General features: G+C 50.4%; 2 protein-coding genes across 15 annotated transcripts; both read right to left on the bottom strand.

The window, feature by feature from the left end:
- Positions 1-2,657: 2,657 nt before the first annotated feature.
- On the bottom strand, positions 2,658-47,982 carry KIF25 (kinesin family member 25). Its single transcript, XM_047859990.1, has 15 exons — positions 47,893-47,982; positions 39,577-39,642; positions 33,816-33,938; positions 31,558-31,696; positions 30,499-30,602; positions 28,981-29,069; positions 27,099-27,135; positions 18,356-18,423; positions 12,049-12,123; positions 9,723-9,872; positions 6,172-6,348; positions 5,074-5,225; positions 3,763-3,936; positions 3,270-3,425; positions 2,658-2,812 (listed from the first exon to the last, which is right to left on the bottom strand). Exons 1-15 carry the CDS (start codon positions 47,968-47,970, stop codon positions 2,658-2,660), a joined length of 1,743 nt encoding a protein of 580 aa, XP_047715946.1. The 5' UTR covers positions 47,971-47,982.
- A 4,901-nt stretch (positions 47,983-52,883) lies between these two features.
- On the bottom strand, positions 52,884-195,634 carry AFDN (afadin, adherens junction formation factor). Of its 14 annotated transcripts, none has more exons than XM_047859974.1 (33): positions 195,449-195,634; positions 158,732-158,927; positions 155,219-155,334; positions 153,419-153,582; positions 149,947-150,107; positions 143,381-143,538; positions 135,413-135,524; positions 133,985-134,152; positions 126,393-126,487; positions 125,312-125,574; positions 120,078-120,147; positions 116,138-116,253; positions 112,526-112,587; positions 112,196-112,401; positions 110,276-110,296; positions 109,407-109,552; positions 109,032-109,126; positions 101,310-101,575; positions 99,893-100,036; positions 98,191-98,389; positions 93,948-94,051; positions 91,606-91,692; positions 78,358-78,423; positions 78,073-78,146; positions 77,285-77,403; positions 75,750-75,944; positions 75,014-75,105; positions 74,511-74,696; positions 70,794-71,765; positions 62,279-62,392; positions 58,944-59,460; positions 55,920-56,004; positions 52,884-54,899 (listed from the first exon to the last, which is right to left on the bottom strand). In XM_047859974.1, exons 1-33 carry the CDS (start codon positions 195,551-195,553, stop codon positions 54,746-54,748), a joined length of 5,628 nt encoding a protein of 1,875 aa, XP_047715930.1. In that variant the 5' UTR covers positions 195,554-195,634; the 3' UTR covers positions 52,884-54,745. The 14 variants fall into 14 exon arrangements, with proteins under 14 accessions (XP_047715930.1, XP_047715934.1, XP_047715932.1 ...); XM_047859978.1 differs by having other exon boundaries at positions 62,279-62,386; XM_047859976.1 differs by having other exon boundaries at positions 153,419-153,579.
- Positions 195,635-243,595: the final 47,961 nt, after the last annotated feature.

Raw genomic sequence — 243,595 nt, 5'->3', positions numbered from 1 at the left:
CTGACGGCCCTCTCATGCTGCCCACTGCGACCTTTGAGCTTCCAGTGAGCACGCCCCGAAGGCACCAGCACCAGCATGGCCGGTGGTGATGCTCCAGAAGGGGGTGCCGGCCTCGCCCCGAAGGCGGACAGAAGACGGGAGGTGCTGGGAACCTCGGATGGTCCGCGCTCTTCGCCAGCTTCTGTGACGTTCCGACTGGACGTTCTTAACTTGGATCCCAGAGCTCGCCGCACACCTACGTCACCAGCAGGGATCTTACCCTGTTTCCCGCAGGAGCAGGACGACCCCAGCGGTCCCCGTTGTGGCCTCGAGCCCCGGCCTCCCTGCCCCGCCCCCACCTGCTGGCCACCCCCGGTCACCCACCCCCACGCCACTCGGTCCCGGTGGCCGCCTCGGTGCGGAGTCCACCCCAGAGACGGCTGCGCCCCACGTGGCCCCCTCGTGGCTTCACTGCAGACACAACGGCTCAAGGCCACGCGTTTGGGCCGCAGCACAAACTGAAAGTCAGTGTTGAGGGGGACGTGACTTCCCTCTGACATCACACTCGTTCAGCACCCCGAAACACGGCTGGGGATGGGGGGTGCCGAGGAAGGGAGAGTGAGTGTCCTTGTGGGCAGGTCCAGAGAATGTGGGAGACCAGCCCCATGGGGGAGCAGGGGGGGGGCTGTGCACGTGGACGCAGGCGCCCACCGGTGGGAACTGTGTCCGAGGAAGGGAAAGGGGGGGGCCCACAGGGGGGGCAGTTGGCCTGTCGATGGAGGGCAAGCCTGGGAGGCAGAGTCCCCAGAGGGGAACGGGGGCCTGAAGCAGGTGTCTGCACTGAGGACGGGCCTCCCTCAGCCCTCATGTCAGACCTGTCCTGTCTGGGGACAGCAGCGCCTGGGCCCCCGTCTGGGGAGTGGGTTCTAGTCCACACACCCCTCGTTCTCGTGAGTCCCCCCCCACCCCCCCCCCCCCCCCCCCCCCGCCACCCCGTGCCCACAGATGTCGTGATCATGTCAGGGGTCCCGGGGGAGGGGCAGGCTAGGGCAGGACTGATTCCCATCCTGCTTCTGGAGTCTTCGGGGGGGGGGGGGGGTGGTTGTTGGGTTGACTATAGTGTCCCCGTGGGTGGGCTTCCAGCGTGTGGCCGTGGGGGTGGGGGGGGTGAAGGCCCCAGGGCCGGGTGGGGACAGTGCTCCACGAGTGTCAGGTGCATGTGGGTGCCGCCGATGGAGCCATGGGCTGGCTGCAGCACCCCCCCCCCACGCACCCCTCCTAAGCCCCTGGGCCCCCAGCTTGGGGAGACACCGGGCCCTGTGGGGTGACGGAGACACAGCCAGGCCGTGCTGTGTGTAGCCCCCAGAGCCGCACGGGGGGGGGGGGGGGGGGTGCGGGGGCAGGTCGGGGATTCACGAGGCCCTGAGCCCCGGGTCGTTCTCTGGCGCCCCCACAGTGACGCCCGCCCTGAGGCCAGGGCTCGGTTCCTCTCTGTCCGCAGATGAAGCGTTTTCTGACTCGGCCAAATAAGCCACCGCGTCAGACACCGGAGGTTTGCGTCATCACCGCCGACACGGGACGGCGACGGCTGAGAACCTGGGGGCTCGGGCGGCCACGGCCAAGTGCCGACAGAGCCCCCGAGGGCGCGTCCGGGCCGTGCGCTCGCTCGCTCGCTCTCCCGCGGACGCAGCGGTCACTGCGCGGTCGGGCCCCGGTGCCGTGGCGCCCCCACGGCCGGGCCTCCACCGCTGCAGCCTTGAGAGGCCGGAGCCCCCGGCCCCCAGGGGCGTCCGGGGCGGCGGGCACGGGACGCGGGGGCTGCGGGGAGGACGCGCCCGTCCGGGCGGACACACGCAGGGCGCGGGACCGTCCGTCTGCGCCCCGTCGCCGGGGACCGCGCCCTCCCTCCGCCCCCGTGGCTCGGGCCGAGGCCTGAGCGCAGTCTCCGCACAGCGAGGCCGTTTCCGCTGCGGACCCAGGCGCCAGCGTGACTCCGGAAGCCGCGTCTGAGCCGCACGGGCGCGATCGCACACCCGCGCGTGGTGGGTGCGTCGGCCTGGCCACGCCTGCGCTGCGTCTCGGCACGCTTTCCCGCCGCCGCCGTGCCGACGCGGTGACATGCGCGCTTGTGCGTCAGTCGCACCGCCCGGAGCCGAGGCCGCGTCACGCGTCACGCGTCGCGCGTCACGCCCGGCTCTGGGACGTCGGCCTGCGGGCAGGCAGTCAGGAGGAGGAGCGAGACGGCCGCGCCCCGAGGGCTGCTGCGCGGCGGCTCGCAGGTGACGGGAGGGGCCTCGGGGGCGGAGGAACCCGTCCCGGCCACGCGGCCGTGGTCCCGGACCCGGCGCTCCAATCCCGGGGCCTTGCCGGGTCTGCGCACCCCCCTCCGGCCGCACACAGTGTGGCTCCCCGTGCTTGTCCCCGAGAGCGCCCCAAGTCCCCCAACCCCGAGGGGCGCCTCGGACACGCCCGCATCCGCCTGGGAGTCTCTGCCGCCTTGACGGGTCGGCGTGTGTGGCCGTTTCCTTGAAAACAGGCGGAAGGAAGTCCGGAACAAATGAGCTCATTTTCGGGCGCGGACGTCGTCAAGTGACAACAGGAAACTCGTTTCGGAGCGGGGGGTGGGGGGGTGGGGGGGGAAGCCCATTGCCACGTGCAGCCCGGCCTCCGCTTCTCAGTCACCTGGGTTTTCGAGGGGCGGGACTGCCCCCTCTGGCTTGGCCGCGCTGGACTTGCCTCGCCCGGGCCCCAAACCCCAGGCACCGCAGCGTCTCGGCCACGTGCTTCCGGCAGGGGGACACGCACAGGATCACCAGCAGCTTCGCGTCGCCACCTTTATGACAGGACGCAGCAGCAGGTGGAAAGGACCCCGAGGAAAGAGGGCGTCTCTACACGACTTGAGGACGCGTGGGGTTGGGGCACCGCCCGCAGGGACGCGGGTCCGACCCCTAGCGGTGGCGGGGCCGAGTCCCTCCTGCTGGGGGCGCGGGCCGCGGGGTCCGGCCTTGCAGGGCGGGGCACCCTCCCCGAGCCCCAGCACCCAGGTCCCCGCAGAAGCTGCCTCGCTTTTCGGACGACGGGCAAGGCTGAGCAGCACTGAAGGAACAGCAAAGACCAGGGGGAACGGGGAGCCGAGGAAAGACCGAGAAATGCTGTGGGAGGGACGACGGTGACCCGGGGAGCCAGGAAGTCCCCCGGGGGGACATGTCCAGGGGGAGCGGGTGTGCCCGGGGCAGGGGACAGGGCGGTAGGACACCGCCCCGGGTCGCGTCCCGGGGGAGTCCCCTTACCGAGAACGTCCTGGAGAAAGTGGGTAAGCTTGCTGTTCCGGTACGGGACGTGGCCTCGACGCTCCGCCAGGGCCCCCAGGACATCCGCGAGGGCCGCCAGGCTCCGGTTGATGAACGAAGTCTCCCTCAGGGCCGATCCTGTCACTCCAGACACACCTGGGCAAGTGCAAAGACCCGGCCACACAGTTAGGATGTGCGACAAAGTCTTTAACAATGTCAAGGAACGAGCCAGGAAGAGTAAAACCTGGACGTCTCAGGGCGCGTGCGCTGCGTGGGGGGCACACCGGCCGGGGAGACCCCCAGTGCACCTCACCAGGAACAGGTGGGCAAGAGCCGCGGAGAACAGCACGGCTTGGGGGTTCTCACGTCTGGGGGCGGTGGTGAGACCGCGCCCACGGCGGGACGGGAGAGAAGACAGCAGAAGGGAACAGTGCCCGGCACCCACGGCCCGCGCGGCCCGCTGGCCCCAGGGAGGTGCCTGCCCTGCGCTCACCCACACACTCGCTGCCTGCCAGGTCCACGAGCTGAAGCTTGGCGTGCACCTGCTCCGCGGGTCGCTGGGCCCCCAGGGCCCCAAGCCAAGCTCTGCCCCCCGGCGCGCTCCGCCTGCTCCCCTCGGGCCGCGGCCTGTTGGCCTGCTGCTCAGCTGCACGGGGGTGATGCGCACCTAGGAGGGGGGGTCCACGAAGCCTCCCTCAGTGGCGCTGTGGAGAGGGACTTCTGCCCAGAGCGCCACCCTCCGGAGAGGAACTCACTCCCCCTGCAGGCGGGCAGGGCCGCGGCGGGGAGGGGCTTCCAGAGGGAGGCCACCGCTGCGGAAGCTGAGGCTCGCGCCCACCTCGTCCCACGAACAGAGTGGCATTGTTGGAAATGTTCGGTCACGACAGTGACTAAAACCCAGTCCGAAAAGCCTGTGAGCCCCACCGTTTGTCTCCGAATCCTCCTGAGAAATCCCGACAGACCCGTGCCTCCCTCTGGGGTGTGTGTCCGTCTCATCGCATGCTATTCCCAAGACGGCTTCTTCAAGAGAGTTTTTAAAAACCTAAGTAGTGTATGCTCACCGTGGAAAACATTAAAAATACACAGAATGGGGCAAGAACGAACACAAAAGCCACCCTGGTCTCCGCTGCGTTTCCACGTGTGGAGACCGACCGTGGGCTCCCGGACAGATGTCCCCTCCCTGCGGGCAAGCCCCTCCTGGGACCAGTCAGGCCGAGCTCGGGGGCACAGGGCGGTCACGGGCAGGAGCGGGCCGCCCACACCGGCCTGCAGGCAGAGTGAGCGTTGACCCGCTGGCACCGGGCGTCGGTGTCACCGCCGTGTGAAGTTGGGCCCTGCCCCAGCCGTCCTCCGCGGGTGAGCTCTGGCTCCGTGAGCTGGCAGAAGTCGGGCTCCTCGGGCTCCGTCCTTCCCAGCCTCGGGGCCTGATGGCCGGGCAGCGCCCCGGTGCTGGGAGGGTCACGTGGGCGGCCGTGTGCGCGGCCCTGGTCCTTGTCCTCACCGAGACACAGACCCTGGCAACTCAGGTTTGCGACCTTCTAAGCCCACATCGCATCTGCGATCTCACAGGTGACGTGTGCACCGCGTGCCCAGATGCAAACACGCCCGCTCCTGGTTAACGAAGACCCCCCCCCCCCACCCCCCATCCCCTTTCCCCCCAGCCTGGTTCCAGAGCCTGCACATGTGTTCACCACTCCCAGCCGGGGCCCGTGCGATGATGCCTCAGAGCCTGCAGGTGCACGGGCGCCTTTCCTTTTACGTGGATTTCATTCCGTGCCCTGACCAGGCGTGCGGGGCCACTTACCGGGGCTGCCACGGGCGGGGGCTGTGGTCAGAGTCGCCGTTATTATCAGGTGGGATCTGGAAGAATTGGCGTGCACTGAGGTGGCCAGCTCCGCCCTGAGCTGCAGGCTCCCAGCAGCGAGCGCCATGAACTCCGCGGCACTGTGGACGGGCCTGGCAGAGCGGGGGGAGGGGGGGTGATGGGGAGCTGGCCCCCGGCAACGCGAGGGACGCCCTCCACCCTCGGCCCACGTAAACCAAGTGTGCCCACTGTGAGAGCGGTCTGGAGCACAGCTTAGACAAAATAAGGCGTAGCAAATCAGACGTTCTCCTTTTCTGATGCCCGGCTGACTTATTGCGAATTGCTTTCCTCTGAAATATTCAACCGTCTGGGGGTGCCAAGTGGAGGTTCTCAACCTTTTGAACATCAAGCATTCCTTTATTTATTACGCCCCCACGGACTCCAGGAAGAGTCTGTTTCCCTGTTCTAGTTAGTGACTAACACCTAAGCAGAGGTTCCCATCAGCAGGAGCGATTTTGTTCAGTCTATCAGACAAAAGCCGAAAGTTCTGCTTACTTTGTGCAAATTTGTGGCTAAAGGCATCATTTCCTGTAGGTTTTTTCAGACACTGGAAACAGCTGCAGACCCTTCACTTACTAACTCTGGGACCCCAGGCTCGCTGCCCTAACCCTCATCACCAAGGGGACCCAGCCTCCTCCCACCCCCCAGACGTGGATTCAGGAGCATATTTAATCAACACAAGGGGACGTCCTTTCTTACCAGGTGATTAATTATTGGTGCATGCAAGTGGAATGAGGGCGTCTGTACTTGACCGAGGGACGGTGGGCAAGACCATTTCTCCGAGCTCGCTCCCTCTCCGGGAATAGAACGTGTTGTATCAAATTTTCATCAAGATATTTTAAAAGGTTAACGGACTTGTCTGTTTTAATTGTCACTTAAAAAAGATAATTTCTAAGGCGAATTGAAAAATGCGGAACACACCCTAAGCACAAAAGCGCCGTGTGGTCCCCAGGATGAAGGGCCCGTCAGGGAGGCGTGGCCAGCTCTGCTTGGGGTCCCTTGAGGGGCAGCAGCTGAAGGGCCACGCGGAATACTCACTCTCGGGTCAGCAGACCGACCTCCTGCTTTGCCTCCTGGGCGGTCAGCACCTCACGCTTGGGCCCGGACGCTGCTGTGCGACCGTCTTTGGCCAGAAGGTCAAAAATGTCGTTATTATGAACTTCCACTATGGACACGTCAACCTTCAGGCTCCTTGACGGGTTTTCTGAGATAAGCCTGGGGATGGGGGGACACAAGGGACTTGGGTAACCCCTTGGAGAAAGCTGTGGAAGAATGGCTTTCAGAAGGAGGTGACAACACTCGGCATTAGGGCAGCATCTTACTAACAGCACAAGCACGCAGGAAGACTGGAATGTTCCCTTTACATTGTAGGCTAAGTACCGGCCTTGGGAACAGCGATTTTATCTGAGTTGTATCTAAATCAACGATTCTGGCCCTCGGTAGGTACCCTTAGGATCCCAAGCCCACGAGGAGAAGAGGCACAGAGAACTCGTGGCCTCCACTTGGAAAGCCCCCCTGCCCCCGAGTCTCATCCCCGCACGGGAGCCCAGAGGATTTCCAGCACTGTTCTGGAACCCGGGCTCGCCTCGTCCACACGCCTGGAGACAGACCCACAACCCCACCCAGGGGGAGAGTGGCCGCCCGCACAGCCCCTCACCACTCAGGCCTCCCCGTGTCTTGTGGGGGTCACGGCTTCCCCGACACGCACACGGTTGAGGCCCATTTCACTCTGGCTAGGATGCCTTCCTGTCCATAAGGGAGTCCTGGCCCCGGGCTAGAGCCCGTGTGGGCGGCCTGGCACTTCGGGAAAACGCAGTCTGGGTGTGTCTAATCCAGGCACTGCCGGCTCAGGGGTTTCCTTAGGAGCCACGAGGGAGCCAAGAATAAAATGAGCAATTATTGTCTCCCGGTGACACGGTCACGAAAATGAAAAAAGGTAAAATGAGAGAAAAATAAATCCTCCCGGGAAGAGAATTCCTGGCACAGACCTCGGATTGGGATTACTCTTGGTGCTGGGGTCTCCCCGGGGCACTCGAGCAGAGTGACCCTCCAGCCGGAGACACCGCTGGGTGGGGGCCGCGCGCCCCCTCCTCACGCCAGAAAATCACAAATGTGACCTCGGCGTGGTTCCCTGCCCCGGGTGACAGGCCGTGTCTCTGTCACAAAACCCGGATTAGAGGTCTCTCATCCACACAATACAGGGAGGGAGAGCTCAAGTGAAGATCTTCTTCCGGGAAATTAGGTCCTCGATTGATTCTTTTGTCCCTCAGTTCGCTGGCTTCTGCCAACAGTGCTGAAAGGCGGTTCGGTCTTGGCCTCGAAGAAGCCGCTGTGTGGCCGGCAAGTACGCGTGTTCCAGTTACAGCACAGTGTGATGCGTCTTACACACAGGTGTGCGAGGTTCCAAAGGGGGGCACTGAGGCAGGGCGGGCGTCCCCTCCCCTCCCCTCCTCCCTCCGCACGTGGTGCTGGATCATCACCGTCCGGCTGCTTTCACTCTGGACTTTCTGAGGGTGGAAAGTCACCACGCTCACCCTGTGAATCCCTCGTGCCCTCGGCTTGGCGGCCAGAAAACCCTCCCGACGTCTGCCGATCGGCTGAGATCACCCGGGAAGGACGCGGTGGGAGCCCCGGGCTCAGGAGGGCCCGAGAGGGTCCCCGGGTGGCCGTCATCCTGTTTACAATGGCAGGGCCGCCCTTGGTAACCTCGGCCGTCCGAGACCAAGATTCTTTAGGGTGAAAGGTTCATGAAAACATCCTCCAAGATCAACGCCCGGGGTCCGAAGGCTCCAGTGAGGGGCACAGAGGCTGGACCGGCCGCTGCCCCAGGGCCCCTTCCCCGGGGCATCCGCCGCGGGTCCTCTCCCTGACTCCCGGGTCCCTGCCGTGTCCCTCCTTCCACGTGACAGCTGGGAGAGCCACGGGCCGCTGCCCGGGGAGGCTTCCCTGGGGGAGAAGCCGTCGGCTCTCGGGCCAGCCCCGGCCTGGCTCCGCTGAGGACACCCATGACACCCGCTGGGGTTCTAGCCCCTTGAAATTCAGTGTCCCCACATGGAGGTCTCTGTGACCTGCGGTGGGCAGGCTGAGCCGCTGTCCACAAGCCCCCCACCCACCCTGGGGACTGATGTGCTCCTCCCCGGGGCGGGGCGGGGGGGAAGGCCAGGCCTGGCCACGGGCCCTCCTCCCCCATCTCTGACAACGCGCACCCTCAGGAGGGGCAGGCCCCCTCACTGGCCTCGCGGCCACTGAGGTTTCTAGGATGGTTGTTACACAGTACAACCTCACCTGGGCTGACAGGTAGTCAGTAAACTTAATACATGCACGTGTCTGTGTTCACAAATACTTAAAGAATATCGGTTTGAAGAGGCACCAAAATATTAGGCTGTGTGGGAGTTCTTATGTCTTTGGCTCTGATTTTGAGACACAGAAGGGCCGGGCAAGGAGACACAGGGACAAAAACCGAATCTCAGGGCAAGGAGCCGCGTCTTCATGGGAACACAGTGCACACGGCTGCAGTCAGCGGGGTGCAAACGTGAGAAGGTGTGTCTTTTTTTAAAATTCTTTTTTGTGTTTATTCATTTTTGAGAGGGAGAGAGAAACAGAGTGTGAACAGGGGAGGGGCAGAGACAGAGGGAGACAGAATCGGAAGCAGGCTCCAGGCTCCGAGCTGTCGGCACAGAGCCCGACGCGGGGCTCCAACTCGCAGACCCTGAGATCATGAGCTGAGCCGAAGTCGGTCGCTCAACCAACTGAGCTACCCAGGCACCCCAATGTTTATTTATTTTTGAGAGAGAGAGAGAGAGAGAGAGAGACAGAGAGACAGAGCATGAGCAGGGGAGGGGCAGAGAGAGAAGGAGAGACAGAATCGGAAGCAGGCTCCAGGCTCCGAGCTGCCGGCACAGAGCCCGACGTGGGGCTCGAACTCACGGACCGCGAGATCCTGACCTGAAGTCGGATGCTTGCTGAACGAGCCACCTAGACACCCCAAGAAAGTGTATCTTGCAGGGCGGCTCCCTGAAGGCAGGGAGGGCTGGTGTCTGGGCCAAGGGGGTGGAGTGTGGGACCACAGCTCTGTTCCAGAATTCCCTGGTGACTTGGGCTGTGGAGGACGGCCTGCTGCTATCTGTTTCCAGGAGTAATTGTGTTGGTAAAACCATAATATGCAGCGGGTCCCTTGTGGGGACGTGTTCCCGGGACAGGAGCGTCCCCAACGTGCCCAGCTCCCTGTAGCTCCAAAGAAGTAAACCAGAGGTGTCTACTCTTTCCAGGGCCAGGAGGCGAGGAAAGCACAACGGAGGTTTCCCTCGGTCCCCTTCCCATTCTAGAACAGAAAACACTCCGTGCGCGGCCCTCTCCCGGCCAGGGAAGCTGTCTAGCTAGGGATCTCCTTCCAGCAGTTTTCTCTTAACGAAGCGTTTCGACATAAATGTGCCCTAAGAATTTCTAGCGTCCGTGGTACCGAGGCGTGGCGTGTTTGCACACTGCGTGGTTTGTCGTGGGTCCTGGGAGGAGCACCGGGTGTGGTCTCCGCACCCTGCCGTCCCCCCACCCCCGCTGCTCTGGTCCCCTGCTCGCTGCCCCCCGGGTACCTGAAGAGCTCTCCGGCAGCCCTGGGCAGGACTCCCAGGTCGCTGTGCGGTTCCCACGGCGGGACGGGCTCCCCCGTGGACTGGGGGCCCAGCATGGTATAACTCTTGCCACATCCCGTCTGTCCGTAAGCCATGATGCAAACGTTGTACCTAAAACCCAACACGGATTTGAGTGCCGGAAAGTGCACAGCGCGTCTCCTGCCCTGACTGGATTCTAAGAAAAGTGTTTACTTGGATGGACAATGCCACACACTTTGCTCTGCAGTCCGTTTCTCCAGCCCTTACGAGTCAGGCTTTCCTAGAACTGCAGCTCTTCTGTGCACAATCCCTGCAGCCGTGCGGTTCACAGCACTGGATTCAACCACAGTCACGTCCACACACACAGCACGTGTCTCATCGGCACCTGCTTCTCCTCGGCGACTCCGTGTTTCCTCCAGGCGCCCGCTGCTGGCGCCCTGCGCTCAAGGTGCGCGCGGGGGTTCCAGCCTAAGCGAGACCCCCCGTTGTCCCCGTCCACCTTCCGTGCAGCCCGGTCAGCTGGGGCTTCTGATGCACGCGGAATGACTCAGAGGTCTGCACGCTGTCCTGGGCCGTCCTACGACATCTCCCCATCACGCACATGACCCAGGGCATTGCTGACAGCATCGTGCTTAACGATCGTTGCGTATTCTTGTGCTTTGTTAGTTCAAGGGGCTGGGTGTTTCCACACCCACGGTCAGCCGGTGTGTGCCACAGCGTTTCTGACAGGCGAGTGGCCCCCCACACCCCACAGACGGGTCACGTCCCAGGGGACACGGACGGTGGCTGGCCCTCTACATTTCTTTCCAGCTGTTTCTTCAGCCGGAAACAACGGAAAGATGGGAACATGGAAACAGTATTTGAAATAGATGTAAATTTATAGGATATGATATAAATAGATAAATGATAGGGATTTATAGGCGGGGCTGTGTGGGTACAGGTGTCCCAGACCTCCAGGGGCGGAATGCTAAGCCCTGACCCCCGTCACGTCACGGGGGAGGTGAGACCGTGCACCTCAGTGGTGGCTCAGGGCCCACCTCAGAGACGCTGATTTAACTGATCGACCTTTAATCGATGGACAGCCTGAAGGATCCCCAGCAAGCCAAACTCACAGAGGCTGTTGCTTCGATCACAGGACCTTGCAGAGTGTTCTGACTGGCTGCTGCCTTTAGCAGGGACCCAGGAGGCCTACCGCCTGGCGTTTTCGGTAACAAAAGCCTCCCCGCACCTGCCCCGAGGACAGGCGTGTGCACACCTCAGACCACAGCAGACAAGCGAGCCCTGACGGGGACCTTTCGAACCCTTTAGGGACGTGGAGAGGAAGGAAGCCTCTTGAAGAAAGCCTCCCAGGACTTAACAAGGCCATCTGTTTCGCATTTAAAATGGAAAGGCAGCTCTGGGGACGATCGTGCAACCACCACGCCTTTTCTATTTCTGGAACCTGCTTACTAAAGAGAGGCCTGCTTAAAAGAAAACAGAGCTCTCCCGTGGCTCCCAGTGGAAGAACTTTTGGGGGAGGATATAAGAGCCCCCACATTCAGCTCTTCCGGGAGAAGAGCTGCAGCAGAAGCTGTCATAGTGCAGGGTGGGCCCCGCGGGCGTGTGCCACGAGAGCCACGTGGCTCTCCCGTGAGGACCTGGCCCCCTCTCCGGCCCCCGCCGTGCGTTTGGATGCTAGAACGCCGTGGGCGGAGACAGCCCTGTCGTTACAGCTTCTGTGCCGCCGACGTTGGCCGTGTGGCAGCCCTTGCTGGCCAAACACAAACACGCCTTCTTCAGGACACTGCACGCAGCCTCCGCCTCCAAACCGGGGTTCCTCCAGGCACCCTGAAGCAGGAAGTCCTGGCGTTCTGTGTCAGCGACACAAACCTGGCTCCACTCGTTGCTGAAGACACAGCAACTCTGAAGGTGGGACCCGGGGCCAGAGGCTCCTTCCCGAAGGGCTGGTGCGTTCCTCAATCTAGAGTTAAGGTGCTTCACAGACCTCCTGAAAATTCTAAAATGCACAGAGAATCCCAGAGAGAACCGGAGCAGGTGCTCACGGCCGTCAGCCCGCACACACGTGACTAGAACATCTTTAAGACCCGAGGCAGGTGTGCTCACGGACGCCGTCCCTCGAGTCCTGCTTGGTCCTTCTCCTGACACACCCAGCCCCCCCCGCCCCCCATGGCCGCTAATCAACAACGGGGCTACGGGTTGCTCTGCGTTGTATAAAATGCTCAGGCTCTAACGTGATACACTCATCCCGTAGCAGGAATGAGATCTGCCTGTAACTGTGATCACTGACCTTGGAGATATTTTAACTCACCCGTCCAAGAGTGACGTAAGCAGGGGGCACACATCCCCAAATACCGCTTGCTGGGATTCCGCGGGGCCATAAACTCTGAGAGACACAGGGAAGATGATGCACAGTCGGAAGAAAAAGAGATTTACCTCAGTAACCAAACAGGAAAACCTGCCGAGAACGCTATCTTCGTCCACTTCCCATATGAGCCCCAACATCGTCAAGATCCTTTTTTTTCTTCAACAAGAAAAGGTTAATTCCATGGCCTTTCAAGCTAACAGAGGTTAAGGAAGACGGAAGAATTGTCTCCTCTGTTATAAAAACACAATAAGCAAAATTATGAATGCTTGCAAAGCAGAAAGAAAAAGCAAGCAAGCAAGCAAAAAGAAAGAAAGAAAGAAAGAAAGAAAGAAAGAAAGAAAGAATACCATGTAATTATCCCGGAACTAAATTAGCTCCACTTAAGTGGGTCCAACAATAATAGTGTAGAAATCATACTCCAGGCAACGTTTGATACACAGTATTTGATTTTTTATGCTGGAGCTCTCAACAAACAGTATTGTTTTCCTAGGCCCCAGGTTAGCTGGGCACCAGGACCGGGTGTCTGCTGTGTGAGGGAATCAGTGTGGCTCTGTGTTTAGAAGCTCCCCCAAATCCAGCCAAGCAGGAAGGACTTCCAAAAAATGTAGTTCACTGCCCAATGTGAAACAAGACCGGAATGCAGCCGCAGAGCGGGCTTTGTGCCAGACTACCGAGCGCGCAAAGCACGCCGGGCGCAGACGCAGTGAATCGAGTGCGCCCTGCATCCAAGCTTAGGCTCCTGAAATACAGGTTCGTATTCGGCTGGAACCAAACTTTTCTCTTCTTTCATTTTTAAAACGTTTCGTAATGTCCAATGGATCCCTGTTATCTCTAGAAGCAGGATTAGTTTTATTTTACTTTTTAATGTTTATTTATTTTTGAGGGAGAGAAACAGCATCGACGGGAGAGGGGCAGAGAGAGAGGGAGACACGGAATCTGAAACAGGCTCCAGGCTCCGAGCCGCCAGCACAGAGCCCGACACGGGGCTCGAACCCATGAACCGTGAGATCATGACCCGAGTGGAAGTCGGGACTCAAAACTGACTGAGCCACTCAGGTGTCCGGATTTTTGAGACAGAGAGAGAGACAGAGAGAGAGAGAGTCGGGAGGGGTAGAGAGTGAGGGAGACACAGAATCTGAAGCAGGCTCCAGGCTCCGAGCTGTCAGCACAGAGCCAGACGCAGGGCTCGAACCCACCGACCGTGAGATCATGACCTGAGCCGAAGTTGGCGCTTAAGTGACCGAACCACCCAGGCGCCCCAAAGCGGGATTAATTTTAAACTTCAGAGGCATCCCTTATACAATGTGGGTCATCATGCATGATCAGGAGGGCGTTTGGAGCAAGGGGTGCGATGCTGAGCTCCTGAATCTCTGTTTTAACTTGTCCCCCAACTCCCCAGGGCCCGTCTACTTTGCACAAACTCGCCCTCCGCCCGCAGCCGGTTGAAGCTGGCCTCGTGTCCATCTGCTCTGTCTGCAAATGTTTCGATGTGTGTCTGAAAAGGACGTGACTGTTCCAAAAACATCACAATGTCACCGTCACCACATTTTGGAAAACTAGCAGTAATTCCTTACTGTCACCCCCAAAGCCGTCCGGCGTTCTCTGACGTTTCTCCCGCTCTCCGGCGGGCTTATTTTTCCTGTCAGCCTTTAAAAATCACGATTCAAACAAGGCATTCCCATGGCCACTGGCCAAACGTCTTCTAAATCTCTAATCTATAGTAGGGGTCGGCAAACTTTTCCTAAACAGTAACTAGTTGAGGCTTTGTGAACGTCTTACTTAAACACTCAGGTCTTTGCCACCAACGTGAAGCCAAGGTCAAGGGTCCTGTGCCACCTGCACTTGGTAACACTATATCGAGTCATTACTCAGGAGCCCAGGTGGACACAGGGAAGCGATGACATAGATCCGGGCGGGACACTGACTCCACTGGACGTGACGTGTGGTCATGCACCGGCCCCTCCAGAGTCAAAGGACGCGACTTTGCGTGGGGGCAGTGAGAGAGGTGGCCGGCCTCGTGGATCCGTGCAAACATCAGTCACACTCGTGCACACGAACAGCTGAGTCAGAAGATACCGTGGGAGGAAGTTCCCATCGATGGCAGGAGGAAAGCAAACTGAAAACCCAGCCCTAACCCTCATGAGCAATGTCCACATCCCTTACGGAGAAAACTCTAAAACTCTCCTGAAAGACATAACCCAACTCAAGCAAATAAAAAGACAGACCACGTACTCGGACAGCAAGACTCAACTCTGTGAGGAAGTCAGTCTTTTCCAAAGTTAGTTTATAAACTTGCCTTACTCCTCCCCCCCAAAAAAAACACCCCCAAATACCACAGATGCCATCACGTTTTTCTCTGGAGCTGGTAATGTGATTATACAATTGCGTTGGCAAAACAAGAGGTCAGAACAGAAAGGAAAACCCCGGGGGGGGGGGGGGGAGAGAAGGAGCGGGGGTGGGGCTGTCCCTGGGGACCCTCCGTGTGCTGTGAAGCCTGCACCCGAGGCTGTGGCCGTGCACCTGAGCCGGGGCAGGGGGCGTCCAGGGCACCCGAGACAAGTCTAGAACTGGACCCGCGTGTGCCAGCTGTATGATGAAGGAAGCATCTCAGACTAGCGGGGAAAAGATGTGTTTCACTAAGTGGTGCCACTAACTGGGGAGGTACGGGGAAAAACATAAAATGGGGTCCATCCCTTAGACAATATTCTAGGATGTTCCAGACGGGTCATGAGTTTAATGTGAGAAGTCAAACCACACAGATATTAGAACACGTGGGTTTATTCTTCTCTAACCTGGTGGCCTTTGTCACTGTAATTAAGTTAACAGGGGGACAGCTTTGGCACAGGTAAGAGCTGTCAGAAGCAAAAACAAGATAAAGTAACAAACTTGGAAAAACGGTTGCAACTTAAATCACAGACAAGAGATCAATATCCCTAACATACACAGTGCTCCGGAAAACAAAGAAAAAGGCCAATGCTGATTGTGTTGTAACATCTCCTTCCGTTTCTCACGTGTTCCTTAGGCAGGAACATGTTCCCTGTATTTCTTCTCATCTCAGAAGTCCTCTCTGTATCTTGTAGAAACACATCTAGAGACGCGAGCTCACTGGAGAAAAAGGTGCAGGAGGCTGTTAGCTGCCCGACAGGGTGTCCGGCCTCCCACCAGAGAAGCTGGGTGGAGGCCAGAAGCTGGGAGGCCCCGGGTCCAAGCACGTCCTGGCGGGAAGCTGTGGGCACGGGGGTCGGGGGGGTGGCGGGCCAGCTGACCGGCAGGGCTAACCCAACCTTCACTTGCCAGGGGGAAGGCGAAGCCGTCCTGGGGGTCCGCTCCACACAGCCAGCACCCCTACCGTCTCCAGGGTGCGCCCGGCCACACTGCAGTCCTGACCCTGTGGGGGCCAGGGGGGGGGTCTCTGACCCTCTGCTCCTATCTCCTCTGTGCCTTTGACCCTTTTGTCTCCCTACCGGAATGTCCTCTCTTCTCTGCCTGGTTAACGCCTGGTTAACAGAACGTCGGGACCGGTGCAGACACCGTCAGCTCACCTCCAGCCCAGGGAAGGCTCGAACTCACGACCCCGGGAATCGACGCAAACATGGGGACAACACAGCATGAATGCGTGTAACGGGGGGACACAGCCAAGAGGCCTTCAACTACCGGATACATCCGTTATGCTCAAAATAATGAAATTACTTCTTATTTTTCTTACGGCATTTTGGGTCAATGGCTGCCACTTTTAATTTGCCATTTTAAAAAATAATAATGTATTTTTATCCCACTTAGAAGATAGCAGCGGTCTTCTGACTCTGGGCCCGTTCATACTTTCCCTGAATGTTTTAGGAAGGAACGTATTTTCCCCTTCACACATATTTATTTTTAAAAAGGGGCTAAGTACTGAAACTGTTGAGAGTTTCTTTCAACCCTGAAATAAAATATTTTGACATTTATTAGTTCCGTCAAAAGCTCTTATAAAATAAACAGTGTTCTGATTTCATAAGACCCATATGCTCTGCTGATTTTGAAGTGGGACAATCCTGAATAAATTCTTCCCCGGAATAAATTCTTACGGAGATTTAAATGTGAACTCTTGCTTCTTGCTTGGATGGACAGCGACTGGCACAAATTCCTTCCTTTCTTTTTTTTGTTCAGCCCAAACACCACAATCGAGACCTTCCCCTTCAGTCTGACCCCAATGTGTATGGCGTGCTGCCCACCCCCCACCGGCTCCCCAAAATAGGGGTCCCCGTGACACCGACAGACGCGTCCCCGCCCCCAGCGCCCTGCCCCCCTTCCCGGGTCCCACGGCCGCGGCAGGCACACGACACAAGACACGCGGCAGGCACAAGACAGACTTGACCCTGGAAAGGCGTGTGAGTGGCCGGCCCTGGCTTCTCCACCCGCGGTGCCCGCCCAGGGGCTCCTGACAAGGCCAAGCCCCGGGACCTGCACAGACGTGCTTGGAACACGTGAGAAGCCACAGGAACACGAGGGGGATTGAAGACCCGCCCCGTGGCAGCGGGCTGGGGTGGCGTGGCCCACCTGGCCCTCCTCTTGCTCAGAGCGCGGACAACACAGGACCCGAAACGCCCGGCGAGACACAGGTGGCCCTGAAGGCCCACGGGAGGGAACATTCCAGGTGCACGAGGAGAGGCAGCTGGGTTGCGGACGAGAAGCTGGCGCTGACAGCCGGCCCCTTTCCTCTGAGGAAGGCCCCCTTTCCCTGGTGGTGTCATGTCTGAAGCCACACGGCCACTTCAGCTTTCTTGTTAAAAAAAGCATCAGAGTTTACGGATTGAATCAGGACCCACACGTCACAATTAGCCCACTTGCCTCCTCAGGTCTCCCTGAAACATTGACTGTATTTTTAAAATGGATCCCGCGCTTTGGCCACGGAGGCGGCAGCTCCGTGGGCACAGACAAGTGCACACAAGGCCGCCACCGAGACGGAGAGCAGCTCTCGGCACGAGCCTCCCCCGTGGCCTCCCCTGTGGCCTCTCTTGTGGCCTCTCGGTGATCAACCCCTCCCGCCTCCCAGCTCCTGGCAGAGTCTGGCTTGTTCTCCACCCTCAGGCCTTTGTCTCTTCCAGAAGGTCTGGGTCACATAGAAAGCGCGTTTCATGTCACAGAACACCGTGTCCAAAGGGGCGGTGCCACCTTCGTCCGCATCAACCACGCTGACCCCTCCAGCCACCAGCCCGTGGTTTCGGCATTGGGCCACGTGGACCGGTGGCTTCCAGCCGGCCCTCCCACGAAACTAAGGACGTCGGCGTCTCTCGGCTGCAACGTCTGTACTGACACTTTGCCCACCTGCGTACGGCGTGGTCTGTTCTCTTCCTCTCTGGGTACAAGTGCTTGGTAAGCTTTGTGATTTCCAAAGGTTCGCTCTGGCCTGGGGCTCGCCTGCCCTGTCTCCTGGTGACGTCACACACACAGAGCGGACGGTGTCTGTGGCAAAGCCCGATACATCGTTTTCTTGTATAAATCATGCTTTTTGTGGCATTTCTGGGAACTCTTTCCTTAACTCGAGGCCACAAAGACTTTTCTCCTGAGTCATCTTCTGAAAGTTTTGTGGTTTTATGCATTATATTTAGGTCTAGATTCCATGTCAGTTACTTTTTTGCAAAAGGTGTGACCCACAGGGGCGCGTGGGTGGCTCAGTCGGTTGGGCGTCCGACTTCGGCTCAGGTCACGATCTCGCGGTCTGTGGGTTCGAGCCCCGCGTCGGGCTCTGTGCTGACAGCTCGGAGCCTGGAACCTGCTTCCGATTCTGCCCCTCCCCCGTTCGCACGCTCTCACGCTTTCTCTTTCAAAATAAATACACAAACACTGAAAAGTGTGGTGCACAGACCAAGGCTCATTTCCTGTTTGCAGGCTCACCCACTGCTTCGCCGCTACTTGTCGCAAAGGCAAGCTTGGGGCGCCTGGGGGGCTCAGTCAGGCATCTGACTTCGGCTCAGGTCGTGATCTCACGGTTTGCGAATTGGAGCCCCGCGTCCCGTTCGCCGCTGTCGGCGTGGAGCCTCCTTGAGATTCTCTCTCGCCCCTCTCTGCCCCTCCCCCGTTCACCCTCTCTGTCTCAAAATAATAAATACACTTAAACAAACAAAAAAGACAAGACATGCTTTCTCCACTCAATTGCCTATGCTCATTAGCAATTAGTGCAAATGATGGGATAAATTGTGAATTTCATTAACCAAATGCTAACGCAAGATTTATATTTGCGTGACTTTGTTTTCTGTGTCAAAGCACTTACCTCTCAAAACTATAAGTGTTATTAATCGGCGGGTGAGCGGCCCGGTCACATTTCACCAGGACTGTTTCCTAATAAAAAAGCGTAAACAAGGCAGTTAAGACACAGCCAGTGCTGCACTGGTAACACTGAGCAGGGGTTGACAGACCACAGCCCTCGGGCCAATCCAGCCTGTCGCCAGCTTTTGTAAACAAAGTTTTGGTGGAACGCAGCCACGCCCGGTTTACAGATTGTCTACGGATGCATTTTACTGAACCGCACAATTGAGTAACTAAGACAGCGACCAGATGGTCCCCAGAGACTGTAACATTTCCTTCCCCTCTAGGGGACACGCCGGCCGGGCACTCGTACGAGAGGAAAGTCGCCTCCGCAAGAAACGCCCAGAGGAGCTCGTTCTCTGCTACAGACGGGCGGGGCGGGGGGGGGGGGGGTGCAGTGGCCCAGGGAGGGGCCTCTGCGGGCACTTGACCTCTCGAGTGAGGCGTGAGACTCTCCCAGGACCGACGAAGTCCCGTCTCGGACATGTTATTTCATTATAACTGGTGGCGTTAAAAGTTTTGCTTTTAAAACGCGTGGACTTTGGGTCTTGCCCCGCCGTCTCCCTCAATGCCACCTTGTGTGGACACGAGCAAAGGCTGTCTTCAACAAGAAACGCAGCATTAGATTACTTCTCCTGAAGCGCAGAAACAAAAATACACATTCCGAATGGGTTCCGATTCTAAGACAAAATGCAAATTCATGACCAGGCCTGTAGCAAGAAGTGAAAACCAACCAACATTTGATTTTTCCGTGACAGCCACTGGAGGGTGTGCCTTCCCGGCTCCCCGCGGGTCCCTTCACGTATACGCGTATCTGCAAAAATAAATGCGTGTCCAGAAAGCGGCCTGGGTGGGCGCTGAGGGCATAAGCTGTGGAATTCAATGCCATTTGTTCTAGACGTGGTTGTTACTTCCCGCCAGCGGCGCGGGCCGGGCCGTGGGAGCCGCATGCGGTTGCGTTTGGATCGGCGAGGGCCGCCGGTTCAGGTGCTGACCCGGCCAGCGAGGTGAGGCCGCGCCGTCCCCGTGATCAAACGTGGAACGCTACAGGCACACAGGTGTGCGTGTGGGTAAGACGGGCTTTGAAAAAATTACTCAGCGGTGGCCTTGCCAACACACTCGATAGTTAGGCCTTGATTTCACCGGAAGCATCTCGCACGGGCCTTCCCTTCCCGACACTCGTTGCTGCTGCTCCTGGGGTGGGGGTGGGGGGGCGCGGGCTGACGAGATGGTCCCTGGCTTCCCCCCTGCGCTGGTCTCTCCGTCTCCAGCCCAGCGGCCTTCCTTCCAGTCCACGCTTTATGTCACCGCCTTGGAAATCTTTCCAACGTGTACATCAGACGAGAAGGGGATAAATCACCTCAACCGAAAAGTGTGAGGAGCTAGTGACAGGACATCAAGCTGTGGGCGCACCATTCAAGGCCTTATCTCAAGCTGCCAGCCGGGGGTGGCAGAGTGGGAGGCCGTTTGCTACCATTAGGAAAAGTACATCAGAGCAGAAAGGGCCGGAAACCCGTCCACGGGGACTCTGGCCAGGACGGAGCAGCGGTCCGTGACTGGGGCCCCCCGTCCCGTCACACGGCCGCCGCTGCCTGGGCACCTTATCTAGTTACTATCCGAAGGTTTGGGGGTGGCTATGTCTGAACACGGCTTTCGAGGAAGAGGTCTTATCCTCAGGGGAGTCGCTAACGGAGAGTTCAGTTCTCCGCTGAGGATTTATTGAGCACCGACAGTGTGCCACAAGCTGCTGCAGGGGCTGTTTGTCCCCTTATGATACCGGTAATATTGGTATATAATAACAGTAATACCCCTGTGAAGGAAGCAGCTCCTAAATCTTAAAAAAAAAAATTTGGGGGGCGCCTGGGTGGCGCAGTCGGTTAAGCGTCCGACTTCAGCCAGGTCACGATCTCGCGGTCCGTGAGTTCGGGCCCCGCGTCGGGCTCTGGGCTGACGGCTTGGAGCCTGGAGCCTGTTTCCGATTCTGTGTCTCCCTCTCTCTCTGCCCCTCCCCCGTTCATGCTCTGTCTCTCTCTGTCCCAAAAATAAATAAACGTTGAAAAAAACATTTTTGAAAAAAAAATTTTTTTAATGTTTATTTATTTTTGAGACAGACAGAGAGAGAGAGAGAGAGAGAGACAGAGACAGAGAGAGAGGGAGACACAGAATCTGAAGCCGGCTCCAGGCTCCGAGCTGTCAGCACAGAGCCCGACGCGGGACTCGAACCCATGAACCGCGAGATCATGACCTGAGCTAGTCAGACGCTCAACCGGATGAACCCCCAAGGCGCCCCTCCTAAATCTTTTTAACTCCCAAACTCCGCAGGAAGACGCAGGACCGAGCAGTAAGGCACTGACACCGTCTTCAGAGCAGAAGCCACACCTGGCACCCGGACCCAGGATCTGACCACCAGCCTCGGCCCCTCGCTCCCTGCTTGAGGCATATTTTCGTGGTGGTATTCCTTTAATATTGTGCCAAGACGTAACCCGAGCCCCTCAGGATGAACGGCGCAGAAACACACACCCCAAAGTGTTTTACTGACGTCTTCAAATGTCTGCGTTTTAACCATAAAGACAAACAAATGGAAAATGCTAAGGTTTACAACGTCTCACCCAAAAGCTCAAGGGGCACCCTAGAAGGAACGTAAGAAGCCATAAAAACAAGCATGAGTCCAGAAGCTTCCCTGGCTATTTAGCATGTCATCCTAAGGTGTGATCACTAGATTTTAAGCAACATCTGAAACGATTCCAAGAGCAAAGTCCCATTTTCCCAAATACAGCTTAAATGTTCTTCCCGTCCTTTCCGAACAAATGCCTCCTCGCTCATAGCACTCAACGCCCTTCTCCTCACCAATAAGACTCATTTCCCGCGGCCTTTTAAGATAATTTCCCTTCATCCAAAATTTCAGGCTCTTGCCCTCTGGCATCCGTCCTCCAGGGAGGGGAGCGGCCGGGTACTCCGAGATGGTCAACGCAGACCTGCGGGCACCGCTGTGATGGGCACACCTGCCTCGTGGAATTGCAAGGCTCCCCGGGGGGGGCATGTGGAAGGCGCCCGGCGCAGTCGGTCGCCGTCTTCCTGACATTATACCAGTATTCTAGGTACTTATGAACATTGTATAATTTATAGGTTTTATTGGCATCTACATCAATATTCAATGTAAGACACTATCGAAATAAAATTTGCACTGGTGATGACCTCAGACGGGGAGGGGAGGAGGGGGTCACGTAAATCATTGCCACGCTCCAGTTTCCAGGCTGGGCGACGGATTCGCAGAAGTGACCCACAGGCTGGGCCGAGTGTTCCTACGCTCCCAGACGTCCTCCCATGGCATCCCCTCGGAGATCAGGGACCCAGCCCGGGAGGGTGTCCACTCACAGGGCACACGTGCGTGCGAGTGCGCGGACCGGTGTGCTGGTCCGTGGCTACTCGGCGGAGCGGGGCCAAGACGTGGGCCCGAGCCTGCCGACTGCTTCAACGCCTGGCCGTGGCATCCAGCCCGACCTTGCCCATCACCCGGCACCGCAGGGGCCGCCAGGACCACAGACAGTCACCGGCTCCACACTTCTTGAAGGTCTTTGGGTAAGAAGCAGCCACAGACTTCTTCACACCTAGTATAGACCCTATTTGCTAATTCGGACTCTGGTACAACTTGTTGTGTGACCCCGGGTGCTCATTTATCTTCTCGAAGCCCCATTTCCTGCCATCTATGAAGTGTGCCGGCAACGGGGTCGGCCCTGGTGCGCCTCACAGAATTCGCTAAGTCCATGGTTCTAAAATTTGGATAAATTAGTTACCTACGAAAGGAGAAAATACTAGGAACTCTGTAGTACCTACTCCAGAGATGTTACGCAGAAGAGGGTCACTTTCAGACACCGAGTGAAATAAGAGCAGTCCAGTGGAGGGCACTCGGCCGTGGCAATGGGTCTTCCGGCAGAAGGGTGTGTCCTTTCCTGGGATGGTGCGCACGCTGGAGACGGGATGAGGGACAAATTCTTTGTGAATCCGATTTAAAGCCATGAAATAACTGACCAGTAGAAGAAAATGTAAAAGAGCTTGAGCTTGAAGTAAGCTGATGGGAAGAGAAAGAGAATTTCTTCCTTAAATCCTTGTAACTCCTTAAAAATGCAAACATCTTTTTCTGACCAAAGTCTGTATAAGTCACACTAGCCGTTGTAACGATTTTCAGTTCTTCACAATTGGTTCATATTTGAGACACTAAATCTGGGTTCTAGAAAGCCCCTCTCACACCCACAATTTCACCGCAGGAAAGAGTGGATTTCACAGGCCTCAAGAAGCCGAGCGACAGGGGCGCCTGGGTGGCGCAGTCGGTTAAGCGTCCGACTTCAGCCAGGTCACGATCTCGCGGCCCGTGAGTTCGAGTCCCGCGTCGGGCTCTGGGCTGATGGCTCAGAGCCTGGAGCCTGTTTCCGATTCTGTGTCCCTCTCTCTCTGCCCCTCCCCCATTCATGCTCTGTCTCTCTCTGTCCCAAAAATAAATAAACGTTGAAAAAAAAATTAAAAAAAAAAAAAGAAGCCGAGCGACAGAGCCGAGGTGCACGGTTAGCCTGTGACTCTGGTCTTCCGATTCCTATCCTGTTTTGTTGGTGGCAGAACGGACAAGAAAGCCCCAGGCTGTGGAATGAACTAGAAGCGTGTGTATCATTCGCTCGTGTGCACGGAGACACGGCCACGCCAGATCTAGAACCGAGTGTCATGGTGAACAGAGGGTGAGGCCTACACGTGGGGGTGCAGACGAACTTCACAAATCGGCGGCGGAAAATTATGTGCGATTCCACCAAGAACCCCAGAGAAGTAAATAGATGCGGGGGTGGGGGGGGACACAGATGGTCTCGTTCAGACTGGGATGCCCGGGCAGGCTGAGCAGAAGGGCATTCTGGAAGGAGGAAAGTGCATGAGTCCTGCAGGCAGCGAAGGGCTTGTCACGTTCAAGGCCAGTATAGCTGGGAGCGACGCGTATGTTCCTCTGCACAAACAGAGGTCAGAATTGAGACTTCCCAGTTTCTTCTTCAAGCCAGGAGGCCCACGTATCTGACCAAACTGCATCTTCAAGGACTGCTCTCCCCAGCCACAGAGCGGATCGGAGATTCGGGAGGGCGAGGTCGGCGAGGCCCAGGGACAGGAGTGTGGCCCCAAGTGCGAGAGCGATGGGAAAGAACTAAATCAGACCCAGGGGAGATTCCTCCTGCAGAACCGACAGGATCTGAGGGGCACTCATGAGGCAAGAGTCCACAGGGACCCCCACATTTCTGGCACCAGACACCGGGTGGATGACTTTCCCTTGCGAAGATGGGGAGACGGGAGTAAGGGTGTGTCCACAGGGAAAATGCGGAGCTCAGGTTGGGATGTTCTATGTTTGAGCTCATGCAAGCATCCTCAAATACCGGCTCGAGATGCAGAGGTCTCCCTCAGCGTGCTTTCGCGCCTCATCCCACCAGACACCGGAGTATCCGGGGCGTGACCGCACGTCTCTGCTTTCTGCGTGAGCCGAAGCTGCTGGCAGATGTCGCCGCCATCACGGTTACGGCGAGGACCAGGTGAGCCTCGGTTAGGGGACAAGTTAAGGACCCCATGAAACTTCGATCATTAACGATTTTGTCTTAGGGATGTCAAACCCATCGGTCTTGGTCACGCGCCTCTCAGAAAATGTTTTTGACCTCAGCTGCAGATATTTGCAGGAGAATCATTTGACCCCTAGGCTTCCTTAGCTGTATTCGGAAAGTCAAGGCTGTGACCGTCAAACTGAATGGCTTGATAAGAGTGAAAAATAAGGGGACCCACAGACAAGCAGACGAAGCTGCAAATCTCTTCGTCCATGTCTGATTGTCAAACAAGCAGATGCGTGTTACGTGGGAAATGCACCTAACTAACCCTGAAGACAGCCACCGAGAACTAGGGACAGTGGCCAGACTCCTCCCCGCGAGACTGATTTTATTTACAGTGTGAATCGCCAACGATTCAATGTTGGATTAGGTCGCAAACTGCAACGCAACGCTGTGCCACACGTGTGACACAGACTCTCACGCTCTTCAGACTCGGGAGCACCCGTGGGAGCCCAGAGCCCGGAGGTCACCACACTGACCGCTCGCCTTCTCCGCACACTTAGTGACACAAAGCTCCGGAACCAGCAGCTCGATTAAGTTAAAACACAACTTGGGTTCCACTCAGTCCTTCAAAGAAAATCCAAAATGACCCAATCAAAAGAAATGTTATCTTGATGCGTAAAATATAAGGAAACACAAAACCCTCAAACTTCTGAATTTGAAAATTCAGTGGGAAGTTGACAGCAACCGGAGAGGACAGTCACGAGGTGAACACACGACAAAGAACATCTATAATAGAAAGCAGGGATGACAACAGGTCTTTATAAAGCACCTGAGGGCCAGGTCTCGGGCTCGGAATACATTCTCCCACTAAAAACTGAAGGTCAACCAGTACACCCGCAGATCACGCACGGTGCAGGAAGGACCAGTACTCGACCACGGATACTCCGCGTCTCCGCCTATAGGAGATTTAACAGGATGCATCAGGGCTCCTTTTCACTCAAATTCCTAACAATGAGAATTTAATTTGTCTGCTTTTGCTCGACTCAGTCGTACTGGTGTTTAAGGCGACAGACAACGCATCAAGTGATAGACCAAAAAAAAAAAAAATCCTTCAAAACAAAGACTTTTTAAAGTGCTTATTTGCAGAGACTGTTGAAAGAGTTTTCAATACCGCTCTAATGGTTTCCTGGGCTGCTGTGTAAAAAGAAAGCCGTCGATCCGTGAACCCAAGTGGCTTTAGGAAGAGTCACTGCAGATTATGACATGTGACCACCATAAGACGGACTCCAACGACGGACCTTGTTGGGGGGCGGGGGGGAGCAGCCCCTCGTGGCTTCCACCTGGCACCGCGGTCTAGAGGACCAGGGTCTGGGCATCAATACAGCTGAGAGTTCACCTTCCACACGCTTTCTAGACTCGTGCAGCAATGGTCGTAACAAGCGGCAATGAAGTGTAAGCCCAACGTATCTTCACGTTTATTTACGGAGACGCTCAACCATGCACAAAACTGGAGGAAACAGGATAATGAGAGCCCTCACCCAGCACTCTTGACATTTGGTCCATCTTGTTTTATACAGATGCTCAACCCACCTCCCATTCCCCTGGCATATTTTAATTTAAATACCAGACAACACAGCATTTGATTTCACTTATGTGGACTCAGTTTTTCAGCACAGCCCCATGCCATTACCATCTCACTTCAGGCAGTTAATACAAACCCACACGTAGTCTGATTTCTCTGGTTGTCCCCAAAATGTGGTTTACAGCTGACTTGTTCAGAGACTGTGATTACGAGCCTGGGGCGTCTCCCATTCTGCCTCCTCTGCCCTTCTTGGTGTTACTGATTTCTCAGAGGAATCGGGTCACTTGTCCTGTGAAGTGTCTCACGTTCTGACTTGGCTGATTTCTTTCCTCTTGTTCAAAATGGCAGACCCCCAGACTCCATTAGATGTGGGCTCAACTTTGCAGCCCAGTCTCTTCACTGGTGGGACTGTAGCACCTCATGGCCTGTGGCCACCTCGTCACATCTCAGCGTCTGTCTGTGACCTCATGGCCCGTGGCCACCTCCTCACGTCTGAGCATCTCTCTGTCTGTGAAACTTCAAGTGCTCTGGGTTCTGGAACCTTCTGTGGTAAAGATCCTGCTGTCCCCTAACCATCTAGCACCCACTGAAGACTGTCACCCAGACCTATTAGGGCTTTCGAGTGGTGACTTCTATTCTTATCACTTACTCTGAATCGATTAGCTAGAATCTTCTGAAAAGAAAAACTTTCTCTCGCCAACTATTTATTTACCCTGAAACGCATTTCGTACAGGAAAGGCATCATAAATGTTTACTTCTTTGTAATTTTTTAGAGTAATAGACCGATGCTCTAGCCCTCTCCAAAGGCCATCAATGAGATTTAAAGACGGAAGTACTTGCGAACTGAAGGTTTGCGTAGAATTCTGTACCTTTTCAACCTGGCTCTAGTCATGTCTTGAGCTCCATTATTTCACCCTATGGCAGTGGGCATCCCTTCTGCATTTGTGGACACAACACCACCGTCTTCCCTACTCGCTTTACTGCCCGGCACAGCCTGTGTCCCGGGCGCGTCCTGTACTCCCAGCAGGTGGAAACCACGGTCTGGGTGCTGGGCTTCCCACTGTTGCTGCCAGGCCTTTTGGGTCGATAAAGCTAAGAAACAACGCAGGTTCTGAAGAGAAAACAAAATTGTGGGCTGGTAGCAGACACGTCCGTTTCACAATTTTAAAACGACACGGTTCATGAGGAGCCACATCGGTTCCACGCTTGCGTTTCTTGCCTTATGCTCAGACCACAGGTTCCGTCCTTTCGTGCGCTGGCTGACTTGGGGGCTGGAAAACCAACGAGAGCAGAGCGGCTTTCCTGACACACACACACCTACAGTGAGGAGGCCCGCGGCTTCGCACAAGGGACGCGCACCCAGCCTGCGTTAATTTCTCGCTCCAGCGGAAATCCGGACACAGAACCCATCTTTGCCATCTGAGGGGGCACGGAATAAAGGGGGAAACTCTCCTATGTTCACCCGTCTCTGGTTTACGCCCAGGGGTGGGCGTTTCTGGGGCCCACGGGAACCACCACACAGAGAGCTCCTCCAAGTGCGGCGTGCTGGAGATGTGACTCACGTCATCGACGGCGTGGACCACTTCCGCAGGCACAGAGCTGGGGGCAAAACAATGACAATAATGACCACGCACATCACTGTGGAGGGTCCTTCTCTTTCCCTAATCCCCAAACTCTTCTCTGCCACTGTCATTTCTGCCGGGCCCTCCTTTTGTGGTCGCTTCCTGTCCTCCCCCCTCCCGCCCCCGTCCTCTCCTTGCCTTTGGGTTTGTCTCGTCACCCCCACTTCTGCCCCTCACCCCTGCTCTTGCATCAGCGTCTCAGATTTTCTCCCTGCTCCTCATTCTCGTCTCTCCTCCGTCCTTCCCACGTTCTCCGCCAACGTTTTCTCTTCTGCCTCTGCTTTTCATTCTATGTTCCCTTCTTGTGTCGTGCGGGAGAGACGGACAGATCTACAACCCGATGCCTCCTGCAAGTGCAGCTGTGGGGCTGGCTGATGTGCACACAACGTCACACCAAGGTCTCCGCCTTCAGGACCTTGGCCGTTTGAAGGCAATCATGAATCTGGCAAAAGGCAACGTATCGCAGAAATGGAAGCTAAATGAACGTAAATGATGTAGGCACACAGGCACAAGGTCAGGAAGCCGCTCGGGAAGGTCTGAGAAGCTAGACAGCCAGGAGCAACGGCGTCCGGCAGAACTCCCCGCAACGGCAGACACGTTTCTGTGTCTAAGCAGCGGCCCGACATCAGCAACGGGAAAGCTACGCGTACGTGAAAACACCACAGTCTGGAGCTGCTGGCGGCTGTGTTTCCAGGTCCTTGGACCTCTGACACACAGTACACGGCAACCAGTCAGCACAGCACATACGTGTTATGCCCACGAAAAGAAAAAAATATGCAACCACTGTCAAAAAGGTACAAATTGCATTTCATGCTGCAGGACTGACCAAGGGCCTTCTAACGACCTTCCCAAGCCAAGTGCTAGACCGTATGATGCAAACGTCAGTGTGGCCCGAGTGAGGCCCTTACAGCAGAGCAAGGCTTGGGCAGACGAGGGCAAGACCCTGACACGAGCCACCTCACAGGGCAGAAGGCAGTGCCTGTTCGCTGCGGACCTGCTGACGGGACTGACCTAACGCAAGCAGGGGACAGTGTGAGGTGGTGTCCCCGATGGAGGGCCTAGAATGTGGAATCCATCTGGCTACAATGGGGAGAAATTCCCACGGGGGGTTGTTTCCTCGTGGGAAGAAAGGAAAGTCATACTTAGTAGGGTTTTCAAGCAAACAGCCAACCAAAATGATTCCAGATAATTCCCTTATTCATTAATACCATCAAAACTCTAGGTCACAAGGGGCGCCTGGGTGGTTCAGTCAGTTGAGCGTCCGACTTTGTCTCAGGTCATGGTCTCAGAGTTCATAGGTTCAAGCCCCGCCCTGGGCTCTGTGCTGATGGCTCAGAGCCTGGAGCTTGCTTCGGATTCTGTGTCTTCCTCTCTCTCTGCCCCTTCCCCACTCACACTCTGTCTCTCTCTCTCTCTTTCTCTCTCTCTCAAAAATAAATAAACATTTAAAAAAAGAAAAAAAAAGAAAAAAAAGCCTAGGTCACAAACATCTAGGTCAGTACTAGTTACCTTTCTGCGCCCCTGAGGGGCCTCTGGGGTAAATACGGGAGGGTGCTCCCCATACAGAGAGAGGACCAAGGAGAGCCTGGCCCTGCCGGGCACTGAAAGAAGGCTGGCCGCGTCGGTGGTCCCGCTGCTTCATGATGAGCAAGGCAGCTCCCCACCCACCCCCCACCCCAGGGACAGACACATCCTGCTTTGGGGCCAAGGGTAGGAAGATGGGAGGCGTGGGAAATCGCTGCATTTTCTATTGTGTTCCTTAAAACAGACACACACACACACACACACACACACACACACACACGATGCGAAAGCAAATTACCTGTTCCGTGAAGCTGGATCCTCGGATTCCTCATCAAAAGGCAACAAAGGGCGGATCCGGCAGTGAACCCTGATATTCCCTTTCAGCTCCTACGACAATAGAGTTTGTCCCTGTGAGCTCAGGGGCAAGGCTGAGCGGACGGACTATTTCCTCAGAGAACGCAGCCTGACGGCCGCTTCCCCGGGACGTGAGCGTCGCGTTCCCCACCCACACCTTGGCTTCTGATCAAGTCCCCACGGAGTGGCACTGAGCAGTCAGCGTCATTTTAGGCTTTTTAAACATCCACACTGAAGCGTGTTCACTTGGCAAACCATCATCGTGTGGTGACGAGTGTCCAGAAACCACCTCTCGATGGGGACCCGCGTCAAATTTCTGAGGCATTTTGGGAGAGGTTTCTGAAACCTGGTACTTTTCCAGACCCCGCCAAGTGTTCACCCAAATCGTGGCACGATGTGGTACTTCAGAGACAAAGGGCAACGATGTGGGACAACCGCTCCACGTGCCCCCACGTGGAAGAAGGGAGCACGTCCGCGCGGCCCGGCTCGCCTCGGCCAGGCTGTGCCCAGACCCCCCGACGGCGCGGGTCTACCACGTCCGGGTGCCCCTGGCTCCACGCTGCACCCCGCTCTCTGGCACTGTGCGTGCGTCCTTTGCCCCCTGGTCCTTTCACAGCGACGGGACCATGACGAAGATGTCTATTCTTCCTCCACACGACAGCGTCAGAAACTCGAAGTCCGCCACCGTGTCCTCCAGAAGCCATCCTTCTCCACTCACTCCCGGGGCCCTCGCGCACCTCTCCCTTGGTCTCTGCAGCAGGGCGACACTGCTGTCCAGACCGGGGACCAAAAGGCACCAAGATGCTTTGAAAGTGCGGTCGGCGGGAAGCGTGCATGCGCTCCGGTGTCACAGTGTAGAGCTCGGCCCAAGGAGTGGGTCAGGCACAGGGAGAATTACTCCCACGCGGGTCTGGCCATGGAGGGAGCCCGGGGACGGGAGAGAATCTTCCCAGGAACCACCGGGTCCTGGGGCTGCTGGTCCACGGGACTGTGAGCCGGGCCGGGGCTCAACCACACCACCCAACCTCATGGAAGTTCAGCCACCAAACCGTCAGCTCTGGCCTCGCGGTGTGCAGAAACGGACACCTGAGTGTGCACACTCCGTGGGCCGCAGAGCTCAGCCCGCGGCCGAACGTGAGGGGGCCATGCTTTGCGCCCTGCGAATGGGGGAGGAAGAGCTGGGGCCGGGGCTCGCGAGGAAGGCAGCGCTCTGAGAGTCCTAGGTCCGGTGTCCCCTGTGCGGACCTCCGCCCCCCTCCACGTGCCCCGGTGCCCCACCCCCGTGTTGACCTCCACCCCCCCATGTGTCCCAGTGTCCCCCTGTGTGTCTGGAGTCCCCCGAGCGGACCTCTGCCCCCACCCCCAACATGTCCCGGTGCCCCTCCCAGCCCCGGCCTTTCACTGGGGTCCCTGCCCAGGTCCCCTGTGCCGCCACCCTTCTGGGAACCTGGACCGCACTCACCACCAAACGGTTGTGAAGCACCTTCCTCCTCTGCTTCTCTAGCTGGTACCTCGAGTCCGCTTCCTGCAGGCGTCGCTCCAGATGTCCCGCCTTGGACCGCCAAGCTGCAACAATGGTTTACCCGCGTGTCCGGCTGGTTTCCGGGAGGGGGGCCTGCACTACATCCTGTCTCCCTCTTCTCCCTTCTGGTTTTCCATGAAACACCTCACGTTTTCAAAGCCGAGAGACACTATTTTCCATAAAATAACAGCACTGTCCCCTTTGCTGGAGCGCGTGACATGTAGGACCACCTGTGTGGGCTGAGTCACCTCACCTGAGACCCTTCAGGAGAGGCCCTGAACCGAATGCACCAAAGAGGCATGAGACCCTTAGGTACTCAGTGATTTGAACTAAAATATCTGGGGGCCCCTTGGGGGGCTAAGTCAGTTGGGCACCCACTCTTGGTTTTGGCTCAGGTCATGATCTCGCAGTTTGTGAGTTCGAGCCCCGGAGTCGGCCTCTGTGCTGACAGGTTGGAGCTTGGAGCCTGCTTGGGATTCTGTGTCTCACTCTCTCTGCCCCTCCCTTGCTTGCTCGCTCGCTTGCTCTCTCTCTCCCTCTCTCTAATAAACTAAAATATCTGTCAGGCTAACAGAAACCTAGTACGCCTTAATTCACACAGTGCCACGGGGCCAAAGCACCTCCCTCCATGAGCTGCCTGTTGGGTAGTCTGAGCACATCCCGTCCTGACCCAATAGCGGCCGAGCGCTGTGGGCTTCCCAGATGTGAGGAAAGGGCTGAGCGGTTCGAACGGAGCCTCACACACACTCTAGGAGCCTCCGGCACAGGACGTGCAGCAGGGACACGGTGCCAGCTCAGGGACAGCATCGAGGTCCAGAAAGCCTCTTCGAGTCACCAGAGGAAACGGGGACTCCCTGAGGAGGGAGCGCGGCCAAGGACCGCAGCCCCCATGCACGCCAACGACCGCCTGGGTGTTGGCTCTTGCCCCTGTGCCCAGGCAGGGCGCGTGGTCAAAGGAGAGGGAAACTTCAATCCCCGGCAGGTGGGGCCATGGCTTACACAGCAGAGCCTGGTGTTGGAGCTGTGCCCTCTGGACCCCCTCGGCCACTTCAGAAAGGCCTGTCTGCAGGTGGTCCCAGAAATTCCTGAAAACTTCCAGAAAAGAGGCATGCAGTGCCTTTACGTCTTGCTTCAGTGCCTATAGAGCAAAAATATACAGCACTGAGGTAGTGACTATTATTAATCACATAGCGCTATATATAATAATTTCCCAAGTGGCTATAGAATAAGAACACAGCCGCCTGGCGCAGACAGTCACGTGCCGATTTATTACGAACTAAATCTACTTAAAGCTCAAGTTCTCAAAAGTTAGATGAAGGACAGGTTTTGTCCGCTGGGTACTTGCTTGTGAGGATGGCCGGGCCCCGGTCCCACGTCGCCCTCCACACACAGCTGCAGGGCTCTGATGTATTATCCAGACCGCCTGCTTGGAGCCACATTGTCCTGGGCCCATGGTGAGCGCCGTGGTGACCCCGTGCTTAGGGGACACACGTCCGTCCGGGTGCACGTGCGAGAGCCTTCAGAGAAGTCTGAGGACAATGCAACTGATAAACAGCATCCCCCACGTCAGGGGCTCTTCCCTTCTGATGCGACTGGAAGGCTGTTTGGCCCAGAGAAGGAAGGTGCGGACGCCCTGCAGCTTAACGTCTCCTACGGAAGGAATCGCGAGATCGTAGCTGACCCGAGATGGAGTCGTTTGGTCCGTTAAACCTTCCTTTTCTGTAACGTGGAGACTGTTCCCATACGTTTGGGAAACGTTCTGCTAAAACGTCAACACTAAATTGAATTACGGTATTTTATTACATGGAACGCAGGTAGAGTTACGCACGATAGTCAAAGATGGGTCCGTTTCACTCAGCGATGAGAGCGCAAAGAATTAATTTATATAAATCTGTTCTGCAGGCACTGAAGCCGTGCGTGGGCAGGAAAAAGAAACCTCTAAGGGCAGACTAATCGTGTTTGCAGATGGCATTCTTGTTGTTGTAATAAGGATCTTTTTTTTTTTTTCCTTCTGACTTTCACCCAGGTCACACTGTTTATAACAAAAGGTGAACAATACTCCCAACCGGACGATGGTATAAAAATACACCCCCACACTCTCACCCTGGGCAGGTGCCAGCGTGCTGCCTCCAGGGCCGCGGTTCCCACTTCTCTTCCCAGACGCCCCGGCCGTTCCACAGGCGCTGCGTCCACGGGATGGCAGCGACACTCGCCCTGTTTAGCCTGACCTGGACAAAGCACTTCTCTACCCTTTGACGTTAAAATAAACAAGAGGACGACTCTGACTCTGGCATACAGAGCGGCCGACAGCAGTTCTCACGGCCCGTCTCACGGCCACACGGTGTTCTTCCCTCCTGTCTCTGCTCAGGAGCCCAGTCTGGGCGCCTTTGGGTGCGGAAGTCCTCGCTCTACCCAGCAGGTAGTGGGGCAGAGGGCGGGACCCCCAGCCGAAGACCCTCAGAGCAGGTTATGAACGCAGTGACGCTTCTGCAACCTCGCGAAGGCCAGATCAGCAGGCTGTAACGGAAAACCTGCATCTCCTAACTGAGAAGCTTTGCTTCGTGAAAAGACGGTTTCTTGAGCAGATCTATTTTCGGGGCACTTGGGTGGCTCAGTTGGCCGAGTGCATGACTCTTGATTTTGGCTCAGGTCACGGTCCCCAGGGTCATGATGATGAGATCTGAAGTGGGTTTCATGAGCGAATGGCTAAGAAGGAAGGTGTGAGACATTTTTTGGTGCAAAAAGGCGATTTTATTATAGCACGGGGACGGGACCCGTGGGCAGGCAGACCGGCACTGGGGTCATGAGGAGTGACTGACGACGTACTTCCTAGCTTGTGGTGCGAGGGGGAAGGGGATATAGGGGCGGAAGGCGGCTTCCAGAACCGTGAGGGGCTGGCTGCTGTGCAGATAAGGTTACTGTTCGCCTTTAACGAAACGTGAGCACCAAGGCAGCGTGAGTTCCTTGAGGACGGTCACGCTCCGCGTGCTTCACGTGTCAGCGGGCTGCGAGCCGTAAGGAGATTGCATTTCAGCCACATTTCTCTTGCCTTTGATTCCGTCATCAGTGGGATCGGGTCCCGCATCGGGCTCTGCACTGAGGGTCCAGCCTGCTTAAGATTTTCTCCCCTCCCTTTGCCCCTCCCCCCAATAAATGAACAGGAACAAAAGGAAAAAGGTGGACCTATTGGGACCGGCATAACATCCACCATTTCACCAGAACACAAGTGAACGCGGCCGCGGAGCGGGGGCTCCTACCTGAATCACCGGGCGGAGCCGGAGCAGGGCCGCGTGGGGGCTTCTCGGCAGCCGGGCCCGCGGGCCGCACAGGGAGCACAGCCCTGCAGACGCACTTCCGCTCTGTCCAGCCGCTCCTTGGTACTGGTGTGTGGAAAACACAAAAAGGGATTCAGCGTCTCAGCACGCCGGAGTGGATGCGTTTTCTCTGAGGGGAGGACGCTCACGGCTTGCCGGCCGTGCCCCACGCGCTAGCACGGGCACAGCCCTTGCCGCAGAGGGAACCCACCCCGAGCGGCCATGCAGGTGGACCGCGTGGGGACCGGGCACAGGGCGGCCGAGCTGAGAGAGTGAGGGGACCATCACGGGACGGAGAGGATGAGTCAGGACCCACTCGGGGACACAGCCGGGACAGCCTGGCTTGGCTGGGAGATGACGCGGCGGGGGGGGGGGGGGGTGGAGAGGACAAGACAGGGCGTGCCCCGTGGTTGTGGCCGGGGCAGGGTGGCTGGGGAGGAGCGGCACTGGGGCCTGAGCCGGAGGTGACACGATCGGGAGTTTGCTGCGTCTCCCATGGCACCTGCTGGAGTGCTTCTGCTTCTGCGTCCCACCGAGTCCCTGCAGCCAGGAGACACTGTGGGCGGCCTGCCCCCCAGGGCCTCAGCCAGGCCTCCCAGACGCAGAAAATGGACGGCCAGGCTGGCGAGAATGCGCAGAACTGCATCACCTACATAACGGGTACATTTGTCCCGTGTGCAAACCCGAAGACGCACAGCTCGGAAGCCACGGGACGCAGGGATAAGGGTCCCTTTGTTCCAGGAGCTCGCTGCTCTGTTTGGGAGAAGCACAGGGGAGGAAGCAGGACACGCGGGTCGCCGATGCAGGTCCCCGCAGCGAGGAGGAGGCCCAGGGGGCCTCTGGGGTGGATGCGGGGCTCGGGGGCCTCTGTCCTAGACTGGGGACGGTGCAGAGAGCGGGCGGGACACTGTCCGCCAGAGGAGGAAGTAGCGGGAGCACCAGCTGCTTCGAGGAGGCCTGTGCCACAACTGGCCAGGCATGCGATGGCGCCCCTGAGGACCCGCACCGCCGAGCATCATCGAGCATCCGGGGTCAGGGGTCCCAGGGGTCAGGAGGGTGGGGCCCCACCCTGCGCGGAGGGTGTGCTGAGCCAGGCGCCCCTGCGGGCAGAGCAGGGGAAGCCGCCGTGTGCAGGGGGCAGGGGGCAGGGGGCAGCGGGCGGGTGCACCTGCCGGGCACCAGGAGATCCTCTGCGAGTGCTGGGACAGCGGGCACGTGGGGAGAGCTTTTCCGCTGACTGGGGGTTCAGATGGCAGGGCAGCGCGGAGACCCCGGCAGAGACCGCACTGGGTGGTAACTCACACTCCTGTAAGCACCCCAGCCTCCGGCAGCGCAGTGCCCACAGGAAGGCGCACGGCGCGATGCACGGAGCGTGGCGCTCAAAGGTGGCGGACTCGACAGGCCCCCGGAGCCAGAGACCCGGGTGCATGCAAGAGGGGGCTGGAATCCCGGAGCAAGGTCTGCAGACGCGGTGGCGAGTGAGGAGAGGTCCTAAGATTGCTGCCGGCAGGAGAGCCAGGAGACCAGGCCCGGGGGCGGGGCGGGGACAGAGAGCCAGCCGGCTGTGGGCCAGAGGCGCCTGGGCCTGCGGGTTCAGATGGGACCTGGCCGGGGGCCACCGAGAGGAGCAGGGGGCCCAGCGGAGACGCAGCCACCCCCTGGGACGGGTCGCTCCTGGGGGCGTCCGCTCCAGGCTGAGCTTCAGGGAGGGCTCCCCAGGAGGGAATCGGCCGTCCCTGAGCTAGAGCTGCTGGATCAGCGTGCACCGGCCTCAGTGCACAACCTAGTGACTCGGGGTGTGCATACACGCAGGGACAAAACACGCCTCGTTTAGGTCCGTCACCACACAGACTCAGGCTCGCAGAATGTCTACGGTTCGTAAGGGAGAACCAGACTCGGGAGAGAAACAGGAGGCCGTTGTCACGGCCACAATTAGCAGGACCCCCCAACACGAGAAGCTGCCGGGGACGGCTCTGAAACCAGCTCTGCCCGAACTTCCGCAGGGACGGGTCCGGGCACCGAACTATCCCCGAAGGAGAAACAGATTCCAGTGTCGCTCAGGTTTCTGTGCGAACGTCGGCTGCTAGCCCGGCGGAGGCCGCCGGTGGCCTGCTGCCATTCAGTGCCCCCTCCTGTACGATTACACCCCCATTTACCAACGTCCCACCGAAAGCAACGTTTCCCTGGGTCTCTGGCAGGTAGGATGTCCACGTGACCCAGCACAAGTCACTGGGTAGGATTTCTGAGCAACGACTTAAAGACAGACGGATGGACAGACGTGGCGGACGTGTTGGGTGTGTTCCCTCGTCTGCCTGACTCCTCCTTCCCAGCGTCTGACCTTGGCTGGGACAGCTGGAGCCCCAGCAGCCACCGTGGAAGCAGGAGACACCGGCTGCTCTCGGCAGCACACAGCCCCCTTTGTCCAGGACACGGACGCTGGGTGCTGGCAGAGGAGGACAGCGGGACCACAGGCATACTTGTGGATGCCACCAGCACCTGGCCCCGGACAGCCCTTCCCCCCGTCCTCTCTTCCTGCCGTAGCCAGCAAAACGCAATCCCTGAGCGAATCGCCCAATGAACAGCAGTGTTGGGCCCTCCTGGTTCTGGCTGATTGATCTTCCAACGACTCCCTTCGCTTGAACTTCCACTAAGATCTTTCTCTGTCGCCAAACACAACTCTGCCGGCGTGTGACTGTTCTAACGATTCTTCTACAGCACATCATGCAGGCAACCCTGCCGTCAGCTGGGCAGAGGCTGGCAGTCTCTGTGCCCCGGCGGGGAGCCTGCCCTGCAGATCCCCGGTTCTGAACGCCGTGCCCGTCAAACTTTGCCTCGGTGTCCTTCCCTCACAGAGATGAGCTCCAGAGAAACACGACGCGCACGTTCAAGCCACTGCTCTCCGCACACAGTTACCGAGGCACTGATTCCGCCTCTGGTGACAGAAAGGAAGTAGGACAAACCAGGTGGCAGCTTTAATTTGGCCCATTTGCTCAGTGGGGCCTCAGGGAGCCGCAGATCGGGTTCCACTCACTACCTGCGAAGCAAGGAAACGTTCTGTCAAAGATATCCATGCGGAAGTGGAGGGGACGAGAGTTCTGTCAGCGTTCAAGGTCATTCCATCCCGTCCTTCCGTGAATGCCGGAGGTGCGGTCTGTGTGTGCCTCTGGGGAGGGACCTCTGCGCATCGTCGTGGGTCCGTGCCATCACGGCGCCACTCTGGGCCTGCACCGTGTGTTGTCGAAGCTGGCGTCTTCCCCCGACTCCAAACTGCGAGCATGAGTGTGTTCTTTCCACCCAAGCTTTAGGCTGGGACGCCCGTGACCCTGCACCAAGCACGCCCGTCTCCTTCCCCAGGAGCAGCACGGATGCCCTAGCGACCACAGAGGTGGCGCTAGCGGGCCACAGAGGTGGCGGCTGGGAAGGGCCACTACTTAGGCTGGAGAGTCCGTTACTTGTGGACGGGAAACATTCAGAAGTGTGAACAAGTGAGGCAGAGAATCTGCAAAGCAGGGAAGCTCAGGGAGCCCGTCCGTCAGCGTCAGCGGGATTATGAAGACGTCGCAGAACAGGTGCCCGCGGCGGATGCTGCATTAAATGCGACGGGGGCCGGGCGCACGTGGGCAGACACATGTCTCCCAACTGCAGACGGCTGGGAGAGCAGGGGCTCTGGGGCTACCTGCTTCCATCCCTTGAAACCGAAGCAAAGTAAAGGCCCTAGACGCAGAAGGCTCAGATCCTCCGGAAGAAAAGTGAGGCACAGTCAATACCGAAGCCTGTATTCTAAAGTCCCTGGCACTGACGGTGAGCACCACGGTGATCCAGAGGAGCATGACGTAGAGTCACTGAGCGCTTGGTACCGGGAGGCGGGCTGACCGGCTTCCGGGGCTGGTCTGGTTTTGGAGAAACAGGTGGAAGCCGCGAGCCTCCAGGGAGATTGGGGGGTAACATGGGAGAAGCACAAGCACCCGGCACGAGGGATGGGATCCGACTCACGTGGGGCGAGGGAGACGCCGAAAACAGGAGCCGTGAGCAGCCACTGTCTGCGCAGGGACTTGGCAATCCAACAGAAGACGGCTCCCGGCAGGGTCCCGTGTGCACCTGACTCACCACACGGACCCACGCTGCCCGCTGTCATCCCAGTCACCCCGTCACCTGCAGGTGAGCCAGCGGGACGTGGGGGCCGCAGAAATGAAGATTCTCTGTTTCGTCATCATCAAAAATGACAGAGGGACTGAAGCACACAAATGCCAAAAAAAGTCGTCAGGTTTATATAACTGACATTCTGTGCCCAACAATCGTAAATGTAAAAAAAAAAAAAAAAAAAGTTAATTTCACCCAAACGGTGCTTGGAGAATCCCTTAGTGCTTTGCGGCGACCCTCGCCAACAGAAGCTGGTGAACCTCTGCGACCCCACCTGCTCCGTGCTCCGGCTTCGCGGCCTCCACTCGGGGCTGGAAGTTTCTCTAGAGCTCCAGCCGCTGCGGCCACAGGGAGCTCCTGCAGCAGAAGAGGGCACAGGTGTTGCCCGCGGATACTGGCCTCACCCGCCTTGTGCGGGCACGTCCCCGGACCCGGGGGGCCATGGTGGGACGCAGGGGAGACGTGGCTCCTCGGGGCGCAGGCTCAGACAGGCTGCTCGCTGCCGTGACTGTTCACGCGCACAGGCGTGGCTGGCACGTGAACAAATAAACCAGTCCTTCATTCAAGAGGCAGCAGGAGCAGCCGTAAACGAAGGCACAATTTAGTGCGACTCATTTCTGTCCAGGGAAACTTGACGGGGTTGTTCAAGGAGTGTCAAGGGCCTGGAGACCTGATTCTGCCCGAGCCTCCGGGGAGAATTCTGAAGGGGTCGGAATTCACAGATGAGGACCTCGCAAGTGCGTTAGTTTTCTAAACTTGCCTCTGTGACAGATCGCCGCCAACCGGGAGACTGAAGACAACAGAAACGCGTCCTCTCTCGGTCCCGGAGGCCAGAATCCCGGGGAGCACGGCCACATTCCGGCAGAGGCTCTGGGGCGTGGTCCTCCCACCTCTCCTGCGGCCGCCCGGGGGGGCCTGGCTGTGTCACCCCAGTCCTCACGGCCAGCGTCTGCAAACGTCCCCGCTCCTCCTCACGGGTCTTCTCCCCCTACAAGGACGGGGATGGCACACGGGGCCCACCAGGGTCTCCCAAAGGCTGCAGCGGTGCACTGGGCGAGAACAGTGTGGACAGAGACCCCCGAACGCTCACCATTGTTCTCCTTCCCTTCTAGGAGCAAACCAGCAGGAAAAGTGGGCAGAGGCATCTTTGAGGGACGGTTCTTCCTTTCGGTGCGGTACGCAGTCTGGGCTGAGTCACGCGGGCGTCCATCCCAGGATGGCAGGGCCGGTCCAGGAGGCGGCAGGATGGGCGATGGGGTCAAGCGGCACCGCGGGCTTCGGGGCGCACGGTGTCACGGTGCTGGGCAGCCACTCTTTACTGAACACAACTGCACACGCAAACCGGGTGAAGTTACCTCCTGGAAGTCGCACCTCAGTGAGGCTGTTTGGAAAATCACACGCACCATGGACTTACTCCTCACTACACGCGCGAGAGCGCGGGGAGAGACGGGAGTGGAACCTCGTGTGGTCATGGGGGGGACAGTCCCACCGGCTCAGCCAACGGGAGGGAAGGCCCGGACGGCGGCCCTGAGCCCCTGGCACTGCGGACGCGGGCCTGTGTTACCTGCGCCAGCCTCAGGTGGAGAACTGCATTTTCTGTTTCCAGATCAACTATCCTCTCTTCTTTGGCCTAAAACCGAGGACCGAAACAGGACATTATCAGTTTAAATGACACTTATCAGTAAGCACTTCCATCCTGAGAACACTCTGGGGAAGGAAGCCAGCGGCTGCCTCAGTGAAGCACTGTGGGGGGAGGTCGGCTGGAGTGGGGGCCCGCACCCCGTGTCTACGACCCCCATTCCAAGTGTGGTCCCCAGAAGCCAGGGGCTTGCTGGGGGCACCGAATCCTGCATTAGGGCACATACATCATACCTCAAACTGCTGAAAAGCCCCCCCTAAATCCATCAGAATCTACAGTTAACAAGAGCTCAGGTGACCTATATGCACATTCAGATCTGGAAGGCACCTCTGTAAGGCTTCTGCTCACCAAAATTGGCTTCTCTTTCAATTTTTTTTTTTTCCCCAGTAGGCTCCATGCCCAACGCGGGGCTTGAACTTGAACTCACGACCCTGAGATCAAGAGTCACACGTTCTACCCGCTGAGCCAGCCAGGTGCCCCTCTTTCCTTTTACTAATTCATTTATTTAAAAGATATCTGTTAGAAGTCTGTCACATGCCAGGCACATGTCGGGGTGCCATGGATACAGCAGTGAACCCATCGGGCGTGGGGCTCCCATCCTAGTGTGTAAGGGCCAGTGTGTGGCTGGGGGGGGGGGGTGGGCAGCAGCCCCGTCACAGCTAAAACAGCAACGGGGGTTCAGAGAGGGGGAGGAGGGCCAGCGAGGAAACCCAGGGCCAAGGGGAAAGTCTGAGCAAAGGCCCTCGGGCGGGAATGAGTTTGGTAAGTTAAGGGGCAGAGGGACAGGGAGGGGAGGATGAGGGGGGCAGGGAGGGCGTGGTCTGGGAGGAGGGATGGCAGGGAAGAGGCTGGGTTTTGCCTGCAGGGTTTCAGGCAGAGAAGTTTAAATACTAGCTGTTTACACTGAATGCTGGGAAAGCCAGCAGCTGGAGGCCTTGGTGGTCAGGAAAGCGAGGGGTCCGGGAAGGCAGCTCACGTGCCACGGTCCCGTCTGTGGGGGGTCCCTCCCCATGCCCCGTGACTCGCAGCCCACAGAGAACTGTGACCAGTTTAGGTCAAGCTCTTTGTGACGGGTTATGAAACCGGAAACCCGGGCGTCGTCTAGACCTTCTGTTACCAGGCTCAGTTGATTTTACCTCTTGAAGAAAACCTATGGAGTGTTTCCACGAAAGTCACTCGATTCTAAGATGCCACCCCGACTAGCTTTATGGAGATGTAATTCCCTTAAACGCGAGCAACCCGCCTGACATGCACAAGTCCGCGGCGTTTAGTGCACTCACATTGTGCCACGTCGCCAAAATTACGTCACAGTATATCCACTACCCCCAAAGAAACCCCATCCCCCCCCATGTACCCCAATCCAGCTCTAGGAAAGCATGAATCTACTTTCTGTCTCTACAGATTTGCCAACTCTGGACATTTTGTATCAACGGAATCATATGATATGCAGTCCCTCGTGACCGGCTTCTTTCCCTGGTCATCACGCTCTCAAGGCTGAACCATGTTGCGGCATCAGAATTTCATTTTTTTTATTGCCTGACAATATTAGATCGTGAAGCTAGACCACATTTATTTACCCATTCATCACTTGAAGGACATTTGGGTTGTTTCCACTTTCTGGGTGTTAGAAATAGTGCTGCTGTGACATTCCTAAACGAGTGTTTTGTGCGGACACGCGGTTCCCCTTCACGGTTCCCCTTCACTTGAGCACATGCCTAGGACCGGAACCGGTTGGCGTGTTGAGGAACTTCCAGACTGTCTTCCCTGCACGGTCCCACCAGCAGTATATGAGAATTCCATTTTCCACACCCTCGAGATACTTCCATCTGTCTCTTTGATTACAGCCACCGGGGCGTATCATTGCCACTTGATCTGCATTGCCCTGATCGCCAATGATGTTGACTATCATTTTCAGGGTTCAAGTCTTGCAATTCTTGGGTTAAATTTCTCCCAAAGCATTTTATCATCTTTGATTATCTTGTAAGTGGAACGGTTTTCTTAATTTCATTTTTGTCTTTTCATTGCTATGAAATAGAAACACAACAGACTTTTGCACATGGACCTCATATCCTCCAATCTTGCTGAAATCACTCACTAGTGCCAGGAGCGTTGTTTTTTTGGTGGATTCCTTAAGATTTTCTATATACGAGATCATGTCATCTGCAGACAGAAACAGTCTTATTTCCTCCTTTCTGGTACAGACCCCTTTTCCTTTCGTTGTCTTGCCTGAATACCCTGACTAGCACCTCCGGGGAGACGGTGAACAGATGTGAAAGGACACGTTTGTCTTGCTCCTCTCATGTTACGTGTGTCAGCAGGGGGGTTTCGGGGACATCCTTTATCAGGTTGAGGAGCCAGCTGAGTGTTTTTATCACGAAGTGAAGTAATATTTTGTCAAAAGCGTGTTTTTGGACCTATCGAAATGATCGTGGGGTTTGTCCTTCATTCTGTTGATTCGATCTGTGACGTTAACCGACCTTGGAACGCTAGGCCATTCCTGGGATGATTCCCACTTGGTCAGGGTGTATGTCCTTTTCATGTACCACCGGATTCAGTTTGCCGGTATTTTTTGAAGAGGTTTACATCTGCATCCATAAGAGACATTGCTCTGCAGTTTTCTTGTGACGTCTGCATGGGTTTTGACATCAGGTAAGCATTGGCGCCATGGAAATGTTCCCTCCTTTCTATTTTTCCAAAGAGTTCATGGAGGACTGGTGTTCATTTCTCTTCACACGTTTGGTACAATTCCCCAGGGAAACCATCTGGGCCCGGGCTTTACTTTGTGAGATTTCGGATTCCTAATTTAACCTCAGCATGCGTTACAGTTGTGCTCACGTCCTCTAGTTCTTGAATCGGTTTCGGTGATCTGCGACTCTGGGAATTTGACCAACTCACCCTGGTTAAATCAGCAGTGCTGTCCACAGGATGTTCCTGACTTCCTTTTTATTTTTGTGAAGTCGGTAGCAATGTCTTGTCCTTAATTCTTGGTTTTGTTAATTTGAGTCTTCTTTTCAGTCAAACTAAGGATTTGTTAATTTTGTTCATCTTTGCAAACAGCCAGCTTCTGGTTCTGTTGACTTTCCCTATAGTTTGCCATGCTCTATTTCAGTTGTTTCTGCTCTGGTCTTTATTGTGGCTTTCTTCTGCTGGTGCTCGGTGTTGCTTCCTCTGCTTTATCCCGTGTCCTGAGGTGTTGTTTAGGTAATTGATTGAAGAGCTAGCTTCTTTTTTAGTGTAGGTGTTTGTGTCCACAACTATTCCTCAAAGTGCTGCCTTGGCTGCATCCCACAAACTTTGCTGGGTGGTACCCTCATCTTCATTCCTCTCAAAATGTTCCCTGACCTCATTTGTGATTTCTTCTTTGATCTACTATAATTTAAAAGTATCTTATTCAATTTTCCCATACTTGTGAATTTCCTAAATTTATTTTTGTTATTAATTTCTAACTTCCCTCTATCGTAACCGGAAAACATACCGTCTATGATCTTTATCCTTTTACGTGTACTCAGGCTTCCTCTGTGGCCCAGTACATTGTCTAACCCAGAGGGCCTGTGCCACGTGCACTTGAGAAGGTCATGTGTCCTCCTGCTGTGTGGGCAGGGTGTTCTGTGGACGTCCGCCTGATTGACTTGGTTCAGTAGTGTCGTTCAAGTTGTCTGTCTCCTGGCCGGTCCCCTGTCCTGTTTGTTCATTACTGAAAGGGGAGGGTTGACGTCTGCAGCCATTATTTCTGAATTGCTGATTTGTGTCCTCAATTCTGTCAATTTGAGGGCCATGTTGTTAGGTGCACGTATACTTTTCCTATCTTTCTGATGGAGTTACACTTCTGTCATTATCAAATGTTCCTCTTTATTCGTAGTGACATTCATGTCATCTTAAAGTCTATTTTGTCTAATATTAGTACAGTCACTCAGTCTTCTTGTAGCTAATGGTGGCATAATGTATCTTTTTCCATCCTTTTGCTTACAAGCTATTTGTATCTTTGAATGTAAAGCATGTCCCCTGTAGACAGACAGCATGTAGTTTGAACTCGCTTCTTATCCAGCCAGACAGTGCCTGCCTTTTGACTGATGTCTTGTCCACTCACATTTAAGGCTGCTGATGTAGGTTTGCACCCAACACTTCACTTGTTCATTTTCTATGTGCCTCACGTTTTGACTGTTCCTCTTTTACTGACTTTTGTCATAACTGGATATTTTCTAGCATAAAATGTTAATTTCTTCAATGACATTTTCCATTAGTTTTTGAATAGTTTTCTTCGTGGTTTCTCAAAAGCTCACCCTATACTTTGAAACTGGAAGAGTCCGCCCCACAGGGACAGTCAGGGTCTGGCCAGGTGGGAGAGTGTACCTCACAGGGACAGTCAGGGCCTGGTGAGGTACAGAGACGCTCCTGCTATAGCTGAACTCCCCTGTTCCATCTGTTGGGTTGGTAGCATCACACGTCACATTCATACATGTGACAGTCCAGTGCTATCATTGCTGCTTTACATAATCTCATGCTCATTAAAGAATCTGAGAAGAGAAGGGACAGGAGACTTGCAGGGTTTGTGGTGCTGGCCTTGTTCACCATGACGAACCACCAGGTTCACCTGGTCCTGTGGATTCAAACTACCATCTGGTGTCATTGCCCTATTCTCGCAAAACTTTGTCCCCATCCACCTCCTTTGTGCCACTTTTGTCAAACATATTACGTTTCTACAAGTTATAGTTGCAATGACACAATTACATGGCTGTAGTTTGATACAATTACTTATTTTAAATCAGTGAAGAAAACAAGAAAAACACACCTTTATCCTTTTATAACTACGTGACTGTCTTTGCTGGCATTCTTTGTGGATCTGTGTTTCTGGGGCAGGGGCAGGGACTTGCTTTCAGCCTGAGGAACCTCCTTCAATGTCTCTTAATCAGGCAAGCCTTCTAGCAATGAATTTTGTCTGACTTTGTTTATCTGGGAAAACTTTTATTTTGCCTTCATTTCTGAAAGACAGTTTTGCTGGATATAATATTCTTAGTTGACAGGATTTGTCTTTCAGCCCTTTGAGTGCATCACCCCACGGCCCCTGCTGCTGCTGAGAGTCTGCTTGTGGATTGACTTGATGAGTCATTCTTCCCTCCCTGGTCTTCTCTTTCGGTGTTTTCACTACGATGCATGTGGGTGTGGATCTCTTCGTGGTCATCCTAACTGAAGTCCACGAAGCTGCTTCCACGTATGCCAAATTTCAACACATTTGGGGAGTTTGAGCAATTATTTCTCTGAATATTTCTTGTGCTTTCTCGCTCTCCCCTCCTGGTGCCCCTGTGATGTGTGTATGTTGGTGTGCCTACACGCTTTGCACCAACAGATTCCAATCACTTTCCTTCCTTCTGTTTTTCCCTCTGTTCTTAAGATTGCATAATTTCTACCAAGCTAAAAGTTTGCTGATTTTTTTTTTCTTTTTTGTCCATTCAAATCTACTCTTTTTTTTTTTTCCAACGTTTATTTATTTTGGGGACAGAGAGAGACAGAGCATGAACGGGGGAGGGGCAGAGAGAGAGGGAGACACAGAATCGGAAACAGGCTCCAGGCTCTGAGCCATCAGCCCAGAGCCCGACGCGGGGCTCGAACCCACGGACCGCGAGATCATGACCTGGCTGAAGTCGGACGCTTAACCGACTGCGCCACCCAGGCGCCCCCATTCAAATCTACTCTTGAGTCCTCTGGGGAGTGTCCTCATTTCAGCTACTTTCAACTCCAGGATTACAATTTTTTTTTTAAAGTATTTTCTATCCTTTTATTGACATTTTTTATCTGATGAGAAATCATCATATTTTCCCTCACCTCTATAATGCAGTTTTGTTTAGTCCCTTGAGCATATTTATATGTTCACACAATGACTGCCTTGCTGTCTTATTAATGCCAACACCAGGCTTCCCAATGGCGGTTCTTGTTGTCCGTCCCCCCCCCCCCTCCTCCCGCGGATGAGTCTCACTTCCCTGTTTCTTTCATGTCTTATAATTTCTTTTTGTTGAAAGCCAGACATTTTAGGAAATATATGGTAGAAACTTTAGATAGTGACGCCTTTCCCCCACCTGAAGGTTGTTTTTGTTGCTGTTTGTGTGCTTTGTTGAGTGACTCGGCTCAGTTTCTCTAGGGAAGTCTGTTTCCCCCTCAGTGGGAAGCCTTGGTGTCACTCCTAGAAGGACACAGCTTTGGACACGTACACGGCCGCGCGGCACCTGCACCGGAGACAGCAGTTTTGAAGCGGGGCTCTGTGTTAACCTCTCCCTGATCTCTCGATGGCTTTTCAACAATGGCCCGGGGCGTGACTTTCTCCACTGTCTGCTCCGATTAAACTGGGGCAGGGATACTTTGGGAAGCCCATTTGTGAGATCTGGCACAACCTCAGACTCTTCTTAGACTGGTGTGAACTAGGCGGCCTGTCAGCTTGCTGCTTGTTACGGGCTGTATTCCCCTCGAGTTCACGTGTCGGACTCCCAAGCCCAGGGCCTCAGAGTGTGACTGTATCTGGAGACAGAGCCCGTGAAGAGGCGATTGAGTTGAAATGAGGCCGTTGGCGTGGGCTCTAATCCAGTGTGACTGGGCGCCCAGAGAGGGCCCAGAGAGGGCCTGCAGGGGTACCCATGCACAGACGAAAGACCAAGTGATCACACCACAGAAGGCAGCCACACACAAGCCAAGGGGAGAGGCCTTAGGAGAAACCAGCACCAACACCTTGCTCTTGGACTCCCGGCCTCCAGAACCGTGGGGAGTCGACTGCTGTGGTTTGAACCACCTGGTGTGTGGTACTTTGTTATGGCGCCCAAGCCAACTGGTAAGTGCTCTTGATTAAGAAGATTCTTGCTTCTGAACCTCACCAGAGCGGTTCAGATGAAGTCAGTTCCTGTGGGAAGAGCTTCAGAGCTCTCTCTCATGGGCTGCCTCTCGCCCCGAGCGAAATCTCCAGAGATGAACATCAGCCCTCTGGGCACCGGGAGGCCTGTGGCCTCTGGGCTCCTGGCTTGCTCTCTCGCCATGAAACCTTTGTGCTGATGGAGCTGGGGAAGAGTGACTGGAGCCCCAGTGCCCCGGCCTCTGTTCTGGAGTAAGGCCTCCATGATAGGAGTGGAAGCTCCGTGGGAGGAGGGAGACCCCCAGCCTCCGCCACAGTCAGCCAGGAACTTAGCTTCCTCAACTGTCCAGTGGCAAGGGGTGTGTGAGGCAAGGGGCCACAGACTTTTTCTGTGCTTACAGAGGTTTTTAGCAGGTTTCTCGAATAAACGTTGCTTCCTTTGGTGGATGCTGTTTGGGCAACTTCGGGGGGCGCTACACCATTTTGCCGTGACCCTCACCTGTTGGCTTGTTTTTCCGGAGTGGGTTCACAGTCCTGCCTGCGACTTCGAACTCAGCCCTCACAACTTCACGCTTGCCCTTGCGGAGTCACTCGCTACAAGGGACGTTTTGAGTGGCATTTTCAAAATATGGATCTAACTGCTCCCTCCCTCCCTTAAAATATCTTCGATAGCCCTTCGGGGCCCTCAAGATAAAGAACATCTCTAGTCCTGCTTCATGCTGCACGGGCGCCCCCCTCCGGCCTCAGCCCCAGCCAGCAGCCTCCCCCGGGCTCTGCCCAACGCCAGCCCCGCGGCCACACGCCACTGCGAGGCTGTTCCTCTTTGGGGACAGTTCTGTCCTTGACCCTCAACGCACTGCCAGATGGCGGCCTCCCATCTCAGGAGAACCCCGCTCCACCTCCGCTCACAGGGAGACGGTCCTGGACCCCCACATCCGGCCAGGGTTGCATTGCAAGCCCCTGTAGGACTGGGTGTGTCCCCTCAGCAGCGTCATCATGGGCCCACTTCGGTGGTTTACGTTTATTTTGTGATTATTTCCTCCTTTATCCCACCTATACTCCGAGAGCAGGGAACAGAAAGGTCAGGTGTGTGGTCGCTTAAGCACCGTACCCCCGAATTCAGCACGGTACTTAGTAGCCCCTCGACAAGTCACGGAGAGGGGCCTCAGGGGAGGGTGGGGCACGCGGGGGTCGGGGGCCCGGCTGGGGGACCGAGCGGGAGGGCAGACGAGGAAGGACCTCGCACCCTACACAGCAGAAGGTGGAAGACGGTGGGAGCCTCCGTCCCGGGCGGTCTTGGGGCGCCGCCACCCCAACTGTCCCTCGCTGGCCCCCGCCCCCAAGGCTCAGGGGCGGGAGGGGGTGGGGCTGCAGGCGGGGCCGCAGCTGCGCTCCCGGCACCTGCTCACCTGCACCTGCCGCTGCAGCTGCCGGGCCCGCTGCTCCCAGAAGCGCCTCCAGCGTCCGCCCGTCGCCGTCGCCGGCATCGCCTGGCCCAGGCCTCAGCCCACCTGCTGCGCGTGCGCGGGCGTTTGCCCCCCCCCCGTGGTTTCCATGGCGACGGGGTCACGGGACCTGGGGAGGGGCCAGGGAGGGGAGCGGCTACACTGCGAGACTATTTACTGGATACGGTGGGTGTTCCAGACCCCATGTAAATTACAGCCTCCCGCGTGTACACAGCCCTTCCTGCCGGTCCTGTAATTTTGCGTCCGCCCAACGAGTGTGGCTCCCTTCCCCACAGGAATGTCTGCGGGGAGAGGAGGGAGGGCCTGTGGAGCCCACTGGGAACAGGAGCCAGGGGACAGGCACAGGAAGAGGCCAGCGAAGAGGCCAGCGGGCGCCGCTCGGCCCCGAACCGCTGCAGGGAGGCGGGGGGAGGGGCGGCAGCACCGGAGCAGGGGGAGCACCCCGGGGTGAAGCCCGCGGCGCAGGGGCGGGCGCACCACCTGTGCTTGGACAGGGAGGCTCCCCTCCCCTTCTCCTCCGCAGCCCTGCCGCGGCCCGCCCTCCCGGCCCTCCCGGCCCTCCCCTGCCCTGCTCCCCGCGTGCACTGCTCCAGCCCTTCCCGCCCTCCCTGGCACTGCTCGGCAGGTACACTGCTCCCGCCCTGCCCCGGGCCCACCCTCCTCCCCTCCTCCCCTCCTCCCCTCCTCCCCTCCTCTGCACTGCTCCCGCCCCGCCCCGCGCCCTGGGAGGGTGGCAGAGGACGGCTGCCTGGCGGGTCCAGTGGTCCCAGGCACAGTTGGTCTGTCCCTGCTTCTTGAAATACTAACTTGGTTCTCGGGCACTGGCCTCTTGTCCTCCGTGCAAGGGCACTTCTCGTCTTCTGTGCCAGTCTCGTCTCACAGCATTGAATGCCATCTGTACCCCGATGATGCCCCCATTCTGCGTCCAGCTTGCCCCCCTCCCTCGAGTTCCCGACCTGTATGTAGGCCACACTGCCTGCAGGCGCCCCCCGGGGCGTCCCCACAATCCCCACCCCCTCCAGGCTCTGCCCGACTTCTAGTGCACCTGCACTCCTCGCCCACCGGGACCCACACCTTGCCATCCACTCCTCCCATCACCCCACATGCCACCACAGACAAGTCCTTCTGGGCTCACCATAGTGATGGCACCAGCCCCTTGGCCGGTCACCTACACGGTGGTTGACACATCAGTCGGACGTTCCCTCCCCTCCGCTTCTCCATTAGGTAAAAACCAGGCGCTCAGGACGGCCTACGCACCTCTGCTCCTCCTCTGCCCCCTCCCTCCCCCTCCCTGCCCACTCGGCTGGAGGATCAGTGACCTCCTTGCTGTTCCTGGGGGGGGGGGGGGGGGGCAAGCACATTTCCACGCCACTGCCTCTGCCTCTCTGGCCCTCTGGATGCTCGTTCAGGGCTCGATCAAAACCATCTCATATGGACGGGACCCACGTCCTTCCCCTGGCACATGGCTCTTGGGATTGCTCACATGGAACAGTTATCTGGTGTCCCTGTCACCGGAGGAGATCCAGAGCTCCAAAGACAGCAGCCGCTGGGCCTACAGCAGCTACAACGTTTGGCACATTTAGGAACTCAGGCCAATTATCTGTTGACTGAGTCGATGCATCAGAAAGAGCAGGCGATGACGATGACGTTGTGAATAAGCCGCATCCTCCTTCCACAGCACGTTGGTCAGAACAGGCTGCCTAGACCTGAGAAATTAGAGACAGACAGACCACTGAGTTGGGGCTCACAGCAGCAAACGTGCTGGTCGGATACGAGGACTCTCTTCACTCCTGGGGGCTGGTGAGGCCACCGGGGCTGCCTGTCGGCACGCGTGTAATGTGCACACGTGCACCACGTATGATGTGTGTATGTGCCATGCACACGCGATGCAGCGACCCTACTCTGAGTAGAAGCCGCACAGTGACAGGGAGACGACTCCGCCTCGGGTCCCAGAGCCCACGATTCAGGAGAGACCCGGGCAGCAGGGACGCAATGACAGAAGTGATATGGTGTGACAGGGAACGCAGAACTTGGCGAATGTGTCCCGGCCTTGCTGACCGATACCACTCGGGACACCCTTCCACTGGGCTCCCTGCAGCCCTTGCCGAGGAGGGGGAGCCTCCCCCGCAGCCAGAATCTGGTCCCCATGCGGGGGTCTCCAGGGACGGTGCACCCCCGGGCCACACGGGGGCCTCTGCCCCAAATGCCAGTGGTGCCCAAGGAGAGCGTTTGAGCGCCGTCCAGGTCAGGCTCTTACCAGCAGCCCGATGGGGCCACTGATGGTCTCCCTTCCGCTTCCCTGGCAGCCCGGCCGAGGGCCACCGTGTGCTCCGCCTGAGGCCACCAGAGGCCCATGGACGGCGCACCCCTGGGCAGAGGACACTGCCGGGGCTACCTAGGTCAGCGGCACGCGACGAGCCGGTGCCCCTCAGTGGCCGGAGCCCCGCGCTGAGGAGCCCCCTGTGCGTTTCTGCCACCGGCAGTCTCCTCGCCCTTCAGACTCCTCTGCTGCTGCCTGCAACCCACGATGCTTCTGTCACCAGCGGAGACGAACTCTTTCCAAGAGAGCATCCTGCATGAACTTGTGGCGGAAGCAGGCGGCACAGTGCGGTCTTCCTCGAGCCGTGACTTTTAGTATATTAAAGAAGGTGGAACAATGAACCAACACATCCCAGATGACCGAGAGGAGAGGCAGGTGCATTTAAAGGCGTCACACGCTGCATCCGGAGTCTGAGTGTCTGGACCGGTGTCCACAGCTGCCGGAAGGATCTCAGGAACCCTGCAAGCAAACCTGGAACCCGGACGGCCGTCAGGGAGCCCAGACCCTGCACTCCTCTCTCCCTCCTGCCGGGAAATGCTGTTAGGACGCGTCTGTGTTCTCAACTCAGACAAGCCGGCCTTCCATCCGGGGGCCTGTCCCCAGGGCAGAACCTGGGGAGGCAGGTCTATAGAGCTGTGCAGCTAACCCGCTGTCTTCCAGGTCTCCTGTTTGCTGTTGTTCGTGCTAACGTTTTATGTTATTCTTAACAATTCCAAGGTGAAGTTGGACCCGCTGTCCCCAGTTCAGACTTGGCCATCTGCCATCTCCGCAAAAGAACACAACACCAGGCTTAGACGAGCAGGAAAGCCAAGGCTCAATCCAGCAAACGTGTGAAAGTATGATCTGAAAGTCACCGTTCCAGGTTGGTCGAAGTCGTTGGCACTGGCTTCCTGCCTCGCCTTTGGGCACCTCTGTGATCTACCCCGCACCCCCATGCCGTGCCTGTGCCCCGCAGCTGGGCCCCGCTGTCGGCCAAGGGCCGTGCGCCCCTCAGCGCACACAGGACCTTCCTTCCTGTGCTTTCTCCACACGTGACCAAGCCACCCTTGGAGGCCTGCAGGAAAGGGGCACGAAGACTGCAAATCTTTCCACGTTTCAGACCTACCTCCTGCCGCCCCCCGGCCCAGTGCCCCATCTCCCACCTGCCGTCTGCCTGCAGCAACCTCTCTGCCCTGGGGATCCTCCTGCGGGGACCAGTCCTTTCTCTCAAGAGGGCAAGTCCTCTTCTCCAAAGGTCCTCCACCACGAGCTAGACCGGGTCCTTCCGTCAAGGCCTCTAAGCGCCCTGTTCACCTTCTGTGGACAATTTGCGAACCGTGTCTGTCTTCCTGCAGCTGCTTTGGGATACTTGGAACCAGCGTCACAGTGACTGACACAGGGCAGGCACTCACGGATTGTATTTGTTCAATAAACTGTGTAAGACATTGGTTTTTAAATCCCGCTTTGGAGGGGCGCCTGGGTGGCGCAGTCGGTTAAGTGTCCGACTTCAGCCAGGTCACGATCTCGCGGTCCGTGAGTTCGAGCCCCGCGTCGGGCTCTGGGCTGATGGCTCGGAGCCTGGAGCCTGTTTCCGATTCTGTGTCTCCCTCTCTCTCTGCCCCTCCCCCGTTCATGCTCTCTCTCTGTCCCAAAAATAAATAAACGTTAAAAAAATTAAAAAAAAATAAAAAAAATAAAAATAAATAAATAAATAAATCCCGCTTTGGAGTTGAACGTACATCTGCTGGGGCGCCGTGACTAGAATGAACTGCATGAATACTGTACTGAGACCCGTCACTTGGCGCCTGTTTCCCGTGAGGGCCCCTTCTGCAGCGGAAGTGGGGCCCTGAGACTTTGCTGTGGCTCCGCGTTTCCCTAGAGGTCCAAGTAAAAGTCTTTCGAATCCGTTTCCCAAGCAACGGAGCAGAGGAATCCCGTTCCAACGGCCCCCTAGAACCCCGTGCGGTGCAGTCAGTCTGCAGGTTAGAAGCGTTCCTTTCGCGAGCAGCACTCAGCGCACATGGGCGGTCCTGGAGACCAACGGAGTTTCCGTCCTCTCAAACCTCAGAGCACCGTTTTGGGCACGAAAATACACCACAGGCGGACACCAGCACTCCAATACGTAGATAGGCAGACAGTCCTAAAAAGATCCACACCGTTTCTGCCGAAAGCCCTTCCTAAAGTCCTGGCACACCCCCTCAGCCCACCTGCCCCAGGGACACAGAGGCAGGGGCTCTGGGGCCACAGGGGGAGAGGGGTGGTGCAGCAGAGCCGGGCCTGGGTGCTTTGGCGACCGTGCACCCTCCCGGAGCCACCCCAGGCGGGTCCTCGCCACCGGTCCACACAATTCACTAAGCACCTGGTGTGCAGAGTCCCTGTGACCGCTGGTCTGGGTCTGGGTCTGCCCACGAGCCGGGTGAAAGCCACGGGGGGGGGGGGGGGGGACCGATGTCGGGGCGGCCTGCAGTCTCCGTTAGAGTCTGTGCGCTCAGGAAAAGAGCGTCCCCCACATGCCGGACTCCCCATCTGACACAGAAATGATGCTTGCCGACTGTTTAATGAGTAGGACACACAGGTAGAAGGCAGAGGCGGAGATGACAAATATAATCTTTGCCAGCGCGATTACAACAACAGATCCGCTCAAATACATACAAAGTTTATTAAAAATAGATTGCAAATGAGCTACAGTAGAAATGGGAAGTACAGCAGTTCTGGTGTTTCCACAGTGACGCACAGTCATGACCTCGTCACCCACGGGCGGCCAAACCCACCCGTTTCCAGGTTTACAACCACACACACACACACACGCACACACACACACTCACACACGCCCCTGCATGTAAGTATTTACATGTATGTGCGTGTACTTAGGCGTGTTTGTTCTTTCTACAGATTAACGGAACAGTGACTCCGCTGCGTCTGCTTCATGACAGCAAGTGTGGATTTTGTCCCCGTGAGGCGGCCAGTGTTGTCGAGCTCTCCGGGAGGGGCCCGCTTCTCCTAGAGCTCTAAAGCAAGCGCATCCTTCATAAACACGTAGACCAGGTTACTCTCTTAAACGAGGGCAGCGGTGACAGCACACTTCCAGATAAGAACCCTGATAGACGTGAAAAATATTTACACTCGCGTTTCAATGATTTATCATACAGCGCCTATTAAAGTGATTTCTAAGGCTAAAAAGGCTCTCCTCCCTCTTCTGTTTGAAAGTGTGCACGTTTTTCTAACATACGCATTTTGTAATAACAATCTGGTGCAGAAAAATCCTCAGGATCCCACAGCAGGGCCTTGTCAAATAGAAGCTTTGCTCATAATCCCCACGTAATTTACCATTTTCACATCACACAGCAGAAACCAGAGTGAGACCCGTGTCTGTATCGGCCACATGTTCACAGCTAAAGAAAGGACACTGGTCACAGTAACTCATCAAATGAAAGTTCAGTAACTATCAGATGTGAAAAAAAAAATACTTTCAACTGCCTCACAAGTCACTCTTACAGTATTTAAATCGCAGATGCCATGTCATTGGCCCTTCTTTCCCAGACAGGACATGGATGTCACTCTTTCTTCTCTGCATTTAAAATTTCTGAGCAATAGTTGTGCTCAAAGGTCACTACTGACCCCTGCCCCCCCCCCCATCCCTCTCCAATATCTGTGTTTCTACCCACATCAACACTGCCCAGCTAAACAGATGCTCTTTTACAGATTCCCCTGAATATTTGAAATATTAACTTCCTAACGTCATTGCCATCTTCAAAATCACCAATGATTTATTAGCCTAACAGTAATCTGACATTTATAAAAATAAAATATCCTAAGCTTAAATCCTCAAAATTTTCTTCTTGGAGAATTTTTTAAAATCAACTATTTAGAATGTACTGGGAGGGCTGTCCCCGTATGGAAGGAGAGGGGCAGGGTCTCCGATGGGCATCACCTCCCTCCCAGGAGGTGTGGGTCCGAGCCGCAAACTGACTGCACGGACAAGACTAGCGAGCCCGGCCCATGCGAGCTCTGGACTCAACGCGCCGGGCGTGTCCTCCGTGCCCACCCTCCTCCGGGACATCTGCAGTTACTACGGAATAGTGCAAACAAGGTCTGGGGGTTCAGGCTACTCCCCGTCCCATCCCTACAGTCCAGTCTGTGACACGGGACGGACGTGGCCTCTCGGCACCCCCTGGGGACAGCGGGGGAGACACCCCACTGCCCTCGCCTGCGCTGCACGCTCCCCCTTTCCAGCTTGGACTCTAGAAAAAGCAACAAAAAACGTATCTTCGGGTGAGTCAGATAATTAAGAAATTAGACAGTGTGTACATGGTATAAATGATAATCTCCTGGTAAAACAAAAGGGCTTCTTGGGCTGGGACCACCTCTAAATCCCACCCATCTTCCAAACAGCCCTTCTGTGACTCGGAAATGCCGCCGCCTCCTTCTCTCCCCCGACCATCCTCCAAAGCCGCACCGGGAGGACGCTGGGCTGAGCACGGGTGCCATTTCCTGGTCTCACTTTGTGTTCAGTTCGTTTTCCAGTTCTGTTAATTTACGAGAGGCTTTCACTTTATTGGACACATCTTGACCTTGTGAGAACAGCCGCTGGCGCTCTTTGAATGTCAAGTTCTCAGGGGCTCCGGAATTTCCAGGTAAATCTGCATCATGGCTGCGTCAGAGGGAAACGGAAGACATCACTGGTCAAGATGGAAATAACTTGTCAACAATTAGGTAACTTTACATAGCGGGCGATTCAGTTCAATCTTTCCTAAGGGAGACTCATCCTTTGTTAAACCAGCCAAGACCCTTCCTATAAATACAATCACTGGGGTTGTATTCAGACCTGTGTAAAAAAAGGGGCAGAATGCCCTCCTGCCTAAAATACTAACCTTCTCCCGACACATCCAACTCTCAAAACACTGGTAACTTCAGTTTTAGCAGGCAGGGGGTTCTTTTTTTTTTTTTTTCAACGTTTATTTATTTTTTGGGGACAGAGAGAGACAGAGCATGAATGGGGGAGGGTCAGAGAGAGAGAGGGAGGCACAGAATCGGAAACAGGCTCCAGGCTCTGAGCCATCAGCCCAGAGCCCGACGCGGGGCTCGAACTCACGGACCGCGAGATCGTGACCTGGCTGAAGTCGGACGCTTAACCGACTGCGCCACCCAGGCGTCCCTAAGCAGGCAGGGGGTTCTTAATAACCGAGTTGATCTAAAGAGGGCAGTTTAAAAGCACATAATTTTAACGAGCCCCACATGTACCCGAGAGGCATCAGGATACCTAACTTAACACCAAGTTACAGGAAGACGCTGAAGATTTTCTCCATCAGTTCCATTTCCGAGCTTTAAGAACTGTCTGGGCCAATTTGTTTCTACCACCCGGGTGAGAGCGCTCGGTGGAGACACTAAGCCTATCCGTGCCTTCTGGCTTCGCGGGTGGAAGCAAACAGCAGCACATCCGCTGCTTCTGAAGGTCTAGAAGTTCTAGACTAGGAAGTCGGGTACGTACACCAGTGTCTGAAACAGAATTCTGTGAGCAACGTGAAACGAAGCAGCCAGCAGGCTCGCACACTTGTGTACAATGAGGGACGCCTGAGGTGATCAAGTCTCTAAACCTGCGATCCAGCCTCATACAAGAACGGTGTGAGGAAGGCAGCGATCCTTCCGGGAAGCTGTTCACAGCTGTCAATACCTTTTCGCCAGCCTCTCTCTCGGGTCCCGGGAGCCGTCACGGGCACCGATCACTGCCCCGGAAGATCCCACGGAAGAGTTTGGTCCTTTTCCGTAAAAGAAAAAGTCAAAGTTAAAGTACCCGCATACTTCCCCAAACCTTATCATCATCGAGATGCGGGGCCCACAGAGGAAGAGGAGGTCTTTACTGAGTGAAAGCACAAGGTTCTTCAAACGAGACGAAAGATGCCTTGGTCTGCAGCCGGCCTCGCTCAGCGGCCTGCGAAATCCATCACTGCCCCGACAGGCGCTGTGACGGCACAGGTCTTAGGTGGCAGTGCCAGAAAGTTCAAACCAGGCAAGATGCGGTCGCCATGAGCTCAGAAGATGCGCTTCAGGGGGGAGGGAGTGACACAGGACAGTCCTGATGGGAGGAGCTTCCTTACAAAACAAAGGAGAGCGAATGCAACCTAGCCAGTAACCATGTGACTGAAGGGTCTCTTTTCAGGACAGCTAATGGATTTTTCCTACATAAATGGCTGTAATTATTGACACTTTGAAAACAAATGAGCCACCAAAACCCCTCGTGTTTGATATAAATGCTGCAGATACAAACTCACTCAAAATACTCCCCGAGGCAGCACCGTGTACTGAGTGAGCAAGCCCGCGGGACACTCGGCCTGGGTCCCTGGCTCTGAGCCTGGCCCAGCCACTGAGGTGACCGACAACATCAGTCCGGGAATAGCACCGCCACCTTATCTACTCCACGGGGATGTTGAAGGTCAAGAAATGATGCAGAGAGAACTTTTAAATGCATCCCAGTATCATATTAAAAGGTGTGTTAAAATCACAATGCATTATATCAGTACTCTATTATCACACCAGCAAAAAGAAACGTCACGTTTGAAGAACCTTTGGCTTATGGGGATACAAGCCGGAGCACAATACTCAAAGTATTCAGCCAACGCTGACAGCATTGCGTGTCCGATTAAATAAATGGCAAAGTTATTACAGTATTTCAACGTTAAAATCATCCTTTTTAGACAGATTGCACAAAAATCAATTTTTGCTTCTTTTCTGTAGGACAGGCCACGCCGTGCAGACGCGTGCAGGCACGTCTCAGCACAGCACCTCTCCTGTCCCTCAGCAAGGTCCCCTGTGGTCACCGTATGCAAAGTCATCCTCCACAAAGACTCAAAAGATGAGACAGACTGTATCCGTAACCTCAGATAACCCAGAGTGGATCTTCACGTTAATTATCTGCAGAATAGAATTTTTTCAATTTTAACTCTAAGTTTTGTTTTAGAAGACATATCTTTTGAGCTTTGTTTTGAGAATGACACTTGCTTCTTCCACTGGTAAAAATTCTTCAAAGTTTTCAAAGTTAATCAGAACATTACTTTCAGGAGACTATATATATGAGTCCTGCACACTTCAAATAGTTCTCAAAAAGCTCCAGTTAAACCACATTTTTCAATATATTGCTATGCTGGAACGGGATGTTACTTATTCCAATGCATAGCCCGATTCTGCTCCCCCCCAGGGCCCAGTGGAAGAAACCAAGTCTGTGTCCTTCCCAGAGTGCTCACGACAGAAAAGTGAGCTGAGCCCAGGGCACGGCCACGTGAGGGAGAGGCAGGGAGGTCACAAGCACCCTGCATGTGGTGCAGACAGCTTTGTACTTTACGAAGGAAGTCTTCAAAGAGGCACGAGCCGGCAGGTGTGGGACAGAACCTCCTATGTGGCGTTTCAGATGCGAAATAAATTGTTAGCTCGTGGGTGAAAGCCAAAGTGGTCTCGAGTGACCGCCTCGCCACAACACTGCGTCACCGAACCTCATCTGTTCGTGTCGGGACACAAAATATCTAAAGTTCAGTGTGTAATGTGCAAGGAGACTGATGGCATCTCCCTTCAAAAGTGACTATTATCCCACAAACGTCTTTGAGGTCCTACTTTCTAGATGCCGAAAACAGAAATTTTATAAAGATCTAACTTTGGCTTCTGGGCGGCCCAGCCTGAATATCGTGCCGAGCCTTCCAGGGGCACCAGAGCACTGGCGCAGACAGGAGGCAAGACCCTGGCCAAGCCCACTTGTTCCGGAAGAGCCACCATTATGCATGTTTCTGACTTTCCAACTTCTTTTGGCATCGTGAGTCCCGCGTATCACACCACGAGGGTCTGGAAGCCCTCGTGCTCATGAAAAGCACTAGATCTGAGCGAGTTTAGATAGTGAGACGAAAGTCGGGTCTGAATCCTTACGATTCTCGGTTATATCTTAAATATCCCTGCAGTGCTGTCTTGGACACTGGTCACTGCAGATGCGCCTGCGGTGGCCTTCCGGTCCCGGCACAGACAGGACCACTGTCACACTGGGCAGTGACGTCACGGGACATGTTAACTCAAGGTGGCCGTGTGCCTGTTGAGGTCTGGCTAGTGCCGCGATGGCAGAGAATGTCACAGAGCGGGAAGGAGAAACCAGTTAGAGGGAGGAGAGATTTCACAAGGACTGGGTTCCCTGCCCCTGGCGCGAGGCAGCTCGCGTGACAGCAGGGCCATCCGCGCAGCGTGGCACTGACTAGGCCACCAGACGACCACGGAAAGCAGGAGCCATCGTTATGACCCAGCTCGGTAGGGGAACTACTGGGGCAGGTAACTGAGAACAGAGAAGTGTTACTCGTGTTAAAGAACAAAACTTAGTGTGAGTGTGACCGTGACACTACGGCTGAGAGGACCTTATCTTTAGACACCAAAAAGTGTGGAAGAAAGTACTTGTTCAAGTAAGCGTAAGAGTTATCAGAATAGGCAGGAATGAAGGCTGAAACAGTACTTGGTGACCGGGGAGAAGGGCTGGGACCCTACAGGCCACAGCCGTGCAGGGCGGACACACCCGGAGGCAGAGACTAGTGAGCAAGCGAGATCAAGAGGCCGGAGCGAGTGCTGATTGGGGCGGCCCCCACCACAGGGGCCGCGCAGTCCCCACTCCAATCACGAAGGAAGACACAGGGGGCTTGATTGGTGACCCCATGACCCCACGCTTTACCTCTACCTTTCGAGTGGCGGGGGTGGTGGGAGCCCGGTGGCTTTGGAGGGGGAGGAGGGGGCCGGCCTGCTCCGGGAGCAGCACCGTGGGCAGCGGCCGAGGGGGGCTGCAGGGAGCCGGAGAGAAAGAGGCCGTCGGAGGCCGGGCGCGGCCGGCGGGGGGGTGGCCGTGGCGCAGGGGCGGCGGGAGGAAGGCGGCCCCGGGACCTGCCGGTGTGGGAGAGCTTGTCCTGACCTGCCAGACTGCAGTCCTCCTCCTCCTCCTCCTCGTGGTACGCAACGAGCCTGGCGGTGTACAGGGAGTCTGGGGACAGGGCCGGGGCCTGCAGGGAGGAGGCGGTCCGCTGAGGTGGGGGAGGAGGAGCAGCCGCCGGGGAGGACGGGGGCGGGAGCTCGTAGCCCCGCGGCAGCGGCGGTCTGCCCAGGCCCGGCTCCTCCGGCTCCAGCAGCCTGCGCTCGGCCTCCGCGTGCTGTCTGCGCCTCTCGGCTTCCAGGCGGCTGTAATAACCTTCTTCCTGTCGCCTCTGCGGGCGGAACACACAAAAGCGCAAAGGTCAGAGTCAGGAGGGGGACTTCCCAGGGTGCAAAAGGACGCGTCACCCTCTGACCCCCTCTGCACACCCTTGCGAATCCAGGGGATAGGAGAGTTTCGACAGAACGTTCTAGGACAGGACAGGCAGATCCATCCGGAAGCATGGACACACTCAGGCTACTGTGGAATTATCTGACGTGAAACCGCTCCAAAGCATGGACGGACGGACGCTCAGGCAACTTCAAGCTCCAGCTTCCAATCCTACACCACTGTCCCCATTCAGTTGTCCCTCCAGGCCTCTCTCTAATTCTTGGCTGCTCCTGTCTCTCTCCTTCTGTTCTTGTAGGATGTTAACTTACCTCTTCACCGCTGGGTTTAAAGACAAAACCAAACCAAAAACAGGCTCTAGCTGGCTTTCTACAGCCGGCGCCCTCAAGAACAGCCGCCTTGCGCGCGCGCTGTCTCACCGAGCCCCAGGGTCCAGAGAGCAGCCCTTCCTCTACCAGAAGGAAGATGAAGTCACCTGGTTTATTTCCAGTTATTCAGAGAAGTGAACAGAAACCATAAAACATTACTCATTTTCCCAGGGCGACAATCTAACAGATAGAGGTATGCTTTCCGCAGTTCTTAATTTACAGTTCAAACCTTAAACTCCCTGGCAGACAGAAAATGAGAGAGCCAGGCATTAAGAGCAACAGCAACACGATATTCAAATATATTTTGACACATACTGTACATTTTTTTCTGACATACATCTGCACAAACTACAGTTGACAGCGTTAAAATTATATTAACATTAAAAAAGGTCACAGCACAGTTGGGTTAAAGATTGACAGGTTCCAGAACACATGGAAAAGTGGATGGAAGAGAGGGATGTGAGGTCAAACTGGAAGCTCTGCGTCCGCCTAGATGCCGTGCAGGCTGCAGAGCGCAGCCAACGGGTTTGAAGTCCACTCAACCCAAAACACACAACTAATCTCAGGGACCTTGCTGGCATTCGGGTACAGGCTTCTGGTCCCCGCCGGGAGGTGTGTGCTTATGTCTGCGGTCTGCTCCCCGCCCCCCAGCCCTCCAGCCCCACACACGGTGACCACAGCACTCACGCTTCCCCTTTCGTGGTCAGGTGCCAGCCAGCCTCATCTTGGCACTGGACCCAATTTCTCACTTTATCTTCTTACTCTGTGTTGAGACATCTTTTACCTTGTTTTCTAACATAAAATAAGGGTCTGCTTATTAGGCTGGGGAATCAAATCCAGAACGAGCCCTGTGGCCTTTAGTGTGACATGAACAACAGCCACCTGACGACATTTTAGGAGGAGACCAAAGTATCCCTTTAGTTACACTAAGAGCAGATACAGTGACGTGACCGGACAGGTGGCCCATCCGACTAACGAATGGCACGTTCTTCTGTAACAAAGCCAGCCCCTCAATTGTGGACGCTGCGGATAAAAAACAGCTCATCCAGCTTTTTAGTGACCACTCAACTCTAGAAGCAGTTACGGAGTGAGACCCAAGCGTTACGTGACATAGTGGTGAGCTGTGAGGGCTCACGCTGGAAGAGGCCGGGAGCGGAGGGCCTGAGCACAGGGCGCGGGCAGGCCTCCCGCACACGGGCCCCGAGGGGGGGGGCGGGCCACAACACACCCCTGCACTGACAAGTCTAGGGGCTCACGTTGCGGAGAACTGATTCTGACCGGGACTTCTCCCGACACAAGTGAAAGACACCGGGGCACCCGGCCCCACTAGCAGAGGCCGCTTCCGAGACTGCAGAAGCTATGTGGACACAGCCGCTGAAGGTCACAGGATGATGCCAAGGAACCGTGAGGGTCTAGAAGATGCAGAGACCGCTACTTTTCACACAGCTACGTGTCCCAGCCCTATTATTCTACTTTCGTCTAGACGAGTCACATCGTTTCTGCCAATCAAGCTCTTCACTAGTTACACATCCAGACGGATCGTATCACTACACAAGGTTTCCTAAAAGCTCTCTCTTTCGGGGGAGGAGGGGGCTTCATTAATACGGCTCACCAGACTGTCAAAGGAGGAATCAGGAACGAAAACTCCCCACCGGCAGCTGTGGCGCCCACGGCCCCCGCCTTCACAGAAGGGAAGCGTCAGAGCGGACAGGCTCCCCCACCCCCGCCCCGGGCGCCCCGCTCAGGGCCAGCTGCGCACACACTGCGGTCCCGGTTCTCAGGATGGACCCAATCAGTTGTCATTTTGAAATTCACGTAAAAGATTACTTTCATAAAAAGAATCCACATGTGGAACCAAAATAACAACTCGGGATATTAGATCACATTCTAGTTGAATTTTCCTCGTATCACGCTTTTTGTAAGCTATCTGACCTGCTGACCGCCAACCAGAATGGAGTACTTTCCGTAAGGAACCTACTTGAAATGCGCGGGGCGAACACACCGTCTACGTCCCTGGTGCTTCACCGCCCGAGCTCCGACCGCACAGCCGCACAAGCACCACCCTCACCCCACCAGGCGGGGCCACGTCCAGGAAAGGGCAGGGCCCCGAGGGAGCGGACCGGCCGGGAGGAGGCTCGGCCACCCCGACAGGCCTACGAGTTCAGAAGCGGGAGAGAGACAGGACTCAGGTGGGAGGACGTGGACACCGTCCGGAGCAGAGGCGGGCGGGCCGGGCCGGGCTCCAGTCTCCGGTCCGACAACAAAGGAGGGGTCCAGGCCCCGTTGTGTCTCGCACGCGTTAGGATGCGTGCAGCGTCTGCCCCTCTGCCCCAGCCCATCCAGCGGGTTCAGGCTAAGCCGGGAAGCCTCTAGCCGCCCCTACAGGACCATGACCTTGTCTTCGGCGTCTCGCTTCGTCCTCTCCTCCTCCTGCCTGGCGCGGTCCTCCGCTTCCCGCCTGCGCATGTCGTCCAGCTGCCGCTGCCGCCGCCGCTCCTCGTCCTGTAACTAACAACGCAGGGACTTTAACCTCCGCCCTGCACGCTCCAGCAGCACGAGGCGCAGAGAGCACACACTGGCACAAGCAGACACACACACACACACACACACACACACACACACACACACGACGTCAGATACAAAATACCCGGTTAGATCACCGTGGGAAGACGGCAAAACGTACACATTTCACAGCTCTACGTTTCAAAATTAACCTGCCTAACAGCACTGTCCCCACAGTTCCACGAACTGCTCCAAGAAGGAATCTGTTTCATACATCCACACCGTGAACAAGCAGGACTGTAGCCAGCTCACGTAAACCACACTCCCGTGACATACGGACCCTCCAGTTATGCAACTACGGGGTGCACTCGGCCATCGTCTCCCCCCCATCCTCCTTCCCTCCGGTCTGCATGCTTGTGGGCTGGGGCACACAGACCTCAGGTCCCTGGGGCAGATCCCACGTGCCAGCACACAACCCCAGAGGGATACCGGGACCGTGGGCCAAGCCCCTGGCCCACTGACCCTTGGCCATTGGCTTTCTCCAGACCCCATCCTGGACTCCAAGAATTCCTTCTCAGCCCAGGGAGACCCCAAAGTCTTGAGCCAAAGAACCTGAGCCTGTATTCGCAAGGGACCTCACTTCACCTCTCTTCTGCTACAACCTCTCAGCCAAGCCAATTGGCCGGTCTCTGAATAATTCTCGTGTCTGGAAACCTACCGCCTGCTCCCCGAAACAGCATAGAGTCAAATTCCTCTATGAGCCACAGGTTGAGAATATCTTTTCTAAAAGGATCCTTGGATTAAATGTACATTTGACCAGAACAGAGGAAAACGCCCTTTTGTTACGGCCCCAGATAACGGCAACTTTGAAAGCTTGCTTCTCCAAGTATTTCCTTTCTGTTCCAGAGCTGGTCTGCAGTAGCACCTAAGAAATGTGCCTCCAGACGTCAAGAGGAGTTGATTCAAAATTTTAAAAATTAGAACGTAACCCAACGCCATCTAGTTTCATTGTTAAAGCCCCTGAAGGACTCCTCTTAAGTAAAATTGCTCGTGGTGTGTTTCAGTATTCACGGAATTACTGCTTACTGTAGAAACCGTTCACGGCAAAAACAGAAACGGGATTTGAACTGTATTTGTATTTTTTTTTTTTTTAACAAAAACCTTAACAGCTTCACTCCTGCCTTATTTCTGTGGAATAAACACTGCAGCCGATGGGACAGGAACAAATTAACTTGGCATCGTTAGGCTTTTTCAGGTCAGCAAACAATATTAAAACATCTTAGAAAAAAAAACCCCGCTCCTCAAGAAGACAAATTCACTTAATTTCCCGTTTAGTTCAAATCTAGGCATAAGCCCAGGGGAGATGTTGGGATGTTGGCCGTGAGGGGCTCAGAGCGGGAGCACAGGCTACGGATTCCGAGCCCAAGAAACAAGGCAGAACTGTGAGGGCTCCCGGCCCCCCGGGGTGGCGCAGGGCTGGCCTCTGCCGGGGAGCTCCCCCCACCACGGCAGGGTCCATGGCCCGCAGCACCAGTGCGTCAACCAATCTACACTCATCGGTCCGAAGTGTGAGAAACGGCACCCAAATAAAAATAACCAGATAAGCTAGCAGCTGGTATTAAATACGCTACATGGAAGGGCGTAAAAGCACGTAGGCGTTCCGCACAGACTCCCTCGTCGTGCTTTACCTGCCAGACGCAATTAAAAACAGGTCTGAGCAAGGACAACAGAACACGCTAAAATGGCCCGCTGGGTCCTCCCCGCTGAGGAGAAGCACCATTTTCAGAAACGGCCACAGCTGCAATTCTCATAATTACAGGTACAGAATGCTACCTAGCAAATCTACAGCAGGCACCTTCTCTTCAAAACCTTCATTCTTCTCCGTCTGGATGGGGTCGGCGAGGAACCTTCTCCGGTGTTAAGGTCCCCAGCTCCTCTTTTTACTGTTACCGACGAACCCATCCGTGCTGTCGCGACAAAGGCAGTTTCTGCCCACTGCCCGGCAAGCTGCTTCACGTCTTTTCACTTCCAAAACAAGGCTTTCCATTCTTCATACAGATGCTGCTTTGCCCGACCCTCCTCCCCCAAAAGCGTTAATGACAGGAATGATAACCTAGCCTCTAAACTTACTCCAAATTAGCTCAAAATGGTACGCTGTGCTGTGTGGTCTACTTGCGTTCAGTGCCAGGTAAAGGGCGCTTCAACCTAAGCCACACATTTAACACAGGCTGAGCTGCAAGGACAGACTGTGTTAACCTGGGATGAGATGAAGAGGACACGGGCTCAGTGTTTTACACGCAGAGAACGAAGGGTGGGCTGCTATGGAAGCCACCTGCAGGAAGCTACGTTTGGGGGAACAGGCCTAGATAGAAGCAGCCGCGGTTCTTTACAGCAGCCATCAGCCCGAACCACAGCCACTCTTAGCCGAGAACTAAGGCGTGGTCTCAGAAGCCACTGTCACCAGCCTGGCTGGTCTCGCTACGCTGGCGGTCCTCCCCTCATCTTCAGATTAAAAAAAGAAAACAGTTACATTGTGATCTGTGTGTTTATAACTTTATGCCACAGAAGACACTAACTCGTGTCTTTAATGTACAGTAAAAACTCCATTAAGGGAGACGATCTTGTTGCGATATCTGAATACAAATCAGGGCCAAGGTGTCCTTTCGCTTTTGGGATCCTCGCGGGAGACAGGACCGGAAGCCTATCAAGGTCACCCTTAAGGCAACAGGCAAGCGTCATCTGCCTATGTTCCCACCCATTAACAATACCCTAAAAAATGTTAATGCCCCGCAGTGAAGGACCCCCACATGCAGGCCGTTTACTGCTACCGGGCTCAGGCACCCGACTCGGGTTCAGCCCACGAGCCCCATGCGGGAGAGGAAGTCCGCTTTGTGTTTCTTCATGGGGAAAGCCATCCCCATGACCCCGGGCACTTGGTGTGCAAGTCTCTTCCCTGGGCACAGCCCACGGCCCCGCCCGTTCAATGTAAGGACAGTGACAATTTTATCAGCAGCTGTAACGCGTGCGGCTTGGCTGCTGAAACGCTCTGGCTTTGCAGGGACAGGTGAGCCTGCGTGGGGCCGCATGGCTGCACGTGGCCTACCACGTACATCGGGAGCTCTCTCACAGCAACTATCTCATCTTGCAACCACACGAGTCTGTGTTCTACTCCAACATGCCAACAAGCTGGCTTTCATTCGAGCATATTCTCCTCCTACTTCCTAGAGTCAAACTGACCCTCCCTGAAGGCAGGCTTGGACACCACCCTCGGAGCCAGACCCCGCTCGCGAGGCGGGGGACTCCGGGGGAGCAGGCAGGGTCTCTCTACAGGTGCAGCTCTCAGCTGGGTTCCTACTGACTCTTGAGGTTTTTATGATCTTGCTCTCGGTTCAGCCCCTCGTATGCCAATTCCTCCAGTCCCACACGAAGACCAGACAGGAAAGCGGCCTACGAGGGCGGACCTGGCCTGGGCCTTCCCATGGGGTCAGCAGTAGAGATGCTGAAATCGGTGACAGCGTCACTCGGCTGGTACCACCCCAAGGGGAGGGAGTCTTCCCCTTGAGCTGTCGGGTCCTCAGGGCCAGGAGACGAACCACTAAGACGGTAACAGGACAAAGCCTGAGACCAGGCAACTGAGAGACTGTCAGGTCACGTCAATTTCTAGTTGGAAGATAGCTCCTGGCAGGAGTTTCATGAGCAGGAGGCGTTGTTGTGCAGCACGATATGAAATAAATATAAACTCAGAAAATGCCGGTAAGAACCTTGACTCTCACTCTTTGCGACACTGCGTGACCTGTCACTACTGGGCGTGCCGCCTCGTCTGCTCTGCCTCCGTCACAGGTTCCCCCGGGGGAAGTGCGTGTAATTGTCTGGCAACCTATGGCAACGGAGGCCCGGTCACACAGCCCGTCCCTCCCTGCAAACTTGAGTGGAGCCGGGTGCGGCTACGGCGGAGGCTGACATCTGCCCAACTCCACACAGCAGGTGCACGGAGGCATGGACGGAACACCAGCACTTCGTGGCCGTGGGAAGACCCAGGACGTTTCTCTAAATGACAGGGTTCTGAAGACTCCTGTGATTTTTTTTTTTTTTTTAACAGGATCACCCTAGCTGCTGTGTTGAGAACAGACTGTGACACAGGGAACCAACGCAGAAGCAAGGGAGTCCCCTGCACTGAGCCAGGTGGGGACAGCAGTGGCTCAGGCCAATGTGGGTGTCGAGGTGGTCAGATTCTGAGAAGTAAAAACAGTTTCTTGATGGAGAGAAAAAGAGGGTTATGGTAACTAAGGCTTTTGGACTGAGCAATTAAGAGAATCGGCTGAAATGCGGAAGGCTGAAGGTAGACAAGGAGCATGTTGGGGGGGGGGGGGTGGGGACGGTTTCCGAACATGCTGAGCTTTGAAAAGTCTTGTCTGACTGCAGGCGGAAGTGTGGGCCAGGGCAAGGCCTGGGCTAGAAACGCAAACGCGGGTGTCGCTGGCTTCTCCAGCTCCCGGGGTCTGGAGGTGGGGGCGTGGGGGCCCGGGCTGGTTGGGGTGCCGACCACTACAAATCCAGAGGGAGAGCAGAGCCGGTGACGTGGGCCCCCAAGCTCATGGAGACTGTGGGCTGCTCCCGACAGAGCACCTGCCCCGTTCATCCCAGGGTCGTACCCAGGAGACACCGTCACAGCCACGCGGGGCGCTGTCCCTACACTCCGCTGGCACTTGGGCCACCCCGTCCCGGCAAGAGGACGGGCACCTGGCAGAGGCACCTCCCTGTAGACAAGCTGCCAATTCTGACCGAAGGACTCTACGTAAGGACACCGCTGTAAGGACGGTCATGTTTGCCAGGAAATGAGGCTAAGAAATGCTCAGAGATGTGGGGGTTGAGGCCAATAGGAGTGAAAAAAACTACCTTTTAAGGAAAGAAGAACTCTGAAGTGTGTCTTCAAAACACAAATCCTCGTGTCCTCCTTCATCCCTAAGTATTGTCTATCTGTCACATAATCTGCACAGAAGAGTCTCGCTAGGCCTACAGAGCTGGAAAATCTCTACCAGCCGGGGCCTCGGGACAGTAGCTGGTGGGCAATGGATGCCCAGAGAGGATGTAACATGAGCATCTCAAACGAAGAATCTGCTCTAACCGGTATCTTCCGACCGCCCACCACAGGTGCATGTTGCCATACAAAGAAGTACGGAGAAAACATCCATATTTTGTCTTTGTCTCATGGGGGCGGGGGAGGTGACGCTAAAACAAATATGCTCTTTGGTTATCGAGGCGGGAAACGCTTCTGGGAGGGGCTTCTCTGCACAGCGGTCGTGCCACCACACTGTTGAGCTAAAAACGGGGGGGGGGGGGGGGCTGTCATTTGATGAGGAGGCCACTGAAGCCAAACGGAGACTCAGGACGTGTTAAAAGTACTGTCGGATCCCGACCTTGTACGTTTAAGAAGTGACCAACAAAAAACGACCTCAAGTTATTAGGAGCGTTTCAGCCGGCGCAGAACTCGTGGCCGGTGACACTGATAATGGCCTTGGAGCACCACGGGCACTAAACGGTCGACTGGATCTCCCGAACGTGGATACCAAACACACTGAATCGAGGGGCACAGTTGGCCGAGTGCCCGACTTCGGCTCAGGTCACAATCTCACGGTTCGGGAGTTCGAGCCCCGCGCTGGGCTGTGCGCTGACTGTGCGGAGCCCGCTTCCGATCCTCTGTCCGCCTCCCCCCACCCCCGCAGCTTGCACTCCCCCTCAAAAATAAAACATGAAACGAACAAAAACCCTGAACTGACCACAGAATGGGATGTCGGGTATGTTTCGGCAGACGATATGGCTGGTGAAGCAAACTGAAGTCCATGCAAGATTATTAAAGAAAACGGAGCAACAATTACCAAAAAGCTCTCTTTTTCTGCCAACAGACAGATGCCAGTTACATCTTAACTGGCAAAACAACGTGAATACCAATTCGGTGGAGTTTCTAGCAGTCGGTTATTCAAAATCTACTACCAGGGTAACAAAAATGAAATAGGTTATTCGTTGCAGGTTCTTTCGTTTGCTCGCGTATTTGTGACTCTACGTAAAAATACACAGAATCAATTTTGTGACTAAAACTGAGAAAAGGTCAAAGCCATAAACAAACAGTAACACTTAAAATTAACGGAGGAAAGCAAAGAGTAACTAAATCTAAACACACGGAAAGGCATGCTTCTCGATCCCGCAACTACACGCCTGCGCTAGGACGCCCCAAGGAGCTGCGTCTACTAGGAACACAAACCACCACCACTAACAGAAAAAAAGAAAATCAAGACAGGAAAAAAGTACCAAAGGGAAAGAAATGAGAACATACCAAATCTAGAACAGAGATTGCTGGCAGACCAGTCTGCTGCAGTAACAGAGAAGGAAACAAAAAGAAAGATGAAGTGTGAAAAAAAGTCAAGTTTAGACCGTATTCCACCCCGCGTGCTCGCTGCTCCCGCGCGTCACCTGCGTTGGAGGACGGCCCGGGGAGCACAGCGAAAACTGTGCGTGGACTTCAGGCACCCACAAGCAGGAAAATGTCCACACAGCATTAAACACTTGAGTTTCGTTATTCTGATACACGGAAGGGACTTTAAAATTCCTCTGAGCTGTTACTTGGGGACTAAGATATTCACCTTAAATTTGATTAATGGTGAACACGGAGACACTTTTCACTAAAATTGTAAGAAACTTTCCAAATGTCATAGTTCACGCTGAGGCTTTGAAATGGTCACTGTGAACTATTTGGAAAACCTGACAGGCCTTTAATAAAAATTCACAGCTAAGAATAATTAGAGAAATACTACAATGCAGTCGCTAACTTTTCACTATGGGGCGGGGGAGGGGGGTGGGGCATACAGTTATAACAATAAATGTTAACAACGTCTACCGATTTACCATACACGTCGGCTTTTGGTTCAGTATGAACTGCAGTAAACATCGCTGTTTTCTTGTGTCCCGGGGACGGGAGAGTTGGGCCAGGGGCACACGCCCTGCCTCTAGTGGCACTGGCCGAGGACAGGGAGGGGACCCTGCACGGAGCACTCAGCCAGCCGTGGACACGGTGGACACCAGGGTCCTGACCCCAGGGTCAGCGCTGTGCTGAGAATTCTTACGCTACAAGTAATGCATCGTTAACCGGATGCGCTTTGAAATAAAGTAGCACTGAGGGTAAATACAGTTGTTTTTCAGGAGTTTATTACTGGTGACTTAACATTTGGGTGTTCGTTCAGCTGGATGTTGGGTAAAGTCCTACATCCCCTTTGCTGACAAGAAGCGTGTAATAAGAAGTGTGCGAAACGTTTCAGGACAAAACTCACGAGGCAAACCTGAAAAGGGGTCAGAGTCGGCTGTATGGACTGGTCACTATCTAAGGTCACTCTGTGTCCTGATGTGGAAACATTCAAACATCTGACGTAACAGTTACTTGCTTAGATGTCTGGCAGACAGCATTAAGTAAAAGTGGCAATTAGAAACCAAATCCAGAGGACGTGGTCTCGGCCGTCTCTTCCCAGAAAGCTGCCCTGTGTGAGACCTCCTACCATGTGGTCCACAGCACTGTCTGCAGATTAATACCGGCAAATGCCCCTCCGTTCTGATAGGGTAATGGAGTCTTCAATCTGGCATTCTAACGATCTAGCGCACGAAACTGACATGACCTTTCCTTCGTTTGATGCGAAAAGCACAAATTACTTTCGTCGTATGGAGAAATTAAATTAAAACCCTAAGTTCTCGGTGTCTATACTCCCGCTGAAACAGAACGGTTTAGTTTCCTAAGTACCTGCTTCGCCGCGTACAGCCAGTGCGCGGAGTGTCCTGCTGGGCAAGGCTGCGAGAACCGCAACTCTGGGACTCTCAACAGTCCCCTCCGTCACCCACCGTCCAGTGCCGACCATCACGACCTGGGCTGGGCAGGTGTCCTGCCCCCCGTTCGTGAAGGGTGCCCTGGCCCATGGTTCTCACCGTTTGCGCCGCGGCCAAGGCGGCTTCCGTCGTGCAACAGCAGAGCGGTGCCGTGAAGACCGCGTACGGCCCACAAAGCCTAAGATGTTTGACTATCTGGCCGTGTAAGAAAAAATCCTGCTGACCCCCGGGGAGGCCTTCAACTGGCTCCGAACAAAGTAGCGGTTACGAGCTTGTTTTCTCAACTGAAGCGCTAACGAGAAGGACAAATGGGAGTCTGCCGACTTGAACAGCAAAGTTCCACTTGGATGGCAGTGAGCCCTTTGCAGAGAACACGCCCCCCAGCCCGGCTGGTCGTGCGGGACCACCAGCGAGCGGGAGACGGAGCGACAGGCTACAGGCCAGGGGCCCCCCTCAACCCTCCAGGGCCCCGGGCCGGGAGCGCCACGCGCTCGGGGCAGGTAGCACAGAAACGCGCGCCCACAGCACTTTTCCCCTTTACCCTTGCTCTCCGCTCAGCCTCGAGGCGCTGCATGATCAGCATGGTGTCCACGTCGTCGTCCTCCTCCTCCTCGTCGTCCTCGTCCTTCTGCTTGGACTCCTGCAGTCTCTTCTGGAACTGCCACTCCAGCATGAGCTTGCGCAGGCGGTCGCTGTCCTCGGCGCTGCGCTCGGGCTTGCTCTGGAGCTCCCGGATCTCCCTGCTCAGCATGTCCACGATGTGCATCTGCTGCTGCTTCTCCAGCTTCTCCCGGGCGTCCCGCTTCCAGGGGTCGGGGGACAGGCTGTCCCCTGAGGACAGCTCCTCTTTGCTGACCGTGATGTACTGCAGGTCTCGGCGCTCGATGGTGCGTGGCTGCTGCTGGGGCTGCAGCTCCCGGATGACCGTGTCCTGGGGCCTCTGGAGCGTGGAAGGTTTCTCCGGCTTCGTGTGCGCGACGGTCACCGGGGAGAACGTGGCCGGGTTCAGGGCCTGGGAGCGCATCTGGCCCAGCTTCCGCTCCTGCTCCCGGCGCTTCCTGTCCCGCTCCTCCTCCAGGCGGGCCTTCTCCTTCTCGTACCAGCGCTGCTGCTCCTCCCGTTTCCTCCGCTCCGCCGCCGCCTGGCCGCTGGGAGGGGGCGGGAGGGGCAGGTCCACGGGGATCCCGTCGAAGTCTCCGGTGTAGTGCGCGGGGGGCGGCGGGGGCGGCGGGGGCAGGTCCGTCTGCGCGGGCGGGGGGGCCGCCAGCAGGGGCTGCGCGGAGGCCGGCGTCTTCCAGCGCCCGGGGCCGCTCTTGGTCAGCGTGGAGGCGGGGGTGCCCGACTTGGAGCAGGGGTCCAGGTGCTCCTGGCTGGACGTGCTGGAGCCCACCGAGGAGCTCGGCTGGATCCACACGTCGCTGTCGGACTTGCGATCCAGCACCGCCTCCAGCCGATGCCGCTCGAGTTGGTAAGCTTTATCCTCCCGAAGTTCCTCCTGGGAGCGGGTGACGCGCTAGAGGAAGAACACGGAAAACCGTTATCTTTCGGCCACTTGGAAAGAATTATTAAAAACTCACAAATATTGCACCTTGAGGGAGAAAACATTTTAGGGCAATTGTTTAGCGAGTGGCACACAGAGGCGGAGACCGCCCAGGTCTCTGGCGGTGCGGGGTGCACGATGTGGGGGGGTCAGCGCTTCTCCAGTTACAAAAAGGGAAGGGCCGGGCTTCCTTCTCTGCATCACTGTGAAAAGGAGGCGGCGCGGCGCATAGAAACGCAGGTGCTTTACGGACGGCGCCCTTCCCCCCTCTTGTCTGGCCGCGTGCACACATCTCCGCTGTGGTTTCCCACGCGACGGACTTCGCGAGGAGGAATGTGTTCAGTCTAACTACGCGAAGAGCAGCAAAATCTACTTCTCCGTCGTAAAGTTCGAAGTAAGAGCAGTAGTTCTCGAATCTTTACTACCTGAGCCATGGTCCCAGGGCTGACAGGCTGACAGAGCTGTGCACAGGCCAGGACAAGCCATGCACCCGAGCCTGTCTGTTCCAGTCTTAGAAAGCAAAGTACAGAACGCAGTGCCATCGGTCGCTGAACGCGGACGTGTATGCGTGTGTGTCAGAGATGAAACGAATACACTGTTTCAAAGGGCTAGGAGGCTCATGTCTGAAAAACGGCATGTCTGAAAGTAGTTTAAAGTGACAGAAATGACTCACTAGGATGTCAAACATTTTCTCCTGTTCTGTTAATGTGTAGAAATTGAAGATGTAAACCTGGAAGGTAAACTGTTTCCCTTTCCTTAAAAAATAAGCCAAGAAGAAAATGAAGTATCACTTGAAAACACGGTAGCCTGATAGAAAAATGGAACATTTACTGCCAATATTTTGCTATAGCTTTACTACAGACACAGAAAGTTTCTTGATCGCTGGACAGTCTACAGGGCACAAAAAGGTAGCTGACCCTCGAACAAGGCAGGGGACAGGGGCACTGAACCCTGGGTAGTCAAAAATCCACGTACAACTTTTGACTCCCCCAGAAACTGAACTACAAACAGCCTACCGCCGACTGGAAGCCTTTCCCGTGACATAAAGAGTCGATCAGCACACAGTCTGTTTCCTTATGTACTTACTGTATTCTTACAACAAACCACAGAAAAGACAAAAACCACAAGGATGAGAAAACACAGAGCACCATACTGAGAAAATGTGCGTAAAAGTGGACATGAACAGTCCAGACCCACATCATTTAAGAGTCCACCGTACCATGAAATGCCCTACGTGTAGAACAGATCCTCTGAAAGCATAAACTTGTGGAGTTCACGCCTCCTCCGCGGCACTGCGGGACCCGGCTCCCGGTCCTCCCGGCTCAGGCCTCCGCTCTCCTCGAGGACATCGTTCTAGCTCCCGGGGCACACCTGCTCCACCTCTCCGTGCACCCCTGGCAAGTCCTACTCTTATGCTCGGTCATTTCACGATCCAAGTAAGCGACCCTCCCACACCCGGACGTCCCGGTTTCCTGGCCTCCTCTTCTAGGTGCCCGTTACCCACGTGTGGGGCAGAAGCGGACGTGCACCACGAACATGAATGTGGAGGCTTACTAAATGCTATTCCCGTAAGACAGGAGACACGTGTGGATTCTCTCGACATATGGGAAGCGGGTCTTCCCTGGGGAGGGAGGCAAGGCACATGAGCATTCACTGTGGAAGAGAAATCTGGAGAAATCCTCTCTCGCAGCCTGCTCCAGCCCGCTGGTCGAGCCGGCGGGGGGTGTCCAATACTCTCGAAGAGACTGGGCTTCTCGAGTAACGGGACAGGACGGAGCCGTGGACCTCAGGACACGAGGCTCTTCCTCGCTGTTCGTGCTGCCTCCCGTGACTGTGACTGTGACCCCTCTTCTGCTCTCCCACCCTCCTCGGCTCAGCCCAGTCCCACCCTCAGCCCCCAGTCTCTAGAGCAGCACAGCCGGAACGTGCTACCCGGGCCCGGTGTCGTCACACATCCCAGACCATACCTATTTTTAAGCATACATCTGACTTCTCCCAGGCTCCCACGGTGCAAAGTTCTCTTTGTAAACACAAGACACATCTGATGACGTTCCCCAGCTCCACCGCCCTGACGGCCCCTTCTCTACTAGCTTGGATAGAACCTGAACCCTTCATCTTCCCGTCACCTGAACCCTTCCGCGTGGTTCCAGGCTGCAAGGGCCTGTGACGCGCCCCACCCCCCGGCTCCCGCTCAGCAGCCCACCCGGGCCTCCTCCCCCGTCCGAAACGCTCTTCCCTCAGAGAGCGGTAACGGACCGTGGGAGCCCAGGCGCCAGTCGCTCGGCGGGGACCCACGTCCCTAGCAGGACCCACTACCCCGTGTTTACTTCCTCTGCCTCGCTTCCCCGTCGCATCGTTAGGGTCACGGGTAGGGACCCCGGTCACGCCTGCGTCCCAGCGCTCGGGACGGCTTCTGGTGTAAGTAAGAAAAAACACACACCGCTCGTTTCTCAGCCCTGGAGCCCGTGACCCCACCTCACAAACTGTCATCAGGGTGCGCTATTACTAACACTTTGTGAATCGAACTTCCAGAGAACAAAGAACTCCTTTTCACATTTAGTATTCCCTCCCATCCCCTCTTCCTCAGTTACCCGGGAGACCACGTAGGACAGCACTGTCCTACAGAGCACGTCAGCTGTAGCTCAGAAACCATTCAGACTCCACCCTGCCAAACCAATTCTCTTTGGGGGCGCGGATGTCCGTGGCCTCCTCTCTGACCTGCATCGCGGGGCCGGACTGGTGACCATCTGTGTGTACGTGCGGCTTCTCCTCGTAACTGGGCCACTGGTTCTGAGGGGGAGCCACGCGGTCCTGGGACCTGGAGGCCGGGAAGGTGAAGTACTCCCTGGTGTACGTCTGGGTGGGGATGGGGTAGGCCTCAGGTCGAGGTGGAGGGGTCTGCTCCTGTAAAACGTGAAGAAGAAAGCGGGCTTTTGGCAATTTGTACACGGACTCATTTAATTTCCAATATTCTGTTTTAAAATGTGGTTTCTGTGTATTTTTAAACCTGTGTTAAGAATTAAAAGTGGTCCTCTACTAGGAATAATGAAAAACATTTCATTTTGCCCTGACTTATCAATTTAAAGCTAATTTACCTATTCTATTAAAAACAAAAAAAGCAGTACTCAGGGATTACAAACAATGCTAATCTACAGAGTGTGAGCGTCACGAGATAATCTAGGTGTTCATCCCAGCGAGAACGGTTCCCTCCTCTCTCAGACCTCAGTGCAGAGGTTTCCGGTGGAGACGGACGTGATCTTAGCGGCTGCTCCAGGGGCGTACGCGCTTTTCCCTCCGGGACTGGGGGGCTGATCTGCGTTGGAAAGAGGCAGGGAAAAGAAAGGTGACTCCTGGGAGGACAACTCGACACAACGTCACTTAACGTCCTTTACGGGTGGTGAGCACGTGCCGGGCATCTTCCAACGGCCGGTGAGGAGTCAGCACAGAGACGAAAACTGGGGCACGGGAGACATCAGGGCTCCTCGTACCCACTCCCCTCTCTCGAATAATCAGAGCCCAGGGCCAGAAAGTATTACGTACAGACTGGCGGCCGGCAAACCCTCCCGGCAACGGGACAGTCAGTCAGTATTTCAGGCTTTGCAAACCTCCTGAGTGTTGCATTACCCTTCCACTGAGCCTCCTTCTTGTTAACAACCCCTTAGAAGCATAAAACGTTCACCGTCCCCTGCCGCGGACGTGGTCAACGTACCGCCCTAGAGCATCAGGCCAATCAAACGTTTTCGAACTTCGTTCTTATTACCTGTCGGAAGGACAGTGCTTGGGGTATCTCTCATGAAAAACACATCTCAGCCAGCACACGCAGGCAATGTCGTTCTGATAACTAAGAAAGCACAGGGTGCCCACCCCCCCGGCCTTTTCTGGCCGTGACCGTGCGTGTATCTGGACAAGAGCTAGCTCAAAGGCCAGGGAAGGAATGGCCACAGCGGTCCCTCTTACTTGCCACGTTGGGGCTGGAGCGGTGGTCAGCCCGGTTCTTCATCAGCCTGTCATCGCCAGGGAGCTTCTTCGGTTCGCTGTATTCCGCCCAAGGCAGCTGAGGGCTCTCGGGTGACCCGTTTTGAGCTGAATTGTTATAGAGCTCGAAACCTTCGCTCTTTGGTCGGGGTTTCCCTGAGCCACGACGGTCTGAAACTGAAGTCAGAGTGCACTCAGGGTCTCTTCAATCGTTCAAGATTTTATTTTAAATACCCTAGTCTTCAAGAAAGACGAACCTACAAATATTTAAAATTTCAAAAGACCTTCTTCTTAGGTGAAGGAATAAGGTAGCGTTTAGTCTAGGAATCAAATCTTTCTAGAGAAGCTTAAAAGTGACATTTAGCTATTATTGATGGGAAAGGTGCTCTTTCAAAGCCGATTTTCTCAAAGTCCACCAAACACACTCCCCTCACTTTCTAAAACACACGGGAACTCTGTCAACCCCGGGGTGAGCTCTACTTCTGGCCTCGTCTCCCTGCATGGTCGCCCCGGCGTGTTCTCTGCTCGAACAGCTTCCCTCTGACCGGTAACTCACGGTTGGGTTTGCCTCTTGGAAGCGGCTGTAAGCTATGACATCAGGCACCAGCCTGGCATCGTGTCAGGAAAAAAGTAACGAAGGCCTCTCCTATAGCACATGGTTTCGTCAAGACGCGGTTTGTTCGTTTCAGCGAACGGTGGGTCTGGGTTCTCAGAAGCCTTCTTGTGTGTGTGTGACCCTTAGGTCGACCTCAGGCAGGTGCTGGCCTGGGAGGCTCCCAGATCACTGGCCAGTGGAGAAGAGAGCTCCATCGAGGCCAGACCTGGCAGCTGCACACAGTGAGCATGGTAAATGCAAAGTATATAATGATTTAAGAGACGATGTGAGTCCTAATGGGTTTTCTCCTGTGATTTCTGAACTGATCCTTTAAGAAAGCCCTAAATTTATATTGGTTTTATTCCGGGATTTTTGATGTAGCTATAAAATCATGGTTCCCACCAACAAATCATCTTATGCGAACTGAGCTTTTAAATCTGAAGTGAACTACGCAGAACGGGATAATCACGTCCCGTCTCAGCACACAAAGGACTGAAGTAACTGTTCACATACACGCACACGTACATTCTTCCAGTGGAGAATTCTACCTGTTCTTTGAAGACTTTACGTCCCTCACCACCTGCTTTACTACGGCCAAGTGCCGGGCCGGTGGAGACTCTCCAGCCGGCCCCACGGGAGGTGCCGGGGGGCAGGACCTTAGCGAACCCCCACACGGCCGGAAGGCCAGCGGGCCTACACCGGACACGGTCGTGAACGACTTATCTTGGCCATCTTGCAAGGGATCGCATCCCGAGCCTGTCTTTAAAATTGGGACAGCACCTACTCCGTAGAGTTTTGTGACTGTCGAGAGAGGCCGTGACTGTAAAATGCCCGGCACGCGGTAAGCGATCAACACCAGGTGGCGACCGCGACAGCGGTCATGGGCAGACGCGGCGTGCAAGGCCGCGCCAGGAGCGCTCACCTCTCTGCATCATCGGGGACGGCTGGTTGAGCAGGGTGGCCAGGCCGTGGTAGATGGCTCCTTGCTTGGCTACTTCCAGTGTCACCACGGAACTGGTCCTTGTCATGAGTTCTGCTGCCCTAGGAAGAGAGAACAGCACTAGTAAGGGAAAGGAGAGCAGTGCCCGCTCCTCACGATGGCCGCCTGTGACCACAGTAACCGCACGTCGTGCGGCCTCACCCGCTGTTCTGAGCAGCAGCTTTGAACCCTTGCGCAGGCTCCCGGCTGCCGGCTCCCTTCCTCAGAGACCAAGAACTATCCTATCAAGAACAGTGAAAGGACTTTCAGGAATCCTCAGGATGTGCTAAGAATAGGCTTTTTTAAGCTTCAAAGAAACTGCTCCAGACCAAAATACACACTCTAACATGCTAACAAGAGAGGGGTCATATACACGAAGTTTATATTTAAAACTGTGAAGATTGGGGCCGCCTGGGTGGCTCAGTCGATTAAGCGGCCGACTTCGGCTCAGGTCACGATCTCACGGTTAGAGAGTTTGAGCCCCGCGTCGGGCTCTGTGCTGACAGCTCAGAGCCTGAAGCCTGTTTCAGATTCTGTGTCTCCCTCTCCCTGACCCTCCCCCGTTCATGCTCTCTGTCTCAAAAATAAATAAACGTTAAAAAAAAAAAAATTTTTTTTAAAAAGTGAAGATTAAGGGCAGATCTTTCTAGCATTACTTTTTGTCTTCTAAATCTAAATTTACTGTGAAACATCCTGAAAATGCCAACCTAAAACAAATACATAAGCGATACCTTTCTTGAGAGAGTCCTACCAGACTTCGTCCATCCACACTGAGGAGCTGGTCACCTGCGGCCAGGCGCCCATCCTGCGCACACCCAAAAGGTACGTGTGTTGGGCGGGAGGGACAGCAAAGGGCAAGAGGGGGAAGAGGAAAGTCAGCGGTAAGTATGCTCACGTTGGTCTTTTCAGCAAACACCACACTTGGCATTTTATAACAGAAAGTATCACCGAAGTAGCTCAGGTCGTTTGCTAAATGTGACACGCGGTGAACTCACAACGGGAGAAATCATACTAACCACATCTGCAGCACCTCCTTTTACGACAGACTTGACATAGATTCCGAGTTTCTCTTGACCAGCACCCTAGGCAAAAATAGGGTAAGAAACATGGCATTGAAAACACGCAGTGAAATAAAACCAGAACTAAAATAAAATAAAACAGGTACAGAGTGGTAACACAAGTCCCGGTTCTTGCTTCCACACGAAAATTGGCACTTCATTAACACTCTGCGTGGTAAACATAAAGGAACTGGCAGGAAATGTACCCATTTTATGTTCCTAAATTCAGGAAAAGTACTCTTGCCAGGCAGGTATTACCAACCCAGCTGATGAGGATACGAAGACACGCGACCCGAGTGCAGATTCCGGCTGAGCTCTGCGCAGCCCTAAGTGGGTGAGCTAATGCTACCCGGTGACACATACCGTTAGCCGCTTTGATACAAAGGCAATTTATTACAGCACTTTTACGTTCCTATATCCCATTATTTTTTCGAAACCTGTCGTTGAAAATTAAAACAAGAAAAACCTTCTTGCGGCAAGTAGGAGGGGGCTTTAGGCAGCGAGAAGATCACGTAGAGAATCTTCCGTACGACTCAATGGAAGGATCACGTATCGTAACTCTAGGTGAGTCCTGGAGCCCCAGTCCACACAGAGGGCGCACCAGCCTTGCTTCATGTTACGCCACGGGGGACTCGGCGGTGGGTGGGGGGGCGGGGGTGAGAACTTCCAATGTTGGCGTAGTAGGATCGCCAACATTCTACACGGACATTTATAACCACGACATAAAAATCAAACAGGGGCAAGATATCGGAACGAACAAAGGAAGCAATCGTGCATGAACTCTCACTTGGATATTCCTGCCAATGTTCTACAACCGAGTACGTGTTTCTTAGGTCACAGTAACCACGGCAGTTATGAAGTATCGTGTCATAAAAGCAAAACTATAAAAGGGATCACACAAAGCTGTAAAGACTGCGATTTCAATACACGACTTAACTGAAACAAAGGTCGAATACTCTGGAACTGCGTAATTTCCCCCCAAAGGCCCTCCGTGTCTCCCTCCAGTTACAGGCAGGCTGGAGGAGGACGGTGTGGCTGCCGGGGCCCAAGGCCTCTCCCCCCGTGGTCCCCTCGGGGAAACTCCAGCACGTATCACACCCCGGTTCTGTGAGCCTAAAGCCATGTGTTGCGTGGCTCATTTTAAAAATGGCATAAAATGTCTCAATTTAACAAAACAACTCAATTTTGGGAAAGCTCCAGACTTCCCATGGCTCCATTATCTGGGAACTGGGCTGATAAAAGCCGTGCACAAGGTATAAGCCCGGTGCCCTCTCTGGCAGCCCCCCACCCTCTGGCCTAGGTGTCCCCTAGGCCACCTGCCCCCCCAGGAATCACCCAGCACTTTTAATACAACAGGACAACCAGGTGCAGCCTGTGACCTTTTCACCCCCCTCCGCCAACACCGAGGTAGTTTGCAAAGCTTTGTGCTTTTTGGTAAATCTGAAATTTCACAATAAAGAAAATATATGGCAGGCACTCGATAAATGGCAACGTTCTGAATTTTAGTGAGTCACTTAGCAAAAGAGCTTTACTCAGGCCAGTACTGGGTTTCCTTGAACTTGGGCAGCTAGCTCACACTGTGGGAAATTCCTTCTAGGACAGCCTCCTCCCTACCCCCATCCGTCATACGGGATGTTCCCTTGCGTGTGATCTGACGTCTTCAATACATTCGACACTTTTATGTACTCTGCGACTGAGTGCTGAATTCCGCAACTCAGCTCTTTTAAGTGAGGATCTCGTTCACTCGACCCTCGCTCACTGAACGCTTATGCTGACTCAGGCTCTGGACGTGCGTCACCGAACGGAACGCACCCCCTGCCCTCACGAGGCCTGTGTCCTACACTAGACTTTGCAGCTGCCTGGCAAGAACTCGGGGGAACCGAAAAGCTCCCTTCTCCCCTCCCACAAACGGGGCACGCTACTTCCTCACGGACAATACCTGAGGCCGGAATTTCTGTGAAAATAGGTTCTGAGGGCAGAGCTACCTTTTCCCTCCGCGCTCTGGCAGAGACGCAGCGCCTACGGCCTTTCGGGGTGCCGGTTTCAGTGCGCGCGGGCACGGCCACCTTCACAAGCACGATCTGTCGGCAACGCGATACTGTCCTCATAACGCAGACGATAACAATCGCTACTCTGTCGATTCTCTGCCTTTGGCTAAGATCAAGTGCAAATATTCAATCACTGCCATCTTTGAAAAGAAAACCGCTGAGCAGTAACACTGATAATATAGTATTTTTAGGAACAGGGATAGAAACGACGGAGTACCAAATATACATATACATTTTAAAACAATAAACGAAGACCCTCCTGCCCCATTTCCGGCACACTTTCTAAGGTTCCTGTTAATGATGAAAACAGCCTCACTCACTTGGACACGGTGCGAGGACTCCATCCACAGTCACAACACAGAATAAGAGAAAACGGGGACTCCTGTCCGCTCGCCTCAGCCCAGAGCCCGCTCACACACCTGGGGCCGTTCTCGGTCTGGGGAGTCCCTCCTGCACGGTCACCGTGAACCGCGGCTTCCCTGTGGGATCGCTTCGTGCTCTCACCCCCCGCCCCTCACTTCACACCGCGGGGAGCCACGAGGCTGTTCCACGGCCACCGTGCGTCCTAAACAACTCACACACGCTTGAATCTGGCGGACTCCGCGTGAACCGCAAGTACCGTTTAAGAAGGCCGAAACCTGCAGCGCCTCCAGGCATTTACCGCCCACGTGCAAGGACACTCACGCGGTCGCAGTGTAAATATCCCAGGGAGACACTGGGCAGCATCGTGGCCTCACTCTCTCAACAGTCCCGGCGAGCCCCCGCCCCGTGACTGGCCTGCCTGGCGCGGGAGCCCCTTCTGGAAGCACGCCCGTCCGGGCTCCTGACCAGAGGCCAGCTGACAAGCGCCACACCCCCAGAACCCGGTTCGAGTCCTCGCCCCTGCAGCACACCGTGCCTCATCCCCCCGCCCCCCACCCCTGTTCCATCCTGTTTCCACGTTCCTGCCTTTGTTCGTACTTGCCACACGCCAGTCTGATGCATCGTGTCTGCCAAAGCACCGTCGTCATTCGACCCCGGGCTCACCTGCCCCCGCACGCCGGCCCGCCCACCTTCCCCACGACAGGCCAGACACAGTCCGTCCCTCCCTGACGCTGCTCCGGCGACACGACAGTGCGGACGGCTCTCCCCCCCGGCCCCTTCCCCGGCCGCTGCCCGATGCGCCCAGAGTGTGCTCACTCCTTACTGGGACGCAGCCCAGAATCTTACCGACGGGATCCGCTGGTAGGTTAGGAAGCAGCTCGTGTGGCCATCATACGCTGAGCTGGTAACAGAACACTGGTAACGCTGTAAAATTACTAGTTCATAAAGTTACAAACCCTCAGCATTTCTGACCACGGCGGCAAACGTGCCGTTTCGGGAAGAAGCACGCACATCCGCTACTGTCAGTAATGGACGACGAGAAAGGCGCAGTATTTGAGAAATGGCATTTTCTCGCACGATGGGAATTTGCCTGCATTCTAAGCTATAATCACATCTTTTAATTCCAAGTTCAACGTATCAGTGTGTCTGCTAGTTAGAAAAGGTGCTCATCTGAGGAATCATGAGACCATGATTCTGAGAGACCTCAATTCAGAAGGTCCATTTAAGGCCGGTCATAAAAATGGACCTTAATTAAGTCAGTATTAAAAAAACATACTCTTGGGGGAGGGTGCTACACAAGAATCTGGATCTGGAATATTCTAAAGAGGCATCCACACTTCGGTCGGCATTTGAACCTTCTCACTAACGTGGTCTCAACCTCGTACTGCTTACCTAGAAGAATTCTTTACCGCAAGACCACACTGCCTATTTTTCCCACGGCCGTGTTCTACACATTCTCTTCCGCAGACCCACTCCCTTCCCTGCTTCTATCTGGCTCCTCCCACCTCCGCTTATTTGAATCCTATCTATGCTTCACATGCAGCCCAGTTACAAACTGGCCATAAAAAACTGAGAGTCGCATACTGCCACAGGGAGAAATGACCAGTTCACTGGCGACTCTTCTAGAAAACAAAATTACAGACGAGTACCCAGAAGTGAAAGAACTCAGGAATTTCTAACTACACATGCATACATATATGTGTGTATGTTTATATAAGATCAAGATGGGTAGTTACTTTAGACCCAAGACAGTCTGTGACCCACTCTGAGGTGGCCCAGTGTCTCCCCATGTGGCCACAACAGCCCTGGCCCGGAATGTCCACCTTGCCAGGTGGGCGGGGGCGGGGGGGGGGGGGGGGCAAGCGGGTGCTGCTTCGCCCTGCTAAGGCCACTCATACTGGGAACAAGTCGGCTCTCGGGAGGCCCCAAGGCAGGCTCACCATCTATCTGGCTGTAGCAATTCCACAACTTTATGGAGCTCTCACTACCTGCCCGCTTCATGCGAAAAAAAGAACGTTACAGACAATGATAAAAGCTGTATGAAACAAAATTTATTGCAGAAGCATTAAGCCGCTTGACTTCTGTCTTACTTCTGAACAATCCTATGCACACTGACCTAGCCCAAGAAGACTGAGCTCTCAGGCAAGTCCCCCCACCGCCTCCTGCCTTTTCCAATTAAGAAAGGAAAACGGGGCCCAGAAGGCGTTTGCTGCTACGCACCGGTGTGACACACGTGTCACTAAGGGAATGTAACGCGCAAACATTAACCAAAGCCAATTACAGGAATACAAAGAAACAGTTTTGCCAGTGCTGGGGAAATGGAATTAGACACTATACAGCGTGCTGTCTGATATGGCCGCCACAGGCCACACGTGGCTAGTCCGAACTGCAGTGTGTATTACATATAAAATATACCCAGACACGAGAGTTTTGTACGGAAAAAAGAATCTAAGGTATCTCATTAATGACTTCTATTCACTACGTGTTGGAATCATAACATTTTGGATATATTATGTAAAACAAAACACATTAAAATTAATTTCACAGTTGCTTTTTTTTTTTTTTTTTTTTTTTTAGCGTAGCTAATAGAACATTTAAAATTAGGGCGATGGCCACTGAGGAGCGCACCTGACGGGATAAGCACCGGGTATTGTATGGAAACCAAATTGACAATGAATTTCATGTTAAAAAAAAAAAAATTTAAATTACCTATGTGGCTCACACGTTCTATTGGACAACACTACCCTAAAACTATTTTTTTATGGCATATATATTATTAGTAACCACAAGCACTAGCAATAAATTTGTAGTTATGCAGACAACTGGCTAAAAATAAGATTTTTACAATATCAAATCTATTATAGGTAACATTATACGTCCTGATTTCCAACCATGGGAAGAGTAACCACAAACATTAAAATGTAAAGGCCAGGGGCATCTGGGTGGTTCAGTCAGTTAAGCATCCGACTTCGACACAGGTCGTGATCTCACGGTCCGTGAGTTCAAGCCCAGCATCGGGCCCTGCGCTGACACTTAGAGCTGCTTCGGATTCTGTGTCTCCCTCTCTCTCTGCCCCTCCCCAACTCACACTCTGTCTGTCTCTCTAAAAAATAAACATTAAAAAAGAATTTTTTTAAAAGGGTCTTCTGGAAAGCAGTTATCTATTCCAAAGGCGTCAGGAATTATGAATTCCACGAGATCCAGTTTTGGAATGAATGGAAGTACTGAGAAGTAATCTGTTGCTCTCAGAAGCACATTTCCCCTTCCAAAGGCACGGGAGGGAGTGAGGCGGCACAGCGCCTGGATGCTCCGGCTGGCCTCTGCCCTGCAGCCCCACCTGGGACTGCAGACAGGTAACCGAATGTGCACCAGCGGAGTCATGCCCGAGAGCAGCAAAGAGCTAGAGGCCCCGTCCTCGGAGAAGCAGCGGACATGACCTCACTCCCGTGTGATCTGAGCACCTACGCTTTTCGGGTGCACCCCGAGTCTGCCTCTTTTTCCTGTAGAATGGAAGGAAGGGGCTGGAGAGGGCGGGGGGACTCCCGAGGAAGAGGAGGGCAGGGTGGAAGGAGGAGAGGCGACACAGGAGTGTCCTGGGACTCACTCGAGGAAAAGGGCAGAAGAGGAATGGCAGGGAGCTAACAACAAGGCTCCCAAAGAGAACGACGGAGGCGGGAACGACGACCCCCCCAGAACCGGACAGGACGGGCGCCCACGGGTCAGCAGCTTACGTGTCGGAGGAGAAGAGGCCGCGGGGAAGAGGCTGATGTGGGTCCGGCCAGCACACCTTCGGGAAGGCCCAGGATGAGGCCCCCTCCCCTCAGGCACAGAAACTCGGTTGGAGGAGCCCACGCCTCAAACGCTCAGTGGCAACCCGAGCGTGTGGGGGGTATGATATGAGTAACAGCATAAAAACATCATCACATCACAATCCAAAAACAAAACAAAACAAAGCCAGGCTGCAGCAGAGGAAGGAAGGCATGCCGGTGTGGACTCAAGTCTATTGTTCCCAGAAATGGAGACGCAGTCTGGGCTCTCTGCTGAAGGTTCTAGAACAATAGTGGGCCGAGAGGACCCCAAGAGCCCGGCGGGCCTGAAAACTCATTAGGACGTTCCGTAGGACGCTCTGCCCACACGCTCCTTTCTCAGTGGCTGAAGCTGCTTTTTTCTCATCAGACAAGGAGTTCTGATTCATAAACTATTAAAATTCAGACTAGGGTTTTAAAAACACTGCAAAGTTCTCTCTTCTCAGTGGGAATTACCTTAATTCCGAAATGATCAGTTTTAAACCTTGTGCCTGACACAGCCTCAAGTACGTGGCTGGGTGCTCGGTGCTCCCCACCAGGTTTGGCAGCAAAGACGCGTCTACACTTGGTCTGTTACGCCAGGCTCCAGACCCAGCATGTTTGCTGCTTACCCTCTCTCTGCACAGAAGACCAAAGGAACATATCACATCTACTCTCTACCTCTTTACCAAATGAAGAAATGAACTAAACAGGAGATTCCTAGGTGGGCCCTCCCGATGGGCTGCAGGAGGTCCTTGGATCCCCAAAAACTATGCAAAATGTGGTGTGTACGTGGGTGCACCAGGGCAAAGGCGCAGGGCTCCCCCCGAGGCCCTTCAGGTGGCCTGGGGACGAAAGCGGTGAGCCCAGTAGGCGAGCTCCTTGCGTCTGTATACCCCTCGTGCAGGGGGGCGTCTGGACTCCCAAGCCTTGGCTGAGAGCACGTGGGCGAGGCTGGGGCAGTGTGAACCTTCCTCCCACCCGGCTCTGCATCCTGTGGGCCACACACACACAGCCCTGCGCACCCGGTGTCCTGCCATGTGAAACGGTTCTGCTTTAGAGTATTAACGTTTCGTGTTCCTGCTATGTTAATGCTGTAATAGAATCCACTAATTCTGTCGATCCAAGATAGGAGCACTTAGACCATTATTATAAAATAGGTAAAAAAGGTATTCTTGTACGTGATTTACTCTTTCGCTTTTAGAACAAAAATATAAAATATTACTTCCAAATTCATGAACAGCAGCCACGCAGGGCACTGGTCATTTCATGTAACTTAACAGAAAATTATTTCTGGCATTTCCATGGAAGAAACTCCGCAGTCACACTGCATACTTTGAGACTGACTTTGACAAGGAACCAAGAAATTCCTGACTTCATTTCTTTGATTAAGTCTCTCCCACGTGGTCACACTAAGGACATTAAAGAACATAGGAATGAAGGTCTCAAATTCTTCAAAGGACTAAATTGTAGTTCATAGCAGAATTCACTCTTCTAACAGTGAGGTGGTATATTAATAAACATTGTTTTCACCTTCTTCTTTAAGGCATAGTAATTTTGTGTTTTAAGCTCATTAAATAAGATTTTAAAACTTAAAATCCGTGTGTGGAGGTATATCGTCTAAAAGCATACAACACCTTTAAAACACTATTCGATTAATCATTTTTAAATAAAATAAGATATCCTATGTACCTTTAAAACTGTCATTTTTATGTTCACTTTTAGCAAACGTGGGTTTCAGAAAAAGCCTCCAGTAAAAACCACCTACTGTGGCCAAAAGAAGTTACACGGTGGATCCTCTTGTAACGTCCTCAGCAAATTACACAGCAGCAGCTTGCCATTATTTCAAGCAATTTTCACCATATTACAATCAGAATTAAATTTATATGGGTTTTTTTCTGGTACAAAAAGCACATAGAAACCTTGTATTTCTATGAACCTTAAGAATTTGCAACATTAAAATACAGAGCAACAAACCTCTGGGTGTGTAATTACAAGCTACGTTCACTGGTTGCCTCATGAGCAAGTTAATTATTGGCAGGTTTAAACAAGTTACAATGGAAGAAAACGCATTCTTGGAAGCATCACAGGTAAGACCTTGCACAAGAACATCCAATTCCACAACTGCACCCTGGAGAAACTCACCACCGATCCCGTTCTTCCGACAACAGAGAACCACATTCTGATCTCAGGACTACAGCAACTTCTCCAACAGAAGAAAGACACAACCGTCTGCTCCACTCCGCTTTCAACAGCAACCAACCCAGCTGGTCTTTCGAGACCCGGATCAGCACAGTTCTGAGCTGGACGTTAGGACACCGTATGGCATTTATCAACACGGACTGGAGCCAATGCCACATTCAGACTCTTACGTAACCAGTCAGCTCTGATTTTCGTTCACTTTGTACTTTATTAAACTTTAAAAAGAGCTAGAAAAATAAAGAGGGGATTGTTTGCATTTTACAAAATCCAAATTAAACAGGAAGCATCGTGCTGTCCCCCAGATGAGTAAGAAGGAGCACACTAAACTTCCCCAAAAGCAACGTTTGAAAAAAGTAAACTGCACACACATACTGTCCCAATCATCTGGATTTCATAAAACTGAACCACAGTGTGGAAGGGGTGTCGGGGAGCTGAACATCAAAACATCGTCCAGGCTCACAGCAGCTAGCCACACGCTAATTAGGGAAAAAATCAAAAAAAGACTGGGCCAGATACAAAGACCACAACAGCTTACAGAGAAAACAAAATACACAGACACAAGTAAGAATTACTGGGGTAAAGCTAACCAGGGGGGCCCACAGGCCCCCGAGTGCAGAACGCAGAGCCGCAACGAGAGAACAAAATGACAGACGACAGCACTGGGTCAGATCTCTTCCGTGGCTCCTCTCGCTCGGTGCTGGCCTGCCTTGCACTTAAGATACATTCCTGAAATCTCGAAAACAGATCCGCTGGACCGCTGTAATTTACGCAGACCTGTGCCATGTGTCAGCGGCACCGTGGCACTTCAGCAAAGCCTGTAAACTCAATGACTCGTGATTTCTGTTGCCGAGCCTTCCTTTCCAAGTGAAGGCATTACAAAGAAGCTGGAGCAGGCAATCGGGCGTGCCTGGGATCCTCGAGGCTGCCGTCTCCTGGGACAAACAGGCGTCAAGGCCACATTCCCGCCTCCTACGGCGGCATGCTGGCCAGTCAGCTGACCAGGCTCCCAGAGCTCCGTCCTCTAGAGCGTCTGCGAGCCGACGTCCACATCGCTCTCTGGCTCCGGGTGCGTCCCCTACGCCCACATGCGACCAGCTGCTACACGGTATGCTCACTCGCCCAGCCTCACAGGCACCCCCGACCTCTAACCTACCACCTTCGGGGCCGAACACCTGGCTCTCTCCCCACACCCCCACCCCCAGCTCAATGGCTGAGGGCGAACCACGGGGTGGCCAGGGCGTCTCCCTTTCACCCACGAGAGCCGATGCATCAATCGCAGGGACAGCTGTCATTTAACAAGCCCTAGCACCTGTGACGCACTAGAGACACGATCCCTTTAGCACTGACCGAGACCAAGTGCCTGACCCCGTCTAGTGAACGTCCCACTGCTCCCCACCAACACGTGCCCTGGGCTGGCCGGCCGCCGTCCCCACTGCCACCTCCCCTCTGGAAAACCAGTAACAGACTCCTTACTCCTAGCTGTTTCGGCTGCACCTCTGGGCCCCTGGAACCCGCGCTCCGCAGAGAGCCGTACCCTGTTCACGTTCCACCTTTCTACGAACCCCTTCGATGGCGACTTCTTTTCCCTGTGACAAGACACACAACTCCATCAAGACCTCGGGGGCTTTGTAAGTGTCAGTGGGACACAGCCCCACTCCCCCACCGACCACCACCCCACGCCAGCTCTCCTGCCCTGACGGGACCTCCACAGCTGTGGCACAGGCCACGCGGCCCACACGCCGTAGCACCCGCGGGGGGACGACTCTGCTCTGCAAGAAGCGGCCTCACCTCCCCTGCCCCGGGTCCACCTTAGAAGGCGTGCCCCCCTCACTGTGCCCCGGCCACACGGCCGCGCCTCCGCTCGCCGCCTCCCACCTGACCAGCACCTGCTCACCCTGGAGGCTGCAGCTCAGTAGGCGCTTCCTCAGGGAGGCCGTCCTTGACCTCTACTCTGCACTGGTGTTTAGACAGTCCGTTAAGCACCCTTGGATCAATACCGACCTCTGATGCCATCCGCTCATTTGTATTGTTTTGCCTCATCCCTCAAGTGATCGAGGGATCACTGATACAGGCTCGGTGGGAGAAGAAAATAGAGCCAGGAGCACGCTCCCCTTTATTAGATCTATTTTATAATCTGATGGATAAACCATCTTAGCGTTAAATCTGGAATCCTTTCGAGAAACTATTACTTTTCTTCTAGTTCTAAATTTATACTTCCACTGTGGAAAGTATTTAAAAAGACCAGAAACAAGAAGAGTGTTGAAATGCTAGGAATGCTGGAGAGAATGCCACTTTCCCAGTTTTGGAAAGGACCCCTCCACCCCCACCGCCTGCTGAGTGAGGCGCTCTGCTTTCTGGCCCTGCTCCCAGAGGAGGGGACGCCTGTGGCTTCGGCAGGGGGAGATGAAGGGGAAGAGAGTAGGTTTATTTCAGAAACCGGGTATCAGCTGGTCTGCTACAGATGCGGCCCCGGCCATGCTCTCCTTGCTGGCTGTGGGTGGTAAAAAGGTTGATCTTTGATTTCTACCTAGCTTCTGTGTTCTTCCTATTCCCCAAGAAGCCCCAATTCTAGAATCCTATGTCCCAATTAGAAATACTAACACTGGTATTTTCCATCTACAAATCTCTCTTTTTTAAACGTCTTAGTACAGAAAATACCACCAACAAAAACCTAGAGTTCTAAAGATGAAAACGTGAAAATTACACTCTGTTTTCACACAAGAGGCACTCGACATTCTCTCTTGGAATAAATGTTACCCTAACAACTAACTACCGCTTTCCTACGAAGCTTCTTCCAATATTGGCGAAAATAACAAAAGACCTCATCTTAAGATTACTACTTACCTACCCCAAAGCTAAGTCCTGCATATTCCAAACTATGTGAGGCTAATGGGACTCAGTCACTGTGCTACGCTGGTTTCTTACCACAAATGCTTTTGTAACATCAAGGATTCCAGAGTCGTTTCTATTTTTACGGCAAAAGCACTTTGTACTGACTACGCGGAGAGAACAGCGTTTTGCCGTGCTTCCTCGCATGAACGTGAACACACACAGAACGCACAGGCGCTCGGCAGAGGCGGCCAAGTGCAGGGGGCCACCAAGAAGACACGAGTGCAGCTGTGTGGCCAGCAGCCACGACGGTGGGCGCGGGCCGGGTGCAAGCAGCCGTCGGCACCGGTCCCGGCTCGGCAGCTCCGCGCAGAGACCTCCTCACGGGGCCTCACCCGTGCCCCCACTGCCTCACTGCGGTTCAGTCCTTTCGCCGCCCCGGTCTATTAAAGGGCTCCTCCTGACATTGAGAAGACTGTCCTCACTGCCTGCCGTCTGACCCTGAGCAGGAACCACTCCTTGGGGGAGAACCAGGGCGCCGGCACCCTCTCCCCGTCCCCTCACCCGCAGGTGCAGGTAAGCGACGAGAGGCGCGACTGGGGCTCCGATGTGTCTCCTTGTCCTAACCACGCAAGAACGGGGGCTGGGGGCCAGCCAGGGAGAGGGCCGGGGGTGCCCGAGGCGGCCTCCCTGTGTAGATGATGCCCGTCCTGTCCACATGGCAGGGTGCCAGAGAGAGAGAGGCTCAGAGCCACTTACACGTAGGACAGACTTAAATCTTCAGCAAACAGGTAGTTCTGTACTGGAAGATAATTTTTTAAGCCGGAAAAGATGGAGTCGCTGATAAATGGTAGCTCCTATCACCCCCCAGATGAGTGTTTCAAATCCCAAGAGGAATACTTGAAAGAGGATTTATACACACCCCAGAAAATATAAAGGTTAAAGGTTTCCGGTGTATCTGATTGCTGCAAGGTAATTTTTTATCCTAACGCTTTTTTTCCCTCAAAATGGGCATCTGATTCAGTTGGGCAGCAAAGACAAAACAGTCCACATCTAAGGGTGACCCCATGTAAGCCGGTGCTTCGGAACCAGACCGCTGTGCCCCACACAGCACCTTCCATGCACACCCAGCAGGCGGGCGCTCGCCGCGGCCAGCTGACTGCCAGCTGGAATCCCCCCGTGGCCCCCCGTTCCCCTATCGGTCCTTACACCACAGCCCTGCGCGACACGGCATCCTGAGACACCAGCTCCGTCACGTCCCTTTCATCTCTCTTTGGGGACAAGACACAGTGCGGAGGCCTCGCTCGTCAATCAAGAACCTCGACTCCCTGACTCCCAAAGCACGGGGCTCTCCCTGGCAGTGTAGGGGCAGGTCCCCAGCCCCCAGGCCCGGTTTGCTCCATCCCTGCCTGTTCCCAGTGCGTCCCCTACTCCTCCCTTCCCGGTACTCGCTATGCGGCGGGAAGGCTTCCCTCCTGATGCCCCACGCGGGCAGCTGCGCCTGCCGGAACAACGCGCAGCCCGGGCTGAGGACGCCCTCCCCCCCTTCCCACCCGCCCGTAAGAGGGCACCTGGACACGGGAACCAGAAGTCTCTCATGTGCCTCTCGCCCCGCTCTGACCATGTGCGAGACCCATCTCCTATTTCAAACCCAGGAATCCCCCTCCTCCCACACCGGGGCTCTCTTGCCTGTCGCGGCGCGTCACGTCTTGACTCAGTCTGCTCCTCGGGAGCACCGGCCGCCCCGCGTCGAGGTCGCACGCCCTCCAGCCCCGGCTTAAACTGAGAGCAGGCCAGCCCTCGGTTAAAGGAGCCTGAGCACGGCGGTCCCGGCCGCAGAAACAGCCCAGAAACAGGACCGCACACGCACCCGGCCCACGGGCGGGGAACGACGCCCCCGCGTCCCGCCGTGGCCAACGGCTGATTCAAGGTCTCAGGAATGTGGTGTGCCAACTTGCACGGTGCCAACTCCGTCCTACCTTTGCCGCGACAATGCTGAGGCCCATTCCGTTTTGCTTTTTGAGAGTCACAGTGATTATTTCAGGTTCTTTCCGCAGAGGCTGAGCCTGAAGAATAAAAACAAAGGTGTGTCTTACGGCTGAAACGAAGCGTTTCTAGACTCGCCACCTCCTGACCTACGCAGTGATCCTACGCACCGGGGCGCACAGGACAGAGGCAGGGGGCAGAGAGCGGGAAGAAGACCAGTCAAGGAGTACAGATACTCTTCGTGCGTGAAGCCAGTACAATAGGTGTCCATATTCGTGTCAATACCTTGAAGATGAATCCAGTCACACATGCTACTTAAACGTGTTTCGAGAGCCTAATTTCTCCAACGAAACTAAACTTCCATCACTACCAGATTAGAAAAACCCAACCACAGAGACAATACCAAGTTTTCACTTTGTTACCTTGCAAAGTAAACTACTAGGTGTTTTTTAAAGAAGCAATTTAGACTCCTTTTACACCACCTATGGGGAGGTCAGCAAACAACCGCTGCCACCAACGTCCCCGTCTCTCGGGAAGATACGGCTGTCATTTTATCTTAGCAAACACACAACAACCACACAATGCCGCGGCAGTGCCCGCAGTGCTGGGTCACTACGTTGCGTAACAGACCCGAAGGAGCCAAGTCGCGGCTCGATGAGACACGCGGATCATTTCAAGATCCGTAACCGAAGGAGAACGGGGAATTACCCACTGCAGTTACGTCATACACAAGTCGCACCTCACACGGAGGATAAACAGAGCTGAAGAAGAAAATCACCAGCGCATACACACTAAGGGAGAATTTAATCAATTAAGAGCACTAAGTACAAAGGCACACTGCCAACAAGTGGTAATTACACATGGCTTCTAATTTAGGACCAAGGTCAGTGAGAGAATAGTTTAAGGAAAATAAACAATGGGTGACGTTACAGTTTTTTTTTTTTAGATTAAGACCTGGAATCTCCCGAGGGGTCTTGGAACAAACTAGAAAGATGAGGAATCCCTGATCTCATCTACCAAGGTACTTCTTTCCTGTAAAATCTGGGAACCGTAACTGCTGTTGCGTGGGACTCGCGAGTATGAGAGGCACGTGCGTGGTGCCAGCAGTTAGCGCCTATCCGGGCGACTATCAACTAAGTCAGGTGCTGGAGATACGCACGCAAATCTGAAGTAGGCTACTGTGCCATGATAAAAAGTCCCTTTGAATTCAATACACAAAATACACAAAACGCTAGCTTACGTGAAGTATTACCACCTCACGGAAATCTACGTTTTCTCAGAAATTATATATAAAATGGGCAAAACGTTTGGACTGACTACTGATTAATAACTGGGATAGTATAATGAAGTCCCGTGGCTGTTTTCACACGGCAGAATCTCTAAATCTTGGCTGGGGCACACGGGGCCTACCCCATGCCTTCTGGGGACAGGCGGGCAGTGAATAAATGGCCACATCTCATCACAGGTAACGCACTCACGCCCTACCCACAGGAATCTTGACAAAGTATGGTTACGTTTGTTGTTCCTTTGAACCCTGAAGTGGTTTAAAAGATGAAAATGGCAATTATAGCAAGATATTTAAACTGAGCAACTCAACCAAAGTTCAAGGAGGAAAGATTTCATTTGTTTCTATTTTTTCTGCACTCGTAGGTTAATGAAAGACATGTCAGTACATGTCACGTTCTCAGGCATGGAAAAACATTCTTTGTTGTCTAAAACTCCTTGTAGGGAGCAAAGGAGAATCTTCCATAAAATGTATGAAGCTAACAAATATGGGGATTGACTACTCTTTCAAAAGATACAAAATGTTAAGTGATGTGATACAAACTTAATACAGGGTAGAACTATAAGGAGAAAATATTTTTACCAAAGAAAAATATTCCCTAATAAAATTCATTAAGGCTATTGTATTAATATGTGTTTAAAAACACGTATTAACAGTAAGACTGGTATAGCTGTGAGCAGAAATATTTTTTAATTTTAAAAGTATCATTTGTTTATGGAAAAAAGTATATAAACATGGCATGGGAAAAATATACATAAATCACAGTTTCAGATTTTTAAATAAAATTGGTACTTAGAGGTGTTTTTTAGGGCCCCCTGACTGGCTCAGTCGGTGGAACGTGTGACTCTTGATCTTGGGGTTGTGAGTTCAAGCTCCACATTGGGTGTAGAGAGTACTTAAAAATAAAATCTTAAAAAAAAAATGATTAAAAAATTTTTTTTTATCACAACAACACTCTCTACAATCAAGGAACGGGTTTGCATTCCATTTTCGAATCATAAGGAATACACGTCGGTCTCTATCCCGCCCATCACCCTTCACAATACTTGCCAGCTCTGTGTTCTCACGCAGAAGATGGCTCTCATAATCTGCACCTTCAAAATATATCGTCCAAGTACCTGGTGAACGTGCATGAGGAATTAACCTGCAAAACCCTAAGGAGAAAACAAGCAAATTATAAAACTGAAAAGTAAAGCATGTCAAAACAATCTTCGAGGGGCACCTGGGTGGCTCAGTTGGTTAAGTCCGACTTCAGCTCAGGTCATGATCTCGCGATCTGTAAGTTCGAGCCCCGCGTTGGGCTCTGTGCTCACAGCTCAGAGTCTGGAACCTGCTTCAGATTCTGTGTCTCACCCTCTCTCTCTGCCCCTCCCCTGCTCGCTCTCAAAAATAAACATTAAAAAAAAAATTAAAGAAAAAACAAAAACAATCTTCAAGAAGGGAAGCAACATTAAGCATCAAGTACTTAGTATCTAGTAACAGCATTTACTTTTCTTACTCTACACCTTTATTCCCTCTCAAAATGGTCTTATCAGATAGTTAAAATCATTATTTTTTGGTCTAACGGATCAACATCAAGACGAAAAGTGAAACTGGTCTCCCCTCCTGCCCCCCCCCCCATTTATTTCCAAAGAACTTTTCTCCTTACTTCTTGGAGAAATGACTGAATTATGCTGTCCCTCCTTCCTTGCTGACCTGTGTGTGCTCCTGTGTGTGGGCGATGCCCTGCACAGCGGGACCAGGGACAATGCTAATGCAGGTGTTTGCCTGTAGTCAGGCGGTATGGTGATGGCCAGGGTGTCATGTGACCTGTGTGGTGGTTCTGCAGGAGGATGGGCCCCTACTCATTCATTACCCTCTGTCCCAATTTCCATACTAGTTACCTAAAGCTCTTACAAATAAATCTGAGAATCATTTTGTAATGTTTTAAGGAAAATCTTTGGTATTCCCATCATGAACAAACGGTATCTTTACAAAAGTAAGCCTTTCAATTTATGTCATTCTTCATTGAGATCTTATTCTGTGTTGCCCAGAAATTTCTTGACAAAGTCGTATCATACAGGCCTTGCACAGTTCTTAAATTCTCTGCACGGCAGTCTCATTATTATTAGCAGTTAGTTAGCAGCTCTGAAGAGCACCCCCCCCCCCCAAAATGTGTGCTCTTCAGCGGCCCTCCCGGCCCCAGGGCGCCCTGAGGACCCAGGACTGGGCAGAGTCCCAGTAGGTGCTGGCGGGCCCTCTCCCACACTAGGATTCCACCAGTAAGGAAAGTGTGGCTATCTGGGGGCACTTAGGACTTTTTTTTGCGGTAAAGGGAAAAGGAGACGTCACAATTACTTGGTTAAGATAAAGATATAAACGTGTAGTCTTTTTTTGTTGTTAAATCACTGTTTCAATCCAGTTTCATTCAAATAAAACCTGCAACTTCTCTCTCTCCTGCTTTAGGGAATTCTAATACTCATGTAATCGATTAGCACACTTTTGAAATTAACAGTTTTCGGGGCGCCTGGGTGGCGCAGTTGGTTAAGCGTCCGACTCCAGCCAGGTCACGATCTCGCGGTCCGTGAGTTCAAGCCCCGCGTCGGGCTCTGGGCTGATGGCTCGGAGCCTGGAGCCTGTTTCCGATTCTGTGTCTCCCTCTCTCTCTACCCCTCCCCCGTTCATGCTCTGTCTCTCTCTGTCCCCCCAAAAAAAAAAAAAAAACAAAAAAACAAAAAAACATTGAAATTAACAGTTTTCATCATTTTCCTATTTTTTCAAACGCCGGGGTTCCACAACAAGGCTGGGTCATACGTCAAGCAGACAGTTTCTGCTGCCTCAGCTTAAGGAACGCATCTCAGGTCAGGTGTGAGTCCGAGCTGGTTTTACAGCCTTCTCTCACAGAACTGCAGGATTCGACAAAACAAAAGGAATATACACTGAGAGGGCACAGTAGTTCTTTATTTGGCTTACAAAGAATTAAGCTTGAAGAATCAAAAACACTGATGTCATAAAAGAAAACACCCAGTTCTTTGTAAGTCTTTTAAAGGCATCTGTGTAATAGGCTGTGTTACCTACCATCTAACACATACGAAATGATGTGGGGATGCCAAGACCATGATGAAATATCACCTATGTCCTGAAATCAATCATGCAAGGGAGCCTCAGGGGACGGCACGAGGTGCACTTCACCATCAAGGCAAGACCGGAGTCTTCCCAGCTTGGCAAACCTCTCTAGGGCACGTACCCCAACACTGACAGCTGTGCACACACCACAAATTACACGTACGCATCCGAAGAATGCTAGTAAATGAGTCTTCCCTGGTGCTCGTTCTCAAGGAATTAATGAGAAGCGGGGCTTGTTGAGCCCTGGGTGCCCAGCAGCCCGCCGCTAGGTGCTGAGGGGTACGCGGAGCCTGACCCTGGACGGACGTATTCCCGCGCTTCAAGTGCTCTCACAAGAACCCTAACCAAGAGAACACAGAAGCCCTTGTGGAAAAGTGGCTTCAGTGCAAGGAGGAGGCTGAGTTTTCTTGACAAAGGGCTGCCTGATGCGGATTTAAAGTAACGAGCAGCAGCAGCGGGGAGCAAGGCACAGGGGCGTCCGGGGCCGTACGACGCGCGGTTCAACGCTGACAACGAGGTTGAGAACTAAGACCACGTGCAGGTGGCTTATCGTGCTTGGCCACTGGTGTGCTTGATCCTGGAGGTGGCGGGGCCGAGCTGGGGGCAGGAGAGCCAGCAAGCCCAGCGCTGACGGGCCGGCCGGCCGCGGAGGGCCGCAGGGAGGAGGAGGTCTGGGAAGGCACCCGTCATCACCTCCCCGGGTGTGTGAGGTGCTGAGGAAACACGGCTGATGGGTGTGGTGCCAGAGACCAGCTCAGCCCCAGTCTGCCGGGACGTGGGGTCCCCCGACAGGAGCCGTGGCCCCAAGAGTCCCAATCTCGACCGCAGCTTTCTTAGACGCATGCTGCGGCCCGGACCCCCTTCTTCCCTGCTCACACAGGCTCCGTGCCTGCCCCTTCATCCTTCCCACGAGGTTCCTTCAAGCGGCACAGGCCGCCTCGCCTCCGCCTCCCCGAGCCCACGGTCACCATCCCTGGGGGGGAGGGGGGGCTCCAGCCACATTTGCTGGGGGACGTAGAAGCACATAACCCTTCCGTTACAAGCAGCAGCCTTTGTGAAGTGAAAACATTTTAAACCGTCAAGATCTTTAAAAACATGAGAATCTATGTATTGTAGCAAGTGGAATATTCGGTGAGATTACAAATCACGCTACATTTATATACTGATGGACATAAAACCTTAACTTTGCTATTAGTGTTTTTGTTTAAACAAACTCTGGGGGCGCCTGGGTGGCGCAGTCGGTTAAGCGTCCGACTTCAGCCAGGTCACGATCTCACGGTCCGTGAGTTCGAGCCCCGCGTCGGGCTCTGGGCTGATGGCTCAGAGCCTGGAGCCTGTTTCCGATTCTGTGTCTCCCTCTCTCTCTGCCCATCCCCCGTTCATGCTCTGTCTCTCTCTGTCCCAAAAATAAATAAACGTTGAAAAAAAAAAAAAATTTAAACAAACTCTGAATTTTGAATCTATCTTTCTACTCATCTGAGCTCTGCGGTACAAAATACGGCAGCAGACTGGGACTGCAACTTGGCCTAATTTAAAAGTTCATGCTTCGGGTCTAAGTGTGGCATTTTTATCCACATGCACCAACAATACGTAAAAAGGCACAGGATCAAACCAGGGACGCACGCTGCCCGGAGACGAGACAGGCTGGAGCCTGGCCAACAAGCACGTGGCAGGTCCCCGCGGGCACTGGGCACGGTGACGGCAGCGGCCACACCGGAGGCTCACTCTGCCACTGAGCGCCTGCTAGGTCCTCACGACAATCCCACGAGGGGCACGCCATCCATGTGGCCGTTTCACAGAGGGGAAGTCACAGGTGATGAGGTTGAGGTCACGCCTCAGACCGTCCGATTCCAGACCCGGTGCCGCCCCGACACGTCTGCCGCATCACCCTCCAGGGACGATTCCGTTCCAGGCCCACAAGAAACCAAGGGAGGAGCAACCAAAGGCCCTTCCTGCCAGCCCAGCAGACGTGTGGCCGTGACACCGAGCGTGCACAGCAAGTGCCCTTGGTGGCTGCACGTTTCTGACCCCTTGTCGCCGTGGAGCGCTCACTCCCGAGCCCCAGAACACAGCCTTCTCGGAAAGCACGGGGTGGGTGCACGAGACTGCACGTGAGGACGCGGCACGACCAGTTCTCACTTGGACCCGGGCCGCGGTGCAGACCGCAGGCGCAGCAAAGGCGACTCACCTCTCTGGCACAGAGGGTCCAGAAATTCTTGTAAACCGTTTGGAACGTTCCTGACGACGTCACAAGAATAGCCGTCTTCCGGCAAAAGAAAAGGCAGCTGCAGATCAGGGTCCTCTTCCAGCTGCACCTCCCGCCCATCACTGCGTGCCAGCTCGTCGGCCGTGTTTTCGGCCACGGCCACGACATTCTCTATCAGGTCCTGGGGGGGAAAGGAAGGCACGGGTTAAGAAGACACGCCACGGGTGCAGCGGGCTAACCGTTCAAAGAAGTTCTGTCGTTCGCGCGGCTACACGCTCCGGCAGGGCTGCGGAGGGAGGGTGAACGTATCGATTTGCACACCACCAGTTCGCAGAGCAATGGAACGTTGACGGGGTACGCGCTTTTAACACGTGAACAGAAAATGTTTGTTCCCCTTTTCAAGGGTAATCGTCTTCTCCTTGCAATTTTTTCACATCCACTTGCTAATAGTCCAATTTTTTCAGAACGTTTAATGACAGGAAAGGCTCACACAAGGGTGAGTGCGAACAGGATAAAACCACACACTCGCAGCCGACAGAGGGAAGGTCCCAGCCCCTCACTAGGCAGCTCCGTGGACAAGTGCACCGGCTCATGGAGCGGAGGCCTCCCCGTAGAAGCACCCCCCCCCCCCCCCGCCCGCACCCAGGATCAGCCTCCCGGGCCCGTGCCGCCACAGACACACCTGTCTTCTCTGGAACCCGGACAGGTGGTGGCGCACTGTATCCACAGCCACTTGTCCCCTGTGAACGGGGTGGCTGCACCGCGCTCCCACGTGCTGTGTGTTGGCCGGCACCTGTGGGTTTCCCACCCTGGGCTACTCTGTTCGAGTCCTTCCTTGGCATCAACCCAGTCCCACAGGTGGACACGTCCCCCCCCAAGAACTGCCCCTCTCAGGAGGCCTGCGGCGAGCAGACGGGGTTCAGCTGTGACCACAGCACCTGCCATCTTCCTCTCTCTACAAACAGGGCCGTGGTGCACACCAGGGGCCAGGCTTCTACCAAGAGGCACAGATGCCAAAACGGGGTTCTTACCAGCCGACCTCCACACAGGTCGGGGAGGCCCCTGGGCCGCTTGCTGTTCGCAGCCCGTGGGGGGATGTGACGTGGGGCTTCGCGCCCGTGGCAGAGGCCTGGGGGCCTCTGAGCCTCAGAGGTCACAGTGGTGAGCCCGTGAGCCAGGGTGACATCTCACCTCCCTCTCCTCTGTCCTTTCAACGTCTTTCCAAGAACCTAATTCCCTGAATTAAATCCCTCCCTACTTTAAATGCTCGTGGAGTTTCTGTTTTGTTTTTTTTAACATTTATTTTATTTATTTTGAAAGCAAGAGCGAGTGGGGCAGTTGCAGAGAGGGAGAGGGGGAGAGGGAGAGGGAGAGAGAGAATCCCAAGCAGGCTCCACACTGTCAGTGCAGAGCCCAACACAGGGCTCGAACCCACCAACCGTGAGATCGTGACCTGAGCCGAAATCCAGAGGAACACTTAACCGGCTGAGCCAGCCAGGCGCCCCTAGTTTCTACTTCTTGTACTAAACCCTAACAGCTACACCAACAAAAATGATCTTATGAGATGATTAAGCATATTAGCTTATTTGTTAAAGAAAAAAGATAACTATTAAAAGCCCCCTAACTGGAATTTCCCTATGCGAACGTGTGTCGTGCCGTGTGGCTAACATGGCGCCTCACTCACCGTGGGGATAAAGGGCTCATCGGGCGCACAGTGGTAATTCTGTAGCAAGGCCTGCAGCTGCAGTGAATTTAACTTAAAGCAGGTGCTGTTGATATTTGGGGTGTCCTCAGGAGCGTATTTATCCATGGTGAGCAAAGTGGTCGCCTGGTCGGAAGAGTAACAGGAGATACGATTCAGGAATAGTTCACAACCGTTTCCCCTGTACGTAATGCTTAAAACAGTAAGAACTTGCTAATTTCATTTTGAAACGCAGAATCTTTTTAAGTAAACACACTTCTATTGACATTGAACTGAGCTGAAAAACATGGTCTAGCAAGGGTTTAGATAGCCTCATAATTTTACTAAACATATACACATTTATATTTTACTAAAATACAGAAACGTAAATGACATTCAATTCTTTATGTTCACAAAACTTTTAAAAAATTCTGAGAAGCTTAAAAGTTTACGTAACTAGTCCGATGACCAATTACTGGGGTCTGAATGAAGTTTCCCTGTAATGACCTTTCCCACAAGCAGCTCCCGCCACGTGAGGAGGGTAGCAGCCTCCTTTGGTACTAAATTACCTTAAAAGAGATTCAGAAATTGAGAAAAAATACAGAATTATACTCTGTGATAATAAAAGTGTTGGGTTTGAGGTTGTGGATCCTCGTTCCCTCGATTGTGGAGCTGTGGTTTCCGGTCGTTGGCCGTGCAAGGGCTCCTGGAGAACGAGTCGGGCCCGCACTGTCGTGTGTTCCTGTCCTTTGGGAGGTGGGGACTGCCAAGCGCTACGCTCAGACCCTTCTCTTTATCTTCCGTACACCTACTATGGGTTTTTGCTTTGTGCTCTCCCGGCTCCACGTGACGAAGAGCAAATTATTACCCAGTGTTTGGCTGGAATCCACCTTTCAGAAGGACTTTTATGAAATACACCTACTGGTCTCAGTAAAAAGAACCTCTGAACGACATCTATGCTACTGGTTACAACCTGTTATGGGCTGAACTGTGGCCCCTAAAGTTCATATGCTGCAGTCCTCACCCCGTTACGTCAGAATGGGGCCTTACTTGGAGACGGGGTCATGGTGGAAGGAAGTGAGGGCGGCAGGTCTAACGCGACTGGTGTCCTTACAAACAGTGCACATCTGAGACACGCACGCACAGAGGGAAAACACCCTGAAGATGAAGGCAGAGAACCACCTTGCCGACACCTTGGTCTTGGACTTCTGGCCTCAGCAACCGTGAGACCGTGTCTGTGGTCTAAGCACCGAGCTTGGGGTACCCTGTTACAGCGACCCAGACACACCAGTACAGCACGTGAAAAACCCCAACGGGGGCTATGGAGGCCGTGCCGAACCCAAGTTCTCACCCCGCACTGAATGAGAGACGCTCGTAACGACGTCCATGAACCTGCACGAGGAGACTCGATTCAGCCCACCTGCACTATCCGGCTCAGGTGACAGTCGGCCGCCAGCTCTAATCCCTGCTTCTCTGCCCAGGCTTCCACGTGCCCCAGCTGCTGGCGGATGATCGCCCCCCAATAGTGAGAGCACAGTCCCGACTCGGGGTCGGTCACCAATCTGTTGAAGAGCCACATGTTGATGAAGTGGAAGAGCTGAGAGAAAAGCTGGATGGTCAGAGCAGCATTGACCCTGCAGCGCCTCAGCAGCGCCATCGCTCCCGTGAGCGTGTGCAAGACGTCATCTGTGCAGAGATACGGGATGAAAAGACGAGTCTGTGAATCAATGGTGCACTTGAGAAGACAGCGATTACGGTAATAATACCAATTTAGTCATGTTGAAGATACTAATCTATTCAAACAGGAAGGAGTCACACCCACACGGGTGTTAACTACACTTAAGTTCACCCTAAGAGACTTTTTGAAAAACAGTCACATATAACACCCCGTGCTCATGCCAACAAGTGCCCTCCTCGATGCCCATCACCCATCTAGCCCATCCCGCCCACCCACCTCCACTCCAGCAACCCTCAGTCTGTTCTGTGTTTAAGAGTCTAATTTGTCTCCTTCTCTGGTTGTATCTTATTTTGCCTTCCCTTCCCCTATGTTCATCTGTTGTGTTTCTTAAATTCCACGAGGGAAATCATATTCGTCTTTCACTGACTTATTCTGCGTAGCATAATACACTCTACTTCCATCCACATTGTTGCAAGTAGCAAGACATCATTCTTTCTCATCACCGAGTAATATTCCATTGTATACAGATACCACATCATTTTTTTAATTAATTTTTTTAACGTTTATTTTTGAGACAGGGAGAGACAGAGCATGAACTGGGGGGGGGGGGTGGTCAGAGAGAGGGAGACACAGAATCTGAAACAGGCTCCAGGCTCTGAGCTGTCAGCACAGAGCCCGATGCAGGGCTCGAACTCATGGACCACGAGATCATGACCTGAGCCGAAGTCGGCCGCTTAACCGACTGAGCCACCCAGGCGCCCCGAGCTACCATATCATCTTTATCCATTCCTCAGTTGATGGAAATTTAGGCTCTTTCCATAATTTGGTTATTGTTGATAGCACTGCTATAAACACTGGGGTGCATGGGCCCCTTCGAATCAGCATTTTTGTGTCCTTCGGATAAATACCTAGTAGTATAATTGCTGGGTTATAGGGTAGTTCTATTTTTAATTTTTCGAGGAAGCTCCACACTGTTTTCCAGAGTGCCACACCAGTGTGCATTCCCACCAACAGTGCAAAAGGGTTCCCCTTTCTCCACATCCTTGCCAGCATCTGTTGTTGCCTGAGTTGTTAATATTAGCCATTCTGACAGGTGTGAGGTGGTGTCTCACTGTGGTTTTGGTTTGTATTTCCCTGATGATGAGTGAGGTTGAACATGTTTTCATGTGTCTGTTAGCCACCTGGAGGTCTTCTTTGGAAAAGTGTCTGTTCATGTCTTTTGCCCATTTCTTCACTGATTAGTTTTTTTTGGGGGGGGGGGTGTTGAGTTTAAGTTCTTTACAGATTTTGGATACTAACCTTTTATCCAATATGTCATTTGCAAATATGTTCTCCTATTCTGTAGGCTACCTTTTAGTTTTGTTGATTGTTTCCTTTGTGGTGCAGAAGCTTTTTCTCTTGATGACATCCCTATAGTTCACTTTTGCTTTTGTTTCCCATGTCTCTGGAGACATGTCAAGTAAGTTGCCTGCAGGTGAGGTCAAAGAGGTTGTTGCCTGTTTTCTCCTCTAGGATTCTGATGGTTTCTGGTTTTAATTTTAGGTCTTTCACCCATTTTGAGCTTTTGTGTATGGTGCAAGACAGTGGTCCCGGTTCATTCTTTCGCAGGTTGCTGTCCAGTTTTCCCAACACCATTTGCTGAAGAAAGTCTTTTTTTCCACTGAATATTCTTTATTGCTTTAAGATTATCTGGCCATATGTTTGTGGGTCCATTTCTAGATTCTCTATTCTGTTCCATTGAACTGTGTGTCTGTTTTTGTGCCAGTACCACATTGTCTTCATGATTAAAGCTTTGTAATACAGGTTGAAGTCTGGAACCGTGATGCCTATAGCTTTGGTTTTGACTATTCGGGGTCTTTTCTGGTTTCATACAAATTTTAGAATTGTTTGTTCTAGCTCTGTGAAGAATGCTGTGTTATTTTGATAGGGATTGCACTGAATATATAAATTGCTTTGGGTAAGTATCAACATTTTAACAACGTTTGTTCTTCCAATCCATGAGCATGGAATGTTTTTCCATTTGTGTCCTCGATTTCTTTTATAAGCTCTCTGTAGTTTTCAGTGCATAGATCTTTTACCTCTTTGGTTAAGTTTATTCTTAGGTATTTTATGGGTTTTGATACAATTGTAAATGGGATCAATTCCTTGATTCTCTTTCTGCTGCTTCATCATTGGTGGATAGAAATGCAACAGATCTCTGTATGCTGATATTACACACTGCAACTTTGCTGAATTCATGTATCAGTTCCAGCAGTTTTTTGGTGGAGTCTTTGGGTTTTTCACAGAGTATCATGTCTTCTGCAAAGAGTAAGTTTGATTTCTTCCTTGCCAATTTGAACCCCTTTTCTTTTTGTTGTCTGATTGCTGAGGCAAGGACTTCCAACACTGTGCTGAATAATAGTGGTGAGAGTGGACATTGTTGTTGTGCTCCTGACCTTAGGGGGAAAGCTCTGTTTTTTCCCCATGAGGATATTAGCTGTGGGTCTTCCATATGAGGCCTTTATGATCTTGAGGTGTGTTCATTATATCCTTTTGACACTTTTTTTATCAAGAAAGAATGCTGTATTTTGTCAAATGCTTTCTCTGTATCTATTAAGGGGATCCTGTGGTTCTTATCCTTTATTAATGTGATGTATCGCATTGATTGATTTGTGGATATTAAACCAGCCTTGCAGCCCAGGAATAAATCCCACTTGCTCATGGTGAATAATTCTTTTTATGTGTTGTTGGATTTGGTTTGCTAGTATCTTGTATGAGAATTTTTGCATCTGTGTTCATGAGGGAAATTGGTCTGTAGTTCTTTTTAGCGGGGTCTCTGCTCTTGGAATCAAGGCAATGCTGGACTCAGAATGAGTTTGGAAGTTTTCCTTCTGTTTCTGTTTTTTGGAATAGTTTCAAAAGAATAGGTGTTAAGTCTTCTTTAAATGATAGAATTACCCTGGAAAACCACCTGGCCCTGGACTGCTGTTTGTTGGGAGTTTTGATTACTGATTCTATTTCTTTAATGGTCATGGATCTGCTCAAACTTTCTATTTCTTCCTGTTTCAGTTTTGGTAGTTTTTATGTTTCTAGGAACTTGTCCATTTCTTCCAGATTGCCCAATTTGTTGGCATACAATTGCTCACAATGTTCTCTTATCATTGTGTTTTTGTGGTGTAGGTTGTGATCTCCCCTCTTTCATTCGTGATTTTATTTATTTGCATCCTTTACTTTTCTGATAAATCTGGATACGGTTTATCAATTTTGTTACTTCTTTCAAAGAATCAGCTCCTGGTTTCATTGATCTGTTCTAGTGTTCTGATTTCAAGACAGCTGATTTTTGCTCTAATCTTTATTTTGCTTCTTCTGCTGGTTTTAGGCTTTGCCATTCTTTTTCCAGCTCTTTTAAGTGTAAGGTTAGGTTGTGTATTTGAGACATTTCTTCCTTCTTTAGGAAGGCCTGGATTGCTATATATTTCCCTCTTATGACAGCCTTCGCTGTTTTCATTTTCATTGGCTTCCATCACTTTTTAATTTCCACTTTAATTTCTTGGTTAATAACCCATTCATTCTTTAGTAGGAGATTCTTTAATCTCCCAAGTATTTGTGGTCTTTCCAATTTTTTTCTTGTGGTTGATTTCTAGTTTCATAGTGTTATGGTGTGAAAACATTCAAGGTATGATCTCAATCTTTTGGTACTTATTGAGGGCTGATTTGTGACCAGTATGTGATCTATTCTGGAGAATGTTCCATGTGTACTCAAGAAGAATGTGTAGAATGAAATGCTGCTTTAGGATGATGTGTTCTGAATAGATCTGTTAAGTCCATCTGGTCAAGTCATTCAAAGCCATCATTTCCTTGTTGATTTTCTGCTTAATCTGTCCATTGCTGTAAGTGGGGTTCTGAAGTCCCCTATTATTATGGTATTATTGTCAATGAATTTATGTTCATGATTCATTGATATATATATTTGGGTGCTTCCAAGTTGGGCGCATATTTACAATTGTTAGATCTTCTTGGTAGATAGACTCTTTAGTTATAATGCCCTTGTTCATCTCGTTACAATCTTTGTTGTAAAATCTAGTTTGTCTGATATAAAAATGGCTACTCTGGCTTTCTTTGGACAACCATTAGCATGACAGATGGTTCTCCATCCCCTTACTTTCAAATCTGCAAGTGCCGTAAGGTCTAAAATAAGTCTTGTAGGCAGCATACAGATAGGCCTTTTCTTATCCTTTCTGATATCTTAGGTCTTTTGGAGTATTTAGTCCATTTACATTTAGAGTGATTGAAAGATATGAATTTAGTGCCATGTATTTAGTGCCATGAATTTAGTGCCATGTAGTGCCACCTGTAGAGCTAGGTGTTTCTGGTGATGTTCTCTGGTCCTTTCTAGTCTTTGTTGCTTTTGGTCTTTTGTCTTTTCTCCAAATAGTCCCCCTTAATATTTCTTGCAGGGCTGGACAGTGGTCACAAACTCCTTTAGTTTTTGTCTAGAAAACTCTCCTATTCTGAATGACAGCCTTGATGGATATAAAACTCTTGGCTGCGTATTTTTCGGATTCAGCACGTTGAATATATCCTGCCACTCCTTTCTGGCTTGCCAAGTATCTGTGGACAGATCTGCTGTGAACCTGATTTGTCTTCCCCTGTAGGTTAAGGACCTTTTTTTCCCCCTTGCTGCTCTCATAATTCTTTCCTTGTCTGTGTTTATTGTGAATTTGACTATGATCTACCTTGGTGACGGTTTGTTTGTGGTGAACCTAATGGGAGTTCTCCATGCTTACTGGATCTTGATGTCTGTATCCTTCCCCAGGTTAGGGAAGTTTACAGCTATAATTTGCTCACATAGACCTTCTGACCTTTTTTCTGTCTCTTCATCTTCTGAGACCTCTAGGATTCGAATGTTATTCCTTTTGAATAAGCTGCTAAGTTCTCTAAGTCTTGTATCGTCATCTTTTGCATTTCTTTTTTTCTGCTTCATTATTTTCCATAATTTTTGTTATTTTCCACAATTTCATCTTCTACCTCACTGATTCGCTGCTCTGCTTCGTCTATCCTTGCCATTGTGGCATCCATTCAAGACTGCATCTCGGTTATAGCATTTTTAATTTCAGCCTGACTAGATTTTAGTTTTTTTATCTGAGAAAGGGATTCGCTGGTGTCTTCTATGTTGTTTTTCAACCGCAGTTAGTATTCTTATAATCGTGGTTTTAAATTCTAGTTCAGACATCTTATATCTATGTTGATTAAGTCCCTGGCTCTCATTTCTTCCTGTTCTTTCTTTTGGGATGAATTCTTCCATCTTTGTCATTTTGCAAGAAGAAAAAAATTATAAAATAAAAATTCAAAACAAAACAAAAATCAAATAAAGGAAGCTATATCCTAAGTGTGTTTCAGTCTGCTTATTGAAAGAAGCTTTATGGAAGAGAGAAAAAAGAGACAGGAAAGAAAAAAAAAAAGTAAAAAAGTCAGGAAATTAAAAGAAATTTTAAAATTGTAAAAGAAAATAAAAATAGATTGAAAAAATTTTAAAAATAAAAAAGAATTTGCTCTTTCTGTACCCAAGAGGACAAAAAGAATGAGGAAAGAAAAAAGATTTAAACAAAAACAGAAGCAAAGAAAACAAATAAGTGGGCCAGCAAACAATGAAAACCAAGTGAAGTTACATCCAGTTTTCCCTAGAACTGAAACTATGAAGCCCTCTATAATCTGTACACTAAACAGATGGAGGGACTTGTGCTGGTCTTCTGGGGGATGTGCTTGGTTGGTACGTGTGATGGCTCCATTCTCTACTAGATGCCACTGCTTAGCTTAGCTTCTGGGGTGGATCAGGAAAGGTGGAAATGGCTTCACCCAGCTCCTAGTCTCTGGTGCAGGAATCTCGCACTCTCACCAACCTGCAATCAAGTACGCCTCCTTTGTCTCAGGCCTCTGTCCACTTCCTGCCTCTACCCTGTCAGTGTCCAAGCCGTCCCTTCCAAAGTTTCATCAGGCAGCACCTCCCTCCAGAGTTTCATCTCAGATGGGATTGTGTTTCAAAAGTCCATACTTCACCAAAATCTACAAAGAGCTCACCAAACTCCACACCCGAAAAACAAATAACCAAGTGAAGAAATGGGCAGAAAACATGAATAGACACTTCTCTAAAGAAGACATCCAGATGGCCAACAGGCACATGAAAAGATGCTCAACGTCGCTCCTCATCAGGGAAATACAAATCAAAACCACACTCAGGCATCACTTCACGCCAGTCAGAGTGGCCAAAATGAACAAATCAGGAGACTATAGATGCTGCAGAGGATGTGGAGAAACGGGAACCCTCTTGCAGTGTTGGTGGGAATGCAACCTGGTGCAGCCACTCTGGAAAACAGTGTGGAGGTTCCTCAAAAAATTAAAAATAGACCTATCCTATGACCCAGCAGTAGCACTGCTAGGAATTTACCCAAGGGATACAGGAGTGCTGATGCATAGGGGCACTTGTACCCCAATGTTTATAGCAGCACTCTCAAAAATAGCCAAATTATGGAAAGAGCCTAAATGTCCATCAACTGATGAATGGATAAAGAAATTGTGGTTTATATACACAATGGAATACTACGTGGCAATGAGAAAGAATGAAATATGGTCCTTTGTAGCAACGTGGATGGAACTGGAGAGTGTTATGCTAAGTGAAATAAGCCATTCAGAGACAGACAGATACCATATGTTTTCACTCTTATGTGGATCCTGAGAAACTTAACAGAAACCCATGGGGGAGGGGAAGGGGAAAAAAAAAAAAAAAAAAAGGTTAGAGTGGGAGAGAGCCAAAGCGTAAGAGACTCTTAAACTGAGAACAAACTGAGGGTTGATGCGGGGGGGGAGGGGGGGGGAGGGAGCGGATGGTGGGTGATGGGTATTGAGGAGGGTACCTTTTGAGATAAGCACTGGGTGTTGTATGGAAACCAATTTGACAATAAATTTCATGTATTGAGAAAAAAAAGAAAGAAAGAAAAAGCAAAACTCCATACTTCAGAGACCCCTGTGGCTTGGACCCATGTCAACTCTCTGGGGGAGGGTCTTGCTGAGCAATGGCAGGGTACCGGCTTGCCTCCGAAAATGTCCATGCAATCACTGAGCAGCAACAGCTCTGAGATTATAGCAAATCACAACACACAGCTGGTGTCAGGTGTTGCCACACCCTGTCCTCTTTAGGTCTCAATACCAGCAAACATGGCTGCTCTCCGGGGTCCACTGGGACCTATGGGAAGAGGTCCTATGGCCTCTACCAGATGCACAGTGAGAGCTAGTCTTAAGTCAAACAGATGGTAGTTACAACTTCTTAAAGAATGCCAAATCAAATAGGTCATCTCATTTATTTGTAAGATACCTTCCTCTTGTGTAGATTAAGTATTAAAATAAAGTTAAACAGGAAGGAGGGAAGAAGGAAAGCAGAGGCAGGGAGAAGGAGGAATAGAGGAAGAAGGGAGAAAACAATATTCTAACCTATTTTTGGTCTTTGTAGACTGTTCTCTTCAGGGTCATCCAGAAAAGCCGGCATGTAGTTATTCAGTTCTGACTGAAGACAATGAACCAGATATCTGAAAATATGTGAACAATTTTAATAACCTCAGCAGGATACACTGCCATTGTCAGACAGGGCTTCACAGACGAAACAGTTTACACGTTCCATAACATTTTCCATTTAAAATATAGTTTTACTCTCAGGATTCTTGAAACATAGCTCAATAACTTCATTTTACTAAATCAACACATCTGGCATGTATTTATGCTTCTTGATATTCACCTCCAGTTAGGGTAAATAAAAACCTTTAAAAAATCTCTACGGAATAGTGTAATCTCCAAGAACGTGCTCCTTACTTAAACGCCATTTGAACCAAGTGTGCTAAAACATCTTGGGCGTCCAATGTGATTCGACTAAGATCTCGGTCCTGCTTAATGAAGTTGAGAAGCTCAGATGCATTGGCCATCCAGAAAGCAAGTGCCCCTGCGATATTCTTCTGTTTCTGTAGATAGAACACATTCCTATAAGCAACCCCAAGACAAAAAAAGAAAAAAGAATGAAAATAAAAAGGAATGCTCTTGAAAAGCTGCTGAAGATAGACCAGTACCTTCCCATTTTCACCAAGGTATTTACCACAGATACCAGATATTTGCAAAAGAATTTGGATACATATATAGCAATGGAATTGCAACCTCTTCTTGGGATTCATGTATGGATACATGGATCCGATTAGCTACAATGCAAAAACAGAGATACCAAATCATACAACACCCAATTGGAGATCGTGCTTTATCTGGTAATCTGTGAAGTACACACGCATCTATCCATGGTTACCCACAGCCACCCTGATACTCGCAGTCGCTGGCTGAGATGCCGAGCAACTCAGTATCAAGTACTGATCTATCACATCATCTCCCGACCACATGTGCAGGCCAGGCAACTTCAGATGAGATCCAAAGAATAGGAACCAAGGATAAACGAGAAAGAGGAGAAACAGAACTTTTGTCATTTCATATCCACACTGAGTGCATTAAGCAGAAATTATGAAATGCTGATAAAGGTTGCACAGTCAGAAAAGGATTTAGTACTGCATGTTTCAGTTGCTGAATGAGTGTTATGAACCGCCCAGTCCGCTTGCTGGAGTGTTGTGTTTTGACATGGAAGCAGCGCGAGAAACTCAGCTAAGCCGACACAGCCAGGACCAGTTCCCAGCAGCGCATCCTACCTGATCAACCTGGTCTACTTCCTGGAGAGAAACAGACGAGGGGAAATCAAGCAGAACGAGAGAAAGAAACTTGTAAACAATCATGATAGTTTAAAAAAATCAAAACACTAATATGAAGGCACGACATGAAGGTACGACATTTAGTTATGTTATTCCCAAATTACACATTCATTCACGGTTCGGAAGCATCTCTGGAAGCACGTGACATAAAGGATTAGTTTTATGTTCTTAGAGTGGCGCGAGTGAGCGACCTCCAGTTTATACAGGGAAGGTGTTACGATATACACACAAACACACTGATCTACTTAAAAGATTTATAACACAAAGGACTTAACGTCTTTTAACGATACTGTGTGTCTGACTAGCTAAAGGTACACGAGAAGAGTGTCTATCCCCTGGATTAATAGGATGAAAGAGACAGAAAAGACCAACAGTAAAAAACAAAACGAACAAAAAAACTAAGAATTAAAAAATGTATAAAAAACATAACCAGACTAAAATGGAACAAACTCGTTTCTGAAAGGTTTTTACGAATTAAAGCATTTCCTATAGTTCTTTCCCAAAATTTTAGGAGTTCTCTAATCACAGATTAACCCGAAATCTGAAGTTTAAAAGACCTGTTTTGATAATGATGATCTCACTGACTAGTTCAAATTCAACAAGACAAAGTCTATCAAAAGTAGTCTGATGACAGGAGTTTCCCCAATTTGAAACAGGCTTCAGAAATGCAAACATGACGGAAGACAATGGCTTTGAACCAAAAGGAAATCCATGTTTGTTTATAAATTACTAAGAGAGAAACACAAAATGGTGTCCAAATAAAATGACAACACTTTTTATCTACTTCCTCACTTGGGTAAAAGAATCATAAGCCCATTACATTCTTATGCTAACCACTCAAACCTAATAGAAACATTTCTTGAAAAGTTGTGGCCTTTGACAACAATTCTCAAGGAATTAACAGATTAGTTAGCTCAAGCTATCCTCACAGGAGAAAAACAACCCAACTGTCTAATCACATTGCTTAATGATACATAATTAGAGTTTTATATTTTATAGCTGAATAATAGCACTCATCAGGGGTTTGGGAAAACTTTTTTAAAAATCTGTAAATTTACTTCTAAGGACTTTAAATCTTCAAATTGTGATCTGGCAAACTGCTATGCCAATTTGATCCACCACAGGTGAGGACGACTTAAAAAGAAACAAACCATTCTACAGAGAAAATACCCTTACTTCTTCAAACTTCCAAAACAGTCTTATGAAGGAATCTGAACAGGACTTTCATCATAACTGAGAAATGTCATGTCCATCACACCTACCCAAGTGCTATCGAAAAACCCAGAGAGTTCCCACCAGCATCATATGCTCCTTATAAAAAGGGCAAACGCCTCTGTAGAGCCCTTACACAATTCTGGGCGGGGGAGGGTTATGAGGGAAGCAGCTGAATGGGCGGACAGGAATTGGGTTGGTTGACAGAGAAGTTCTGGAATCAGAAGGGGCGGCCGCACAACACTGAACGACCTAAATTCTGCTGAATTAGTCGCTTTAAAATGGGTAGTTTTACCTTCCTGTGAAATTCATCTCAACAAAGTGTTTCTTAAGTCTAAGAAAACCCACAAGTGTCAGTACTTTCTCACAACTGTTGCACTTGTAAGGATTTTTACCCTGCTCGTAACGTTACCACATAGTTTACTTTCCCTTATTCTAACACTTGTAGAAAAAACAGACCTTTACGTTCCTTTTCAACTTTTCAAGCTCTACAATTTTCAGTGCTACTTCTAATAGCTTTCATTTCAGAAAAGCCTCTCAAAGTCGAACACGTAAGCACACGGAGACACGGCGGAACTGGCTTCGCCGACACATGCGAACAAGAAGCACGCGCACTGAAGCAGCGGGGCCCGGCGTGCTGGCGCTTACCTGAATCACCCCCTCCATCATGCTCACCATCTTGTTGACTATGGCAATCACTTTGTGAGTACGCTCTGTAGGACTGACATCGGGTCTGTACTGGCTCGACAATACATACCGACATGCCATATATAATACATATGTAGGTGACAACTTAAAATGGACTGTAGAGCTATTAGTATAATTTATAATGGCAGATAAAAATGAATCTTCAGCTGTGAAAAGATTTCAAAAAAGAAGAAAAAGAAAAAAAAGAACAAAAAAAAAACCCATGAAAATCAGATGGAGAAAAATGGAACAAGAAATAATTCACTAACAATGGAATCTGAAATTACTCACAACTTTCCCTGAATTCAATGCTTGCAGGCAGTATGAGTTCAGGCCCAAGAGCATCCTGAGTTCTGAAAAAAGAAAGAGGCCGCCTCTTAACATCAGATCACATGGCTACTGACAGTCAACCTATGCGTGTTTCTGCAACTATTTTCAAAATCTCTGCACGGTTCGTACACATAATAAAGAGCCCAATGACTTGTTTTCACATGGAAACCATTCAAATATGCAGATGAGCGTACTGGGAGTGATCCTATCCCTACACCTCACGGAGGTCGGTTCCTTGCAGTATCTGCTTCCATCGAGAGAACAGACCCGACCACGATTCTCTATTATGCATGAAGACTGTGCACAGCGGGGCGACCAGGCTGCCGCGCACCTGCCACGGCAACGGCTCGAGTAACAATGCAAAGACGCTGCTGGGAGACACACAGGAAAACTAAACCACAGTGAGCTTGAAACGGAGCTCTTACAAAGGAGAACAAGTTGCTAAGAGCCAGACGCTACCCTTCTCTTCTGATAAAGGTTACCCAAGACGATTCCTACAGACCCTTTCGGTCGCTCAGTATTAGCATTTCTCAAGCTCACAGTGAAGCACACCTTTAAAAAAAAAAAAAAAAAAAAAAAGGCCTCCTACTCACTTTTTTTAAAGTCACATAAATTCCACTTTTCATCATCTAGCCTGACACTACAAACACAAGGAATTGCCAAGAAATAGAAACCAAGAGCAACTATAATTGGTAACCCTTGTAAGAATTAGCACTAATGTTTATGTGTTTCCAGGCATCCCGATCAAAGTAATTCAAAGGTTAGGTACATTTCGGTTTCTCTAAGAGTTCTTCAAATAGTGGGTCACTCTGTCCCCACGGGTAGGATCAAAGGTTCACGGTCCTGTGAAAGTCTCCTTTCAGTACGAATACATGCATATGGAGGTTATGTGTCCACCAGACACGATGTAAAATACGACTGATTCTGTGTTGCATATTGGTCAAACAACGTCTGAAGGCCATTAATAAGCACAGAATTTCTACAATGTGTAAGACGAATAGTTACCAATCCGATTTAGATCTCCTCACTGCTGCAGTTACACTGTTCTCCACAGCGTTCAGTTTAGTTGTTCTTTCACGCAGACACGGGATTCGAATCTCAAGCAATTTAATTATTACTCTAAGTTAGTCTGCTACTAACTACATTTTGTGTAGAACACAGGTAAGTCCCGCTGCCCTAACAAGCTGGCAAGTGATCAGTTTAAACCTTTATCATTTTAGCTCAGCTTTAACAGAGACGATCAGGATAAATCTTCCGAAAATCTGTCCTCGACTAGATGAAGGAAATTGACAGTAAAAGCAATGAACCGTGTTGCGTCTTTCCACAAACTTGACTGAAGAGTAAAGAGTGAGGCTATGAGGACTTAGACCGGGAGGGAGACAACTACTGAGGTAAATACGGATCAAACAACAGGGAGGTCAATATTCACATGAAGCGTCACATTTGCTGAAGCGGAGCATCAACATCGCCGTTGATATTTAAGAACCTGTGAGGAACTGAAAGGACATTTTCAGCAGCAACCGCTCACGCATTTACCCTGGACGTAACAACTTCTTCAAAAATGAAGAGAAGAGGGAAAGAACGTGTGGTGGCTGCAGGTCTCCACAGCCACAGACGCAGTGTGGTGGCTCCTTCCCGCAGGCCCGTGCTCCCCTCCCGCCCCTGCGCACTGAGGCCTCGACCGGGAGAAAATCCAACGCCATTACCCCGAACTATCAGAATCACTAGAAGGAAAAACAAAATTCTTTTCAACAAATTACGTGCTTCAAAACTTCTTATCTAGTCTGTGATCTGGGATTTGGATTTAACTCGACAATGCAGGTATAAAAAAGCTCTTCAGACAGAATTTGTATGCTCAACTATGTTAACAAGTCTGCTAACTGCCACACATACAGACAGCTAAAACTGCAGAGATCTTTCAGTTCATTAGTTAAACAATAAACTGGGTGAACCTCACTTGTCTGTTTCATCCACTTGAGAAATCTGGTAAACATAAGGAATATAAAATCTCACTGAAAAAGTAAACGTGTCAGTGGTAATTTAAAGAACGCCATTATTCAAAAAGATTTTTTCCTTGACTAAAACTAGTGTTTTTAAACATATTTACTAAAGTAACTTCGGTTTTTATGAATATACCAATGAAGTGTTGCTTATGCCCACATCGTAGATGTGAAACACAAAGACTGAAAGTAGAAGCGTCAGGTTCCCATCATGCTGTAACACCAACCAAATAATACGCATTTATAGGTCAAATAAAGCCTTTAGTGAAATCTTTGCCGACAGGATAAGATAAATTCTAACATACAACTGGCCATCAGCTGACTCCTCTGACACCGTATTCATATACAGTTTACGGTGCTAAACATCTCATTCTAGAATACGCCACCAGAAACAAGCACACAGAAAGTAGACTTATTACTACATCTAAAAACATTCACAATCAACAAAACTCTCATAACCAAAAGCCCACAATAAAAACAAGGTAAAAACCTGAGATTTCCACAGGAACCTAGAAATGGCATTACTGTGATAAGTGGTATTAAAGTCTTATAACACACAGCGCCCTCTCCTGGAAGGCAGAAGATTAAAGAACCAAATCAGCTGCCTGTCACCAAATTGGTAAGTGACCTTGGGCCGACATGGGCCTCAGGTATTGGATCTGAAAGAGAAGAGTTAGAATGGCTTCATGAAAACTTTGAACAGATTTTTGGTGGGCGCCTCGGTCCCCCTGCTGACACCAGCACGCATGGTACGAGGACACAGGAGTGGTCTTCTGGCCGCCGTGTCCGTGCAGATGCCTCTGCAGAAGCGCTCTGCGGCTCCAGCTCACCAGCATTTGAACTCATCACTGGTTATCTGAGGCGCCAACGTTACTTTTCAACATTTAAACAATTTTAGAAATCGCAAGAAAGTAGAATTCTAATTAAGGTAACGTGTACTTACAAATCCTAAGAAAAGGAACTAACAAAAGGCAGACGTTGTCTCTTCAAGAACGAGGACAGGCGACAATATTCATCCCTATCCGCCTCGGCACGAAGACGTGCCACGTCAGAGCGGGAGACGTGGTAACGTGGCACTCATAATTCTTAACTCCACTTAAAATCGTTTTTGGCTTTTAACATGTGTATTTAAACATGTAAGGATTTCATCTACAAACAGGTGAAATGGCCAGTTGTAGAGTGTCTTAATATACAAATGATCAAATATTAAACTCCTGTAAAAACTTCCCTTCTCCTTGTTTTTATAGAATAGCACATTTAAAATAGAAGCATTTTTAATTCAAAGTGCCTCCTGCTTCACCTGGGCAGACGGCACCGTGGCACAGAAGCAAGGGACACACACAGCTGCTGACGATGCCTTTTCTTCCAGTTCAGCAACACGAACAGAAAATCCTCTTTACAACACCGCTAACGTTCTCAAAACGTCAGCTAAACCCTCAGCAGTCACTAGGCCATCCCCCAACCCTCCCCCCCGAGTCCGAGTCCCACTGGTCCCCAACCCCCCCCCCCCCACACACACACACACAACCCGTCCGAGTCCCACCCGTCTGACTGCACAGGAACCACGTCCTACCTGTTTTCTTGCCGCCGGTAGTCCTGCTGCTCCAGTCTCAGCATCGGCTTCACTGTCCCGCGCTCGGCCGTGCTGGGGGCAGGCAGTGCCCTGTCGCTGTCCAGCCTGGTGGCGCTCTAAGCCGAGAGAAAACACGGAGCGTTTACAGACAGCGTGCAAGCCAGCCACGCTCACACAGACTGCTGCAGGGGAACAGCCGATGCCAGGCTGCCCGGCAGGGGGAGGCGAGACAGAGATGCCGGAGAAGAGCAGAGAGCAGAAAAGGGCACGGCCGTGCTGAGGACGTCAGGTGCACAGACGCACGCCCAAGAACACGGTCACTGAAAGAACAGACCACACAGCTGCTTTCCTGTTCAAAGAGCTAAAGGCAGGCTCTGACACACAGGCGTGCAGAGGTGGCGCGTGTGAACGGGGCTCTTCAAAACGGGCAGGGACGGGAGCGAGTCCTCCCCAACACTCTCTCAAGTCAGAACAGAGCTGAGTGTGTGCCCACTCTGGAAAGTTAGGGTCCTTCTTTTACTTGTAAGGAAAGGCTTTAAAGATCTGCTCACGACAGCTCAACAGCCAATGCAGAACCGAGGACAGAGGCTGGCTTGGTGCTTGCCCTTCATCGGGAGGGAAAGAGCACAATCCAGGGGCCCGATACAGCACGCTTCGCTCCTTCCAAGGAGGGCACATCCCTAACCACCCTGTGGCAGAGGGAAAAGCTACCCGGGTCATTCAGCAAACAACAGGAACAGGATCACTCTACTCATACAAGAAACGCACCGTAGCAAAAATGTTATGTGAGATTTCTCACTACATCTGTTTATTGTAGAAATTGAGCTTGACACCAGAAGCCATTCTTATCAACTAGAGAGTAACTTTGGGCTGTATCTTTAGTTTCTCATATTTTCCATACAGGAGGTTATACAACCCCCTTCATAAAAAATACTCCTTTTCATGCGTTGTGAACATCGGATGGTATTTTTATGTCACAGAACTGTAACGGCTGCGTAACAGCTGTCTGTTTACCAAAGTTCACTGAACTAATCCTTTGTTAGGCTGTTTAAAATGTTCACCAGTCCAGGGTGTCCTGGCAATCACGTTTGTAAATACATGTATTCATACACAATAAATACTTTCATAAAATACACTTATAAAAATAAAATTCCTTGGCCAGGATGGCAGCACAGACTACAAAAAACTGTTAGAAATGGATAAGGAGGCAATGGGTAAGTAAATTATGGTACGTTTATAAGCTAACATATTATAAAACAATTTTAAGCTTGTTTTCAAACAAAAGGCTTACAAAATAATAGCCAAAGGAAGCAGGACAGAAAGGTGCAGATGTGTGCAGATACTTATTTTTTTTCATTTTATTTTTAATGTTTATTTTTGGGAAAGAGAGTGCGAGCGGGGCAGGGGCAGAGACAGAGAGGGAGACACGGAATCCGAAGCAGGCTCCAGGCTCTGAGCAGTCAGACAGAGCCCGACGCGGGGCTCGAACCCACGAACCGTAAGATCATGACCCGAGCCGAAGTCGGGCCCTTAACTGACTGCGCCACCCAGGCACCCCTCATTATTTTTAAATGTATAAGTGAATACATCTACAACAGAAAGAGATCAGAAGAGGATCCGTGAAAATGTCATCAACAGGCAACTATTAACTGCAGATGAATGATTTTCATTTTTTTCCTCATTTTGCTGAGTTTTCTGTTTCGAGCATACGTTTTTATAAGAAACTAAACTTTTTATGAAGACAGCTGCATCTGGTTCCAAGAGTACCTGCTCACGTACTTCTCAGAGGGGTCTCTGCTGCAGCTCCAGTGCCCCAGGCACCTTCTCACCACGAGAAGAACAGCAGTGAACATACCGAGTGGGACCCTTGCCTCCACCAAGTCAACAAACAAGGCCAGCATCAGCTGGCACAGAGAATTTAAAATAAGGCGCTGTAACTAAGAACTATGAACCAAGCGTGAACTATGCTTGGACGCTCAAGAAGGTTTCAAGGAGGAATGAGCAGAAAGGAGCCGGCTGCACGAAAACCAGCAGGAAGGACAGTCGAGGACGAACAAACTGGCCCCAGGGCCCGGATGGGAAGGAGGCGCGTGTTCCGTGCACAGGCCAGGTCGAGAGGGGAGGTGGCCGGGGCCGAAGGAGCTGTGTGAGCCGGAGGGAAGTGTGTGACATTTGGGATGAGAAGCCACTGGGGGCTTGGAAAGCCGGGCGGTAACGGGCTCTAAGTCGTATGTTCAGAACACGAGCCTGGCCGTGGGGAGAAGAGTGACAAGCCAGGGCAGCAGCAGAAAGGCCAACTCAGAGGCCGTGCAGCATTTCTGCCGTGTGACAACTGCAGCCAGCGTCACACCACAGAAGCAGTGACAGGGAGAGGCAGGTACCTGCGGACTACTTCGGTCCAACGCAAACGGAACACGCCGACACCGAAGGCTGAGAAGGAAGCAAGGACAAGCAGTGACGGGCTTCTGCTGGAACGATACCACGGATGAGGGTACCGCTTACTGACCGGGAAGGCCGAGGAGGCTTAAGAGAGCCCAGCCCTGCTCTAGCTGTGGTGAGTGCGAAGCACGTGTCGGACCTCACCACGGCCACGTCAAGCAAGCTTCTGGGGTCCGGAGAGGTCGGGGCCAAGGATACAGTCAAGGGTAATGAACATATCCGTGTATTTTAACTACCAACTGCCTAAGATCACCTAGGGAACAAGTACAGACAGGAGAGAAGGGGCCTTGGGTCTGAAACCGAGTTTTGAGGCCAAGTGGAGGGGACGGGGAAGGAGGAGGCATGGGCAGATGAGCCAGAGGAGGACTGAGCACCGATGGGGGAGACACCAGGAGAACGACACCCTGGGGGCCGAAGTCAGGCGGCACCCCCAGTATGCAGTAGGGGCCCAGTTCAGACAGAGGAGACACAGGCCACGGCCTCGGCCGTGCGGAGGCCATCAGAGACCGGGACACACACACAGTCCCTCCGACAGCAGGAGCCAATGGGAGCCGAGGGGAGAAGACGGAGTAACAGGGAGCAGACGGCAGATTATTTCCTCAAGAAATCGTGCTGGGAAGAGAAGCAGAAAGCTGGGCAAGGGCTGGAGCGCACGGTACAGTTGTTAGAACAGGAGACAGAGCAGCGTGTCCGCATGGCGGCTGCCGTGCCGTGGCCTCAACGAACCACAGCCTCGGCGGCCCCTTCCGGAAGGCGAAGGAAGCGGGTGCCGTGTGCCACCCCAGGCCCAAGCCTAAGCAGGCCGGTCGATTCCACGATTCTCGTGAGACACCCAAACATCTGGCCACCCCTGTGGAGAGACGAGCAAGCTGTCCCAGGGAGAAAACAGGAGAACACGTGGAGAGGGGGGCCCGGCCACCTGCGTCCCGGCACAGCCGGGCCACCTCATCGCCCACTAGCAGCCGAATGCAGCAACTCGAGTAACCCCCAGCAAGACCGGCCCACAAACAGCCCGGGTGAGTCCAAACCACACGGTACAGCTGTGCGCCAAGTCAAACGGGTGCTGCGCGTCCTTGGTCAACTAGGTTGGGGTGGTTTGTTACTGAGCGATATAGATAACCAGAACGAGGACACAATCCCCCCCATCGCGCGGAGATACGGGACAACTGTGGGGGCAAGGTCCCCGAGAAGGTAAGCTGGCAGGGAGAGGAGAGGGGAAGTCCACGGTCTCCAGCGGTCGCCTGACGGAGAAGGGCTGGTTCTACAGGGGAGAAGCCTGGGCCCCCCTGCTCGGAGGACACGGCCCAGCTCGCCACCCGTGGCCTTTGGTGTGGCGCCAGGAGACAGCACAGATCAGGACAGCAAGCCACGGTCAGAAGCCACGGTGAAGTCGGCTTTCGCAAGAGCTCCAGGAGCATACTCCCGACACTTTGGCCACGGGGTCCAGAATGTTCCAGAAGGCTACACAAACTCCCTGCTACAGGCAACGTAAAGTACCCACCTTGCTCGCTGGCAGCGCTGCCCCGCTGTGAACATCTCCCCCCAAATCGAAAGTTGTCTCCTGAACAATTCTGCCAGGGTAAAAAAAGAAAGACACTGAATTAACAATTCTCAAATGAAAAGGCATCGTTGTTCTTAACACAAAAGGAACGGCTCAATATCCCAACTCAAAGATCAAGACGCCACTTTATTTTCAGCATATGAAGTCACAGAATGAAAACGCTGTTAAAACTTTATGAACTTTTCTTACTGCTCTATACTGAATACTCTCAGGATGCTTTTCAAACTGTATTTTAATAACAATAAATTGGAAAGAACCGTCCAAGAAACAAGCAAGCCGCTTCATCACATAATGGCACATAAATGAAGTGCCCCGTCTGTGGCACCACGAGCCCGTCTGTCAACACAGGGAAAGCGACACTGACCTCAGGAGAATACGGCACAGGCACTAAACTGCCTTCCTCTGAAAGCCAATCTGATGAGAGCTGAAGAGCTCGCGGATACCACCACTTGGGCCACGATACAGAAATGGGGAGGCACCTGGGTGGTTCAGTCGGTCAGGTGTCCAACTCTTGATTGTGGCTCAGGTCACAGTTCACGGTACTGAGAGCCCCACTGCAGGCTCCGTGCCGACAGCGTGAAGCCTCTCTCTGCCCCTCCCCTCCTCATGTGCTCAAGCTCTCTCTCTCAAAATAAATACACGTTTAAAAAAAACTTTTTAAGTCCTACTCCATAATGAGGGTAAATACAATCCATTAATCCCAGCCCAAGAGAGAGGCCCAATAAAAGGAAAACAAAGAGCCCTAAAAATATCTGGAAACCGACAAGATGGGTTAGTGCCTACATTTCCGGGACTTCTGCACAAGACAGTCAAAGAGAATGATAACCTCTTTTGTTACAGTATTTGAAAGACAAGGGTCTAGTTTCACAGCACTGTGGTAACTTTAAACTCATATTTAAGCCCAATCTATAGAATGAAACCGCAAAGAGATGAGGAAACTCAAAACAATTCTTCCAATTAGAAAATCTGATACAAATTCCTCCTCTACCTCATCACTAAGAAAATCAAATCATCTGGAAGGGCACCTGGGTGGCTCAGTGGGTTGAGCACCCGACTTCCACTCGGGTCATGATCTCACGGTTCGTGGGTTCGAGCCCCCGTCGGGCTCTGTGCTGACAGCCCAGAGCCTGGAGCCTGCTTCAGATTCTGTGTCTATCTCTCTCTCTGCTCCTGACCTAGTCATACTCTGTCTCTGTCTCTCTCAAAAATAAACATAAGAAAGAAAGAAAGAAAGAAAGAAAGAAAGAAAGAAAGAAAGAAAAAAGAAAATCATCTTGAAATGCAAAATAAAGGGGTGCCTGTGGGGCTCAAGTCCGTTGAGCATCCGACTCTTGGTTTTGGCTCAGGTAATGATCTCCACCTTCATGAGTTCAAGCCCCAGGTCGGGCTCTATGCCGACAGCGTGGAGCCTGCTTGGGATTTTCTCTCTCTCTGCCCCTCCCCCACTAGTGTGGACACACACACTCGAAAAATAAGCATTAAAAAAACTACAAAATATCATCACTTTGAAATAGGAACTTGAGAAAGTAAAAGCATTTACTAAAAGTTACAACTTCTCATCTATCCTGTGTCACTAAGATGTTTACAAAACATAGAAACTGTTCTCCTGGTTTCTGATGGTTTGAATGGGAAATTCAGTTTAGCTATTCTGTCTCTGGTAATGCAAAAAAGAAGTATGATAGTTCACCTCCGTCTGTCATCTCTCAAAGCTACATATACACCTTACCCACCCCTAACTCCCTCTTCCCGACACACAGAAACATAGCCAAAGCCTTCTTGACTCCACCTGTAATTATTCTAGAATAACAAATTCATTTAACACCATGCAAAGCTCATTATTTTTTCACCAAAGCTGACAAAACTAAAATTTAACATGGACTCAGCTGTATTACATTCTGGAAACACTAAACGATTCCAAAGTGACTTTATTCATGACTTTGATGACATTATCTCAGTATGACCTGTGAGGGCAAGAACCAGGTCTTGATCACGTCAGCACTCAGAGCACAATGACACATGTCACTGGTGCTCAATGAATGCAGACTAGATAAATACATAAGTGAATAGATGAATGAATAAAATTCCCACGCTGACCATCAACATCAAATTGTGCTACCCTAGGGGCACAGTCGGTTAAGCGTCCGGCTTCGGCTCAGGTCATGATCTCGTGGTCCGTGAGTTCGAGCCCCGCGTCAGGCTCTGTGCTGACAGCTCAGAGCCTGGAGCCTGTTTCGGATTCTGTGTCTCCCTCTCTCTGTCCCCTCCCATGCTCACAGTCTGTCTCTCTCTCAAAAACAAACATTAAAACAAGAAAAAAAACCACAATGAGATGTCATCTCACCCAGTTAGAATGGCTATTACTGAAAACATTAACGAGTGTCATAGGAGGGAAATACCAGGTGTTGGCAAGATTGTGGAGAAGAGGGAACCAGTGCGCAGTGTTGGTGGGAACGTAAATTTGTGCAGCATTGCGGGAAACAGTACGGAGTTCCTCAAAAATGAAAAACACAAGCACCATACGATCCAGCAATTCCACTGCTGGGTATTTACCTGAAGAAAATGGAAACGTGACTCGGAAAGGCAGATCTGCACCCTAGGCTCATGCACATAATTTACAGCAGCTGAGATATCAAAGCAACCTAAGGGTCCCTTGACAGATAAATGAATAAAGTCGCGGTGTGTGTACATGTACGTACACACACACACACACACACAGGAGCATTACTCAGCCAGAAGAAAGCAGCTTGCCATTTGCCATAACAGGGATGGACCCTAAGAGCACTGTACTAAGTAAAATAAGCCAGACGGAGAAAAACAAGTACTGTATATCTCACTTATACGTGGAATGTAAAAAGATGAAAACAAAAACAAAAGCTCATAGACACAGAACAGACTGGCAGTTGCCAAAGGCAGAGGCTGGGAGGTGGGGGAAGTGGGTAAAAGGTGGAAACTTCCAGTTATAAAATAAATAGAAGTCCTGGGGACGAGACGTACGGCATGGAAACTATAGTTACTACTGTACTGCAGGTCTGCAAGTTGCTAAGAGAGTTAATCTTAAAAGTTCTCATCACAAGTACAAATAACTGTGCGCAGGTCTGGTGACGGACGCTTCCCAGACTGTGTGCCCACTTATACCGCATCAGAATGCTGTGCACCTGAAACTAATATATGTCGATTACACCTCGGTTAACACACACACATACACACGTCTGTGAAACATTAAATACTTGGGTCATCGATCTAGAAATGTGTCTAACAGTTGGACAATAGAACAAAATTATGTGTTTATAAAGAAATGACACTTCTTTCTCATCTATGGATGTACACGTAAGCGCTGGTATATTCAACCAGTGAGCAGTTTCACCAGGTTGATAGGAAAAAGATGTAATGATAATTAACATAAAATCTCACAGCACATTCCTGTCTAGGAGACCTAAGCCACGTCCTTGACACGACCTCTGCTTCCGGCCAGAGACACGACAAGGAGACGACTGTCGGCCCCCAAAGCAGGGACCATTACGGCAGAACAGCCGGGAGTGATCCCTCCACGGAAGACATCCCAGGGCAAGACGTCCCAGGGCAAGACATCGCGGCGGTGGTGCGCCCACGCTCAGCAACAGATGCAGACCGTTACCACAGCCACCAGCAGACACGGGACCCGCGACTCAGGGACAAAGCACAGCTGGGGGTAACCGCAGGAACTGCTGAAAATCAACATGGAACACACCAGAAGAAACCGCGTCGTACGATCATGTCTTTGGAATGAGTGTGGCAAGAAAACCCTCAGGCAGGCAGAGCGGTTTCTGGTGCTGAAAGAAAGCAGAGCTGAAGAAAAGCTGAGGACTAAAATGGAAAGCATTAAAAATAATGAAAAATAAAAGGAAATGAAACAAAACCATCTGAACATGACTATGTGCTGAAAGAAAAGAGGCTACGTATAGGTCATGACACAGACGGGAAAGGAGGATGTGCCTGATAAATAAACAGGACCTTAAAAAAAGAAGAGAAAAGCTCCTCCCAGATGCGAAACAGAAGGGTGAGGTTGGACACGCGTTCAGCTTAAAGTTGGAACAGCATCAGACAGAAATGGACTTTGAGTGGGAAGGCCCTCGTTGGTTTTCCTCAGGAGCGGAGATCGAGGGATGGGTCCCGTGTCGCAACTGGGAGCTCACAGTGAGAGGCGACCAGCCCGTGACACGTCCCACACCCAATCTGCCCACATGGACGTGTGTGAGGATCCCCAAAGGGTCAGCGTGCAGAGGGACGTCACGTCTTTACTGGCACCAGCTGCCTCTGATCGCTTCCTTGGCCAGGACTCCACAAGGACCCGGGACGAACTGATAACCCACCAGGCACCATCGCGGTAGGCTTTACAAAGCCGAGAAACCGGCAAGAGAAAATTCCAAGCAGCTACAAGTTCGCACGTGGCCCACGACGCGAGCTCTGAGCGGCGGGCTGAGCAAAGGCAGGCCCCAGAAGGAAACGATGGGCCGGGCAGCACAGAGAGCGGCCCCGCGCGGTTCCTGGCCCCACATCCTGTTCCCGGCACGCTCCTGGAGCAGGGCTCCTGCGGCAGGCTCTCTGGTGGCCATCAACGACACGAGCCGTTGGGCTCAAAGGGCCACGTGGCTATTTTCCCAAGACCCGTGCCCTAGCAACCTGCGGAACGGATAACAGAGTAGCCAGACAGCGAGCGCCTGCTTTATAAAAAACGATCAGTGTCCTAATGAAGTCCTACTCCCTCCCCACTCAGGAACTTCTACTAGATGGCCAGTAAGGTTTTGTTTTCTGGTGACAGGCCCACGTGGCAAGTCCTCAGAAAGGCACCAGGTGGAGCTGAGACACTTCTAATGCCGCACGTGTTTCACTAACAGCGGGCAAAAAAACACCTCCACAAAAGTTGTAGCTCCACGGGACCATCACGGAGAATACCACCAGTTCTTCCTAAGAGTAAAGTATCGGCCAAAAAGACAAAGTCTGAAAATAATTTAAAAACCAGCCCCAACTTCCAGTGTTCAGATAAAGTCAAGACCTCTTTCGTCCTCCTCCAAAACCAGCCCAAATCAACAAGAACAAACCCCACTTGGAATGTTTAAAAATAAAACCACGCCTAATTCTGATCACTTCTCACATAATCAGACACCCTAAAACTCTCACAGCCGACATAGAATTACCCAGGCTTCTGTCTGGGGCCCTTGGCCGTCAGGCCTCCATCCACGGGTCTCTTGGCCACTGCGTGGTCCTGGCTGGGGTCCACAAACTTGAACACGTGTGACGCCCCAAACTGCACTTTCATCCCACTCTGCAGCATGGTTGTCTCGGAGATGCGCTGTCCTTCCACGTACGTCTCGGCGTCCATGCTCCTCGGAGTCACGGTGACAACTCCATCCATGTTTGTGAGGTCACAGTGATGGGGCTGAATTCCTGATCCAAACAGCTAAGATAAAATCAAAGAAACTTCCGTCACAAAGGACACAGTACTTAAAAACAGAACTTTTGGTACTTTTCGGTGGATTTCCTCCCAACAGTACAAAAGTAAACACTGTCAAAATAGTGTCAAACTGAACACATTAATTTTAGCATCCAGTAACCTGACTGAAGACATACGGAGTTGAAAAGCACACGGCCACCTGAAACATTTATCAGATAATAATCTGTACAGATCATTAGGATCACACACTCTTTACCTGTCTTACCGCTATGCTGAAGGAGGGATGTTAGAACAGGAAAGGACACTAATGACCTGACCCATCATTTGCAGTCGGCAAAGGGCAGCACAGGAGAAAGGGCGGTCTGCCAGAGTTCAGCTGAGTTCTATCAGGTAATGAACCCGAACTTCCTCTTTAAAGAACACTTCATGCTGTTTTCATTAAGTACCTGAGAACCACATCCTGCTAACATTTTAACTACCGTTCAGGAAGCCCCCACTGCTACGGGCATCAGTCCTAGCAACAGGACTCTCACACAGGCCACCTCCTCTAATCCTGACAAAGACCCATGAAATCATCACCACCTTCTGGAGAAAAGCAGTCTCAGAGGAACATGATGACCACATCAAGTTTCTAGAGGTGGAGAGGGGACCTAATTTCACAGCCTGCTCTGTTCACACTGGAGCATTTCTCTATGTTAAAAGATAAAGTCTTTCCTTTCTGTCCACTCCTTCATCCGCTGCCACGCGGCAGGCCCTGCGCTTCGTGCCCTTGCCCACCCAAGTGTGAGCTACGGAGGGAGCTAGACCTGTGGCCACCTGCGCACCTGGATGGAGTTCTCCTCGAACTTCTCTGTCCCGACCTCAGTAACGCTCAACTGAAGGCGGTAAAGCTTGGGCTTGTCCCTGGAGTCAGAACCATCTGCAAAAGGAAAAAGTACAGAACTTCATTTGTAAAGTGTAATGTTCTTGTCATGTCATTTGAAACAGGCCAACAAAGCAAACAAAAGCTTGTCTTAGAATGAACGACAGCTCTCAATTCTCAGGATTTCTTATCAAAAAACTCCCCAAATTTATGCCATGCAATTTAAGTGGATACACAGAAACTTCCCATTAAGACGCAAACACATCAGCTGTTTCATGTGACTTAAGGTGCCAACATCATCATCTATAACCATCATCTTCTTACCACATAAAAAGAAATCTCTCCGCCATACGGCCCTGGATTTTTGTTAACGATTCTGAAGAGCAACTCTATTAGGTAAAGATGACCAACACATACGGACTTCCCTTCAGACCAGATCCTTCTCCCAGCAAACCTGCCATGCAGACCGCACACGGCAGGCACCAGGTGCATGGACGGGGTATAGCAGGGTCACTGGTGGAGATTTTAAACATACCACCTCATGGCTCATCCAGACCTTTTGGACCAAGATCTCGGGAGGAGGCCCACGCACACGTCTTCCGAAGAATCTCCCTAGGTGATTCCAATGCCCATTTCTGACATTAAGTTCCAGTAAGAACTACCATCAAATGTGCTTAGCTCCACGGGAACTTGGGGATGGGGGTGGGTGGCTAATCATTTTATACCTCGGTGAACTGTAGACCTTTTTAATTTCCCTGTGCAGGAATCTCTGTGGTGGGCTGGGGACGGGGATGACGTGGGGGAGGAGAAGGGAGAAGAGCAAGACAGCTGTTCACTTGTACCCAGATGTTTACTCACTTCTCACCTACTGTACTCAACGCAGGATATGGATCAAAGATTTCTTCAGATTTCAGAGTTGTGAACGTACAAGGAAACAGGACTCACAGGATCAGTGAGTCCTGACCCGCCTCCAGGCCGTGGCCATCAACCTACACCAGGTCCTTAAAAGGCTGAGTGGAGCCTCCCTGACCTACTTCACTGACATGCTACTACCCTGCAGCCTCACTTATGGGGCCACGAGTCACAATCTCTAGTCGCTGGGATCAGGAGGTAATCGCTTCCGAAATTAAACACTGGGAGCGCACGCGGGGTGTAGACTGCTCAAGTCTCCTAGCTGTGGTGCGGCCTGAGCTCCCGCAGACAAAAGACCCTGCGAGCGCACAAGTCCTATGAGCACTGTTGTCAATTTCACAGCACACACAGAGTAACATTCCAATAACATTTCCCCCTTCTGGCGTATTTCAGAAACCTGTCAAATCTGGATGAAAATAACCTGTATTTGAGAGACACAACATCTCATGTGAATGAGAATTCATCATCTACCATGCTTCACAGCTGGAATATTATGTGCGGTGCCACCTGGAGCATTTTTTTTTTTTCCTTAAACAGTTATTTCAACTCCAAGTCCTGACCCAAAATGAGGCACTGGAACCGTCCAGGGCTTCCCCTGGACGCGGGCAGTTCCCTTCCATACCCGCAGAGTCCAAGCCCCCTAGGAATGTGTGGGATTTTGCCGGCTTTAAACAGCACAGGCAGTCCCAGTACATAGTCCCGGTCAGGAAGTGGCGTGCGTCGTCCTCCTCAGCACCACGGATCGCTTCATCTTCCTGCCGCTCTCCCTGGTGCACGAGTGTTTTATTTACTTGCCGCCCCATCTCCGAGCTCCTTGGCGGCTCTTTTTTAAATCTCTGTATCTTGGCATTTGGTACAGTGTCTGCTCCACAGTATACATTCAACAAAGATTTAATTTATTAACAGGAAACAATCAGTGACAGAAAATGAAGAAAATAATGCAATATGGTCACACAGAAATTACACCAATGCATTACAAAGTAAGCAAAAGCAGCAAATAAATGATGAAGAACAATGGTTTCCATACAAAGTTAAAAAATACCAAGAACATGAAAAATACCAGTTTAGGGGGTGAAAGAAAAACTTGACATGAACATTCTTCTGCATTCTGAGTGCTTCTGAGGGGTACCTTGTGAGCTAAGACGTGGACAGGTCGTGCTTTGCTACATCAGCAGAGTTGCAAGTATAAAGCAACGGGAAGTACGGACCTCTTGCCCCTCCCCCCATCTCACTGTGCTGGAGACCTCCCGACTGATGGATCAGAGGGAAGCTTCTTCCCGGGTTCCTCAGTTCTTACGACTTCACAGTAACGGAAAACACAGATACGGCCTCCGGGGGTGGATTCTGAGTGAGCCAAATGGCAGCGACCAAACTCACTGGATACAGTGGGGTTTGGCCGGAGCTGGGGAGTATGGGCAGGGGAGGCAGGTCATCTTCAAATGATGGACATCTTTCTTTTTGGAACATTTCACTCCTCTGTCCTTACTAAAAGGACAGGGACCATCTCATGGGTGTTAACGAACACGGAAACGTGGTACCTGAAACAAACCCTTGTATTTCCCCCCCTGCTCACTCAACAGTGCTCCACAGACCGTTCACTCCCGCCTGAGCACCTCTCTTCCGCACACAGGGCAGACCTGCAGCGCCTTTAAAAGCACAGACGAGTCTAAGTAACTCTCCCTCCAACAGCAGTGCTTCTAGCAGGTTGTTCTTTTACTGTCCTGACAGAAAGTCAAAAGTATATAAAATATTCATGTAGTTTGAAATTCAAAAGGCACAGAAAGTACACAATGAAAAGCAGCCTTCTTTTCCCGGCCTGATTGTCCACCCAGAAGCAAATCTTGAAAATCTGTCTTATGCACATACAATTAAGCAACTCAACACACATTTTTTTCTTTTTTCTGGACAAACACTAGAACACTCTTTAGGGTTGACAAATGAAATACATGTCATCTAGTCAAATGGGCAATCGCTGGGCCCCATTCACACAAACACTGGGGTTTTATCTAAAATTCAAGTCTCTGGATGTCCTGAATTCTATTTGTCAACTCTGCTACCCCTAAATTACCATTCGCACTGTTCTGCATCTTGTTTCTCTGCTTTTGCCTTTTTTAATTTGAGATATAACCCAAAGTTTTCCTAGTACCCTAAACATTAAGAGAAAACAAGCCCTTATACACAGAAGACCATTTTTTAAAGAGCACTTTTGTTCTTACCCTATGACAATTCTACCCTTCCAGCTCTGCTTTTGCCTTTGCTCATTTCCCAGGGTGAACTTCTGGAAGTTGGTTTCTGGTACGAAATATGGTCTGCCATACCGCTTACAAAAGGGGGAGGGATGCGTTCACTTAAAGAAGGCTGAGCCACAGAGCGTTTCTTGTGTCCCAGGGGTGGTGAGAAACTGAACGTACGTTCACATCCCCACAACTTACACTTTGGTGAATCAATGCAATAGTTAAGAAACTATCAAATTTTTGAAGCTTACTGAAACAGAGCTTAGAGCGTATTTTCACTAACTCTATTTAGAAAAGCAAACAAACTAGCTCTTCTTAAATAAAAATGGAAAACTGGAAACACTCTGGTCAAACTTGAGGAGTATATACTTTTTTTTTTTTTTTATACACAGCAGGTTAAAAAAAAAAAAAAAGGAAATGTTTTCTCCTTCCTAGTGCTCCATAACTTTACAGTATGAAATTAACAAACACATGAAAACATTAAAGAATCCTTTTCAGGAATAAAAAAATACAAAACACACGGTAAAAACAGGTCTTAGACTCTATGCATGTAGAAGTACCAGAACAGGTGATAAACATCACTTGCTTAAATGTTCTTTAAAAAGAACAAATGCGGAAGTTCCCAGTTCGGTTAATAACCAATGAAAATGTGCACAATCAGTTTGGAGGAAATGCAACAAACAGAAGATGCTAAAAGGTGGGTAAACTCTATACAGCATGGGAGAGCATTAGAATGTTACGTTAATATGTAAAAAAATAACATTCAAAATATAAAAACAAAAGAAATATTTCCATAAAACCAAAAACTACCTGTACTATGGAACGTCACAAAGACACACACAGATTTGAGAAATTCTAAGTAAGAAAGTACATCTTCGCTAACAAGAAACAGATTTCAACCAGGAGAACAGAGCTAATCCTGGAAACGTCCTATAACGTGGTCGTAACATAAGCTGAGGGTGGATTCTCTTCCCCTTCAGCCTCCCAAATGTTGTCAGACACACACCACTGACTGGGACAGCCCTCCCCGCCGGCATCACAGCCAGGGTGCGTGACAGCAGGGCACCTGCCGCTCCTCTGGGCCTCATTCTTACCCACCACCCTCGCTCTCTTCCCACCCCTCTCCCCTCCTCCCCCAGCTTCTCCTGGCTTCCTAACCTGCCTGGGCAGAGGAGGGGAAGGATAGGAACACCATTCCCGCCCTTCTTCGGCCGCAATCTCTTAAGACTTAACCCGAATAAGGGAACCAGACGTTCCTATAAAAAACGCTTGTATTAAATGAAGCGAATGCTGCATACGGAGCACTTACTGATCCGGATAAGGTGACAGTACAGTCCATTTCTAAGCATCAAGTTATTCGTATCAATTCAAAAACTCATGCAGAAAACGTCTGGTCAGGTAACACTGTTCTGCCCAAGACGTCCATTAGCACTCTAGTCCCAGCAGTAGTAGGAAGCATAGCATTACCTTCGTAAGTGTGATAGCTGTAGTAGGCAAAGTGACTCCTTCTCCCTGGGACTAGGCGCACATGCACGGGGCCCAGGTGAAGGCAGCACCGGCAGGACAGAGGCCATGCGGAGCACGTGAAGAGGGAAGGAGGAGAGAGACAGGAGAGGGTGAGCTGTAGGAGGACACCTTTCAAAGGGTGAAAAGCACATTTCTCCCGCAGTTTTCGGGGCTGTGAGGACAAGACAACAGCGCTCCAGGCAGCGTGTGTGTTAGAAACCAATGCACACTGTTAAGGAAACACCAAGACATCAGGTCACTGAGCAGAAGAGCAAGGGTTAGTTCATCACATAGAAGACGACCACCCAATGTGGCGGATTCCTTCTGTTAAAAGAACACATTTAAATCCAAATCAAAGAATAAAAGGGCTTTTTCCCACCCCTCCATCTCTGCAAAAGCCAGTGAGGACAGTATGAGCACACACCCACACCTCGGAAACACCGAGCCCGGGCCCCACCTTGTGGATAGGTGCTTGGTGGGTAACACGTCCAGTGGAAATACGACACTGATCTGTTCAGGACAAACCCACATTTACCAGCATTATTTCCTCGTAAATGGAAACGAAATCCACCTCAGTCAGCATGCTGACTGCTCAACTAGTAATAACGTGAACTTGCAGGGCCCCTGGGGGCTCAGCAGGTTGAGTGTCCGACTTCAGCTCAGGTCATGGATCTCACAGCTCATGAGTTCGAGCCCCGCGTCGGGCTCTGGGCTGGCAGCTCGGAGCCTGGAGCCTGCTTCAGATTCTGTGTCTCCCTCTATCTCTCTGTGCCCCTACCCACTCGCATTCTGTCTCTCTCTCAAAAATAAATAAACATTAAAAAAAAAATTTAAAAAAAACAAAAAACATGAACTTGTAAAAACAGCATGGCCCAGAAAACACAGCATGGCTTCGGCGAGGAAGGCCTCGGCCCGGCTCTCGTCTACCCGGGGGACCGACCGTGTGGCCGATGTGAATCACAGGCTCTTGTGGAACAAGGGCGAGGGTGGTGACCTGGCGGGCAGCCCGAGGCACTGGGGAAGGAGGTCAGACCACAGGGAGGCACCTGAGGGCGGGGACGGCTCTGGTACCTCTCCCTCCCTGGAGCAGAAGCTCCGTCAAGGTGGGTAAAGGCAGCAGGGCGCCAGCAAGGAGGGACACACGCGACCGAGAACCCCACGCACGCTGCGCCAACATCTAGAGAAAGGTTTCTCTGCAGGGTCTATTCTCGTCCCACACACATGCCTACAAAACTCCTTTGTGTTTAACAGGGTGACTACAAACATGAAATGAGCAGGGAAAACAGCAGTTCTCACGAGAATGTCAGTGGTCCAGGTCTCAGCAGGTCTCATCTGTCTTGCTGTGGCTCTACCTCGGAGGCCCTGACCAGGGAGGGCCTGACACGTGGTAAGTATCAATAAATACTTGTGAGACAGATGCACGGATGAATGCTCGCCCCGGCTCTGCTCCCCATGCAAACCCCCTTCCCACTGTCCTCTGAAAATTACCCCATGTCAGCTCTTTATCAGGTTCCTCCAGACAGACACTCCTGAATCCTCAAAAATTTAGGTTTGGAGAAAACCATTAGCTTCCAGCATGCAATGCAAACTTTCAAAAAGCAGACCCAATGATCCTAGAAACTTCTAAGTTCTGACACATCGGCTGGCCCCCAGATGCCGTCACTGCCTCAGATGGCCACCGTGTGCACACGCCCTCTGGTCGCACGGCAATACCGGGCCAGGGTTCCAAACCACAGCGACAAGTTTAAATGAACTTTTCGGTCAGAGAACCAAGGGACAAAGCAACACTAACACATTCCTCACAAACAGCTCACCAATTCTGATAATTCCTCAAACATAACAAGTATAGAAACTACCACTTACAGCACACCGCCACCGAGCATAAGTTACAGAGCATCGGCCCAAACCCCACTTTCCCGCGTCCACAGAGCCTGCCGGTGCCACCGGCTGTGGGACCACGTCTCGTAAACACCAACGCTCGAGAACCCAAGAAGAGAAGGACAGAATTCCTGTCTGAGCAACTCCAGACGACCTACACAGCCACTTGGGTTTGCAGCTTCTTCTGTAATTACTAATTGAGCTTTATCGGAAAGCAGTCCTGGGCACGAGGGCGCAATCTCTGCTTTTCAAAGCATTTCAGAATACGGGGGACCCTCCACCATTTTAAGCCAATGAATAAAAAAGGATATAGTTTGGCTGAACGATCAAGAGGTCATGTGTGTATTTATATACATCACATACACGCACATTTTACTCTACATCCAGATGTGTGTATAAAACACCTCTGTAAGAACGTTCATGTATTTCTTTGCCTCTAAGGCTAATTTAGAACAGCTTTAGAGAAGAGCTCTAAAAAGAAACCGAGCACTAACATGAAAAGAAACCCAGTCTGTTAGGATTCTAAAACCAAATATCCTTCCTCTTCTAGATGGATTACTGTGCTGTTCAACTTAAAGGTACTCTTTCTCACACTGTTCACACATTCAACAGGACACGTATCCCACGTGTACCTGCTTGTATTAAATTTGCCCAAAGAGTACATTCCAGTTTGTCATTTTTAGACTAAGTATTTTATAAGGTTATTTTGGGAAAAACATTTTCTAAAGAAGTGTACCATTTATCCTTAAACACCTCATACTCACGGTTTTAAATTTTGTTTTTCAATATTCATTTTTATCCACGTGAACTTTATTTTTATGTGTAAACATACATGTCCCATATAACCTCAAGGTTCTGGGTTGTTTTTGTTATTTTTTTAAAAAATGTCATTTTATGAGAGTAACTTTTTAAAAAATAAACGGTCTAAAAAAGGTTTTCAGCTAACTGAAAGAGTACTTAAATACAATTCCTTACAAGGAAAACATTTAAAGCTGAAACAACATGCACCGATCATCCTTCTCACCTGGGCTGAGCTCCACCAGGTAGGGCAACTTCTCAGGCGGAAGCGCTGAGCCGTAGCCGGAACCCTCGGCTCTCTCCTTCCCTTTCACCAGCTTCCCGTCGACATGTTTCTTCGTTTTCTTCGGGACGTAGTCTGGCGGCCTCCTCTTCAACTGAAAGACTAAAACCCCTAGAACAGAATGTTGTAAATCATCAACCAGACTCAAACAGGCGAGGATGGCTGAGTGACTGATGGCCAACTCCCCTAAGATTTATCGGGAAAATATAACTTAATAACATCTTTCAAGGAATGATCGAGTGAAGGTTTACTCAATTTATACTTTTACTCAGTGGAGGAAATATCAGTCACTCGTATTCTGAAAAACTCTGGTAGCCATGTGCAAAGATTATTTTTTTAATTTTCAATGTTATTTTTGAGAGAGCGTGCAAGCAAGCGAGCACGATGATCAGGGGAGGGGCAGAGAGAGAGGGAGACACAGAGTCCGAAGCAGGTTTCAGGCTCTGAGCTGTCAGCACAGAGCCCGACGTGGGGCTCGAACCCACAAACCAGGAGGTCATGACCTGAGTTGCAGTCAACACTTAACCAACTGAGCCACCCAGGCGCCCCTATAAAGATTATTTTAAATCAATGACTACCCAAGCATATTACATGCTTGAAAAATACCAGAGCATCAGTTTAAGAATAAATGAATGCTTATATTGGTAACTAACCCTATGATCAGTTTACACACACACACCACCACACATACACAAATACATACACACAAAAATGTTTTTAGTTGATCTTTTATTTAATTCAACTGAATTAACTCAGAATTCAAAGCAATCTGACTTTATAATACAGTTCAATTTTAAACAGTCTAGAGAAAGCACTAAGCACAAGTGTACTTTTTAAACTACCAATGTACATTCAAGCACTGGTAGGATGAATTGGCAATAAATCTTTATGTCTTTACTACACAAAGGTCCTCCACTGAACGACAGTTAGCTTATCACGTGAAACTGAGAGCAAAATGAGACTTTATCAAAACACAGCTTTCAACCTTCCTGCTCTGAAACAATCAGCAGAAACTGAACAGTGAAAAGTCTGGTTTATTATCTGAAATGACCCAATTACTGACAATCTTTGGGGCTGCAGGTTACAGTCCCCCCTGTAATCAATCCGCCCACCTGGTCAGCACAGACAGGACTCTGGCTCCTCCTACCACAGCGTGACAGCCCGCTCCGGGCCCACACCCCCGCTGCACGTGGGCTGAGTGTGGCCCTCAGGACAAGGGACCAGAGGAGCCATTCAGCAGGTCTAGGGAGGAGGGCATAGACAGCCACGCCCGCTCTCCTGCACCCCTGACAGTGTCACACAGCTGACACCTCAGGCAGAGGTTGAATGTAGCATATGAACGATTCTGTAACAAATAAAATTACCCTTTACCTCGGTCAGTTGGCCACTCCCTGAAGATCTGTAAAGGACACTCGTCATCATCGAGGATCGTTTCTTTAGCACCGTTTTCATCCGAATGCTGGGCTCCAGGAGGCAGCATAACCTGAAAGGAACAAATAATTAACTGTGACGACACCAGGATTCAGAAAAAAGAACCTCCTGTAAATAAAACTCACAATAGAATTAAACGGACCAAACCCTACCACCAATCCTCAAACCACCAATCCTCAAACCACCAACAAAGGTGGAGGAGCACTGCGGAGAAGCGGCTTCCGACACGGCTCAGCCTGCTGGCTGTGCCGCGTCTACTCACTTGCCTCTCCAGCCCCCCAAAAAACTAGTTGAGTAATTGTTTTGTTTTGTTTTTTTTTAAAACAAACTCTTATGGAAGGACTGTACGTACTGGTCAAATTGTGAGCAATTTCCTCAGGAAAGATCACTCTACTGTAGCTCAATCTCCCTGGTCCCTAACCCACTTGCGCACTATCCGGTCATCATTTTTACAAAATAGTTTCATCTAAGGTGGGATCTCTCAGGATAGCCGTCACATAACGACAAAACAGAATAGCTCTTTCTTGTAGATAATAGCTTTATGATTAAATTTAATCAGATCATTTAGATATACTACAGGGTTATTCGCGCAACAGATGTTTTTAAGTGTCTGGTTTAAAATGCTGCATTCACGACGCTCTTAAAATTCATCATGCCATAACACTTTTTACTTCATGTTTTCATGGTAGTCAAACAGTTCTCTGAATAACTTGGGAAAGCCCCAATAATCCAGAGCAAAAATGAAGGGGACAGAGGCCCAGGGACCTCATGCACCTGCTGGATCGGCCCACCCTTCATTCAATTTGAAATACTAACACGTCACAACACGACTACAGAAAGTAAAATATGAGAAGCCAAGCCAGTGGCATCGGAACATTATTTTCAACGTCCAGTACTGCAACAGAGTTCTGTTCACAGGCCCTACCACCTAGATACAGCCTCACATTCACACACCAGATGGATGAGACTCTTGTGTAGAAGCCTACAGCATCTCCATACTGCTTCAGATTACCTTAAAAAGACAAATGCACTACAACACACCCTCTTGCTAAAGTAATTAATCTTTCCTCGTACTGCTTTGTACTGAATTTGGTATCTTGGGCTTAGAACACACAGTTCAGGACCTGACCTTCACTCCTCTTTTGCGTCCCGATCTTTGTCACACACCCTGGTAGATCCGGGCACGTAGAACTACTCAGAGCTCTCAGAGTAGGCCATGAATTCCATACTTCCGCAATTTCTTGGGCCTGAAGGCCGGTGACCCACTGGCCATGTCTAGCTCAACTACAGCTCCTCCAGGAGGCCTTCCCTGATTGCTCTCATTTCAACACTCCATGTTTCTTTTCTCATTCTTGGCTTCTCTGTAAGTTCCTTTAAAGACAGCTGTTGTTGATGGGGCGCCTGGGTGGCTCAGTCGGTTAAGCGGCCGACTTCGGCTCAGGTCACGATCTCGCGGTCCGTGAGTTCGAGCCCCGCGTCGGGCTCTGTGCTGACCGCTCAGAGCCTGGAGCCTGTTTCAGATTCTGTGTCTCCCTCTCTCTCTGACCCTCCCCCATTCATGCTCTGTCTCTCTCTGTCTCAAAAATAAATAAACGTTAAAAAAAAATTAAAAAAAAAAAGACAGCTGTTGTTTTTGTAACCTAGCAGAGTGTCCAACAAGAGGAACTTAAATATCTGTTGAATAATTAAACAGCTAGAACAACGATGAGTACGGAAGAGCTACATATCACGAAGCTAGCAAGATGGCAAGCCAAGAAAGAAAACAGGATTAAAACGATAATCACCTCCATACCGCCTACGAAGCAGAATTTGCAAGGATGTGACAGAACAGAAAACCCAAAGCAGGAGACCCTCAAAAGAGATTCAAGTGACCTCAAAGAGGCCCGTCACTACAAGCCCAAAGCAGGCTTTTACAACCTCATGACCCCGATTAAGGTGCCCTTACACTTCTGAAGTTCATCCGTAAAAGTGCAGCAGAAATGAAGGAAAGGGAAAAGGTGATAACGTTCATTACCATGTATTATATCGAATGCACCTTTACGCGGAACTGAATGTATTTAATGGTCCACGGTCCCCTGGCGGACACTTAAGCAATCCCAAGTACGGAGCACAGGTCAGGCCCCGGTAACCGAGCTCCTGCCCCGGGGGACCACAGAGTAGCAGGGGCGGGACTCCTACACTACCGACGTACTGACTTTATTCTGACCGGAACACCGTTTATAGCCGCTGCTGACCCCAAATATAAGGAGCGCGTGTCCAAATCCATCCTTATCCGTGGGCCCAATCAGGGGCTTCCCGCGGGTACAGCAGTTCTCACCACGCGCTCAACGGAAGGCAAGGGTCTCCAGGGCCCAGCACTACCGCAGGGTCTCCTCTACTTCACACTTCACTGCCGGGAGAAAATGCACCAGAATGTCCCGGATCTTCAGGATTTTCCCTCCAGAGGGAATACACGATTACCTTGGCTACCTGCTCTCCCGACCTGACCCGAGGCACCCCCCCTCCTCAAAGTATGGTGGAATTTCAGGTCGTGATACAGTCTATCTATGAACGCTAATGGCCAGAAATCCAGTATAAAATATACTTCTGCACGTCTGAAACCATGGTTTCTCCTTCGAATTCACCAATCCTAGTTCTTACTCTTCCCTGGTAAGACCAAAGAAACGAAAGAGCACATCAACACCAAACGCTCGTGGTCACCTATCTTCCCCACCCCACGGAGACACGAGCTTTGAGGTGTTTCGTCCCCATTCCCAATCATGCAGGATCACTGTGAAAAAGTGAAATACAGAAAAGCCCAAGGAAGAAACGAACCCCACTGTGAGAGAACTATTTTTACGACCACACTTTTGGCAATGATCTTCACCCATCTACCTCACGTAAGAGGCTCCCATCGGCATCACACGTGGTATTCCAAAGTCTTCCATTCCCTGCCCTTCCGCTCACGTCGGCGGGTAGTGACCTGGAGCGTACCCTTCCCACGCATCCACCTTGCCGTATGGTCATGGACGCACACACAGGGGCTCACGTTGCTTCATTTTATTTTGTGGTAACTGTTTTTCCAAATAAAGGGTGTTTTATAAGATGGGTTTAATTCATCATGTTTCACAGCCACAGGTATTCAACGGTACGGATGGGCATGCCTTTAGTGATGGGTGCGGAGTCTGCTTCTTACTACCTGCTGTAACACACGGGAATGAGAACAAGTCCTCACAGAAACACACTCGGGAATTCACTAGCCCCTTGCTTTAGATAGACCGTAACACTTATCACCTTATTTATAAACAGCATTCTCAATCTCAAACGCTACGTCCACTCTGAAGTGGGTGCTCCATAGGATGACCGCACAGATGCCCTCCAGACCCTCCTTCGCCACCACTGCTGGGATGACCTCCTGTGCCGGACTCTATTCTGGGAGCCTGGCTGGATCTTTCCCTTTCTCGGCCCACTCCGCCCATCTGGCTGGAGAATACCCTGCGGTACCTTTTTGAGAAAGGCTGAATGGGTGGTCAATTTGGCCTGACGGGTTTTGAAAGGTCTTCGTTCCGTGTACCTACCATTTGACAATCTGGACTGGAAACATTTCACTCTGAATTAGAAAGCTACATGTATTCCAGACTCCGTGACCACTACTGAAATGACTGGCAGCAGTCTTGCCCCCAATCCTTTATATGCGGCTTGAATCTTTCTCCTTGGAATCCTTGTTTTCTTTTCTCTAGTTTTCTACAATTTCAAAATAACATGCCCTGGTTTGGATCTTTTTCAGTAACTGTACCATCATTCAGTGGGCCTTTTCAAACCAGCAACTCAAACCCTCCTGTTCTGGGAGATATTCTAGTACATTCCTTCGGTAACTTCTCTCTCTCCCCACGTCCTCTTGCTTTCTCTATCTGACCCTCCTTTAGGTAAGTGTTAGGTATTCTACTGCAGATCTAACTTTCTGAGCTTTTCGTTTTGTTCTACACTTGGCATGTTTCCTTACCTTTATCTTTCACCCCTTTCACTGATACTTTTCTCCTATCCCTTATTTGCTTACATTTATAAACTTCTAAGGTCTGAGTGTCCCTTCTTACAGGACTTATTTGGTCTTATTCCACAGATACACGGTCTTCCTTGTTGTCCGAGTCTCTCGGTTTTTGAACGCTTCTGTCTGCTTTCTGTCTTATCTCATCTGTGTTCTTTTGCCTGTTTGGGTTGGTCTTTCGTCTCAAAGGTGTTTCAGTGTCTGTTGAACCTTGGCCGTCCGTTCACGTTCAACAGCGAGTCACGAGAGAGCTCAAGGTGAGGGACGTACGTACGTATGTATGCACGAGGATTCCTGCCAGGAGGCCTGAGTGAGGTTACTGGACCAGCGCTTCCACAGGTCAGTTTGCATACACATCCTTCTCACGTGGCCAGAGAGTGCCTTCTGGGAGAAGTCCTTAAATCTTCTGGCTGTCAGCATCCTGGGCAGAGGCTTCCGCTCCACCCTCCCACTTTCAGTCAAGACCCTTGCTGTGCCCTGTGTGCCCGTTACCCCCAAACACAAGGCCTCCTCCCCATCAGGTCGACCACAGCCTTCACACGGAGATAAGAGACAGCAGTTGGAATGGGAAGGAAATCTGGTGGAGTCCACTGCTTCTGGAAACTTTCAACCCAATATGATTTAGCTCCGCTTTCAATGTGGACTCGGGAAGTGCTAAAGCAACTCATTCCTGGGTCCGCGTGGGCTCGTGACACGGTCACTAGCAAGCTCCTCCCTGGCGGGTTCTCTCCGTAGGCTTTCTGCGGCCCAATGAGCAGGACACCTGTCACCTGCTTCTTCAGAAATTCACTCACAACCCTATCTTCCGCCATCTCTCCTCTCATTCTCTTCGTTCTTGAGCACTTACACAGGTTTTTATTTCTTTGTTGTCATTTTAATGGGAAAAAAAACCTGTTCTCTCATCTATTTTCAGCTGACAATTCAACTATATTTATCAAACTACAAATCTACCAAACAGTTTTTCCAACTGAATATAACTTCTTAGCTTTTCAACAAAATTAAAAGGCATAAAACTCAAGAAACTCTTTTACTTAATTCAATCTAGCTAATAAAAGAGGTCTTAGACCTCTACTCTGAGCACTACAAAATACTACCGGGAGCACAGAGATCACCCACACAGAGGTGCGCTCTGTCCACAGCCTAGAAGACTGGAGACTGAGGACAGGGTGTCCCCTGACTTATCTAGAGTCCATGCAAATCCAGTCACAACTCCAGCGGGTTCTGTGCAGAAATGGACAAGCTGATTCTGAAATTTATTCAGAAACATAAATAATACAGAATAACTGAAGCAATTTTTTTTTTAATTTTTTTTTTCAATGTTTATTTATTTTTGGGACAGAGAGAGACAGAGCACGAATGGGCGAGGGGCAGAGAGAGAGGGAGACACAGAATCGGAAACAGGCTCCAGGCTCTGAGCCATCAGCCCAGAGCCTGACGCGGGGCTCGAACTCACGGACCGCGAGATCGTGACCTGGCTGAAGTCGGATGCTCAACCGACTGCGCCACCCAGGCGCCCCTGAAGCAATTTTTAAAAGCAAAAACAGGGGCCCCTGCGTGGCTCAGTCTGTTAAATATCCAGCTTTGGCTCAGGTCATGATCTGACAGTTCATGGGTTCAAGCCCTGCGTCGGGCTCCGTGCTGACAGCCGGGAGCCTGGAGCCTGCTTCAGATTCTGTGTCTCCCTCTCTCTCTCTGCCCCTCCCCACTCACGCACATGTGCGCTCTCAAAAATAAATATTAGAAAAAACAAATAAAAGCAAAAACAAAATTGGGACTTATTTACCTGATTTTAAGACTTATTATCAATCTATCGATACAGTGTGGTGTTCACAAAAAGATAAAATACAGATTAACAGACTCCAGAAATAGAACCACACACACATATGGCCAACTGATTTTCAGCAAAGACGTTAAAGCACTCAACGGGGAAAAAAAGAAAGTCCTTTTAACAAATGGTGCTGGGTCAACCAATTATCTGCACCGGAAAAAATGAACACCTGCCCTGATCTCACACCAACAGATAGACGCTAACTTGAAATGGAACAGAGACCAAAACGTAAAAACTAAAGTACAAAACTTCAGGAGGAAACTGTTTGCAACCTCAAAAGAAGTAAATTCTTACAGAGAACACAAAAATAATAGAAGGCTTAAAAAAAAAAATGTATTCTCTAAAGGGCATCATTAAAAAAATGAAAAGGCAAACCAAGCCACAGACTGGGGAAAAAATATTCACAACACATATATCCTACAAAGGACTCAACACAGAGCTATCAAGAGGGAAATTAAAACCGTTTGCCACACGGACATCCCATTATTCCCTATCAGAAAGGCTGATTCTTTTTTTGTTTTGTTTCTCAAAAGTATTTACTTTTGAGAGACAGAGCGTGAGCGGGGCAGGGGCAGAGAGAGAGGGAGACACAGAATCCGAAGCAGGCTCCGGGCGTCAGCCTCCGAGCCATCAGCACAGAGCCCGACGCGGGGCTCGAACCCATGAACCGCGAGATCACGGCTCGAGCCGAAGTCGGACGCCCGACCGACAGAGCCCCCCGGGCACCCCAGAATGGCCGATTCTTAAAGTAATTGACGGTATCAAACACAAATGAGGAAGTAAAGGAACCACAACGTGATTGAATTGCTTTGGAAAACAGTTTCAAAGTTTCCTAAAAAGTTACACATACACCTGCCACCCAGCATTTACTTTAGAAAACAGGTCTGTGAGGACACCTGCACACACATGCTCAGAGCAGCCTGACCGTAACCGCCCAAAACCCAACACCGGGAACAACCCAAATGTCCGTCAGCAGGTCAGTGGGTGAAAGCACCGCAAACCATCCATATAACGAAATACTACTCAGCAACCGGAAGGAAGCCAGTGTAGACACGCCCAAGCACGCGGCCGACCCTGAGCTCCCGGTGCCCAGTGGAGGAAAGCAGGCAGAAAGACCGCTTGCTACACGACACCATTTATGTGCAGTTCTAGTACACGAAACTAAGCGACAGAGAGCACTATCTGGGCCGGAGACGGGGTAAGGGACTTTCGAAGGTGAAGGGGTGTTCCTGGGGTGGGGGGTCGGTACTGGGGACACCGCAGACTTTAAATGCGCACGGTTACTGCCTCTACTTACTCCCCAGTCATCTTGTGCGGCGGGGGCACTATGGCAAGTAATACATCACGGTTTCGTAATCAACTGCTAAGATGGGGAAAGGAAGGGATTTATTTCTTCTAAAAATCCACTGCCAGGAGGAGATTTTGCCAGAGAAATCCCGGTAATGAAGAAGTCGGCATTTCCTCGTGACTGACTTAAGGGTTAAGAACTTTCCAAGTAGTCTGGCTCAGGAGAGAAAACCTGCTTGATCTCACTTAGTGTCAGCCACTCAGCTGTGAGGAGAAGCATCTCGTGGTCTCTGAGTACCAGGGTGAGAGATGCAGGCTTTATCTCCAAGACAGTCCGGCTACTAAACACACCGACCAAATGCTCGTTAGAGCAGCAAACTGGAGTCCACTTAAGAGTGGGACCGTCACGAGGTATCTCAGTGAAAACCTTAAGACGACATCATGAAAAAACACAAAGTCACCTATGTACACAAAATAAGAACTAAAGATATGTGTGTATAGAAGCGTGGACAGTGGTTATCCTTTGGTATTAGAACTATGGGTGATTTTATTGTCTTCACCTTTTTGCACTTTTTCTTATGATAAGAACATGTATTACTTCTGTAACAGAAGGGGGATTTAACACAGGGTTTCCACGTATTACATTTTAAATGATACAGTGCGAAGAAAACCAGCCTACGCTGAACTTCACTCGAAGGCTATCTTGCCACTTGAATGAGAAGTGCCGGCATGTGTGGCACTGGTAGGTTCTGGCTGGGTAGTCACTTACCCGGGCGATGCAGTAATCTTTAGGGTTCTCCTTCTCCAGACCATATTTCTCTAGAGCCTCGGCCACAGCAAAGTCAGCGGGATCCGTGGTGGACAGCAGGATTGTCTTGTAGGGAATGTTCGGTTTTAAGCTATCTGCATAAATTCTCAGTGTTCCACCTGAAAAAAAACATTCAGACATCTCTGAGCACTCCTTTATTTTAACCCAGTAACCGAGACAGCTAACGTTTATGATCACTTTAAAAAAGGGCATCTAAGTTCCGGTTGTAATGAATACAACGATGAAATAAATCTGTGTTCCTAATTCCATACTCGTTTCCTGTTAGACAACACACGTGAACAGTCACCTGCTGATCCAGTAGCACCGTATGCTGACTAGTCCTGTGCGACAGAACGGATCCTGTTCCCTCTTCAAGCCCAAGTAGTTCTCATAACGATGAACCCATTTTCACCATGGTTCAAAGATGAGAAAAGGAAGAAACTCCACGGTGTTCCGACAGTGCTGCCTGTCAACGATTTAGCACACGCGAACTCACACAGAGGCCCGTGTTCCGATGCTGAGGACGCAGCCATGAACAGTCCAGTGTCCTGGCCTTCAAAGAGCTTCTACTCTAGGTGTGGGGTGCAGGGGGTGGGGGAAAAGAGCGACAAGAAAACCTAAGATGGCGGCACGCGTTGTGAAAAACACAAGCATGGTGGTAAGAAAGACCATAACCAAGAGCTTCCTAAGCTCGTGGGACTGTTAAGCCTTCTCAAAGATGGACACCTGCCATGAGCCCTGGATGGCCAGCGGCGGCGACCTCGCGGCCACCTGAGGAGCTCTCTGGGCAGGGGGCGAGCAGGTGCTAAGGCCTTCAGCCGGCACAGGTCCGGAAGGCTCACTGGCCAGAGATGCACCCGAGGGAAGGCAGGGAAAATGCAGTCAGGCTGACCGAGGCCAGACCACGTGGGACTTCGCAAACCATGATCGCGAGGGCCTGGGTTTTACTCTAGCTGAAGTGGGAGACACCGGAAGTCCTCAGTTGCACGTGTGCCCGTGCCATGTCGGGAGGTGGGCACAATGCCGCCGGTGCTCTCCTAAGCGGCCGGGCTTCAGGCTGAAGCAGAGCCGCAGAGGGGGACGCCGTCCCAGCAGGGAGGCCAGCTGTTAAAGCGCGTGCTCCACTAGCCCAAGGTGCTCCCTTCTGACTTCATCGTGCCCTGCTGCCAAAGGCACATTCGGGGTAGTTTATAAGGAAAACACGTACAAGAGAACGAGTAAGAACCATTTTGCAGACACAGGCAACCTGTCCGTACTGTGCCCATCAGACAACCAAGGAGCAAACCAGAACGCCTGTTCTGAAAGCTGATGAGGGGGCCTTGTGCCCTCCCTTAGGAGGCTACCGAAACATGCAAGTGGTCAGAAATCTAAGTTTTTCTGAAAAACGTGGCATCTGCTTGAAGTCTAGACAAGTACTTTGCAACCCCAAGGTACAGACTGCAGAGAATCAAACACTTTTTGTCTGAAAAAATTTAAGGTCGGGGCTTCCCAGAAAACCATTTTCAAGAGTCAGTAGGGCTCCTACAGATACACAATTTCGAGCAGCATTTCTTCTAAGGGACACGCCACGATGAGGCGGCTGGAAAACTCAGGCTCACGTGGCCAAATTTCACTACTGGATGGGTTACTTTTGGCATCCGTTTATCCATCTACACCTAACTTGGTTTCAGTGTACCGAGTGTTGAGAGGGTCTAATTCAAACAGTTTCCGGTTTATAAGCCTAACACCGCACCACGGTGTCTTTGTCACAGAGGCAGGCACCACCCTCCATGCTGAGGAGGAAGAGTGGAGCAGCTCAGTAAAATGGACTAAAACCTGTTTGCATCAATGTACGTTTCGGTCTCTGATGAAGGCAGGACTGGAGACGAGCACATGGAGGCCCGCGCCTCTCCAGGACCCCAAGTGCGGGACCCCGGTCACAGCTGGCACTCCCAACACGGGTCGTGAGGACGCCGAGGCGGGAGAATTCCCACACGGTCGCCGACGGTGTCGCAGTAAGAAATCCGCGGCTGTAACTGGTGCTCGTGCCCTGTGCCACGCATCAGCTACCTGAGACGCACGGGACGCTTCCGGGCCAGCTCCTTGGAGGACACCACAGAGTGCGCCTGAGTGCTTAACCGTGCTTTACAAAGCCCAGGGGGGAAGCTTCCTACGGGCCGAGTCCGATGGGCCGTGAAGGGAGTTCAGTCATCAGAACCGAGGGGGCAAACTGTCAGGCCGATAAGACAGGGAAGTAATAGACTGAGCGGTCACTCTCGTTACACTCACCCGCACGTGACCACATCCCACGGCTTCTACCGACAGGACAGGCTACGAGAATACATTTTTGTTTTTTTTAAGTTTATTTTGACAGAGTGTGCGCAAGCAGGGGAGAGGAAGAGAAAGAGAGAGAGAAAATATCCTCAGCAGGTTCCACACTGTCAGCACAGAACCCCAGGTGGGGCTCGACCCCACAAACCATGAGATCATGACCTAAGCTGAAATCAAAACTCAGATGTTTAACCAACTAAGCCCCCCCCCCCACCCCCGGCGACTAGTCACATTATGTGATCACTTTGCAGTGTATAAAAGGGTTGAATCATCACAGTGTATACCTGAAACTAACAATGCTGTTTGTCAATTCTACTTCATTTTATTATTATTTTTTTTAAGACAGAGTGCAAGCCAGGCAAAGGGGCAGAGGGAGAGAGAATCTCAAGCAGTCTCCATAATCGGCACTGAGCCCAATGTGCGGCTTGATCCCACAAACCTTGAGATCATGACCTAAGCCAGACGCTTAGCCAATAAGCCACCCAGGTGTCCTGAGAACATATTTTTCTAAGTCATTTATTAAAGACAAACAAAATAGCTGAACTTAATATATTTGACTGGTTAATATCAACCACAGCTATTTTGCTAACAATATTTAGGTTTTCAGTGTCTCCTGGAAGTCTGGATAGAAAACTATTCCTTCTACCCCCATCCCTCTAAAGCTCTACTTCTTAGATGTTCTGCTAGTTTTCCTAATTCCTTGGAGACTGTTTTGCTTCGTTTTCTCCTTTCACTGCCCAGTCCTCTTAACAGCGGCCTTCTCTTAAGTCTTCCCATTACCTACACACTTTCTACAAAAAGAATCTCACCCACGTCCAGTGACATTACCTGGCAACCATAAATTACTCCCCAACTCTCTCCCTGTATGGGACACTGCTGCCCAGTGCCTGGTCTAGACACACTGCCCTTCCAGCTCAAAACAGCCCCCCAATCACACCGGCACCTCAGCAAAACCTATCTTCCGCTCACAAACGTCCTCTCGTTCCAGAGCAGCAACACCCATCCCAGGAAAACGGGCGTTATCCAGAATGCCTCCCCTCCCGAGTAGAATCCAGTCTGCTCTGGGTCTGATAACTCCGCCTCTTAGGAACCTGGTTCACCCCTTTGCTCTCAGTGGCCGCGCTCAGAGACGGGTCCCCCGCGAGCAGCAGGTGCCCACTTCCAACGCGACTCCCTCAGATCCAACTTCTGCTCTGCTCCCACAGTCACCACTCCAATTTGAAGCCTAGGCGGAGTTAAAAGCTCTCTGAGGGGCGCCTGGCTGGCTCAGTCGGTTGAGCGTCCAACTTCAGCTCTCAGGTCATGATCTCACGGTTCACGAGTTGGAGCCCTGCATCGGGCTCTGTGCTGACAGCTCGGAGCCTGGACCCTGCTTTGGATTCTGTATCTCCCTCTCTCTCTGCCCCTCCCCTGCTCGTGCTCTGTCTCTCTCAATAATAAATGTTAAAAGAAAAATTAAAAAATAAAATACACACACACACACACACACACACACACACACACACCCCATGCTGGGTACATCTGCCTTAGGAATTATTAAAGCACATTACATTTTTTTTTTTTTTAATTTTTTTTTTTTTTCAACGTTTATTTATTTTTGGGACAGAGAGAGACAGAGCATGAACGGGGGAGGGCCAGAGAGAGAGGGAGACACAGAATCGGAAACAGGCTCCAGGCTCTGAGCCATCAGCCCAGAGCCTGACGCGGGGCTCGAACTCACGGACCGTGAGATCGTGACCTGGCTGAAGTCGGACGCTTAACCAACTGCGCCACCCAGGCGCCCCAAAGCACATTACATTTTTAAGAAGCAAACCTCTAAAATCAGAAACAAAATAAAACAAATATAAGTCAATATGCAGAGGAATCAAATAGGTGATTTCCAAACACAGTAATTTTTTCTCTTTTCAGATTATTAAAATTCTAGTTAGTTAACATATTTGGTAACACTGGCTTCAGAGGTAGAATTTAGTGCTTCATCACTTACATGCAACACCCAGTGCTCATCCCAACAAGTGCCCTCCTCAGTGCCCATCCCCAACCCACTTGCCTCGGTTTCTCTATCCTTAAGAGTCTCTTAGGCTTTGCCTCCCTCTTTCTCTTCTCCCCTTCCCATACGTTCATCTGTTTTGTTCTTAAATTCCACGAGTGAAATCATATGGTATTGGGCTTTCTCGGACTTATCTCGCTTAGCATAATACCCTCCAGTTCCACCCATGTTGTTGCAAATGGCAAGATTTAATTCTTTCTCATCACCGAATAACATTCCCCTGTATATATACACGCTACATTTTCTTTATCCATTCATCGGTCAGCAGACATGTGGGCTCTTTCCATAGTTTGGCTGTTGCTGACAGTGCTGCTAGAAACACTGGGGGGGATGTGCCCCTTCAAATAGCTGTGTTGTTGTTTTTTTTATCTTCCAAAGAAGATATCCAGATGGCTGACACACGAAAAGATGCTCAACATCACTCACCACCAGGGAAACACAGATCAAAACCATGATGAGATACCATCTCACACCTGTCAGGATGACTAAAATTAATAACCCAAGAAACAACAGGCATTGGCGAGGATGGGGAGGAAGAGGGACCCTTATGCACGCACTGTTGGTGGGAATGCAAACTGGTGCAGCCACTCTGGGAAACTATGCGGGTTCCTTAAGAAGTTAAAAGTAGGGGCGCCTGGTTAAGCATCCAACTTCGGCTCAGGTCACGATCTCGTGGTTCATGAGTTTGAGCCCCACGTCAGACTCTGTGCTGACAGCTCGGAGCCTGGAGCCTGCTTCGGATTCTGTCTCCCTCTCTGCCCTTCCCTGGCTTACACCCTGTGTGTCTCTCGCTCTCAAAAATAAAAAAAAAGTTAAAAACAGAACTTCCCTATGATCTAGCAATCACACACTAGATAGATATTTACCCAAACTAGTTAGTTATTTGACAATATCACCTTACAAGATACACTCACAAGCAAGTTTCCCAAGAAGCTTCAAATTTTTTCACAATCATACTGTTGCTAATAACAGTATCACGTTGCTTTTTCCTGTAATAAATCGTAATGTCAAAATAAAACAATTAGACATTACTGGTGTCAGGTGGAGAGAATTTATCCTAAGAAAGGCTAGATTGCCTGAAACCGAAGCACTAAGAAACACCTACTAGAAGTCAGCTAGCTCTGTCCGCTGAAGAGGGGGGCGAGCGAACACTAAGCAGCACCAGGGAGCTCTCCGAGCAACCAGAAAGAGCGAGCATTTGTAAGAGAAACAGCCACCTTCCTAGTCTGGGGCAGCACGTTCCCAAGGTGAGCCTCGGTGTCCTGTCACGCAGGGAGACTCCCCAAGACCACCGGGGACACGTCAAAGCCTCAGGTGCCAGGTGGAAGAGACCCTTGCTGTCTCAAAGTGACAATTCAAGAACCAGTAAGGACAGTAACTGCAACAGACGGAAAGACGCTGACGACTTTTAACTCCACGAATTCGTTAAAAAGCTCACAACCACTGCTCACCTGTGGATGCTGGTACAGGAGGTATTTCTGCCCCGCTCCCTCTCCCCCCAAAAACCTACCCCACCTCCTCCCCTAACCAAGGAAGCAGAGCCGGAGGAAAACCAGGGTAAACCTGGACGCAGTCGGCAAAATCCCCAAGACAAATAACCCGGGTCTCCACCGCACACCAGTAAGGACGAGAAGCAGGAGGGCAGACAAGAGGAAAGGGAATCGCAGAACGAACGCCAGCCCGACCAGGTGCCACCTGCAGGTGCTATCTGGATCCCACGCCAGGGAGGGATCGTCGGAGGCTCTCAGGAAGAAGCCAACGACCACCAGACAGTCTGAGGCCCTGGGGGAACTGCCGCCAAGGCTTCGGTAAGGGGCAACAGTGCCGTGGTTCCTTTCTATTTCCCAGGACCCTTCACCTTCGGGAAAGTGCACGGACACAGAGGATGAAATACCGAGAAATCTGCGAAGCGGCGCCGATGTGGGAGCAGAGAGGAGGCCGGAGGCCGGGTAACAGGCCCACGGGGGGTTCGCTGCATCTCTCTCTTGTGTTGTGCATACTCGAAAGTTTCCAGAACCCAAGAATTTAAAACAAGAGCTGCACCGGGGAGGAGGGCCTGACCAGACCCGTCGCTGACCGCCCGCCCGAGGCAGAGCGACCCCGCCCCGCGCAGGCGCACACGGCTCGGAAGGAGCCCCCCCCCCCCCCCCCCCCTCCCACGCACGCGCACCTGAGTCCGGCCGCCCATCCGAGCTCCGGAACTCCTGCATCCGCCTCTCCAGCTTCTGCTGCCGCCGGCGCTTCATGACCACCTCGGGGTTGGAGATCGTGCGAGTGAAGCTGGTCTCGGGCATGTCTTTGTAAACCTCGGCGGCCAGTCGGGAATTCTCGCTGCAAGAAAAAGAGGCGCCAGCGGCGTCCGCTCAGGGTCGCACGGCAAATCGCTCCGCCGCAGTCACACAGCGGTGACACACGGCGGCAGGTGCTCCCCGGCTCGCTCCGCAGCAGGCCAGGGTCTGCACGCACTGGTACCTGGTGCCCGTCGATCGGGACTGTGGACAACCCGGTCCCTCTCGACGCAAGCTAGTCCACGGAGGAGAAACGGATCATTAACATCTTATAGCGAGTAGTAGCCCAATTGCCGTGCATTCGCTAACCAGGCTAGAAGAAAAACGTGCAAATTACACACGTCTGGAATTTCCACCAGTGTTTTCCTAAAAATAGACCAAATGAGTGACAAACATTCCAACCACAAGAAATAAAGAACTGAATATACTGTTAGTAAAATGCTCTTAAAATTATAGTAAATCTTGAACTCTAACAGCATGATTTTTGAACTAAAAGATTTCACATTCACTTTCTTGAAGGTAAATTTTCCTAAGAAAATTGCCCCAGCGGCTCCTCCGACAAGCAATCAACTGTCCAGAGGGCAGAGTTTTTGAAAACTGCATATTCAGGTAAGGCAGATAAAAGACTCAATTTCAATAAATACACTTTAAGAGGTCATTTTTAATCCTGAAAATCATTTAATTAGGGGCGCCTGGGTGGCTCAGTCGGTTGAGCGTCCCACTTCAGCTCAGGTCAGGATCTTGCAGTTTGTGACTTAGAACCCTGTGTCGGGCTCTGTGCTGACACCCCGGGGCCTGCTTCAGATTCTGTGTCTCCCGCTCTCTCTGCCCCTCCCCTGCTCATGCTGTCTCTGTCTCTCAAAAATAAATAAACGTTAAAAAAAATTTTTTTTTAATCATTAAACAATCAAGCTTTGAATCAACCAAATTGAACTTAAATCATTTTAAGTAGCTCATTTTCTTTTTAAATTTTGAGAGAGCGAGCATGAGCACGCATGCGTGAGCACGCAAGCAGGGGAGGGACAGAGCAAGACGAAGACAGAATTCTAAGCTAAGAGCAGAGCCCGCCTCAGGGCTCAACCCCACGACCATGAGATCCTGAACCGAGCCAAAAATCAAGAGTTGGACACTTAATCAACTGAGCCACCCAAGGTGCCCTTAAGCAGCTCATTTTCTTAACACAAACGATGGATTACTCCATAAACGAAGCTAATTGGATAGGACAAACCGTAGCGTAATTTTCAAACTTTCCTTTTGATATTTTTCATGTATAAGCAACATAAACAATTTCTATTGTGTAACTATGCTAAACAGAGCCCTACTGTGTAGGTAATACTGTACTCAACAGCTCATGTTCATTACACAGGCCTCGCTGTCTGACAGATTAAGATATAAACCCACTTTGATGCAATCCAAAATGGGCTCAATTCCACTCTAAACATCATTAACAAATGGTTAATAATCCGCAATATATACAGAATACTTAGTATCAAACAACAAAGACAGACTTGGAGAAGTTGCTACAACACAAGGTAAATGGTTAGTGAGTAAATGGTTAGTGATGCGTGGAAAGACAGCTACGCTGTTAATGACAAAATAAACTGGAGTTTCTCGAAGTATTGTGCACTATGAAGAGAGAGAGTAGGAGGAAGCGAGGAGGCTCGTGGGCTGTGGAAGATGCCTCCAGGAGCAGCCTGGCCATGTACGTGTCCCGGGCTGTCCCTGAGCCGCTTTTCCTGAGTGCTCCTTAAGGAGGAGTCCCCGGAGTTGTGAGCAAGGACGGTCACAAGAGTTACTTGTAACACCAACAAACCCTGTGAACTGCCTACAAGTACAAAACAAAGAGGGCTGATGAAATCAGTTTTGGGAAACACTGCAGGACAGACTACTACATAATCACTTAAATTACTTTACATTTTTGTGAAAATATATACTTAGGAATATATGTATGTATTTATGTGATAGATTTTAGTGGAAAGAGGTCATGTGGAAAGCTCTAGTTTCAAAAGCCTCTGATTCCGCTTAAAAACTCTACATAAACGTATGAAGTGTACATATTTGCGCACCAGACAAACCACGTTTCCTTCTCGGCTCCTGGGACGATAGGTGACTCTCTCCCCCTTTCCGAAAAATCTGTGTTCTGACTTTCTAAAATGAACACCTGTTACTTCAGCAATAGAACAGCACAGAGGCCATGATGCAGGCACCACGGAGGCGAGGAGGGACCTAAGAGGGACCATGATACCCTGACGGCTACATGAAGGGCCAGCTAATGTGAAAACTGACGGGTCTCCACTGAGATCTTGCACCTAAGGGGAAAGGTCAGTATCTTCTGAGGTGTCTTTTCTGTTATAATCAAAATGCAAGGATCTCCCTTATTCCATCAGCTCTGAGGTCAGAAGCTCAAATTCCTTTAGTCGGGGAAGTGCAACCTTGGTGGGGCCGGACGGAGCCAACAACACAGTGCAGCTGAACCTTAAAAGGGCACAGCTGCGGGGCACCTGGGTGGCTCAGTCGGTTAAGCATCCGACTTAGGCTCAGATCATGATCTTACGGTTCGTGAGTTCAAGCCCCACATCAGGCTCTGTGCTGACAGCTCGGAGCCTGGAGCCTGCTTCAGATTCTGTGTCTCCCTGTCTCTCTCTGCCGTGACCCCACTCACACTTGGTCTCTCTCTCAAATGTTAAAAAAAAAAAAAAAAAAAAAAAAAAAAGGCACAGCTGCTCTTCTCACTGGTCCTGCCAACCCCTGATGAGGTGTTCAAGTGTATTTAAGAAACCACTGCCGGGGCGCCTGGGTGGCTCAGTCGGTTAAGCGTCCGACTTCAGCTCAGGTCACGATCTCACGGTCCATGAGTTCGAGCCCCGCATCGGGCTCTGGGCTGATGGCTCAGAGCCTGGAGCCTGCTTCCGATTCTGTGTCTCCCTCTCTCTCTGCCCCTCCCCCGTTCATGCTCTGTCTCAAAAATAAATAAACGTTAAAAAAAAAAATTAAAAAAAAAAAAAAAAAGAAACCACTGCCACCTTAATTTAAGGACCAAAGGAGGGGGAAAAAAAAAAAAACACCCAGAAATGAAAGGCCCAAAACGAAGAAAACACTGACAATGGTATGCTAAGAATAATACTGTTCAGCAGGTTGATTACCTGAGATTAGCAAACCCGGGGAGAGGGGTCTGCCCCTGCCAGCCAGGAAGCTGGTTAGGGGAGACCCCTCAGCTCCCCTCAGCACAGAAGAGCCAAGCACCCAAGCTCATTTCTTAACTGACGCTTGTCCTTCTCACAGTTTATCTGGTAATTTAACGAGGTCTGCTTCATTAAATAGGACAGAGACGGAGACGTTTCCAGAATTACTTACAGGTCATCCCCTTGGAAAGGCCGATCATCTTTCTCAGATGCCTGCCTCACTGCCTCTTTCTCTCTCTTCTTTTTCTCCTTCTTCTCTTTCTTGGAGAGAGTTCTCTTGAAGTTCTGGATAACACCTTCTTTCTCCTGCTTTTCAGGTCCATTGCTTTGAGCCTTCTGATAAAAGTAACATCATCACTAAGGCAGCTGTCGGCACAGAATCACAGAAAGCACTCTCTGGCCTAGCTGACTTCCTCTTGATTACAGCCAAAACCCAGCTCCCGAGACAAGGAAAGGTCTGGGGAACGGAGAGGTTCTTTATCTTGACTGGGCTGACGGCTACAGGCGTGTATTTACCAAAACATACACGTTCAAGATCTCCGCATTTCACCACGTGTATCTTTTACCTCAATTCAAAATGAATATGCATGCAAGCAAGCAAACGGAAAACCAAACCCAGTAAAGAAAACCGGAGTGGGACTCAGGAAACCAGATTTTCAATAAATAAAATTTAAGTTGCACATACTTTTAAGTTACCTTAAAAAAAAAAGGAACCTAATCAAAATAGCTAAGTGTTTAAATCACTATCTACTTCATACGTGATTTTTCTAACCTTAAAACAAATATAGGAGTAGCCATAAGAAACTGGCTTTTTGGATGCAAAACTAAGCACTGTTTGTGCAAAACTTTGTATCTTCTTTTCCAGATCTTATTTGCTTGCTTACTCTTAATTTACAACTTGGCCTGCGAGCAGATGACACAGAGACAAAAGTTTTTTTTATCTAATTAATAGGTTGACTGTGAACATTCGAGACTAGCCAAGAAAGGTTCCTGTACTGGGAACTAAACTGCCCTCCGCTTCATCGACGCTGGCGCCCCATCCTTGCCACCAGCTACGCCCGTGCTGTCCTCACCCGAACGAGGGCTCGGATGCCCACGAATGAGCCTCTCTGGCCCACAGTGGGGCACTCAGCTGAGGTCAAGGTGCAGAGATGAAATAAAACACGGGCCAGAGAAGAAAGAAGAGAGATGCCCGTTATTACTTCACAAGAATCTGCCACAAAAGCAACAAGCACTACAGCAGAGAACAAGAAAGGCCAAGAACACTCCTCAACGTGGAGCACCCACGTCACAACACCATGAAACTCTCGTGTCCAAAAGGGAGTAATGGCACTCGTGTCCCAACCTGTTGGGGACTTTTCTCTAAGTGTTCTTGACCTCTGCGTTTGCTACCACTTTGCTTCACACAGAAATTATCGTTATTTTCCAGCTTGACCCCTATTCCATAGTGTTCCATGGAAAACAACCAGCAGCACAGGAGCTCCGGACACCTACTGCCTGAGAAAGTTTTAGAATCACTCAATTAACGTTAACCCAAGAAAGTCTACATACAACACGGAAAAGGTTTTCACTGTACCTTATGAAGTTGTATCTGAAAATTCACACATAAATAGGTTATTAAAACTTTACTTTCCCTTCTGATTTTTATTAAAACAGATTTAGACTTTATAACTTGGTAAAAAAAAAAAAAACAAAACAAAACTGGTGGTTACTTCATCATTAAATCTCTTAATAACAAAAGCTGACATAACGCTTCTTTGGAAAAGTAAAGGGCAACATTAGGCATTATTCAGTGAAACAGGATGAAACAGAGAAGCAGGGTTCTGTTTACATTTTCTCCTGCACGAAGGGTCATTCAGGTCATTTAAGAAGAGAAGCAAAAAGTGAAGCCCTTATCACATTCACCTGACATGTGTGTTTCGGCAACCCTGGGCCCGGGACACTGTCAGCACGAGACCTGGACGGAACGTACCTTAGGAGGAAGGGCATCGTTCTCATTCTTGAGAACGAATCTGCCCTCTCGATCGTCTTTATTCCAATTCAACTGCACAACAAGGGGTTTCTCATCTACATCCAATCTTCTTTCTTCTTCAGATAATGAAATGAAAAAAAATTAAGTCATGGTTACTTAACAGCACTAGCTAATAAAACGTTCTGACATACGTTTCATTTCCTCGACATAAAATCCCTTATTACCACCAGTACTAACAGGCTGAAATGTAATCCAAAATAGCAAGCGGGAGTTTTAATGATCTACTATTGTGTTGGTACTAGAACACGTACTACCACGTACCCAATGCCAAACACTGACCAGGGATGATTTCCTTACAACATTTAGAATCCAGTTGGGAAAAGAGAAATGCACACGAACTAGAAGAAAATAGAGGGCTCCGCGAAGCCTCCCTCTGTAAACCATCTCCTATGCAGCTGGAGGCTAAGAGAGTAACGTTAAGAGGACACAAAGTTCCGCTGACCTCCGTGACAGCTCCTCACAGGCCCGGGAGCGAGTGACCGTGGTGCTCGCCCTCCTGGCTCCTTCCGATCCTCCCACGCTCGCCACCCAGCCCTCAGGTCACCTAGAGATGCCACCGTCCCGTCCCTCGGTTCCGACAGCGTGCCACTACGTTTAGCGTGTTCCTTCTCGCTTGAGTTCTAATAAGTCCCGGGGCCCACAGAGGGGCTCCTGCAGAGCCCGCTCACCCGGACCACCTACCGCAGCCTGCAAGGAGGTCTTTAGCAAACACAGGAGACAGAGGCCAGCTGAAGAAGTACTGTGGTCAAGGAAGCAGGAGTCAACAGGACAGACTTAAAACAGAGACTGATAAAGACTTTTAGTAAGTACCACACGCAAGCAGATTATAAGAATACAGAAATAATAAGCTCTAATTTGTTTTATGAACTGAAAGAATGAGAGATGAAAAATCAGAGCAATAAAAGAGGGACTGGATCAAGAAGTTTGAAACTGATGCTACAAACCAAAATTACCCAGTTTTTCTTGTCGCAAGATTTGTACTATATCAAAATCCTTCACGTGCATTTTTTAGAGAGCTAGTTTTAACAACAGTCCAGTCTAAATCATAAAAGTAAAACAAAACAAGGGTGAGCCATTCTAACGTGCGTGTGGCAAACCAGGAAACGGAAGTACAGTCAGGGTCCCTACTACAGCTTTGTAGCTTGAAGACACCTTTCCGCCTCAGTGGGTTTTGTTTGTTTGTTTTAAAACAGCACAGTTTTTGGAAAAGTATTTTCCGATTGAGTTCACCAAGGAATCCTACCCACAAAAAGGGTAACGGTGGAGTTTCCCTGGTGGTGGATGTGCGCGTTGGGCCCAGAACTCAGCCCTCGGGAGCGGCGGTCTCCAAACACGCACCAAGGCTCCCTGCACACTCACTGAGGAGCCTTTTCAGTTTTCAGGGGAACAAGTCACACCCGCCGCGGTCCCTCCCCCTGGCAGCGCCCCAGACCTGCCCGGAGAGGGATCGAGGGCCCCGCTCCCCACCCGGGGGCCAGAGGCACACAAACCCCATCAGGCAAGAACGGTCATTAAAAATGGAATGAAAATTGTACTTTTTCCTTTCATTTTCTGTGCACTATTTTCCAAACACGTACCAAGTTGTTAGCGCACAAACAGTCCATAACTTGTCTGAATCTAACTACTCAATGAAACGAGCCCCGCCCCCAACGCCCCTAGGGCTCTAGGACGTGAAAGCACAGAGGGCGGACAGAGGGCTCCTCCTGGCGTCAGGGGCACAGAGGGAGCCCGCTGCTCCGAGTGCAGGCGTGCGGATGGCCAGAGCCACACGGTCCCGGTGCGCCGCTCACCGCGGGTACAGAGGAGACCGCCTCCAGGCACCTTCGCCGAGTTTTCACCTCCTTACCGCAACACAGTTTGCTTTTTAATTAAAGAGAATTTTAAGGAAAAAGTTGTAGTTTCTTCTCAACAACCTAGTTATAGTGATTCTGAGCTAAAGGAAAAATTCAACCTCAGAAAAACCATCCAAAATTAAGGTTATCCTCTATCATCAAATCTAGCTTTGGTGTGGCTTATGTAGTGGGATCTCCTCATAATGTTGAAAGAGTAACAAACAAATACGGCCTGTATCTCCTACTCTCCAAGGGAAAAGTGTTTGGTCATACCTGAATTCCATGCAGTACCAGAATTCTTACCCTATTTCAAATATACAAAGAAAGCTGCAATTTTGAAGTCAAGACAAATAATGCATGTTCAAAGAGTGTTTCTGGATGGAATTTAACAGGTATTTAAATTGGGTTTGTGCTATATATGTAATCCTTTAGTTGTTGCATTAATTGGAATCTGTATTTTTAAAAAAATTTTTTACATCTATTTTTGAGAGAGCATGAGCAGGGGAGGGGCAGAGAGAGGAGACACAATATATTTTATAGGGGACTCTATATTTCCACAGCACTCATTAAAAAATGTATAAATTTCTACATCTCTAATGTTTGTTTTCGAAGAGTGAGCAAGCACACACACGAGAGTCAGAGAGGAGGGTTGGGGCGGTGGGGGGGGGGAAGGGGGGTAGAATCCCAAGAAGGCTCCATACTCAGCGCAGAGCCCAACACGGGGCTCGAACCCATGAACTGTGAGATCATGACCTGAGCCAAAACCGAGTCGGATGCTCAACCGAGCCACCCAGGCACCCCAAATTTCTACATTTCTAATCAGTCCAACTTAAATTGCCATCTCATATGTAGGATATTTTCAAAAATTTCAAACATTAAAACAAGGAGAAAGGACTACATAAGTTTCCCCAAGATACCCTAAGTATTCCAAATAAGGAAAATATACAATCTCACATTACAAAAATACTCATTTTTGTAAGATTGAGGATTCATGCCCATAATATTTTAACCGGATTAAATTGTAGTATCATAATCTACACATAAAAGTTACAGGAGGGGCGCCTGGGGGGTTCAGTCGGTTGAGCGTCCGACTTCGGCTCAGGTCATGATCTCACCGTTCATGGATTCAAGCCCCGCGTCGGGCTCTGGGCTGATGGCTCAGAGCATGGAGCCTGCTTCTGATTCTGTGTCTTCCTCTCTCTCTCTCTGCCCCTCCCCGACTCATGCTCACTTTCGCTCTCGAAAACAAACATTAAAAAGTTAAAAAAAAAAAAAAAAGAAAAGTTACGTGAACTAGTTCTCCAAAAGCAAGTAACATACGGTTTCATCAACGTGTATGGGCGCCTAGATCCACTGGCGAGTTTTAACGATGAAACGTCACGCTAGTTCTTTGAAGAAAATAAGTGTACAATACATCCATCCTAACTTCCACCAAATCTAACTCCCGGGATCCTGTCTGAACGTTTCGCAGACGCACAAACACCCCCCAACGTCCCCAGGAAGAGAAGGGCCAACGGCAAAGCAATGCTGTGACAGAGATGCGCTCTGCACACAGGAGTGGTTCAGAAGTTGTCTACACAGCAGAGGCTACCCCGCCAGTACCCCGTGTGTGCACACTGACCTCCGCTGACGTGGACTTCGTAGAGGGAGTACTTGGGGGACGACAGCATCCGCATGTCAGGGCGGAATTTCTCTGCCAGCGTCTCGATCACGTCTTGCGTGGTGGCCGTACTAGAGACCCGAATGCATTTTGTTGCAAAGTTTCCAGCAGCTTTATCTTGAAAATAAAATCTCATTACGCCATGAAACTCCAAATCCTAAACGAAAACAAAGAAAAAACATTCTAAAATAAGATTCAATTTCTAGAATAAAAAGTCATTCACCATCCTTAAAAGATGTTTCATTACTGCAAACATCTGAGACAGAAACGGAGAGACAGGGTTTAGTCTTCAAACTGAATCACGTGACTTGGGACAAGTTATTTACAACCTGGGCCTTACTGGTCTCACGTATACGACAATGGCCGTGGAGCAGCTGACATCAACGACAGCTAATATTAATGAGTCTCCAGCCAGTGCCAGGCACACCCCGACACACACTACTTGGCTGTGTCTTTAGAAGGACGCGGGTTAGCAGATTCACTACTAAACTCTGTTTTCAAGACTCAGTCATTGAAACACAAAGTTTAAGGATCTTGCCCAGTTATGCAGCAAATCACAGTTAAAATCCAGACCCACAGATCCCCAAAGTCCATGCCTAGCAATCCCTGAGGTCCCGTCCAGCCTCAAAATCATAAAGCCTGAATGAAGGGACGACTCAAACCACAAAGGAAAAATGTTAGCCCCGATTCTAACATGAAAGTGAATAGATGGAAACTCTTAGCCTTTGCAGAATCGAAACTAATTTTCATATGAACTACTGCCCAAAATCAATGAACACGGTTTTTCTCAAAACCGGACTTCTCGAGATAAATACGGTGGGTCTTACAAGCAAGGGAACTGTCACGTGGTCTGGAGCTGGAGCTGTGCAACTACAGGATGCCCGTTCCCGTGATTTCTTTTCCCTTTCTGGTCAATTAAAATGCAGGTTATTTCAGTGAATGCAGGTTATTTCAGTGAAGCTTCCAGGCCCTCTGCTATAACCCAAGACTCAGAGGTTTGTATCCCACAGGCTGAACCACTACATCAGAGAACCTGGGGGACACTGGACCTGGGGATACAAGGGGGCAAGGTCCTGCGCTCCTGTGTACCCCACTGTTTCCCCGAACACAAGAGAAGCACAGCTCCAAACAAACTTCCAAGCAGCATTCCACCTCGTCTGCCCTCACTGCCCTCAGCACCACTGACAATTCTTCCCTCTTCTCGCTTCCACACTGGCACATCAAGTCATTCCACCCTCAAAATGCATCTAGAATCCACCCACAATTTTGTTAAAAGTCAGATCAGGTGACTCCTCAGCTTTACTCCTGGCGATGGCTTTTCTATGGGCTCCAAGCCCATCACAAGTAAGCTTTTCTGTCCTCCCGACCTGCTCACTTAATTCTTCACTAATTAACTATGACCTAGTAATTATAACAATTACGGGATATTAGAATGTGGTTAACTGTATAACCTGGATGAAAATTAAAACAGAAAACAAGACAATAAGGCCTATTTATAGCCCCGAAGCTTTACTGTACTTGCTCAGGCCCCGTCCGAACACTAGGCAGTAGTTAATTTCCCATTTCCCACTGCCCCAGGGGAAAATACAGAGAAAGCGAGCATGTGTTAAAAAAAATTAAGAAAAATTAAAAAAATAAAAAAATAGAAGAATGCCATGGAACCACAGACCCTGGGTTGAAGTAAGGCCATGATTATGGAAGGGAGACTGAAAACAGCTTTATGAGTTAGCAAGATGGGAGCTCTATCAGTCCTGCTTTGGTCTCTCCAAATGATAAACTGCTTCTCTGTCCAGCCTGGTCAAGCAGCAGAGAATGTTGAGCGGTATCCTCTTTAAATGCTCTTCTCGTCTCTGGTGTTACTCTGGCAATCCCCGACACCTTTGTAAAGTAACCACGTGCGTGCAAGATGGTCCTCAGCTGTGAGTCTGTGTAAGTACCGGTTAGTATTTGTAACAGCCCACCCTCGCCAAGTGCCCGGTGGTGCTAAGCACCTGCCGTTACTCGGCGGCCCCAGTCCTCCTCAGCTCCCGGCCTCTGTCCACTCAAGCCACAATTTTCCACTTCTGGGTCTACTCTCCCCGTCCACCACCTCCTCAGACATCAGAAAACAACAATTACTGACTGTATTTAGCTGTACAGATGTTAAGTCGTTATTACGGGAGTCCCGTGTTTACCCCAGGGTTCTGGCGCTCCAGTCGCCACCACTCTGAGATCGTCTTTACCCTACAGCCACAGTCTCCAACAGGAGCCGGCAAAACCATCCAGCTCTTCCAAGGGCTCCTGCTCTATAATTTTTTTTTTCAACGTTTATTTATTTTTGGGACAGAGAGAGACAGAGCATGAACGGGGCAGGGGCAGAGAGAGAGGGAGACACAGAATCGGAAACAGGCTCCGGGCTCTGGGCCATCAGCCCAGAGCCCGACGCGGGGCTCGAACTCACGGACCGCAAGATCGTGACCTGGCTGAAGTCGGACGCTTAACCGACTGCGCCACCCAGGCGCCCCGGCTCCTGCTCTATAGACGAAGCAAGACCACCAGGCAAATTCACCTCCCACCCAATCACTTTGCTAACAGGATAGTTTCCATCATTTGTGACAAGACTAAAACCGACAGATGTACCTACGGATCCCAAAGACAGGAAGCACCCCTTTCCCAACTACCAGAAATGAAAGATTTGGGAAGGAACACCCAACTGGGCAAGAGCACAAAGGGAACAAGGATGTACTGACGAGCACGGGGAGGAGGAGGTCCCTCACCCTCAAGAAAATCCCTTATAGAGAGATCACTACTGTTTATAGGGAAAAAAGTGGAAATACACGTCTCCATTATTAACGTGGTTCAGCTACTGATCGCACATAAAACGTTGAAGTAAATGGAAAAAAAGTAAACTCAAGGGCAGAAATGCAGCAAGTAACAGCACTTCCACCTGCAAAGAACTAGTATTTCCGTTGATGTTTTTAAAGAAACAAGTTTCCAGGTTCTACCAAGCCTAAATAAAGTGGCCTACTAAAACTACCTTTACATTCACTAGGTAAGCGCTAATCGAGATGAACTCTGAGGGGCGGCTAGTGGCTCAGTTAAGCATCTAGCTCTTGATTTCTAAGTCATAATCTCCCAGTTCACGAGATGGTGAGACAGGAGCCCTGCGTCCACACCCCTCACGGAGCCTGATTCTGGCTCTCCCTCTAGCCCTCCCCTTCGCACAGTGCTTCCCTTCTGTGACTAAGTCCACAGAATTTTCAGACCCCAGAAAACTGATAAAACCAAGTTCTTGAACCTAAGACTTCTGCATATAACGACCAAATTAACAACTAACAGTAACGTCTATTAAGGGCAACCATATGCCCAACACTAAGAGCTCAGCATTTAATACCTCCAAACATGAATGAGATACCTTATCAAGGGGTTAAAAAAGAAGGTTCCCCAGACAGGGAGGGTGTGTAAACTGTAACCACACAGCTCCCTGAGGGCAGAGCTACCCAGGAGCTGCCCGCAAAAACCTGAGCTTTAAACCCCAGCTCTGCAGCCCGGCCAGTTTCAACACTCACCCCACCACGGGAAGGAGAAACACGGACCTTCTCCTTTATGACCCGCGCAGGAGGAGGCGTTCCGGGAGAAACGGAGAACAGAGGACACGAGCCACGCCGCGCAGGCGCCTGCCCCACCTCGTCTATGAGCCCACGCGCCCGCCCGGCGCACAGGGCGACGGGCACCTGGGGGTTCGGCTCAGGGCACAAAACAGCTGGCATCTCAGCCGAAGAGCTGTATCTGAGTGACTTATCTGACACGTGTGAGCTCAAATTTCCTTGATTATAATCTGAAAGGAAGAAGCTTGTTTTGAGGAGTAAACTCCATAAAGAACCGGCCGTCAGAGGTGCCACTTGAATGGTAGCTTTCCTGAGGGACCTCATGCATGGTTCTAGGCCCCCCCTCAGTCTCTAACATGATGCTTCACATGTGAAATCAAAAACAGATTTGAGCCAAAAGTTCCAGTAACAGCATCCGATTCTTCCAGCTTTGGTTTGTCTGTTCTCCACTGGTAAGGGCTCTGGAACAAAACTTCAAACCCGTGAGAAATAACTATCAAGTCTCGATCACTGGACTAACGTTCTGATAATGTTGCAGACTAATACAGTTACAATTTTACAAAGACCAATGTTTCCTTAAAAAAAATCTTTATAGGGGCGCCTGGGTGGCGCAGTCGGTTAAGCGTCCGACTTCAGCCAGGTCACGATCTCGCGGTCCGTGAGTTCGAGCCCCGCGTCGGGCTCTGGGCTGATGGCTCGGAGCCTGGAGCCTGTTTCTGATTCTGTGTCTCCCTCTCTCTCTGCCCCTCCCCGTTCATGCTCTGTCTCTCTCTGTCCCAAAAATAAATAAAAAACGTTGAAAAAAAAATTTAAAAAAAAAAAAAATCTTTATGCAAATTACCCGAGACAACAATATTTAAAACGAAAACACACTACTGTGGGTCCTCCACTCTCTACAGAAGCGCCTACTTGCGAGCAGCATGTTTTCAAGGAAGAAACCCCTGTTTGGAGCAGGCAGGACGGCAGGTCCTGTGACTTTAACCTGCACGGTCCCTGCGCTGTGTGCACTCTCGCTACAACAATCTGCGTGAAAGGCAGAAGATACGTCAGCTGTTTCCTTTCTTTATTCTTCCCGACAGGAAAGCAAGGTTCTTTCCTAAAGGTGTATATTTACCTTTGCATAAACCTCTGCCTGAGAGATAGCATCCACAAGGATTATTGCCGTGGAAATGAAACACTACTTCGGGTGGATTTAACGACAACTCTGAAACAAAATTTTAGTATTTGTCGGAAACAATAGACCAAAAAAACCAATACAACAAAAACCCCCCACAAAACCAGAGACAGCTAGTTTAAGTTACTAGAGAGCCAATGCAAAGAACACAGGATTAAAGGTGGAGATTTGCTTTTAAATATTTTACCAGTATCTCAATCAATGAAATTGATAATCAACTGGCCTTCTTCTCCAAACCAGTAAAAACTCACCAGGGCAGCCCCAAATCTCCTCTTGCTCAAGCTACCCAGAACCATTTGTTCCAAACAGGCTGAGCACACGGATTCACTTTTCTGCTCACCGTGTCCAGCATTTACGTGAGGTCCGTCTCCTCGCCTGCAGCCAAGCCACGCTAACCCTAACAGGTAACCATCCAACCCCGTGGTAAAAAGGGCAGCAGACAGAACGCGCTGCTTTCTTTCCAATGCTGGCGCCTCCGACTACATGCAAAGCATTAAAAAAAAAAAAAACACAGCCACGCCTCAGAGCACACTCATGTTACCAGTACAGGCAACAGTCACCTGGACGACAGCCATTCGACTCAAAGAAACAGCTGTAAAATGTCCTCACCAGGCCCACACTTACTCCTTCCCACGGTGTTCATTCCGAAGGGGTCTTTCCCCCGCCCTTCCCGCCGACAGCACTAATCAGGGGCGCCCGGCTGGCTCAGTCCGTAGAGCATGCAACCCTCGGAGTTGTGAGTTCGAGCCCCGTGTTGGGGGTGGAGCCTACTTAAAAAAAAATCTAATAGCACTAATTATAGCACCTTGTAAGTGGCTGACCGCCCAAACCTCAAGAGGTTTCTGTAAAAATGAAGTAAACGGGTTTGTTTTATATTGAACCACCTTTCAGATAACTACAGAGTGCAAATTAAGAGTTTCCTCTCTTCACTCAGGCTGAATTCAGATCGCATCTCTACCAGGAGGCGGCTCAACGTTCCCAAGTCTGTTTCCTCTTCTGTGGGAAGGGACTTCCACAGGGCACTGTCACTTTGCGGGCGGGAACGCGAACTGGCAGTCACGCGAGAGCAACCGCTCTCGGAGCCAGCAGTCCTCATCCAGGAAAGCCGAGCCTCCTCTTCCCCTGCATCTACGCGTTTGGTTCTTGTAAGGATTCCATCCAATATCCTTTTGTCTGAAAATGAAGGTGTGGTCTCCAACAATCACACTGTACACCTGTTCACTGGGCGCCTACTACTTCGCACGCCTTGATGCTAGTTCGCCAAAGTTAACAAAGACCAAGTTCAGGGGCGCCTGGGTGGCTCAAGTCATGATCTTGCAGTTCGAGAGTTTGAGGCCCACGTCGGGCTCTGTGCTATCAGCAGAGCTTGCTTCGGATCCTATGCCACCCCCCCCCCCCCCGTCCCTTCCCCTCTCACTCACTCTCTCAAAATAAATAAACTTAAAAAAACAAAGACCAAGTGTATTGAAATGGGGGAAAAGTCATCTTCTAGATGAAAAGCAAGTTTTCTGGACTAAAACACCTGTACCGCCCCACCCCCGACACACACACATCTCCCCTTTTATAAACTCTTAAAACTCCATCCAGTGCACAAACACCTTTAAACATTAAAAATAAAACAATTCCCTGCCAGGACACACAGCCTGCTGTGAAACCAGTACGCCAACATCTTTCTTAAATGCCTCAGTTATACCTGCCAACAGCGTCTACTTAGCAAATACCTGCTGGAAGTGGCTAAACGTTGGTGAGCCCTAACTGGCAACTTTCATGGCAAGTTACACTTGGGTTCTGCTGCTAGCAATCTCTACCCAGCTCCTAAGGCAGCGCTGGGGGGAGGGGGATCAAAAGGTGAAAGTTTCCCCTATGGTCCTCTTAAAATTTGTAAATCTCTATCTGAATAGCTACCACACATACATATATTGGGGATCTGAAAGAAGACCAATTAAAGAATATATTAACCCATATGACAAAAGAGCACTTACCATATTCATTGGCAAAGATTATGTCTATTTCTACTGTAATCTTTAAATACATCTGACAAATAACAGATATATAAAACAACCCCAAAAGCCACCTATCTAATAATGCAGAGGCTATGACTAATTTTGCCAAAGATCCTTTGGAGGTCTAGTAAAGGCCCTCAATTTGCTCTCAGAGTAAAAACTGTAAATGCATCCAAAAGATTACAAAGGAAACAACTGCATTAAAACTCAGTTACTAAAATAATTTTTAAAAACTATCATATAGTAAAAATTAGTGCTTATTTATTAACATATTAAATAAGTTCCAGAATTGATTCATATAACTCTAATTTTGAAGTAGATTATGAGTAGAAAACTCCTAAATGAAGAAAACGCTGAATTTCAGTTAGAGCTTAATAAAAACTTATTTACTGAAAGTGAAGATGCAATTATCTTCTCATCCAAGTTCCAAGACCCCATGATACCTATTCACAGATCTCACGTTCCGAGAACACCCCTGTAACGACCCCAGTGGTGGTGAACTCCCTAGTCACGCAGTATGTTCTCTCTCTCCGCGGCTCAATAGCAGGAAAGTGCTGTCTTGCACAAAAGCGCGATTCATCACACACCGCTTTACCAGTCGGGCTTAGTTTCGTTCTCTGGTATCATTTAGGCCTATACTCAAACCATGGCTTATGACTGATCATTTTTTCCCATTGGTTAACGGCACGGCACACAGTCGAACCGATTTCTACGGGGTACGCTGCGCTCCAGGTCAGGAAATGGGGCACGCGCTGGCTCATGAAATTTTAACTCCAGCTCCTCTTGTGTGTGCCCTGGGCTACGAGGTAAAACGCAGGTCTTTCCTTACTACGGGCCGCAGTCAAACCGGGTTAGTCTGAAAAAGGATTTCCTGACCTCAGCTCTATGACATCTTGGACTAGATAACTGCTGCGGGAACTGCACGGAGTGCATGGATGATGCCTGAGACGTCCCGGGGTCCCTGCCCGCACACGCCCATGCCAGCAGCACCCACGCAGCTGTGAAAACCAAAATGTCTCCGGACACCTGCATACATCCTCAGGGAACAAAGCCGTCCCTGCGGAGAACTATGCACTTAGAGCGAGCATTCTAGCTCCTCCGATTCTTCCCTTTCTGTGGCAAAATTCCCCATCTACTTACCATTTTGTTCACTTCGCTCTTGAACACACTGGCGTTCTATCCACCCGGCCTGACGATATTTTCAGAACCGATCACAGAACTCCACACGTGTAGTTCTGGTCAACTGGAAGCGCACTGCTATCTCTAACACTATGCCTGTAATTAATGCACCCTAAGGTTGCCTTAGTTCTTTGGCCTCCACCTAATATTGTTGATTCACACGAGGTTCCAGTAAAATTTAAAGTCTTGAGTCATCTGCATGTCAGTTACCACCTGATAACATTTCCCCAGCTTGGTGCTAATCTGTCAAACACCCTTTGAGTACAAGTGCTTCCTCATTCATCTAATTGCACCTAGACCCAGCCCGCAAACACAAGAACATGATGGAAGACGTTGCTGACTTCTCTGATGAAGTCCAGATACATCGCGGCTAATGCAGTTCCTTGACCTACACACCTGGGAACCCCACTCGCTCTCTCACACATGTGCCCACACACAAAATGCCATCACCCCATCTACTGAGCCGTGCTGGGGCCTATGAGCGGATTCCACGGCCTCCTGACCCTCCTGCGAGGTTTCCCTCGCAGTCTGGCCACAGTCACGCTTTGAGAAGAACAACGCCAAGAACATCCCTAGGAGCGGCTGTTAAGTTCAACCTTTCTACAGTGTCCACACATCCAGGTTACATGTGGCCTTTTTCAATTTTTACTGTGTAATAAACAAACATCTTTATGGAGATCCGTATTTTAAAAATTATATATTAAAAATATATCATATAGCAACTGAAAAAACAGTAACAAATTTGACTACATAAACTTCCATTTGGAGATCAAAAAAAGCACACGACAGGTAAAGTCTAAAGACAAGTGACACACGGGGGGAGAAACCTCTCCGGCGAACAGGGCAGAAAAACAGCTTTCTAACACATAAAGAGTTCCCGGGGCTGGGGTGCCCTCCTCACTCTGCCAACAAGCAAGACCTGCCCGGGGTGCTGTTCTCCAGCGGGGACCCCGGGCCCCGCGGGCGCGTCCAGGCTGCAGCGCCCACTGGGGAGAAGATCCCACCTGGCACGGACCGGCTTCCAGGTGACATTCCCAGAAGCAGCTTCACAGCCGCCGAATGAACCACTCCAGAGGCCCCCCCACCTCACAGTCAGCCCCCTGCCCCAGCCGCCCTCGAGCACCATCCACGGAGCAACAGAGTCAGCCGGCCCAATGCCGCCGCTCCGTCCTTACGCGGCCGCTGCTGCTCCTGTGGCTGCCACTCTGGCGGTCACACTGGCCCCTGGCCGGGCCCTCCTGCAGCTGCCACACCAAGAGGTGGGGTCTGGCGGGGGGGGGGGGGGAGGGGGGGGGAGCGCCTCTGCTACCGAGGCTGAGGGCCTCATCCTGTGAGAATAAACCGTTCCTTGCTCCCCCCAAAATAAAACATAATGGAGTTCCTGAAATTTGAGAAGACCACCACCAAGAACTCATTGAGGAATGTGCCAAAAGAAAGAAAAAGAGAAAAAGACACCAGACAGCTCAGAAAAGAGGTAAATATGACTCAAATATAAAAAAGGAAGAACTACCTCGCCAATGATAAAATGACTTCAAAATAAGACAATAATAAGATGCCATTTTTCAACAACCTAACTGGTAAAAATCTGAAAGTCTGACAACATACTCTATTTTGGGTGCTGGCAAGAAAAGGAGCAGAATTTGGCGGTATTTGGTAAAATCACATCGACATGTACCTTCTGCCAGAGCAGTCCCACTTCTGTGAATCTATCCACAGAGAAGCTGGCAAAAACGTGAACTGCTTCATGCAAAGTATTCACTGTAGCACAAGTCAGGGAACGCTCCAGCAAAGGGCACAGGCTGAATCAACCCTGGTGCTTGCACATTCTGCAATAAAGGAGGGAGGGAGCTCTTCACAGGGCCACGACAGGCGCGGTCAGGTGGAGACTGCACCTGACCACACCTACAGAAGGAGACCTTCCTTGAGCGGATAACCCAGAATGTCAGAAAGATGGAAGCAAAGCTTTTCTAGATGCAACTGATGCCACAGTTTCAACTTTGGAACCATGTGATAATTTTAAATCATAAAAATTAAATTTTAACGCAAAGTAATCACTAAAAATTTAAACCAAACTGAAATTAATTGTCTAACAATATATCAGGTTGGTTACATCACCACACATAAAAATACCATTTTCAAGTGACGTTTTGACTTTATATTCCTAGCAGAGTCTAAGGACAAATATCTTACAAAGAAATATTAATTTTATTATTAGCAGTAATATTGGCATTATGTATAATATAGTTAACTATATGACAATAAAGCAAACAAGTAATTATGTCAATACAGTTATAAAACAAGATTTTCAACGTAAGAGAAAGAAGATTAAAATTTGTTTTTAAATCACAGGCGCCTTGATTTCGGCTCTGGTCATAATCTCACAGTACGTGAGATCGAGCCCCGCGTTAGTGCAGAGCCTGCTTGGGATTCTCTCTTTCCCTCCAAATAAATAAATAAACACTTGAAAATAATTTTTTAAAGCGAAGAAATTAAGTAAAAACCCTATCAGGCCAAATATGAATTGGAAATGTGAGAAAAAATTCATAGATATTTTTTCCCACAAAGAATAAATATCTCCTAGCTCTTTCCACTACAAAGGCCATGAAGCAAAAGACAAGTGGTAAAAAAAGAAGCATTTCTAGCACTTAGACTGTGATCTCTAAATATTACTCTCCACTAAAAGGGGACAGGGCTCCTTGGAGGAATGGCTGAACCTACATACCAGTCCGAAACTGACAAGAACAGTTTGGGACATCTGGTTTTGCCAGAAAAAGGAAGTTCTCAAAAATGAACTGGCTCATTCAAAAAAACCCTCAAGCCAACCGAAAGGTACACCTGCCAAGTCTGGGGAAAACTGAGCACCAGCAAGAATAATGACGTCGACGGACTGGAACACAACACACAAGTCCTCACACGTGCACCCCGGTGTTTGAGGAGCACCAGACAAGAGCCAAAGGATGGAAAGAGCCCACATGTCCAGTGACAGATGAACGCGTAAAGATGTGGTGTGTATACGACGGAGCATCAGCCACGAGACAGAACGAAATCTTGCCATCTGCAACAACGTGGATGCAGCCACAGTGTATGATGCTAAGTGAAATAGGTCAGAGAAAGACAGATATCATATGATTCCACTTACATGCTGAATTGAAGAAACAAAACAGATGAACAAAGGAAAAAAGAGAGAGAGAAAAAAAAAAACCAACAAACTCTTAACTATAGGGAACACAGTGCCGGAAACACAGAGGAAAGGTGGGTGGAGGGATGGGTAAAGTAAGTGATGCGGACTAAAGAGTATACTTATCAAGGCGCGTCACGGCGCCTGGGTGGCTCAGTCAGTGGAGCACACGACTGTGGGTCTCAAGGTTGTGAGTTTACGCCCCAAATTGGTGTCGAGATTACATTAAAAAAAAAAAAGATAAAATCTTTAAAAAATATATATATACTTAAGATAAACATTGAGGGGCATCTGAGTGGCTCAGTTGGTTAAGCGTCTGACTTCAGCTAAGGTCACGATCTCGTGGTCTGTGAGTTTGAGCCCCGCATCGGTCTCTGGGCTGACAGCTCGGAGCCTGGAGCCTGCTTCAGACTCTCTCTCTCTCTCTCTCTCTCTCTCTCTCTCTCTCTCTGTTCCTCCCCCACTCATGCTCTGTGCCTCTCGAAAAAAAAAATTAAAAAACATAAGCATTGAGTGATGTATAGAACTGCTGAATCACTATATTGTGCACCTGAAACTAATAGAACACTGTATGTTAACTATACTGGAATTAACATAAAAAGCTTATTAAAAAAAATGAAAAAAATCCTCACATTCATAATGGAAGTAAAGAAAAACAAGAAAGCCAAAAACAAAATCAAAATCACTCTCACCACCGCAAGTAACGAGGGAACCAACTTCTTAGCCTGACAATAAGCAACTAAAGTAAAAGAACTCACCAACTGTCCTGCTTTCCTTAACTCAGATACAGAAAATTTGTTCCTCTTTGTTAAAGAAAAATTTCAGCCAATCGATGTGACAGAAATGATGGAATCAGAAAGCCAGTATTCTGTAACCACCGCTTGATTAAACCAAGACCTACAATGATGAAACCGGCATGTGCAGGCTGGTAGGAAATTCAGGCTTCCCAGCTTCACCTCCTGCTGGGCACCCAGTGTGATGCCAGATCCACAAAGGCACCAGTTGCCAAGCATTCTTATCCAATAGCGGGACCTGAAGCCCATCGGGGCTTTCACGCTATGGAAAGAAATCGAATACCAGTGCCATCCCTGGAAACGAAAAGGCAAGCCCAGAATGGAGATATTCCAAAGGGAAATTAGCCAGTTTTTCTCCAGCAGGTCTGTGACACAAGAGGCAGGTTGGAGAGGGGTGAGGATGCTCTGGATTAAAAGAGACATAAGGCAACTAGACAACGTGTGGACCTTGTGTGGATGCTGATTTGGATAAATTAACTGTAAAAACACATTTTTCAGAGAGACAGGAAATGTGAATATGGGCTAGATATTAGAAAACAGGAAGGAATTATGGTTCACTTCGCAGACAGGATCACTGCATCATGGCTAGGTTTTCTGAGGTGCACACTGAGGCAGAGGAAAAATAACATGCCACCTTTCTGGGTTTTCTCTAAAATAGTTCAAGCTAAAACAACAACAAAAACTAATGAATTGAGAACAACAAATGTTGAAAATTCTTAAGTCTGGGGGAGGAATATAAATGAGTCTCATCTATTAGACTTTCTTACTAAAAATGTTTAATATAAAAATAAATTACAATTACATATTATTAACTATAAAATAAACCTATTTTCATAAAAATACAGATGCTCTAGAAAAAACTCAAGGAAGCTGATTCCATAAATAGATAATGAATGAACATCAGAGGCCAAGCATCTGTTGCTTACACGGAGCAAGCGGCACGTGTGCGGAGGAAAGAGACAAAGTGAGGCAGGGCCTTGGAGATGGCCAGATATTAGTTAAAGCTCCAGTATTTTCACTTAAAGCTCATGTGGCTCTGTGCAAGATGCCGGAGATCTCTCGCTTCCTGTCTGCAAAACGGAGAGGCTCCTCTCCTCCACAGGGTTTTGTGGTTACTGCACATCAATGGTATATAAAAGCACCTGCCGTAAGTAAGGACTGGGCAATACGGGTCACTCCCCATGTACACATTCTCAAGTGCTCCTATCAAATGAGAATTAGTTTGCAAGGTACACAGTCCCATCTCTAGCAGAAAATAAAAACAGATAAACAAACAAAAAAAGCAAAAAACTGAGCACATATTTCCAAAAAGTATTGGAAAAATGCAAAATATCAAGCTTTATACAAAAAAAAAAAATCACACTTTACAACATTTATAGTTGTTTTGGAAATTCAATATCCAAAAGTTCAAATCATTTCCAGCCATCTGACTGCAACCGAATCAACATACGTGAAATTTTGTAACGTCTTCTTATTCAAAGAAAATAACCATGTTCTTGAACTCTGCCTGGATATTATCCTATCAAAAAAGAAAATCCAACAATATAAAATAAGAAAACTTGTTTTAATATCCTGCTTCCTAAATCTGCATGGAGATCCTTTTTTTTAAGTAGGTGAAATGTGAAAAAGGAATTTCTGAGTTTGAACTAGGGTAACGCACCATGCAAACTGTATGCCCAAACTGGTAGACTATCATTTACGGTATTTATGGTAATTTTCTCATCAAAGCAAAATAAATACTCTGGTGACTGATTCAAAGAAGCTTCCTATAATCAAAATGCTTCCATCTGTATCTTTTCACTACAGCAGCAAGGTAGAATAAAAACTGAATTCACATTATTCAACCTATTTGATTAAAAAAACAAACTTCGTGCAACTTACTGTATTAGCAAACACACGTGCAATACAATTTTAAAACACAGGCTGTTAGTTTGAGTCCTCTGTATCTTAAAACCTCTGTATCTTAAAACCTTTCACGTATTACACAAGACATTTCAGAGGGGATGGGACGGAGGTGAAAAGAACCAATCAGAAACAAAATAACTTCTGGATAGAGGGTGCAACAGTAGGGACATGAATTATTACCGCCCTATAGCTGGGATTTTATAAACAAAATACTTTCTTTTGATGCACATACCTGGCATTCTCTCCCTTGGAATCATGAACATCTTGAACCGCGTATCTGGTGCCAACCAGCACCTCCTGACTTTACTTCCTGTTTCGCTCTTTGAATGACCAAATGACCCCAGCAGACTGGAATGTCACTTAGTACCAGGCAAGAGAAAAACAAAAAGGTAAGGTGCATAAATCAGCCCAGGGACTTTGAAAAGCACTCCTGGTTTTGAGGAGGATTTTTAGCAGCACTAATTTACAAAAGGAGCATAGAATCTCTAGTAGGGACAAAGTAACATGTAACAGTTCGCAGTTCAATTGAGAAGTTTTCTTAACATAACTACAAAAGAGAATTGTCATAAAGAGAAGCAATCACTGAAGAGATTCTCATTTAACATTACTGATGGGGCGCCTGGGGGGCTCGGCCAGTGAAGTGTCCGACTTCGGCTCAGGTCACGATCTCAGGCCATGATCTCACGGTCTTTGAGTCTGAGCCCCGTGTCGGGCTCTGTGCTGACAGCTCGCAGCCTGGAACCTGCTTCAGATTCTGTGTCTCCCTCTCTCTCTGCCCCTCCCCCGCTCATGCTCTGCTCTCTCCCTATCTCAAAAATAAATAAAACATTTAAAAAATTTTTTTAATTAAAAAAAAAAACATTACTGAAATATTCCACTTGCTAGAACACTTTCACCTCTTATTCTAGACTCGTCCGGCCACGCTGTTTAACATACACCCCAGGCTAACACACACATACATACAGGGATTATAAAAAGGACATTCTGGAATAAATTCCTGAGGTAATTAATGGAATGTCATAACTATGAACTCAAAAACAAAAGATAAAAAAAAAAAAATATGGTGTTAGGTTCCATGAAATAAAAACCTAAAAATCACTGACTGTTTTTATGAAGTTACACTTTTCACAAAATCTCAAGAAGAATCTTAAGAAGATTTTTGAAGACAATGCTACTGTGTCCAGATGTCACTGCACACACGGTAAGAAACAGCGACAAATAAGAAATTTTTTTGCAATTTAAGACATGCAACGCAGAGTGAACCTAAAACATACAGTATCAAACCTAAGCGCGTCATCGGAAACCTCTGTGCTACAAATAACACTAACTGATACAAAGATTAGCAGGTGGATCTAAATTTCTGTCCTGAGATGAACGAGGAGGATGTTCCGCTACAGCAAACAAAAAAGGGGAAAAAAACAAAACTCAAGTAATAACGATGATAATACAATACAAACGTAAAGAGCATTTAACATCTCTAGGTATTCATCATAAGACTTTTCATTCGTCCTGAATGGAAGTGCAGACCTTGCCCCAAACACGGGGCCAAGTGCTCTTCACGCCCTGGCGACCTCGATTCTATGAGGCCAGTACTATTACCTTCCTGTCTTGCAAATGAGGACCTGAGTCCTAGACCAAGTCGCCTGACCATGATGGCAGCTAATACTGGTGGCGGGGATTTCTACTTAGGCAATTTTGAAACAAGAGCCCATACCTGTTTAACCAGGAAGCAACACTGCCTCTTACCCTACTGTATAAAAATTAGCCTGTGCACTTCCCAGTTCTAGCAACATGGGAGACTAAACATTCAGGAACCGTGACATTATACGATAACTAACGCAAAACACGCTTCCTCTTAAATAGACTGCCGAGTTTATAAAAAAGAAAAATCCAAGCAGGCAGGCCAGAAAAGCAGGTGTAGGGGGGTGAACTCCTGAATGACCCAGTGGGGGGCACCAGCCACCTGCAGGAAGGAGGAGGTGTGCTACCACATCCCAAAGAGATTCCAGCGGACTAAATCTCTAAACGTAAAAAGCCAAACTGTAAAATTTTCAGAATAAAACATGGGATATAGGCATCAAACAAGAAAAAGTATAACACTTAAAAAAAAGATAACCCAACTACATTTCAAAAATTTTTATATCTATGTGCAGAAGACACTGTAAAAGATGAGAAATCATAAACGTATTTCTAAAATATGTAAGTTATGAAAAATTAGGCTTCAAATTTTTCAAAGAACTTCTATAAGTCAACATGAAAAAGACAAATAGCTCACTGGAAAAAAAATAAAATATATAAAGAGGCAATTCAAAGAGAAAATCAGAATGACCATAAACATAAGAAAACACATCCATTCACTGAAATCAGCCTACTATAAGCAATAATTATTTCATATATTCCAGGTTGTAAAAAAAAAAAAAAAAATCTGAATATACTGCGAATGTAGGAAATTCTAAAGTTTGGAATGTAAATTGATATAACCATCTCATAGATCAATGTGCCAGGCCTGGTAAATTAGAATTTCTGCACAGCCTATGACCAAGAAATGAGTAGGCATCCATGCTAAAAATGTTCATTAGTGCAGAAGGAAACATGGACAAGGGTGTTTATTAAATCTACATTTATAACAATAGAAAAATATAAATAACCTGATCATCTCTAGGCAGGAGTAGAGATAAGTAAACCATGGCTCATATGGACAGTGGAATACTACAGAACAGTTCACATAAATGAATCATCATCCACAGCTTCAAGTTAGTAGTTACCTCTGGAAAGGCAGAAAGTAAGAAGGAAAGGCAGAGAAGCCCTTTGGCTGTGTCTCTAACCATTAGGTCCTTAAAATGTCTGAGCCTCAATTCAACTGAAAGAAAAATGACAGAACGTCCCTGCTGATCTGGGAATTAAATGAAATAACAGACTGGCTGGCTGTAGCACCAAGGTCACCGTGAGGCGAGTATACGTCCCGAACTCAAGGAGGCACTCGGAAAACTTGCTGCCCAGGGAGAAGCCCGTGTTTCCCAAGGTGCTGTTCCCACAATAAAAGAACCGCCGCCAGAGGCAGCCGTAGTGGAACCACGGGTCTACTTGGAACCAGTTGGAGTTCTTTAGGACAAAGGTTCTCCACATTTTTCCAGTAATAAATCTCAAGGAATGGAAGGAAGGGGAAGGGAGACAATTGTCCACAAGGGAGGAAAAAACAAAAATCAACACCACGGTTCAGAATTTCCAAAGCTGGGACACGAATCGGTTCAAAGATAAAGCTCATTTCAGAGTCAGGCTTTTGAACTGCATCTAAAATGTAAAAACTACCCACTTAATAAATAAATAAAAGTAGACATTCAGTAATGTGGGAATAACAACTTAGAGTAAATTTTTTTTAAAAGAAACGAAAACTTGAAGACTCAGAAGAAATCGAGCCTATGAGATAGAACATCCTTATTTCCAGTTAAATAAATTACCATCATCATCCCCTTCTCCTCTTCTGAATTCCAGGCAAGGGGGAAAGAATGAGGAGCAAACTAAAGTGGTCCCTGTCGTCAGGAAGTCAGACTCCGGCGGGAGCGAACACACGGTAATGCCAGAAGGTGGCACATAAGAACCACACGGGGCACAGGGACCCCAAGCCCCGGGGGGATGTAACGAAGAGGGGACACTTGATCAAGCCCTGACCCTAGGCAAAGAGCACTCCGGGGAGAGGGAACAAGCACAGACACCCCCCCCCCCCCCCGCCCCGGGACAGCAGCCCAGCTGGCATGTCTAAGAAATAACAAGACCACAATGGCTAGGGCAGAATGAGAAGGGGGAAACGGCATCATAGTGGGCTTTGTTGGTCAAGGTACACTTCGAGTAATGCAAAAGCCGTTGGAGAGTCTGAGCAGAAAAATTACGTTGCTTAAGGTTTAGAAGTGTGTCCCCGTAGAGGAAAACAGACTGCAAGAGGGCAAAGGCAGATAGGGAAAAGAGGAAGAAGAAAGAGTAGGTAAAAGGGCACCGGAAGACTCTGGAGAGAGGAGGGCAGCTTGGGGCTGGGCCAGCAGCGACCAGCAGAGGCTTCAAGAAGCGGTCAGATTATGGAAATGTTCTGAAAGGAGAGCTGCCAGAATCTGCGGACGGATTCAACATGAGGTCTGAGAGAAAGAAAGGAATCAAGAATGACTGCCAGGTCGTGGGCATAACAACAGATAAATGGACTTGCTGGATGCTTACAAAGCTGGGGAAGGCTCTAAGAGCAGACGTGAGTGGGCCAGCAGGGAATCCGAGTTCCGTTTGGGGCACGGTTAAGTTCAGGGCGATGCCTAACCCTAGGGATATGAGCGTGGGCCATTCAGCACTCAAAATCCCGAGAAGGGAAAATTTCACCAAGCAAGCTAAGTGTGGAGAAGAGAGGAGGCACCTGGGTCAAACAAACCCTGGCGTCTCCATCACTCAGCAAAGCAAAACAGGCCAGACCTGGGGGCCAAGCGAAGGAAAGAGCTCACGGACGACGTGTCAGTGTCACAGCGGCTTATGCAACCATGACTCGGCTTGGCAGCATGAAGGCCAGTGGTGACCTGGCCAGGAGGGGGCCTGGTGAAGTCCACCTCAGGTGGAAGACCCTTAGGATAAAGAGCAATGAACATGTTCTAGAAGTTCACGTTCGTGCTTAAAGTTAGACAATGTAAGCTGACAGCAGAGTACATATCTGTCCCTCACTGCTTCCCAAGTCCCCCACTGTTTCTCCAAGAGCCCAAGTGCTTGACAACGTTCTCTGGTGTTAATGACTCATTCTTCAACCTTGGGAGTAAAACGGCTCTCTCACACTCACACTCATTACCGAATTCCTAGCGTAAATTCATCACCTCCTTGGCTTTATGTAGATTGCCCCATGGCAAGTGCGTCTTCCCAGATCAGTAGGGAGGAGAGGTCAGAAACTGCTACAACACCACTTCGGCAACCTGGAATCCCAGAGGTGCAGGGGCTTGGGGAAAACTATTTGGACATCTGAGCACAGAATGGACTGGAAGCAAAAAGATCAATCAAAAGGTTATGATGAGGGGGGCTGATATTTTCTTATAGACGTGTCTGAGAGAACGCTGGAGCTGCTGGGCAAATCTGAGCTCCAAGCCAGCTTCCCAAGTGCACTGACTGCTGCTGGATTCCCCAGAATTCTGTTGATTTCCCTTTCTGCTCCTGTGCTGCTATTCATTATCTATTCCATTTCCCCAGTTCCTAAGATTGGCCAGCAAAATCAAACACAGTTTTTACTTTGTTTTTTAGACTTTTATTTATAGATAATGGGAGATGTGCAATGTTTGTGTGTGTGAAAACATTCCCAAAGATGACCAAAGCGGAGGACTGAAAACCAGCCTGAGTCAGCACTTCCTGAGGAATTTTCACTGACTGACTGCCAGCCTAAAACTTGAAAGCAACGCTAGACTTTGGCACAGGCAAGCCACCCCCTTGACTGCCTGGTCTAGAAAACCCACACTCCAGATCCTGTGATGACAGCCATCACACATCAACACAGTGAGAGGAGACCGAGCATGTACAATCCCCTCCTGGAAAAGGGAAAGGAGAAGAGAACGCGTGGGAAGCAGCTACCAGGAAATCAGCCCTCCATTAATTCCCTCTTGCAGAGGATCCTGTGACCCAGGAACACCAGCCAAAGTGTTTAGTGTGGAAATGAGTGTGCACAGCTCGAAGTCGATAACACGTAGCTAGTCAGTATCACTTTGCCCCCTTGGTCTCAAAATGGCGCCATACTTAAATACGGGCCTTTTTGACTTGAAAACGTTAAAAGTAGAGGACGGGCTCCAATATTAAAATACTTACACTGCCAAGAGACATGAGCAAAACGGAGTCAACCGAGGGAGATCAGAAAAGAACAGAAATAGACTAACATCATCACAAAGAAGAAGACGAAGCCTTTTTGTGGCCCTACAATGGCCAACGGATTCTGGCAACTAGGAAATCAGGGCTATCTCAAGAAAAGCAGTTCAGTAGGGCATTCAGGCTGCAAACCCAGAATGGCAGGGCTGGACTGAGCCGGGAGGGAGGCATCAGATCTCGGAGGAGAAGGCTCAGCAGGTCGTGCTCTCTCTGGGGCCCTTCTCCCCCTCCGGGGGCCACACTCCTCTGGAGTAGCAGCCTTCCAGGAACACTCTTCCCTGCGCCTCACCACCTCCCTCCGCCACCGCCGCTCTCCATTTAACACAACCATCTTCAACAGTGTCATCTCTGCCGGGGCTCCCTCCATCCCACCCACCACCACCGTTGCCCTCATCCCCTGCGGCCACAGCTCTTTAGGGGTCCAGGCAGGAAACTTCTACCTGGAAATTCACAAGTACCTCAAATTCAAACGCTCTCAAAGACAACTTCTTCTTTCCCGCCCAGATCTAATCTACCACATGTAATTTTTTTTTTTTTTTTTAATTCTGGTTAAGGGTACTGCCATCCGTGTAGGTAGCCAAGCTCAGACCTGGGATTAGCCTGGACTTTCTTTTCGCTCAATCTCCTCATCACCCTCCAAATCCCGGCATTTCTCCCTGCACTCTCATTCCCTCCTTCCATGTGAGCTGTGCAGCCTTAGTTTGGGCTCTATCTCGCAAAAAACAAGGGCCAGATAACCTGCAGGTCTCCTGCCTCCAAGCCTGCCCTCCCTACACTCCACAGCCTGCTACCAGGGAGGTCTTGCCGAACGGCAGACTTCATCATACTGTTTCATGGGGAACATTCCTAACTTGGCTAACAAGGCATGTAAGAAAGTGGCCTCCAGACACACAAGGACACACACACAAACACGCACAATAGTTCAGTCACCACGTTATGCCGGGAAAACAAACGAACACGCCATCTCAGCGGCTTACAACAACAAAGTTTCACTTCTCCGTCATAACATATCAGTGTGTGGGTAGCTGGGGCTGTTGCAGTAGTCTTCATTCCAGTACCGAAGTTCAAAGAATTAGCCCCAGCCTGGGACGTGGGACTTAAAGCGTGGGCTCAGAGTGGCTTGTGTCACTAGCCAAAGCCAGCCGCGTGGTCAAGCCGAGGCCGAGAACACAAGCATGACCTGGAAGCCTCCTTCAGGACAGAGCAGTGAGCACGGAGGAACAAGGCGATCTGCAGGTCACAGGTGTGCTTAGACGCGCACAGGCACGCATGCGAATTCGACCAGAATGGGTAGTTTTTTCAGACTGAATTATTTTAAAATAAGTGTGCTACCTTTTTTCTCCGTCTATTTCCTACAAATTCTTCCGAATTCAGAATAAGCATTTCCTAAAATGGGTTCAGTTAAACTTTGCTGGTGAGGAATCTAGGAAAGCAGTTGCTCCGGCCTTACAGACCGGAGCTTGTTACACTCTGTTTCGTTGTGCACTCTCCTCGCCCCTGCAGAAAAGGTTCTCCTGACAAGTATGCCTCTTGCACTTACAATAGGCACCAGATGACACATATGTGCTGAATGAATAATGCTCTCCGCCAGGAATGCTCTCCCCCTTACCCACATGGAAAATTCCAGGAAAGTCTTTATCATCTGAAGGCTCATCTCGACAGTCTATAAAGACGTCCTGGGTCCCCACCATCCAAACAGAGCACCTACCATGTTGCTGCCATTTTTTTTTTCAGTCCATCTTGCATACTCGAACAGGGGCTATCTGAGAAAAGAACCGTGCGTCCACGAAGTTCCACGTGCTCAGCACTTACAGTGACTGGCCCACAGAAGGTAACTCCTACATGAGTGACCTTGGACATAGAGACAGAGAGGCACACATTTACTGAGTGGAAAAGCCAGGATTCAATCTCGGGCCCAGACTGTTGGCTCTGCTATGGCACCACAACTCCTCAGACCTCAGACCACTTCATCATCTCACGTCCGTAGGTCCAGTCTCTGCCCAGGCCAAAACCCAGCAGGCCCTCAATAACTATTGATCTGAGTAAGTGCCGTATTAGCCTAAGATAAATCCAAAAGAAATGTCTAAATGTCCATCACAAGGCTAAGCCACACTAAAAAGACAAATGAAAACAGGGGCACCTGGGTGGCTCTGCTGGTTGGTTAGGCCTCAGACTCTTGATTTTGGTTCAGGTCATGATCCCAGGGTTGTGGGATCAAGCCCAGCGTCGGACTCCTCTGCTTAGGACTCTCTCCCTCTGTCCGTCCCTCCCTCCCTCCCTCTCTCTCTCTCTCTCTCTCTCTCTCTCCCTTCCTCCCTCCCTCCCTTCCTTCCTCTGCCCCTCTCCCCCGCTAGCACGCTCTCTCCCTAAAAAATAAAACTTAAAAAAAAAGCAAAGTCAAAAACCAAAAACACACCACAAAAGCAATTTTTCACATCATTTGGCCAGTGATATAGGTGTATAACTATTTCCAAAAGTTTTGCTCAGTCAGAAGTTCATAGAAGCAAACAATTTTGTTACTATTTAATGTAAAATCTGCAATGGTTCTCAGCAATCAAGCTAGTGATAGCAATTACAAGCACTTATAATTATGTACTAAAGATAAAATGTCTAAAAATGTCATTACACTAATAAAATGTAAACATTCCTGGGGCGCCTGGGTGGCTCAGTCAATTAAGTGTCCAACCCTTGACTGTGGCGCAGGTCATGATCTCACGGTTCGCGCATTCAAGCCCCCGTCAGGCTCCGCACTGACAACACAGAGCCTGCTTCGGACTCTCTCCCGCCCCCTCTGCCCCTCCCCTGCACACACCACACAGGTGCCCTTTCTCTCCCTCTCAAAATAACTAAAGAAACTTCAAGAAATAAAATAAAATGTAAACACCTCTGAAGCACGTGAAACCTGTTCAGAAGCCGTGCAAACCAAAACAAGTGGCATTTGGTGGTTTAGTTGCCACTTGGTTATAAAAATAATAACTTTGTTCAGTTAAATTACATTTATGCTGGAACACAAGACAGGGAAAACCTGAAGGGGCAAGTGTCTAATCCTCCTGCAACACCTGTCTACAGACAACGCCTAGTTTGCTGTTACAAAATTACATGCTAACACGTGTCAATTATACACACATGCATAATGTATGTGCGTAAATGATGTAACTTACAATCAGTTATTCAGAATCCCTGAGTCATAAAAGCATGCTTCACCTTCCGTCCGAACGTCCTCCACGTGAGAAAACACAGGCTCGCACCCAGAGGAGTGAACCTGTGCGTGTACGAAGGTCCGCCGCATCGCCCCTACCACACCTGCTACTGTATCTGAAACTCTCCCTTCTGGCACGAGAGCGGCAAATACTCGCTCAGCAGGTGTTAGGACGGTTAGAAGCATCAAGGAATGATCCCCAGAAAACCACTGAAATTCAAGCATTACCTGGGGGAAAACTACTAGTTAATACGTGAACAAAACTTGATGAAATTAGATTCACCGAGCCCCAACGGTGACGACCAGAAACAAGGTTCCTCTGTGGCTTTACCCTGAAGCCCGACCAGGAAAGGGCTGAGGCAACACCGAGGCAAACCCGAGGAGCACGCACCCAGAGGAAAGCGCATCGAGAGAGGAAGGGACGGAGTGCAAACTCAGAATCACAGCCATGCGGTCAGAAAGGGGTCTGAACACAGCAGTGCCAGAACCCTGGGGAGGCCTTGCCTCTATTTCTCTCCGGCTTAGGAGAGCCGTCAGTGAAGCCATCACAATTCCCTCACACCCTTCACTCACACTCAGATTGCTGGCTGCCTGGCAAGATCCAAGGTTCCTCTCCAAGTCAAACACGTCTTGCGCCACACGGGCTACCGTCTCGAAGACAAAGAGCTTTAGAAAGGCAATACGCTCAAGTATGCAATATATAAAAACATACATATAAATGCACATAACACACAACAAATAAAAGAGAAAGGGGTTCCTTATACCACACTTGTGATTTTTTCCGAAAAACCAAACTCTGATTTATCCTGTTTTTATTATTTTCTTTAATATTTGATTTTTAGGTAATCTCTACACTCAATGTGGGGCTCAAACGCACAACCCCAAGATCAAGAGCCACAGGCTCTTCCGAATGAGCCAGCCAGGCGCCCCTCAATTATCCTATTTATAACTTATTTTCCTATAAAACTCCCAAACACTGCTTTCATTGCAGTAATGTTAATTTTTTGATTTCTACAAACACAGTACTTAGGAGAGGGTTCGAGTCAAAATACCAGGGTTCAAAGCACTGCTCCTCGGCTCCCTAGCTGCATACCCTTGAGCAAGTGATCTCATCTCCCTGTGCCTTGGTCTCTTCATCCAAAAAACAAGAACAGGAAAAGCACCTACCTCACAGGATTGCTCTAAGAACTGAAGATAATACATGCAAAGCATTTATAAGTAAACATATTTTTTTAATAAAATACACAAGAAGTCTTATTTGCTGAACAATTGAATTTGTAACCAATTCCTCTGTAGATCCACTAAGCATTTTGAGAGAGAGAGAGAGAGAAAGAGAGAGAGAATCCCAAACAGGCTCTGCCGTCAGTACAGAGTCTGACATGGGGCTCGATCCCATGAACCGTGAGATCATGACCTGAGCAGACATCAAGAGTTGGATGCTTAACCAACCGAGCGCCCCAGTCACCCCTACAAAATGTTAAGTATTAACAGTTATCAGAATAACCTAGGTAGCTTTCAAAAACTGTATTCCTGACAGCCAAATGGCTGGTTAAGAAATATGATTCAGTACTAAAAATGCAAATAATTAATAAACACAGATAAACAAACATACACGCACACTTCAAGCATTTTCCAAATATTCTAAAACACGCATACCACTCTCATAAAAAACACAAGTATTTTTAAACACATAATCTTACTACAGTGAAGTAAATGCATAAACTACTTCTAAAACTATGTTTTCAAGAATATACTTCAAAAATAAACCACAAAAAAACATCACGAATGTTTTCTAACGCTTTCCCAGATTGGCTGGTCTTAATTTTACTGTCCTTGATATTCCCAAGATAACAATTTTCTGAAGGTAATAAGAAAATAATTTTTAAAAACTGAAATCAGCAAATTTAGTACAAAAACACATTAACTATACCAAGAACTCAACAAGGCCACCTTTGCCAAACTTGAATTAAAAACACATTTTTAAATAGTTGAGGTCCTAAACGTTAACTGTAAAAACACTGTCCATGGTACCCCTGGCAAGCTCCACAGCTTGAATAAGCAGAAGCTTAGTTGGTCGACAAAGGAATTATTTACAAATTCACTTATTCAGCAAACAGGATTTCTTATCTGTATTTTATTACCCTGATAAATTAAAACAATATGTATACTAATAAATACATTTCACTAAGTGGCCAAAAATAATTATGATCAAAATAATTCAGTCATGCTTTTTATAAAAAGGAAATGGTCACCCAAAAATCAAAATGAATTTACACCTAGCAGTAAGTTAGTAACACGATATATCTGTTGCAAAACGAGTTGCCACCGAGTAAATAAATTAATCTTCAGTGTTGGTAATCTTAAACATAAATTCAATATTCTAATATTGTTTTTACCACACGCATTTTTTAAAAGTCATACACTTACATATTTATTACTTTGAAGTCTGCAAATTCCGTATTGTGCGTGGCAGGTTTTAGAATATGATTACTATCTCTCTGTGCTTGTACGCTTATCTGTATCTCAGGAAATACACTAAAACTAAGGGAAAACAGTAGTAAAGAAACATCCTTACCGAGTCAATGGTCGGCATGATTCAGACTTCGAATGTGGGAAGGAGAGAAGGAAGGACACACGGGCGCCAGGAGACATAAGCCCACATGAGCAACCCATCCGCCCACCCTAAAACCTGGAATACGTGAGCCCGCGCTGTTCTCTGAACCGGGAACTGACTTGTGGGTGGGAGTGGCCTGCAGCTCAGTCATGGGATGGTATTTTCAATGACAAAAACGTAAATTCTGGCATCTTATTACTGACAAGTAAAAATTAAAATAGGTACTCACATAGAAAACAATCAGATATATAAGAACGGCAAAAAAAAAAATACATGTGGAAATCCACCCTTCCATCATACTGAGCGACGTTCACATTTGAAATGAGACGTATGTTAATTTTAGAGCCACAGTTGGAAAATACCATGAATGTTTACCGTGAAGGCTTTAACATCTACCTTCAAATACAAACCAAAATTCAAATACAAACCCAAATCCCTAAGTACTGTAGGGCAGAGCTCACAAACCACAGTCTAGGAGGCCCCGGGCTTCCCTCAGATCCCTTCCAGTCAACCAGAGAGTCAAAACGTGTTCACGCGAATCCCGTATTTAGCATCAGCCGCTGTCATTGTGTCGGCACCTGTTAATGCTCAACCCGTGATGAGCACCCGTTAACGCTCAAAGCAATGACGGGTCAGACTGATGGCCCCTTAGCACAAATCAAGGCACCAGCATCGAACTGTACTAAGTCAATGAATTTGTCATGGCTATGAATTCACACTTCAAAAACGGGGGTGCGGTTTCACTGACGACTGTCTTTGATAAAACAGAAAAAAATGACTAATTTTATGAACATCTGACTCCCGAGCACACGTTGGTTCAATAACCTGTGCCCCACGCCAGGAAAAACTCTCCGTGGGCCACACCCCAAGTGTCATGGAGCTCTCAAGAAAGAGCACCTGTGACCTGCCCAAGTCGTGAGCAGACCGAGCCCATTTTTCCACGGGCTCGCGCTTTCACGTGCAACGGTGACCGACGAGCCGCATCTACAGGGGCCTGCGCGTCTGGCAAGCACTTCCTCACACGTGGACGAGCAGGCCTGGCCCTTCAAGGGCTGCCAACTGTAAAATCTGAGCTTTGGTAGGAAGTTGACATTTTTCTGATCCACAGTAGTATTAACAAATGTGATATTTTGATACTGTTTAAAGAAATGTGTCAACACTCAGAAAATCCACCTAAGTCAGAGAACCAGTATTTCCTAAACCGTCAATGCGCGACAACAAAACCATGCGTGGGTAAAAGATGCATTCAAAGAACAAGACAGACAAACTCTAATGTAATAGAACATAAAAAATATTTTCAAAGGATCTTGCAAAGAAGAATTAGCAGCAGAAATTGAAATACTTAGGCTGAAACCAAAAACCTTCATGTAACTGATTCTCTTATCACCCATGTCTCTTAAAAACAATCATTCCAAAAGTCACCCCAAGTTTTTGCCAATACAAAAATTCATTAAAGTGAAAATGTAATGTAGCCTAAAAACTCATTAGAAAGCTCACGTAAAATCACGGTCTAGAAGTCGGCTGCACTCAGAAAGTCATCAGATAATACATAAAAATAACATGTTTGAAAGACATCTTCCCCATGCACAGGCTTTATACCAAACACGTACACAGAAGTCACACGGTTTAAGAATACAATGGTTTTTAAATATTTGACTGTAACCGACAGTATTTGCATTTTTGCTCCCACCTCATTTTCTCAACATATGGAACCAGATTCAAAGCAACGGGAAAAATGGACAATCTGAAGTCTCAGCACCAAAACCGTGACTGATAACCGGGCACAAAAAGAAATTATCAGACAAATTTTATTGGTTCTCTCATAAAAATCAGGAAATGAAAAGAATAAGTAGGTCACCATGGAAAGTACCACTCATAGCAAACAAGAGTACAGAGAAAGTACATTCTTACAGGGAACAACAGTTTACATTTGGAAAAAGCAAAAATCTAATCTTCTATTAGCAAAACATGTACAGAATCAAGCAACGGAGAACAATAAGCTACAATTCTGAACATAACAAGCTAGCTGGGCTGCTCCGAACCAATAAACACCCGAACAAGACTAACAAATGAGCATTTTTTCATGGGTCTTCGTTTTAGGAGTCAAACCGTCTTTTACTACATAAACAGTAAGACTCTCAGATGAAGTTTTAGAAAGCAAGACAAGACTTCTACCCGTCATGCCCTTGTCAGCACGGATGGTGAGAAGCTACACTCAGCAGCGCTCTGCCCCCTGGCGGTGTGCTTCTGGCTCCCAAAATGGAGGATGGCTTCAAAAACACAAAGAAAGGGGCACCTGGGTGGCTCAGGCGTGGAGCATCCGACTGCAGCTCAGGTCGTGATCTCGTGGTCTGCGAGTTCGAGTCCTGCGTCGGGCTCTGTGCCCACAGCTCGGAGCCTGGAGTCTGCTGCGGATTCGGTGTCTCCCTCTCGCTCTCTGCCCCTCCCCCACTCACACTCTGTCTCTGTCTCTCAAAAATGAATAAATATTTTAAAAAATTAGAAAACACAAAGAAAATATCTGATATTCTATAAAAATGGTCTTGTCCATTCTGCCTAGGTCAACTGGGCACTAGCAGCAGTAATAAACTTAAGGAAGTTCGAAACATCAGAAACTGAAAAAAGTTTAAGCAAATTCATCTCGTTCACACCTAGAGTTAACGCAGACAATTCCAGTTTACTCCTCTTGTCCTGGCGGAATTATTACTCACGTATGTTCCATACGGTTCTCTCTTAAAGATAATGCCACGACAACATTTAAAAAGCAACTCCCAACATGGAGGAAACGTACTTCAATATAATAAAGGCCACATATAACATACCCACAACTAATACCCTTAACTGTGAAAAGCTAAAAGTTTTTCTTCTAAGATCAGGAACGAAACGAGGACGCGCACTCTCTCCATTTTTATTCATCATGCTATTTGTATCCTATTGGAATAAACGTATTTGGTAAAGTTGCAGGACACAAATATACAAACATCTGTTGCCATTTCTATGCACCATTAATGGACTTCAAAAGAGAGATTAAGAAAGCAATCCCAGGCACAATTGCACCAAAAATAATAAAATACCTAGGTATAAATTTAGGCAAGGAGGAGAAAGACCTATACGCTTATAGCCAAAGACGCTGATGAGGAGAAAGACCTATACACTTATAACTACAGACGCCGAGGAAAGAAACGAAAGACAACACAAATGAAAAGATGTATCATGCCCACTGGTTGGAAGAATATTCTTCCAATGGAAGGGTTCCCAACCTGAGGGAAGAATATGGTTAAAACGTCCATACTACCCAAAGCAATCTATAGACTCAATGCAATCCCTATCAAAATACTCAAGGTATTTTTCACAAAACTAGAATAATTCTTAAATTTCTATGGAACCACCAAAGACCCCAAACAGTCAAAGCAATCTTGAGAAGGAAGAATGAGACTGGAGGTATCATGCTCCCTGGTTTCAAACTATACCTATGAAGCTGCCAAAACAGTATGGCACTGGCACAAAAACACACACACAGATCAATGGAACAGAACAGAGAATTCAGAAATACACCCACATTTACACAGCCAATTAATCTTCACCAAAGGAAAAAGAATTATACAACCCAGAAAAAACAGTCTCTTCAATAAATGGTGTTGGGAAAACTGTACAACTACATACCAAAAAATGAAACCAGACCACTTTCTTTTACCATATACAAAAATAAACTCAAAATGGATCAATAAAAACTTATCTATAAGATGGGAGACTATAAAACTCCTGTAAGAAAACTCAGGCAGTAAATTCTTGGATACTGGTCTGAGCAGTATCTTTTTGGATTTCTTTCTTCAGACAAGGGCAACAAAAGCAAAAATAAATGAATAAAACTACATCAAATTAAAAAGATTCGGCAGAGCAAAGGAAACCATCAAAAAAAAAGGGGGGTTAATGTACACAATGGGAGAAAATACTTGCAAACCACATATCACATATATCCAAACAAAGAGTTGACACAATGCAATAGTGAAAAAAAAAATCAGGGGCGCCTGGGTGGCGCAGTCGGTTAAGCGTCCGACTTCAGCCAGGTCACGATCTCGCGGTCCGTGAGTTCGAGCCCCGCGTCAGGCTCTGGGCTGATGGCTCGGAGCCTGGAGCCTGTTTCAGATTCTGTGTCTCCCTCTCTCTCTGCCCCTCCCCCGTTCATGCTCTGTCTCTCTCTGTCCCAAAAATAAAAAAAATTAAAAAAAAAAAAAGTTGGAAAAAAAAAATCAATTAAAAAATAGGCAGAGATTTTTTTTTTATCTGGGGGCACCTGGGTGGCTCAGTCGGTTAAGGGTCCGACTCTTGATTTCAGCTCAGGTCATGATCCTGATCAAGGTCTGTGAGTTCGAGCCCCATATCGGGCTCTGCGTGGCCAGTGCAGCGGCCAGCGCTGACCCTGATGAGGATATTTTCTCTCTCCTCTCTGCCCCTCCCCACTCGCACACTCTCTCTCTCTCAAAATAAATAAATAAACATTTTTAAAAAATGGGCAGAAATTGTGAATGGACATTTTTCAAAAGAAGACATACAGAAGGCCAACACGTGCATGAAAAGATGCTCAACATTAGTCCTCATCAGGAAAATGCAAACCAAAACCCCAAGAAGCTACACTTCACACCTGTTAGGGTGGCTGTTACCCAAGAGACAAGAAATAACAGCTGTTGGTGAGGATGCGGAGAAGAGGGACCCCTCGTGCACTGTTGGTGGGAATGCAAAGTGGTGCAGCCACTGTAGAAAACAGTACGGAGGTTCCTCAAAAATTTTTAAATAGAACTACCCACCATACAACCCAGCGACTCCACTTCTGGGTATTTATCCAAAGAAAACCAAGAGACTAATTCAAAAAGATACAGGCACCCCTCTGTTCACTGTAGTCTTATTTACTATAGCCCAGATATGGAAGCAACTTCAGTGGTCATCAATGTATGAATTTGAATAAATATGTGGTATACATACACCATGGATTATTACTCGGCCATTAAAAAAAAATAAAATCTTGCCATTTACAACAACATGGATAGACCCAGAGAGTATTATGCTAAGTAAGTCAGAGAAAGACAAATACCATATGACTCCACTTATGTGAAGTCTGAAAAGCATTAACAAACACCACCAATGACAACAAAAATAGAAATAGACTCAAAGATACATAAAATAATTGTCAGAGGGGAGAGGGGGTGGAGGAGGGACAAAAGAAGGGAAGCAGAGTGAAAGGTACAAACTTCCATTTCAAGATAAATACGACCTGGAGATATCATGTACAACGTAGGGACTTTAGTTAATAACATGTAACAACTCTGAACGGTGACAGATGGTAGCCAGATTGATTGTGGAATCTCCTCCTAATGTCCGTAAATGGGTATGAATGCTGTATCACTATGTTGTATACCTGACACTAATAATGTCGTATGGCAACTGCATTTTCATCACTCTCACTCACACACACACACACACACACACACACACACACACACACCACTGTAAAGCATGCTGTGTGTAAATGAACGTAAAAACATGACCATGCAAACAAGTGCAACAGAAGTTCACATCATTTTCTGTAGGCCACGCAATGTAATTTTCTTTGACGCCAAATTTTTTTTTGAACACAAGTACAGAAATCTTGGCTACTTTCCAGTCACAGTAAGCTACTCAATTTCAGTTCCTCTGAATAATTTCATTCATGACACACACCTGTAAACTTGCAAGTATGAAACTTCAAATTATCCTTACGTTCTGGAATCAACTATCAGGAAAATATCTTCGACGTGGGCTATTTCACCTTAAAAAGTACATTTACTTTCTAAGTTAAATTATAGCACAATTTTGGTCAATCACATATGCCAAAATGCTGAGTGAAGTTTCACATTTGTATTGTTGCTAGCACCAAACCTCGACCAGATGACCGAGACGGGCAAAGGAAAGCCCTCACGAAACCCCTCACTAGCCCTCGGCCTGCTCGATTTAGCCCCGAGGCAGGACTGGAAATGTTAAGAAAAGCTTCTGCTCATTCATAGTAATGCATAAAGACGGTCCAGCTTTGACAACATGCCCACACCTGCCATCAACTCATACACACGGGGATCCTAGCTAGAAGCCCACCGATGGATTCTCATCTCAGGTCCGCCAGCCCTCAGTGGCAGCTGACAGGCGGGTGGTGCACCCCGACCTGGCTGATGGGTCTGGGAGATGTGGCCAAACTGCTTAGAATCTAACTCAAGTGTACATGTAGGTCAATTTCTCAGCTCTCTCCTAGGCTTCCTCGAGGTGAATGAGCATATCCTAACTACAGTCGGCCAGGAAAATAACAGAAACAGCCAACTTTTGAACAAAAATCAACAGAATTTCCCTAGCCTGAAAATAATCTTCAGTTATTCAAGAGATCAGTTTAGCTTTATGAGTAGTATTCATATCCATTTCATTTACAATAAAGGAAAACAGATGTACATCACGAGAACTGCTAGGATTACTTATTAGCGTTTTCTGACTTCATACCTAAGCTCAAGTCTGGTAAAACTGTTTATAAACAGAATAACCAATGCCTAGTAGTAACGTTTTGCACACAACTGCTCGATTAAATCCTTACCGACATAACGCCAAGCCTTCTCCTCTGCAGCTTCCCACCAACTCGGTACAAACCCTGACCGTCTGTGACTCTGACTCTTTCAAGAACACGGCAGGGCCACTTCCACTGCTGTGCTATTAACCACAACCAAAACTTGACAGTTCTAGAAAAGACCAGTTACAACGGTTACCTGCCATCAAGTCTATAAACTGCAGAAATTAAAATTCGTTTTCATCGGCAAGAGGAGAGCAAATTGAAGCTGGTCTCGATGCGGTTTCAATTTAAGATGTGAGACAATGTGAGACAAGGGTTTCACCTCAGACTGACCGGCTCACGCCCATACAGACGTAAAACTCAACCAGTTATTACAGGAAATAAAGGTTAAAAAAAAAAAAAAAAAGGTTACAACCACCACTGAGTTCCAAGTCAGAAAAAAAAGACAGATGCCTATAAATACTACAAACACATCACTGGCCACTGCCTGTATCATTATGTGTTAGTCACCAAAAAAAGGGATCTTCTGAAGTATCAATGTTCAACAGCCCAACTGCTGTTTTCCAAACAGTCTCAAATATAGTTCAGGGGTATGATGCAGCATCGTTACAACCTAAGTACTAGTCTGGAACATAGATGGAGCTATAAATTATGCAACTTATCACTACTTCCTACTCCACCTCTGCTGACAAACCAGAAGTTGTTTTTTACACACACCTCTGGGTAACATGAATCACCGCGTTACTTCTCCAGATTAACCAGAATAGTAAAATGTAACACATTCACCTTCAACAAAGCACATGGGGGTGTCTGTGCAAATTCTAGATTATTTTTTCCCGTCGGGGCAAAAAGAAGACAATGAGCTCAATAAATTATTTTTAAAAAACGGACTTTAAGAACTACCTCACGACGTAAAGTGGTCCACCGCCTAGAAGAGTTTTTGCATTTAGGTGTAACCTTTATGCAGAAGAGAAACACGTGAAAAGACAAATCTTTAAAAGCCTAACAAATACATTTCAGTCAGTGTTTAAGACGCGTATGCCCATGTCTGGTCAGGGGCAAAGGCGTGTACGGAAAGGACGCCGTACTCACCGTTGCTTTTCCGCAAGAGTAAATTTCCAAGCTCTTGCTCTCATGAAATCAGGAAGAGAAACACAAACCAAGGGCTAAGCTGGGGTGAGTTAAACAAGAGAACGCCACAAACCAGAGGGAGACCTTTGGGGAACCGGAGAAGCCCTCTCCCGCGAAGGCAGGAGTGAAGATTCGCAAGAAGTGTTCTGCCACGACAAATAGTAAGAAATCGCGAAAAGAAAGCAAGCCTCAATATTAAGGAAAGCACAGGACTAAAAAGCTTTAAGACTTTACTAGGAGCCATAGTTTTCCACAGGAATCAAGGCCTTAATTCAACCTAACAGCAACCTCCTAGAGATAAAATATCAACGTTAAGTTTAGATCAACTCTCGTTTTAAAATTCCAAAAGAATCTAGGAGCCGAGTGAGGAAGGGGTTGAAAAATACGCGGTAAGGTAGAACCTGCTTTTTGTGTGGAAGCTGTCCTTTTACACAGAAATGTGAATCTGAAAGAAAAAAGTAAACTTGTCAACCAGGTTGATTTTAGAACATACTCAGATTTTCTTAAAAAGTAATGTAATCCAAACACCAAGTTTATCATCTTACCAAACACAGAAGCCACAGAATTATCAGTGATTATCGGGACTGCCTGAAATCACCAGTCACGGATGATTACCATAGTTATACAATTTGATAACAAATACTGATCGCTGTACCCTCCTCCTCAAAAAAGCAAACGAAAGAAAATAAACCACAACTGTACTCTCCTATCCATACATGGGAAGATTATCCAAATATTTAAATATAAGGAGGCTTAAACTGCATTGTTAAAGTCAAATTCTGGAGTAAATTTGCCTACCATTTATTGAAAATAACAAAGGCCTAGATCACGCTTACATTCTTGGAGAAAACTAAGGAAAATGATTTGTGATGGCCAAACAGTAACAATTCAGCATCAGATGGTACAAACTTCTAGACATGAGTTTAGATACAGCAATGGGAACCCGTGAGCCTTGAAATATTGGTTTAGAGAAATACTAACATGAAGGTTTACCTGCGTCATAATGAAGAACACAACATGTTAAATGTGAAAGTCAACTTCCAAGGCCAGAATAAAATTAATAGTATGCAAAGATTCCCCAAAAAACTTAATGTTAAGCATGGACGGGGTTCTAGAGAATGAAAAAAAAGACATTTTTAAAAGCCAATCTTCTTTGTTATGAAAAGCTTTCCCATATAATTCTGGAGAATCATTTCTAAAAAGAGATCACGCATAAGTGGCGAGAAAAAACTAACTGAAATTCACGACCGTGATCCAAAATAGTCCTTCAAATTTGCTTTGCTTCAAGACACTTACAGAGGCACGTTTCACCCTCAGGGCAACCATGGAAAATAAAAAGTACCTCTCCAAATGACAGGCCAGTTTTAGCAACTACTAATATCTCTAAGAGAAGAGAAGAAGTTTCGAGTGAGCGCTTAAAAATGGAATTTTTTGAAACCAATTGACTATAATCTGTTTCTGGTTTAGATTTTTTAAAATGCCAACTCAATTCAAAAGCTCAAACAGTAGGGGCGCCTGGGTGGCGCAGTCGGTTAAGCGTCCGACTTCAGCCAGGTCACGATCTCGCGGTCCGGGAGTTCGAGCCCCGCGTCGGGCTCTGGGCTGATGGCTCGGAGCCTGGAGCCTGTTTCCGATTCTGTGTCTCCCTCTCTCTCTGCCCCTCCCCCGTTCATGCTCTGTCTCTCTCTGTCCCAAAAATAAATAAACGTTGAAAAAAAAAAAAAAAAAAAAAAAAAAAAAAACAAAAGCTCAAACAGTAAACTGGAATATCTATTACTAAACTGAAAAACTATTCCTTTTCTCAACCAGACTTGAGAAATCTCTAAAAAACACAATGATAAATAGATTCATTCATACAGAAAAACAAAACGACCACGTTCCAAGAAAATACTTTACATCCGAATTTTTTTAACCAGAGAGAAGAAAAATGAATCCATTGTCCTCAAAGACAACATCGTACTAAAAGTCAAATTACTGCCCGTCCGTCGCCTTTCACCAGACGTGCTGGTAAGTCTACGAATGAACACGAGTACGTGTTACCAGTTTGCCTCCTAGGACCTACGTGAAAATCGTTGCAGAGGATGAGCTGCGAATCAGGAGTAACTTGTCAGCGTTCAAACTGGCAACCGAAGCTAACAATGCGGATTAATATTCAAGTAAGTACTGAGATGAATGGCTCTGCCCAGCAAGGCGGAAGAAATCCTTCCCCCCGCAGACACGACCAAGAGGTTGAACACGAAAACGTCAACGTTACTCAAACGGACGAACTGGGGTCTGGCGACAGGAGAGGATGCTCACGACAACGTTCACGTCTGCCCGCTCGATGGGTGCCTGAAGGCCGGTGTGGGAGCAAATGACACCGACTCTGAAGTGGCTGTCGGAGCCGATCAAGACTAGGTGCTGGGGAAACGGTCCCCCGGGAGTGCCGGCGTCCGGTGCAAGGTGCACCGCACGACTACGCCCGGGCTCCGCACTCGCCCGCAAGCGTTCGCCTCCACCCTAACCCGCACGACCCCTCGGGTCCCGGCAGAGCGGGCCTCGACCCCAGCCCGCAAAAACCCTGGGAAGCCTCGCAGCCGCTCGGCCATAAACAACTGCCATTGTCCTAGGCCAGGAGCGAGTGTGACTTCCTCCTCTTCCCTGGAGCACGCCCAGGGCTGGGCGCCCCCCGGCGAGGCCCGGGAGCCGCCGAGCGACCCTGCCCGGCCCCGCCCCCGCCCCGCCGGGTCACCGCGGACGCCCGCCCCGGCCCGGCGGGGGGAGGGGCGCTCCGGCTTCAACCTGGGAGGCCGGCGACGGACGGGAGAAAACCTTTCTTTCCAAGGGAGTTCAATTCCGGGCCGCGTTATCAGCAAACGCGCACGATTAGAACTTTCCTGATATTGACTTTACTCTCGCGGCTGGCAACCCCCGAGTTTGCAAACCCACTGGAGCAAAACACCGCCGGTCACATGCTCGCCCGGGTGACAAAGGTCCGCGTTACCCCCAGCCCGGAGCGCCGCGGACCCCGCGCCGCAGTCAGGGGGAAACGCGGTGAAGTCACGCCCGCCTCCCGCCGCAGGGCCTCTCGGCGCCCGGCCCGCGACCCCCGCCCGACCGCGCGACCCCCCGAGCCCGGCCCGCGACCCCCGCGTTCTGCCCGCCGACCCCGCCCCCGGCCCCGCCCCCCGGCCCCCAACCCCCGGCCGGGCCCGCGACCGCGCCCCCGGGTCCCCGCGGGGCACGCGACCCCCCGCCCCCCGCGGCACAGGTGACGCCGCCGCGCCCGCGCCCGGCCCCGCGCGGGGATCTCCCCCCCCCCCTTCCCCGCCACCACCCGGGCCCCGGGGCGCAGAGTGGGGCCCGGGGGCGGGGTCGGCGGCGGGGGGGGGGGGGGGCGGAGGGGGCCCCCGCGGGGGCGCCGCCGGGGCTCGGGGAGCGGGGCGGCCTGAGGGGCTCGGCGGAGGGGGAGGGGAAGGACGCTCACCTCGGTGGGCTGGCTGATCTCGAACAGGTCCAGCCGGTTGGCGTTCCAGTGGTGGATGATGTCGGCCAGCTTCCGCCGCTCCTCGTCGCGGCCGCCCGCCGACATCCTCCCGGCCGCGCTCCTCGGCCCGCGCCGCCGCGGGGGTCGGGGCCGGGCCGGGTGGGACCGCGCGCGCCCACAGGTCCGCGGGCCCGGCCGCCCCGCGCTCGGCCGCCTCCGCCCGGCCGCCCCGCGGGCTCCGCAGCCTCCTCGGGCTCCCGGGCTCCTCGGCCGCCTCGGCCGCCTCAGCCGGCCCGCCCCGCGTCAGCCCCGCCGGCCGGTGTGCGCCCGAGCGCCCGCACACGCCGCCCGCGCGCCCCGCCCCGCCCCGCCCGCCGTGCGCGCCCCCGCGCCCGCGTGCCCGCCCCCGCGCGCCCGCGCCGCCGCACCTCGGGCGGCCTCCGCTAGGTGCTGCTGCGCCGGCCGCCGACAGGCCGCCGCGCGCCGGGCCGCCTCACCTCCTGCGCGCCGGGGCGGGGCGGGGCCGGGGCCGGGGCCGGGGCCGGGGCGGGGGTCGAGGGGCGGGAGGGGCGGGGTTCGGACGCTGCTGGGTTCCGATGGCGCTGGTTTGCCGGGGGCCGGGTTCCGACGCGGCTGGGTTGGAACGCGTGGGTCTGGGTTCCGACGGTGCTGGGCTGGAGGGTGCCGGACTGCGGGGATGCTGGGTTTGCAGGGTTCTGGGTTCTGACGGGCGGGGCCGGGTTCGGAGGGTGCTAGGTTCGAACAGGGGGGGCTGGGTTCCGACAATTGGGGTTTGCAGGGTGCTGGGTTCCGACGGGCGGGGCTGGGCTCCGAGGGGTGGTGCCGGGTTCGCACGGGCGGGGCTGGTCTGGGACGGATGGGTGTGGGCAGTCCAGGGTGGAGGGACAGAAGAAGGCAGGCAAAACTCCCCGGGGGCGGGTTGGAGGGCGCGGGAGTCTGGCAGGTACTGACCTATGTATGCAGCAGGGCCTGTGTCCTGCTCCCTTGTCACCCCGCCCGGTTTCCCGCGGGTGTCTCTTGGTCACTAATGGATCCCATCCGGGGCGATTCCCTTTTTGTTGGGGTCAAATCAGAGCGCACCTCTTGGAGCTGCTTTCTTCTGAGGAGGGTGAATTATCATGGTGTGTGCGTGTATTTCAGAGATGAGGTTTGTGAAACCCTTGCCGTGCTCTGGGCGGCGAGCCTCTCCTCTGCTCTCCTGTTGAGGCCTCCACGCTGTTGTCCGCTATTTCCATGCAGGGCAGGGTGAAGCTGGGGTGTCCAGCTCCCCTGGTGTGTGTCCACTCAGATAACACATCTTTTCTCAGGCAAATGACGTCTACAAAACCCCACAGACGCAGAGCACGGAGTTTGCAAACTTAAAATGACAGAGAGGGTCATTTGACCTTCCCTTTTTCCCCCCGACGGTGAAGCCTCTAAGTGTCCCGCTCCATGTGGAGACCTAAAATTGATTTCAGTAGCAAGTTTTCTAAATTTTAGGAATGTTTGTCTCGTTAGCTGCTTCCTCTTTAACTGCCCCCTAGCCCTACCCCCCCGCCCCTCAAAAGTGTTTTTCTGGCTGCAGAACACATTCCAACAGACTATGTCCTCCGTGCCACACATACAGGTGAAGTTGGTTTCTTATATGATCTGCGATGTGCTGTATGTAACAAAAAGCCTTCGTCTCTGAAATGCCAAAGCTAAGTAATGAAAATAGTGAGTTCTATTTGACAAAGCCTCTTTATTTTTGTCATTACTCCGTCTTCCAGTGTGGAGATAGTTTTTCTCTCCACCAATCGGGTTTCTTCTTTTGTAGGAGAGAAGAGAACCCGATCATGCCTGCTGGGTTTTGTCTTCGGCTTTCTTTTCTACTGTACTTGTACAGTAGAGCTACATAAGGAGGCTTTTCAGCAGAGAAGCCTGAGGTGTTGAACCAGTGCCATGGGGGAATGAATTCTTGCATAGTTCTGTCGTCTTCCTTCTCAAAATCAGAGCGTGGTGATTTGCAGAGCAGCCTACGTGTACGAATGCCGTCTTCATGTTCTGGCATTCTGTTCCTTTATACTTTGAAGTTCTGGCGCTGCTCTCTTGACCCAAGTTGTGTTTCCTTTTGGTTTGGTTTTGTGTTCGTAGGGACCATCAGGGGGCCAGTGCCGCTCAGAACTGTCTGGCTAGGTTCCCCACGTGCCCTGCGCGTCATTAGCCACAGTGTCAGCGGAGGTCCGACAGTAAGAGCTTTATTCCTGATGGTGCTATTACCAAGAGTGACTTCGCCCTTAAAGAATTACGTAGCTTGCCAAACTGGCGAGTAGGTCGCTGGGGTCCAAAGTAAGTGCACTACAGTGTTGCTGGAGGAAGCTCAGTATCACAAGAAGATAAGCACCAGCGCCCTGCGGTGTTATTCTTGTCATAAAAAATGCACAAAATGTAGGGCGCACACAAAATGCCTGCAGGGTGACACGGGACACGCCGAAGGCTCTTAGTCAGTGTTAATTATTACAGTTTTCATGAATCTCATCAAAAGTCCCCCTCTGTATGTTGTGAGAGTGGTATAGTAACATCCAAACTACAATTCATAGTAGATCCCAACCAGCATGAGTTTATTGACAAAGGTTTAAAAGCAACCTGAGGGGCGCCTGGGTGGCGCAGTCTGTTAAGCGACCGACTTCAGCCAGGTCACGATCTCGCGGTCCGGGAGTTCGAGCCCCGCGTCGGGCTCTGGGCTGATGGCTCAGAGCCTGGAGCCTGTTTCCGATTCTGTGTCTCCCTCTCTCTCTGCCCCTCCCCCGTTCATGCTCTGTCTCTCTCTGTCCCAAAAATAAATAAACGTTGGAAAAAAAAAAATTAAAAAAAAAAAAATAAAAGCAACCTGAAATCCACAGAACACCCACAGTTCGTAAGTCGTGACGAACCGGTGTCTGTTTAGGCCATGACAGTGTTCAGGCTGGCATTCTTCCGCTAACGGTCATTGTCCAAGACCTCAAGATAATATACTGAGACCTGTGTTACTTTTGATGCTACGTTATAAAAGTAAGTAGACACGATCTTCTATTTTCAGCGTACTGCTGAGTTCTGGTACGTTTAAGAAATCGGATTTAAGTGCTAGTCAAGAGATGCTGCATACAAATGAATTCATTATTTATTATTCTTTCTTATTTATTTATTTATGAAACAATTTATTATTGACCCCACCTTATGGACAGAGAATCAGAGAAGTGACATCAGACAGTAGGCTGAAGGTGAGCCAAGCTACATCGGGCGAGTCCTTAAAAGGGAGATCTTTTTCATCTATGGGTCTCTTTTAAGATGTATTTTCCACTTTGTATTTAGCTTTTGGTTTTCTTTTTTTAAACTATTATTTTATTTTCAGTTACACTATTAAAAAAGTAAGAGCTCCTGCCTAAATCTGCATTGATCTACAAATATTTCTAAATATCTCTGTCTTGGGGTGCCTGGGGGACTCAGCCAGTGGAGCGTCCGGCTTCCGCTCAGGTCACGATCTCACGGTTCGTGGGTTCAAGCCCCGTGTCGGGCTCTGTGCTGACAGCTTGGAGCCTGGAGCCTGCTTCGGATTCTGTGTCTCCCTCGCTCTCTTGCTCTCTCTCTCTCTCTCTCTCTCTCTCTCTCTCTCTCTCAAAAATAAATACACATTTTTAAAAAAATTTTTTTTTCAACGTTTATTTTATTTTTGGGACAGAGAGAGACAGAGCATGAACGGGGGAGGGGCAGAGAGAGAGGGAGACACAGAATCGGAAACAGGCTCCAGGCTCTGAGCCATCAGCCCAGAGCCTGACGCGGGGCTCGAACTCACGGACCGCGAGATCGTGACCTGGCTGAAGTCGGACGCTTAACCGACTGTGCCACCCAGGCGCCCCAATACACATTTTTTAAAAAAAGTAAATATCTCTGTGTAAAACTTAAATCTGCTTAAAACTTTAAAGTACAATGTAATGGGACTAAATGTATGAGAACAAATAAATAATGATATTTTAAAATTCTGGTTAAGCTCTGAACTTAAAAAAAATTTTAATATTTTTTAATATTTTAAAATTTTTAAATATTACAGAAACCAGGTTCCAAGACCAACCAAATGTAATAAACCTATTCCTGCCTCAATTTTCACAAGCTCTGGAAAATAGAAAATGCCAAGAGAAAGATTAGGAGCTCAATCCATCTCAGAAGTACAAAGGGTACAAACATATCAACTATGTTTCGTGACCTACAGGTCATTTCATTTTCTAGCCACTAATAAACTTCCTATTTTAGTAAATTAATCACATTTTGAACTATTTTAATCCTATAATCATCCAGATCATCTATGAGCACTTTGGCTAGATCCGTTAGCTCAGAGGATGGTCTTCCAATAAAACTTCAAGCGGAGGGATGTGATAAAGTTACAAAAAGCAAACTTTCTGGGTGAACTGCCTGCCACGCTCTCTGCGAGGTTAGTTACTATGGAAAGTTAAATAACCAGACTCTTCCTCTGCCTAAGCCATGGCTAGGAGGTCAATGTTGTTCAGTTAGTTTAAGAAAAGGGAGAGATTCCAGAGGAATGGTCTCCGGAAGTAAGTAGGGTACCTGTTACTTCACTGATAAACAGAGGAACGTAGCTGCAAATTCTTTCTGCGTTGTATTCCCAGGTTGTTGATGGTTAACTTTCAGGTTACCTGGTAGAATTTTCAGGAAACGAGTTTTCATAGAGAAAGCAGAGATACAAAAAGAACTTAAAATAGGAATTTAATCTTACCAACTCTAACGTCTGTGGTTCAGTGTGACTGCTAGCATTTTATAAATTAGGATAATGCTGCAAAACCTACCAAATCTTAAATAGACAAGATACTTACACAGGATGCAAAGGAAATAGATGGGGTGTGTGTGTGTGTGTGTGTGTGTGTGTGAGACGTTAGACGGGAATCATACCTTGTGAACACTGGTCACTTGCCCTTAATGTGTTGGACAATCGCTTCATGTAACTTTGGTTTACGTGAGGCCCCCTTAGTGCCCAGGACCCGTCTTACTGAGTCTGTTTCTGTTCCCCGCTCCCAGTATTGAGTGCAGCACGGTGCTTTGCACGTAAGCAACGTTTGCTGAGTAACTGCAGACTGCAGCAGAGGCCGCTGTGGGGTGTGGCACACCCTCCACGGTCACCAGCCCTCAGTCAAGTGAGTGATCTTTGCAAGGCTGGACTCCACAGCACGAAAGCCACATTTTCCACCCAGCCTTTCGCCTGTTCTCTAGATGAGAAAAGGTAGGGTCTCGACAGTGGGGCCAGAAGGAGAACGTGTGTCTGCCTCGTCCCTGGGTCTCGATCTACTGAGCGGCTTTAACGTGACTCCGTCCACTGGCTGCCATTGATTCAAAAGAAGCGAAGAGAATGCGGGAGACGTTATGAAAGGCAGGTTCTAAGGTGAGCTAAATGTAATAAGCCGGATTCCAGCCCCAATGTGCGTAGGCTGTGGGAAATATAAAGTATCAAGGAAAAGATTAGGAATGTAACAGACCTCAGGAAAGCAAATGGCACAGATATGTCAGCTATGACTCTCTACAGCTCGTGCCGTTTCCTCCTAGAAAGTGGGTACGATGTAGAAATATATAAATAAACAGTGCCATACAGTTACTTATATAAATGTATAAATTATATATCATTGTACAGTACATGTTGTATGCTGATATACAGAATATGTATAATTTTGCTAGAAAAGAATTTTTAAATTTTTTAAATGTTTATTTATTTATTTATTTTTGAGATGGAGACAGAGCATGAGCAGGAGAGGGGCAGAGAGAGGGGGAGACACAGAAGCGGAAGCAGGCTCCAGGCTCCGAGCCATCAGCACAGAGCCCGACACGGGGCTTGAACTGACGGAGTATGAGATCGTAACCTGAGCCGAAGTCGGACACTTAACCGACTGAGCCACCCAGGCGTCCTGCTAGAAAACATTTTTCAATGCAAACTCCCATTAAAGTTTATTTAAACAAGTAAAAACACAGGCCAAATGAAGGAAGCATGGACGTAAATGCTTTACCAGCAGTAAAAACTGGAGAAACCAAGAGAACTGAATGTTGAGAAACATGTTGTTCATGGGAAACCCAAAAGTGGAATAGCTCAGGACTTTGCCCCGGCCTCTCCTTTATCCACCAGCATCTCTGGAAATCAAAAGTACCAAACTATAAGTGTTTGCTTTTGGAAATGCAGTGCAACATCAACATTTTTAAAAGTGCTTGGGGTGCCTGGGGGGCTCAGTCGGTTGAGCGTCCGACTTCAGCTCAAGTCAGGATCTCACGGTCCGTGAGTTCGAGCCCCATGTCGGGCTCTGTGCTGACAGCTCAGACCCTGGAGCCTGTTTCAGATTCTGTGTCTCCCTCTCTCTCTGGCCCTCCCCTGCTCTCTCTCTCTCTCATAAATAAACGTTTAAAAGGTTTTTAAAAAGTGCTAATGTTGCAAAATTTTGTGAAAAGTGAAAATCGTGGCCTAAGGCTTCGGTCAGGATGGCGTTGTGTTTGTGCTGGAAACGCCGGTGCCATGCACATGCACCTGTTCTGAATAGACACCAATGAGAGGAGGAAGACAGAGAAAATGTAAAATTAGAGGGTACCTGAAACTACGCAGACATCGCTGAGGATCCGCATCTGGACAGAAGTGCACAGCAGTGGGAAGGAGCTGGAGGGGCCATCCTGCTGGACCCGGGGCCCCGAGCAGGCAGATCCCGGAAGGAATTGAGGTCCCGTAGGGTAGTGGGGATGACAGTGCCCACGGGGAGAGGAGGAAACACTGACCCAGCCTTCTGACCGGAGGTGAGCTAAGCCAGGCGGTGGTGTATCTGGACGCCTCCTGCCAGGACAGCATGTCTTGCTCCAGGGTGAGGGCCCCACTCGGACCAGGTCAAGGCCTTTGTTAGCCAGAGGGAGGCAGGGGCACTGCGAGAGTGGGAGAGAGAGACTGCGAGAATCACCACCTAGGATGAGCTGACCGGCCCCAAATTCCAAAACGTGTGCAAAAACCAAATGCTAAAGGACCATCCAAAGCAGCAGTTGAAAGATGAATTCACTCCAGAGAAAACACAAATAATGAAACATTCCGAAAAGAGCTTTAAATACATGTATAGGAAACATAAAGAACTATATGATGAGATAATACTCATAGAAGGGGGTAAGAAATTGTGAAATAAAGAGCTGGCAGAAATAAGCATATATTTAAAAAGAACCAACTGGAAATCCTACAGATGATAAATGTAGCGATTGGCGGAAGCACAAAAGGAAGAAGAAACGCGCTGAGGGTCGCATCTGGAAAACAGAACGGTAAGAGGCTTTTGAAGATAGGGGTCCAATGAGGGACAAGAGCAATGGGCTAGGAGAGCTCAGTCTACTCTAATTAGAATTCCAGAGAAGCAGGGGCGCCTGGGTGGTGCAGTCGGTTAAGCGTCCGACTTCAGCCAGGTCACGATCTCTCGGTCTGTGAGTTTGAGCCCCGCGTCAGGCTCTGGGCTGACGGCTCGGAGCCTGGAGCCTGTTTCCGATTCTGTGTCTCCCTCTCTCTCTGCCCCTCCCCCGTTCATGCTCTGTCTCTCTCTGTCCCAAAAATAAATAAACGTTGAAAAAAAAAAAAAAAAAAGAATTCCGGAGAAGCGAAGAGAATGGCAGAGAAACATAATTAAAGCAATAAAAGGTGGGAATTTTCCAGAGTGTCAGAAACACATGAGTCTTCACATTGAAAGTGCTCTCAAACATCAAGCAGGATGAAAGAACGTACCCCCCCCCCCCCACCACCACCTGGTATAGAGCAGTGAGACCGCCAGGCCAAGGTCAAAGTGGAAATGTTAATAATTACTTCAGACTACAGATGTGGGAAAAAGGATAGAATCAGAGAGAGAACCTAGAAACCACGCCCCTCGTGTGTGAGGGGCAAACCATAGAAGAGGAAGCTGGGGCTCGGACAGGTGTATTTCCGGACACCCTTGCCCCTGCTCACTTCACTGTCCCCCTGACCCTTACCAGCGTGGGCTTGAACGGCACTGGTCCGCTTACACGTAGATTTTTTACAGTCCCGCACCACAAATGTATTCTGTCTTCCTTGAGATGTTCTCGATCACATTCACGTTTCTCTCACCTTATTGTGAGACGACATTATATCATGTGTATAATATGCAGTATGTGTTAGCTGTTACGTAATCAGAAGGCTTCTGGCCAACAGTAGGCTACCAGTGGAGAAGGTTTGGGGAAGTCAAAAATCAGCACATATTTCTGACTCTGAGACACTGGCGTGCCTGACCCCTGCATTGATCAAGGGTCAACTGTGTTCTAACACCGCCATAATTTGAAAACAATTGCTTTTCAGTCATCAACTATTAAGTCTGTGTTCACATTTCAGAGGACTTTTTATTTTTTTATTTTTTATTATTTTTTTTAGATGTTTATTTGGAGAGAAACTGTGTGCACACAGTGGGGAGAGGGACAGAGGGAGAGAGAGAGAGAGAGGGAGAGAGAATCCTAAGCAGGCTCTGTGCTCAGCAAAGAGCCTGATGCGGGGTTCTATCCCACATCCCTGGGATTGTGACCTTAGCCAAAATCAAGAGTCGGGCACTCAACCAACTGAGCCACCCTGGCGCCCCCAGAGCATTTATTAAACCTACACATTCGCTCAGCCCTAGACACAGAATCAAGATCCAGAATCTGTGCATTTGACGTCTCCCTGAGTGATTCCAGTAGGTCTGACAACCGCTGGCTTAGATGACATTTTAGATCCTTCTTGACCTTGAGGCTGTGATACACACATCTGCAATCACACCTAGGTGAGGCTGTCTCCCTCATGTCACTGAACCAGGATGGGAATCCCTTCTGCACCTGTTATCTAGGCTTTGGGATGAGAAAGTAGCATGGGGGTGGGGGTGACAAATTCCCAAGTTTGACATCTATCCCATAACACTAATCGTAGGACAGTGTGAGGGGATCATTATAGCTGAGACCTGGTTTCTGCCGGTGAGAAATGAACATCAGGGTGGCGATTACCCGACCGCCCACACGCAGACCCCCCACACAGTCCAAATTAAAGTACGTGGATGTACTCGCCCAGTGTCCACGGCTACAGAGATGTTTTCATCCTGATTCGAACGCTGGCACCATAGGGGTTAAAAATGTATGTGACAACAAGGGACGTGCAGGGAGGTTTTTTTTTAATAGACGTGGACATAAGTGAAACAGCACAGAAGTATTCGTGCTTATGTGTGTGGAAAAAAAGAAACACGGTAAAATTTTAACTTTTTATGCGTATTTTTAATTATTAAAAGACACTGCATTAGCAATTCCATTTGTTCAGAACATCGCAGCAAAGCCTGCAAGGTCTTGGGACGGATGTAGGCGAGAGAATGCTGTCGTAAATATCTGACTGGGTGGTGGTCATTTGGGCTGTGAAGTATGATCCCTGTGTTCATGACAGCGCAATGTCTGTGACGAATTTGGTACGTTAGTGTGAATTTTTAAACTGTTTTCTACATGTGGGAGAAGACATGTGCTCCTCTCCCCTGCCCCAAACTACGAAACCGCCTTTCCAGTCCTTTCTGTCCCCAAGACTCACGAGTGTCTCATTGCCGATCCCCTCCCCTTTGCCTCTTTCTCCAGCCCGCACCCCCCACCCCCGGCCCGTCACATGCCTTTTCCAACTCGGGGGCTTGTCACCCGGATCTCACGGTTGTCCCCAACTCCCTCCTTTTTCACTTTGCGTGTCCTTCCGGTTTCCTGACGCTGGCAGTCCTCTGTCGCAGTGCCCTCCTGGGGTCTTATTGCACCGTCCCCTCGATGTCAAACCTGTCCGATCTTCCTAATGCACCACTGCAATCATGTCACAGCGATTTTCACCCTGACGACACCCTCACAGTCAGTCAGCTCAGCCCAGCTCGTTTTGTTAGCTCAGTTTCCTAGTATTTCACAGGTGAGTTCAAATAAATCGCTCCCTCTCCGTCTTGCGAACTTGCCTCTGCTCCCCCACCTCCCCAGCTTTGCTCGAATCTTCCCTCCACTGGGAAGACCCCCTCTCGTGCCCACTCGGTGAAATCCTAACCATTTCCCTAGACATCAGTGCTGTTGGCTGGTTTTGATTTTCCTCTACTGAGCACCAGAATGTCACCTTCCACCCCTGTGATGTCAGGCACGGCCACATGACTTGTTCCGGGTAACGAGACGGTGCGGAAGCAGGGTGTCGCTTCCGGGTGGAAGGGTTTAAGAGCCGGTGAGTGACCGGCCAGCTCTGTCTTCCTTGGCTGCAGTGCCCGTGCAGGAGCGGGGGAGCCTCGACACGGAGCAGCCCAGTCTCAGCCACGACCAGCCCTGCAGGGCCACCGGGCCCCACGGTGGGTGTTAAGCCCTGGAAGTGGGGGGTGGCTACTACCGTGGGACAACTTGCGCCACCACACAAGTGCTGAGCACGGTCTTAGGCTCACACAGACCTGAGGTTGAGTGTCACCTGCCCGCCGTTGGCCGTGAGTGGCCAAGCGTCCCTCTGAAACCCAGTTTTCTCATCTGAGCAATTGGCGGGATGCTCAGGACCCTGAAAGTTAAGCGAGCTGCATGCTTGCAATATCCAGCCTCAATGGCCAGTTTCAATGTCAGTGTTGAGATCTTCCCCCTTCCTGGCGTTGCAAGTGTACAAACGCTGATGTAATTTCAGAGAAGATGATTTATTTGGTCTTCTGCTGTTTGTAGGGTAATTACAAGACTACACAAATTTTCTGCCCAGTGTTTTCGCTGAAGTGTAATCTCTCTCTCTCTTTTTTAATGTTTATCTATTTAGTTTTGGGGGGAGAGAGAGAGCATGAGAGCTCGAGCAGGGGAGGGGCAGAGGGAGAGAGAGAGAGAGAGAGAGAGAGAGAGAGAGAGAGTCCCAAGCAGGCTCCACACTGGCAGTGTGGTTCTCGAGCCCGTGAACTGTGAGCTCATGGGCTGAGCCGAAATCAAGAGTTGGACAGTTAACCAACTGAGCCACCCAGGTGCCCCAAAGTATAATCTCTTCTATTTTTTAAAAGAGATTTATTTATTCATTTACAATTTTTTGGATGTTTATTTAATTTTGAGAGGGAGAGAGAGAACTCGAGCAGGGAGGGACGGAGAAAGAGGCAGACACAATCCGAAGCAGGCTCCAGGCTCCGAGCTGTCAGCACAGAGCCTGACGTGGGGCTCGAACCCACGAACCGTGAGATCGTGACCTGAGCTGAAGTCAGACACTCAACCAACGGAGCCACTCAGGCGCCCCACCCCTAATCTCTTCTAAAGTAAGGCACAGATACATATTTCTTTTTCAGATAGTTAATGAGGCAAAATGTATAATTAATTTGGTTAAATTATTGCATTCTAATATTCATGTCTTTCTAAAACAAACCTCAGGTGGAATTTTTACCTAAATTGAAAAATCTATTTAAAAACAATTATCAGAAAAGTAAAAAATAATAGAATAAAAAAATGTTTGTTGTTCAAATATGTCTCCAGTTACTTTTGACCTGAATATCTAACTGTTTTGAAATATATGACAGATTTTTATTTCAAGGGTTTTTGTTTGTTTGATGCAGATTTGCCTAAGTATTAAGGATGAAATGAATAAACATACCTTCATTATAGAGGTTGCAATTTCCTTGAGAAACTTAAGACATCACTAGCATCTTTGTTTTTATTTATTTTTTTAAATGTTTGTTTATTTTTGAGAGAGACAGAGACAGAATGTGAGTGGGTTAGGGACAGAGAGAGAAGGAGACAGAATCCGAAGCAGGCTCCAGGCTCTGAGCTGTCAGCACAGAGCCCAAAATGGGGCTCGAACCCATGAACCCTGAGATCATGACCTGAGCCGAAGTCGGACGCTTAACCGACAGAGTCACCCAGGTGCCCCACTGCCATCTTTTAAAACACTAACCTCAACAGTGAGTTTTGGGAGAATTTTCAATGCTTCTACACTTCCATTTGGATTGGGATGCCAGAAATTGATCCTTTTGTTTCAATAATAAGATTTTTTTCAAGGAGGAAATTTTAACTGTTTATTTCCCACACTTATTTTTTTTTAAATCTTTTTAAATGTTTCTTTATTTTTGGAGGGGAGAGAGAGAGAGAGGGAGAGGCACAGAGAGAGGGAGACACAGAATCCGAAGCAGGCTCCAGGCTCCGAGCTGTCAGCACAGAGCCCAAGGCGGGGCTCGAACCCACGAACCCTGAGATCACGACCTGAGCCAAAGTAGGACACTTACCTGACTGAGCCACCCAGGGGCCCCGAAAAAATAAAATATTAAAAGGGGCTGTAGCTGGGGTGCCTGGGTGCCTCTGTTGGTTAAGCGTCCAACTCTTGATCTCAGCTCAGGTCATGATCTCACGGTTCATGAGTTTGATCCCTGAGACAGGTTCTGCAGTGTGGAGCTTGCTTGGGATTCTCTCTTTCTTCCTCTCTCCCTGCACCTCCCCCACTCGACCACACTCTCTCTCTCTCTCTCTCTCTCTCTCTCTCTCTCTCAAAAATAAGTAAATAAACTTAAAAGGGGGGGGGACTGTAGCCAAGAGTGTACACAACAAAGTATCCGACAGACATATGCCCAATTATGGGTGAAATAATTATGTTCTAGCTAAAAACTATTTGTTTAAATATAGAAATTCATGAAGAGACGTCCCTTGTTCCAAGACTAATGCCAACATGTTACTATTATTATTTTTTTAGTCAAATAATGTGGTTTACTTGTTGCAGGACAATTTAAGGGGTGGCGAAGCAGGGTGAGTTCCATATTAAAAAAAGTACATTCTAAATACTTTTAGTCTTGTACGACTTTCTACACCACAAGTCCACATTTTCACAAGTGACCCTTATTTCTGAGGTCACATACACCTTGCATTAATAGGAACAAAGGTTAATATTTTAAGCCGGGGATCCAGCCTGCTTGCTGTTTTTAAATGGTTGAAAAAAATCAAAATGAGAGGTGACACATGACGAAACACTAATTTAAAGCCTAGATATGTACAGTATTAGCTAACAAATAGGGATAAAGTCACAGAAGTAAAAGAAGAGGGAGTCGGGGCGCCTGGGTGGCGCAGTCGGTTAAGCGTCCGACTTCAGCCAGGTCACGATCTCGCGGTCCGGGAGTTCGAGCCCCGCGTCGGGCTCTGGGCTGATGGCTCAGAGCCTGGAGCCTGTTTCGGATTCTGTGTCTCCCTCTCTCTCTGCCCCTCCCCCGTTCCTGCTCTGTCTCTCTCTGTCCCAAAAAATAAATAAACGTTGAAAAAAAAAATTAAAAAAAAAAACAAGAAGAGGGAGTATCTGATTCTCATCAGGCTTGACTTCACCGTACTTGTCAAAAACAAAAAGGCCTCAGATTTCACAGCTCTTCTGGGAGGGCAAGGATAGTTGGCCCAGAAGAAAGAGTTTTAGTCCAAAATGAGATTCTCGAAGTTTTCTACTGGCAAACCAAGAATTCAATGTTTGGAAACATCTGTAATTAGGACTCTTTCTGAAAGGTCCAGCAAGGTGGCCACGGGAAAGCCCCTGACGTATTTGGACAATTTGATAAGCAAGGTGTAGGGTCAAGAACCGAGCCCAGGCTGGGCCCCCGAGGGACAGCTGTAGGGGCAGAAGCTGAATTACTGTCTTTAGCTTCCAAGTGCACTGACTCAGAGTGAAGCAGACAGTAGCTGTGTATGCAGTTCTGCGTATATCCTGGGGAAAAGCACCGTGGTGAATTAATGAGGACACTCAGCGGGTCCCGGGGAAGGGCACGGAGCGCGGAGCAGGAATCTCACCCCACGGAAGCCAAGGCTGGACCACACTCACCTGGGTCTCTGCCTGCAGGTGCAACAGCGTCGGGATCCTGGCTCCTTCTCGTTCTTTCCCGTCTCTTCCCTTCCCAGGCCACTGCCGCGCTTGGTAAGAGCCTCTCCCCCGAACTGCCACATCATGCTTGCTGTCACACTCATGTTTCTCCTAATATAGGACCCTAGGGGTACTTGTAACCTTTATGTTGAAGTCACATAGGCGTACAGCTCAGTTAACCTCACACGAACGTACCAGTTTATAAAACAAAACAAAACGACCGAATATTCCTAACACCCCGGAAGCCCCCCTCACATCTCTTCTCAGTGAGTCCCCTCCATTCCTCGTCAAAGTGAAACACTATCCTGATTCATCACAGATTAATTTGCCTTGTTTCAGAAATATATAAAAACAGAATCAAAGTGGGGGTGGGGCTTTTTCATATTAACTGCTGGGCACAATCCCATCATAGGATCTGCAGTCATTTCTACCGTTAGAGAACATTTGGATGATTACCAGTTTCTCCCAGTTGAGAGTCGTGCTGCTCTGGGGGCGCCTGGGGGGCTCGGTCAGTGGAGCATCCGACTCTTGATTTCAGCTCGGGTCGTGATCCCAGGATCGTGGGATTAGGTCCTGCATCAGGCCCTGCACTGAGCATGGAGCCTGCTTAAGATTCTCTCTGTCTCTGTCTCTGTCTCTCCCTCTGCCTCTCTCCCCCACTCATGTGCTCTCGCTCTCTCTCTAAAACACTAAAAATTAAAATTAAAAAAAGGATAGTGCCGAATAGTTTTGTAGGAGCCTTTACGCGCACCACGAGTAGGCGTGTTGGCTGGGTGTGTGCCTGGGGCGTCATTGCTAAGGTCACAGTGCACACAAGCACACACATTCAGTGGATACCGCCTGTTTTCCAGAATGCCCGAACCACTGCACGTTCCCGTCAGCATGGTAACAGCTGGTGTTGTCTGTTTGTAGCCATTCTGGTGTCTGTATCGTGATATCTTATTATTTTAATTCTCGTTTTTATGAGAATTACCATCTTTTCACATATTTATGGACCATTTGGATATCCTATTTTGTGAAGTGCCTCTTGAAGTCTTTTGCTTATTAAAAACAATTTTTTTAATGTTTATTCACTTTTTTTGAGAGAGAGAGAGTGAGCAGGGAAGGAGCAGAGAGAGGGGGACACAGAATCCGAAGCAGGCTCCAGGCTCCGAGCTGCCAGCACAGAGCCCAACGTGGGGCTGGAACCCATGAACCGTGAGATCATGACCTGAGCCGAAGTTGGATGCTTCATTGACTGAGCCACCCAGGCGTCCCTAGGATATAATTATTAAACTGAAAAGTTGTAGTTAAAAATAGAACATATCTTGCTTTTCTATACCAATTAAAAATGTAAAACTTCATAGCCAATTTGAGAAGTTTTAAGTTGAAAACATTTATGTTTGAGTTTTATTGAGATGTCAGGATTCTACGCAAGTCTGGATGTCTGGATGGAGAAATATTTACAAAACATGTATCTGGGAGGGGAGAAAAAGGATCAAACTGATATGTGTAATTCACTGTATGTTAATTATACCTCAATAAAGCAAAGAAGAAGATTCTACTTATCTGCAACCCAAATCATGTTATATACACAGCAAATGTCGTGTGCTTGGTCAGAGTGGTTTCCTGTTGTGGTTTTCACTTCTTGAGGTGGTTGCGCTGAGGAAAAATCTGGTTACTTTTTTCTTTCTGATCCTTTTTTAAGACATTTAATTTTGGCAATTTTGCTTCTTTAAAAAAAATGGTGTACATTTTGGAAGTAAATCAGAGCCATCAACACTGGGAATAAAACCATGTATTCCTCTTGTGTAAAATCTTTCTCCATGTCTAAAAATAAGCTACAATGCTAAGTTTAAATACAACTTTAAAAAAAGTGTTTCCCGGTTAGGAAAAAGAAACAAAAAAAAAAAAACCCTGCAGAAATGTACATATAACAATGACTTATAAAATTTGTTCAGAAATCGAATTTTTTCAGTTAGATTACCAAATTATCAACATTTTTGTATATAATATTATTAGCTTTACAAGCAAGAAAACTGCACAGCGTGCCCGATTCAGGCGTCACATGCTGCAGCATTAAAAGTCAAGTGGTCTGAAGAGGTGAGAGATCACGGGGACAGAAGTGGTTCCTGCTTGGCCTCGCGTTCTAAAGCGGTGACCCAACACTTTAAGGATGTCCCTGACACATGCTATAATTTTGATTCTACTGCTCATTTACTTTCTTTCTTTTTTTTTAAATTTTTATTTTTGAGACAGAGAGAGACAGAGCATGAGCAGGGGAGGGGCAGAGAGAGAGGGAGACACAGAATCCGAAGCAGGTTCCAGGCTCCGAGCCATCAGCGCAGAGCCCGATGCGGGGCTCGAACTCACAGACTGTGAGATCATGACCTGAGCTGAAGTCGGACGCTTAACCGACTGAGCCACCCAGGCGCCCCTACTGCTCGCTTACTTTCTGTATTTCATGTTCTACCTGTGAAAAATGCAGAATGATAATGCCAGGCATGGTTAAAAGGGTTGATGGTAATAAGTCTGTCATTGAAATTTTAAACATCCCCTCATCAGCAAGGGGCAGATTTAGTCACTGTCCCGTGCAATAAAGATAATGTCTCCCTGTGGGGCAAAGAGTAGGTTATAGAAGAGTGAGAGTTCCTACGCTTGGAGCTGGTCAGCTGTGGCACAGACCCACCGCCTGTGCAGCGTCTCCCCAAACCCTACAGCACCCCATGGCACATAGAGAGCAGGGGACAGAGGGGGACGTGAAGCTCATGCTGCCTGCTTTGCTGGGGACAACAAAGCCCTTTGTCTCTGAGCCAGGAAGCTCGTGTCTTCTGCCAGCGCCTTCTGGCACCTCGCCAGGCTGACCTGTTACTTGCAAGGAGGCTGAGCCCTCACACGCTTCTTGTCATGGACCGCTGTCAGCGTTTGGCGTGAGGATTGGAGGAGGTGCTAGGTCACCTTGCCAAATGCTAGTCCCTCAAAAGTATCCTTCCTTCCTGACACCAACTTACTAAAAACTATGAATGTTTGTCAGCCAATCATTACTTTCTTTTTAGGTTTCAGTTGGTACTTGTAATTATATCTCAATAGCCCATGCCGTGGATATTTACAAGACAAGCAGCTAGATGAAAAGTAAATGCATTTTTTTTTTTGCATTTTTCTCTTTTCAAGTCAACTCTTTAGACATTTCCAGATGATAGACTAAGACTTACACTTTCGTGTAGGTGGCCCCAGTAACTGGCATCCGTACGTATTTAAAATTTTAGCCATCGAAAGCACACTTGGTGCAGTATTGCAAATGTTTTCAAGAAAAAAGATACTACCAAAGGATGTCCAGTGCTTGTAATTCTTACCGTGTTTTCTGATTGTAGTTTGCAGGAAATAGAAGACTCAACCGTGACCAGCTAATGAAAAGAAAATGAAAAATCACTCTCACTGGGAGATAAAAATTGGCTTCTGAGGTTCGACCTGCTATGGGACTCTGACACAATATTAATGATGACGCATTATTTTTCAATAACAAATTCTGCCCCGAGCCTCAGTAATACTGTCGTATTCTCTTCTGTTTCCAGTTTGTATTTGCAGAGAGGGCAGCATTCCTTAACTTTTATATCTTCTTCCTCACCTCCTGGATGTCTGCCAATATTAGATATTGATCACACACCGTAACATCACTACCCCTACCAGGGTTTATGGCGTTTAAAAATTCTTACCAGACCTTCTTGTAAAAATTTCACAGGGAGATCACGAAATATTAAGCCCCATGAAACAGCACTTCTTTTTGTCAAAACATTTCATTGTAACTTCTGTTTAAGGAAAGCACCCCAACCACCAAATTCTCCTTAATGTTAGTTTCCTTGAAAAACGACTTTCTGGTGTGCTTCTGGAGGTTTTCTTGCAAGCCCCACCCCCGGAAGATGGGTGCTTGGATGGGCGTTTTGGTTTATTGGTGAAAAGTTGAGCTTCCTGTTCAGTCTGTGACCAATTTCCCCCCGTACCTGTTTACATTTATGATGGTTACGGCTTAAACAATAGAACATGATGTAAAGAATATTTGTTAGCTAAGCAGAGTGGCTTCATGGGCTGTCTGGCCGTAACGGATGAGACGTGTCTGATGGGGGCGGGCTGGAGTGACTTACACACCTGCCCTGACTTGAGGTCCTGTATAAACGTCGCGAACTTTCCAAAGGCCTCATTGCCGGTGGAGGAAGTTCCGAGGGGCGGGCAGTCCTCCTGTGGCTCCACTCGGGCCCGCCGCCTGGTTATGTCCTGCACCCTCCCGACAGCGTCCTCCCCTGTAACATGGGGCTGTCAGCCCCTGCTGGCTAACGATAGTGTGAGAATCAAGCAGAATGCCAGCATTTGGCAGCTGCTGAGGCTTTGTTTTCTGCCCCCTCTTCTGGCCCCACACACCTTCCGACCTCGCGCCAAGTCTTGGAAGTGGTGGGCGATGTGGTAAAGCAGGAGGCCTTTTCTTTTTTTTTTCTAATGTTGAGAGAGAGCCGGAGAGACAGAGATCGTGAGCAGGGGAGGGACAGAGAGAGAGGGAGGGAGAGAGAACCGGAAGCGGTCTCCGTGCTGTGGCACAGAGCCCGATGCGGGGCTCGAACCCACAAACTGTGAGATCACGACCTGACCTGAGGTCAAGAGTCGGACGTTTAACCGACTGAGCCGCCCGGGGGGTCTGAGATGTCATTTTCTTAACTGAAGAAGTACGTGATCTACTCTTCAAAAATCCCTCAGAAGAGCATTTTGGAAGGAGGCCCGTGATAAGAAAGAGGCAGGCGGGGCAGACACGCGTTCGTTCCCCAGGGGCCCAGCGCCGGGAGGCGCCTCAGGGACAGAGGGTCAGGTGGAGGGTCCAGGAGACAGAGGCCGAGAGGGGTGGCGGGAGGGACCAGGGGCCGTCCCGGCGTTTGTGTAGTTGGTCCCCCACCCCATTTACAAAAGGGACCGCTGACACTCGGGAGCCGCTGGACAGGGTCCTGGGAGGCATCTCCCGGCCGCACGGGTGGTTGGCATGGAGGGGCCGAAGCACCCTGACTTCGGCAGGGGCAGGTGTGACGGGCCGACGTGGGCCTGGGTGGTGACCGTGGACGTGCCGAGCGTGTCTCCGGCCTGCCGTGTGGACCGGTTCCTGGCCCGGCCTGGAGTTGCAGCACGGCTGCATAGACGTGTGGGCTGGAGCTCCCCGCCGCGGCCCTCAATGCCTGGAAATGCCCGCATCCTTTCATTGTGCGCGAAGGGGAGCCAGCCGACCTCCGCCCACCAGTGGCCCGGACAGGGCTCGGCTGGGTTCGGGCGTGGGCCAGCTCCGGCCTGCCGGGCGGGAGCGCGCCCGCGGACCAGCCGGCCGGGCGTCCCGATGGGGCTGTGGCCCCGGGCTTCGTTCTGAACATTCCGCCGCATCGGGCGCATCCGCAAGAAACTGGGGCACGCTGCCTGCCCGGCCCCCGTGCCGTGTGCAGGAGGCGCGCGGCCCTCGGGAGCTGGGCTGGGCTGGCTCAGCTGCTGTCCTTGCCCTGGGGAGCCCCAGGTGGGCCCCTCCTCGGATGGGGACCCCGCGTGCGGAGAGGTGTCCCCACCTGCCTGAGGGCGCGGCTCCTGCGGGCTGCTGAGAGCCAGCGGCAGAGACTTGGGTCGTCGCCGTCCTGATTTCTCCTTTTTGACCTCAAACAGGCCCGTGATGCTGTCAGGAAGGGAGCGTGTCGCGATTCGTGATCAGCTCCAACTTATCGGAGCGCAAACCTCCAAAGAGCAGCACCATCGGATCGTCGCGTGTCGCCTGCTGGTTCCGAGGTCCGGGGCTACGTGGGGGCTCGCCGGGGTCCCTCTCAAAGAAGGGGGCGATTGGAGAGGCGGCCAGGGGAGCGGGAGTGGGGGACGGGGCGAGGGAAACAGGAGCAAGGAAGGCCACCCAGGCCCAACTGAGGTCACGGCTGCAGGCGCTGGGCGCACGGGGTGCGTCCAGAGGATGGAGACCGGGCAGACCCGGCTGCTCCCTCCCTGCGCCCCCTCATTTTGGGCTGTCGCCGTGCTGGTGCAGGGGCTCCCCCAGCTTCTGAGCAGCCCTGGCCCAGAAGAGCCGAGAGAGGCCGGCGGCCCTGTGGCGGGGCGCCCGAGGATGGTGTCCCGGGCTGCGGCTGGTGACCGGAAGCGGCCGGGAGAAGGGACTCGGGCACCAGAGAGAGCGCCACACGTAGCTGGGCCAGTCGTTGGTTGCGGTAGCTGTCCGTCTCGGAGCCCACGGTTCCTGGGCCTGGGCCTGTCTCACTCTGGGCCTGGGGAACGTGCGGAAGTGTCCGGGGGCGGCTCTCCCAGTCACGGCCTGTTGAGAGCAGGACGCGTGAGGGCTGCTCTCGATGTTTTGTCCCACGGTTCCTGTCGTTTCCTCCCTCCCGCTCCTCCCTCTCTTTCCCCCGAAACACACATACACCTGGACACTCACGCACCATCACCAACCGCTGCCTGAGTCTCTGACTTGTCTGCGGGGCGATGATAAATTTCTCTTCGAGCCGGGCCCCGCCTCTCAATGTCTCTCTCTGTCTGTGCCATCCATCCATCGTCTCTCTGACTTTAACTCAGCGTCCTTAAAAAAAATTTGTTTTAATTTTAGAGAGAGAGAGAGAGAGAGAGAGAGCGCACAGGCTGGGGAGGGGCAGAAACAGGGAGAGAGAGAATCTCAAGCAGGCCCCACACTCCGCTCGGAGCCCGATGAGGCACTTGACATGGGGCTTGATCCCACGACCCTGGGGTCATGACCTGAGCTGAAATTAAGAGTGGGGTGCTCAACTGACTGAGCCACCCAGGCGCCCAACTCTGAGAATCCTTAAACGTGTGTCCAATCATGAGCCACAGTCTGCCTGTCTAACGCTATGATTATTGTGAATGCAGTAAATATGGGCAAACACGTGCATAGACACCACTTGCTGAGCTAGATGGGGCCTGTCCTGCAGGACCTCAGGCACGTGAGACTGTGGTTTCTTGAGGCCCCCTCCCTGTCACAGGGCTGCTCCGTGACAACTGTCCTCACCGGCCGCCTCCCAGTGTGGCCGGGGATGAGGGCAGGGCCCACACAGGCATGAGGGTGTTCTCCAGGTTATGGGGGGGGGAGGGGCTCTGCACCTGCTGGACCTTCCGAGCTGTGGGTGCAGACACCTGCAGGGGATGTGCTGGCCGAGAGCCCAGCAGAGCGATTTGGCTCTGGGTCCTCGATCACAAGGGTGTAGACGGGTTTTGCCTTCCCCGCGCTTCTGTGTGAACAGTTTGTTCACCAGCAGATGTTGGTGAGCGGGGACCGGGTCAGGCGGTGCATGTGACTGTAGCAAAGACGGGGAGAAACCCCAGTTCCTGCCCTGGGCACATCCCTATTGATGGGGGAGGTGAAGATCAAAGTCGCGGGTAAATGTGAAACGGCCCGTCCCGCCGTGTGGGGTAAGGCTGCCGGGTGGAGACGGCAGGGAAGGCCCACCTGCGGGTGTGATCGAGGATTCCGGACGGATAGGTACACCTAGGAGCTGTCAAAGGCAGACAGCGAATGTGGGGAGGGGGGCCAGGGCAGCCGAGGGTCTTGTCCCGAGTTCTTCCCCGTGTGCCGGGGAGGCCCCAGAACCGTGGCGGCGGCGCCCGCATCTAATCCGTCTTTTGGGGTTTGCACCAAATCTTGAGGGTGCTGCTCTTTCGAAACGCTAAGACGCTGAGGGCAGGGGATGGGCTAGATGGGTGGCGGGCTTCGAGGAGGCACTTTTTGGGATGATGCACTTCGAGGAGGCACTTTTGGGTGCGGATGCAGGTGACGAACCGTGAATTCTACTCCTGGACCCAGGATTACACCGTATGTTAACTAACTCGGATTTCAATAAAAGATGAGAAATCCTAAGACGTTGAGAGTGAGGCGGACTTTGGATTTCGTGTTCTTATCGGGAACGACGTTAGGTAATTGTCATAAAGCAAAGGCCATAAAACACGGCGTCCCCGTAGCGAGGCCCTGCTCATTCTCCGGGCGTTGTCCCCCCCACCTGCTCCATTCACGGGTCCTGAATCTTCGTGGGGCGGCCCTCTGCCCCGGGCCAGTGTCGGTGAGCGCCCCCCCCCCGCCCCCGCTGCACCCAGACGCCCCTGAAAACCGTGACAGAGGATGAATCGAAGGAACTGGCACAGACCCCTAACCCTAACCCTAACCCTGACCACAGGGCCACAGGCCCTGATCCGGTTCCGGGAGGAACGACAGGCCCGAGCAGACCGGCCCCCGAGCCTCGTAGCGGATCAGCCCCAACGACGGTGAACATCACTTACCAGAGGATACCGGGCGAGCTGCATTTAGCGTTAACATTTTATAGGTAGGGAGACTGAAAATAACGATCCGTTCATCACATTGCCCGGCGGCTGGCTTTGGCACCCTCCCGTAAAACCACCCGGGCACCCGAGGCCTCACGCACCTGCCCCACACAGCGTCGTCCCTTGCCCCCATGCGGCCTCAGGACACCACACCTGCTCTGCCCCTCGGCCCCTCCAGGGCTCCTGCAGAGTCGCCGAGATGGCTTTTTGGTGAAAACCCTGCCGTGTCGCCAGGTTTCCCAGGGTTAAAGGGCAACGCGCGTGAAAATGGGAAAGGCGGTGGAAGACGTCAAGAGGCCAGACATTGTTCTCCGGCCAGCCTGGCTGGGAGCTTTGTGCGGGTCGTCCCGCCCGAGATGCCTGCTTTCAAAGGGACAGTTTGCTGGGCTGTCCTGGCCCTGAGCCCCGCCCCTGAGAGAAGGTGGCACCCGCTGCGGTCTGGGTTCTGTGAAATGCAGGCTTTCCGACGCTGCAGGGACCCACAGTCGGGCACCCCCCTGCCCTGCGCACTCCGTGGAAGCGTCTGGAGGCCGGGAGACACGGCACAGGCAGACGCCCGCAGAGTCTCCCCGCTTCCGACCCAGCCTTCCTTCCGTTAACACTGCTTTCAGCTTTCACTCTTTACGGGGCGTCACGTGCACACGGGAAAGTATACTGAGCGCATCAGCTTGGGGACCTTTCGCACAGAGCGTCCCTTTGTGATCAGAGCCCAGATCAAAACCGGGGCACGCGGGACCCCGTGGCCTCCCCGGGGCCCTTTCCAGCCAGGGGGCTGTCTTCTGAAAGCTGTTTTGCATGTTTTTGTACCTTATGTAAGTGGATTTTGTGTTACCTTTTAATTGCATTTCCCTCTATACTTTAAGTTCACCGTAAAAGGTACACGGGATAACACTTGACCTTTGCTTAGAAGTGGAGGTGAACAGGCGCAGACTCTTGGTATCGCTCAGGTCACGATCCCAGGGTTGTGAGATCGAGTCCCGAGTCAAGCTCCGCACTGAGGGTGGAGCCTGCTTAGGATTCTCTCTCCTCTCTCTCTCTCTCTCTCTCTGCCCCTCCCCACCGTGCACATTCACAGGTTCTCTCTCAAAATAGACATTAAACAGCGACCACAAGTGGAGATGAAATCACAACGTGTTGTCAGGGAAGTGTGTGTCACCACTGGGAGCACCAGAGGAGCCACACTGTCATGACTCAGCCCTAACGCCCGAGACCCCAGGATAGACAAGGAGGACCGGGTTGAAGTTGCCATGGAAACCAAGGAGCAGCTGACGGGGGCGGGGGAGGGGGTGTGAGGGCGGGAGAGCAGCTGTTCCCATTTTTCTTATTTATTAAAAATTTCTTTTAATGTTTATTTTTGAGAGTGAGAGAGAGAGAGCATGAGCAGGGCAGGGGCAGAGAGAGAGGGAGGCACACAATCCGAAGCAGGCTCCAGGCTGTGAGCTGTCGGCACAGAGACCAATGCGGGGCTCGAACTCACGGACCGCGAGATCGTGACCTGAGCCGAAGTCGGACGCTTAACCCACTGAGCCACCCAGGGACCCTGGCTGTCCCCACTTTAATTTCAGCGGGTCCCAGTCAACCTCAGGCGGGACTCACACTCGCTTGGCTCCCAGGGCTGGTGGGGTTAGAACGTGGGCCCCCTCCCTCCAGAAGTCCCCTGGGACAAAGGCCACGTCCCTCCGCTCACCTGCGTTCCAGGCACCTGCATGGTTCCAGGGGGGCGCTCAGTGCCAGCCACGGGAGGGGTGAGAACCGCCCCCAGAGGCGGCCGCGGCCCGAAGGTAGCCTCTTGCCCTCCTGGGGACGCTCCTGGGGACGGCTGGGCGGGCTGTCAACCCCAGTGGCTCCCGCCCTTCCCCTCTCCCGGCTCTGACTGCTCACCGCACGCACCTCCCAGAGGGAACGCGTTGTCGACACAGCAGGTGAGAGGCACCCGGAGCAGTAACCGGGAGTAATTTTCAGAATGATCTGGCAGGTGATGGTATGGTAGTAGGGTGACGTAGAGAATAATCGACACCCAGTATCGCTCAAGAAGCCTTTCGTGGTTCCTCCGAGCTCCAGAGCGACCAGGCGCCGTGCGCCCTCTGGCAGGCCTGCGTAGGTCGGGCTGTGCCCACGGCCCCCGCCAGGCAGGGGGCTGAGGGTGGGCCACAGAGGACTCAGGGGAAGGGCCACTCATCATGCTAAGGGGGGCGGTCAAAGGACATCTTTGCTCATTCCGGTGAAGCCGTGCCACCGGCCGTGGAGCCGGGCCGGGAGGGTGGCGGGCAGATGCTGCAGTCCGAGGCTCAGAGGGGAACTGAGGCAGGCTGGCTAGGCACAGGGACACAGGGCAGAGGGTGACCTTGTGTCTCCTGAGACTGGAGCCGGACGGGAGCCAATCTTCGTGAGGTGGTTCATCCACGAGGACAGGACAGTGACACAGCCCTGCAGCGTTTGAAATGGCTGAGGCACGGTCTGCTCGGCCCCGTGACAAAGGACCGCAGACAGGGGCTGAGACACAGACGTGTGTCCTCACAGCCTGGGGGCCAGACGCCCAGAGCCAGGTGCCAGTGGGAAGGGGTCCTTCTGACGCCTCTTCTCCAGGCTTGCAGGGGGCTGCTGTCCCACTGTGCCCTCCCAGGGGCTCTGTGGAGGTGGGGAGGGAGGGAGGGGGAGAGGGAGGGAGGGAGGGAGGGAAGAGAGGCGAAGAGGGCGAGGAGGGAGGGAGGGAGGGAAGAGAGAGAGGGAGGGAGAGGAAGGGAGGGAAGAAGGGAGGAGGAGGGGAGAGGGGGAGAGGGGGAGAGGGGGAGAGCACTCTGGTGTCTCTTCTCACGAGGACACCAGTCGTGTCCTATGAGGGCCCCACACTCACCACCTCCTTTAACCTGTTACCCCCTTATGTGCCCCATTCCCAAGTTCAGTCCCACGGGCATTTAGGGCCTCAAGCCAGTGACTGGGGCGGACGATGTGGCCACAGCAACCACTTCAGAACTTTTCGGGAGCCTTCAACGAGCCCTTAACACACTCCCTGGGTCTAAGAGACATCCTGCCGGAGAGACGAGACTAACACGCCAAAAATACTTCACGAAATGAGACAGCACACAGGAGCTGCACGAATGCGTTCGGCGTCCCGGTTCAGAGCTGCGTTTCGTCGTGAGGTGTTTTACAACTGGGATTTCTCCATCTAGCACAGAAGCGTACAAGTCCTTTTCTAGAATTCATCTCGCTTTTATTCACTTATATCTTCACACTATTGAATTTACAAATAACGAAGTTGCACGTCTCTTAAAATAGTTTCTAAATCAGAATTGTAACCCATTACGTGGGCCTTGCCCCTGTAAATTCTAAATTGATGGCGTTTGATTATAATTTGCTTTGTGTGTAGAAGTAGATAATTGGGGAAAACGGATGTCTCCAAATCAAGCCGGTTTTAGTCTTGAAAACTGTCTCGCTGCGTCTTCTAACTTCGTGGATCTGGAGGGTGCGTGTAAATGGGCCAGCGACGTGCGGGAGAGCCATCAGTCCCCAGTCGTAAGCGTGCCCCGGCCATCAGTCCCCAGTCGTAAGCGTGCCATCCGGGGACGGGGAGCTGTGTGCTGACACAAGGCCCGCCTCACCCCTGCCTTCCTCCCCTGTGCTCCACCCGCAGACGGCCTCCGTCAGCCCCACTCTGCAGCCTGAAGAGAGCCAAGCCGGGCTCTGTGTATCTCACCATCGGACGCGCTGAGGCTTGGCCATCGGGAGGCTCTTGGGAGCTCTCAGAACCGTGGGGGCAGCCAGCATCCTGAGTCCCCGGTGGCCTGGCCGGAATCCTTGCCATTCTCGGCCTGCCCTCAGGCCGGGATGCTCTGTGACTCGGGGTGAGGCGTCCTACAGGACACTGAGGCCACCTAATGCCACGTTGGCCTCCACGCCTGCCTCGCACAAAGCACGCCGACCCCTTGCCTTTCTATGTGACGCGACATCAGTAAGGGAGTGATTTAAAAAAGCTGGATTACGTGTATTTAAGGGGCCGCACCTGTGATGCCGCACGTAAAGGCAGGAGAGCGAGGGTCCTCTGTGACCTGGCAGTCACGGGACCTCGGTTTGATACCTGCCCTCGAGCCTCCTTCCAGGTGGGGCGGTCGGGAGGTTCGGGACATCACGTGCGCCTAAGGCCGGAGCGGCGTCTCCTCACTGTGTATTGATTTCCTCCTTCAAAGCACATTTGCGATTTGGGAGGCTTGGAAAGGAATCGATGAAGTTACATTTCCATGTCAAGAACAAGACATTATTAGTAGACCCATGTCAAACGCCACGTGAGTGACCGCCTCATTAAATGTCGAGCAGGACCGCTTTTGGGCCACAGCGCACCGGCTGCTCTGGCGGGGACGCCGGATGGATGGGGACAGACTCGAGCCCCAGGGTGTCCGTCCAGAAGCAGGGCACACACGCAGGGTGTAATAATCGTGGAAGGTGAACACGTTTGTAGAGAAATACGGTCATCCTAACGGTTCAGAGGGCAGATCAATTATGTACCAGGTCACAAATTCTGGCTCGGTTTTGTTTTGAAGACGTGAGTTTCCTTTAACTCGGAAGACTACGTTCCTACTGAAGGCCCAGCGGAGGACAGGGCAAGGCCGCTGCACTCGGGATCAGAGAATGTTTCGTGGCAGGGGTGGGGGGTGGGGGTGGCACGCCAGGCCGGACCTTATGGGACCCGGTGACTGAAACGAGCAGGAGGAGGGGGAAAGGCCACCAGGCAGCGTGCGGATAGTCCCGGGGGCAGATTCACAGGGGCAGGCGATCACTGGCCAGCGTGCCGGAATGTTCCAGCCCCGCTCACACCACCGCCGGTGCCCGCAGAGCGTGAGCTGCACAGCCCAGGCAGACACCCCCATCTGGCAGGTTCTGACTCAGAGCGACCGCCGAGCACGTGCCCCTTTGGCACCGAACACGGGCTGCAGGGAGCTGAGGACATTCGGGCTTTGTAAGACTCATCGTCCACGGAGCACGTGTCGCCATCAGGGGTTTAACTGCATGATCTCTGAGCACCAGCTACGCGACGTGCTTCATCAGGGCCTATGGCTCTGCCCCTGAGATCGCGAGCTTAACCGGGAGCTCGATCAAGGGCAAGACAGGTGGTGTGGGAATCGATGCAGACGACAGGTGTATGCGGTCAGAATGCAGAGGACAAAGACGTTACCACCGCTGGACCAGGGTGGCGTCAATCTTCACGCTTTAAACGACGCGCTGGATTGCAATAGAGAGACAAGAACACAAACAATTTAAAAGCAATTGTAGCTTGATTGATTGGAGGCTATTGGTAACTCTTTACAAATATGCTCTTTGTGTTCTTACCAAGTGTATCTGATTATTGTCACTATTCTGGGAAGCAAGCTCTGTCCAGGTTTTCAAAGCGTGAAGTGGCGATGATACAACCAAAGGACTTTAGCTTCTTGAAATAGGAAGAGAAGAAATGATGAATTAGTTAACGGCCTTCTGCTTAACATTTTTTTCAACAACGACAAAAGCACAGATCTTGAGAGAGAGAGCGTGAGCGGTAAGGGGGGGGGGAGAGAGAGAGAGAGAGAGAGAGAGAGAGAGAGAGAATCCCAAGCAGGCTCCGTGTTGTGTGATCTCACAAACCGTGAGATCATGACCTGAACTGAAATCAAGAGTCGGACATTTAACCGACTGGGCCGCCCAGGCGCCCCAACAAAAATATATTTCTTAAGTTAAAAAAGTAAGGCAGGGTTTATTACCTCAAAAAGGTGTGAAATTAGTGGGAAAAAAAAGTAGAAACTGAATTTAACTTCCAATTTTCCCTCGGAAAATTTTTATCAATTTAAAAATGAGGAAAAGCATCAATAAAAATGAAAACAATTGTATGGTCTCACTGTGCTACCAAACTGGCACTGTGCTTGGGTATTCGATAAATTATCTAGGGAAAATTTGATTTATGAAATGGAATCTAAAATGTTAAGAGCCCCAATATTAGCAGCGTATCTCATCCCAGATTAAAGACTTTATTTTACATTAAAAAATAGCCCCGGGGCGCCTGGGTGGCGCAGTCGGTTGGGCGTCCGACTTCAGCCAGGTCACGATCTCGCGGTCCGTGAGTTCGAGCCCCGCGTCGGGCTCTGGGCTGATGGCTCAGAGCCTGGAGCCTGCTTCCGATTCTGTGTCTCCCTCTCTCTCTGCCCCTCCCCCGTTCATGCTCTGTCTCTGTCTGTCCCAAAAATAAATAAAAAACGTTGAAAAAAAAATTTAAAAAAAAAAAAAATAGCCCCCTTTTCAAATTACAAATGGAATAAATACACATTCTGGAGAATTTGGAAAAACAATATCTTACACCAAAATAAAATTGCCCATTAATTCTACCATTTAGGGGGGAAAACCACAATCCTCTGTGGATTTTGTTTCAATCTTTTTCTCTGTGCAGTAGAATTGGTGTGATACAGCATATTGGTGATTCTTGGTGGAGGACGTATATGAAGACCCACAAATAGGGGCACCTGGGTGGCTCAGTTGGTTAAGCGTCAGACTCTTGGTTTCAGCTGAGGTCATGATCTCCCGGTTCCTGAGTTTGAGGCCCACACGCAGCTCTGTGCTGACAGAGCAGGGCCGGCTTGGGATTCTCTCTCTCTCCCTCTCTGGGCCCCTCCTCTGCTCGCTCTCTCTCTCAAAATGAATAAATAAGCTTAAAAAGAACCCCCACAAGAGAACTTTTAATAAATGTAGAGATGCAGGTAATTGGACACACATTGCTGGGGAAGCCACTGTTATTTACAGGTGGTGAGCCTGCCGTTTTCTCTTAACATCATCATAAACATTTTCCAAGGCCCATAAATATTCTTCAAATCATGTTTAAATGGCTGTCTAGTTTTCCATCAGATGAAAAAAAAAAAACCTACGATTAATTTCTCCCCTCTCTTGTTCTTAAACATTTGGGACCTACTATTTCACGGTTATTAATAATGCTACAACAAATATCCTTATAGCCACAACTTTGCTCATTTCATTTTCCTTAGCGTCACAGAACCAGAATAAATGGGTCATAACATTTGCAATTGTTAAGCCTCCTGGTAAGTATTGCCAAAACGCCTTCTGGAAAAGCTGTCTAAATTCATATTCTCTTACTGATGTTGGCGAGTGTCCAGGGTAACAGATCCTATCCAAAGAAGATGCTCATCAAAACACAATCAAAAAGCAAATAAATCCAACTTTTTCACTGATAAATTGATTTCTCATTTTTTTGATATACAGTTTGAATTCTAGAGAAGTTGAATATTATCTGACATGTTTTTTATATACTTTAAAAAATATGCATTTATTTACTTTTTAAAGTTTTTTTTTTTATGTTTTATTTATTTTTGAGAGAGAGAGAGAGACAGAGCATGAGCAGGGGAGGGGCAGAGAGAGAGGGAGACACAGAATCCGAAGCAGGCTCCAGGCTGCGAGCTGTCAGCACAGAGCCTGATGCGGGGCTCAAACCCACGAACTGTGAGATCAGGACCTGAGCCAAAGTCAGACACCCAACTGACTGATGCCCCAGTCTGTTACTGTTTTGCTTGTGGGTTCTTTGTTTTTTTGTGTTAAGAACGTAGACTTTCTCTATCAAAAGATAGAGAAATACCCACTGACATTTGTTTTTTATACCTGACTTCTTTAGTTATTATACATAAATACAATAATATTTCTATATTATAGTTATTATCTGTAACATGGTTATCTTATGTAGTATGTAGTTATTATAGAATACATTTATATGTAATCTCTTCATAGTTGTTAATAAAACGATGTTCTTTCTTAAATGGTCTCTGAGTAACTGATGTGTTTTGTGTAGTGACTGAGTCAACCCGGGTTTTGCAGGCATACGGTCTAGGACTCGCAGTAACCATGCATGTGAAGGTGCCTAGCGCAGGCATATGGAAATTGGGTGCATGCAGATATCTTGCAAACATAATTTTTCTTTTAAAGGTTTCAATTTTAGCAACTTGGACTGGATCTCTTCAAGGTGGGAAATAATTAGACAGTCTCGGCACTTAGGATTGACCTTCCAGAGAAGATCTGGCCTTGCCGAGGTCTCGACGAAGACCCTGTGTGGCCCGACATCGTCAGCTCACGTTGGCCGCCACTGTGGCTAAGCTCCACGGTGCGGGGCCATGCAGGTGATTATCTGAAAAATTGACCCCAAATCACCCTTTGTTTCTAAAGAAGACAAAGGTTCTTTTCTTTCCTCTTTCTTTTGCAAGCCCAAACTTTTGGCACGTTTGCTCTTAGGGTTCAAGGATAACCAGTGGGCTTTGCTGGGGACACTGTGTGTGTGGGGGGTCTCCTCTATTAATTATTAACCATAGTTACCTGTTGGGGAGTTGGGAAGTTAGCTGGTGGGAATGCATTGCCTATGGTGAAATTAAATTGAAATTAATATTTTTAAACACTCGGAGATGAAACCTTAAACAACACCGATTAGGATAATTTCAAAATCTCAAAACTCAGTGGCTGGCGGAAAGTCTAAGAGGTCAAAGTCCACGCAGACTCTGTTCTGTGCCACGGGCTAGACGTTAGGAGGATGGTAACCCAAAACAGGCCGGTTTCACCAGACACCAGACGTTGCTGGAAAATGGAAAGCAAGAACAGAGTATTAGAGAGAAAAGCGTATTCATTTCAAAACGATTATGATGTCATACGGAAATATCAAGAGGGTACTTTGGTAGAATTCTCAACGCAGGACTGATTTGAAAGTGCTCTCCGTTTTCATAATCTTTGAATACTTACAGGAGCTGATTTTCATGATCAGATCTTATGTAAACCTCCAGACTTATTGGATTTCACTCTTATTTTCCATCAACTATTTTAAAAAGGTAACTTGAATTTTCAAAATCAGAGAGCTGTCCTTTCTGACCCCATACTAGCTTTAAAAAATACATGAATTGGGGCGCCTGGGTGGCGCAGTCGGTTAAGCGTCCGACTTTAGCCAGGTCACGATCTCGCGGTCCGTGAGTTCGAGCCCCGCGTCGGGCTCTGTGCTGATGTCTCAGAGCCTGGAGCCTGTTTCCGATTCTGTGTCTCCCTCTCTCTCTGCCCCTCCCCCGTTCATGCTCTGTCTCTCTCTGTCCCAAAAATAAATAAACGTTGAAAAAAAAAATTAAAAAAAAAATACATGAATATATGGGGGTGCCTGGGTAGCTCAGTGGATTAAGCATCTGACTTCAGCTCAGGTCATGATCTCACGCTCCATGAATTTGAGCCCCGCGTCAGGCTCTGTGCTGACAGCTCAGACTGGAGCCTGCTTCGGATTCTGTGTCTCCCCCTCTCTCTGTCCCTCCCCCCGCTCATGCTCTGTCGCTCTGTCTCTAAATAATAAATAATTGTTAAAAAATTAAAAAAAATACATGAATATCTGAGCGGCTCTCTTCCTTATCCTTTCAAATGAAATATATTTTAGAGATTTAAATGAATTACTTCTTTTAAAGGAGCAAGAAATTCCCTAATATAGAAAAGGAAAAAAAAAAAACAGGTGAAATTGCTATTTAGTAGAGTAGCTTTTATTTGATTTAAAACAGAACATTCTGGGGCATCCTTCTGAATGTACAGAATGGGCCCAAAGAGGAGATTTCTGAAAGACTGGCTCTTTTTGCCCTCAGACAAAGATGGCTCCTGGCCCGGCAGAGAGAATAATGCCGTGAATTCATTCATGTTTCTTCCCCTTGCATCCCAGAGCACATTTTATTTCTCCCTGAGATGAGAGTGGGGAGGATCTTGAAGCCGGCACCTCCCGCATCACCAGGTTTTAGAGTTCAAGGCAGACTGAAGACCCTCCCATCTCTCCCCCCTTCCCTAACTCCTTCCTTCCTTCCTTCCTTCCTTCCTTCCTTCCTTCCTTCCAGCTCACGCCTGTTGAGAACCTAGTGCTTAGCAGGCAGTGCGGTGATCTCTGAGGATCCAAGGAATTTACCATTTGGTGGGGGAGAATCAGAGGAGTACAACAGGGGACGTAGTTCAGCGTGACCGTCTAGGCTATGCCACGATCCATTTGACAGTTGAGAAGACCCTCTCTTCAACACGAGCCATCTCTCCATCCATTTACGCGTTCACATGTGTGTTGGCATTCCTGTGCTGAGAATTGCAGAGGGGTGTGGTGGATGCCACTTTGCAAAGACAGCCACACCTATTTACTTAGCTCCTGTCACGTACTCATCCTGGAGCTTATCATGAATGGCATTCCTCCCGGGAGGTGGGGTCAATGTTTCCTCCCTTCAAGTCCTCGTGGGATCTTTTACTGTGCTGACCCGTGCATTTTGGTGGAAGTGAGGCTCTGTGACTTTGGAGGCGAGGCCATCAAAAGGAGAAAACTCCTGCCTGGAGCGCTCTCTCTGTCAGGATCCTCACCCTGGGAACCTGGCCGCCATGTTGTGAGGAAGCCCAGGCCACGTGAAGAGGCCATGTGGATGTGTTCTGGCAGCTGGACCCCAGCTGACCCCAGCTGGCAGACGTGGGGGTGAAAGAGCCTTCAGATGATTCCAGCCCCAGACATCATGGGACAGGCATCTGGCCATGTGCCCTCTGTATTCCGGACCCACAGCAACAGGCGAGATCGTAAGGATCACTGTGGCTTTTAAGCCACTGCATTGTGGGATGATCTGTTATGAAGCACCACAACGCCAACACAAAGGAGCTATAGGATCTTTTTTTTTTTTTGAAAAATTTTTTTTTTCAACGTTTATTTATTTTTGGGACAGAGAGACAGAGCATGAACGGGGGAGGGGCAGAGAGAGAGGGAGACACAGAATCGGAAACAGGCTCCGAGCCATCAGCCCAGAGCCCGACGCGGGGCTCGAACTCACGGACCGCGAGATCGTGACCTGGATGAAGTCGGACGCTCAACCGACTGCGCCACCCAGGTGCCCCGGAGCTATAGGATCTTTTAAACAGTTTGTCTTCCGGAAGCTTAGACTTCGGTTGTAGGTAGAAGATACACTTGTGAAATAGAGAATATGTACAGGGCCCACCTACCAAATACTTCAGAAAACATTGCCCTAAGTGTTGAAAGGGGTAGATCAAAGTCAGCTGATCTTTGGGAAAGGATGTAGTTTCCAGTGTGACCGTGGGAATTCACTCCAAGGGAATTCACTCCAAGGACGAGTGAATCTCATTAACGCTTGAGTTATGACGTGTTGGAGCTTTTAGAGAATCACGGTCCTTTTTAGCCACAAGAAGGACGGGGCAAGGGGACTTGTGTTCACTGACGGTGGCCGCTTCACACACATCTACCCTACTTGCAGCCATCCGGTGAGGTGATTATTTTCACCCCTGTTTTACTGATGAGAAAACCTGACGTTGATGAGGATTTGGTAATTCTCACCAGGTTGCACAGTGAGCAACACAGCCAGTGTGGTCATTCAGGTCTGGCTGACCTCAAAGGTTTTTTTGTTTTCTGTCGTTTTTAAACAAAGTGACAAATAGGATGTCCGGGCCGTGAAGGGTGTTACAAGCTCTGAGGAGGAGCATGGCGTGACACCCGCTAGGCCCGTGGTTCTCAAAGTGTGGCCCGGGGTTCCCTGAGGATCCCTTTCAGGGATCTTCAAGATGAAAACAATTTTCAGAATAATAGTGCATGTAAATAGAAAGCTGGATGAAAAGCGATCTTTGTAATAAAGCTGCAAAAGTCTTTGTGGCCGTGTTGACACGAGCAGTGATGGGTACAACCCCCATGCCTCCGCAGGAATCAGGCCGTGAAGTCCAACCATGCAGGTGATCACTGGGTGCCTCACACTAAGGGACTGTGGGGACAAGTGGCCAGTGTCACTTATGAACGCAAAGCAGTGAAAATTACCTCTATGGAGACCATCTATCGAGTCCGTAGATAACTTCCAAATGTCCTGCTGCACGCGAAGCCTGTAGGTGGATGTCGCGAGAAACCTCGAGTCGCAAAGCCGAACCAGCCACTTCCATGGGATCCCATTTTTACTCAAAAGAACAAATGACAGAATCATCTGGGTCCTTGGCAGACATTTTCCAGAAAATGAGTAAAGTGAGCCTGTCTCTTCAGAGGGAAAGAAGGGACAATATTTCTTGGCAAGGACACCATTTGAAGTTTTCTGTGAAAACTAGCATTTTGGAAAACTTGTACTCTCCACCACGAGCTTGGCAATTTCCCAACGCTGAAGGGCTTATTTTGAAGAGATGCGGTGGTAACAGTAACGTCCGTGACTTTTTCATATTGAATGAAGCATGTCAGCATCTGGGAGATCTACAAGACCCAGCGAATCAGAAATTTCCACGTGACCCCTGCCTGGTATTACAAAATCTTGCACAAGTGAAAGGTCCATTCAAAGTGCAGGACAAGCCTGTGACTTTCGATGTTTGGGGGTATGAAAAGCTCATTGATATGCTTTTGGATTCCATGCTGCAGTTAATCTTTAAGAAACAAACAGTTTTCAGGGCGCCTGGGTGGTGCAGTCGGTTAAGCGTCCGACTTCAGCCAGGTCACGATCTCGCGGTCCGTGAGTTCGAGCCCCGCGTCGGGCTCTGTGCTGATGTCTCAGAGCCTGGAGCCTGTTTCCGATTCTGTGTCTCCCTCTCTCTCTGCCCCTCCCCCGTTCATGCTCTGTCTCTCTCTGTCCCAAAAATAAATAAATAAAACGTTGAAAAAAAAAATTAAAAAAAAAAAAAGAAATAAACAGTTTTCTAGTTTTGGTGTACTACCAAAGGACAATACCTATAATTATCTGAAAAGGCTATTACAATACTCCTCTTTCTGGATTCAACAAAAGCAACACACTGTGATAGACAGAATGCAAAAGTAGGCCTGCGTCTAGCTTTGTCCTGTTAAGCCAGACATTAAAGATACTTGCAAACATACACTTTTCTGATACGCTTCTCACCACCGTTTGTTTTGTTTTGTTTTGTTTTGGAAAATACGTGTTCTCACAAAGCAATGCGATTTATGTTCATATGAAGTGGGTTCACTTTTAGTTTTGAAGGAATTAACACATCGTTTGAATGCTTCAGAGTTTTAATTTCAAACATAGCCAGTATTGTAGAAATACTGTAGAAATATAGTCAATACGGTAGAAATGCCCACATTAGAAACAAAACATCTCTGGGGTCCTCTATAATTGTTAAGGGTGTAAGTGGGCCCTGGGCCCCCAATGTTTGAGACCTGCCGCTTCAGGTAAGAGGAAGGCTTTGAGGTTCTTGAGGGAGGCCTGTTAATGTGGTAGGACAGCAACACGTGTGTCACAACAGGTCAAGGGCTTCGGTGGTAGTGGCAGCTGGAAGCAGGTACGGTGGGGCAGGGGGCGTGCTGAGGAGGGCGTGGGAGAGAAGGGGCTACGCGCAAGCCCTGCCTCAGAGGCAGAGACACGAAGCTTGAGTAACAGACACCACGGTGAAGGGAAGGAAGAACGTGAAAGCTGGTGGTGGTTGATTTTATAAGCCAGCTTGGCCAGGCTGTGATTACCAGGCCATGTCCCAGTGGGGGTGTTGGGTAGATTCACACTTGGCCCAGTCAACTCTGAGGAAAGCGCATTCATGTGGTGGGCCTCGTCCGACCAGTTGAAGGCTTTAAGAGCAAAGATTGGGGCTTTCCAAGCAGAAGGAATTCCGCCTCCAGACGGCCTTCAGACTCAGCTGGTGTCACCTCTTCCTGAGTCTCCAGCCTGCCAACCTGCTCCTTGGATTTCAGAGGAAATCTGCTCCCCAAATCCTGCACTCTCTCTCTCTCTCTCTCTTGATGTATATCCTATTGGTTCTGCTTCTCTGGGGAACCCTGACTAATACAAAATTGAAGCAAAAAAACAAAAATTTGAGATCATTCGCCGAATTGGGAAAGAGTGGGGGGTGTCCCAGAGGATTTTTGTCCCACAAAGGCCCTGCGTGGTGCCCGGGGATTAGCTCTGTCGGCCTCCCACCTGGGGCAGGCGGGGGTGCGGGTGGTCCGGGACGGGTGGGCTGCTGGTTTTCTCATCAGGTCTGAGAGGCAGCTGCACAGTGTAGTCACCGAAAGTCGAGGCTGCGAGGTCACGGCTTCTTCAAGCCCAGCTGATGGTTCGCCTGGTGGATGCTCGGCGTCCCGGCCTACAGGAGGGAGGACCCGCCTTGTGGAGAACCGAGTGGATGGTGGGCTGCTTCCGTAACCCGCGTGGCAATCTGGAAAGGCTATTAAAATTTTGGTAATTTTCTATGTAATTGTAGTTAAACACGGTGTGCCAGTATCCGGGAAGGTTCAAACGGGGTGCTGCCCCTGTGAGAAGCTCTTCCTTCCGTCGTGGGACTGGCCCCGTCTGGCCCGCTGAGCTGGCGCTCGCCCAGGCTCTGCCCCGAGGGACTCAGTCGTCCGTCCCTGCGTTCGCCCACCGAACCCTGGAGGAGCGCCCGCTACGAGCAGGTACAGAGTGATTTGCGGGAACAATTCACAGACCTTCTAAATACATCTGGCCAAACAGCCGCGTGCCGTGTTTGGGCGGGTCCGCTGGGGTGTGGAAGGAGGTGGGAGCTCCAGAGGCGGCCTACATCTCCAGCAGCCTGATCCTCCCCTTTGTCCCAGTGGCACGGTCTCTGCGGACGTCCCGGGTCTGAGAGCCTGGGAGCGGTGCGGGGTCCGGCCAATCAGGGTGCCGGAGCGGGCATTCTCCGGCCAATCACGGTGCCGGAGCGCATTCTCTCACCAGAGTGCTGGAGCAGGCATTCCGAGTTCACGGTCTTCCCCACCAGGTGTCCGCCAGCCGCCCCCTCTCGGTGCTCAGAAGGGAGTCAGAGCCCCTTTGAGCAGTTCAGGAGTTCGCAAGCTCGCCCCGCGAGGGTGTGGGACCCAGGACCGGCCACGCAGGCCCTCTGCTTTCCTCTGAAGACAGGAGGAAGGACGGGGCGAGGAGGCAGAGAGCCCGTGTCACCGACGGCCATGCACCCTGAGCCCGGGAGAGGGCCAGCCCCCCTGCCAGGCCGCGCGCACCCCCAACCATTCGAGAGCAGTATTTCAGCTGTGCCGGCAGCCGGACGCCATTCGTTTCGTCACTGAAAACCAGCAGGAAAGACGATCTGCCTGAAAGGGTCATGGCCAGCCTCTCCCCCAGCTCCTCCTCGGACACGCAAGACGTAAACGCGTGTGCACCTGCACCGCTCCGTCCTTGACCGCGGGAAACGACCGCGGGCCCGGTTCCGGAAGCGCCCTGGCGACGTTTTAGCAGTTGGGGTGGGTGAGGACAGGACAAACTTGAAGAATCCTCAGGCTGTCTCCTTCCGTGATCTGATCTCTCAGCTGGTTCTTCGTCCCATTTTGTAACTTACCGGTTACCTGGATTGTGAATTCGCGTCTCTGCTGTTAGCGGACTGAGCAGAGCCTCCAACGCTTGCGTGGTTTGCCCGGTTGTGTGTGTGTGTCTCTGTAAGGCTTGCTTTCTGGCACAACACAAAGGGCCGGGTTGCCGCAGGGGGACCGTAAGCTGGCCGAGGACTGTTTGCCCACGGAGTCCCTGAGCCCCGTGTCGCACCCGGCCTGGCCAGGCACCTGCCGTAGGATTGTTGGAGATCCGCACCTCTTGCCGGCAGAAGTTCGCTGCCGGGGAGAGACGGCATCCCGACTGTCCAGGTGGCCTGGCCGTCGGCAGGGCTTCCGGAGAGGAGCCGGGGTGGCAGGGAGGGGTGAAACAGAAACAGACTGGAGGTGGGCGGGTGTGGAGACCCATTCTGCCCATCGGCAGGGTGGGAGCAGTGTGAGGCCTGGGCGGGAGGTAGGGGCAGAAGGAGGCTGACCTTTTGTGACTGAGATGGTGACCAGTTTTTTTTAATTGACATCTGGTGGACACAGCAGGTGACATCAGCTTCAGGCGGACAGCGCGGTGACAGGACAGTGCTGGCCCCCAGCAGCGGATGGCCTCCATCATTATGCGGTGACTGGGTCTGTGTCCTGCATTGGGCTCGTTGCATCTGTTGGATGGTTCTGGAAGCCACCCGAAGTCTGGAGGGTCCCCGTCGATAACGCAGGCCGGGTGCCGCTCATCCTGGGCCCCAGGGGCTCCCGTTGGCCAGCCCTGCCTGCCACGGGGGCGGGTGGGGAGCGGGGGGCGGGGGGGGGTGGGAACGTGGCTTCTGTGCTGGAGGCAGCATGCGTCTCGCTGGGGAGTTGAGGCTAAATCTGAGGACACAGTCAGGGGCTGGACGCCCCAGCCAGGCCGGGAGCCCTCCAGGGGCAGCCCTTCCGTCCATCTGTCCGTCCGTCCATCCGTCCGTCCGTCTGCTGTCTGTGCAGGGCAGCTGCCGAGGCCTGCCTGCCGCCCTCCCGGCTCCCGTCCCGTTCTAGGCCTTTCCAGCCGCAGACACGCGCGTCCCTCCTCCCCAAGCAGCACGGCCTTTGCCACTGGCTTCGTACTAACTCTTCCTGCTTCGTACTTGCAACCCCTCTTTATGTCTTTCCACTTATTTGATTCAGTGCAACTCAGCCGGGCACCCGCCTCATGCTCCCGGGTTCCTTCCTGCACGTCTGGGGCCTGCGGCGGCCGTCCGGCCCCGGGAAGGAGGGGTGCTGGGTGGGGGAGGGGGGGAGGAAGCTGAGCCTCCCACTCTGGCCGCCCCCACCCCCCCACCGCCCCCGCCGGCCTCCCGCCCCGGCCCTGCTCAGCGAGGAGGTGCTGCTGTGCCCACGTGGGTCCCCAGCTGCCAAATGGGGAAGCCTGCTCTCCCCGGGCCCGTGGTGTGGGGAGTGTGACAGGGGTGAGGCGAAGGCAGGACGGCGTTGCGGACACAGCACCCGTCACAGACGATGGCAGACTGCCGGAGAGGCTTGGGCAGGAAGCAGGAGAAGGGAGAGGCGGGGTGCCGGGGGCTAAGGAAGTGGCCGGGCCTGAGGCTGGAGGAGGGGACGGGAGCCAGGCGAGCTCTGTGTGCTTGTCTGTGAGCACTGTCTCCCGGGCCAGACGAGCCATTTGGTGCCTGGTGTGGGTGATTAGGGGGCTCTAAGTTCCTGAGCTGCAAGGCCTGACCAGGGGCGTCTGGGGGGGAGTCTGGGGAGGAGGAGACCCTGGGGCGGGATGGTGGCCGGCCGGGCTGGGAGGTAGCCTGGGACGCGGCCTGGACGCATCTAGGGGCAGCGAGAGCGGGGCCCGAGCCGGAGAAGAAGGAGGCCTTGGGGGGCAGTCAGCCGATAGCAGCCAGGGTGCTCGGGCGGGCGGCAGACCGCGAGGACGGGAGCGTGTCCAGCGGTGCTCGGGTGGGCGGCAGACCGTGAGGACGGGAGCGTGTCCAGCGGCGACGCCTCTGTGCCGCCGCGCAGAGCCTCGGGGGCCGGAGGAGGACGGCCTCACGGGGCGGTGCTGATGCTGTAGGGGACCCGTCTGTCTGCCACGCGTGGGCGGTGAGACGGCTGGGCGGCCCTGGAAACATAATCCTCGCTTGCCGGGCGCCCGGGGAGCCGGAGAGGAAAGGCCGCGTGCGAGAGAGCAGGTCCTGAGGGGGTGACCAGCGTCCCCTCCGGTTCAGAAGCAGCTGGCCCGGGGGCAGGGGGTTTGGCTGGTGTTGTTTTTAACAGGATCGGACACAGCGCCCGTACTCCTGCGTGGCCACGCTGTCTCCATCTGAAGCTGGCGTCGCCTCCTGGCACAGCGTGGCTTCGTGGGTGCTGTCGATTGTGAGGAAGGCCGCTCTAGACAAACGCGCTGGTCCTGCTTCGCTGGCTCGTGTTTTGGGTCTGCAGGTCCGGGTTTTGTTGACGGCACGGAAACCGAGCCTGGAGGACACGACTGGAAGCTAGAGGCTTCGGGTTGGCGCCGACGGGGCGAGGGGGCAGAACGCAGAGAAGGCCACCGGCAGAGACTTTGTGGGAGACCCAGACGGCCAGGGACGGTCCATCTGTGATAGCTCACTGGGAGCAGGTTCCTTCCGGATCAGAGTCGACGGACAGCTGGGCGGTGGGGGAGGCGAACCTCACAGCTGATGGCCGCGTTCACTTGCATTTATTCGCGGTAGATACTTACAAATCCTCGACCTGGAGCCAAAGTTTGACTGTTTCTGTTTCCCCAGAAATGCCTTCCGTGGCCCTCGGCCCCCAGCACTGGCGCCCGGCCGCCCTTTGCCCCGAGCCTGGGGGGTGGCCGCCCTCCGTCCCTCCTCCTTAGGCAGGGTCCTCAGCACTCAGACCCGGAGGGGCCCCAGACCCCGGGCCCACTGGGCCAGAGACCGTGGGCACGTGGACGTGTGCCCAGGGGCCGTCCACCTGCACGGGGCAGGGGTGTTGCCAGGTCCACGCCGTCTGTGCAGAAACACGCCTCAGGAGGATGAACCCTTCCATGAGCCTCGCCGGTTACAGCAACTCTCCCGCTTCTCCAAAGAATCCCTCCCAGTTTGGGAAACCCTCTTCCCTGTACCTCTCAAAAGAGATTTTCCCATTCCACCTTCTACAAAACTATCTCGTTCTCTATTCACGGGCCAGTCCGGGAACTAGGTAGTTGGGGAAAGACATAGTATGGCTTAGATACCATGTGTCTTCATATTTAGACGGTCGAGAGAGGCTGCAAGAAATTCCAAATCTGTAAGAGTTGCAGCGTTCATCAATCCTATGGCAAGATTAGTCAGCAAATTATAAAATTAACATGCAACAGCTTTGCTATTTATTCTTCTGCTTGGATGTTGGCAAACTGTCCACGTGAAAGTCCCAGAAGAAAGAAGAGAAACGAAATATTGATTAAAAAATACCTGAATTGGGGGGCGCCTGGGTGGCTCAGTTGGTTAAACGTCAGACTTTGGCTCAGCTCGTGATCTCGTGGTTTGTGGGTTCAAGCCCCACGTGGGGCTCTGTGCTGACGGCTCGGAGCCTGGAACCTGCTTCGGATTCTGTGTCTTCCTCTCTCTCTCTCCCCCTCCCCCACGCTCCTGTCCCTCTGTCAAAAATAAATAGACATTGAAAAAAAACACCTAAATTGGATGATCAGACTCCCAGTTAATAGAAGATGGACTGAATTCGGACCTAAAGGGAAAATCAGAGGAGGGAAATGGCCAAGCTTCTTCCTGACCTAACGCACGGGCCAGGGGAGGAGCAGGGGCTCTCCTGTCTGGACAGATGGAAACAACACGCAGATCGAGTGCCACTGACAGCTAGTGTCTGGGGAAAACCCCAAATAATATCTGGAGCTCTGGTTCAAGCACAGTTATAATAACAGCTAACGTTTGCTTAGTGCTTAAGATGAACCAGGCACTTTGTACACATTTTCTCGTTTGTCCTCAAAACGTTCAGTTTTGTTTGTTTATTTATTTATTTTGCGAGAGACGGGGAGCAAGCATGGGGGAGAAGGAGAGAAAGAGAGAGAGAGAGAGAGAGAGAGAGAGAGAGGGAGGGAGAGAATCCCAAGCAGGCTCCACACTGTCAGCACAGAGCCAACGTGGGGCTCGAACTCACAACCATGAGATCATGACCTGAGCCAAAACCAAGAGCCGGACGCTTAACCGGCTGAGCCGCCCAGGCGCCCCACCTCAGAACATTCAAAGAAGGAAACTGAGTAAAGCAAGACAAGAGGATTTTTGTTGGTCCAGCACCAAAACATGTTGACCTAAGACGCTAGGGTGACTAACACAGCCCAGAACCCCCCGGGGAAATGGCGGCAGATCCCTACATAGAACCACATGTGCAGTCTGGTCCCGGCCTGGAGACGCGCAACAGAGACCAGGCCCATGGAGGCACATTGAGGCCAGTGCCCGCTGGCTCCGGAACAAGGCTTCCGCTGGAATTTGGTGGTGGTGGTGCCGGGAGCACGTGGGGAGAGCCAACACCTTGCTCTCTTAGCTGGACGTGAAAGCACGTTCGCCTGGGTGGCCCTTGACGATGACAACTGACTTCCGTTGAGTTCAGCTCTGCGTGCAGCCAGGGACGCGGAGACCCAGCTGCACACCCAGATGCGGCCACGCAGTAGCGTGTTGTCAGGAACCACCGCGGGCAAAGACGGCCAACTATCTCCACCGGTAAATAGCAAACAGTAGCCACGATGGCATCTGACAGAAACCCTAACGTAGACTCCTCAGGTCACGCTGGCTGTTATAGACCGCCATGGCTATGACACGTGAATGGGCTTCCCGTCTTACTGTTTTCCGGGAAGCCTTTTGTTTTACGTTTGTGGGGCGCTATGTTTCTTGTGTAAGCGGTAGCTGCGGAATTTATCATAAAATATTATAAGCAAACGCCACTCTGGATAAGTGCGTTAGTGGCCCCTTTGAATCTCATGGGTGTGCGTGTTCCAAATCTTCGGGGGAACCAGCACCTGCTGCTGGATCATCTTCCGATGCTGCGTGAATACCAGACCACCTCGGAGCGGGATTTGATATTACGTAGGAACGTATCAAAAAGGCTGTATTCCTGAATTAAAAACAATTTGATTCTTTCAACAAAATACCAGTGGCTTATTGATATTGATATAGATGCAGAGGCAAGTGGTGCCAATATTTGTAACGTTAAAAATTGAAAATGTTGGGGCACCTGGGTGCCTTGTCAGTTAAGCTTTTGACTCTTTGTTTTGGCTCAGATCATGGTCTCACGGTCGTGAGTTTAAGTCCCGCGTTGGGCTCTGTGCTGACAGCATGTAGCCTGCTTGGGATTCTCTCTCTCACTTCCTCTCTCTGCCCCTCCCAACTAGTGTGCTCCTTCTCTCTCTCTCTCTCTCTCTCAAAATAAATAAATAAACTTAAAAAAATTGAAAATTGAAAGTGTTAGTCATCCACGTATTTTAGCACAAGGATGATCACATTCTGCGAAAAGCTCCTGGTTTACGCAAAGAACACTCCCAATAATTAATGAGGAAAATTTTAAAGAATGTCATAAGTCAGTTTCATATAGTAAGCATTTAGAATATTGAAAACAGGAAAATTTTTATGAAAAGATGTTGATAAAGCAAACGAAAAACATTTAGAAAGTACTATCGCGATCTTTAATGCCACCTACTCTGTGGCTAAAAGGGATCAGGCATTTTAGACGTGAAACGTTTACTAGAACTTGAAAAAACTAACATTGACGGAGGCGGATCCTTGTGATCTAGATGTTGATTTCGCTGATTGAAAACAGGCACGAATGAAATGTGGAAACAGCTTTTGGGAAAACTTACAACCCAAGGCAACAAACTTTCAAGCGTCACGGTTACCGGTCCGGCTTCCCCTCCTTCATTTAAGAATATCGGAGAATGTATTTGGAGTGCAAAATACGGGACCTGGAAGATAGTTGAATGGTTTGGTTGATTTTGTGCGTTCAGAAGGGGTAGCTGCACGTGGGTCATTATTCCTAGGGCTTGAGCAAAATTATTTGGAGGATTTCAGCGGGAAATCTTTCTAAATAAAACACATGGGGAACGTGTAAGCAGTGTCCATGTAGTTATAATTATACTGTAATTGCAATTTAATTATAATTAATTGTAGAGAGGAAGTATGTCGTACCTACCCCATTTCCATAAAAATTTCCAGATGTTGTAATTTAGATTGTCTGAAGTGACCACATTTGATTATATCTGGCTGATACAATGAAACATGTAAACTGACCACCTTCTATCTTTTCCCCAAAAGCTTTATATTTGTTTTGTACATAAAGGCAATAGCAAGGAAGACTAAATACTACGTGTGATGAAAACTTGAACAATCTGTGACCCTCGGTGGGGATCCAGATTGTACAGTGTCTCATAAACAGTGTGCGGGGGACGGTGGTTAGGCATTCAAAGACTGGCTTCCATAAACACCACCTTCCAACAGAGGGGTCCGTACTGTCCTCAGCATTCCGGGAAAGACTCGATTCAGTTACTAACGCAAAGATGGAGAGAACTTCCGCACGTATATCCTCGTAGGTGAGACCGACCCCGAGGCCCCTTCCCTGCTCTGGGAGTTCTCCCGCAGCACTTGCCTCCTGTACACACACAGCGTCTTCTGTCTTGCTCTGTTCAGCATTTATTTCTCTGTCCCTCCGGGGCAGAGAGTGCTGTTACTATTGTGGTTGACCGCATCATCGATGCATCCTGCACGCCTGAGCGGTACCTCGCACCTCGTGGATGGTCATAAATATGTTTTGAGTCAATGAACATGTAAAATAAACAGATGAATCTTTTTTGAACGCTTTATTTAAAAGATTTTTTTAATGTTTATTTATTTTTGAGAGACAGAGTGTGAGCGGGGGAGGGGCAGAGAGAGAGGGAGACCCAGAATCCGAAGCAGCTCCAGGCTCCGAGCTGTCGGCACAGAGCCCGCCGCGGGGCTTGAAGTCACGGACCGCGAGATCGTGACCTGAGCCGAAGTCGGACGCTCAACCCACAGAGCCACCCAGGCGCCCCCTACACAAATGAATCTTTGAAGGAAAAGAGGAAGACGATATTCAAGGGAAGACATAAGATATGAAAAGTGCAATGCAACATGAAGTAGCTATCGCAGGAGGAAATGTGACCCGCTTGTCTAATAGATTATGTAAAAATGCACTTGGGGTTGAATCTGAAAAACTCAGAAAATAAAATGAAGCGTTAAGGTTCTTGCATTTGGGGGATTCTGAAACTGGGTCAAAGGACGTGTGAGGCTCCCCAGATAGAGAAAATGCAGCCGGCTAATTAAACGAGACAACGCGAGAGTCTGTGTTCATGATTTCGTTTGATGGTAGAGACAGGGGACGTGCGGAATGTCAGTGTCACTGGGGCTGGAATATTTGCAGTGACTGATGCTGGCGTGGTAAACGTGGACACGGGCTTCATGTTGTACCACGAACAACGTCGGTGATGTCAAAACCTTCTGGATGGAGGGGAGAGTCGCCTGATGACAACGTCATCAATAAGGAAGTTGTGGGAAACATCGTGGAGTCTCCGTGTCAAGTCAGGGCCCGGGTTGGGGCGTCTTCTGGGAACACCTGTGTCAACCAGAAGTCAGGCCATCGTTTTCAGATGTCTGTCGATAATTTGGAAATTATTAGAATGATTGGATGAACAATGTATCTTGGTAAATGGTTATGTAAAGACACATGTTCGTGGAATAACTACATAGTTTAGACAACAAGGGGGGATCTATTTTGTCATTCATCATCTATCTATCTCTTTCTTGAAGATGCCCATATCCTCATGTATATAGTTCATGCCAGCGAGGGCCACCAAATTAACAGCATAGCCCTCAAATGGCCCCAGCAGTATGAGGAGGGAGGAGGGACTTTGGTCTCAGACACTCACAGCCTTGAGATGAAGTGACACGGGAGCCGGCGTGGCGTCAGCTTGGTAGGAACGAGGGAGGAGAGCAGAGGCTTGTCGCGATCATCTGGGCGGTGCTGGGGAGGCTGGGGCCGCGTGCACACAGCATGGAGAAGGTGCACGCGGACGGGGCCCACGGGACGGCGAGGGTCGCTGTCTGAAGGCGGGATGTGCTGTGTGAGGTCGGGTTGGCAGAGGAGGGCTTTGCGCACCCAGCCGGGGGCTTGGATTTGGTGTCGCAGGCAGTTTGGGGCGGCAAAAAAAGGAGGCACGAGGCCCGGGGGTGGTCAGGGTGGAGAGTCTGCAGGAAACTTGGCGTCGCGGAGGGAGGAGCGGCGACGTCACGGAGCTGGCACGTGCCCGGCATGCCAGGCCACGTCCGTTACCTGCGGTGAGGGGCTGATGCTGCTGTCCTCGTCTCTCACAGCGATGCTCGGGGGCTGAGCCCCACCTTTCGGGAAAGGCACCTCGAGTTCCACGTTCTCGTTAAGGGGACGGAAGGGCCCCGGCTCCCGAGACCTCTTCGCACGACTCCACTTCCCACTGGGAGCACCGGCCCCGCGGGTGGGGCCTCCACAGGGTTCCCTGGTTTCCTATTTGCGCTCCCTGGAGGGTGGGAAGGGGGCGGGGACGGGAGGGGGAGACCCTGGCCCCTGCGGCTCCTTCCTTGGTCACAGGGCCGCCTGGCGAGGTCGGCGAGCACCTGCTTGTGTGCTCCCTGCTGCCCGCACCTGAATCTCGTTCGGGGCCGGCCTGCCCGCCTGTGTTCCCGACCAAGCCTGGTCTGTCTTTCTCCTTCTCTGTCACGCAGGCACTTTCATGAGGCCTGGGGAGCGTCTCCGGGTGGGTCTTTGGTGATGCTATCGGGAGAAAAACCTTGAGACTGGCTGTTTCGCTGAAACGGAGGGAAAAAAGTCACAAGCATATTCGGGAATCATGCTGTGCAGGGAACCACAGCAGACTTCTTTCTTACACACAGCCCAGCTGTTAAAAATAAGCCCGATTCCGTATTTGTCTAGTCTGCCTTTGGTCACTCATTCTGTTGATTCAGCTAAAGCTTGGTCCCCATACAAAACTAAATAAAACCTTGACATGTATTTTTTTAAGTTTATTTTTTTTTGACCGAGAGAGTGAGTGGGGGAGGGGCAGAGAGAGAGAGAGAGAGAGAGAGAGAGAATCCCAAGCAGGCTCCACGCTGTCAGCACAGGGCCCGACAGGGGGCTCGATCTCATGAACCTTGAGATCATGGCCTGAGCTGAAGTCAAGAGTTGAACGCGCTCACCCGACTGAGCCGGTCATATCATTGGATGGCATAACGTTTTTCATCTCGTAGAGAGGGTGGAGGGCACAAAGATATAACGTGACTATTTTACAGAAGAGGAGAGCAACAGAGTCTCCCAGGGTCATTTCAAACACACCCTAATGCTAGTTATAGGGTCACAACTTAACCTGAGGAAGCAAGGAAAGGAACCAGGAAAAGCACGCAGTGCCTTCTCAGGCCTTTCAGTCAGCGGGGTGGAGGCGGGAGGGACCGGGGTGGCGATGACGCGGTATGTTAACTACCTAGAATTTAGATAAATTATTTTTCTATTAAAAAAAAAAGCCCATTCCATGTGGCCCTGCGCCCACCTCTGCGGGGGCAACGCTGAAGAAACCCTTGCCGTGGGTCTTAGGATTCCCGCTGCACGACGCTCACCCTCGGCTTTGGTGAGAAAGGCAGCCGCTCTGACTGGCCCCGCCTCAAGGGATGGAAACCCGGGCCGAGTTCTGGAAGCCAGGGAGCTCTGCACCTGACCCCGCAGCACTGACTCTTGGAGCCGCGTTTGCCCCCAGCCCCCGTCCCGTGCAAGACGTTGCCACCTCTGTGAAAAGACCAGTAGAGACTCCCCGTTCCGTTTGGCTCCGTTTCGTTGCACAAAGCGTTCCTCTTAATTGAGGCCCACACATGTTTTCAGGTCTCGTTTTGGGTCCCGGGTGCGTCTGCAGCGGGTTGGAGCCTGGAGGGAGAGCCCGGGGCACGGGGTCTCCTCCGAGAGACTGAGTGCGTGATTAACTCGCAGGTCCCGGGCCAGGGACTTTCTTTGAAGACGCCTACCTTTGAGGCAACTAACACAGAGTCAGCAATCAGAACCAACCAGGATTGTGCCGGGTTGCAAGCGGGTCGCGTTGGAAACCTGTCAGCGATCCGCTCCTCCCTCCTCCGCCGGACGCCGAGCGAGAAGTGAGCAAGCGCCTCGGTGATGTGACACAGACATCATCTCGTTTGCCTCCTTTTCACGTGGGGAGGTGACGGGGGTTCTCTGCTAACCACCTTCCAGCACGTCGGCCGCTCGCCGCGTTTCCCATCCTACGGCCGCCGGCCCAGTCCTGGCCCCCGCAGCCCACGTGCGGAGGGGGTGACCTCCCACGTGCCGGGCAGGCGTGGCTAGCCTCCCGTGGCTCACGTCGCTCCCGGGGAACCGAAGGTAGCGGGGAAGATCACCCCCGCGCCCGAGGCCACACAGCTCGGGAGGGCGAGCTGGGGACACGGCCCTGCTCTGGGTGATTCCGAGGCTCAGGCCTATTTCACGCCAGCGGGTTCCAGCCTTACTAAGGCCACGCCCGTGTTTCTTCGTATGAGACAGAAAACAGAAATCCAGTCTATGGATCCGGGAAGCGGGGGTGCCCTGGGGAGCTGGGGGGCGGGCTGGGAGCACGCCCACCTTCCTTCCTCTGCGGTTCCCCGGGGCACCCCTTGGGTTTCTAGAAGCCCAGCCTGGCCCCTGCTGCCGCTGCAAGCTGGCGGCTGTGGGGGGCCGGGGGGAAATGCGGCTGACGAAGGTGGCCCAGGGAGGCCGACGCGGCTGTAAGCCCGGGGCAGTT

The sequence above is a fragment of the Prionailurus viverrinus genome, chromosome B2 (assembly GCF_022837055.1).
Source record: "Prionailurus viverrinus isolate Anna chromosome B2, UM_Priviv_1.0, whole genome shotgun sequence".
In the NCBI taxonomy this organism is placed as follows: domain Eukaryota; kingdom Metazoa; phylum Chordata; class Mammalia; order Carnivora; family Felidae; genus Prionailurus; species Prionailurus viverrinus.
The sequence above is the reverse complement of the archived record's forward strand: the minus strand, read 5'-3'. Positions and strand labels throughout refer to the sequence as shown.

Excerpts from the sequence above, each read along its gene's own strand:
- KIF25 (XM_047859990.1), bottom strand. The coding sequence starts at position 47,970 with ATGCCGGCGACGGCGACGGGCGGACGCTGGAGGCGCTTCTGGGAGCAG. Across the intron at positions 33,939-39,576 it reads TCCACCTGAGGCTGGCGCAG|TACCAAGGAGCGGCTGGACA; the intron begins GTAACACAGGCC and ends TCCACACACCAG. Across the intron at positions 18,424-27,098 it reads TGGTCCACGCCGTCGATGAC|GAAACAGTCCTGGTGAAATG; the intron begins GTGAGTCACATC and ends CTTTTTTATTAG.
- AFDN (XM_047859974.1), bottom strand. The coding sequence starts at position 195,553 with ATGTCGGCGGGCGGCCGCGACGAGGAGCGGCGGAAGCTGGCCGACATC. Across the intron at positions 94,052-98,190 it reads GGACCCTCTGTGCCAGAGAG|GGTTTTGCAGGTTAATTCCT; the intron begins GTGAGTCGCCTT and ends TTTTCTCCTTAG. Across the intron at positions 78,424-91,605 it reads TCAGCATTGTCGCGGCAAAG|GGTGCTGGTCAAGAGAAACT; the intron begins GTAGGACGGAGT and ends ATTTTTGCCTAG.